Consider the following 285342-nt stretch of genomic DNA (forward strand, 5'->3'; position numbering starts at 1 on the left):
TAACCTCTTTTTAACGCAAATAAAACTCCTGGGGAAAAGGATCTGGGCCAAATTTGTCTTTTACACCAAGAGAGATCGCCGAAGGGGATCACCGGGATTGGAATGTTTGACTCCCATCCTCCCAAAGATCAAGGGGGGTCTTAAGCTACTCAACCAGAACTGTAAGGATTATTGGCTTTTTACAAGGAGGCCACTTGTGTTATCCGAAAGACTGAGCTTGTTAGCCTCCTTGTCTGCTTTCAAGTCCAAAAAGCCACGCTTTCCAAGCGTTCTGAAAGAATTGGGGTCACTGATGTGATGTTTTGCGATTTATTTAAAAAAGCATTTAAAAAGCATTCATACAAATGATGACTTGTATACACCTCTTCTATAATAAACATTCTTTTAAAGTTGCCATGAAATGAAAACCCACTCTTCATCTTATTATAAATGATTCATCTATATATGTGTCTTTTTAATTTTTGATCAAAATGTCAAAACTCAATCTTTTGGTGAAGTCATTTAGCTCCAGTCATTTAGTTTGTTTAAATCCCGCCCCTCCACGATCATCTCCAAGCTCACATTAATTTTTCAAGTGCAACACCCACACTTCAAATTTCAGTCTACAGCTGATGGATGAAACCAATTTTCCATTCTACACTCTTAAAAATAAACTTTGGTCACACTTTATATTAAGGTCCCGTTCTCGCTATTAACAAACCATTAACTATGACTTTTTCCACAAACAAACAATATCATGCTAATAAATACTAAACACATTGTCACATACGCAGTTGGTTTTGTGAAGACTTGAAGTTCTTGAGTCCTAAACTCTAATATACTAGTAAAAAAAAATACAATGTTAATAATAGGCATGCTAATAAGCAACTAGTTAATAGTCAGAATTAGTCCCTATTATAAAGTGTTACCCTCCATGAAGAACCTTTAACATCCATGGAATCTTTCCATTCCACAAAAGGTTATTTATAGTGTAAAATTATTCTTTAGATTATTAAAATGTTGTTTACACCAAGGAAAAAAAGGTTCTTTCAAGAACTGTTCACTGAGAGGACAACCCTCATGACTTTGTCAACGTCAATAAGTCTTAAAATATAAGATAGTTTGACCTTTTTTATATAACAAACCAATCTAGCTGTAAAACATCTAGTGGTACAACCTCTCCAAAAAACATAATGATATTTTTGAATGAATAATTCATGATATTAATTAATCTTTTATCTTGAAATAGATCAAATATATTACTTAAGAGGCAGACCCTTTGAAATGTAGCATTGCTAGCGGTAAATTAGCAATCTTCTTGCCTTTCAAATTCCAATTCCAGTTTGAGAACAAAAAGTGTCATGAAATCCAAGAGGTGAGAGGAAGCTGGGTTTAGCGTTGAAAGAACACAAGTCATCATTCAACTGTCTGTGTTTTCAAAGAACTGGCCTTTGGAAACACGTTAGAAGCTAGTGAAAGACATGCCATACCATTACAACACCAAACAGGGCTTAGACTCGCCACCTTGGCTGCTGGCGGTCAGGCTTTTATCAACTATACATACCTGCTGATGCAGAACATGTATTTTATAACTCAAAGATGACACAGCACCTTGAAAACAAAGAGCGCAAAAACAGCTGTATAGAATGTGAACGGGCATGAAAATACACATGTGTAATGAATGTGTTTTACCTCTGACGGCCAGTCATGCATTTCTGTTTTGAAAAGCCATGCCAGTGAGAGGCCAGTTTAAATGCATTGTTTTTTCTTTCCCTCCTTTTTTGTTTTGGTTTCCTCCTCCCAAGCTGCAAGTCTTTAGTCAAAGTCTTGCTTTGACAGGTGAAGATCAACCGGAGCCGTCACTATTGGCAACCATGTGGGACTGAAGGGAAAAGGTCGGAGCGGGGTCACCGGAGGCTCAGTCATTCTATACCTATTCAATAATATGCCCAACCCCCACCAGGTCAAAGGTCCCACACAACATACCTTACCCAAAGTTCTCCGATTAGCCCTGGATCACAGTCTGGAAATAAGATTCACAATGTGAGGAGGGATTAAAGAAATGCATGCTGGTATTATTCTTTATTTATCTATATAAGGAGGTTGTTATGTCACAGTTAAAGCTGTATTACTTTATTAAGCGGGTGTTTAAAATGCATTTAAAATGCATTTAAGGGCATTTAAGAAATAATATGTGATAAGCCGGAAGTTTTAATAATGTAGTAGAGCATTGTGTTAGCAGCGCAAAAGGTAGTGGGTCCAATTCCCAGGAAACACTCATACTGGTAAAAAAAATAAAAATAAAATAAAATGTATAGCCTGGATGCACTGTAAGTCCATTTGGATAAAAGCGTCTGCTAAATGCATTAAAAAAAAAAAAAATATATATATATATATATATATATATATAGAATAATAATGTCAACAAATGGAAAATTTGACAGGAAAAGCAACAGATTGGAGGCAATTTCCAGAGGAATTACAATGAAGCCCATTTCACCTGTCAAAGATGAAAAATTTCACTGGAAAAAGTAAAGTATACTTAACAAGGCTGTAGTAAACACTGGCAATTTAGCAGCAATTAACACTTAATGCCTAGCACATGGGTGAACACATCATTTTAGCAACAACTTTCTTCTTTCACTTTCACGATGCACACTAGCACACTATACTACAGTCTGAAGTGTCTATAAACTCTGGTGGACATTGTTTTTGAAAGTGTCTTGTGTAAAGAATCACGTCCAAACTAGGGAAATGATACAGTACTTCCTTACCTATGACCTCAAGAAGAAAGCTCAAATGGCAAAACAAGAGAAAAACAGCAGAAACTGTAAATCAGAATCAAATGTTTTACAGTCAAGTGAAAAGAAAAAGCTTAATATGAAAGTGATTACAAGTGTTCATCACATTAGCATAAGTGGATGGAGCTGTTCCTAACGTTTCTACAATGTATTCACAATGTTACTAGTTACTATTATTCTGCGCTGTGGTGCTCTAGTGAACATATGGCAAAGACTGACACGGAAGAAAAGAAATGTAGGTAAATAAAGGCCTTGTGTAGTGAATCAATGCATGCTGGTCGAAAAATAACCATATATTAAGTGTTATAAATACTTTTCTCACTTCTGCTGACTGTCGTAGGCGGAAGCCGTTCTGGTGAATGATGTAGGATGTATGCATCGCGCTCGTGCCAGTGATTAGAGCTGGTCACTAATCATAAAAACAAAACCGAAAGACTAAAAAGCTGGTCACGAATTAGAAGCATAAAACGAGAAGACTGGTTTTCCTTTGGTAAAGTAAGGAAACTTTGCTTTCTTTGCTCTTGTAAACAAACTTGTGAGACTATCATATCTCACAGGTGTGTGCGCGATGCCTACGTCTTACAACATCTGCCAGCAGTCAGCAGAAGTGAGAAAAAAGTATTGATAACATTAGCAGAAGTGAGAAAAAAGTATTGATAACATTTTAAATATGGTTATTTTTCTTACAAAAATGCATTGATTCACTACAGGAGACCTTCATTCAGTCCACGGCTTTGTTTGACTACTTTTGGACTGTTGAAAAAAAAACACCCACCTACTCCGATTCTAACGCTTGGAAGAGCAAGGAAAATTTTTAATATAACTCCGATTGGATTTGTCTGAAAGAAGAAAGTCATATACACCTAGGATGCTTTGAGGGTGAGTAAAACATGGGCTAATTTTCATGTTTGGGTGAACTAACCCTTTAAGGTTGAAGCACTGATGTCACATGGACTATTTTAACAATGTTACTACCTTAAACGTTTTAGTTGCATTGCTGTCTATACAGGGTCAGACAGTTCTCGGATTTCATCAAAAATATCTTAATTTGTGTTCCAAAGATGAACGAAGGTCTTACGGGTTTGGAACGACATGAGGGTGAGTAATTAATGACAGAATTTTTGGGTGAACTATCCCTTTAAGTTAGTGATATTAGTCAGGTAGTCCTTATTGAAAATATTTAGTCATATACGTCCCTATTAAAATTGGTAGGCTAAAGCATAATATAGAATTAAAGCAACATTATAGTGTCACATCAACTGAACTGAATTTAAATATATATATATTATATAGTCGCTGGTCCTATAGAGGGCGCAACAGGATAAGAAATCTTTGAAGGACTTCCACAATTACGCTCCGTTTCCAAACAGTTAAAATAACAAATAAATGTATACTCTGAAAGCTCCACAAGACATGTGTGATTATATTACTGGATGCTAGAAATTGAACGGGAGAATCTACATTCTAAACAACTTATTGTACAGTAAATTAATCGCCGTTCTAATCTAATCCGCTGCTGCACTGTCACGCACACACATATGCTACAGACAGTAGTTTGTACGTCATGTGCAGATTGCGTGCACAGAATCATTCAGCGGGGAAATGTATTGTCAACACTGTTCTGTGATTTATCAATAAAATAGCTTAGACACTGAAAAGTTCAAGCATATATTTCTTAATAACTAAATCCAACAGTGTCACTACTACTAGAGAGACGCTGCCATGTAGAATTAATTCACACACACAATCGCTCTCACTAATGCATTCATATAAATGTAATATTTACTGTGCTACTTTATCTATATCTGATTTAGAACGAGCAGAAATATGTGAGAAATAAAATGACCCAAAGGCAAAAGAACTGATAAAAATGAGCTGTTATAGGAGCAATAGCCATGTGGGCAGCGCTGTGTCATATGCCATAGCTGTGCGGAGGGTGAACCAACTCCAGGGTAAGGCTAAAAGCAGCCAAATGTATTAAACATCATAAACCCGTCTTTTTAGACAAGAACCAGACATGGGAGTCATGTCGGTTAATAAAATATGTTTAATGGGACTGAATTTGTATTTAACGTGATTACAATTTAATAAAAACATTAGAAATTGATAATTAGGCTATAACATTTTCTTTCCATGGTTATTCAAACAGCGAATAAATTTATATATAGAAAGTAACATTATCACTAACTTTGATCTATCGCGAGAAGCGATAGATTATCGTTATAATCACTGAAGCTGTATACACTGTGAAATGAATCTCTTTCTTACATTATACATGCATCTGCGCTTTGTTGTTTATGATGAGAGAATTCGCGGAATTCAGTCAGAGAACATGCGCGCACTTAAAACTGATGAGTTTCACTATGACTAATCTGAACGCCTCTGATTAGCCATTGCATTCCTAAGCTCAACAGAATTGTGTGTGATAAACGCCTAAAATTAAATACAGTGCAACGTGAGCAGATCTTAATTTGATGCCACAATCGACACTATTCATTTTCACTTTGTTGGCAACAGACGTAATCGATTTGATTTGTTTGTGCAGGGGCATTTTTGTCCAATTTGGTGGCATTTTTGCCCCAAGTCTCCATTGCCAGGGGAAGGCTTAGCCTTACACATGCTCCGCCTATGGGTTTGTCACAGTTCCAGACATATTTGTTCATTAATGACATCATCAGCCACTAGTCGACTTCGACTCGACTTTTATAACATAAAAGTCGACTTTAAAAAATCAGATGTTGTTCAACAACTAATATATATTTCAAGAATGACTTTTGAAAAATAATTTATGAGAATTTGCGACGGCAGCCACAGCACAACAAAATTATTAGAAAAAACATTACGACTTTTCGCAAAATCTTGCCACTAAACGTGGTTGTCGTAAATTAGAGATTATGTTTGTCAAAAACTAGATTCTAGACAACAGCAGACAACTTGCATTCCACAACATGTGAACTCGACCAATGCAACAAACTTTCCATCAAGGCGCAACATTGGAAAGGTGTTAAAGAAAAAGGGGGGGGTGGGGCTTCACAATCCAAGACGTTCCACCATCTGTGCTTTCCTTACGCCAAACTTTCCACCTCCCTCAATCAAAGTGACTTTCAAAAAGTCTCCAGGAATTCCACTTGAAGGAAAGACACAGATAATTGGTCGCAGATTTTTATTGGCAGGACACAAAGGGACCTCATATCCTCCTCAATGCAGCTGTCCCATTCACACCCCGCAACCGACCTCCTATGCATCTACTCCCCCGCAGGGTCCACACAAACTAGGCTTCGAACACGGCCCCTTTCATTGGCACAATGAAGGCCTTGGATGCATCCTGACCCTGACCCTCAGACCCTTCCTCTACCACCCCGTGGATCTATCAACTTCAGAGAACTGCCCTGAGCTACTATTTGTCCACTCTTTGATATCGTGAGACCCATCAATTAAGGATCCCAAGGTGCGCTTTGGAGATGCACCTGTTGGAAGAGTTGCAATTCAATCTATGACTGTTGGTGACAAGGGTCGTGTTGACTTGATTATATTTGCAGCGGAAGCATGACTTCTTTGATGAAAAGAGACCTCCTACATTTTCTGCAACCTTTGGAATGCTGCTGTCTGTTTTTCTCGAAGAACTCTGATCCAGATACTTGACATCAATTTTCAGGTCATCTAGATCACACCAAGAGTTGAGTGGCCATCTGTTGGATTAGTTGATTGATAGGACAAAGAAGTTATCAAAATCGAGAATCTGTTAAATTTGTACATCTTACAATTAGAAAATGCATTTTAGCAAGTAATTCATACTATTAGATACCACTCTAACATGAGCTGTAATAGGTGACATTGCAACGTTTTATCAGATTTTTTCTTTAAAGAAAATATAAAATTACACAGTAACATAGTTTAGAGTATAAATCGGAAGAAATGTAAAGTAGAAAAAACCTGTAAAGGTCCAGTCACATTTACTGGTGAAATGTGACCTGTGAAATTTGATATATTTCCAGTAGTTATCTGTGCGATCAATAGTTTTGGTTAAGGGCATGTTGATCGAAAGAACCCTGGTTGGTTTAAAAATGACTTCTGTATGAGTGGTGCTTCAAGCAATAGACATTTTTTGCCTGCAAAGTTGTGATAAAAATTTGCTAAGGTGAACATAATTGTTTCGAACAATTCTACAATGCATTCATGATGGTTCTGTTAAATTTTTATTTACTATTTTAGAACCATTTAGTTACACCTCAAAGGCATATTCATCATTTATATATGAAAAAATGTACTTGTACAAAAACAGTCTGTTATGCTGCTATATATTGCAAACTGGTATTTGTTATTTTAAATTCATTAATATATTCATAAACACACTGGTTGGTAGTGAAAATAGTTTGATCATTTACTGTACTTTGTTATTTACCTATAGCGGCCAACAAATTGGAAATGTCATCAATTTAGGAGGCATTTACATCATTTTTCCATTAAAAACATAAAACCTTTTATATGTTTTGGTCGTTCATTTACACGACAAGGGGAAGTCGTGGCCTAATGGTTAGACAGTTTGACTCCTAACCCTAAGGTTGTGGGTTCGAGTCTTGGGCCGGCAATACCACGACTGCTCCCCGGGCGCCGCAGCATAAATGGCTGCCCACTGTTCCGAGTTTGTGTTCACGGTGTGACAAAGAATTTGTGCTCTGCATTTAACCCATCCATAGTGCACACACTATGGATGGGTTAAATGCAGAACACAAATTCTGTGTATGGGTCACCATACTTGGCTGTATGTCACTTTCCTTTTTTTTTCACTTTCAATTGTATTTTGGGGGCAAATGCAAACTTTTGAAAAGGGGTTTTAAAGTGCTTTTTTATGATACTGTTATAGTCTATGTGTAAAGTACAAAAAACATGAATTGGAGATGTATCACATGTTCAGTCTATAGGTATGTGCACAGATGCATAGTGTTTCTTTTCAAAGTGATATCGCCAACTAGTGGCCTGGCATGCATAATACAGCGTTTTCATGTTTTGACAATGTTGTCATCTGTACATGAAACTCTTCAAAAACTGAAAGGAAAAACTTTTTTTTATTTTTAGTACAGTTGTTGTGTAAACATTGATTACTTTGGCAATGGAAAAAAAAAGGTGAATTTAGAACAGATTTCAATTCTCCATGTTCTTCACCCATTTGCCCACTATAGCTTGAAAGCAAAAGCACAGTGGTTGACCAATGCAGTGCCTGATTAAAAATAATTAAGCATGATTTGTATCACTAACAACTACAATCTAATTGACAGGCAATCTGATGGGGCTACAAAAGATTCTAGTGTAGCTCATTAGGTGCATGATAAAAATACAAGCAAAACGCATTCATCAGTTCCTGCCATTCCTTGACATCAAAACTGTGTTTGTTTATTTTTTAAATGCTTAAAAATCATATTGTGAGGAAGTAGTTGGGGGGCAGTGGGGACACTCTGCCTCTGGAAACAGTTGAAAGGAGGGTAACACGTTTGCAGAGAGACTGTTTCCTGTGCTTTCTCCTGGCTCTACCTTAATGGATCACATATGTTGAAATGATGTATTGTACAGAAAAACAAAGCATCGAAAAACTACGCAGTGACTACAAAAGGCAGAAAAAAGATCCCTCTTTGTGAAAGCCATGAAGACATTGAGTGGAATTTTCGGGGGAAAGGTGAGATGGAAAGTGATTGTTATACCAGTCACAGAGAGTCTTGCCGTGCGCAGTGATGGTAGATCTCTTATGCAGCCTGACTAGGCCGTCTCAAGAGACTTTCCAGAGGCCAGAGGTCAACCACCCCTTTCCTGACGTGCCATATGTTAAAGGAATTTGCCAGTGCATTGTGGGAGTTAGACCCCCACAACTTTAAAATTACTAACACATACAGCCCCATGCCTTCCCAGCCAATCTCTCTTTACTGCCAAAAAAATCAGTTCTTTATAGTCGTCCAGAGCTCAGCTGCTCCGAAGAGCTTAATTATTACTGACTGAATACTAATATCAGTACTAATATTAGTATGGTAGTACCAATAGTATAAAAGTGATTTATAAAATAAAACAAGGTTTTAAAAATCCACTTAAAATCCACACACACACACACACACACACACACACACACACACACATATAGTAATAAATAAATTATATTATAAAAATGTATAATGTAATGTATAATATAGTTACATATTTGATCTTAGTCCATTTCTATGTAAATATATACATAGTATATTCCCATAAATATGAATAAAATGTTTCTATTATGCTAAAGAAAATGAGAAAGTGAAGGAATCCACTGAAGTTAGATCTAGCAAAAGAGTAGAGAAGACTTCAGCCATAGTGGGTCTTTTGTTTCGGTTACTGTTCCCTCCTCCTTCCTGTTTTTCAGAGAAACTCTGACAAGCCTAATTAACTGTTATTAGTAATCATACCCTCTCGTTATAGGTGGTGGCTGTCTGTTACGCTAGTCAGCCTGAAAGGCGGAGGCCGGGAAGCTAATACAGACGCGGTGGTTGTGCTGCTAATAAGATAAATCATAGAGAAATGACATGCTAATATGTTGTTACTCAAAACAAGGCAAGTTTAGCAGTAAACTAGATTAACTGGAAAACAACATAGGCTGCTCCCCTCAAAACGTCAACATAAAACGACGAAAACCAGCCAAGCTGATATATGTCTGTCATCCAGCATGTGAGAAACAAACCTGAAGAAAAACAAACCCGTGGAGGTTGAAGAACAACCAATTCACATTAGCATTCAGGACGGCTATTTACAAAGACACGTCATTCAAGGCTGTCATTTAAAATCGTTTGCCATTTTTGAAAGTGACGACAGCCTCGAAAAACAGCCCGAGATAGGCGAAGTGGTGAATGGGATCAGTGGGTAAAAACCCCAAGCCCCCTGAGGGGCAATTAGATGGGCCTTGAAGCAACAGTGGGTGGCGAGAGTCTTACGCCACAGATGGTACAAGTCAGCTGCTCTTGGCCCTCATGGACACAGTGGTATGCAAGCATGCAAACTCAAACAAATGAAGGTTATGTTCTTCACATTTTGCCCAGCGTTTACCGCCACATACGCACGGACGCATGACCACACACATCTTATGAAGTCATGCTTGGCCAACGCATACGGACACAAGTTCTCTTGTCTCTGTAACACAAAGCCTGCCTATGCATGTCCGAGAACAACAGGACGGCCAAAACGGAGTCCTTGAGTCAGTAGTGAGCCGTGGACTCAAAGTACACCAAAAACCATACTTAATGGTATAAACATGAACAAATGTGTGGAAAATGGGCGTAAGACTTATTCCCACGCTTACTCAAGTCCCTGTACAACCTACAGCATTTACAGTGCAATGAATCCAGCGAAGGCACATATTATACAGAATATGAGGTGTAGCGCAGGGTATTTGCATTATCAGCTTTAAGGGGAGACACTGCAGGCAAAAACAGAGTTTTTTCATGCACCTGTCAATATTTAGATTTTGGGCTTTTTGGCTTTTCATAAAGTGTTTATTCAGACTTATGGAAAGAAAACATCCAAAAGACACTGTTAAGTGTTTCTTTTATAGCACTTTATCTATTTGTGTCAATAGATTTCAAGTGCAATACATATTTTTAAAGGCCGTTTTCTCAAAATGAGTTTTTTCTCCAACTCTGAGCCATAAATCTCCACTTCAGTGGCACTTACAAACACCAAACTTTACATATTTATTCCTGTCTATATTCTGAAGATTTTTACAGAGGGATTTGTTCATATATAATTTTCTTGATTATATAAAACATTTTATTCCCCCCAAAATGGTGAAAATATATTGTTTTCTAGCTGTTCAAAGTATTTTCTGAATTATGGAGTGACAAAAAGAGATACCCAGAATTCCTTCTGTAAATACATTTGACTCTAATATGTCAAAAAAATGTAACAAGAATTTTGAAACTGACTTCATCCTGTGTTCAGATTTTTGTACTAGAAATGTATGCAAATTAGCACATATTTCATTAAATAATGCCTCATTTGCGTATTTAAATATAACATTTTAGAAAACTTGTAATACAAAAAATGTTCGCAATTATCAATGTATTCAATCAACTTGGTAAGTAAGGTGATAACTATTAGTTAATTTTTTTTACCCTATTCACCTGCAGTGTCTCAACAGAAACAGAACAGAAACAGAAACTACATTTTGTATGCATATTCAAACTGCATTTATAGTACACTGTAACCACACCGCAAATTGCTACCAAAGTGAAGCACAGGTGAAACCTTGTGACTTTGAACTTGGAGGTGTTTTTACAAACGTTTTCGGTAACACTTTAGAATATGGAAAGCTTATTTACTATTAACTGTGACTTTTCCCTCAATAAATTCCTAATTTGCTGCTTATTAATAGTTAGTAAGGTAGTTGTTAAGTTTATGTATTGGGTAGGATTAGGGATGTAGAATAATGTCATGTAGTATAATAAGGCATTAAGTAAGGGATAATGTACATCCAGCCGGTTGTTCTCGCAGAATAAACCCTGACAGGGTGATCAGGACCCCGACGCGAAGCGGAAAAAAACCTGAAGGGGTTTATTCTGTGAGAACAACCAGCTAGATGTACATTATCCCACTTATTACACAGCTACTTGCCACGTAAGTAAATAATTAGATGCAAAATATTGATTTGAGTTGAAATATTTGAACGCAAAGCTTCCGTGAAGACAGCAGTTGCGAGCAAGCGGCAAATTCAAACTGACTTTTAGGGGAAACTGTGCAGTCAAACCACACAACATTTCACCACAAAATAATTAAGACAATAAAATAATTAAGATGAAAATGTTTTAAAACCTTACCAGTTTGTTAGTTCTCTTATAATCTATTACAGCGTACAAAACAATCGTAGCAAAATGGCAGCAGCTGCATTTGTATGAAACGAGAGCGAGTCTGCGATACCAGGATGACATAATTAAACAATTGTACACCATTTTGAATCGAGTTTTAATATTTTATTAGCTAAACAAACGCAAAGCTTCCACCAAGAAAAAAATAGTTGAAGCAAGAGTACAGCGCCGACTGCTTTTACCCGGATGAGCCTGTGTTATTAGCTTTAACCGGTTGTTATCCAGGGATAACATACCTCGGAATTTCGTGACTGACCAATCAGAATCAAGTATTCCACAGAGCCGTGTAATAATATGTGCTTAATCAGTACTAATAAATGGCTAATATTTTAGTAATATGCATGTTTATAAGCAACTAGTTAAGAGACCCTAAAATAAAGTGTTACCAAGTTTTCTTTTTTTTTTCTTAAGTTACACATTTTTTAACATTGGTAACTTATGTTATTAGTTACTTATTTTGGTTGTCTTTTTTACACACTAAAATGATTTGCCATGACGCTTCCTGTAAGACAAAACAAAAATAAATAGAAAATACAAAAATACATTTTAATAGAAATAAATACAAAATAGTAACTAATAATTTAATAAACTCAAATAAAATAAAATTGAGAAAATTATTTGAATTTCACTCTTTTCACCAAAAGCTAAAGAAATATAGTGCACAAATTGTATGGACTACTTTTGTTTTATATTTCTGTTTTTGTTGGTTTTTTTATTTATTTATTTTTTATTTTTTTTAAGCTGTGCAGCTTCTGGTCCCCATTCACATTCATTGAATGGAAAAGGGCAGCTCAGACATTGTGCTAAACATCTCTTTTTGTGTTCTACAGAAGAAAGAGAGTCAATTCTGGAGAACTATTCTTTTAACCAAGCTTGCAGTGTCCTCAAAAAGAAGCTCACACACACAGATAGGAAAAAATATTTTGCTTATTCACCTGACAGTGTGAGCATTATTAAAGACTACAGCTATATTTCTTAAAAATAACTTTGTGGAGTGATTATATAAGCAGTGGAATAGTGAGTGTGTGTGGCAAAAATCCTTTCAAGGCCAAAAATTTGAGGCTGGATTTACGACGTGCCACCAGAGGGATTAACTTGCTGTCGCTCATGTTTATTTATTCCAATGTTTGTTTGGTTCAAGGCTTTTTATTTATTTATTTTTTTCGCAAATGTGCCATGTGATGGATTTAAAGCGTGTGAAGACTGTACGGATTTCAACATCTCTACTCTGCTGGAGCGCAGACCGAGGGAAACACTGATGAACGTTTTTGACTTTGTTTCAGATTACGCAGACTGAATGATTCTCTTCAGGGCCTTGTCTTGTCACCGAATGAGCAACTGGGCTGCAGATTGGCTCTCCGGGGGGTGCCGGCGTGTTTCGAATTATTGCATGGGCGTGGGGAGGATTTTATTTGTCTATCAGGTGGTATTGGGGGTGAACCCTTAAATCTGACAAATTGCTGAAAATTGCAGACATGCACTCATTCCTGTTTGGACGCTCTTGGCACATCTGGTTGTGATCTCGGCACAAAGGCTCCTCTGGAGAAGCCCCCTAAACCCCACCTTCCTCCACAGCTCGTTGCCATACTCCACCCACCCCACCCCCCTACCCTCGAGAGAAGAAAGAAGATGTTCTCCGTTTTCTCACCATTTTGAGGTGGGGGGTTCTTGCCTCGTCGATGTGGTGTTTGCAGATGTTCCACATTGAGCATTCCTCTACGTTCTTCTCAGCTTGCGAGCAGTGGGTTTTAATTGAGAACTTGGGAGATGAATGAAGCACCGTGACACCGCTGCACATTTCAAAGGGTCTCTGAATCTGGCAGCTGTAAATAAAGCAGATAAAAAGATACATTTACTTGAGCTGAGCCCATACACAAATGATTAGTTGCCTACTTCAAAAGCGCCACGTTGAGAAGCTCAGAATGCTTTGCATGGCCCATTGGGTATTAGGCTTTACCGAATGTGCTAGTTTGCTTAATTTTCTGCATTCCTACAGCTCGTATACTGTAGCTTTTAAGAGTGAACTACCCTTATGCATAGATAATGACTTTTTAAGTGCAGTTGGAATTAAACAATGAGGCTTAATAGTGGTTTCATAGGGTTTTTCTGAAGTTTCCATGGAGACAGTTTAAGTTTAATAGACTGTTCTTTCAAGAAATTGAAAAACCACCAAACCACAGCACTTTATATGGTGGTACTTATACTACTTGTTGATAAATTATTACAATTAATTCATATGGATTTCATATAAAATAATAAATAGTTAATATAAAACCTACCACAGCTCTTGTCTAATAACATCAAGAGGCAGAAAGGCTCTTCTAGCTTCACATTGTTTAGCTAAATCTTTCGAACATAGCTGCTGAGTTCCTGAGCTCTCCAATTCCTTCTTTCTCAGTTTCCTGCCCTGGAACCAGCTGACCCCCTAACAGACCCCAACAACAACCCCCTCCCGACTGAGCCCGTTTGAAAAATCATGATGTCACCACTACTCTGTTTTTCTTCATTTTTGCACTTCCATTGTTTTTAAATATTAACAGGTGCGGCGGGGTCCGTTTTCCCAGCCGTCTCGGAACCTATCACATCTGCTTCAGTTTGGACTGTCCCTTTGTGTATTTGTTAACATGCATTTGCATTTCTTCTACACACAGTTTGAGACATCAACTAGACATTAATGCCTTTGGCCCTTGCTTTGTTGCCTAAGCATTTAGATCAGATTTTTTGGGGGGGGGTTGTATATGGTTTCCTTTAGAATAAAGCAGATCAGCCATTAAATATCACTTTTTTTCTCTCAACATTGCATTTCAATGAAGTTTCTGGATGGATGGATGGATGGATGGATGGATGGAAGACAGACAGACAGACAGAGAGAGATGATAGATAGATAGATAGATAGATAGATAGATAGATAGATAGATAGATAGATAGATAGATAGATAGATAGATAGATAGATAGACAAAGAGCACCTTTTTGATTACTTTCCATTTAATGAGAGGCCATATCTATGGAAGCCACTGAAATGATCGTATTGTTGCAAAATCCAACTGATAAACTTTGGAAATCATGTTGGGGGGTTTGAATCATTCTTCTTTAATAAACTTAAAAGTGCAGAATTCCACAAGCACCGAAAAGACATGAAGCACAAACCTGCTGGACGGGCCCCAGGGGGGTTTTACAAGCCAGAAGAGACATATAAGGCATTAAACAGAATTGTTATGAACGCTTTGCTCTGCAGCTGTGCCCTAGCCTTACACAAAGCAGAATGAACATGATACAAGTTTCCAGTCACATCGTGGGACGGAGTGCATGGCTATAACAATAGCAATTCTGTTCTCCGAAAAAGCCGTGCCCACTCCCACCCTGTCCCTCAAGGTCCACCCTACACCTGCTGCATGCAGTGAGGGCGAGGAACAGCTGGGGACACGTTGGGTGTGCATGTGTGCGAATGCATATGTTTGCGCTGATGTATGTGCATGTGTTACACTTTACGTGAACATTTTCTGTTATTGCGCATAGGCATGCCCGTGTGGAGACTGGCATGGAGCGCTTGCTGTCGCCACAGAGGCTTTGGTCGGATGGATTCTTCTCATACAGAGAGACATGGAAAAAATGTGTAGCGAGTGAGAGATTACGTGGCACCTACAAGCTTCTCCATCCAAAAGAATCTCAAATCCAGTGGTGCCACGATGCTACAGTATAGGCCCCTTTGGTCTGTAGAAATGTACTGCATTTTGCTATAACATGCTTCAAATTTGGTCATTGGATTCATCAATGGATAAGGGAGCTTGAGTCTGTTTTTGTGCACAGGAACATGTGCATGAGACCAAGGATTACTTGTTGAAATAGCAATGGATCAACTCAAAGACAACACTGGCATGATTTGCAATCACTGCTATTTTGCTATTTGAATGAATGGCCTGAGCAGCTGTCTGTTTGAACAGATGCTTGTGCAAATATACAGTATATATATATATATATATATATATATATATATATATATATATATATAAAAGAAACAAAAAAATAATCTGGACAAAGTTAAAACCTTTTAAAAGTTGGACAAAGTTAAAAACAGTGGTTCAATTTTACTACAAAATACACTTTTATAGTAGCACATTGCATATAGTGGATATTTTTTATATTTTTTTTTATAAGAACTTTGATTAATCTGATCTTTTTTTAGCAATATTTACTTTTGAGAAATAAGTAGAAAAAAGAAATAGTTCAATGAGTAATCTAAAACAAAACTTTAATAGACCCCAAAATGTATTTGGACACTTAAACCAGGGTTAAAAATGTGTTCATGTCCTTCCTGTATAACAAAACATCATGCCAATCATTATTATCATTTTTAAAAGAAAACTGGTTTTAATAGCTTTTCTTACTACTTTATATTGAAATGAACTGAACCGACACTGAACTGAATAACTTTATTGTCTTCTGTATGAGATGCTTTACAGATGAAACTGAATTTGTTTCATAATTGATGAATACAGCGACATTAACATGGTTATGTTCCTGTTTATTACCATGAAACCAGTTTGAAAGAATCTGTACTGTATAAACCACTATATAAAAAAAAATAAACAAATACAACCAAATATTACATTAAAAACCATTTGGAATCTTTCAGGTTGTCAAACATTAGCAGAACATGTTCATAATTAATGTGATGAACTACATCTGTGGTCACTCTCTGTGAACTTTGGAGAAACTTTATAAAATAATGACTGATACATTTAGTTCTGCGGAAAAAAATGTCATTATTTGTTTGCAGATCCCACTTGAGTTGACATATTTAGGTGTGACTTAAGTGTCCATATAGTTTTTGGAGACGCTATGCATTTGCTGTAAGACTCTGGTCTTATTACAGACCGTGGATGACTATTGTAGAATTTGGGACGCTGGCCAAAGACGACATATGCTGTCAAATCCCTTGAATGTGTATAATTGTGTATGTGTGTGTGCATGCTAGTGTGTTCGAGATTTTTTGTCTTTTTTTCCTACCCGCCCTTCTCCGATATGTAGGAATTAGTGAACATTGCTTAACTACAAACCGACCCTAATCAAAGTGCCGATTCTTTAAAAAGACAGCTGTTGTCATGTGCTGTAATTCACAGCTATCTCCCTTTGTCAAGCAAAGCTGGACACAGTTGTCTAGTAGAGACAGCAAGGGAACAGGGGTTAACAGACTTCTCTCAGTGAAATGGTCTTTTACACATCCATGCCACATGCCCATCAGTCACAAAAATCAGAGGTAAGTTCCATTTCATCTTTCTGCTGTTCGCTTTGGGACTAGCAATGCCATTACTCATGTCATCTGATACCTACTGACCCTTAAAGTGAACCTTCAGTTGTTAAAAGTACTACAGTAAAGCTGGTTTGCCTGGTGCTGTTTTGTGGTTTTAAGCCTATCATTTCTCTATTATGCAGTTTTGAGATTACAAAACAATACATATTTGGAATGTAGAAGAGTACAGTCAGTTTTGATTCATTCTAGAGGAATCAGAAAGATGCCATAATCAGACAATGGAGTTTCTTTGGCATCTGTTTTTTTTTTTGGAGTTTATTCTATTCAAAAATATGTTGGAAATATGGCCTGCTGTTAATTCCTGTGATCTAAGAGCCAAAAATGTTTTTTGACATTTGTAATACACTTATAATTATATAATATATACACATTAGCTTTTATATTCTCACAATTAACGTAAAATTCAATTTTTATTGGATTTTTCAATACTGTATAATGCTGTCAAGCTTCAAGACATCAAAAAACATCAATGTATCATAAAAGTAGTCCATATGATGTGTGTGATATATTACAGGTCTTCTAAAGTCATATGATAATTTGTGTGCAGAACAGATTTTTGCAATTATTATTTTTTTTTGCAACGGTTTACAGCCCAATGGTTGAGTCTATTAACAGTGAATACCTACTTAAATTTCAGTCTGATTCTAAGTTTACATGCACCCAAATAATCTATTAGTAATTGGATTGATGGCTGAAATGGATTGAAAATTCTTCATATAAAAAACACCCTAATCTGAATTACATTTCTATCGGATTGAAGAAATTAAGCATGTAAATGCTTTAAAATGACTATTTCCTCAATCAGATTCAAAAATACTCTGCACAAAACAGCTTTCCTTTTAATTTTGTTAAACATCTACTCTCAAACTCTTCGATTTTGTTAGAAAACATTTGAAAAGTTGATTCTTACGCAAACCTGTGATGTAACCACAGGAGATTCAGAATATAGAGTTGTACCACTTTTTGAAGTTTGAAAAAAGAAAGGCATACAGTTTTTGAAATAACATAGGTAAATTATTTTTTGGGTGAAATGCAAGTCTACAATTTTAGGTAACAGAAGAGCAATCTGTCCATTTTCAAAACTTTGTGAGAGGAGGAGGGACACAGCTGCCATCCAATAAGATGATGCTGGTCAGGGTGTAAAACTCTGGCACTTCAGACAACTGAAAAATCATTGGCAGAGAGCAAAATTCTCAAAAGATGACTAATAAGCTTGGGGTGATGTGGGCTTTGTTGCACTCTATTGAACGGATTTTGTTCCCATGGCTTGGAACAAACTCGGACTGGCTGGACTTGGAGGTCTGGGAGCGGGAGTCACGTTTGATTCCACGGATTTATTTGGTCACAGAATGCTCCCACAGCTGAGAGGTTTGAAATGAGAGCCTGAGCAGGTGTTGTTGTGGGAGGGAGAGAGAGCGGGAGAACTTTAGGAGTTTTCATTGCTTCTCTCTCACATTCTTTCCTTCTCACATCAGTTATTGTGTTGCGTACTTCAGCAAAAATGTTTGAAAAAGACTACATGCACCTTTTTTCGTAATTCCAGCTGCATCAAATATTTGGACATTGTTTTTACTTTTAGCATTTTTTTTTCAGTCCACGTCATTTGACAACGGTAACATATTGTACAATAAATTATGAGACTTCACTATTTACTTCACTATTTACGATTACATGCACCCAAATAATCTGTTAGGAATTGATGGCTGAACTGGATTGAAAATCCTTCATATAAATACCTTATTCCGGATTAAATTTCAATCGGATTGAAAAATTTAAGCATGTAAATTTAAGCATGTAAATTTCAGATTCAAAAATACTTTGCACAAAACAAGCAACTCTTTTGACATATTTGACAGCTTTCCTTTTAATTTTGTTAAACAGACTCTTCAATTTTGTTAGAAAACATTTGAAAAGTTGACTGAAGGAAATCTGAGCTGAAGAAAATCAATGCATTCAACGTTTAGATACAGTATAGTTCACCCAAAAATGTTGTTCCAAATCTGTATGACATCCTTTCTTCTTTTGAACACATAATAAATATATTTTTTTTGGGGGGGGGGGGGGGGGGGGGGGGGGGGGGGGGGGGGGGGGGGGGGTCAGTGTGGTCCATAGTTTGTGGACATAAACAGTTCTGCAAAATATTTTCTTTAAATGGAGAGACCTTAATCTATACCATCAACAATTCTACACAAATGGATAGATATCAGACCACACCTACAATTAAGTTTCTTGAATGTACACCAAAACTTGTTTGAGTTAGATAAAACATCTTGAGTGGAGTCACCTTGAAATGTTTTACGCCGTATATGTTCCTGTTAATCGGAAGCCTAAAGTTCAACAACAAAGTCTCTTGAATTCACCTATTGTCAGGTACGGATGGCAGCAGCTCAGCGTTGATCCCACAGCTTGCCTTTGCTTAAGCTTAGCCTTTCTTAGAGAGGAGATCTTAGGCTTCTCCTCATCCTGCCTTTGTTTACTTCCACTATCTTTCTTCACCAAACTGAGAAGACCCCATGACCCTGAATCTAAGGTTACTTGTGTGTTTATCTTTTTAAAAAGGACTGAGCTTGACACTATGTCAACAGCATCTCTTGAGTAGAAGGAAACAGCTCTAAGGGGCAGTGAAGAAAAAAAGAATTTTGTGTTTGCTGAGAAAAATTACTTGAAGGAAGCAGACAGTGCTAGCATCTAAAATGAGATGTAAATGCCTAATATTTTCAGTCTGTCAAATCTATTAAGCCAATAATGACAGTTCACAAAGGCTCTTTCCAAACGCAACAACTTTTTCCAATGCAATTAAATGTACTTTTAGTGCAATTATTACATATTAATACCTAACAGCTCTCAGGGAGAAAGCAATCCACTTAGGACCCACAAAGACCTTCTCTTTCTGTACCCCCTAGAGTTCAGTTGGGCATCAATCAAGGCAGTTAAGTGGGATCCTTGAGCAGAGATGGTATCAGTGGCAGCCTCTTACAGGCACACACTTCTGTCCCTGTTATCTATGGTGATTGCTTGAGTCTCTGTCACCAGTGAAGCAAAACCCTCATCTCTGACTCAAATGCACTACTAAGAAAAGTTCAGTTTTAGCTCTGTAGTGTGGGTAAACATTTTAGGCCCTTGCTTCTCATTTCACAGTTGCACTTAAGGACTCTTTGCTTAACTTCTGGGGATGGCAAGACCGGGGCTTCTCAATTGGTGGTTTACTGACCTGTTCTAGACAGCAAAAAATAATAAAAAGTAATACAATAAAAATAAAAATAAAAACAAAACCCTACATTCAACCTATAAAATGCAAAAGATTGTATTATTAATATATTAAGGAGGGGCTTTGAAGACTTCAAGTCCAACCAAACCATTTAATATATTTTAATATAATATATAACAACAAGATAAAACAATGTTCAATAAATTTTATTATATTTTATATACACTATTTTATTAGTGCTGTCAAATGATTAATAAAAGTCTTTGTTTACATAATATGTGTGTGCTTTTATTATGTATGCATATATATATATATATATATATATATATATATATATATAAATACACACGTACAGTATATATTTTGAAAATATTTACAAGTATTTACATATATTTATTCATATAATTTATATTATATATACATATTTAATATATAAACAACATATTTTTCTTAAATATATAAATGCATGTGTGTGTATTTTTAGAAACATAATAAATATACACAGTACACACACATATATTATGTAAACAAAAACTTTTATTTTGGATGCGATTAATCATGATTAATCATTTGACAGCACTAAATATGTATTATATATTATTACAGTACTTGATGCCCATTGTTCAGAAGCAAACGCAGTGATATTTTTATACTATTAATATTTTTATTTAAAAAATTAGATTTTTTTTAAGTTTTATTTTGTACTTTTGTCATTTTTATTACATTTTTTTTCTATTACGTTTTTTTTTCTTAGCTGCCAAGGCAACATTTCAAATTTTAAGTTTAAGATTTTTCATCTAATACTGTATGTATATTTTATTTTTATTTAAATTAGTGAAAACTTTCATTTCTGTTAACGATAACAGCACTGGTTGAGAACCACTGTGCAAGACCTGTCAGTGGCCCAATATTCCAGTGCCCTCCATACCGAAATGTGATGGGCCTAATAAGAAAAACAAGCAGCGCGGTGTGGAGCTGCTCCCACAGAGTGAGCACCTTAATGAGGACCATATGGAGCTGCCCAGACATACAGTCAGTGGAAACCCAATTCCTCTTCCTCTTTTTCTTCCCTCTCCTACTCTCCTTCAGTCACTTCTCTGCTTCTCTGTCTCTTGCTCTTGTGTCCACCTTTGAATTTATAGCATAAAGCTTCAGCCGATTGTTCTCTGAAAGCTGAAGCGTGATAAAAACTTTAACTTTTTAGTTTGTCAGTTCATTCCCCCGAAGAGTGTAAACATTCCGTGGTGTTATAAAAACATTGTTTGAACATTCCGACCAGCCTGACAACAGCACCTCAACAAATGGCATGGGCTCGAGGTGTCGCCAAGCTGTTTGTTCAACCAATGACAGATGAGGGGAGTCGTCAGGAAACCTGCTCGAAAACAATCATTATTTCCACTATTCAGGTCAAGTTTTTTTTTTTTGGTCTCTTACTTGGTGTAATGGTTCATATCATTCCATTTCACTTATTTTTCTTAACTCGCGCTGAGTAGGAGTTCTGGGCTTTTAGCAAATGACCTTCTTCTCTTCCCAAAACTTCATCTCACACTTTGTCAAAAAATGTAGTCTCTTTATTTCTCTGGTTTCTCAAATGGAGACTCTCCGTCCCCTCTCACTTGCCTGGCATTCAGTCCTGCCATGAAGCGGATGGCTAATTTTACCAGACTGACCTCATTCCACTATTGTATAAGAACAAGTGAGTCAGTGTCAGGAGAAATGTACTGGCTTATCCCTTCGTTTCCGTTCCTTTCTCTTCTCTTTCTCGCTTTTATTTCTGTCTTTTTCTTCATGTTTTTTTTTTTTTTTACCTGATTCCTCTCTGTAATTGACTCGCTCCCTTCTTGTTTCGACCAGAAGAATATGTATATTCGCTGGGTCATGCAATGTAATATGCTCACAAACGTGGGGGAAAGAAAGAATCCTTTCTCCGCCCATCAGCCTTGTCAAGTCGTCTACTGGCATGAGGTGCTTGTAAGGGGCTCACTGATCCATCCACCTGAGTGAATGAGGTATTTGCTTCAGTGGCCAGATTCTGAATGATGCCTCTGTAGTATCAATACCACTACAGACCTGAGACAAGAATGACTTTATGGGGGCAGCCAGCTCTCCAGTAGTAGTATTTAGGTAATTACTATTACCACTGACTACATTAATACACATATTGTTGTGAGGGAGAATGAAACGTAATTTTAAGTCAAACTTCAAGTGATCAACCAATGTGTGATGATACAAGGACACAATATGACCATAATATAATATCAATGTCATTTACACACACACACACACACACACGCATAATATATATATAAATAAAAGTAACAAACATGTTTTAAGACACTGATGTGTATACAAATATTATATATAAATTAATGTGTACATTTTGTGTTTACTCCAAGGCTACAGTCTCAATGGATCCACAAAATCCTTTCAAACGGTAAGTAATATATTGTTCTTTTCCCACAATCACAATGTAACCTCGTATCTCAAAGCACCAACTGCAAACATGAACAAACCATAAACCAGCTCAAAGTAGTTCAACAAACCATGATATTAGACTGGAGGATGTAGGATTAGCATGCTGAAGCCCATCATAAAACTGAACCCTCTGGGCTAGGCTGAACTATTTTCATTTCTTTAGCTTTCCTCTGCTTATTACATAGATTAGAATAAGCTTTGTCGAATTTCAGCTGCCCAAAGCGAGGCAATTAATGGATGACAGTTTGTTCCCACGTTTGTTTTGGAACATATGTAGGCTAATGCATCTTTCAAAAAATATATTTTCAACAATTAAAAAAGTAGTTTATGCAGAAAACAAGTTTTAAATGATTAAAACCGTTATAGCAAGCAAGCCAACAATTAACAATAGTTGACTGACTCTGTAATGAAAAATGAACAAAACGACATTCATGCAATCTAAAAAACGTTCTTTTATAGACAGAATGGTTCATTCTTTATGTGGATGCTTTTGCACTGCACAACTCATATAAAGACGTGACTGAGCACTTGTCAGCTTTCATAGCAAGGGCTGGCGAATAGAAGCTCCTCCCAATGCGATGCTTTTCAGCACTTCTCCTGTGATTGACAGTGGCTGGGGAAGGGAATGAAAAAGTTGTGTGATTTCTCGCAGCCTCAACGCCGATGAGCAGCAGTTGGAGAACTGCAATCGACCTGAATGGATTGGCATGGGGAGAAGCGGCACTCTCAACCTGGCTAAGCGGCAGCTGTGGGACTGGATTTGTCTTTTAGTGGTTTCTATGTGCCTGTTACTCCGACCAGGTAAATAGTTTTGCTCGTATTAATCGCTCTTACGTGCATGCGCACATCCCTGAGCGAGAGCTAATGGGAAAACTTTACACTATCGTTTGGAGAGAAGCTGTTCAATCGAAATCTCTGAAAAGTATTTTAAAACTTTAAAGGGGCTACTTAATGCAACTGCACGATCGCTTATATTAACATACTTACAATTTATCTGATACGCATTTAACTTATTCTGTAGGCCAGAGTTGTGCTGCTAACTCGTTAGCAAATCAGCACCGTGTTTGCGAACAGATTTAAACCCAAGATATGCCTTTAAACGTCTGATAAACTGTTTGATAACCAAATGTTATACTTACCTTCTGAAATGATGTTTGAAGTTAATCCTCGCTATGTACCGTTCTTTACGCGTATTGTTTAGTTTAGTCAGATATTTTATTAGTTTGGCAAAACTTTCGCTAACCTGGCTAGCTTCTCGCCGTGTCGCCGTTTGAAGTTGTTTACCTCGAAAGCCCGTTACTGTGTTGAAGAAGAAAGTGTGCCTTAAAGATGAATAAATAGTCATTTGTGGACAGCAGCGGTCAAATATAGGTTATTTGCACTTTGCGTTTAATTTGCGCGTTTTAACCGCCTACGCCTCTCTGAAAAGCACGCGCAGGATGTTTTTTGTCGCTAGACTAAGTTTTAAATGTTCGCGAATGCAGCTAAAAATTAGCAGTTACTTTTCTGCGTGCTCCGAGTACGATTGAAAATGTTGTTGCTGTCGTGTCGTGTTTTCTTTGATGTTAACTAAATCATTGGCTTTAACAATATGAATAGTAACCGTTTTAATGTAGTAATTAATATTTAACAGTAGCCATATAAAGTTAAATAATATTACACTAGGCAACTTTTAATATAAATCCATTTTAAACTCAGTTTAGGAATTGTTTATAATTCTGTGTGATAACCCACAAATTCACTAAATATGCATACAGTGTGAAAAAATGCGAAATCAGAACTATTAATGTTTTCATAACGTATCACTAAATGCATACTGACAGACCGCTATACCATGTTTTTACCATGACCAGTGCATCCAGTCCAGCAGAACAATTAGTACATGGTAACCTCACACCAGTGCTCTGTCTCACAAATTTGTCTATTTAGGCCTAGTCAAAAAAGTCTCATCACAGAGATATTGCATTCATTCCCACATAGTTGTAAAATATGCATAATGATTTATCTAGAACAGTTAATGTAAAATAGTATATGTTATTTTAAAAAGTAGGCTACATGTGAATCCCATGTGAACACCTCTGCTTCCTTGCTAATGTGCAATATTTTTAGTAATTACTCATACACTACTCTGTATCATGGAATTTCATTGGTCAACATTAGGGCTGTGTATTGGGCAAGAATCTGGCGATACGATACGTATCACGATACATGGGTCACGATTCGATATATTGCAATATATTTCGATACTGTGCATAAGGGCGATATATTGGGATTTTTTTAAAGTAGGACTATAATTTTAGAAAAGTAATATTTAAAAAAGACATGATGTGCATAAAACTCAAAGAAGTTTACTTTTGGTAAACAATTCAGTACACAGAAAATCAAACAGTTTGGGATTTGTGGTTCACAGGTTCTTAGTGAGCAAATTTTTTTATATGCTCAAGTAGGCCATAATAAAAGAAATAAATACATAGCCCCTGTCACACATACATAACACATACACATTATGTGCAATCTGAAAAAAAATAAAAGACATCTGTCTGTGTCAATAAAAATAATGCTTGCACTATTCCTAGAACACAGGATACATCCAACAGACCAACACGTTTTGTGTTGTAAAAACACGAACACGATTCCTAAAGGAAACATTAAGGAACAAATGTAAATTGTCAATTAAAGAAAATACATAGCCCCTGACTGTGACAATCTAGGCTAATGCATAACACATTAGGTGCAATCTGAGGTGCAATCTGTCATTAAAAAAATGCTTGCACTAATATGGGTACATCCAAACACATAACACTTAGTGTTACAAAAAACACAATTCCTAAAGGGAAACATTTAGGAATGTAACACTAATTAAATCAATGAAAAGGGAAGCTTATTTAATCTTAAGGTTTTTGTGGAGGAAAACCAGCTGATCAACATGCTCAGGCTTTAAGACACTTCTCTGTGCATTAACAATATCTCCCGCAGAGGAGAAAACTCTCTCCGAAGAGACACTTGTACCGGGAATGCAAAGAAAGCGCTTCGCAACTTTGGATAGGTGAGGTTACTCGTGCTCATGGAACTTCCACCAACTGAGAGGATTCTCTGGAAGTGGCAAAGGGGGTTCTTCCCTAAAACGTTTAACCTCAGCTGTTGCAGTGTAATGTGCAGATTTTGGTGTTGCATTGTTTTTGGTAGAGGCAAAAAGTAGGTCCAAGCAAGTCTGCCAAAGCACATGAGCTCCTTGGTCTCTTGCTGGGGGACTGGGTGGATACAGGGCCATCCTCGTAGTTTGGCTGATCAACCTCCTCTGACCAGCCAGTTTCCTCCATTGGACTTTCTACCTCTCCTTGCTGCTGAAAAACATTAAATCAAACTAGTATTAGTTTACAGTAAATTTATGTACACCAACTAAATCTTATCTTAGCCCAAATTCATCCTTTTTTTTTTTTGTGATTCTTTATTTAAACATTTTTAAATGTATAACTATGTACAACAAAGCCCAAGATCCTCCCACAATCATAAAATATAGAGATGAAACTTAATAAATTAAAATGAAAGAAAGTGACAAGAAAAATAAAATAAAAACTATAATCAAAACATACAATAGGAGGATACATATTAATCATACTATTTTTGTATATAGATTCAAGTCCAATTAAATGGAGATTATATTACTATTTATTTACACTGTAGGCCTAATGTGATAATATATTTCCTAATAATATTTAATAATATTTAAACATAATATTTCATTTGTGTGTGTATTTGATGTATTTATTTGTTACTTACATTCTGTTGCTTGGTGAGGTCATCCACCACAGCATCAGTTATTTTGAAGTAGATATCATTGGCCTCTGCTTCAGAGAGAAATGGTAGATCCTTAAACCGAGGATCAAGAGCTGATGCCATTCGCAGTATATCCTGTTCATCACCAGCATATCTCTTTCCCAGATCTTTTGCTATAGCAGCCTTGATACTCTTCACGGTTTGTGTGTCATCCAGGTGTTCTTCTGTGCCCGTGAACGACAAGCTTTGCATAAAGTGGTGCAATGATGGAAACAGTAGGCATGCTCTCCTCTGACATCACTAAGGTAGCATCCTTCATGGGCTTGAGTGCCTTGAGTACTGCTTCAGCACATGTGATGTCAGCATCAGTCAGTGTGAATATATCCTTCTCACTCTTGCGGACCTCTGTTGAAAGGAGAGCTGCACAGATGGCTGGCTGCTGCTCTAAAAACCTGTCCACCATATCATACGAGCTGTTCCACCTTGTAACAACGTCTGTAATTAGTCTGTGCTTTGGTAGCTTGAGCAGGAGCTGATTTTGTTTAAGCTGCTGGCTAGCTATGGTGCTGCGTCTGAAAAATGCGGTGACGCGTCTGACCCTGCCGAGCAGTCGATCCACTGATGGCACTTTCAGCGCTTTCTGTGAGGCGAGGTTAAGACTGTGTGCAAAGCACCGTATGTGGCTCATGCCGGCAAGTTCAGCCGCCACATGCATATTTGCTGCATTATCTGTAACTAAGACAGGATCTTTTATGTTCAGACGCCACTCAGCAACGGCCTCTTTCAGTAGGGCAGCGATGTTCTCTCCGGTGTGGCTATCGTACATCGCTCTCGTCTGCAGTACACAGGATTCCAGCTTCCATTCGTCAGTTATGTGATGGACCGTAAGCGTCACATATGACTCGGTAGCCCTAGACGTCCAAGCGTCACACGTCAAGGCAACCTTCTCAGCTAAAGCTAGACATTCCAACACGTTTGTTTTAACCTCCTTGTAAAGATTGGGCACAGCGATATCAGTGATGTGTTGCCGGGACGGTATAGTGTAACGAGGCTCCATTGTTTGCACCATATAACGGAAACCTTCGTTTTCAACCACACTGAGCGGGCGCATGTCTTTACAAATGAAATAAACTACCGACTGGGTTATTTTGGTTGCACGAGTTGAAGTCGTTGGTAATTTGTGCGTTTGAACTTGAGCAAGGGTGAGTTGTGACGAGTCGACTCGTTTAGCTTGCTGTTCGTTTAACTGAGTGTCTGAATGGTGTCTTGCTAAATGTGCCCTCAAATTCGTGGTATTACCAGAGTACTTGACTTTTCCCTGACACAGTTTACAAACTGCATGGCTCCTGTCGATATCGGTGGTGCCCTCTTTACACTGGAAGCCAAAATGTTTCCACACTTCAGCACGGAATGCTGCGGGAGCCGGTCTTACATGTGGTTCAGCCATAACTACTACGCTGTTATTAGCTTCTAGCAAAAAGTTAAACACTGTGAGGACACTAGTGGTGCGTCTCAGCATAGCCATCTAGCGATAGGGATTTAAACATAAACATAAACGTGAACCGTCTTACCATGAATATTTTTGCACCTAAAAAAAAAAAAAAAAATAAAGCGCACCTCTTATCCAATAAATGCGTTTTTGAAAATCGATACAGTATTGCAAAAAAAAATCGCGATACTCAAGTGTATCGATTATGCTAGCCAAATCACAAGTAATTACTCATACACTACTCTGTATCATGGAATTTCATTGGTCAAAATTTGTGGAAATCTTGTAGGATACAATTACTACGTCATAGCAGTGGGAGTTTTTCATATTTTTGCTAATGCTAGCCAAATCACATCCCATTTGTTATTGTTGGGCCTGTATTCAAAGCAGTTGAAAGTCATCATATCAAATGAAGCGGTAACTATTTTCACACTTTTGTTAGACCATAACCGTAAAACACGAAAAGGAATCCAGACAAGGAATGTTTTCTTGGTTTGGAATAGCAATCACCAGCTTTAGTTATCTTTTCAGATGCTATGCTGACTCAAATGCAACCAATGAGTGTGTCAGAATGACAAAATACAGCAGTTAAACAGGTTTAGTCTATAGATTGATAGCTAGAAACCATCCAAGGCTAAGACCTTTAATCATGAACGTCTCCATCACCAACCAACCATCAAACAGTGATTGTCTCACAGTTTTAAATGCATCTCATTAATGCCTAATTCTTCTCGATTCTCACCAGTGTGCTGCCAAAAATGTCGAATTCAGCGCTGTAATGCAGAGTACGTGGCCTCATTCTCACCCTCCGGTGGCTTGCAAGAGGAGGTGCTTCCAGATGTGGACTACTGCATTGCTCTGAGGGCCTACTCGTTGTGTACGCGTCGCACAGCTCATGGCTGTAGAGGGGACTTGGTGTACCACTCCGCTGTATTCCGTATTAAAGAGCTCTTTGCACAGCACAACTGCTCCAGCGACGGCCCAACGTCGTCGGCTAAAGCACCAAGCACTTCCAAGCCACCAGTGGTGGACGTCTGCAGCTATGAAAGCAGGGTGCTTGCCTCAGGCCCGGCGGCTCAACAGAAAAAGTATGGACATTGTGGATTATTTGGCGATCCTCACTTGCGGACTTTTCGGGATGAGTTCCAGACATGTAGGGTTGAGGGAGCTTGGCCGCTCATCCACAACAGATACCTTTCGGTTCAAGTCACAAATGTACCGGTGGTGGAAGGCTCTAGTGCTACAGCAACCAACAAGGTTAGTTGTGCAAATGGCTTTTTGTTAACTTCCTGTAAGTGTGACCTGCTCCAAATTCTACTAGTCCTTTTAGTAAAGCAGAGGAACCACGATACTGGTGGTTTGATGAAATTGGGCAAAAGTTGTTTTTGAAGCCTTGTCATCAGTGCAAGTGTTGAAAATGTGTAAAAGCAATCGTTTACTCAACCACATGTTGTTCCAAACATATATGACTGACTTTTTCAGCAGAGCACAAACGAAGATATTTTGAAGAATCTTTCAGCTTTTTGTCCATACAGTCAGTCAATGGGGTCCAAAATCAATGTTTGAATCCAATGACTTTGTAAACACAAAAATTTTCCAATAATCTCTTCTTGTGTGCTTTACAGAAGAAAGAAAGTTGGTTTTGGACCCCATTAACTGTCATTATATGGACAACATGTTGAAAAATTCTTAAAAATATATTAACTTGTGCTTTGCAGAAGAAAGAGAGCCACATATGTGTGGACGACATGAGGATATTTTTGATGAAATTTTTCTTTACTATACAAACCTGTTTGGCAAAGTATATTAATTAACCATAATATAATCTCAAAATAGATTACCAAATAAATGTAACTGAATCTTTTGAGGATTTTAGGGGAAAATGGGCAATGTCTTATGTTCTCGCATGGTCCAAAGAAACCATTCAAACCCAAAGCTTGAGAGAGACAGACAGTCAGCCCAAACAATGATGTCATTAGGGGGACTTTTTTTCTCTTCTATTAAGGGACGTGGGTTTAGACTGTTGAGCCGTGGCAACAATGCAGGACCAAAAGACTTTAACAGAATCCCCCAGCTGTTCCACAAAGAGTGGGGGAGACACAAAAAGAAGGAATGGAAAATAAATTATTCAGACTCTGGTTACGGTCGGTTAGTTTCTGGAAGGTGAGCAGACATGAAGTATGACTGTAACATGGGAATGATGATGTCTGTGCATTTTTTTCAAAAGAGGGAAAGTAATATAAAACCAGAGAACATAAAACTTGTCATTTTAATAATCTTTCAGGGGACCACTGACTTTAACATGAAAAGTGTTTATGAGAAAAATTGTTTAAAGATCTTTAAGGATTTCTCAATTTATCCTTTGGCTTAAGAAGAGCTCATGATATGTTTCTAAATTGACACAAAATGTTGCATCAGTGCTATGTCTTTGGCTTTACATGTAGCAGACATTCTTGGATTAATTATGTAGAACATGACCTAATTTTATTGACAGTTAATGGCTTACAGCTCCATGACTTGATCAGAGTTTTGGTTTTTCTATTGATTAGTCATGGAGTTTGGTTTAGATTAGATACTAGTAGATTCCAAGTTAACCATTTAATTATTTTTCTCTGGTCTTCTACTGCCATCATGTGGTTACATCTGTTATTCTCTCTCTTCTCTTCTCTTCTCTTCTCTTCTCTTCTCTTCTCTTCTCTTCTCTCTTCTCTCTCTTCTTCTCTTCTCTTCTCTCCTCTTTCTCTTCTCTTCTCTTCTCTTCTCTTCTCTTCTCTCTCTCTTCTCTCTCTCTCTTCTCTTCTCTTCTCTCTCTCTCTCTCTCTCTCTCTCTCTCTCTCTCTCTCTCTCAAGTTCAATGGCACTAGCAAGCTCTCTTCCAATGTTATTTTAGTATTATTTATATACTATTATGGTTTTTATTCATACTTTGAACTTGCTGTTTTTATATTTACAGTATTCATTGTAATGTTAATTTTTTTTAGCAACATTGCTATGTGCTTTTGTCATTTTTTATTAGTTTGTGTTTAAAAAAATATTAGGTAACACTTATTTTAAGGTGTCTTTTTTACACAGATTGCATGTATGTGCTATTATAGTAACAATAAATTATGCATAATTACATGCAAGTGACCCTAAGACAAATCCTAATCCTAATGCTAACCACATAGTAAGTACATGTAGTTAATTAATATTACTCAGTAATTACACTGTAACAAGGACACCTTAAAATAAAGTGTAACAAAATATTACTGTTGTATTTAGGTTTATTTTTATTTCTGTTTTAGAAATGCTGCTTTGGTAGGTAACTAAAATAAGTTTAAGTCGAAGTACTAAAACTCAAATAAAAATCAAGCTGAAAACAAATATAAAAAAATCACAAAAGCAATATATATATATAAACAATAAAAGCTAATTCAGAAAATAAAATATTATAATAGTACATAAAAAAATTCCACATTAGAGGCTTAGTAATTATTAGCTAGTTTTAGCTCACGTATGGTAAAGATATAAACAAGTTTCCATTGCTATTTTTATATGTAAATAACATTCAGAAACTTTAATTGAAATAAACAAGGATCAGTAAATACTGAAAGAATGGAAAAAAAAACCATAAGACATGCCATTTATTTATTATTTCATATGATCTGACATGTGCAACACGGACCGAAGTGCACAGAGGCACGCTGTAAATGGGGTGTTGAAGATGCACTAAAAAATAAACAAAATACGTTTATTCACATATTGTTCTCTGTCTTAATATGTACGTGAGTGTAAATGTCAGCAGCATCATATATGCCTAAAGGATTGCAGGTTGTCAGGTAAAAGAAGAGCATATTGATGGAGTTCACTCTATTCCAACCGTTACTCCTGACCGGACGCTTCCGTAACTATTTAGTTTATACGTAGAGTTACACTTCAGCTAAGTGTAATGGTGCGCCGAAAAAGTATTTTGTTGTGTGTAAGTTGTAACTTAGTGCCCATTTACGTCAAAACTAAGCTAAGTTGTAACTTACGTAAAGCTGGTGCAACCGGCCCCTGGTGGTTAGGACATGTTCCAACATATAGTTTTCAAAGCAAAAATCAGGCTGCACAAAAACACAATGCTGAAACAATCCTCTAGTCAATTGAAAGCAATTTCATGTATTGATTTTCAGAGTGAGCTATTACTCACCATTTCCCGTTTGATCTTCCCTGTAGATAACCGTCATCTTCAAGTCCTACCACGACTGCACCGAGCAGAAGGTGTACCAGGCCACCACCGAGGACCTGCCCTCGGCGTTCCAGGACGGCACGCGAAGCGGTGGGAAAGCAGAGAGCCTGTGGATCGTGGAGGGTAGTGGAGGTCTGGGTATACGGCAAGTGAAGATCCACGCTCGCTATCTAGGCACGTCCATCATTGTGCGGCAGGTCGGCCGCTACCTGACTTTCGCCATCCGCATGCCTGAGGACTTAGCGGAGGAGAACGGCGGCCTGCAGCTGTGTCTGCACGGCTGTCCGCGCAGTGAGGTCATCAAAGCCCACGTGCTCAACCGGCAGCAGAGCCTGCGTCCACCGCGGCTTATGGGCGGCTGGTACGGGGAGAACGATGGCGGCGAGCTGCAGCCAGGCCTCTCCGCACACGTGGACATGTTAGAACGTGCGACCACAAAGTGTCGAGAGATGCTGCAGGTGGAGGACGTTTATTTCCAGTCGTGCGTGTTCGATCTTCTCACGACAGGAGATCAGGAGTTCTCCATGGCTGCGTATGGTGCCCTGGAGGACCTTAAGGCACTTCCGCCAAGCACTCTGAAACAAAGTTCACCCAGGACTCCACACATTTATAGTAGAGGAACAATAGTTACACCTTCTGTTTTCGCAGCTCTGGTTCTCATGCTGCTGTTGAACTGAAGGAGCTGGTCTAGACGCCAGCTTGAGGATGGATACCCACCAGCCAGACTGTTCTTCAACCATGAAACCCTCCTGGAAAAACAATCAAACTGACTTCAAACGGTCTGCGAGTGAGAGACTCATTCCTTTTCAACATGCAAAGTTTTACTTCTCAACACTCCAGGCTTTCCGAATGTGAAATCGACAATCGCTCGAATCTGGAAAAGACGAAGGCAGCTTATCTGCACATCTTCTAGGTTACCACCGATTAAAGAATGGAAACTCTACTACAGATGTGACGTTATTGGCTGAAATTATTGTAAAAGACAATAACACAAGTTTAGGTGCACTTCAAACTTTCTACTATAAGAAAATATGTTATCTACACGGGATCCAACAACTACATGAAATGCTACCTATCCATAAGTTTTTGGGTCTGGGTCCATACAACCACACATTAAGCTACAGTCATGGTAGGAAAAGACTTCTTCAAGCTGCTCTGCTTATTAAGGAGAAAACAAAACAAAACAAATTCTTTATATAATAATATATTGAAAGAGTGTATATATGTGTTGTATATGTGTACATTCACTTGTGTATAGATGTTAATGTTTAAAATGTGATGTTTTGAAGCAGTTTCGTCTAGGTAGATGTTTTTTTTTTTTTTAGTTTGTATAAAACAACTAATATTTGCTGTATTGTGTAATCTGTTGTTTTCCATATTAAAAAAAAAAGAGTTGTGACTATCAAGTCTTTTTTTCCCTGACTTCTGACGTTTTCTACTCCATAGAGGGTGCTATAGAGTTTGCTATAAGTTTGAATAACGACTTTTTTTTTTTTTTTTTTTGGTCTTTAAAACACTCTATTTCCTTACATCAGCAATAAAGTGTTGCAGGAACTTCGTGGTAATACCAGAATGTCTTTTTAGCTGCAGTTATGTAAGTGATAATGTACAGTCAGCCATTTGTTATAGCAAAATATACCTGACAAGGTGATTAGTGCCTCACTTATTACATGGCTCCTTGCCAAGTAAATAAATAACTTGACATGGAAAAATTATTCAATTACCCTTGTTATATCGGAAGAAAAAGCAGCAAATTAATGTGAGAGTTAACACTAGCATAGAAAATCGTACAAAATATTGCTTATGATGGTTATCAGACTGCTGAATGGCTCAATTGGCCAATCAGAATCAAGAAATAAATTAATTGACGCAGTGCAACAAGTGGCAACCAATCAGAATCAAGATTTCAGCAGTTTAAGCATAAATAGTACACTTTAATATAACGTTTGTGGACATTTTTTTTATATATAATTTACGACACAAACTGAACACAAAATCAAGGACTGCTATGAAAGACTTTTACCCTTCTTTTTTTTTCCAGCAATGCCGTTTGTGCGCCCATTGCTTCTTCCTGTTAGCGTGATGTTAAGTACTCTTAAAGCCTCGGGTGGAAGCCGGTGTGAAATGACGGGGTCGCGTGACAGAGATTGAAATGTCGTCAGTTTAACCACATTCATCATGCTAAACTGAGCATTTTCCAACGCTGCCCTTCTCTTGTACTTTGCAGCTCTCGGCACTCCATCACTCTCAAGTTTTAACTGCGTCCGGTGTGAGAAGAAGAAAAAAGGCAAGTTCTTCATGCTAAGAGCTGTCAGAAATCATCTCGTACATATAGCGCAGGCCTGTAGTTAACCTGCTGACAGCTATATGCTTCTGTTACTCCAGTACAGCTCCTGGTTTTATTGTTTTTATATCGCATTTTAAGCGTTTTTTTCCTCACTACCGTCTTCCCGCGTTCCAGTCATTAATGCTCTTCATTCTAGATATGGTAATGAGGTAAACAAATGTATATATAAAAAGGACAATCTACTTTGTTCTTTGCTCACTTTGATCTAACAAACAAGGGCAATTATTGGGCTAATGAATTGAAATAAGCCTCTAGAGTGATTAATATTCACACTGGAAAAATTAATTTGATATTTGGCAAGATAAATAGACAGCACAGGACATGTCCGCACGTTGATTGATAAATGGATAGATGGATGGCTCTCTTTAAACAAATGCCTTTTTAATTAATTAATCAATTAGAAACCATAACCGCAAGCGTTTACAGTTTTACTGGATACATTACAGCTGTAAGTGATTTTTATTTGGCATGCCTCGCATAAAATGCTGCTACTTCATGATGGATATTTGCTGAAGAAGGTGTCTGAGAAATAAAATGCTTTGCAAACAGCCAATAAGAACTTGACCGACCCACCTGGGCCAGCCAATCAGAAAATTTGTAGCTGGATCTTGGCTTGGGTTTGGGGCAAGGCTTTATGCATTTTATGCATCTTGTTGGGGAAACCATTTAAATCATTTACGCTAACTTTCAAGTCGAAATAAAATAAAAATCGACCATATTAACTGTATAAAAAAAAAAAAAGGTTCCTATTGTTATTTTCCACATTTCATGACTTAATATTATTTTTAAAGAAAATGTTTTACTTTGCATGTCTTTTTTTTTCTTTTGCTCCCTATGAAACATTTCTTTGACGATTGACATCATTTAAGGTTAATTTTCTTTCTTGTTGAAATGGCAGCGAATTCATTTGGAAACATCCATTACTTAAGTTAAATTGGCTCCAAATGCAATTATATATTGATTTATTTCTGTGTATGTCTTTTACTGCTTTTAGGAACTTCTTTACTATTTTACTCTGTAGACAAAATATGACATTCATACAGGCCATTTGTTCACTCTCAGATCTACAAGCCTGCATCTTGGATACGTAATGCTCTTCATTTAGGTTTTGTGTTGTATATTTGTTAATAAGCCTACGCTACAGAACTTTTTAACAAATGGCCCCTCTACACCTTGAGAGCCTGGAAAAACCAAGCTGGAAAATTAGGCATCTGTATCATAAATCTTGGAAAGTTATGATAATTTGCAATTCACTCCCTCATCAAAGGCAATATTACCCTAATTTATTATCTTCCCGCATGTGAGACGCTCAGAGGCCGTGGAGATAAGAGTCTATCAGGAGGAGGATTGATTTTCATTAACAGATTGTAATAAAGATGAACTGCTCGGCCCGCACACTGACCAAGAGCCACACTTTATTGTAATTGGGCCAATTTATTTCATGAGCCACTGCCTCCACTTTTTTTAGGCTCTCCCCTTTCTTTTCTCTCTCTCCCTCAGTTCATTACTGTAATGTTTCAACCACATCCTCATTTATTGTCTTCCCATATTTCAGCTGCCAGACAAACTGTATATTCACTATTTCATGTCTATGGCTTTAACTATTTAGTTCTTGACCTACATTTTATTTTGTAAAATGTAAGCTGTAACCATTTCATTTATTTATATAGTGATTACCTAAATATTATGCAAACCACTTAAATTGAATGTGCAAGGCTTCCAGTCTCATATTTTACCTGTACAGGACAAATGTCGCTGGATATTGCAAACTGGTATTTTTTTATCATATTATTAGAATTCACATGATCGTAAACACCGGTTAGTGGTGCAAATAGTTTTACTATTTACCGCAGTTTGATGTTCTTCTTGTTATTTAACTTAAGCAACTAAACAATTGGAAGTCTTGCACGTTCAAAGAAAATAGATCATTTCCATGTTGCAAAATAAAGTTGAAAAAAAAAAGCCCCAAAATTCCATGGAAGGACTGTTTACAAAAAAGATCTGATTGAACTGATTCACTAGAAGAAAATTCACTTTCCAACACTATGAAAGAACCATTCTGGATGAACCAATTTACAAAAATGAACATCTGATTGAAATGATTCTCTAGAAGAAGATTCACTTTCCAACACTATACATCAGGGATGGCGAACGTCGGTCCTCTAGAGCCGCAGCCCTGCAGAGTTTTGCTTCAACCCTAATCAAACACACCTGAACAAGCCAATCAAGGTCTGAAGGGTTATTAGAAAGCTACAGGCAGGTGAGTTTTAATTAGGGTTGGAGCTGAACTCTGCAGGGCTGTGGCTCTCCAGGACCAGAGTTCACCACCCCTGCTATACATGAACAGGAAGAACTATTCTGGATGAACCAATTCATGAAAATGCACAGACTTTGCAGTCCTACACATAACTAAATAAGATAGAGGGCCGCTTAGGGTTAACTTGATTCACCTGAATGACTCTTACCAGCACTACATGAGCGAGAACCACTGATAATGAGCTATTTAGGACGAGCCAATTAATTAGATGAATCCAATGCTAGATATAAGAGAAAGAGAACTGTTCAGATAATTAAAAAGTAGATAACTCCATAAAACAGTTTTGAAAGTTGTAAGCTGTGAAAATTAAGTGATTTAAGACCTTTCCCTTACAGCCTCGTTTTCAACCAGGTTAAAATTAAGAATTAACAAATAAAGTTTCAGTATCATGTTAAAAAAAGAGGACTTTGTGCTTGCCTTTACACAGCACTGCATGTTTTAGGCTCAATAGAGTAAGATAAGAACCAAAGACAAACAGACTTCGTATTTAAATTTAAAATTTTATTGTAAAATTGAAAAAAAGAGAGAGAAAGAGAGAAGCCCATTAAGCATTTCTTTTCGATGCATACATTTTTCTAAACATAACCAATAAATAGGCGATTCATAAACAGATTGTTGTCAGGAATAAATAAATAAATAAATAATTAAATAAACATGTTCATAAATTAATCTGCAAATCATTGGATGAGTAGGCATAACCGTAAAACAATGTAAGCAGCAAGTATTTGAGAAATGTCAACAGGATGTTTGGTTTCTCAGGCATTCATCTTGGACATATCTTCTCTGTCTCAAAAAAAGAAAGAAAAGGAAAATAAATAAACAGAAAAATTGTCCATTTCAGTTGGTCATGCCGCACCAATCACATTGCAGAGATAGATGGCGCACCTCTTGTCCTCTTTTCTCGGAAAATATCAAAAGAAAACAACAAACATTAACAAGAAAACCAAAAACAACTGTAAACAGCATTGTCTCATCCAGGCTTTTGCAGGGAGTGCCTGGCTCTCCCACTGCACATTTCACACAGCAAAATCAATACTCTTGATATATATTTCCTTACGCTTTGTGCTGAGAAAACCAGAACTTTAACATGATCTTTATAAAGCAAAAAAACCCGCCCCACCCCGAAAACCACCCTCCCACCAACTACTTTCCCCATAGAATCTGAGAAATGTGCTGCTTTTCCCTAATATACAGATTTCATATCTATAATAAGCTACTTTCCTTAGCATACAAACCATAGTTAAAGAATCATATTGTTAATATGAGTAGTACCTTCATAACACTTTAACCCCCCAAAGCTTTCCCACCCTTTCCCCCCTTGAGCATGCTCATAGATCAAAGTTCGGCATGAAGATCTGAGGAACGAAACGTGAACGTGGTTTGAATGAGAAGAAAGCAAGTATGAAATGCTGGTGGTCTGGTTTCTTCAGAAATACCTGTAGTGCAAAACACCCCCCACCCCCTCGTTTCTGGTGCAAACGCAATTTGTATTAACACCGTCGGTTCACCTTTCAACACATCAAGTTTCATTTTATATGCCTTTCCAATCTCATTTTTTTTCTTTCAAGCTCTAATGATATCATCCTTCAAACTTATTAAACTTCAGGCACTAGTTGCCATTTTTAATTTGTATTACACTTGCTTTTACATGCAGGCCAAATTTAATTTGATTTTAATAATTCACATCTGGCATGGAGAGATTCTGTGAGGAAGGCCCCTGCAACATGAGGTTATTAGAGCGCCGATGCCCGAGGGCTGCGTGTCTGTATATCACCACGTTCTGATATGCCACCACAGGACAGAGGAGGGAAGATGAAATGGAGAGAGTTCAGCAGAAAAAGGCCATTATAACCTGTGAATCGAACGCGATCCATTTCGGCGTGACCTGAGGCTAAAAAAACGGCTGTGATATACGGGCGACGTTAATGTTTCCCGGCAAAACTTATTTCTGACGTCTGCGAGATTAAACATTTAACATACAGATATATTTTTAGGTAAGACAAACAGGTCAAATATCCACAGTGGAAATCAAATGAGGTCAAAACATGTGCTTTTTCTGTCCTACCTAGATTCTAGAGCTCTGTTTTTGCATCTATTTCTGTTTATTTGTGAAATCTGGGAGGACCTGAACTTCCTGTACTTCTGTGTCACTGTATTATCTGTTGTTTTGGCATATCTATGAAGGCAGTGTGGAATTGGTGAGAGTAGCGTAACGGCAGCGTGGATAGAACGTAAAAATGTACGGAAAAGGCAACAAAGCACTTTAAATGCATAGGAAAACAACTCGTTTCAAGAATAAGGTCCATTTAATAAAGACCCTGTGAAATAATTTGATGAGTATAGCGTTTCCCTGTAAAACAGATATTTGGGGCGTCAACTTATTTTAAATAGCCAATAGCCTTTAGTTTGTCATAATGTGCTGCTTATTACACTGCAAAAACTCTACTCTTAGAAAGTACTGCATCTAAATTTTCATTTAAAATATCTAAAAATAAATCTTTGATGAGACAAAATACTCATATTGAAGATACATTTTATGAAAACAGATCTTAATCTATATATAACTAAACATCTTGCTGTGTCGTTACTTGCAGGTACAATAGTATTAGTGTAGCATCTGATTGGACAAAAATTGGTAGTGCATGATAAATCAGTACTTTTGGTCCATTTTCCAAGTGAAAAATGAGAGACGTAAAATGAAATGCATATTGCTGGTAAAACGTAATATTGTCGACTTAGTCAACTAGTCACCTTAGCACTCTAGAATTGGCATCAAAGCTAACAAATTCCATACCAATTTAGACTGCATTCTAGAGCTTTTGATTGCACAAAAATTTGTAATTTTAATTTTAGGTCCAGTTTACCAGAAATCTGTGCGTTAGTTTTGTCAGCTAGCATTAGCCACAGTGCTAACTCACAAACAGCGATTTTGATTTCACAGGGTCTTTAAGATTCTTGTCAAGTGCTTTAGAGTTGTGTTTATTTGCGACTTGTCTGAGAGCAAAGCAACAGCTGCGGTTAAGTACACCATAATGTCAGACTCGGTGGCTTTTTTATTGATGGATCAGTTTGCTCCAACTGTAACCCCCCATGGCTGCTATTTGCAAGCTGTTCGTGAGCTCTTTACAGGCTGCTCATTAGACCTTTGCAGACAGTTAGCGTCAAGCTAATCCATACCAGCCTGAGAAGCGTATTCTTAGAAATATGGGTTATTCGCCGATCCAACGAGTCGTCCCGCGGCGTTCTCTATATCTTACACTCATTTATTAGCGAAATGAACTTTGCAAACGTCAATGTGGAATTGATTGTGCAGGTTTCCGAGGCTAAATTTGATTCTTATTTTGATGTTGCAAGATGGTTCCTGTAAAATTCTGATGTGCTTCAGAAGTTGTAAGCAATAACAAGTTTGTCCGTTCAGTATAGGTACGCATTTTGTGGGCTGTGTAAGGGTTTAAGGCTTGGTATCTTTGTAACTGCTTGGTTTACTTATTAATGTGCTTTATCAGTTGATATTCAGCATTTGGCACCAACTGTTTAATGAGTATGTTCTTGAAAGATGCACAAAATGGATGATATGAAAGGTCTACAGGTCCCTTGAAATAGTAAAGTTGAGTGTTACTTCATGAAGCACAGTCATAGACCTGATGATATCAAACTAGAACCACTTCACTTGAAAAGTCACTTAAGTGGTGAACAAAAAATAAAAACTTAAGATTTCCCATCCCTATCAAGCATTAACTGTATTTTTTTTTGTATTATTTACCTGTGCAATGGTACAGCTGTTATATTGCGGATAGTTTGCGTTGAAGCCACAGGTACTTATTCTGCTCAACAAGTAAAGCTTTCATCGGATAAATATGTTTGTTTGTGTGTACTGAATATCTACCCAAGGTTTTTCTAAACCAGCAACATGCATATATAGTTATACTCAGCATTTGTTCTCTGGAATATGGGCCTATTTCTGACATGAATGGATGATGGACAGTTTCCCCCTTTGTTTTTTTTTTGTTTTGGTTTTTTTTTTTTCTTCATGGCTGAACATGCTCCTAACAATCTCCAATCCACATATTCTACTCCACTAAAATAGTATAACTTTTAAAATACTTTTTTTTCTTCATTTTTCTATTTTGTTTAAATATTCTGAAACCCAGTAGCTAGAAATGTAAAAGGAAAAGAAATCAAAATCCCTTTCCTCTTCGACCTGAAGCGAATATTTATGCTTTTTTTTTCTTTCTTTAAACTTATGTCGTTAGTAGTAGTTTGCAGTATTAGTATTGTTATTAATACCATATATTTCTGTTGAGGAATAAAAATGTTTGGTCCTTTGGTCCCTTTGGGGTGAAAGATTTATAAGTTTCACTGAGGGCATGGAAACCTCTGTGACCACAGAATGTCCTGCGTTTGCTGAAAAATGGTGACAGAAGAAAAGGTAAGAGGAAAAGAGAAAGAAAGTCCACTAGCGGGACAAGAAGAGCTTCTTTTTTTCCACTGCATTTTATCTTGGTCTTCAAGTTTAACCCTCATTTGTCCAGTGTAATAAAAGCCATAAGCGCCTCTTCCTTTAAATAGCATATGTGTGTATAATATGTATATAGAAATCAAAGTTGTTCTTGCTCATTTTTTTTCTTTTTGTTTGTTGCTTGACTGACGGTGCGAAGCTCAGCGAGAGACAGGACATGTTGAGTTCTCTGTCTTTAGAGAGATCTTCCACTTGTCTTTCGTGCGCTGTGCTGAGTGTGGTTTGTCCACGGGTGCCGGTTCACCTGCAATACCGCCTCCTCTATCCCGAACATCTTCCTAAAATAAATGCTGATATGTCTTCAAAAAAATCCATTCATGTTGCTCTCGTTTGTTTTGAAAGAAAAAAAGTTAAATTCCTTTTGAGATTTCACTCTTCAAATCCTGTAAAGAAAATGAAATTCTAAATAATATCAAGAATGTATTCCTGTTAAAAACTGTGTCTGGTGTCCAAAAGTGCTACCTGTGCTGTTGCTGAGAGCCCTGTGTGGGTTGGGCCCTGTCAGTACGGGCGGCTCGCATCCTTTGGCCGTTTTAACTGCACTTTCAACCTCTTCATGCCAATCTGAAAGCCGTTCATGGCCTGGATAGCAGCCTGTGCACTTGCTGGGTTGTCGAAGCTAACGAAGCCTGCAAGAGATCACGAGAACAGACGTGAACCAAGTCGCTCGGGTGCTAAAATTGATTACACGGCGTCATATTAAAGCAGAAAGTTTCCAACAAGTCAAAAATGGCTCTTTTATGAACTTATTTCCACTTCCAACTTAGAAAAATCACCATATATGCATCTGTGTGGGCTACTTTTGAGCATATATAAGCCACTTGTGGTATAGAATAGGGACAAATCGCCCCACAGGACTCCGAAACGGGGCCACCCACAGCATGCAAACCACATTCGTCCGTGACGTCCCCAGCTTCCCGTTCAAACCCATAGGCTTTTACAAGCCAGTGACCAAAAAGGCAAAATTAAGTGAGGATGCACTTTTGCTGGCATTGCGAGTGTCATCAGGAACCGGCAGTGAACCGTGAAAAACAGCGGGTGTTTTTGTTGGCCATCAGCCACCTGGGAGCAGAGTGGCCTAAGCGCCTAACCGTGCCTGGAACTGCCCCCATTTCGAGGCTTGTATCTACAAGACGACAAGGTCCACATGGAGGTGATGTGGGGGATGAAGCCACAAGGCTGCTTAATAGGGAATCTATGTATGTCAGTGCTCTCAGCCAAGTCCCATCGGTCTATCTCAGGCCGTGGCCCCCACCGCAGATTAATTACTTTACCGAGCGCCTGTTACCCATACCTGACATTATGCAGTAAATGCATAGTGTAGAAGTCAATACCGCAAATAGGTCCTACTTCACAAATTTATATCTTATTAACCTCCCCCAGGAGACGGGTGCTGCTATTAATTGTGGCTTGGGAAATGTCTCCCCCTGGAGCGGGAACAGATGTTGATCCATAATGGGCCTTTTTGCTTCACTTAGGACTTTTTTTCTGGCTCAGGGGTTTTTAAAAGGCAGCGCTCCGGTTTGTGGCTTGACACAGAATACAGAATGGAGTTTACACTGTGAAACGGACAGAGACCGATTATTGGTTGTTTTGGGATGGGCTGAATGCGGAAACATTGCTTAACTCGCTTACGCAATACTTGTTCTGCAGTTATTCACATTTAGCATGCTGTAATCAAATATATATATATAAAAAAAAAAAAAAAAAAAAAAAAACAACTTAAATTTTATGGCTTTTTACTGATATTTTAAGTTTAACATTGATGCTGGAATCAGGCTTGGCAGATTAATTGGCTGATATTTAGACGTTTTGAGATCACTGGCATCTATTACTGAAACGTGTTGATTTGTCTCACCAAAACATTTGCTCTGGTTGGTGGCTCTGTCCATGAAGACCTTGGAGGAGATGACTGCACCAAATGGGAGGAACATCTGCATGAGTTCGTTGTCGCCAAATTCCTGCGGTAGATGGTAGATGAAGAGGTTGCAGCCCTCTGGTCCTGCAACACAAAGATGTTACTCACTCTGGAGTCTCCATTCAAAATAAGTCATAGAGAACAGAACAGAAAGGTTTTAATATAAGAACTTATATTTAGATTATACTGTTAATTTAATGCCTTTTGTTTCAGAATACCACGCAAGCAATTTTATTTTTTTTTAAACATTTTTAAGTTTTTATCCTTATGCTAAAACAGGCCAAAAAAATTATTATGGATTCTCTGCAGTGAATGGGTGCCGTCAGAATACCGTCAGCTGATAAAAACATCACAGTAATCCACACTATTGATGGACTCTAGTCCATCAATTAACATCTGGAGTTGTGTGGATTACTTGTGGATTATGTGTTACAGCTGTTTGGACTCTCATTCTGATGGCACCCATTCACTGCAGAGGATCCATTGGTGAGAAAGTGATGCTGAATTTCTCCAAATCTGTTCCTATTAAGAAACAAACTCATCTACATCTTGGATGACCTGAGCGCAAGTAAATTTAAGCAAAATTTCATTTTTTTTACATTAACTACTCCTTTAATGGAAGATGCAATTTGCAATTATTTCAGTATAATGAACTATTCACTCATCATGCATGTAGTATTGATCCTTATGCCAAAACAAATGAAAAATCTCTCACCCTCACCTTCTCTCTGCTGCTGCTGTTGAATGACTTGCGGTGGCTGTGGCAAGCTTTGGCCAATAGGGGTCAGTGTGGTCGCTGGGTAGATGGCTGGACATGCAAAGAGAAATTTGTATGAGAACACAGCCTTGATTTATGTGATATAGCATTGAACAAAGCTACTCGAAAGAAAGAACAAAAAAAAAGACAAACTGACGCATGGTTGGTCAAAAACAACCATCCATTTTAAGTAAGCAGCACAAAAATAGAATAGTTTCATGTGGTTATATATAGAGAGAGAGAGTGAGAGTAGACTCATTGAGGTAGTGAACCTGTATACTGCTGCACCCCGGTGAAGGCCTGTTGTAGGGTGTCTGCAGCCGTGGGGCTTTGGGTGGAGTAAGGGGGCAGTCCGTTGGTGTACATGGCCTCGACCGCAGGGTGTCCGTTGGGCTGGTGAGGGATGCTGGTAAAGCCGTTGACGATAGGAGTGACAATGCTGGGGACGGCTGATGTGGTGATGTTGGCAGGCGGTGAGCTGAGGCCTGCTGAGTCAGGAAAACAAACACAGACAGCACATTGTACATTGGTACAGTTTCCAAACAAAGTGTGCAAAAAGTCTGCAATTTCATATTATAGCAGAGAAAACGTATATGTATACATATAAAGAGAATGCTGTTGATAACTAGCTAAAAGAGAATGATGTCAATTACAACAGAAAATTGTCAAAAACTCATCCCACATTAATAGAATTTAAAATGAAATACATAGAGACATATCTATCTATCTATCTATCTATCTGCTTGTTAGCTTCGAGGCTAATGCTGCTATACCACTACATGCTGACAACATTTACTTTTAACATATACACACACACACACACACACACACACCTTTATTATTTCATCATTATTTACTTATACCTTATTAATCTTTATTTTTAGTTTCATTTTCAATTAACCTTACTACTATTGTAAATATAATAAATTTACTAAATTTTATTATTTATTCATAAAGTTTAGTTTCATTATTAATACATTACAATACATTAATTAATGCATTTTAATTATTTATATATTATAGTTAAGATACTGCATTATTTATATACTATTTATATAATATTTATAAAGTTTTATTATTAATATAAAAACTCTTAAAAGTTTTTTAAAAGTCATTATAAGAATCATTATATTATATAATGCTGTTTTAACCTATTAGAAATGGCATGGCATAGAGATAAATGTAGATGAACTATTGATCGGTCAGTCATTCTATATCGTCAAAATGACAAAAAAAAAAGTGATTACAACAAAACACACACAAAAAACTTATTTTGCAACCATCTGCAAATGAATTGTTTAATAGGCCTAAAAGGTTTAAAAGTTGGTGTTTGATCCCAAGCCTAGAGCGTTTTAGAGCTGTGGCTGTGCATCGGTACAAACTAGAAAACAGTTCCAATAGGATAGCATTTCAATCTGTACCCGCAAATAATGATGGACATAGAGGACGGTTGTCATGGAAACCCCCATCATGCCTCAATTACAATGTGGCCAAAGACCCTATATAAAAGTCTTTATAAAAATATGACCGAGCCGATTGATTCAAACAGTCTGCTGTATCATCCACCCAACAAGCTTCACTTACAGCAAGACAGAGTGTGAACCAGGATTCGATTGAACGTAAAGGTTCTCAAAACTGTACTCAAGCCTCCCACTGCTGTAACCTGGGGGAATTCCAGTGGGCCGAGGAGAGCTCTTTACTCTCGTTTGTGCTATTTCCTGTTCCTAAGCTTTTTGCGATTGTTTGCTTCCCACACGGCACATTGATGAATTAGTTGACGCCTCTGCCCCATTCTTCGCAGAGCCCAGGAGACTGGGCGCGTTCGGGGATGTCCGACAGGCAGCCTCAGCCGAACCGACCACACGTGCGGGGCCGAGCGGCAGCTGCGTGCTGTTATAATGTTGAGAATCTATCATTGTGATGTGACAGTTTGGAAAAGCTGAATACTGACGGGAGGATCCAGCCCGCAGGAAGGTTAGGAAACAGACTGAGCAAGTCACGGAAACTCAGATCATGTTCTGGTTGAGGAATAAGACTTCAGTAGGCATCAAGAAAAAAAAAAACTAGTAAGACAAGACAAATGATATGACTCAGGGTACACAGTGTAGCTGGGGAAAAGAGGGTAGTTCACATATTTTTTTGCATTCCACCACACTGCTTTTCCATTGGTCTCTATGTACAGTAAATGTGCGATACGTGTCGTGAGTTTTGCGCACAAGGCGGCATTCGAAAAACATGCATCTCAAGTTAGAAGTTTTTCATTAAAAAAAAAAGGAACACGCCTCTAGACATTTTTCATTTCACGGGCCTGTGTTTTGTATACTGTATAATTGTATAACAGATTTCATTAGCATGTTGCTAATGATAACAATTTGAATTAGATTAAGCTAGTTTTACTGCTACTTTTGGTACTGAATGAAATATTTAACTAAGTTCTAAAAATGATAAATTTAATGTTTCCTAAATTATCTTGTTTTTATGAACCAGGTGCATTTTATTTTTAGGCAAGACTGTTGTCACTTGATTTCTAAAGTTTGATGTTAGCATGTGGCTAAGCTAACAATTAAAATTTGAGTTTGATTAACCTGTTTTTACTGTCTTTTTTAAAAAAAAAAAATGTTTTTTTTCAAGATCTACAAAGTAAATTATAAATAGAATGTTTCTCCTAACCTCTATATTCCAATAAAGTTTAGGGGCGTTTACATGACACCACTTTCAGTTAAACACCGAACACTTTTTATGCATTTTGGCCATTCATTTACATGCCAGAAAACTGGTTTCAAAGTGCAAGTTTTTGATATTGATACCATTAGTTTACCTGTGCATAAACGACAAAAACGCTGACATCATGCGTGTACATATTATGTGTTTGCATAGTGTTCCTTTATAACATGACATTGCCAATTCCTGGCCAGACATGCATAGTAAAATGTTTTTTTTTTGTTTGTTTGTTTGTTTGTTTGTTTGTTTGGCGTTTTTGCAGATCCGTGTGTATGTATGTAACATTTTCCAACCCTCTGTATTCTAATATATTTTAGCTTACTATATGTAATGTCATTTTGATTGATAAATAATGTTTTTCATGCAAATCTTGTCACTTCATTTCAGTAGAGCTTGATGTTATCATATGTTGTTAATTATGATCAGTCTGTCAGGCATAAATTGAGAAACTTTTCTTAAATGACAATGGTCTATAAAAATATGCAAAAAAGTTAAAAAATAATTTATTATTAATAGCTTTTTGAACTGAAAAAAAAAAAGCGAATTTAACTGACACAACTCTCATAAAGTTTCTCATAAAGGTGTTGCTTTCTTTATGAAAATGTACATAATGACTAGGTTTAAGAGCTAATGTTCATAATCTTAAAACCTGTGTTGTGAAAATCAAGTAGCATGTCAGTTTACTATGTTAGAGTGTAAACATTTTGCAGTGGTCCTGACATGCAATTCACAGATCAGAAGACTCAATAGTTGGTTCTTAGTGTAGATCCAAGTATGCATTGTATCATCCTTCCCTTTGTGGTTCGGTGTGGTCCATATCACAGCAATTTGTTCCAGCTGGGGTCTATTTTGGCATCCAATTCCAAAATTCCAAAATGAATCCATCTGTTATTAAACAAATCTTTTATCTGTCAACCCCGTTAGTATGTTGAGCACTACGAGATGTTGGGTATTCTGCAAATACTGTTATTTCAAGGGGGGAGTGTAATTGGATTTACATTACTGCAATCTGCCCTCGGTGCATCATGCTGATTTGCACCCGATGGTGACTACAATGAGGAACAGCTTACCATATGCACCAAAAGGATTTATTATGCAAATTATACACTGAAATCAACAAGGAGCTCTGGAACTGTATCGGTAAGCACTGCAGCCAAACAAATCACAATAACTAACTCCCATTACATCCATATTTTAATACAGAGTCTGGCTTGTGTTTATTCACACTTGAATTCATAAAGAGATTTGCTATGTATATATAATGTAAATCAAATGAGATTCTTTATATTCTAGTCCACAAATGCAGTTATGAATACTTTTTCAAGATTTGGCTCTACTACATTGTCCGTCTGACAACTACTCACTAGATCACAATTAACTCTCAATGCAAATTTAGTCATTTTTCACTCACCTTCAGGTTTTTCAGACCTGTATGACTTACTTTCTTCCATCTAAAGGTCATTTTTGGAGCTTAACAGCTCCAGTCCCCATTCACTTCCATTGTATGTAAAAGAGCAGTGTGAACATTCTGCTAAACGTCTAATGTTTTCTTCTACAGCTTTTTTGTTTGTTTGTTTAATATATATTTATATACATTAATGTGGTCAAATTATTACAGAAATTCAATTTTGGGGCAAACTATTACTTTAATCACAGAGACCAACTGTAGCAGCATTGTATATTTGTTTAAAGCTATTAAATGCTTATTTTTCACTAAATATGGGTTAAAACTACATTTTACAGCAGAACACAATTTAAAATGTGACATAGCATCATGTCTGGCATGAAATAATTTACAAATTCAACCTCCCAGCATGCCAATGAACACAATCTATGCCTACTGACACCACTGGGGACTGTTTTGCATCTAAGTTTGGAGACAGAAAAATGGCAACAAACCAATATAAATATAAATCAGTTTGACTATTTAGTCTCAATGCTGCAGAAATGCAACAGCAGGTCTTAGTGTTCAACCATTTTGAAGTTATTATAACAGTAAATGACAGATAAATGACTCCAAATGTTGTTCAGCATTCAAACTTTTTACATTTTACCATCTTAAACAGTCATCAATGCAGCTCTAGGCCTCTAAACATGCATTTTGAGTACTTTACAAAATAAAATAAAATAAACTTTTACAACCAGTGCAGGACACTGGCATGCGACACAATCTGTGCAGCTGCTCTGTTTGAAACGCTTTCAGGCTTTCGTACGAGCACAATCTCTATTTCGCAGCCCCGCGAGACCGGGAACAAAGTCAATGGGTTTTATGACCCTGACAGCACACAAGGTGAACTCAACCGTCCCAATCATGTTCCGCGCCTCCTGGATGGCTCGCAAATACTGCACCTGACACCTCATTAACTTCGTCCGGGGCTTTAAACACAACAGAAACATCCGACATATGCTTAACCAAAGAGCAGCCTCTCATCTGTCTGTGACACATCTCCATTTAAACAGGGCTTTGCGAAACCCATCAAGCCCATGTCAGGGTACGAACTTCAGGGTAGAGACGAATAACGCGACCAGCCTGGCTGCACAGTTTCAAGCCATTTAATCCTGCCGCTGACAATTATACTGTCATGCCATCGACTTGGAGCTCTTTGTAGCTCAAGATTCACCACCTGAACAACACTACTATAAAAAAAAAAAAAACAAAATAGGGGAAAACATCACCATGCATCATGGTAGCGATACATCCTCTAATAGAGGGCGCCATCTGGCTGAGTGTGTACGCACCATCGCGCTTAAGTGCTTTACATCTGTTAATAGAGCGGCCACGCCATTGTTTTCAGCGAGCGCTCTTAACCCCTGTGTTGCACTCCTAAACGCTGTGTGCACCGCAGGATGTCACCATGTTACCTCTCGATGACAACGTCCAGGTTTCTAGGTTACTCACATGTAATGGCACACATATTGTTGCACTAATGTGGCATCATCATCTTCCTCATTGTAAATACCATTTACTTTTTGTTCTTTTTTTTTTTGTTTTGTTTTTTGGGACAAAGTGCCATGTTTTACCTTGGGGGCCATGTAAATACTAAGTATATGAATATATAATAATTCAATACCATGGTATATATACAGATACCATCACTTTTTATAAAGATTAAATTCATTTTAAAGATTCAATATTGAAATAATAATAAGAAAATATATTAAAAATAATTTTATTATTGTTGTATTGAATTTTTTGTAAATGTAAATTATTTTAAAAGATTCAATATTTAAATAATAATAATAATAATTATTATTATTATTATTATTAAGTAATAATATATATTACAATTAATTTATTACTGTATTGAATTTTATGTAAATGTAATTTTTTCATATTTATTATTGTTTTTATTAGTATTATTATTATACTTAAACAGGGTTTATGTACAAAATTATTAATCTATTAAATTAATTAATCTATTAAAATAACTACATACTATTGTTGTTATTATTATTAACATACAAAAACAACAACAAAAATTTCGCGTCAGAATGTATGAAATTCAAACGCATTTTTAATAATAAGAAGAAGAAAAATAATTTATTATTTATTACTATATTATTCATCATATATGCTTAATATTAAACAAACAATTATACTGTTACAGCACCTTTTTAATAAGGATTTGATAAGGCTTCATGCCACATTAATAATTTATCATAAAAAATCATAAGGCTTCATGCCACATTAATAATTTATCATAAAAAATCATAAATGCTTGATAATATACCTAAAAAGTGCAGTAATATTACTAATATTGTTATTTTTGATGATACTGTAATACTTCCTGGACCTGTTGACATTGTAACTGAATCACAATCAGATAGAATCAAACTTGAATGAATCGTCTTGAATCAGTTTTACATTTGTAAGATTACAAATATAGTCAGGTTGTGTCAGACATATTAAATAATATTTTTGACTGACAACATTTTCAAATTACACAGTGTTAACACTTTTTTTATTGCAGTCAATATCTTAATAATATTTTCCAGATGTTGTCTATTTTGTAATCCAGTTTTGCAAATCTGTAACTCCACTTGAGCCCAATGAGATGTTCTGCTAATACTTTGTTACTAACACCGAGGATATTTCGCACTAATAATACTCCACGCTTGTGCATTAACTAAAAGATGGAGATCTGAAAGCAGCCTCAGATGATGTGACAGCTGTTCTGCCGTTCAATTGTGGTCTTGCCAGATGTCTTCAGATTGCAGCACAATTCCCTAAAAACCACTTCATGACAAAGGGAAGTTAGAAGGCTTCTTTGCATCACAATAGAATAGTTGTTCAGTCATTTTTAAAGCCTGATCCAAAAACATTTATTGTTTATTCAAACAGAAATTCAATATTTCTCCAGCAACATTAGCGCTTAATATCCAACCAGATTCCAGTATGGTCTGTTCTTCCACAATGCTTTATACACAAGTCACAACTAATAAGAGTGTGTGTGTGTGTGTGTGTGTGTGTGTGTATGCACAGGCAGATATATTGAATAAACCAGAGGTGCTGTGCCTGCCAGGGAGATGCAAATGAATGAATGAATGAACTAGAAAAAAAAAACACATGAATATCTTATTTATTGTAGTCCTTGGAATATTTTTTAACGCCAGCCATTCTATCTCGCCCAGGATTAATAATGCAACAGATTCCAATAGGTTCAATAATGGAAGGCAATCAGTAGAGCAGAGCTCATGCGCGCACGCAGGAGCGTGTCCAATGCTTCGCATATTTCAGCACATCTCGCGTCCACAGGAGATCCGCGCAGCTCCGCCAGTCTCTTTCAATTAAGTCAGTGTAACAGAGGCCAATTCACCCCAGCAGCTGCATTGCATGTTAATATGACATTGATCCCAGTCAAAGAGGATAAAATCCAAACATATAAATGCGGTTGTTTTATACAGAGATGGATCATTTTTGCAAGAATAATAATAATAATAAAAATAAAAAATAAAAAAAAATTAAATGGACATTAAACATGGTATTTACAGTAAGGTAATTACAAGAATACCAAGGTATACACGTCCAAAAACAAAACAACCCAAAACATGGTATTACATTACCAGTGCTATTTTAGTACCATTGGGATACGATTATATTACTTTTTTTATTATATTTAAAAAAACCTTAAATTAAAACACATTAAAAACCTTGGTACATTGTCAAAATACAATGCTAGTACCATGGTACCATTTTGTCATGAAAATACCAGGTGACTATGGTTAATTCACATTTAGTATGATACTTGCTAGGTTTCATGAACATTTACCATGGTAATACCATGTTTTTGTGACATTTAGCATGGCATTACCATGATTTCATAGCTCTCTGGCATGGCCATACTATGTGTTGTGACATTTGCCATGGTGTATCTATAGTTTTATGGAAATTTACACGGTAATACTATGTTTTGTGACATTTATTATGGTGGTAGTATAGTTTCTACAAAGGAGTAACATGTAAATACCGTTATATGTATATCAAAGTACCACAGTATTACCATCTGATGCCATAACTGTACCGTGGTACCACCACAGTACTTTTTGGCATACATAATGAAAAAAAAAAATCAACTATGCAGTAGCATCACTGTATAATTGTATAATACAAACAGTTGCAGTCTTGTAGTCCTGTGAATTTCAGGACTGCTAATATAATAGGTGCTGCTAAAACAAACATGCAGTGAGTGATGGATGATCCGGGATGGAAAAAGTGCATGTTTTGCATTGCATGTGTCTTAACAAAACATTTGACAAACCGTCCTGTCTGTCTGACTTAATATTTGAAGTAGCAAGTAAGTACATTTGCATGTAATGCCACACATGGATAGCCTCAGCCTCGCAGAAGTGAAGTGTGGCTTGACAGCTCTGGAGCTTTAATTGGACGAGGCATTTATGGGACTGGAGGGCGGCTTGTAAAAGATGGAACCGTATTAAATCTATATGTGATGCCAGGGGGAGCGTCTTGCTGTTCCAGCCCCTCAGGTAATAAAGCTTGTGTTTTAACTTTGCATAAGAACGCAAACGTTTTGTCATTCCACGGTCAGTCAATTAGCCACAAAACTAATAATGTGCTTCGAAATCAGCCGGCCAGTTTGCTGCAAGCTACTCATATGTTGCCAAAACTATGCGCTTTACCGGGAATGACAAATGATATTGTCCGGTGTCGTGGTGTATAGTGTAAATTGGTACAGCAGTGCTGTTGACAAAAGAGGAATGAGCTTTGTTAACGCTGAGCATAATTCACGTGGTGGCATGTTTTCGGAAGGGATTGGAAAAGTGCAATACTGCTGCATAAGCAAATGCTGTAAGGTGGCCATTATCCAATAAGATCTCCTGTTTGTTTAGATTGTATGATAACGGGGTGTTGGGAATGACAATCAGAGCAGTCGTGTGTCCTGATTGTCAAAGCTTCCTGAGGACGAATAAAACAATCTGGCGTGTGTGCCATTTAGGAAATGTCAGCGTGGGTGTTTTTGTAACTTGAAATGTGACATAATATAGGCTGATTTGTTTAAAATCAAGGCAAGAAATGTGCTTGTTCTGTAATGTAATAGTATATTTAAATAATTTTTCCATGTGAAGCCACAATTCCACGGCTGCCCATCCGACGGTCATCTTGGTCACGTAGGTTGATTTTTGACTACAGGAATAAAGTCTGGTTCACTTTGCAGTTCAATTATGGAAGAAATCAAATTTGGTTTGGTTACCTTGTTTAGCAGCGAATTCCTGCCAATTATCGAAATATTTGACATCACAATAAAAAAAAAAAAAGGCACAAATTTTTTTATTGTGGTAACAGAATAAAACCTCAAAGACTATTGACGCTTCTGCTAATTTTTGCGGCATATAACAGAAGGTTGTATAAAAAACCAACGAAATTTGTGAAATTACGTAGTTTTTATGCTTTCGTTCTGTTAATCCAAAAAATTGCGTAGTTGTGTATTGTTTTGTAGACTTATTTTATCCACCCAAAAGTAATGTGTACTGACATTTCAACATACAGAAAATGACACTATTCACAGTTTATCGCAAATTGTTGCAAAAGAAAACTAGAAATTATATTGTTTTGTGCTTTTGTTCTGTCAATACAAAAGTAATGGGTACTGACTTTTTAACACAGAGTAAGCTACACAAATGTACTGCAAGAATGTATACATGTGCAATTGTAATTCATATATATATATATATATATATATATATTATATATAAAAATTGTACTATCAACTATTGTTCAGAAGAAAATCTCGAAGACTATTCACATTTATGCATTTAATTAACTTTTTCTGTTTTATCGCAAACGATTGTATAAGAAATGTATGTAACTGTCTAATTGCATTTGAACACAGTTACATTTACATGCGCACTTACAATCAAGCTAAAGTGGTTTTTTGCATAGTCAAACTACAGTCCATCTAACATGACAAGTGTGCAATCGAATACATTAAATACACATCACGCTTCACCTCTTTTCAGAGCTCTTGAGTACAGAATGCAGGGCCAATTGTTGTGCAATCAACAATACATGCTAGGTGAAGCCAAGCTACAGTTGTGCTATCTAGCTCTGTTAGTCTGACTGTGCAAAAATATCTGTTTTTGATTAAGGATTTATAGCTTTAGTCCGACAGAAATCTAACTTTTAAAGCATATGTAAGCTTGAGACTGACTATGGTGGTCCGACTAACGCGACGGTAACACTTCACCTCAGACCCCAACCCGTAAGAGAGGAAATTAAGCTCTGTTGCTCACCCAGTGTCTGATGAAACTCACCCGACACCGGGGTCATGGGGGTGGGTGGCAGGCTGTTGATATTGAGCGCCCCCATCTGGTGGATCTGGGTGGTGGGAAAGGCCACGCTGGGCGCCAGGTAGCCTCCGTGACTGGCAGCCATGAGGGCCGCCTGCTGCTGCATCAGCTGCCAGATAGAGATAGAGAACAACAGAAAGCAGAGAGGGAGAAAGAGAGAGAGAAAAGTTACTAGAAGCACACAGGCTACGTGGGGGCATGATGGATAGGCAGTGCTTTGCAGAGTAGAGGAGAAAGTAGAGCGGAAAAAGAGAAAAATGTGTCAACCTATGTTTAGTGAAAGCGTCCATCTTCCCAGTCAGAGGGCTGTCACAAGCCCCCTCGAAACATTTCAATAGCTGTCGGTCTGGCTCATTCTAATGGAGGGATCGACGCACATATTATTGTAGTCCTTAAGGGAGCTGGGAGTTCGGAGCAGAAAAATTTAATTTATTCATTTTTTCCCTTTCAAACTTTAAGGTGATGCTTTCTTCATGGCCTTGACAGCGCAACTTCTTTTCCCTCCCCCGTTTTCCTTTACGATGTGAAAGCTATCAAGGCTGAATATATCATGGTTACATTGAAGCAGATCCAGCTTAGATCCAGACTAAATGACCATTAGATCCAGATCGTACCTCATGCATAAATGCTTGTTTACATGTATCGCACACGTTTTTCTAATGACGTCACTGTGCACTTGTAGACTTTTGCCAGACTATTCAGTTTGTTAGGAATGAAAATAGCTATTTAGGGATATGTAAATAAAAAACAATAACAAAAGATCATATATAAATTACTTGCAATAATACAAATTAAGTAAAAAATGTAGTTGACCACCTTTTTTCAAATCATTTTTCTTGTTAAATATACATATACGTCAGAAATACATCGCATTTCAGAGGTAAAATGGGTCGCGAATGCAGTTTCATAGGTCATATCCATTATTTTATTTATTTTTATATATATATATATATATATTTGTTTTTGCTCATTGGAAATGTGTTTGTGTATCTTGTGTTTTCTAATAATTAAATACAATAAAATAAAAAATTATTGTAGCTGGCCCGTCTAACTTTTCTTCTAATAACTTCACCGTGCAGCTGTAGACTTTTGTGAGAGCAGATGCGATATTTAACAGAGCAGATGCGATGTTCCTCTGGCTCAGTGGTAGAGCATTGCGTTAGCAGCGCAAAAGGTCGTGGGTTCAATTCCCAGGGAACACACATACTGGTAAAAAAAAAAAGAAATTATAGCCTGAATGCACTGTAAGTCGCTTTGGATAAAAGCATCTGCTAAATGCATAAATGTAAATGTAATTTGTTGGGAATTAAAGAACAATGCTTTAAAAAGTCATGGACGACATCAGACTATTCCCATCCAGTTAAACAATAATGCAACTAATCAAACAGCATTCCTGTACATCACAGCATACAGTCCCTATAGAGGAAATAAGGCCAAAAGTAATATGCTACTTCATACAATAATCATCCAGCTGCCACTCTTCATTTGAATGCAGAGGATGATATTGTTCATGTAGGCTTTGCTCTCCGCTGCTGTTTCATCTCTGGATAGTAGAAAGGCAATCATATTCTCTCATTGGCCTTGTCACTGAGCCTGAAAGATGCCGTCCACCCACAAAACAAATCTATAAACCTCGCCTGCATTACTATCTATAAACTCCTCCTTTCATTTGCATAATTCCATCAATAAACCACTGAGGATCATCTATTATCCTTCAGGTAAAATCCACAGTTTTGGGGAAACAATGAACATAAATAAGCTAAATGAATATAAATAAAATCTCAGCACAAATATGCTGAATAAATACAATGGGAACATTTAATTCAAAATTAATTGAGAGGTTTTTGCAACACTGCTTAATGTATTAATACTTTTTGCTTAATACGTTTTCAGAGAATCTACCTTTAACAAAAGTGTATTTTGTCACATTTTTCACCTATAGCTAAATTGTTACTTGGGTGAGTTTGCAAGAATTTGGCAAACTTAAAAATGGGTCACGGACCACTGGTTTAATGCATTTGTCAACCTTCAGGCAAGGGTGGGACGAGACAGTCTAGTCTCTCTCCGACATGTAATAGCCATGCCACAGTAATCAGACGCTTTTGTGCCCATCTCTCTTCCTTCGTGCTGAATGGAGCGTCAGAGTTAAGCTGGCTGGCTCTCGCCGGGTGACAGTTTGCTAATGCCCTTTAAAAGCCAGAGGGACAGGCTTTGGGCAGAGCACAGTGCGGTGAGTTGAAGACTTCCATATTGTAATTTCCCTCCCATGAACGGCTCGGATAATGTCGCCTTTCATGGCTGCCACCAGATTGCCTCAGATAACGATGTGGCATTCAGTTCTGCTCTTTAGGAATTAAAACAGAAAATTGGAGGCCCAAGCATGTAATTATGTTGGGGAGAAGTGAGCAACATCAATTTGTTCTTGGAGGAGGTGGAGGGGAGAGAAGGAAGGAAAAAAAGAATAGAAAAACAAGGTCCTTTGGCTGTCGGCGGAAAACGAGACTATTAAAAAAAAAAAAAAAAAAAAACTCTTGTGTATCTCTGTTATTCTTATTCAAAGACATAGTTCAGCCAAAAATTTGGATTTGAAACCACAAATGTGTAAGTAAATAATGTTTAAAATACAGTAAATAATATTTACTCACAAGTGTGATTCCAAACCCAAATCGCTTGTATAGAATATAAAAGGAGAAATTTAGAGGAATGTCCAAGCCGCTCTTTTCAAAACAAATAAAAGTGAATGGTGACCAAGATTTTGTTTTAATTTACTTTTTTTTTTTTTACTCAGCATACAGGTTTGGAATGATGTGAGAGTGAAATAATAATTATAAATAATTACAAAATTACAAATAATTACAACAATTAAACTGGGTGAACTATCCCTGAACATTTCTAAACCAAAACTTTACCCAGCATCTTGAATAGACAGGAAGCATTCAAGCACAGGCAAAAGGGACCAAATTGCCTTCAGTGAAGTCTTCATCACCGAGGTCTTAACCTTTTCTTCCTTCAAAATGGGAAAAAAAAAACAGAAGCGGCCATGGGAAGAAGTTGCCTGGACGACGGCATTCATTTAGTGTCAGGCATGTGGGTTTTTTTATGGCTTGCCTATGGCATAAGTCTCCCTCGGTGCCACCAGGCAATCACCTCTTTATCACTTGGCAATTATCTACCCAGAGCTGCTCTGTGTCTCTGCCCACCTCTGCCTGCACCACACATGACCCCTTACAGTCGGTCTGGCCCTGCTGCAGCGCAGGGAGAATGGCAGGATGACTGGAGAGATATTTATAGAGAGACGAGAAATGGAGTGAGCTGAATGCGAGGACCCCGTTATTAAGGTCCCTGGCCCTGTAAGATTGCCTGAAATGGCCTCGCTCATTTTTCTGCTGTTTGCTAAAGCACATCTTCAAGACTAAATATGGTTATGGTGCAAACATAGTTTTGGTTCTACCAGAACTTGTTTTAGGTCCTAAACATATGCCATAAGTATGTAAGCCCAGATATTAATGCTTGGGACTAATTAACATTCTTCCTTAAGTAGTATTTTGTCTTGTTTTTTGTCTAAATTTAAGAAGCAAAAATCTTATTTGTAATGTTGGTACCTTTTTTAAGATGATATATTTCTACTGGGAAAAAAACACAAACATTGCAGTATGGAGGCAATAAATCTCAGTAAACAAGGAAGTGGCAGAGTTACCTCCTATAAAACCAGATTTACTTTTATCCAGGAGCTAACTATAATCATGTCAACTGTTTAACTAATTAAAAATGACCTCACTCAGGATTTACTTCAAACTAGGGATAGTAAGATTCACCGATTTTCATCAGTGCATTGCCATAAAAGTTAACGATGCGATGCATCGATTTAAAGTGTGCATCGGATACAAGTTGACATTTGTATCGTGATGCATCGTTTCTAACATATTTGCATCGGTAAAAACCTATTTATTTATATATAATTATTAGCAGATGTGCTATACTTTTATTATTTAGAAAGTGACCAATAGTTTCTCATGCATGTTCTCTCATCGCCATTGCTGCTACATAAATATGACATATCACAACAGTACGTCAGAAGGCACTTAAGTTAATTTATGTTTATATTTGCTGTCTGTCTGAACCATAGCATAATTTTTTTCCCATTGCATTATATTGCATTGAATTGCATTGTGTTAAATCGAATAGAAATCGTATTGCATCGTATTCGTTTCAGCTTCATATTTATATTTTATGTTTCGTGACGTTGGCTATACATTTCTATCGCATGGGCCTCAGTTATGTAAATGCACATTCCTACTACAATCTGTTGCTCTACTATGAAAATACTTGACCTAAATAAGAAAAAAAGTATGAAGACAGCAACGTGCACTCTAGCCCCCCCTGTGGCAATGCTGAGAATGTAACATGCATTTGCATTACCCTAAAAATTATGTTTCACAATGCAACCAAAATCAAACTTGCATAGCTATAAGCATTTGCACTCACATATTTCTTTGCCATATATTTGCTTAAAGAGGGTGGTTTATACGTACAGTATATATAGTAGTCATATTTCTGTAAAGTATCCATTTATGACTAGAAAGACATTTTGAGTAAAACATACAACATTCTACTGAAGAGCGAAGGGTGAGATTGTATACTTCTCTATAATACATCAATCATGTTGCCTATTTCTAGATCCTCCATAAGAAGCACTGCTTTCAAACAATTCATAAAAACTATAAAAAAAGATGCATAAAAACCCTTCGAATAGCCAACACTGGTATATTTCTCAACAACAGGGGGCAATGTAGGTCAATAGCAGAACATGTGCCCCCTCCTCAGCGCCCTCCTCCCAAAAATACCCAGACAAACATTCCCCTCATTAATGTTGGCTTCAGAACATTCTGAAGAGCTTTCAAGCAATTTGTGCGTCATATTAATCTAATGCACCGTCTCTGGTGATTGGCATCAAGTAAAAGAGATCTTTCTGGCTTTCCATCAACATCCGCGCTTTTATTCATCTTCCAAAAAAAAGAGAGAGAGAGAGAGAGAGAAAAAAAAAGTCGAAAAGATGGCTCATCTCAGAAAAAGGAAAAAGATCAAACATGAGGCAGCGGGAGAAAAACACAGATAAAAGATGTTCGGCTTGTATTGACAAGAGCGTCTGAAAGAAAATTAATGTTTCTCGCTTTCATCGCGTGTTTATGTCACACCCCTCCATTCCACTCCAGAGATGAGGACGGGGCCGCATCTGATATTTCCAACATCTTCATGTACTACTGAATGATAAGCTGTTTGTCAGATTTAGGAGTCAGATGTACCTTTTTAAAAAAATGCATATGTCTTTTGGCACGATGTTGTCAGCACTATTACCCCTCCAATTTGCGCTCAGATGCCCCCCTCCTCTGCTCTGACTAAAATCCAATTTACTGGCTGTCAGCTCAACCCAGTAATCCTCTGCACAGCTGTGTTTGTGGAAAGAGCCTCTTAATTTGCTCGTCCTCCACATTTCTAAACGTACCATTGCCATATCTGAAGCTAAATGTTAGCTTATGCAGTTTGTTGCCTGTTTATGAAGGTGCAATGAATGCCTGTTTGAGACCGTTTCAGGTTCTGCTCAGGTGAGGAAATAAGTGAACAGAAGAGCGTAGAAAATGCTAGTGGAGCTAACTTGCTATGCTAGTTCATTGCTAAGTGGTAGCTATGCTGTTCTGGGTGTTTGCTGGATGGTTAGCCCAAGTTGTCTATGATATTTTTGTCTTTTTTTGCAAACCAGCTGAGCACAAATCCCGCCCCACAGGTGAAAAGACTTGATTTAATTTAGAGTTTAAATATCATAGATGGATCCAGTCATGACAAACAGTAATGCTAACTACAGTATCTGCCAATGTTATACTAACATAACGGTTGTGTGTTAGGGTTGCGGTTTAGCATTTATTTCAGTACTGGCAATGTGCACTTTGATTGACATGACCAATAATACCTTTATAATCAGCTGGGAGGAGGGGTTTGCACTTAAATAGTTTCAGAAGAAAAAATTGCATGATACAGTTGCTTTCATAAATGCACCGTATATTTAGCTGCCAGATGAAAATGATAAAGCAATTGCTTTGAAAAGTCAAATCCAACTTCTACTGAACAAGCTGCGTAATTTGAGGTAGGTTATCATTTGTTAAATTACATGCTAGCATTTAGCACTCAGCATTAGTCATTTGTTGAGTAAATTTATATAACCTAGCAGAAAATTGTGTATTGGGGGAAAGGTACTCAGAGAATCTTTAAAAACCCCAATCAGTACTTTTATTTTTCTGGTTATGTAGACCGGGGGTTCCCAAAGTAGGGGTCGCGAAACCATGAGGAGGGGTTGCAAGATGATTTCCAGAAATCAAATAAAAAGAATTTTAAAAATCATATTTTACCCATAAATTATATATTATGGGTAAAATATGATTTTTTTGGCAGTGGAGTGGGGTATGAGTGGTTATGAACGAACAAACGAAACGCATTTGTCCGTGTTTGTCTTGAATCGCTCTCGCGTAAAGCACTTGAGAAAATAATATTGTTGTTGTTAGACTGTTGTGTTCCTTTGTGTTGTCATATGCTATTAAGTGCATGTGCGCCGTTGTGCAAAACATTTGTATAACCTACTTTAACCACCTCAGAGGAAAGTGGGGTCCCGAGGTACTGCCACTGTTATTTTGGGGGTCGTGGGCTCAAAAGTTTGGGAACCCCTGATGTAGATGATGTCATCCCTAACTTAAAGTGACACCTAGTGGTGTAGAAGCATTACATAAAAATCAAAAGTTGCAACTGTAAAAATTTATTTTTCAGTGTTTTAACTGAAAGTATTACAAATTTTACTATTAAATATTTTCTGTAATTGAATTTTATTAAAGGGGGAATAAAATCTAAATATTAAGATGAAAATGTAAAAAAAAAAAAAAAAAGTGACTAAAAATAAGTTTATGTTGAAGTACTACAATTGCTGAAAATTAAAGCTAGAAATAAAAATAAACTAATAAAAATGTCAAAATCACTAAAACAATTAATTAAAATTAAATCTGTCCTGATTAAATTATTAAAATCAAAGCTAATTCTAAATAGTAATAAATACTCTAATAGTACACAATAATATACTGCTACTCACAGGCATGATTAATTTATTCCACAATCAATAGTGTTCAATAATAATCAAATTTAGGGTTGGATTAATATGGCAGCACTCCTGAGGTGACACATTAGGCTACTAATATGACTGGAATCATCATCACATGTGATGCACCGATAACAATAAAAAAAAAAAGTTCAATTATTTATTTTTTCACATGTAAAACTCATAAATGAGATAAAAAATAAATAAATAATGAGTGCCCCTTTAAATATGCTTCTGTGTATCTGGTTTAAAATAGCAATACCCTTGATTAGTTTAATCAAAAACAGCAAGCAAAAAAGATACCTAATAAAAAGCCGCAAACTTTGCCACAAGCTGCATGCGATATCATAAAGCAGTTGGTTTCAGCACATGTGGGTTGTGGCTTTGGCTGGAACAGAGAATTATAGAGACAGTGTCATTGCCACCATGTGGCACACTGCACCATCTCTGACACGAGAGATAAAAGTCACTGCCAACCTGTGGGATCCACAGCAACCACCCTGCCTGCCTTCCCGCACGCCGCTCTCGGACCATTTGCATTTCCTGCGGACGCTCCGCATCTCATGAATGCCAATGAGGGCATATTTTTCCCGCGTACTGGCCCGGCAGTTACTGTGAGATTGTCCGTACGCACATCTTCCGCTGACCCACGCATGTCTGTGATATGAAAATGAGTGTGAATGATAAGCCCCCGGGGGCCGGATCGACTCCAACAATTAATCCTGCCATTTACGAGAAAAATTTGCCTATGCCGGAATACATGAATATATGTATATCTATCTACTCCATACTAATCAACAAACTAAAAAACTAAACAGAAACTAAATTATCTCTTACCAAAAATCCAAAAAAATGAACCAAGATGTCCCTCATGAATGAATATTAGGTACTGACTCAACCTCTCGACTGCCTTTCAACCTCCACCGTTCCGAAGCAACCGATGCGAGCTATAAATAACCAGATGAAGATTTTCCTATGGAATATTCTGAGTCACTCTGGGAACGTGAGCGAGGATGTGTGGGCATGCAGGGATGGGGAGGGTATGTGGGCGGCAATGAGATCATCAAAACGTGTCGGGCCAAGAGTCGCCCAAGTGCCCCAGAGAGGAGGAAGGGTACTCACGGCGTGCGCGTAGGTGCTGTAGGTGCTGAAGGGCAGGGCGATAGCAGGGTTGAAGATGCCAAACTGGCCCACCATCTGCTGCATGCGGCGGACGGTGCGCTCCTTGTCCGTGTCGGCAAACTTGACCACCAGGCTGGACGACGCGCCCTGAGGGAGGAGAGAATCGGAGCCAGTCTGAGGAGAGAGGGCAGGCTGCGTTTAACCTCCCGCTTTGCAAGCGAGACCGTCAACCACCACAGGAAACACAACTCAACATGTACATGATTTAAGATATGGTCACCTTAGTGATATTTCAGGGGAAAAATAAAAAAAAGAAAGAAAAATTGTGGTAAATGTGACCACACCATTACAGTGATTCTATATAATTCAATTACATTTTAGAGCATGTTAACATGTTAAGAAATATTATTGAATAAATTTAAAGAAATAGTTCACTGAAAAAAAAGTCAATTCTGTCATCATTTAAAGCCTGGAATGTTAACGATAACTATATAAATGTATAAAGCCGGTTGCACACCGGACGAGAAGCACAGCGTCACGTCGCATCACGCCACATCTTTACATTGTTTTGAATTGTTGCTAGGTGCTGCGAACAGATGGCGAATGGAGCCGCAAGAAAGAAAGTATGTCACTCAGTATTGGAATACATTGGGAGTGAATAAAATGATGACTGAATATTTATTTTGGGGTGCACTGTCCCTTTAAGAATGATCAAAACCTTAAGTTCTTATGTGAATTGCATATGTGAATCTACTATGACTTTTTCACATCAGCTTTGCACCAAACAGAAGGTGGCTGGATGCATTTAACAATTAAAATAGAAATTAAGATTTTTCCCCTAAAAAAACTTAGTACAACAACAACATCATGATTCTGAATTACTGTCTAACAAACTCTCAACATCAAACCTGCAGGCAAACAAACAAATACATCTACAAAACTATTAGAGGCATCAGTAGATTGACATGAGCCTTGGCATTTTGACTGTTACATAACAAAATCTATTTCAGATTTCACTTCTTGATAGGTTATGATATTGCACCCGAAATATCAAATGGATTAGATGAAGAACGTGGGTTTGAGATTGACAAGGCCACCAATGATCATGGTCTGACCTTGGATGTGTGGGTTTCTAAGTCTGGCTCACTCTTTCTCTCCCGTACCGTTGTAATGAAATGCGAGAGCCGTGCTCACATTCATTATGAATCTCTCAATGATTCGATGCTACACTTGACCTTTTTCAGCATACAACATCCCTGGTCCAGCACTATACCGTCCAAAAATAAAAAACAACAACAACAACAACAACAACAACAACAACAACAAAAAACTACGAAATCGATTTTGGCAAAAAGGACAAAATATGACTGTGATCTGATGGTTGAGAAAGGTTGTACATCAGCCAAGATAAGAGGCTAGTTGAAATTGACGTGAAAATGTCAATAAGCACCCACAATATGGGAGAATATCAGGTGTGGCCACAAATGTATTTGTGGTAAGGTCCTCAAATGGTGGGTTGTGTCCCAAAAATGGGTTGCAGGTCTATATCTAGGGAGGGGAAAAAACAATGTTCAATGGTAACCTAAAAAAGCAATTAAACATATAATTGTCCATAATTTGGTCAGAACATAATGTGCTTTGTGCAGTGACTTATGTACTTTTTTTCTTTTTTTTTTTTTACTTTTTTTATATCTTTAGTTTTAATTTGAATTTTATTTAAAGTTCTAGTAAGTTTATTGTGCTTTTGTCATTTAGATTAATTGTCAAATATATATATATATATATATATATATATATATATAGTACATAATAATTGTTAAATGCATACATACACGTTTATATACTGTGTGTGTATGTATGTATGTATATATATATATATATATATATATATACTCACACATAGCTGCATAACGTTCTACTGTATACTGTACTGATACATAATTTTCAAATACTTTTTGCTTTAAATCAAATGTTCTAGTTTAAATAAGTGGCTGATTAAAAATCTTTTTTTTTATCAAAGAACTTTTCAAAAAGCCTGTAGTGAATAAGAAAAAAAAAAAAACACTGGAAATCTGGAAACAAAGCTGCTGAAAAAATGGGTGGTAACTGTTGTTCTCTGTATTGTTGTCGGAATGCTTAGCAAGGGCCAAGTACAAAGCAATCAGTTTGCACATCCAAGCTCGACAACTCTGGCTCTAGGCATACGGCACTCACGTAGGCGTTTGAAGGGGTTGCCAGAAAAGCAACGAAAGACAGTCACTGGGGAAGAGAAATTTACATTTACATTTAGTCATTTTGCAGATGCTTTTATCCAAAGCGACTTACAATTGGGGATGAAGATTTGATTTTCGATTTCACTTTGTTTGAACCTGCATGCCCTTAGCCTTTTCAGAACTGTTTTATTGTATTGTTTCCTCAACTGCTTAGTTAGGATATCATTACCAGGGACACTATCAATGCATTCAGTCACTGCTCATTAGTTGTCTTGCACAACTAAACAAAATGGGACTTTTGCAGGTCAAGAATTGTACCACAAAATGCCCGAGTGTAAGACAGCACAAGGTTGCAATCTCTAAAAAAAGGCCTTATCTTGTATCCCTTCAGGTTTTTATCACCAAAGTAGTTAAATGATTTCTGGGTAAAACCTCAAAGGAGTTAGAGACATCTGTGGACTGGAATAAAAACATTTTGTGTTTAGAAAAGACTGCTGAGATATGTTAAAAGTTTGATGGTGGACCTGAAGCATCTTTTTTTCCACTGATTGAAGTGATAGTTCGGTCAAAAATTAGAATTTTGTTATCATTTCTCACCCACATGTCATTCCAAACCTGTATGACTTACTTTCTTCAGTGGAAGACAAATGATGATGTTTTGCACAGTGTCCAAGCTGCTCTTTTCCATACAGTGAAAGGGAATGGTTACAACAATTTTCTGTTAAAAACCATGTAAATTTCAGTCTATTCCTCACACAAACTTACTGTATGTCTAAAGAAGACTTCACTTAAAAAGGTGTAGAATTTACACTGAAACAAGAAATTGCTAGTAAATTTCACAAAAACAATTTTTTACAAAATGATTTTGGTCTATATAGCTAATTTTTCCCTTCATGACAACTGTGAGGGGGGTGAATTTTGTATTTTTTTATAACTCATCCGTTTAAATTATATTAAGCCTTAAAGTCCTGCATAACTAAGGGCGTGGCCACTTGAGTGACAGGTGGATTGCCGCTGCTGACACTGCCGTCGAGCTAGGTGGGCGTGGCTTCAGCAACCAACTCCCGCCTTTTTGCCCATTTTCGATTATCTGGGAGTGAGCACAATTTATAAATCGAGGGAGCGAAATAGTAAATCATGCACACGATTTAGCCTACTATTTTTTTCCTGCATGCCATGAGCAGGTCTCCGTAGAAACCTGTTTCTACCACAGAGAATAAAACTCAGAACTGCAAGATATAAACTCAGAATTGCGAATCTGGATTCTGAAAAAGTCAGAATTGTTGTCAAAAAAAAAAAAAAAAATTCTGAATCCTGAAGTTACATTATGCAATTCTGACATTTTTTTCCCCTCAGAACTGCGTGAAACAAAGTCTGAATTATTAGATAAAAAGTAGCAATTACTTTTTAAAATGTTTTTATTGGTGGCAAAAATGGACTTCCATACCATTCACTTTTATTGTATTAAGAGTTTTTGTGTTCCCTAGAACAAAGTAGGAGTAAATGATTAAAGAACATTCATTTTTGGGTTGAACTATACCTTTAACTTCTTGAACTCGTAGTTATTAAGTTGTATGCAGACTGTCGGCACAGGCTGGCATTTTAATCTTAACCTCAAATGCGATTATCTGCAGCGCTCAGAGTATTTATTGAAAACCCAGACGTTCTGCACACCACCTTGAGCTATTACGAAGGAGAACAAAATATTTACTGTGTGTTATGAAAGTTCTTGGGCAAAGCCAATAAAAGAAGAAATTCAATGTTCCTTTAGTCCTAAGTTTGGAGCTTTCAGAATTCTCCAAATGTGTTGATGGTATTTGTCCAATTCTTTCTTGACTGTTTGTTTGCTTCAGCTCAGAGACATCCGGCGAATATCAGGGCCGAGGGCTTGTTGGTCCAGCAAGATATAGGCTATGCGTTTGTAAGAGAAAGTGATAGAGAGAGGGAGGAAAAGGGAGAGAGAGAGAATGGTGGTTGATCTGTGAAGTAAAACTCTCATTAAATTTTAAGCCGCCAAGCACCTGGAGGAATTCCCATAGGTCCAGGACCCAGCGAAATGGATTCAGGAGAAAGAGTAAAACTGTGGGAATAAAAAGTGCAGCTGTTCTACAGAGGAAAACGAGGAGGAAAACGAGGCCCTGGAATCAAAGTGCGGGCTGCATCTTTACGAGAAGCTGCAACGCAGGGGGCATCCTTGGTGGTTTCCCGATTCTTGAGGTTTCTGTGTGAACGTGGACCATAAAGGCACTAACTAAGCCATATATCGGATGTACTGTAACTCTAACTATACACATCTGTCTCTGTGCATTAACTGTGAATAAGATAATAGAAACAGATAATCTTGCACAAAGAGCAGCCGAGTATGCTGCTGCTTCTTGTAGCTTAAAAAAAATGTTTACCAATTTCAGTGGTCTTTTTAATGTTCAATGACATTTAATCACTGCATTCATATATAATTCATTCAATATTACAGTATAATTGAGAGCTATCAATTTTAACATTTATTAGACTTTAAGAAAATAACTTCTAATTTAAGTGAACTTAAACCCATCTTCACATAAACCCATTCTAATAAATGTCATATTTACTTGTGCCCTTCAGCAGAAATGTTCAGTAATTGAAGCTATCAGTGTTTGAAGTTATCAAACACTTAATTCTAAATTAAATATAGTTGAATCCTTAAAGCTTAAAAAGTTATTGATTTCCTCGTTTTTCTTTTTTCTCTTTGACGAACAGACATTACAGCAGCTGGTTATTAGGTTGTTTTGGCTGCTATTTCTTGTGACGCAGATCTGACACGCATCATATTTTCTCTCAACTCTCTTTACCTTTTCAGGCCTTAAAATCTCTACTAATGAACTTGAATCGAGTGTGTTAGATGGGGGAGGCTCAGAACAGTTTTGAAAACCATTTCAGAGACATGTTCTTAAATGTGACTCATATGAAATATATTACATGCATGCACCGCTTTATGGCAGCTTTAATCGCCTTTTTGGTATCCTCATGACTTAACTGACCACGACATTGCATGCACATAGTTTATTTCACGCATTTATATGAAATGAAACATGTGCGCTGGTGCATTTGTGTGTAAATGGAAGAGCACAAACAGCAAGCCCATTACCGTTTCCGCAATTGTTTGACTCGCGCCTGCCGTTGAAGTGAAGTTGGAGCACGCGTCTGAAACCTCTCCCATTTGATGCAGTCATAAAGATGTTCTGCAACTAAATAAATTCACTTCTTGTCAAGAGAAAAAGTGACAGAAACAGCAGTTGTGAGAGGGGTGACCAACCCTAGCTCCGCCCCTGCGTTAATTGTGTTTTTTTTTAACGCATTAAATTGAAAAAAATAATTGCCTGCATTAACGGGCTATATTTTTTTTTTTATATATATATACACACACACACGCGCGCGCGCACACACACACACACACACATATACACACAGTTAATAACTGTAATGTGAAATCTCTATTATATTCCTATATTCTATACTATATATATATATATATATATATATATATATATATATATATGCATTTATATGCATTTATAATTTTTAAAGTATATAAAAATCTATACTGTATTTACTAGAGCTGTCAGTTTAACACGTTAACTTAATTATTTAGTTATGAAAAATAACCCGATTAAAATATATTAATGCAATTAATGCATTGGCTCCACCCCCATAACTCTCTGTACGTTATCTTACATTTCATACAGTTGACAAATATGATGCTGGGCAACAACTCCATAAATGCAGTTATGCCCTAAAGTTCAAGATATTGGGGCAAAAATGCTCTTGTATGAGTTTTTGTCTCATATTTATATCATATTATAAGCAATATCCCACTAGCAGTGAAAGCAATATCACATGAGTGCTGTTTATATGTCCGAATAATGACTGCAAATGTGATTTCATACACCAGTTCAGTAAATAAGAAGTTAATATTGTTTTATATTTTAAACACAATATTGTCTGTTTTTGTCAACAAAAATGTTACCTAAAGTCACAGCAGAACTGTTGCGTATCTCCGAGCAACACAGCAATGTTTAGTTTTTGAATGAATCCACGTTTTGAACGAATCGAGTGAACCAATTATTCAAAGGCCCATTCATAAAGTGGGGTGTACTTTAAAAGGTAATTCACCCAAATATGTCATCATTTACTTGTTGTTGTTGTTGTTTTTTTTTTTGGTGGAACATAAAAAAAAAGGTATTTTGGTAACAAAGCTGTTATGGTTACCAGGGACTTCCTTTGCATGAACAAAATTTTTGTTTCTTAAATTATGTGTAATAAATTTTATGCTGAATCAAATAAAATATTTCTTTCTAAAGCTACTGTTTGTACTTAATACTTTCTCATTTAACACAAAAATAGCTTTAAATAATATTTAGGGGAATTTTCATAGCAAAATATAACTTGCAATTAATTCGATTAATTAATCGACACATCGTGTATTTAATTAGATTCAAAATTTTAATTGATTGACAGCCCTAATATTTACACATTCATATTTATAACTACATATGCAAATGTACATGCATATATTCTGATTTAACAACTAAAGAGAAATACAGAGTGAAAATAATTAACTCATTAAAATCAGGTATTCCAAGAAATAACTATAAATGTAAGTTTTATATTGCTAATATTTCAGTTATGACATTTTTATTTTTATAAATATGAAGAATTGTATTTATTTATTATTTACTTAAAATGTGTATCATTATAGCTATAAATCTGAATATTTAAATGTAAATAAGAATATGCAGTTATTAACTTGAATATTTAAAATATAAATATGTATAAACAGTAACAGATCTAAATATATAATCTAAAAATATACTAGTAAACTATAGAATATATAGTTCTAAATCCAAATATATAATAATAATTCTTGTAATATATTCAGATATATTCTTAGGGCTACTAACAGCTTGTGCCAGTGTAAACAGCCTTTTAGCGTTAATAATAGTAGTCCATTAGGATTTACTAAATAGTGTATATATTCCAAAAATAACTATACTCAAGCAGCTAATATTTCAAATAAGACAGCTTTATTTGAAAATAAATAGATATTATATAAAAGAGTTACAAAAATGCATGTAACCCGCTAGAATCATGTTTGAGCTCAGGTTGTGCGAACCCAAACATTACGGTCTGACCACGTCTGCAATTTTGGGCCAGTATTTCTCCCGTAGTTGTTGCTCAGATATCCACACAGTCATGAGGAAATGAAAATCCAGCTGAACGCATTGCCATTCAACCATAGACAGTTACAATCGGTCGGCAGCGCAAACTCTCCTAAACAAGGAGATTGTAATATCAGATAGCAGCGGCAGTTTCATTTTCCACTATCAATCCAAATATTATAAATCCCTGTCGAAAAAAACCGAAACGGAGTAAATCCAAAGCGGAGGGGCTAGAGTTCCTTGACCCCTCCCAACCTTCGCCGGGTGTGATTTCGTCCCTGGTCTTCCGTAGTACAAGGCCTTCCTGAAATCTGTCAATTTGCTTTACCGCACAACAGTGTAAATTTTTAATTGCCCCACGTCCGAATCAAGGGGTGGTGGGAGGCACAGGGGGCGGCTGTGCAAGGAATAAAGCACGTCAAAACCCTTCCTCAAACCTACACACTCTGACCTGATGTGTGTATGTATATTCTCTTCGTATTTATGCATCGTTCAGTAAGGAAACATGCAAACACATTCAGCACGAGCCATGAGCCGGGGGGATTTGAGCCAAATATAAGATTGGACAGACTATAAGTGTCAAGTAGTTCTGCAATAAGGACAGTTTCTTGCTGCCCACGAGCACATCATTAGCAGACTGCTTTATGCATGCATATTCAAAAAGAACTAGCACTCGTTTCTTCACTGAACTCCTTAGTGTAATAACTATAAGCTGCATTTGGTTCTTTGAGGGCAAACTGAGGTTGTGAGAGGCTTCTTGGTGTATTTATGCAACCCAGTAAAGAAGCAAATGATAATCTTTCACACGTTTGTGAGTTTGGTCATTATCTGCCACAATTGCGAAAGGCAACTAAACATTTTGTCAGGTTTTTTTTTTTTTTTTTTTGGTTTCTATTTCTATACACTGAAATCTCACTTGTCCAAATAATTTCAAATGGCTGTATATAAAATATCAAGTTCATTTAGCTGTGATTTTTGTTATTTAACACAGCATTTTGCGTTCAAAAAAAAAAAAAATTAGAGATCACTTTTTTTTCTTAACATTAAAACATCAAGTGATGCTATTTTTTGCCATGTTATTCAAGTTTTTAATTTCTATTTGTTGCATTACGCACCAATTTCCCACCCACACTATAATTGCATTTGTCGAAAATACACTTTGATTTATATTTGACTAAAACAAGTTTGAGTGTATATAAAGCATCAAATAAATTCTGATTGGATGGGTTTTTATTTTGCACAGTATTTCACTTTCATTGGGTACAAAAAAGTTACATTTGCTTTTGTTAACTTTTCCTAACCAGGCAGAACATAAAGTGACAAGAGATAAAAGGTATTTCTGCCAGGACCACTATCGTCAAAGATGACTGACAATTAGCATACAGTTTGGATTTGCGGTATGGTTCTGGGTAAGAACTCCCTGCATAAACAGAACTAAACCAACAAAAATGTATTGCAGACATTGTTAAAGTTCAATAATTGTATTTACACATTTTAGAATTAGTCTGATTCAAAGGAGAATTAGAAGGCTGAATCCTGACTGACAGAGGAGGAGCTGGGGATGGAGGAGGGTAATTAGCTATTGAGCAATGCGAAAAATGTTGATGATACTGAGGGACCTTATTTATAAATGCTTAGATAAGTGTCGTATTCCTATCCACTTGTTAAGTCTGACATCACGTGTCACCGCTTCGTGTCCAAACGCTCTGATACCACTAGAAAACAACAAAAGGTGCTAATATACACTCACAATGTGATATAATACTACCGAAAAAAGTATAATCCTAACCTTTAACTCCATACCAAAATCCCAGATAGACAGACAATGAAAATATAAATATAAATAAATAAATATAAAAATTATTTGTGTTTGGAACGCTGTAAGCATGGAGACTGTGGTGTACACCGTAAGTTTGAAAACGTTTAGCTTAATGTTTAATATGAATAAACAGTGCTCATAAAAGGCTGCTGAGGTAGTATCCTCAAGTGAAGCGAGTTGAGGCTTGGACCCGCAAACAGTGGTTCTTACGTCACCACTTAACAACCGAATAGGTAGATGAGGGTCAGCTAAGAGTCAGCTGATGCGTGCTTGACTAATGTGACCTGCCAGAACTAACGCTACACTTGATTTTTTCCATTTTAATTAAAGTTTTGTTGTTTTATGCTGCATTGTTATGAAAATTCTTTTCAAATATACTTGTCAAGTCACACCTATTTCTGCTGCAATTTCTATTTCAGTCACTTTAAGCAACATAGCCCCGCCCACAGTGAAATCTCATTTAGTCTAAAGTCTTGTTTTTCATAAATACAAATAAACGATTGATTGTCTTTTTGGACACACAAATTACTCGATGCTGTAAATTTGTTATATCATACCTATTTCTGACGCAATTTCTTTTCCAATCACCTTGTGCAGTGTAGCCCCAGTGTTCTGATTGGTTGTCATTTTGTTCGGTATTGTACTCTAGTCCAGACAAACAAATTACTTGTCGCATCACATCTATTCATGTTGCGTTTTCTGTTCCAATCACTTCACGCAATGTTTGTCTTGAATGAAAAATCAAATATGTTCTGACTGGTTGCCATTTTGTCACTTCGCAGAACATTTTACTTCGGCAGAAAAATAAGTGTATTACTTATAAAAAATATACTTGTCAAATCGTCTGGTGCTAGTGTTACTTTAATAACTGCAAGCTGCTGGTGGACCGAGGGCGTGAGAGGCTGGTGGGTGTTCGGTAAGTTCACCATCGCTTCTTTTGAAGAGTTTGCAGATGGATGAGTGCTTCATCAAGCCCTGCCTTGAGAAGAACTCCATTATCTCAGCTAAACATCTCACTTTGGCACCTGGGAGCCACGCGAGTCGTGACCCCTCCCTCTACAACTTCAGACTCAAGAGAATGGAGGCCGGTAAGGTTTTCCATAATCAATTTACCTTCCGAGATGACTATAAACCTTTTCTATCCCTCCCCCATGAGCTCCCTCCACTCTTCCCCGGTCTCTCCACCTCTCTCTTTCTACTTTTCTATCTCGCGTTCCTTCTCGCTCTCTCTCTCTTTTTCTCTCCTCCACTCCCACCTCAGTACATGCCAATGAATAATTCACCAGTCAATGTGGTGAAAGGTGAGGTAAACAAGTCTATTGCCTAATGTCCCGGGAGAATGTCGGAAAGGAGAGAGGGGAGAGAGAGGAAAGGATGTCTGAGCGCGTGTGTGAGGTGAAGATTTTAGGACTGTGGTTTACATTTCAATATCCCTTAATCATTCTCACCTACGCATACCCTAAACTTAAAAAAAAAATCAACCAAAAAAACATATATTTCTCTTGTGCAGCTTCTCTGTGCATTTCTATCTCTTAAAGTGACAGTCCACCTAAACACTGCATTTTATGTGCATTTTTTTAAAAAATAAAAGACTAGAACATCTTCAAAACATCTCATTTTGTGTTCCAAAGTCATAACAGGTTTGGGATCACACTGTGGTGAATTAAAAAAAAAAAAAAAAAAAAAGACTTTTGAGATCGATGCATAAAAAAAAAAAAGGCATAAGCTAAAATGCATTTTTACAGTTCATACTGTAGCTTGTCTGTATCCAGCCGGATTCTTTTAGCAAATACAACAGCAGCGTGTGAGCTACTTCTGATGCGTGTGTGACTGAATAGCTGTGTGATTCAGACAAACTGTGCTGAATAGCCAGTTTTTTTATGGCTCAGCGTCCAGTCCTCAAGATTGAAACGGCCGGACAAAGGCCACGTGCTGATATGCTGGCAATGCAGCTATTCAACAAAACAATATGGCCAAATATGCAGTTCATAAGTTGAAGTGACTGATTTGTTCTTATTTGTTTGGAATTGATTTGATTGCCTTTTTAAATACTAAAAACACACACACAAAAAAAATTAAAGAAAAAAAACCAACTAAACAAAAAAACATAAAAATATTAAAAACCTTTGCCCATCACCAAAACAAGTTCATCAACCAACAAACAAACAAACTAACAATCATTATTCAACCTCATAACACAAACTCATACACACTCACACAAAATCTAACCTCATAACTGCTAATACTAGGGATGTAATGATTAATCGCGAGCCGGTTGAAAATCGATTCAAATATGTGACGATTCAAATCCGTTGTGATGCTAAACAAATCACGATTCATTTAGGGGTAGGAGTTTATATGAATCCATGTCTGAGGGGAACTTACTGTCTTTAGAAAAGTTTAGATGGTATTTATTATTTTCATCTTGCCTCTGTATAATGCATATTAAAGTTCATAAGTGCAGCGCTGCTTTGTTTACAGAGGAAACCAAGGAAACGCTTTAAGTGCAACCTGCTGGCAGAGAGTGAATCGGCATCTCCTTCAGCTCATCTGCTGTTTCTGTTTCATGCAGATATTTTTTATGCATAATTTCACAAAACTGAAGTCAAACCATTCTGTTTTTGCTTCAAATTTCTAAATTATACAATCTAATTTAGATTAAAAACTTATCATGTTGCATGTATGCAGCATCTTTGTTTGGATCATGATTAAAATGCAGTGTTTGCCTCTAATTTTAAATGGAAAGAGCACAGACAAAGACTTATTTTGTTTTTATGAAGAGTTTTTTTTTATTTGTGTTATTTATTTATTGGATTTGGGGCTTGTTTTAAAATGTCAATTAGTTTTGTTATTACATTTACATCATATTAAATTTTGTCATTTAACAGACACTTTTATCCAAAGTGACTTACAAATGAGGACAAGAGAAGCAATCAAAACAAAGCAAAATATCAATAACACAAACATGTGCTATATTAGTTTATTATTATAGTGTTATATTTCAATTTCACAAAGAAACGTGCAGCATTTTGTCCAGGCAATATTAAAAGCACACATTTAATTTAATAAATAAATCGTGAATCGAATCAAATCGTGAAATCAAAATCGTGAATTGAATCGTGAGTTGAGTGAATCGTTACATCCCTAGCTAATTCTACAAAAACATTGTTGGTCACACCACATGACTTGACTTGGTGGACAAATGTGTGTGTGTGTGTGTGTGTATATATATATATATATATAAAATTGCATCCCTGCAATTTCACTGATAATGGTTTGTTACGCTTTTTTAAGGAATAGTTCACCCAAAAATTATAATTTTGTCATCATTTACTCACCCTCATGTCGTTCCAAACCTGTATTAGTGTCTTTATTATGCAGAACATAAAACAAGATATTCTGAAGAATTTTGAAGAAACAAACAGTTGATGGTCCCCATTGACTTCCATACTAGAGTAAGAAATACTATGGAAGTCAATGGGGACCATCAACTGTTTGATTTACCAGCATTCCTTCTTATGTTCAACATAAGAAAGAAACTTTACCGGTTTGGAATGACATGAGGGTAAGTAAATGATGACAACATTTTGGGTGAATTATTTCTTAAAAATCTCATGTGGTGTAAATGTCAAGTCAATAAATAGAAGCTTTAAAATTAAACTTTTTAATTTGAAGTTTTTTTTTTTCAAAACCACGTGAAACCTAAAGAATACAACAAATACATTTCTAAAAAGTAAAAAAAAGACCCCAAAATGAACATAATAAAAATACGAATAATATACAATTTAAAGTTATAAGAAAGTCATTGCAACCTTTGATTGCAGGGGGAACATCAAAGTAGAAAGAAAGTACAAAGAAAAGGTGCAACACTGAAAATAAGAGGTTGTGTGTGTGTGTGTGTGTGTGTGTCTGTGTCTGTGTGTGTGTGTGTGTGTGTGTGTTTGTGTTATAGAGGAGTGTGTACTCACTGGCATGGTTTGACTGCCATGCAGGGCACTGATTGCAGACTGTGCTTCAGCGTGTGTGGAGAACTTTACAAAGGCGCAGCCTGAAAGAAAAAAGACACACATACAAAGGCACACAAACGATTTAACCACAGTGTAGAGAAGCACATTAAAACACTGGAGAGGCAGAAAGCTCTCCAACAGTAAGCAAGCAGCTCCTCTAGAGACTGTACTGATGTGAAAAGCGTGCTATTTACTGCCACATGCCCATCTACGCAAACAAAACACAAAATACAGGATAATTGATATCTATTTAAACACTGCCACAGATATTCATCACAAGAATTCAAACCCATTTGAGATTCAAGAGCAGTCGTGTTGCAAGCCGTTGAAGAAGCTGTCAAAATATTAAGGATAGGTCTTAATGTGCCTTATACAAGCGTAACATGTTTTATTCAGTTTTATTAAAGAATTAAGCTCTATTTTTGTCAGAAACAGGGTTTGAAATAAACACATTAGGAGCTAAATGAAATGTAGTTTTTTCTTTTTTTTTCATTGTACAGGGAATGTTTTGACATCTATCTTTTTCTTCTCTTCTATAAGACAGGATATATTCAGAGATCCACCCCCTAAGTAGCAGAAATAATCCTACAGCAATTTTCGTAACACTGGCAAGGGGAAAACTTGCACTCCCACAGTGCTTTTCCGAATGCCAGGCTGTATTAGCGTCTTACAGTGTCCCTAAAGCCTCGGTGGGCAAGCAATGAAGTCTATAAAAAGTTTAATGCCCAAATATGTGCTTTTTCTCCGTCTCTTATGAGTCTTTAATGTTGAATGGCAACTACTCAGAACAAACTGTTGGTTCTTGGACAGTATAAAATGTTAATATAACATTTTAACATTGTATTTAAGAATACACAAAAAATGTGTATTTATCTGCCAGAAATGACTGTGAAAAGTAAATAATATATCATATTGTTTAATGTTTTAAAAGAAGTCTCATGCTCACCAAGGCTGCATTTAGTTGATAAAAAAAATAATAGTACAATTTTAAAGGGGTCATATGATGCGAATGAAGAACAGCATTTTCATTTAAAAAATAAATCTTGTATGTGTAAAATTATCAATAAAAATATAATTATAGATTGACCAATTTAATGTATCCTTGCTAAAAATATTATTATTATTATATTATTATTATTATTATTATTATTTAATCAAAACTAAACCAAAATCATTCCTAAAAAATCTTGTGACAACAAATATTCCACCAAAGAATAATAAAAAAGCAAAAAAGTGTAGCATTGGTGAGCAGATTTTTGTGATAAGATATTTTGGATGCGATTAATCGATTTGACAGCACTAGACACAATATGACCAGAAGTGTTTATAAGAAAGCAAAAAGCCTAATTTTATGTTGACTGCTAATACAGCACCATACCATAAAAAGTGACATAACCTCACCTTTACTATTTCCATCCGGACCTCTTAGCACAGTGCACTCCTCGATGACTCCATAGGGCTCGAAAAGACGGTACACGTCCTCCTCCGTCTGCTGTTTGTTTAGCATCCCGACGAACAGCTTCCTGTCTTCTGAAGCAAAGAAAAACAGAGCGAATGGAATGACTGGCGTAACCTCTCACCTACCAATTACCCACATACATTACTATTGTAAGCACAGCCCAAATACTACTCAGACTTTTGGTCCTTGGCCAGCATGGGCAAAAAGGGACTGCTTTTGCTTGGCCCATTTAGCATGTGGAATGGAGTCGCAGCAGTAATTGTTCCCCGTGCCAAGTCTGTTCATTTTAATTTGGGGGATAATTGGGTTCAACCCCATGTTGGAAATGGTGGGTAGGCCTGAGGTGATAGCACTAAGCTGTCGTGCTTAGAGGCCTGGTTTAATAGGAAGAAGCAGACTGCAAAGAGACGACACTTTCTACAAAACTCTGGAAGGTGTAGATAGACCGAGAGCGCAGCTCCAGTGACCTGGAGTTTTTTTTTTATATATAACTAAATCATGCAAATTAAAAACTTCAGAATACATACAGGAATAAAACTGTAAAAACTCATGTAGCCTCATCAGATTGAGCTCCAGCAGTGTGATTCAACTAAACCTCCAACTTTATCATTGCATTGATCTTTTTGAATATATGTCAATGGGATGGATGTGTCTACTGAGTCTCCCTCAGTCCTCGGATGCCGCGATGACTCCGACCCGCTCGTATTGATATTCCTTGATTCGCTCTGGAACATGGCCGGCTCTGTGTCTCGCCACAATCGTGACGCGCTCTAAAATAATCACGAGTGTCAGCACGTTGTCTGGGCCCCGTGCGCTCTTTATCATTTGTGGCAGGATCAGAGGGTATGTATCAAAACAGAGGCGATGCATTGTGACATCTGTCACGTTACATCGGAGAGCATTTATCTGCAAAAAAAAAGAAAGCCCTGAACTGGAAAATAAAAGGGCAGGATGGGCCTTTCGACAAAGCCTAAAGGGAAATCTTGCGATCTGGAGGTGGGCTGGTAATGTTCCTGGATGAATTCACATAGATGTGGCCTTGAGGTCTCGCCGTGCTTCTTGTGATGTCTCAGCTCAGGGAAATGGGTGATTGGACTCTGTCCGGGCTGGATTAATGTACGAAGGTGACCTGTATGAATTTAATACCGCGTGTGCTTCACCTCAATATTTATGCCACAAGCGCTGCTGTGTAGCATGCTTTAAAATACACCCTTGCGGCTATCCCGACGGCTGACAGCTGAATGGAATATTACCTATGGGTGGAAAGAGTGTAACAGTAACACACACTGTAAATCAGAATATAGCATGGGGACGATGGAGGGGATACAACTTTAAAGTCCATTTAAAAATTTTAATTCTCATGTTTGTTTGTTTTTTTTGTTTTTTTTTTTGTAGAAAACAAAGACGATCTTTGTGAGACTGTACAGAGTAACTGGAAACAGACACGTTACTGACATTACACATTTAGAGAAAGGAAAACCGTCCACACATTTCTTTCTAAAACGCACACAATCCGTTTAGAAAATATTGGAATACAATACAGACTGCATTACATTATACTTCATATAAAGGAACATATGAAATACAACATTCAACTTTTTCTGTTTACTCAGACGACAAAAGCTCATGAGAATCGACTGCAGTCAATAATGCAGTTGCAGTCCATAAATAAGCAAGCAAAGTGAGTTTATCGACAGCATGACCTCAACAGATTCATTAAAAGGCATCGGACTAGAACACATGCTGCACAGTATCTTATTTATTTGAAATATAATGTGCTCTTTGATAGACTGTTCAATCACTACAGTGCCATTAAGGTGCTTCTCATCGCACGTTTAATTGATTAGCGCTCTTGATATTTGCATACTTTACTCCCCCATGTCCTTCACACCGGGTCCGGCCCCACCAGCTGTGATGCTGCCTCAAAAAATGACTCCTGTCAAGCTTCATCAACTTCAGCGGCTGGAAAGAGTTTTGTTTAATACATCACAAATTAAGCCGCACAACGACAAGCGGAAAACAAGATTGCTAGCTCCACGTCTAAGGAAATTTATGCCCTTGTGATATGACTGAGAGCAAATTCTTATTTGTTTAATATCATGACTGATATTTGTTATCTTTATTATAGGAGAGACGCCGCTAGACTGCAGAGTCGAAGCTATTAGGCCTTGACTATAGCCGGGTGTTTATTTGTAATTATTACACGGCTCTGTGGAATACTTGATTCTGATTGTTCAATATAGACACTAATAATCCTGAAAACCCTAGTATATTCCATCTACAAAGGCCCAAAATTTAACAGGACACTCGAGGTACACCTAAACTACAAAAATAATTAGCATATTTCACAACAATGAATTATATAGATATTGATCTTTCTGAATAAAAGATATGAATGCTACACTAAGTAGGCTACAGGTTATTATCCTAAGGGCACTGATCTTCCACGAAACCCTAAAAGCGATAAGCCTAACGTTAAACTGCAATCGCGTTTTTACAATGTAGCATCCGCGGAGGCTCTCTAAACATGCAAACGGTGTGCTGGCTCGCAGGAGGAGATCCTGCAGCCTCCGATAAGCCGTGATGAGTGCGGGAGGTGAGCGGTCGAGTTTGTAAATCACTGTCCTGAGAGAGCCGGACAATAGTGAATCATCACTTTTGGCGCTCTTTTGCTTCCGTGCAGGAAAGAGAGCCTGTGGAAGTTGCCATGACAACCGGCTGTCAATCAAGCCTAAATGGGCCTGGCAAAAAGCGGAGGGTCATTCCTAAATCTGCTGTCGGTCACGCAGTGTAAATTCCATTGTCTGAGGCAGCGATAAGGAGAAATGATGAACAATATTAGCATCTTGATAAAAAGCAACATACGAATAAACAAACACATTAACTGAGAATTACCGGGTGGGCGATTATTCAACCGTAGACTGAGCAAACCGAGAGAAAAGTGTTCGGGTTTGCCGTGCAGATAAGTGATGCAGACAGATAGGATGGGCTGAGATAGATTTTGCTGCCATTTCCACTTGGCACACCAGAATCGAGTCTTTGAAAGCGGCGCACGGCCCAGAACACTAATTAAAAACAACACAACAATTACCGCGTGTAACAAAACACAACCTCAACAAACAGACAGAGAGGGTTAAAGTAATTAACCTACAGAACAAACCCGGTAGATTTCGATCCAATTCATTATATATAACACATCTTGATTTGAACGAACGCTGATGGAGTATCCGCATCCATCGGGACCTCGATCTGGCAGCGATTATCGGGGCCTTCTAGGTCTTTTGGCTGCTGTCAAACTTGAGACAGTTCTAGGAGTTTTACCTCCCGTGAGTTAATCTGAAACAATCAGCCTCGGATTAGTTCACTGCGGGTTTGGCCTAAAAGATTAATCTACATACAGCCACAGACGTTTGGCAGTTTCTATTAAACAGACGGGCATGAAAATTTGGTCAAGGGAAGTAAAAAAGAAGTCAACAACTTCATTTCCATAACATTGTGTGCCAGAGTTACATAAACTTAAACCGTTTATGTAACTTTGGCACACAAAACATTGCAAAGAGTTTGTTTATGCTGCAAAGCAGGCCTGCTTGTACAGTTTATGACAAAGTTGAGCAAATATTGAGTTTTTTTCTTTTTTTTCTTAGTTTTATATATAGAGGCTAGTTATCACATGGGATTTTGTTATAAGGTTTTAATGTTCATACTTCAACTTGGTTTAAGTCAAAAAGTCTAAATACAAAAAAATGTAAATGTTAAATGTTGTATAGAAATATAATTAAATATCTATCAACTATATAAATAACTATAATTTGAATTTATAAACGTTAAGGTGGGTTTTTATATACATTTTCATGAATTGCTTTATTGTGAATGATTACAGATGTACAAATTATTGTATAAATATATATATAGAACTTTACAAATATTTAATTTAACTATTTAATTAACAATTTAAATAATACTAAAAAGGTGTTCAAGACCTTAAGGTCTCTACACGTAAACTGACTTTCAAAAATAAATCAAACCTGAAGAATAATCACATAAAATTATAACAATGTTGTAATTAAATCAATATTTACATATTCATAATATATACTATTTAAAATAAATATTTAATTAAAATAATGATTAAAATAGTAGGCTAATACTAAAAAGGTGTAGGCTGTTCACATTTAGGTCCACAAATAATTTTACATTAACTAGATTAACAGCAGGTCACTTATAAAATGAACACTAAAGTAAAAAGACCAATGTTTAAACCAACTGTTCACCAAGTATTTGACTGAAAGCTGCAGTAAATCCTCCGAGTTGTAACTATAAGTGAACCGAAACACCACATAGCGTAATCTAAATAGATCTGCGGTATTCCGGTTGCGACTGCAGTTAACTGCTAGGTCAACACATAAAATAAAAACAGCCGGCTGCAGAGATGGCCTTCAGACAGCGTGTATAAATCACAGGGAGACTTGAAGCAAATGGCCAACACATTTTCCATGTCACCATTCGATCACAAACAGCGTTAAAATGTGGAAAAGTTATCTGTGCGCTCTAATAGCGCTCTCCGATGGCTTATGGCTGTCCTGTAAGATCCTATTTTAACACCGGTGCTTTCATTCAGAAAAGTGAGGGAGGTATAAGACGTGGTTGTTTAAAATACAGTGTTTAGAAAATTCTGAAGGTGTAACTAAAATGAGTTTGCCCCTGGTTGACGCGTTGCTCGCGTTCAGATGTGGCAGGAAACCTTGAACATATTATAAATGACCATGTGCATATAAAACCTCTCACGTGTAGGAGTCTCGATGCTAATATTCAGTCTCGTACGAGGACGCAGGGGAGGATACAGTAGAAGAAACTGCTTAAAATATTTTATCTCCACCATATACTTCACGGCAAATTTACACTCGATATGATAACACACGTGAAATATGACCTGCTACCTTGCGTCGGCTTCAACGTATTACAGCAGCGCCCATAAATCTCCAGACCGGCGCCACACGATGTCCACGAGAGCTATAGTATATAAACATTTACAATATTGCAGGGCCATTTATACTGTCTGCCTCCATAATGCCATTTGCTGGGCTCTTTGGAGTCAGTTATGATATGGAATTCGTTTTGTTTCATTACATTTATGGCTGTTTCTATTACATATACACATACAACTGCATTCTTTCATACAGTAGCAGTCAGTTGACGGTACATAACACAGTTCCCAACCGGCTTCTTAATTATTTTCAAACCATCCCACGAACCTAAAAACAAACCACACACACATGAAACCCCTTCATTCTTTCCAACCACACACACACTTTTCCTCACAAGCCCCTCAACCACTGTATTTTCAGTTGGCTAATGAGGTAGCCACATGTTGTAGTGCACTCAAATCATTAACCTGTCCTTTCTTCCTTTTTGGAGGACGCAATAGACTACAGGCATGGGACAACAAACTTCATTAAGAGGTTAAAAGCAAGCAGGCATGATTCTCAACATCACTCATAAAAGCGACAGAGTGAAGAGGTCGCTCAGGCCTTCTGGGATTCTTCAAGGAGCAAAGTGAAGCTGATATAGAGGACAAGAGGTGAGTGAACGAGAGTGCTAACTGATAAATAATGGGGAAAGACAGCATGGAAAGCAGATGCTGGACAACCTGAAAGCAATTTGCTAATTATCTTTCTTTTTTAGTCTGACTAAAAACCTGTTTGAAAACAGTCATTATTTTTGAAACAGCAAAAGAATTACACACTACCCCTTTAAGAAATTTTACCTCACATAATTGGTATTAATGACTGTACAAATTATGACATGCATAGTGCATATTTTTAGGCCTAATTATTCAACTTTTATGACAAATTGTGGTATTATCATCTATTTTCAATCATGTCTCCATTACATTTTACAGTCTTATTTATGTGAACTAAAATTATATGCAAATCAGTCAGCGTAACATAGACTGAAATGAATGTAAATGACATGACGACACACTGACTAAAATTAAAAGACATTTTTGTTAAAAAATATGACTGAGAAAACTGTACAAGTTTGCACTGATAACAAAAATGCTTTTCATTTCTGTTAAATGTCATTTTTATGCTTTCGAATGCATCTGGGATATCTGTATCAATTTCCAACAACAAATTTCAAACTTCTCAGAATATGCCTATTTCTTACAGCTTGTGAAAATTGGTCAAATGAGATACTATACTATACCTGTGTCCAAATATGTCTACTTCCCTTCTATATAGTAGGGGGAAAATGTGAAAGTAGTAGTATGTCTGAATTCGGAAAGTGTTTGAATTACCTACTAATTTTGTTGAGATTCTGAAATCTCAAGAGCGATTCACGAGAGCGATTTTGGTCACAAAGTTCTTTTTTTCTTATTAAATGTAGTAGCTACTCAGTATGCAAATTTGTTGCAAATTTCATTCTTTATCAAATGTAGTAGCTACTCAGTATGCAATTTTGTTGCAAAGTTTCTTCTTCATCAAATGTAGTAGCTACTCAGTATGCAAATTTGTTGCAAAGTTCATTCATCATCAGATGAACCTATACACACAGTATGCAATTTTGTTGCGAATTTCATTTTTCATCAAAAGTAGTAGCTACTCGGTATGCAAATTTGTTGCAAAGTTCGTTCATCATCAGATGAACCTATACAGACAGTTTGCAATTTTGGCTAAGTTCTTTCCTCATTAGTAGCTACTCGGAAAGTATATGATTTTGGTCACAAAGTTTGTTCCTCTTTAAATGTAGTAGCTACTCAGAAAGATTACAATTTCAGTCACGAAAATCGTTCCACATTAAATGTAGTAGCTATTCAGAAAGTATGTGATTTTGTTCATGAAGTTTGTTCCTAATCAAACATAGCATGTGATTTCGATTGCGAAGTTCATTCATCATCAAATGTAGTAGCTACTCAGTATGCGATTTTGTTGCAAAGTTCGTTTATCATCAGATGAAACTATACCTATACAGACAGTTTGCAATTTCGGCTGCAAAGTTCTTTCCTCATTAGTACCTACTCAGAAAGTATATGATTTCTATCACAAAGCTTGTTCCTCATTAAATGTAGTAGCTACTCAGAAAGTTTACAATCTCTGTGTGTGTTCGCGAGCTGCTCTGTGCAGTGCTTTGACTTCCAAATCTGCAGAGTTAACAGTTACAGATGGGAAAAATGCTGGATAAGGTAAAGTGGCAAATACATAAATAAAAACATAAGCCCCCTAAAGCTAGTCCCATATCTCGGTGATTTCATAATAATGCAAGTTGATTTCCTCCGTACAGTATACAGGCAAAAATTACAGTGTGCTGCAAACTGATAAACCTTGAACTCCTCACCTCGTCTCTCATTGTCATGCTGTTTAATGCAGTCCAGAGAAGACTGTAGGAAATTGGCTTGGGATAGTGCAGTAGCTGAGAGACCTGTAGGCCTGCCATTGACTTTGAGCAGATACATCTTCACTCTCCGTGTGGGGTGTGTAATATAGAAGTAAATAGGATAGCTCAGCTTGACAGAAACATGCTGACTCGGTTATGCCATTTAAAGCTTATTAGGATCAAGTCAAAAATAGAAGATGAACATATCTGGATGGTCAGACAGACATCTAACATAACCTGAGTGAATTTCAACCATATTAGATGAATCAAGCACTGAATGTTCAGTGGACAAGACAATTACAGGTGGCTTCATCTCAGTCTGCATAAGATTAAATTTATGTTTGTAACTTAAACATGAAAAAAACTTGACAACATGAGTAATGCAGCATCCAATGCTGATAACTGATAAACCAATAAAATTATGATATATATGTAATATTTAAGCAATGCCACACAAGCAAGAGTCTTTGACAAATGTGATGTTGCTTTTAATACAACAATTTAATATACAAAGAGTTATTTATGTTACATATTAGAAAAATACTGTCAATTATGTTTTCTCCACTAATGAAAATTGTTCAAAAAAACGAAAGCAGAACAGCAACACACGATGGCATTCCTAAATGAATTTGTGTTTTTGAACAAATCAGTAGAGTAAATGATTCATTGACTTACTCAAAGACACTTGTTTATTATTATTATTATTATTATTATTAAAACAGTGTTTTTTAATAGATCTGTTGACTGAATATTATCTAAGACAGACAACTGTTTAGTTCCTGAATGAATCTGTTTTTAATGAATAAGTTGAGTGAATGATTCAATGACTCACTCAAGAGATTTGTTGTGTTTATGAATGAACCAGTTGATTGAATGATTCATCCACTCACTCAAAAAAAAAGCCAACTATTAAGTTCTTGAATGAATCAGTGTTTTTTTAACAAATTGGTTGAGTGAATGATTCAATGGCTCACTCAAAAATACTCATTTTGTTACTGAATGGTTCAGTTAAATTAATGGCTCAGTGACTCATTCATAATGCCACCTACCAACAATATACCACCCCTATGTTTCTATATTCATTTGGTTTCATATTTTATGGAATGCAAAGTCTTTCCTATACTTTTAACTTTGCCTTAAGTGTCCAAATATGTTTTGGTCCATGAAAATGCAGAAGTGGCCATCATCATTACGTCAAGTCACATAATCTGTGCATTTCCCACAAAAATTATGCCACCCGTCACAACTTCGGATTTCAAACAACTTGACCCCTGGTTTCACACACACACACACACACACACACACACACACACACACACGCACACACACACACACACACACACACACACACACACACACACACACACACACACACACACACACACACACACACACACATACTTTCAACCACTGGTCTTTACAGCAGCTAGGTTAGGGTGGAGAGGTTCTTTGCTGCCTCAGTCTTGTGGGGTTTTAACTAGGAAGACTGGAGCTTCAATCCCAATGCTCCAGGCTTGCCCTTCCCCTAACACTTATTAAAAATAGATTTGAGAGACAGACTCTCTCTCCCCCTTTTCTTCCTAGGCTTTATCTGCAAGCTTTTACAGGCCCATTTGTTTTGATTTTAGGATGATCTGCTTGATACTTAATGAAATACTGTAACTATCTATACATTGACCGAGATGTTGGGCAAGGTGGCTATAATTGGTCACTGGCTGTCATTTCCCACCACTGCTTTGCCTGTGTTAGCTTAATTACATCTTTGGTCACAGTATGAGAAAGTACTTTCTTATAACCAACTGTCATTATGATTTTCATTGTAGACCTACCTGAAAGTTTTAAATCTATAATAATTAAATATAAGAGTATGTATTTTTCTCTATGGTTAAAAGAGCAATTGTATTTCAAATGACCTTTAAATTATCATCTATATTACCATAACTTTTGTTCATGAGGATAAATGCAGTATTAAATCAACTTCTGTGATCCATCACAATCCAAAAAACACAATCCAGTATTTCCTGTTGCTGAATCTATAGCACCACCGCAAAAGAAAGTTTCTGGCTTTGAGACAAAGGCAGAAGAATTCACATTGGCTTAGAGAATCTGTGCTAGTGTCCTCCAAAACATTGACAAAATTACTTTTTAAGCATATACACTTCTATTCAAAAGTTTGGGATTGGTAGGATTTTTTCAAAGACTCCACAGCCAATAAACTAATCTTCAGTCTTACATGATCCTTCAAATATCATTCTAATATGCTGATTTGCTGCTCAAGAAACATTTATCATTATCATTATTATTATTAATGTGGAAAATGTGGTAAGATTTGCTGTTGCTCGTGGCAAGCTCAGCTGATTCCCATGATAGCACTCTGCAGGTCATTACGAGTAGCCCTCAAAGAGCTTATGATGAAATAGCAGGGAAATTCTCAGAATGTAGCATATTTCAGGATGAGAAACTGTGATTATGTATCTGCCTAGTGGATACTTTTCATCTAATTTTACATATTTGCCTGAGATTTTCAACCACTGAGCCTCTAGGGCCTCTTTTTTTTATTGATATTGTCCTTCAGTGTTCCCAGAAATTCTGATTAAAGTCCTAATATCCAATAAAAGTAAGACATTCAACATCTCTGCACCGTGAAGCCGGCTAAATTGGACTAGAAGAATCTCTCTCTGTCCAATAGCTCATTGCCCATTAGCCTCTGGGGAGAAAAATTCACCTTATTAGTGCTGTAGGATTTAAAAATGCTAAACTACTGTATAAATACAAATAATTATGTGGATAGGCTCAAGTAAAAAAAACAAACACTTAAACTTGCCCTTTAACAATGATCTATTACTTTCTAAGTGTGTGCGAATGTGTGGAGGTTTGTTGCATGGTAATGGCTTGCGGAAAGTTTTAATCTTTGCAGCGCACAGTCAGCGGCTCATTACGAACTGCACCTCTTTAGCTGCAGAAGCGATACTGAGATGACTGACAGGGAGCAGAACGAGGGGCGTCTTGTATTGCAAATATCAATTGGCGGCGTTGCTGGGTAACGTGAGGGATTATCTGAAATTAGTTCAGCCAATTCATCATTACAAAGGGCAGTCCCTCCACTGCTGATTAGTTATTGTACACACTTGTCAATTAAAGCTCCCTGGAGAGCACCACATAGAACAGGCTGTCATAAAACACAGAGAAAGGATGGAGACAGAGAGAGAGAGGGCACATGAATAGTAAAGAATTTTTTCTTATTTACATTCTGTTTTTTAAAGGTGAAGAGAAACTCTTTTGGCAACGTTTACACAAATTCAAATTAGAATGTGTACACATACTGTACTATATTATATTCTGTGTATACACATGCTTTAGCATTTTACAGTTACAAGTGCATGTTTAACATCCACATGTACTGGTGAGAAACTATATCAATGTTACTATTAATTTAACTAATTTTTTTTTTCTTTTAGTAGCATGACAACAGCTAACACAACAACAAACAAAACAAACAACAAGTCGTCTAGCACAAAAAAAAAAAAAAAAAGCGAGTAGATTAAATAATCAAACATTTTAAATCCTTAAAAGATATTTCCCCCCTGCGTAGTTTAAATGTACTTAGCTACTCTGCAAGGCTAGTAGCGAAAATTAGCTAACTACATTGAAACTACGCAAGGGGGAGATATCTTTTTAAGTATTTAACTAGACAATTATATAATTTACAATTCAAGCAAATCCCAAAAATATTCTCTAAAAAGATATTGACCATGTATGTAGCTTTAATATACTGTTTATAGCTAAACAGCAAGTTACACAAACAAGTGGGAAATATCTTTTTAATGAAAACTAAATCTTAAAAATAAAAATATATTTCAAAAGAGAACTTTAAAGGAAGGAGATTAAAGGGTAGGTAATTTCATTTTTTTTTTTTTTTTTTTATGCTGGCTGAAAGTCTCTTCACATCCCGAAAACAATACATTAAGTGGTCTAAATGTATATATTTATATCATCTAGCGTAGGACCATAAAATGTTCAACCAATAAGATTATTCGGTCTGAACATTACAATACGCTGCCCTACCTGCCTGTCAATTTGCATACCCCCATGCACCCTGTTTGCAAAAACATGATACGTCATCAGTGCATTCCATTATGCTATTGCAGACCGAGCAAGAATGGAAGGCATTATTATTGTAATATTATGCGCTTTGTACTGTAATGTTTTCTCTCCGGTAAATGATCTTGCGTTCTGCAAGTGAATGTCGCTTGATTGTGCCATCCCAAAGAAGCACAAAGTCACTTTTACGGACTTTTAGATTGAATGTTCCCTCCTGGTGGAATGACCTGCCCAACTCAATCCGAGCAGCGGAGTCCTTAGCCATCTTCAAGAATCGGCTTAAAACACATCTCTTCCATCTTTATTTGACCCTCTAACTTTTTCACTCACTATTCTAATTCTATTTAAAAAAAAAAAAAATATTTTGTATTCTATCTATTTTCTTTTATATATATATATATATATAAATAACTACCTTTCTAATCTTTTTGTATTCTATCTATTTTCTTTTCATTTATTATACAATTATAAAAAAGACCTCTAACACTAGCTTGCTCTATTCTTTTTCTATTCTATCTGTTTTCTTTTTATTTATTATATTATTTAAAAGCCCTTGCTACGTATACTGTGTTTAGGCTAACTGAGACTTGTTATAGCACTTATATATCATTGCTCTTTTGTTGTTTTTGATTGCTTCCATTGTCCTCATTTGTAAGTCACTTTGGATAAAAGCGTCTGCTAAATGACTAAATGTAAATGTAAATGTAAATTAGACATGAGGTAATCAGACAGCATTGCATTCAGCCCTCAACCTCTGGTCGGCCTGTGCACATTCATGTGTTTTGGAGGAAGCGTGGTTTTGCAGAATGATTATGCAGGGAAGGTGGTATCGGGCTTTCAAAGCTAGCTTGCTATTGATAGCTTTTCCGAAATCGTCTACCCTACCTTTAAGGTATAGTTACTTGTTCCTTAAACTACTCTTTTGAAAGTTACTTCTTTTTAACTTTTGCTGTAGCAAGCTGCGATTTTAAAATAGCACCCCCGACTCTGGTATCCACCATACTGGAAGAGTTTCACGATAATGAATGTGAGATAAAAAAAGACGTCACCCTTCAGAATTAGTGAAGGCAGCATGGTCATTCATTCTTGCATTCAATGCTCCCACCTCCTTGGTAAGCAATGGATGCCCCTTTCTCTATATTTGCTCTAAAGCTCAGCAAGCCGCTCAACTCAATATCACCAATATTTTTTTCACCCTTCACTCAGAAGTGGTGATGCTCCCATGAGGGGGAGAGGGGAGAGAAGCTAGACTTCTATAAAGGCATAATGATGTGCTCTAAAACCACAGGGGTGAGCGTAACCTTTCGCTTCGGAGGACGGCATTATTAGACGAGGCAAAGTCAGCGCAGTCATTTAAGTGTGTCCTGATGGTAACTGCTATTCCCATTAGTTCCTCTGCTGTCTGTTGAAATGCTGGTGCTGGGAGTCTTTGGGGGGGGGTGCATGGGTTGTAGTTGGGGCAGGGGGGATTTGTAAAAGTATTGGATGAAAAAAAAATAAATGCCAACAGAACAAGAAATAATAGAGCTCTGTTTCCTACTATTTCCAATTCAATTTCCAGCCAGTGACCTGAAGTAAGGAGAGGAAATCAATGCGAGTTGGAAGGGGGTGAAGGATTGAGCGTAAGAGGGAAGAAGCAGGCCCTTCTCTTTAAGCCACAGCACATCCATCAGCCCGCAATGTCAAAGTGACAATCCTGCTTGTCTGATCCCAATGCACCACATCCTCTTTGAGCGTAAATTAAACCTTTGAACCGTGGAGTTACCTGTGATTAATATATGCTCCATGAGAGCAAGAGGTGTGAAAGCCTTGATTGATCCCATACTGCTGCAGTTCAGATGGGAACAAAAGGGTGGGGTGATTCCCGACTGACCCTTCTTGACAGGGGCTAGAAGAGCAGATCTTCCTGCCCTTCAGAAGAAAACGAAGACTGACTAGCAGGACTCCAATCCACACTTTAATCAGTTCAATAAATGCCCCCGTCTGACGAGTAGCCTGGTTTATGGGCCGCAAGAGTGCAGACTGGCTAGAGATGTAGCAATAAGCTGAAAGTATGAGGCAAGAAAGCAAGACGTTGCTCTTAAATCTACACACCCTGGGTTGATGAGATGAAACTTGAAGCCCAGGGCGTCTGCGAATCAGTGCAGGAGATGGTTGAGGTACATCAACTAATGATGAGAGCATCTACGGAGCAAGCTAGCCTAATGGGGCCTTGTTCATGAAAACGTAGACCACTGTTGCGAAAGCAGTCTGCGGGATGCATGCGGCAAGACTCCATAAGTTTCAGAGTAGTGTGCTTACCTTGAAAAGTTTCACACTATCCAAAGGGGATATATGAAGGTCGTCACTGCATCTACATGCTCAAACTCTCGGTGTATATACATTTATCACTGGGCCAGGTGACAGAGACATTAAAACCCTTGGGGGCATTTGAGGGGCCTCAGCAGTGGAAAAGAAAAAAGAGATGGCTTGGAGGCTGCGTAGTGTGGAAGCAGTGGCTCAGTCTAAATATGGATTCTTCTGTCTGTCACTTTTATCTTCAAACAAGGCTTTCAAACGTCTGTTGTTTGAGGCGGTCAGAGTCGAGAGACCCCTGGCTCTAAAGTGGCAGTAAAGAAAAATGGAGGGAAATTCACAAGAAGGCATGAGATTGGGAAAGAATAGCAGAAGGGCCAAACTTCTAAAGCATAAAAGGCTTGGGATTTGCTTCCTTTTATAAAAAAGACTTTAAAAAAGAAAGCAAATGAAAGGCTCTGGATTGTGCATTGTTATTTATTGTGTGTTTTTAATACTCGTTCTTTCTAAAGTCGCCGGCAACCTTACTAGAGTAACCAGACCTTCTCTAGTCTGAGGTTTGTAGAGTTGTCTGCTCTGACTCAAGACCTAGAAAGAGTGTAACTTGCCATTGGCTGCAGAATGTCTTTGTTGTCCTCTCCCTCTGTACAACTATTCTAGGTCTTGGAAACTAACTTTGAGGAGTTTGTATTCCCCTAGATGCCCTTTCTGCATAACGGAGAGCAAGAACGTGTCTAAGTAGACTTGAGATTTAGCACATGTGTGTGCATGCTTGCATTAGCTGGATCCCTGCTGTTACTAATCGGCAGTGTCTTGGCCTTGAGAGGCACACCGCTGTTTCAGATACCAGAGAAACTGTAAAGAATAACTGTTGAAGGGATATGGCAGCAGACTGAAGTTGAGAACACACTCTAAGACCAAAACCAAATGGCCCATAGAGACAGCTGTAAGAGCCATCTCCTGATTGGTTTTTGAAACACTTCCTTTCACAGCACCAACCCTGTTAAGCAAGTTGAGCATGCTCAAGATGTTTTGCTTCCCTGTAACTCTAATAATCCCCATTCCTGAAATGAATCCTGCTGTGCTTGCTCATCAATGAACAGTCACAGACCTTTTGCCAATCAAGATAATATCCATTGCTCATGTGCTTATTTAAGATCTCAGACCAGATGTGAGATGCTTCTGATACTTGCCGAAAGATGATATATTTGATATTTAAATCAAAGGCTCTGACCTGGTATTCCTCCTTACCATGAGATAATTAAGGCTTGTCCTTGGCTCATGGGCAGCAATACTTTAAATGCATTTAGATTTGGCGCAAACATCAAAGAGACCCACTGCTTACTTTCAAGTAGTTTGCACCCGGAGGCGAAAACATGGGTTCTGAGGCTGCTGCTCCCTGTAAATAGTTTGGCTTTCAGGGCTCAGGCACCGTGCGAATTTCATTCCAGCCTCCTCCTCTCCTGCCTGCTCGATGCGATCACCCAGAGGTGCCACGGGAAAATCGCCTCACATAATAGACCTGACGATTACTTTGCAACGGCGTCGATCAGTAGCCTAGAATCCAAAGTGTTGCTACTTCAAAGCACAGCAGAGATTGGGCTGAAACAGATCAAGACTCTGAACAACAAGTGAATAGTATGTATACATATTTGATTTTACAAAGTCAAACATATGCCATGTGATTAGCAATGATAAGGCTAGAAAGCTGTGTAGCTAAAACTACACTTGAATTGTCATTGTATTACTAGTCCACTGTCAAATAAATACTCATTATATTTGTGCCGAAAGCACCAATCATAACTTAAAATAACGCAAATAGCACAATATTACTGAGCCATAAATATAATTACTTCTACTGCATCTGAACAATAACAAACTGTCCTAATATATTAATATTGACTTGGGGCAGCTAAATTAAGTCATTCTGTTCATCCATTTAGAAAAGGGTCCATTTAGCTTTCATGTCATTAAAGATAATACAAAATTAAATAAATACCAACATGAAGGAGTAGCTAATTCCTCCCACAGGCATGCACACACAGACTCGGTCCATCGATAAGCGTGCCCTTTCAAGGAAATGTTTTTTTCTCTTCATATTCCCACATATCACACTGCATTAGTGCTGAACAAATTTTCTTAATTACAAAGCAAAATATTCGAAATGCTCCCTAAACCTTTTCAATCCCATTTAGCATGCTCAGCAGGGACCTGAATATTTACTAGAGTAGCACAACTACATCATCAAGGTTTCATGCATTTTTGTCCCACAAACCCTAAGCAACACTTGTTTCTCCTATCTTGACTTTGACCAATACTAAGGCGGCATACTATTCCAGCCATGGAACTTTAATGAAAGCTTTTGCAATGATGCATCCTCTGCTTGGTTGGTCTAATGAGATCCCTAACTGTTCCTGCCATCTGCCAAGCTGAAGTCATGACATTAGCGATGCAGCCAGACTGGATTCATCCATTTTTATACATTCTTTTCTCTTAAGTCAACAAAAGCCAAGGAACAGACTTAGCAGTCTGTGTGCCAAACAAAAGAGCAGAATTTTTGCTTATATATCATTGCAACATAAGGTCATCGGTTCTGTAGACAAACGAACATTCTTTCCTTCCCAGCGTTGACTTTTCACATTTCAAAAAGGTTTGTACCCCCCAGAAAACATCCTAGTGTACAAGAAGATGCATTTCTGTGTTTAGCAAGTGTGTGGATATACAGAGAGCTCTAAATTTCAGCTTTATGGGGTCTCATTACATCAGCATTGTCAACCATAAGACAGGATTCCCTTTAGGAGTGCAACTTAGGGCCCTATGAAATGTGTTTTAATTTTCCCAAATTCAGTTTTTTTTTTTTTTTCCTGTTTTAATTTTTCTAGACACAGTTTTAATGGTTAAGTTAAATTGTATTCCTCAAAGAACATGTCTAATTAATTGAAATCATAAAAACTTACAATATTAAACAGCAATTTATCACAAGTTTAACAAAACGTTTAACATTTTTAGGGTGCTATGAAATGTGATTTTTTTAAATTCAGTTTTATTTTTGCCAAATTCTGTTTTTTACATAAATTTTTATAGATTCAATTTTAATACTTTCATTAAATATTAATAATCAAAAGAGCATCTCCAATTGATTTTATGTCAAAAAGAAATATTTATTTATTTATTTAGAAATGCTGTGTCATGTATTTACATTTTTCTGTTAAATAAATTCTGGTACATATTTTTTCTGGTAAATATTCCTTTAAAAATAATGTTTTAATAATAATTTTAGTAGTAGTACTATCATTAAATTAAGTAATATTTATGTCACAGTTTCTTCAAGTTAAACTGAACTTTTATTTTGACAGGTTGCTGTGAAGACCTTTAGGTTTCTGTTTAAATATGATATGACAACAGTTCTAGAGATTATGTTTATGTGTTCCTGTACTCATATATTGAGGCGTCAGAGGCTGAAATCATCAAAGAGGCCAAAAAGAAGCGATTCTCCAGGAGCAGGTAAGAAGTCTGTTCCTCCTAGCTCTAAATAAACATCATGTCCTTCGTAAGAATAGAGCTGACCAAGGCCATGAAAGATCAGATATTGTCTATCCATTAGCATTATAACTTTCCATAATGCTTACCTCATACACTTTAATGGCGTCCCTTAGCTCGGGATTACCTGTTTCTTTTGTCTCTGTTTATTCATATGTTTGGTTGGTTGCATTTTTTGGATTGGCACTCTCAAAATCCTTTTATCAAACAGTTCTCAAATGAATGCTTAAGGTAGTACATGCTAAAGTTTCCACCCCTCCCCCATAAGACTCAGATCCCTGTTCCCACTGGAGAGAATATTGAAAAAAAAGCAGTACACCCATCGGAGACATGATTAGGCCCTTTTCTCACAACATGCTTAAATTGCTGTAATCTCCTATGCAGATCACATCTGCGGCTAATTGATGGATTTGCTAGAGGATCTGAGAGCGGCTCGTTCCACTGTGTACTTTGTGTTTATTTAGCCCATAGAGAGGCGGTTTGATAGCGGGGAGTGTTCTTCATCTGTAGACCGCTCTTTTGAGGAAAGGGGCTGATCAGCAGTGACCTGCTTGTCAAAGTATCTCCAGACACTTCCCCAGGCCTGTACATAATTACAATGTTTGTGTGTGCTCTTCAGTGTGCATGTTGGTTTTGCATGAATAATGCAACGGATGCTGGAGTACAGTGGGCATATTGTTGTCAACCGTATAGAGCGGATTGCCGGCCACCTTAGAGTGCACCCGTAGGTGAAATGCAGAACGAGGCATGGCAGCCGGTGAAATGGGTCCAATATACCTCCGCTCTTATGAAATAGTTACTAGCTGACAACTGCATTTTTACATGCGCTGTGTTTGCTATTATACAGTGATATGGGATCATGGTTCAAAATGAACGGATCGGGTATAACAGACAGCAAAATTTCCCTCAAAGCAGAACACTCTCAACATAACAAAGCTTTTAGGCACCAGAGCTGGTGGTTATTGAGCCAGTTGGTGGGAGAAATTTCGAGCAAGTAACATATAAAAATAAGTTGTTCTCATGGGATTGTGAGTTTTAGACTGGCTTGAGTATGTTCCAATCAACCCTGTCAGTTCTATACTGTCATATGTATTGCAAAAAGAGTTTTTATTCAGTATTCATGACTAGTTTTGCAGCAGAAAAGAATTATCTAAAAATCTTTAAAACAATATAAATTTGCTTGGAAAGATGTATAACACCATCACAGAAAATTAAAGGAACAGTTCTTTAAAAAAAAAGAAAATTCTGTCATTAATTACTCACCCTCATGTTGTTCCAAACCCATTAGACCTTTATTCAAATTCGGAACACAAATTAAGATAATTTTAATGAACTTCGAGAGCTTTGTGACCCTGCATAGACAGCATTGCGTTGTGATACTCTCTGTCTGGTGGCAGACAGTGGTGCAGAGGAGAAGAATTGTTGAATAAAATCATTATTTTTGTTTTCTTTGCACACAAAAAGTATTCTCGTAGCTTCGTAAAATTAAAGTCGAACCACTGATGTCACATGGACTATTTTAACGATGTCCTTACTATCGTCGGGCCTTGAAAGTATAATTTGTGTTGCTGCCTATAGGAATGTCAGAGAGCTCTCGGATTTCATCGGGTTTGGATCCCGGGTTTAAACCATAGACTGTACAAAAATATCATTTTTGTGTGAACTATCTCTTTAAGGCAGATACAAGTGTTAATTCTAAAATCTATTAAAATGAGGTAAAGAGGGTTGATTCCTCAAATGACACTTAATAAAGACTGTACTTGTCGTTTAATGGCAAAAATGTACACCAAGAGGGTTGGTGTTTGTGTACAAGGAGTATTTGTTGAAAAAGTACAAATGTGAGATGGGGAGGGGCTTGTGTTTGCGGGCAATGATCTATTTTTTCCCCATTATCCGGGCTGCATACGTGGGGCTCATTTACATTCATGGTTATCCAGATAATGAAGCTTTCAATCCAGGGGATCCTGTGGTGAGAACAATGAACCCAATTACCTCCTGCCGCCTGCGAGATGGGATGGCAGACTCTCAAACAAACCAAACACACTTATCTCACCCTCCAGCCACCCAATCACATTTATCTCACTCCCCTGATTCTCTCCCTCCATACCCTCCCCAACCTTCCTCCATTCGTGCTCACATCGCAACTTATCAACAGGCCAAGGCCAAAGCCCCAGGATCAGTATGTAGAACCAGCCACCTCCCTATTGCCGAAAACCTACACCCTCGCGGAAATGCCAGGTCAAGCCTCTATACTGTTCACTATTACCCCCGGGACAATTATTTGACTTCAAATATTTGTTGATATACAGAAAGTTAACATCATATAAAAACTGAGTCTACTTACATTCTTAAAAACCATTCCTGGATGTATTCTGAATAATTCATTGGTGCAGTTTACTTTACTTAAAAAAAATGTTCCTCTGATATAATTTGACATCACAGAGCCCTCCCTTTTTTAACCCCTCCCCTCCAACCAGCTGTCAAAGAAAGACCATTCTTCACAATACAGTCGAATCCCAACAGGTAAAATGTTTTTTTTGTTTTTTTTTTGGCCATTTAAGATGTAACCTATAACGTAACCATTTTACGTTTCACTCTAAAAATTGCATATTACAGAATATGGACTGTTAATTTGTTTTCTTTAATACTTTTGCATATTTCCCATTCATGCAATGACAACATTAAAGAATGTGAGTGGTTAGATCAGTTATACACTTCAGAAAATCCTATTCTTTTTTAAATAGTATTTTTGACTATTTTCCAGTAAAAATATCGAAAAAAAATCCTTAAAACAAAGGTTTATTTGAAAAGCAACACTGCATAAGAAATTAAAGGGATAGTTTACCCGAAAATTTAAATTTTGTCATTAATAATTAATCACCCTTATCTCGTTCCAAATCTGTAAGACCATCGTTCTTCTTTGGAACACAAATTAAGATATTTTTGATGAATTCTGAGAGCTCTCTGACCCTCCCATAGACAGCAAGGATCCTAACACGATCAAGGCTCAGAAACGTAGCAAGCACATTGTTAAATTAATCCAAGTGACATCAGTGGTTCAACCGTTATTTTACGAAGCTATGAGAATACTTTTTGTGCGCAAAGAAAACAAAAATAAGGAATTTATCAAACAATTTCTCTCCTCCGCGTCACCCTATAGAGCCATTTCGGAGAGTATCAGATACGGAAACAAAGTATAAAAGTGTAAGGATCCTTGCTGTCTATGGGAGGGTCAGAGAGCTCTCGGAATTCATAAAAAATATCTTAATTTGTGTTCTGAAGATGAACAAAGTTCTTACAGGTTTGGAACAACATGAGAATGAGTTATTACTGACATAATTTTCATTTTTGGGTGAACTATCCCTTTAAGGCTTGTTTTCATAGATTGTAATTTGTTTTACTTTTGTTTTAAGAATAAGTGGAAAATATATGAAAATATAAACTATAAATATAAAAACTTTAGACAAATAGGTAACACTTTATTTTACAATGTCCTTGTTACACGTTAATTGTACTTACTATTATAATAACAATAGATTATGCATAATTACACGCAAGTAACCCTAAAACAATCCTTAATCCTAAGTATATAGTAAGTACATGTAGTTAATTAACATTACTCAGTACTTAATTACATTGTAACAAGGATTTAAAATAAAGTGTAACCGAAAAATTCTATGATGCATTTTTCTATACTAGTAAAATACATGAAAGCTTGACCTTGTATTACAAGCCTCCCAAATTCTCTATCGGTAACTTTTCACCATTTTTGACAAACCATTTATAGCACTGACAAATATTGGCACAAAAAAGCAACAAATCATGTTACAACACAAATATTTCATAACAAACACCACCTATTTACGTTAAACACTCCATCAAACCTTCCAAGCGGATCGTTAAAACCTCTTAAGTCTCCTCCGTATTATTACAGCGTCCCACGTGAGCTCCTAATGTCTGACTAGAACTGTTACCGGCTTCAGCTGTTATTTAATCACAAAAGCATTGTTTATTACATTACACTTATTCTCCTCGGCTGATGACAGCTGACTGGAACAAAGAATAAATATAGCTGAAAGAGTGGATGGAAAAGGGCCCAAACAGCAGTTTCCTGGCAGCACCAGTAGGCAACCGAGGCTCGGAGGAGATGACAGAAGCCAAAGGATTAATGGTCCCATGGGAAGCCAAGGTAAAGCACGCCGCTCCATCCTGACATCTTTGTACTTGTAAGAGCACACAAATTAACCAGGCGACACGATGAATAATGGTCAGGCTGCTTCCATCAGTCCTATTTAACAATGCATGCAAAAGCTCTGAATGTGTTTTGGGAGGGCGGCGGTGGGGCAATGCAGGAATGAAAATATAGAACAGCGAGAGGTTGAAAAGATCACATTGATGTACGTGAGTCCCATGTCGAGTTGTAAAATCACTGGGCCTATAAACACTGAGCACTCTCTATATAGCCCATTAGTGGCCACAAACAATTTGCTCTATTTGGTAGTTTATTTAAAAAAAAAAAAAAGTTTTTTTAAATGACTAAATCTTGCTTTTTCATGTGCCTGTAAACACAGCAAATTATTATGGCCGTAATAATATTTTTAATGCGAGTACTCCGAATGCAAGCCATTAGTGAGCGAGGCAGTTTACCACAAAGAAAACACATCAGATGTGTGATGTGCTCCGCTGTCTGATGCATTTAAGCAATATATGAACTGTGCTAAAGTGAAAAAGACAGCTAGGATAGGTTAATTTAGCTTCTAGCCCATGTAAAAGCCTTGGGTCTTCTGTCGGGTTGCCAAGTACTGGTCTCCTGGAAAACGCTAGGCTGATTTGCATATTCGGTGTCCTTAAATTTAAGGTTAGGTCTCTCGTTGTCCTTTATGTTCTGATCATAATAATTGTCTGATAATATTTACTCTAAATAGCAAATCTTGAGCAACCAAATCATACAAGTTTACACAAGCTAATCAACAATCTCATCCAAGAAAAGCAAATAAATAAAAAACTAAATAAATAAACAGTACTTCTTATGCTTTTAAAAAATGGTGTATTTGCAGAAAGTGCCAATTCTCCAAATCTTTCTTTAGTTTCTGTGGTTTTCTTTTCTCACCAAGTGTACAAAAACAACATGGCTAACTACCAGTGCTCAAAGTAGAGTCTGGCTAGGCGCAAACGATTGGAAGAGAAACTTCACCAAGGGTTCGCAGCTGTTTGCAGATGTGTCATTCTTATGCAGCTTGTTGCTTCACTCACTGTGTCTCCCACTAATGACCAGGAGGTCTGAATCCACCAGCTCCCTATGGGGAGACAGCTGCCGCCCCACACCATTCCTCTCCGGGCGTCTGTCGAGCTGCACCGCTGAATGTGATCCTGCCTGAACGAACTGCCGATCTGCTATATTGTGCCAGCATGGTGGCTAAACCCACCGAAAGCCTGTCCAACCAATTTATTCCTCCCAGAATGCCAAGCAGGCTGTAATGGGGACACTGGGGACCAGAAACACTGGGGTCTTCTCACAGACAGGGGCCAACGCATTACGAAATGAGCACAGCCCACCCCCCAGGGACAGCACTTCAGCTTTGTTAGGTTACAGTATGGACTGTACGAAACTGAACAAACACATTGACGCCAATTTTGTTGCTGGAAGTTGTCAGGCCACTGAAATTTTGGTCGCGTTCTTGCCACTAGATTCACCCACCTTAATGTTGTTGCAAACCTGTTTCTTTCTTCGATGGAACATAAAAGAACACATTCTGAAGAATGTTTCAACTGTTTTTTGGTCCATAAAACTAGGGATGTAGTTCTAGGGATTATAATGAATTCTATAGCATTTTGTTGCGCTGCTCGCGTCCGGTGTAGACACGGTGTTAGGCAAGATGAAAAGAAGATACCATCTAAGGTTTTCTCAAGACAGTCAAGACATTCATATAAACCCCCAGCTCCAACTGTATTGCGATTCTTTAAACATCTCAACCGACTAGAATCGTCTCTTTTTTTTTTTTTTATCGATTTTCAGCTGACTCTGGGTGCTTCGTTACATCCCTACAGTACATATAATGGAAGTCAATAGGGTCCAAAACAAAAACCTTTGGATCCCACTGACTTTCACTGTGTTGAAAAAAACACATTAACATTTTTCATTTTCTTTATTTTTCTTCTTAAAGTGAGTCATACAAGCTGGAATGACATGGGGATGAGTAAATAATGGCAAAATTAAAAAAATTACATTTTTGAGTGGACGCTTCCTCACGTTAATATATATAACGCAACATAACTCACTCAAAATGGCACAATTTTATGCTTCACTGACTTCACTCTCATTGGTAGTTGACTTGGTCCTCATTTGCATAAAATATTTTATTAACTTTGTTGAAAATATCAGGTTGTCATCGACTTCTGGTTGCTGTAATACTGCAAAACACTGCTTCGACAGAATATATATACATATATATATATATATATATATATATATATATATATATAGAATATATATATATATATATATAAAACGAATAAATAATATTATGAGGAATACTACAAAGAAGAAATCCAGTACAATTAAATAGTGTAGAATTAAATATTTACTGCCAAATAAATAAAAAAGAGCTAAATTAATTTCACGTACCACCTAAAAAACCACATACTGTATAAGAAAAACAAAGCACCTCCTGATGCTACTTTTCTTTCTTAAAAATCCAAAAGTATCCTTGCCTATCTTCATGGAAAATAAACAAATAAAACAAACAAGCCAGCTTTGTTTGCTGTTCTTAGCTGGTCTCCCAGCCTGATTTTTTCTAAACGGTAATGCTAATATACACTCTTAAAAACAAAGGTTTCAAAAGGGTTTTTTTTTCACAGCGATACCATAGACTAACCAGTTTTGGTTCACCAATGAAACTTTCAGTGAACAGTTCTTAAAAGAACCATTTTTTCTTAATGTGAAGAACAAATTAATCATCTAAAGAACCTTCCTCCACTGTAAAGAACCTTTTCTAGAATGAAAAGTTTCCATGGATGATTCTTTGTGAAACCACTGATGCCAATAAAGAACCTTTATTTTTAAGAGTGTACAATGAATTCAAAGAAATGATACTGCACAAAAGGATTAATTTCACATGAGAAAGTGTGATCTAGACTAAAACTGATGTTGGTATTTTTTACATAAAGCTCTTATTTTACCTTCGCAGTGCAGCTGCATAAGTACAGTCGCCCTATGCCCAAACTTCTTTTGTTGAACTAACGAATCATGCAAGTCACGTACAGGCTTCTGATAAGCAAAGTGCCTTCAGAAATGTTTGGGCCAATGGCGAACGCGCTTTAAATGTGCTAATTTGCAGCAGACTGGCAGTGCTTTCACACCAGTTAGAGACGCACTTTAGATTTCACCAGCAAGGTGAGACTGTTTTTATGGGCTGCAATAGTTTCATGCTTTGCCTGATGACTTTTTTATTTGCTTAGAGAAATCGCCAGGGAACAGAAAATACAAGAAAATCATAATTAATGCCAGCCTGATAAATTGAAACAAATAAGCACGCCTTAAAAAATAAGAGTTTGTTTTCAGATGCATTTATCATCGCAAGTGTTTTCGTATTCATTTCCTGCGCACCTTCGAATCATAAAACAGGCTAAAATACATTATCTGAGCTTTGCTTATGACCCCGTTTGACGTTTAAACCTTGCAGATGGTCTTAAAGGCTCTACATCTGTGTATTCGGCATGTTAACACGCGACTTGTAAGTGTATCTGTGCCCGTGCCAATCTCAGGTTGGCACAGGTTTGTGCCAGAAAGCTGTTTTGTGGCATGTCTGGCACACCTAATCAAGCTGGTTTTTCCAGAGCAGGCCAACATCTCCCGTTTCCAAACACGCTTCTGATAGGTGGACAAAACCCCAGGCGGACACCTGGCTAGCTAGCGTACATGCTAGTGCAATGTGCAAATGAAGTTGTTGTTGTAATTAAATTTGTTGCCATATCAGCTTTACAAACTATTTACGTGGCATATACATATATAAGGTAAGAAAAAACGATTCAACTGTTTTATTAATACAGTACAACTCTATAAAAGGTTCTTTAAATGTACTTGTGGGAATTTTTTTTTTAAATGCTATTTACACATATAATGTGCTTTAAAAGTTGTATGTATATATATATAAGTAGTTGAATAAATATAAAGGCTTTATTAAATAAATACTCATATATTCTAATCAAATAATCATAAAAATAGAATTCTAATTCAAATTTCTAATACATTCAATATTTGTTTATTTATTAAAATGTATTTGCAATATAAAATGTATAACATTTATATATTTGATTATTTTGTAATCATATATGTCTAATAATATAATTTATATTACATATACACATATAAAAAAAATTAAAATTATTTTTTTAAATGTATTTGTGGTCAAAATTTAAATATTAAAATGTCATTAAATATATATATATATATATATATATATATATATATATATATATATATATATATATATATATATATATATATATATATATATATATATATATATATATATATATATATTTTAAGTCAATATTTAATATTTAATCTTTTATCAAAATGTAATTTGGATAAAATATTAACTTCCATTTCATATGACATCACAAATCTCTCTTATTTTTCCATCCTGATATGTAATAACCAGATTTACAAACCATAAAGGAAATTTACAAAATATCTTCATGGAACATGATCTTTACTTAACGTCCTAATGATTTTTGGCATAAAAGAAAAATCAATAATTCTGACCCATACAGTGTATTTTTGGCTATTGCTACAAATATAACCCAGCGACTTAAGACTGGTTTTGTGATCCAGGGTCACATTTTTTCTCATTCATTATTGGATTTAAATATCGAAATATTGAAAGTACATCAGTTTATGAACGTTAAATGGGTTCGGAGTCGCTGCATGTGGCTTAAACAAGGTCACATAAGGTTTATTAAAGAAAGGTGCATCTTTTATTTTCACCCTGTAGCTGCATGTCTTCGTTAGCTTTAGCTGGTGTGAAAGTGAGATGAATGTAGACTGAACACTGGCGGCGACTGAGGAACATCCTGTGTGGAGGATGTATCTACAGCAAGTGCAAAATATTGTGATCTGTGATTACCCCCCTTTCACGTTTCATTAATGTCATCCAGATAGGGGCCGAACAGCGAGCCACATCCCCCCTACAGAGGGAACGTGCCAAAGCTCTGTCGTGAAACATCTCAAATGATCCTTTGTGATATCAGAGAGCGAGGAAAATCAAAGACTCTGTTAGAACTTTTATAATTTAATGAGGAGACAGGGTTTGATTTTAGTTTATGCAAAACAGGTTATTGTCGGCATACTGAGACAAAAACACACTTGTAAATGTGTCACTTCACACTATGGAGAAGCTGTTTTGCACCTGACTTGTCTGTCAATCAGCAGAGCTGTTTTTGCTAGAGTTGCTCTGTAAATAGAAGCACTTACGAAGTAAGATAAAGATGAATAAATGCTCTGTTTACTCTCCTATATGGAAATTTGAAAAACATTTAAGACAGTGGTTATCATTTACTATCAAAACCTGAAGGTCACATTTATTTATTTAATTTTATTTTTTAATTTAAATAATTTATTACATATCTATCTATCTATCTATCTATCTATCTATCTATCTATCTATCTATCTATCTATCTATCTATCTATTGTGCAAGTATAATATGCCTATAATGTAGAAAGAATAATATAAATCTAAAAAAAAATATTATTGTAATTACAAAATAATCTACATATAATTGTATAATATAAAGCATAATATATAAATAAACTAATTAGTAAATAATAAATATACAGAATTTATAAAACACTAAAACTATAAATAGAATACATGATTAATAAAAATATAAATCATAACATTTTATGATATTTATAATATATTTTAATACAATTTTGTAATCATTGTATAATTACTATAATTCATATTATTATTTATTTTATTATTATTATTATTAATAAACTTTAATATACTTGCACTATGTAGAATATAAAAATAAAGAATGAAATTATAATTATTTATAAGAAAGAATTATAATTATTTATAATTAAATAAATAGAATTTAAATATTAAAAATAAATTAAACATTTTTAAAACATACTTATGACTTTGGTAAGCATATTATGCAGATACAAAGCATATAAAATTATAAATATATAGAAAAATGCATACATAATAAAATATTAAAATATAATTCTTAAAATGTATGATATTTTATAATGTATCTTTTTTATAACAATAATTTATTAAAAATTCTAAAATTAACATATGAACAAAATAAATGACAAAATCCATGTTTTTAAGGCCAGTAGAATTTTGTAAATGTCTGGTGTGTGCTAAAATGTGTCTTACATTTAAAAAAAAAAAAAATGAAAAATTATTAATAATTATTTATTTATTTTCTGCATGAAAACATTCATACAGATGTGTTTATGCACAAATAAGTGTGTGTGCACAGTTAAACCCAATGGAGGAGATCCCACAGTGCAAAATCAAAACTGGAGATTGTATAAAGAAAAGCAGTGGACACATGACCTGACAGCAGCCAAAGGGAACTGCCATTAAATTTTAGGGTGGCAACTGGAAAGACACAAAGCTTTTAGCATTGCCTAAGAGTTTTAAAGCAGCCAGGACTTTCATGCCTCCCTTACAAACTTTCAGCATTGCCTTGGAGTTTTAAAGCGACCAGGACTTTTCAGTCCTCCGGAGCTTGATTTGATATATCGCGGTTTGATGCTTGTTGTCAGTAGCTGTGAGTTACAGCAGGCATGCGGCGTGGATTAAAAAGCCTCTCCAGATTGCATTGGCCTTGCCCATTCCCACTCCAGCAGAGACTTCAAGGTTCTGTATTAACATTCTGAATCAGTCCCTGCATTCCCCTAAATTAATTCTCCTTTAAGCATATTTTGCTTCTCCCTTATTCCCTCGCAATATTAATAGGAGACAGATGTCCATAATGGAGTCCAAGTTTTTTTTTTTTTTTTTTGTCCATGCGTTGCATTAAAGAGATTTTTTGGCTTTTTTTTTTTCCTTCAAAATCCCAGGTGAAAATAAAACAAAGTACTACTGAACTGCTTTATCCATGTGAATGATAGACGTGATGGACTGGCAAATGCAATTCTGTTTCTCTTAAATGCACAGGAGAAAAACATGATTGATTGTTTCAAACAACTTTCAAACCAATTTATTACAGAATAATGTTATGCCATCTGTTGGAAAAAACAGACATGGATATTTATTTAATCCGTAACCCTCTTAATTATGCAACAATATGGTGTTTCTTTAAACTACTTGAAACTAGGGCTGGGAATTCAGAATCGGTTCTGTTTTAAATATTTAAACAGTAAATAAATGTTCAGCATGAAATCAAAATTGCCCATGTTTATCTTGTAAATGCACATTTGCGGTCTTATTGACAGTGATTTTAATGTACAAAAAGAAAAAAGGAAAAACCTCTTTGTTTTCTTTTTTTTTGTTTTAATGATTAATTTTTTTTTTTTTTATAAAAATAAAAAAAAATCTGAATTGCAGGATAAAAAGTTGCAATTACATTTTTAGCAAAAAAACAATAGCGAAACGTAAACTCATAATTCAGAGAAAAAAAGTCAGAATTCTGAATTTGCCTCATGCAATTCTGAATATTTGTCAGAATTGCAAGGAATAAATCCAAATTGTGAGATATAAACTCAGAATTGTGATACAAAAAAAATCTGAATTGTGAGATAAAAGTCCAATTACATTTTTATCAAAAAACTAAATTGTGAGATGTAAGAAAGTCTGGCTTTTTTTCTTTTTTGTCAGAATTGTCAAAAAAAAAGTCCAAATTGTGAGACGTAAAAAAACATAAGTTGTGACAACTTGCGAGAATAAAAGTTTGAATTGTGAGATAAAAATTCGCAATTACCATTTTTAATTTTTTATTCTGTGGCAGAAACAGCCCTCTATAGATTCCTCAATGAATGATTTCATCTGTCAACGAATCATTTAAAAAGATTCACAAGTCAGTCTCAAATGTGGTGTTTGTATAGCATATTAGTTTCACTGTTTTTGCCATTACTACACTGTAAAAAAGATTTTTGGTGTATGTTTTACAGGAAAATACACTATTTCAGTCATTCTGCGTTAATTCAATGTTTTACTTGCCGTTTCTTTGTCTTTTTTCTTTTTTTGTGAAATTCGCTTGCAATTTCTGAGTGAAAATTGTACTGTACTGTACATCACACACCAAATTTTGCTTTGTGTGTATAAACAGCAGAAATAGTAAGAATAATATGCTAGTATGCTATTTAGACTGAGATCGAATCAGTCTACAACTCACTGAATCAGACAGAGAGGATACTGAATCTGATTCACTCATTAAAACCACAAGTGATTCTCCAGACATAAATCAAAATATTTAACTTCCATAAATATACTAAAAGAATCATTAACACACTGGAGATGTTAAATCGAATCAGAAACAGATTCATTCAATTCCCATCCCATTTGTAATGCATGCATGCAATCGCTGCATCTCCTAAACTTTACATTACATGAGAAGATATAATAGAATGGCGCGCTTCTTATTTCAGACACTGATTCTTCAACCGATCACGTATACCACGTCCTTTCCAAGACTGAGATCCTTGGTTCCTTTTTATGATAGTGCATCTCTGTTATTAGTCATGAGCTCATGTCAGGGAAGCTAATCTGAAGTGAAAAGCCATTACCAATAAGCCTTCCCTGCCATCAAAGTGCTCTTTGTAGTTCATGCTCTCCAGACAGATTGATTCAGGTTTCAGGTCAGAGTTCCTGTAGCCAAAGGTAACGGCAGGCATTTGAAGCCTTATTCCAATACCTTTATGTTCTTATTGTCCCATCATGTTTATTACAAGGGGCAATAAGAACAAGATGTTTCTTCATTTGCACAAGATTTAAGAGACTTTGTTGTCGGATCAAGTAGAAAAACATTAGTTTGGATTAGGTGGTGTTTCAAATCACAAATTCAACTTAATGCTATTTTTGTCCTATGAAATGTCAAAAGGTTTCTGAACTTTAGCTTGTTTTATATTAGCATTTTAGGTTATGTACACATCTTTTTATTCCTAGCAGATGTGAAAACAAAAGGTTTCTGTTACATATTGAACATTAAAATGTCACCAAAGTCACTAAAATTGGAAGCATCAAATGGGTTGGACAAAATAATAATAATGGCAATATGGAATATTAAAACTGTATAATTTCAGCTATTGTTGAGGGGAAAAAACATAGATATAAACATATACATATATAAGCAAATATATACAAATATTAATGTAATTATTTATAAATACATAGAATTTGATAAATAGAATAAAAACTAATAAAAAAAATAAAATGTGATTATAAAATAATAATTGTTTTGTTATAAATGTAGTTTATAAATAAGCTGATAAAGACAATTTTGAATTTGAAGAATTATATTTATAAATATATAGAATTTATTAATAATGCAAAACATACCAAAATACATCATAAGATGTTTTTATTATTATTATTATTATTATTGTATAAATAAATCAATGAATAAATAAATAAAAGTGTGTAGAAACGGTTAGTGAATCAATTATTTAAAAACCCAATAAATTATTGTAACTATTAATGAAATATCTATTTTAAAAAAATTAAAAAATATTAATGTAATTATAAATAAATACATAGAATTTATAAATAAATATTATTTTTATTTTAAAGAATTTATAGAATTTTGTTGATAAATATATAGAATTTATTAATAATACAAAAACAATATATGTGTGTGTGTGTGTGTGTTTGTGTCTTTTGATTAAAATATAAAAAATATGTTGCTGAAAATAAAACGTATGCCTTTTAATGCCCATACTACAATAAAATATAACCACATAACTATAGACAAAAAAAGTGAGTACAAGTGTAATAAAAAGTATAATATAATATACATATAATAAAAATAGAGTAATTTAAATATATATATGTTGATAAAAATAAAATACTTTTTTATTTATTTGATTCCACTGAAAACACTTTTAATACAAGTAATAAATCTGAATTACCGGCCCAAATGTATCAAGCATAAAAATCCTCACTGTTGAGGCCCGGTAATTGTGACAAACTCTCTTCACAGCACGCCAGTATTAAAAAATCCACTGGTACATAACGCGAGAGCACAGTTATCGATGCTAATGTGCTGGACGTTTTGTTCACGCTTCACAGCAAAGGTTACAGATCTTCTAACTGCGAGGCTTTTACAACCAACTAGTGAGCACTTCTTTCTCCATTACCTGCACTCTCATTTGCCTTGCCTGGCGGGGTAATCAGCAGCCCATGCTGGACAACATGACACACACACAAACACAGCTCTCGGTCCTAGCAAGCAGCCGTCGTTTAAAGGCTTTTTGCTGTGCCCTCTGAAGCAGCATGGGCTCTCTTTAATGGTGCATTGCTCCTGGAGTCCCCACCGTACCCATGTGTATCTGCCAAGGTCTGCTGTCTGTCTGCTGCTGGGGTATTTTTGGAGGTGTGGTGAGCATCATAAATAATGTAGCTGTAAATGATACGCGTCTGGTCTCACTGACAAATGGAGCAAAAAGGAGGGGAAGCAATTTGAGAGGGCAAGCCCCATCAAGACATTTTCGCCCTTTAGTGGGAAGAAGAATTGCACCGACTTGCACCCAGGATTTCGTAATTGAGCTTGATTGACAGGCGATCTGACAAATCATAATGACGAATCCACCATCTTCTCCGACAAACAAATTAGACAGGAGAATAGGTTAACTTCAGTGGACTTTAAAAAATTGTGTGTATTGATGTCTTTCCGCGGTTTAAATAATTCATGTTTATTTCATGACAATCGGTTCATGTGTTGCTGCTTGAACTGAGGCAATACAGCCATCTGTCACGACACATTAAAGAGCCACAAAACAATATTTATTCTTTGAATTTCTTTAAAAAAGACCAAATTTGAAAGCTGAGACCCTGCTCTGTATTGTCTGTCTGCGTGTTGTCAGTTTTCTCTTTGCTCAGCGATGTATTTTTTACTGCGTGGGAACATGATGTGTAAAGTGAGAGCGGCTTGGCTTGTCGGACATAGCAACAGTAACTAAGGAGGGCGGGATTTTGCAAACCCCCCACCCCCTTAGTTACTGTTGTTGTCTCTGATAAACAATGCCGCTCTCACATTACACATCATGTTCTCACGCAGTGACAGATGGCTGTATTGCCTCAGTTCAAGCGGCACACATGAACCGATCGTCTTTTCATATGTACTTAAAGCATGAAATATACATAAATATACATCAGATCATTTTATTTCATCCGCAGAACACACCATTTTTCAAGTTTAAGTTCACTGAATTTAATCTATTCTCCTGTCTGATTTGTGGTTTAGGCTAGATAGGATACAGCTGCGGCTACTGGGCATGTGGACATTAATATAGCGCAATTTTTGTAACACTGTACAGCAATAATTACATTATTATGTTTTTTTCATTATTGTTTAGGGTTGGGGTAGGTGTAGACTAGGGGTTGCACCGACTAATCGACTAGTCGACCTTAATGCTCTGCCATGACGCTTTAAGCTTTACGTCAACTAGTCGCTGGTCCTATAGAGGGCGCAACAGGATAAGAAATCTTTGAAGGACTTCCACATTTATGCTCTATTTCTGAACAGTTAAAATGACAAATAAATGCATGCTCTGAAAGCGCTCCACAAGACGTGTGATTATATTACTGGATACTCGAAATTGAATGGGAGAATACACGTTTTAAACAGCCATTGTACAATAAATTAATCGCCGTTCTAATCTAATGCGCTGCTGTACTGTAACGCAAAAATAGCTTAGAAACTGAAAAGTTCAAGCATATTTCTTAATAATTAAATCCCACAGCTTCACTAATACTAGAGAGACGCTGGCAGGTAGAATTAATTCGTACACGCAATCGCTTTCACTAATGCATTCATATGAATGTAATCTTTACTGTGCTACTTTATTTGTATCTGATTTAGAATGACCAGAAATCTGTGAGAAATATAACGACCCAAAGACAAAAGAACTGCTAAAAATTAGTTATAGTTATAGGAGCAATAGCCACCAGGGCAGCGCTGTGTCATATGCCATAGCTGTGCACAAAATGTTTGAGTCTCAGCTCCAGAATTATTTGTTCATTAATGAGGACATCATCAGCGACTAGTCGACTTCGACTCGACTTTCAAAACATAAAAGTCGACTTTAAAAAATCAGAAGTCGTTTAAACTCTAGTGTAGACATTAAAAAAACACAATCTAAACACCCTTATTCTGAACATGGAAGTCTCGCCTGACTGGAACGGTGCTTAACATTTCTGGTCTCTGGCATTTCTAGTCACAAAGGGAATCCTATGAAGATGGTTTAAAAAGCACATGGCGCCATAGTTTCATCACTTTAGAGTGTCACAGTGACTGTCTTTTTGCAGTTTAATGAGTGGGAAGAGGACATGAAGTGACGCGAGGTAAGCTGCATTGAAAACAGATGAGCGCGCATGTGCATATACAGCTCCCGATCGGGCGAAGTTCACAGGATTTTGTCCACAGAATGATAAAAGCATGTTTTAACATATAATTTTATTATTTCACACTCAGTATTTTAACTTAAGTGCTGCAAGCCATTCATACAGCGCCGGACATGACAGATTTTCTGGAGCACCAAACAAGTACTTTAAAGGAATTCCTTAGCTTATTGCTGTTACTGTGGCAGCCAACAACAGCACAGCTTAACCCTCCGAACATATTTAGATTTAGTAAATATAAGACAATAGAATACCCAAAACATGTCACTCGTATTGTTTTGAATGGGGAAAAATGCAATCACAGGAAGCTCCGCCTTCTGAATGAAAGAGCCGATCGCTAAATGGTAAAGTTAGCACGTCACTGCAGCTGCCGTTAGAAGTCCCGGTTGCTACAGAAACAGTCAACGCTCTGAGACGTGCTCTTAGGACTGCGCATGCACATTGTAAGATTTAATAAGATTTAATAACACTATTTGAGCAAAAGTAACAACATTTATAACACAGTTGTTGTCAGATTTCTTTGGTGATTTCAAATATGATATTTAATCATAAGCTTAGTGAACAGTTTTGGAGAATTTGATGTTTCCCCATTCAAAGAGATAGGAGTTGCTCTTGGATGCCCGAGAGGCGTTTCAAAGATGGCCGCTGAGTGACATGACTTGTCTTAAAAGGACTTTGGTTATATTGAAAAAGTTTCAATTCAGTCAAGGTTTTAACATGGATTTCTATGGAGCTGTCGGACAAGATGGTGGATAGCAATGGCGGCACATGATTGGTCTGATCACCTGTCAATCAAGCTCCCTGCGAACAGTCAATTACAGCATAAAACTGCACAGAAGATCGGCGAGCGTCTATTCCCTAGCGCTCAGTTTGAAGATGCTGCTGATGAATCACATTATAACAGTGGGACCGGTGCCAATTCCAGAGATGACGGTGGATGAATTTTTACTAGCGAATGACATGTATATATACATTATATACACACACACTGTACGGATGCACATGAAGAGGAACAAATGCTCATCTTTTCATACCAGCAGTGTTCTCCAGATATCCATTAGTCTCATTTTCACACAGTTTTTAAGTATCTCTCTTTAGAAGCAGACAGCATATGTTGTCATTTGACTTTGTCTGAACTGTCACACATTTCGTTTCCATCAGCCTAACTTCCTTAAGAGTGTTTCAGAGGCTTTTTTCTAGCTAAAGAAAAGAGCGGTAGAGTGTTAAATTATAGAATAAAAGAAATATGGGAAAAAAAATTAAAATCTTTCTTACTGATAGATAGGGCGGCCCCTCAGACTATGCTTGAAAACTCAGAAACAAGGTCGTTTGCTAGTTCAAAACGATTGGGCGCTTGCAAAAAACATTGAGAATGTAAATATTATACATACTTGATGTTTCTAGTATGTGGCGCTTGTGTGGTTAGTTTGTAGTTAGTGTTTATACCATGATGAACTTGTGCATTTAGATCATGGTGTGCAAGGTTGAAAATAATCTCTGCGTTTAATGTTGTTTTTCATGGTATTTGATATGTATTGCAATATTTATTCCAAAGAACTATAATTTTAGCCAGATATCCAACTGTAGCAAATTAGATGAAAAATCTTGTAATAAATAAGTAATAATATATTAATAATCATATTAATAAAAACAACAATAATCAATAATATATTATATATAAATCAAAACAGAGTTATGTTATCTATCTATGATGCCATTTATACTACTGAACTTTAATTCAGAGATTATTAAATGAATCTTTCATATAAGTCATGAAATAGAGAGATCACAAAAATGTATCTAATAAAAAGTTTAGGAAACCTAATGGGCAGCATAATAATTGTGAAAATATTGTGTATAATTATTCAATACAGTGTGACATCATCTCAAGGTTTGAAAAAAAGTCAGAAATGGTACAGCGATGGCAAATACAGAAAAAACTTTGGTTTATAAAAGCAACACTAAATCTAAATTCTGACTCGTATTATGTCTAAGGATGCTTATGCTGTAATCCATCCTTGGATTTTACATGTAATATTCATCAGGCTGAGTTTGCTCACTTGCCACGAGAAAAACCTTGAGGTATTTTCTGGCCTGCCAAAAAGTGTGTCTGCGCGCGTGATGTAAGACTCGCAGGCAGTGTGTTAGGATGAGCTGGGTCTCAAAGCAGTTCTGGATGTAGTCTGTCGTAATCTCCTCCCATCTGCTAAAGGAGCTGCTCTCCCCGCACAGCGCCCGGCTCTGGCCCACCCCATCTGGGCTTTTCGGACACTCCAACGCACTACCCTGACCTGTGCAAACTTGTGTTGGCATTACTGTGTCTGTTATATTATTATACAAAGAACGTTTCTCAATTTTGTAAGTTTGTGTCTAGGTCAGGTTTTACCTACATTGTGGGGATCAAATGCAACTACAAGGATCATAAAATTTACACAGAGCAAAGCCAATTCTACCCATGAGAGATTGGTTTAATAAACATTATAAATGTACCCTAATGAAAATAAAAATGCAGAAAGGTTTCTGAGAGGGTTATGTATATGGATAGGGCACAGAAAATATTAGATGTTACCTAAAAGTGACATTACCTCCCTCTGGGGACATCCTAGCTTGGAAAACTGCTGATAAATAATTGTAATTAAAATTAATAAAATGATAACTAATAATAACTCATTAATCAACTATGAAATTACAATTAACAAAATGTATTGTTTTTCATTTTTACAATGTACTATTTTAAAATAAATGTACCATTTTAATTTTATGATAAGGACTGTCCAATAGATTAATCGTGATTAATCGCATCCAAAATAAAAGTATATATATATATATATATATATATACACACACACACACACACAAACAAAATTTTTTGTAGTAGTAGTAGTAATAATAATAATCAAATTATATCAATAATAATATATCTATTATCACTTTGGATTAATAATGCAACCAAATCTTTCCATCATGGTTCACAGTTGTGAATCAATTTACTGAATCAGACATTTTGAATTGATCCACAGGAATTAATAGAATCTACCTGAAATTAACTACATGATAAATGTATAACTAATATAAAAAAAAGAAAAATCATAATAAAATTATAATTAACAAATAAAATGTATTGATTTTAATGTTTGCAATTTATCACTTGTAAATCTATTAATTAGATAAATAATAATATAAATACTTAATAAATCATATATATGCAATTATCAACCAATATTTGCCGTAAAAAGAACCCCAAATTAATAATTTCATTCTGGCAGATAAAACATTGACTAAACGTTACAAAAAGTGGTTTTAGATGTTAATATGTTGTTTATTTCAACAGAGCAACACTAAATAAACACAATTTAAAAATAAATAAACATAACTAAATTAACACAATTTGAAAATGCATAGCACTATTATTATATTTTTTATTAAAAAAGCAAAATTTTCTGTCAGTATCTATCGTTACAGTAGCTATATATAGAAGCAGAATAGTACGTCCACAAATAGAAGCCAAGTAAACATATGTGTGTCTGTGTATCCACAAATCTATCTTGTCCTTCATGTGTAAGAAGGGGAGACTGACAGTTTTTTGTGGCATGCACGCACATGTAAGATGAAATATGTCCTCATGTGTCCTGAATATGACAGAGGTATTGTGTGAGTGCATGAGTGTGTGTGGCACTGGAGAACATGATAGCTTTAATGAGATGGCCACATATGAAGGACTATCATTAGTACTGAGAGAGGCAGCAGCCTGGTGATTGCAGTGATTTGGCTCCGCTCTTTTTGGCCTGTCCGACCAATCAGAACACCTCAAGAGCTCGCTTCAAAGCCCATGCAATCAGCCACCACATTGGCCCACTTAGCAACAGCCACCCAGTAAAACCGAGTATACATGTAAGAACAACGTTGTCCAGTAATCACATGCAACAGATGCAGTAAATATACAGTAAGTCAGCATTTAGTCACCCTCATCTCTTTCCTAACCTGTAGACTTGTATTTATTATGAAGATCACAAAAGGAGATGTTTAGTTGTATGTTTATGCTGCACTTTTCCACACAACGACAGTCAATGGAGTGAAACATGAAACATTGCCAATCAGAATCAACTTGATTTTAAAACACGCGACTTTAAATTTGGCATAACACAATCATTAATGACACATTCGTCAACCAATCATTTACGCCAAACTTGGCATGACTATTTATGGAGAAGCGCAGCTTAAAAATTCTTCTAAATATTTCCTTTTGCGTTCCACAGGGGAAATGGGTTTGAGCACATGAAGGTGAGTAATCATGACAGAATCATCAATTCTGAAAAAAAAAAAGTCAATTGAAAAACTCACAATTACCTTTTTTTTCTTCTTTTTTTTTATTCAGTTGTGGAAACGGGCTTCCATAGTAAACTCTTGTTTTAAACAACCTGGAAGCAACACCAGTGATTCTATGTATGGTTAATGGTAGGTGTGATACGAGTCTTGAAAGAGAAAACACAAATAGCAACATCTAAGCTATTCAATCTGACTTGTATTTTCCAAACTCTTTAGTCTGAGATAGAGGAAAACAAGTTTCATCAACCTATCTTCAGTCTTCCCGCTTGATAGAAGCAGATAAACCATTATGAGAATGGCAGGCTGAAACCCTGTCACCTTTGTCCATGCATTTCTCTAAGGAAAAAGCAAGAAGAGCTTGTTTCTCAAGGTGATTGTAGCAGTGATAAGGGAGCAGTTCTTATTAGGGGTGACAGCAAAGGGGCTGTGGCGGCAGTACTGACTGGATAACCTTGTGCCTGCTCACCCTTCTGCGCCAGGCTCCTCTGCCTTGCCTCGGTGGGGATACAATCTGCTGGCTGGAATTACCTCGCAGCTGGAGGAAAACTAAACATGATTTCTGACCTTTACTTCTTGTGTTCAACAGTAACCTTTGGTGGTCTGCTTGCACAGGCGGGCTGAAATGAATTTCCGGCCGCTGCACGTGCGATTACGTGCATGTTGAGGCTGAGAATGATGAGAAAATCAGCGGTTGAAAGATGTTCCTTCAGTCGTCGTCCTCTGTCTGGGAACCTGCTAGCTTGAAATGTTAATTGAAGTCAAATTGCTTCTACAGAGTTTGGAAACCTTAAGATACAAGATACCTAGTCTCAGCCCCCTCATGAAAGAAGAAAGTTGTAGTGTTTACAACTGTGACAACTAAACACTGGATTTTCAAAAGTATGTGAAAAATTTAAAGTTTGTGGCATAGAATCTTTAAAATACATCCGAGAGTTTTACATTTCCATGCCCGAAACATGATGCTGAATGAAATGAATTGTCGGTCAAACGGCCTCATGGGCGGGCCTTGGCCAAAGAAAGCTGCCATGGATTCCAAACCTTCAGCCGTCAGTATGAAGATCTGGTTATGCAAGACTACTAGGTACCTTATTTCTGCTCCCCCAAATGTAGCTGCTAAAGCTAACACAAATTTTGCAATGATATATTCATAGGGCAGATGGCATGATATGAGCTACTTTATTTCTGCTACGCCAAATGTAGCTGGTGATGCTACTGCAAACATTGATACTCTGATAGAAATGATATGTGAATATATCTTCAAGCAAACCTTTATTCTTAGTCCAGGTGTATAGATGACTCACAGAATACTCAAAGCTAGGTGGATGGGTTTTTAAATATTCAAACTAGCCTATGGTTATGTGTGACAAGGATTAGCATATATTTTTCAGATATTTGGACCAGCCAAGTGTAATTGAAAGGAGTAATCTGGACCCCTTTTTACCCTATCTGAGGAAAAACTACAATTACTTCTGCCGTACTCATTCTCTTTTGCTTATTGCATGCTTATTCCGCCAACAACTTCTTTTAGCATGCAAGCTAGCACACATGTGCATGTTGAAAGAGGGTTCCTTCCGATGAACTCATTATTCCGCAGCGCTCACCCCACTCAATGACACACTCCACATCTACCCCTGACTGTCACATCAGAGCAAATTCGTGCAATCGTGCCCACAATCCTTTAGACTGGAGATTATGCAGGCATGGTGAAGTGCGGCTAAATCTTAACCACAAGTGGAACCTACAGTAGCAGTTAGTCAAGGCACTGAGGGGAAAATTGACCTGTTCCATTTTAGTTGAGAGGTTGAGTATGTGCATGTTTTTCAATACGTGTTGAAGCACAAGATTGTGGCAGAATTTTCATTTGACTCAAATTTGAATTTAATTCCAAATGCAAGGATGGGTTCCATTTTTTGGAAGATCGTAAACATGTCCATGAAACATGCACAGAAAATTCAGCAAGTAAATGTCACATTACATACAAATTCAAACAAGCAACAATAACTCAAAAAACAATATAATATCAACACCAAAAGGGGAACAGGTGTATCACCAACACATTTCAAACAACTTCTTACATGGACTGAGTTTTGGAAAATCCATATACTGTACTGACTGGCGTATGATTATAAATTATATCTAATCTCTAGGCTAGGGGATTAAGACATGAAACCAAACACTTAAATGATACCACTAAACTAAAGAAGACTAGAAGATCAAAGTTACTAAATCCTACTCAACCTGTGTTAGGGCTCAAATGCCTCTGAGATGCATATTTGGGGGGTAGAAGATCAAAGTGACTAAAGCTGATTTATCCTGTGTTAGACCTCAAATGCCTCTGAGAGGCATTGAACAGCCCTTCAAAAAGCAATAGCAGCCACCTTTATATCCAGCCTGTGCCAGTCATCAGGCCTGCCTGTGAAGCAAAATCAATCTGTTTCATATCAGAGATACCAGGGGAGAGGGAGTGTGTATGTGAGTGTACAATCTGTCCCCAAAGCTCTTTTTAATGACACATGCTGCATAACAGAGCAAGGATAGAAAAGTGTTCAATAAGGCAAACATGCTGTTATCTGGAGATGAGGACTAATATAAAAAGGCTCAGATGGTACAGAGGGAGTTGTCAGTCAAACATATTTTAATTTCTATTTTCAAATTCCCTTCCTTTTCTGCTCAGCGTGGACACCCTTGCTTGGGCAGAAGTCCTCGCTAACAAAACAGCCGTGGTTCAAGAACCACCCAAACAGCAATCCAAAGAATAGTAGCACACAGCCAAAATCGTGTGGTTGGCAATGGTTACAAGCACTTACCAACCACTCAAAAAATCACAAATTCACCATTCATCACACAGCACACTTAACAATAAACCACAACACTAATTAAAAAATTAACTAGCCATCATGTCAATCAGCTGCCCTGTCCAGGAGATTCCTTCTAATCCATGACTGCATGCAGATTGAAATGATAAAAAAGAGCATCTAGAAGAACAATTTAATCACATTAGCTCTATAGACTTAATAACCACTGACTGAAAGCCCTTGTGGAGAAGGTTCCATGAGGTTTAGAAGGTCTCTTCCTTTGTTTTTCTTTGAACAGGTGTGGTGACCTTTCAACCACTTAATGAGATTATGAGCATAATTAGAACTGGAGCCACTGAGGGTCCCAACAGTCAACCCACTTGAACTCGAGAGAATAACCAGTGTCCATCTGGGTGGCACCTCGGAATTAGAGAAAGTAACGTAATTAAGTCCTGACGCATGGATCTTCCGCTACCTTAGGGACTAGAGGACGTTCCCATGAAGAAAAAGCAGCATTAGCGCATATAGCTAGCAAGCACTGCCTAAATCAGGAGCAAGTCTGTCAAAGCAGGACACTCTACGTTAGGATTGGCCTAGGGTTGACAAAGAAATCCCCGGCAACCATTAAAGTCACAATGGTGTTGGATTGCTCCTGGGGTGCTACTTTGAACAGTTCATTTAGGATGATGTGCAACTATTGGGCCTGACCTAAGTACACTTTCCATCTCCAACATGGCCACCGAGAGGAAGGCAATAAGGGACCCAAGGAAACCCAATGGGTGCCTAGGGAGCGCTAAGGCTGGCCACTCACAGGGAAGTCCAAAGACAGCAAAGTGTCAGAGTCAATGCGAACACACACCTCTACAATTGCAAAATCAATGGGATTTTATGATGCATCAATCTCCTCTACAAAGGCCTGCTTGTCTACTTCTGGGATGGACCACTGGATGTGAGACTTTGACATTCACCATTTTCCAAAAATTGCCAAGGAAGGCTTTTAGAGATTTTGTTGACCCGTGCCTGATGGTTTCTCTCATTCCCTTAAAGATTCTTATGTCTGCAAGTTGGTCATATTGGGGGCATTTTTTTTTTAAAGCGAGTAAAGGTTCATTGATTTTTATAGTTCCTTTGGAATGACAAAAGAAGTTGTCCATTTAGATCAAGGAGAGGCATCTCCACTCTTGGAGGGCCACTGCAAATTTTAGTTCCAAATCTAATCAAACACACTGAATTTTCAAATACTGAAGACTAAATTCAGGTGTGTTTGATTAGGGATGAAACTAAAATCTGCGGGGCAGTAGTTTCCCTGCTGCCAATGCCCGGTTAGGACCATCAAATGAAATAAAAAAGAGGTAGAAAAATACCCATTTTGCTCCCTATTACACATTTTCAAGATCAATAAATCCTCCACCACAGGATGTTTGCGTGGGTGATAGACAGATCTATTTACAGTAAACAGCAGATCACATGCTAGAGACCCAGAGTTAAGGGTTTTGGCAAGTGTCCTGCAATATAATTGATTGTTAGGCAAGTTGTGTATCCTTGGCCAACCTCACTCTACTTTCCCCCCAACATCTATCCCTATGGCATTTACACCTTTTGTTTACAATATGCCCCTTGATTTGACCAGACATCAAGTTGGGGGTCTGGGGCTCAGGGCTCCCGTTTCAATATCTAAGCTAATTACTTTTTAATTTACAGTGTGTTGTTAATGGGTTTGGCAGGGGGAGCAAGGTTAGACAGGCAGCAGAAGCCACTTCCCTTCCGTTCCGTTCACTAGCACCATGGCCTCTTTAATTAAAATGAATAATCTGGGCATCCATCAGATAGACGGAGAGAGAGTCAGAGAAAGAGAATTGTAAAGATAGGAAGGTAGGTGAGTAAAAGGCCTGCTGAAAACACCCCATGCAAAGTTATGATAATTTAGCAGATGTATCTGTTTTCAACCAACACGGTCCTTCTGGAACTAACTGATTGAAAAAGTTTAAATGCCTTTTGGGTTCATCAGTACACCAAGATCTCATATTGGGTACCAGCAACCAAAACACAACACAACACTGGTGGGCAGTTTTGCTGATATATTCAGAAGGGAGAAAGGCGAGTAAAGTTCATGTACGTTCATACAAAATATACATCAAGAAAAAATAAAAGAACAAGACAACCTACCTCCACGACTCTCGCTGTCAGCTGGCTTCACCTGGATGGGGCGAGTCATCTGGAAGAAGAAAAACAGTACAGACAAGACAAGGGGTTAGTTCAGGCACAGTCAACCGCTGTCACCACAATAAGCCATCAGCCTCAAACTTTTGAGCCTATGTCCGACACAAAAAAATCCTAAGTTTTGATCAGTTGCAAAGATCCACATGTCGGTTTGCAGGGCACATGGCCTCCCTTAAACATACAAAATACAAGAGTGGTGACTTGTACCATCATGTCTTCAGTTTACCTACACACTGTTTCTATTTTTGACATGCTACTGTAGGCACAACTCTTGTTTCCCTCATCTGAAATAGAAGCATTTACAAATAACCTGTGTTTGCATTGACTACAATTGTATTTAAGCATTCAATCTGTGTCAGGGCCTATGGGGACATGGGCAGGTTTCTAATCGTACCTCCAGACAAAACCCTAAAGGCACCCCTAATTTCTTTTACCTGGTCTCTTGTCAGGTAAGTCAGTTCACTCAGAAACCACATTGCTAATGATCTGAGCTACTGCAGGTGCAACTCTCATTTACTTCTGTAGGTAAAGACTGACATTTCTAAAACCTATAGCCAAAATTACACTTCCATGATGAGGAATCTAATATGAGAGTCATAAAATTAGCTTCTTTAGCTTAAAGTCCCTCTCCATCTCTGAAAAATCTCTGGTCTCATCAGCAAGCTTTTTTTTGTGTGTGTGTGTTTGCTTCGCAGTGCTCACTTAGTTACAGTCTCTAGCGATGGTGGCAAGGAGGAAATGAAATGCAACTACAATTAAAGTGGAGGCAGTCACAAAAAAAGAGAGATCAATGAAGCCCTATTGATCCCTGCCCCTAAGGCTGTGGAGAGTGTCTGGCAAGGAGGGATTCTGTGGGTAGAAGGCTCACGGTAATCTACTAAAGCCTGATAAGAATGGCATTTGTTGGATTAGATGCCTCTGTCATCACAGTTTTTGTGCTCCGTATTTCGCTCAACAATTTTTCCCCCGTTATCCCTGTAAAGGTTGAAGTTTGACTGATTCTTATTCTACAAACTTGAGCAAAACAGAAAGAAAATATATATTGTTTGTTTGTTTTTCCTTCCTTTGCCCATCATTCAAGGATTCAAACGGATTTTGCTGGACAAACAAATTATATATATATTGTTTGTTTGTTTTTCCTTCCTTTGCCCATCATTCAAGGATTCAAACGGATTTTGCTGGAGGATCAAAGGATGTTCAAAGGGTTTTTCTATTCTCCCATTTATTCCTACCTGGGGATGTAAAGTAGAAAGGAATACTATAAGTGTGGACTATTGGAGCAGTAAAGCAACTTTATAAAGTGTAATATATATTATTTAGAATATTTTAGGGATTAATTGTTATTATTTTTAATAATCAAATTAATATAGAGTTTTAGAAATATGGTTGCATTAAAGAGTACTTTCTTTAATTGTTGAAAAACAGGACAGATTCTGTCCTAAAGGCCTATTTTATACTATAACATCCATTCCCAAGCATTGCAATCCGATGGGAGCTTTATATCGATCCAAAACAAACTGCTAATAGCAACACAGCAGGACCAGTTTGTATGAAAAGGGGCCAAGAGCTGTGCAGAGATTTGTGACAAGATTACCCAAATTTGCGAAGTGCCCTTTGCAGGCTCCCCAGCCATCTGTAACCTGAAATTAAGCCTTTTCGAATGCTGCAGCAACTTTCATCTCATGTCGACACCAACTCAAGAGCCAGGAAAACGTTTCAGAGATGACAGGATCAACATTTTCTCTTTCTCCTTAACATATTTTCTTTTACTGTCCAATTGTGTGTGTGTGTGTTTTGGGGGGGGCAAACTGAAAAAGGTCAGTTTTAAAGACAGGCCAGTCCCATAAAAGCATGACTTGCTCAAGGAGAAACACCATAATGGGATTTTAAAATGCCTTAATAACATGCTGATATATGAGGAAGAGGGCCAGGCCAGATTCATTAAGTGTTAAACGTATCCATTTTCACCTTGAGGAACCGAATAACCTTCCTCTGAGAAATTATTCCATAAATTTATCCATCGTAAATAATAACTAGCAGGGTCTTCGCGCGAAGGGGAAAAGGCAAAAGATGTAATTTTTCTGAAGGTCGGAGTTCAGTAGCTTTGTCTTACACTTCGGTTAAAGGAAAAGTTAAAAAAATAAATAAATTTGTCTATTTGAAATACATTATGACAACTCAGACGTTTTCAAGCGTAAAGACAAAAACAATCCAGCAGGCATAATTGTGAGACATAACCATTCCAAACAAATCATCTGACAAACAAAGTGGCCCACATTAGACAAAACACAGACACTTTTATAAACATCGCAGTATATGCATGCAACGCTGTGGATGCAATGCCTGGTAATAAAGGAGATTCTGTTATTTGAGGGAATGCATTCAGAACAACCTCATACCTGTAAAAGCCATCAGTGAGATGTATTCCTATAACACATTGGACTTTCGTGTAAGGTTTATGGATTCACCTCTCTAACTAGTCACTGTCCTGGTCATAAAATGCTGGTGTAATGGTACATTTGTTTTCCAAAGAGCAATGTGTTTCTCCCTTGTACATTTAGTATCGACGGAACTAAGTTTATTGCAGTTTTCTCACCTCTAATGGGATGGTGTACACTTCAGGTACACACATTTACACACACACACACACACACACACTCACTCACACACACACACACACACACACACACACACACACATTTGATCATCACTGACTTCAATAGTATAGACTTCTATGGTGTGTGTGAATATATACTAAAACAACTAAAACTAAACCTGAATTAAAAATAAGTTAAAGCTAAATGGAAATATTTACAAAAACTGAAAGCTAATATAAATAACAAAAGAGCATAAAACTTAAACATTAACATGAAAACTGAAAATACTGTATAAAAATAAATAATACTATGCAGGTAAATAAATAATATTAAAAAAAAATACTGATATTAACATAACTACTTGAGACAACATTTATTTCTGTCCGAGTATAAATAATAAGTAAATAAAAAACTCATTAAATCAAAAACATTTTTAAACTACATTTTGAATGTGGTTGCATCACTGCTGCAAACAAATTAAAAAGTGGTGAGGACATAATTGACAAAGGCCATCCTAACCATAAATGACTTCTATGTTGTAAACACAGTCATTTCACACACATTTACATGCGCCAGAAACAAAACGACGGGCAGCTGACAAACTTGTGCTGTCATCAGGGAAAGCATTCATTTAGCTTCAGTCCTGAGAGAGTTCACTGCGCCTCTCTGCTGCTTTTGTGCCTTTATTGCCCAAGCGTTCTTTACTCATAAGATAAAAAGAATGAGTTTGCCTTATACTGCGTTCCTTGCAAAAAACAACAACAACATGTTCTAATTGTGATAGATTCAAGAAGGTTTTTACACTCTGAATAGTGAATGCACTGAGGTCCAGGACAAAAATTGAGGGATGGAGGGGGCTGTAGAGGATGGAAGGCCAAGAAGAACTGCCTGCAACTGCCAGATAAGATTGCTTCTCAGTTGAGTGGCATTTCCAGAGCCATGACTCCACCCTATCGCTCCCCCACATATGCTGATAGACTCATGCTGGAGGAAACGCACACTTATACGTTTCCCGCCTGCAGCAAAAGCACCGGCGTCCCTGTGTTTGCCAATCTGTTGTTTAAACTCAGCGGAACAATTCAAATCCCCACGTCCCAACAGGACTGTGTCAGTTGCACCTCGTTTGGGATGATGCACACCATCCTCCGGTCCCCAGCAATCCCGACCGGCGCTTATGGGAAGGCATTCTTCGGGATTTCTGATGTAGCTATGGGAGCAACTGTCTCTTTGTCCTTGTCATCTGTTTCTTCAAGCACACAATACTCGATAATCATGTTGTTTGCTGTGCTGCAGTCTTTCAAAAGGGGGAGCTATCAAACAGGGTAAACAAAATACAGTGGGGGATATGAAACAGCCATTCTCCTGAGAGACAGTCTGTTCTCCTGTAGTGATGTTTGATTAGGCACCGCTGTGCTGGGGTAGATAGAAATTCAGAACAAGCTGCTCCGAGAAAATCGGGACTGTGCCTTGTTGCCTCCGTCTATGATGAATGTGAAATAATTCCCATATTTGTTTTACGCCTTTCTGTCATAAATTGCATGCAGGACAAACAGTCAACATGGATCAAATTCATGGTTTGCTTTGGTTTTTACAAACTGTGAATGAGAAAAATACACTGTTTTCCATAGCAGCCAAACTGGAATGTTTATTGTACACTATTTTTTTTCCAGGTCAGTGGCGTCGTAGAGTCACGGCTTGCAGAATCCTGTTAAAAACAGGCTTTGAGCTTTGCTTACCTGCTGGGTTGTATGTTCAAAAGATGTTTCGCACCACATCCTTTTTTCCGTTCACATGCATTATTAAAATGGTTCACAACTTGTAACAGTTCAGTGCTGTGCTTTAAAGGGGTCATATGATGGGATTTAAAATTTTTCTCTCTCTTTGGTGTGTTACAAGCTCTTCGTGAATAAAGAAGATCTGTGAAGTTGCAAAGACTAAAGTCTCAAATGCAAAGAGTTATTCTTTATAAAAGTTAACACTCGTCCACGCCCTCCTGAAACGGCTCGTTCTAACACGCCCCCAACATCTAAACGTCAGTATGGGGTAAGATTTGCACAACGTCACCCAGATGTTCACGCAAAGAAAGAAGGCGTACCTTTTATTCTTGTTGTAGTATTGTTGTTGCCACCGCCATGTCGTATAGACGCTGTGTTTCACTGTGAAAGCGAAACTACTTTGTTTGGCCTTCCAAAAGAGGACGATATCCGCTTTGTCATGCCTTGGGCTGATCCTTGCTGGTCGCTGAGGAAATACATCAGCTTTGCACTGTGGATTGCCGAATCGGCTTTCACCGTGGACGAAGCAGAGTCCAGCCAGGGGTCGTCACATGTGGTTGCTACAAGCCCAAGGTACGCTCCTTTGTAGAATCCGCCTGCTGCACCGTTCTCAAGCCGCCCGCCTCTGCTCACTCAAGCTGGCCGCGGTTCACTCTAGGCCTCTGGCCTCTGCTCATTCAAGGCCGCGGTGTGTGACGTTGTTCCATTGAGAATGTGAAACTACTTTGTTTTTGCCTTCCAAAAGAAAACACCACTAGAAATCATGTTTATATCACGTTTATAATGGGTTTTATGTTTTTGTCTCGTCGCTTCGGCCGGACAAGGCATCACAATATGTTAAGAGGTGTAATATTTCCGTCTCCTGCTTGAGGCATTTGGCCAATCACAACGCGCTGGATAGTTGGCCAATCACAGCACACCTCGTTTTTCAGAGAGATGAGCCTTGTGAAAATCGACACGTTTCAGAAGGCTGGGCATAGAGGAGAAATAATAATGTACAGTATGTGGAAAATAATGTTTTTTTTTTTTACCTTAAACCACATAAACACATTTCATTACACCAAATACAAAAAATAATGTTCTTTTTTAGCAGCATCATATAACCCCTTTAAAAAAAATTATAAATCGGAGAGTATATTAAGCACATAAATAGTATATTTTAAGTTTTAATGTTATAAAGCATGGTATAAAGCATATAACTGAAATATATTAACATTCAAAAGTTTTTGGTCAGTAAGATTTCTTCTTCTTTCAAAAACATAGAAAACTTTACCAAAATTTACAAATAGTTAACTAAAAAATGCTGTAAAAATACATATTTTTGTTGAATAAAAAATTTAACTTTGCAAAAACTGAAACTAAAAGCTGTAAATGCTCCCTAAAAAACTCAAAAATAGACAATGCAAATGTTTGTTTGTTTGTTTGTTTTTAAACAACTATTATAAACAACAAACAAATAAATAAAACCTAGTGATCATTTTAAACCTTTAGCAACCCTGCTGTCAAACAAGCTTGACTGATTAAGATTCAGGGATCCTTTGTCTGTGTGTGTGTGTGTGTGTGTGTGAGGGAGAGTGTGCCGGCGGTTTGGCTGGAGTTTAACAGTGAGATAACAGCCTATTCCCTGATCATTATTTAGCATTAGCAGGCCATCAAAACCCCTTCTCCTCTGTTATTCCTAATAGGGAAATAAACACCTTTTGACTGGAGCATCCCAGCTGCGATAATTAATATTTCCAATTATTGATTTGAAAGTACGCTGTCTGGTGACAGCCTTGGGCCTCAGTTCAACTAATAAATCTACCGTACAGGATGGTGAGAGCGGAAGAGAGAGGGATGGCAAGAGGGAGAATTATTCTTCCATCTTCAGCAGTTAGTCTGCTTCCAACACAAAGCTACAAAGTAAAAGTTTTAATATAGCATACAAATAATATGGGCTACATTTATGAAGCATTTAGAAGCTTGACAGGCCGAGTACTCATTCAATTTAACCTTCTATGGAAAAGAGCGGTTAAGATATCCCTAAAAAAAAATTCGTTTAGTCCTCCGCAAAAGTAAAAAGGAGTTTCAAACAACACAAGGGTAAATAAATGACAAAATATGCATTTTTGTGTAAACCACTCCTTTAAAATGTAAGTCATTTGTTTGCCAGAGTCTCTCAGAGGAAGAAAATGAGACAGAAAATGGATGAGGGAGAACGAGGTGAAGAAGTATCTGCCAGCATGTGTACGTGAAAGGTATTTTGCTCCCAGCACCTCTGTGAAAGCCCTGATAAGAGTATCGACTGCACCGACCTGTCAATCGCAAGCGTCTGAAGTCGAAAACTCCAATAGCTTCTCTCCAGTTTGAACAATACTGGAGGTCAGATGTAGCTCCAGTACTTTGACTACTGACACCACACTTTCTGAGCAATCTGGAACATCTGCGGTGCTCTGAAAATGTCTAACGGTGCGGTCCAGCTAACGTTGAGTTATCTTACACCACATCAAGCGTGAGCTTTCAGCCTGACGTCCCTCAAAAGGTCAGCGGTCTAGATTAAATCTTTTCCACCTTAACGTTCCTCTGCCTTCTAAGTTTGCACCACAAGACGTAGCTGCTGACCTTTCACAGTGCTACAACCAGGATCCCACCGAAGACCATCAGAAAAACAGTGTCTGTATGAGTGTGAACAATGGTTCCTGGAGTGAACCCAGTTTTAACACAGGTTTACCTGGAAGTGGATAAAAATAAGAAACATAAAAACACAAAAAAAAAACAAAAAAACGCTCAAACAAAGACACAGAAAGAGAGAAAGTTACAAACACAGTGTCAAAGCGAGATAAAGAGAGAAAGGTAGTGCACAAGAGAGATTCCCTGACTTCACAGCTGCCGTGGTCTTTTATCAGGGGAAGGGCATCTTTCCCAGACATCTCTGGTAAAGGCGTTTGCAGCACAAAGAAAGCCATCACTTTCTGGAAAGAGACATGAGGTTTGTTGGAGGAAAAAAAACTCTGTCAACAAATTCCTAAGAAGTACAATGGTGTTTGTTTTGATATCTTTTTATTCTCAATTTCGTTTCCAACCCTGTCTCGTTGAACCTATTTGAAGAGCAATTGGTGCCGTTTCATGTCAAAATGTCGGCAATCATGTTTAGCGACTCTTATGTATTCAAAGTTACAAAAAGACCTCAAAAAAAGCAAAACAAATCAAAAAAAACAATTCCAATCCAAGAAAAAACTCATCCACTGATGATTAGGCCACACCTTCTCATGAACAACGAATGTATCTAAATACTATTGTACTCATCTACACACATCTAAGGAATCCATGAGAGTGCATGATTGTTGTTTTTGTTTTGTCATGAATTTCCTTGTGATCTCAATCTAACAAAGGTAGTGTTGTCCAAATCTCATTCTAATTTTTCAACATCTCACCAAACCAAGTTGTTCAAGTGATCTCAACACAAACCGTAAGCAGATTTTCTTGATTGAGCTTTCAATTTCAGAGTAACAAGATTGCTTTATCAAGATTTGCATTTGTTTCATGACATCTCAGCAAAACAAAAGTTTTTTCAATTTCATAATAACTTGATTGCAATTTTCATTTAATTTTTCTAAAACAATTAGTAAAACAAAAGTAATATTACAAAAACAATTACTTAATTTTCTTGTAATCTTTCAATAACAATTAGTTGTTTTCTCCAGTTTTTGTCTTAATTTTATCATGAGATACCATGCTTAACATGTTATAAAATAAAAAATGTAAAAATATAATAAAACACCAAATACAGTAACTCAAAACACATCAAAATAATAAATTAAAAACACCACCAAAAAACACCACCCAATATAGATATCTAGAGGAAAATGTTTTCTTGAGATCTCTTGACCTAAATTACACACAAAACTATTTAAACACTAACGACCTAAATTACTCATGAAACTTTTTACGCTTTAATACTTTTGCTTTATTTATCAGAACTACATTTCTGCTTAGAAACACGCCAAGTCCAAATATATACACAACTATGTGAACACACTGGTAACCTTAGCATTTCGACTGCCGGATCTCTTTAGGATGTGCTAATACAGCATTCACGGTGCTTCACGGTATTGAGCTCTGTGCTTGCTTTGCCCTGCCATGGCAGAACAAGGGGGAAGCTCCCCTTGCTGTCACTGCCGCTACAGGATTGTGACAGATTACAGGGCTCTCCTCTGACCAATGGGTGGTCAACACCGCTTCCCGGTCAGTGACCCATAATTCCCGGCATACCTATGCCTAGTTGACGTTTCTTTAATGGGTTACAGACCTCCGGCGAGCCAACGCCTTCTCAGCGCTATGATAGCCTATTAGCAATTCACCACAGCTTGCAGTTTTTTGTCTTTTTTTAAGCCACCATACACCCTTCCATGCCACATCTAACCCATTTCAACCTTGTGGTCCTAAGGGGATCACAACGGCAGAACTGAAAGGAAAGAGGCAAAGGAGAGAGAGAGGCAGTGATGCAAGTCGACCAAGTGTCAGGTGTGGACAGAAAAAAAGCCGGGGGGAACAACTAGGAGATGGGACTATAGACAGATGGAAAGGGAAAGAGAGAAAGACCTGAAGCCAGAAGTGGCATTTGCTCAAAGCCATTCACCTATCTGCCATGAGAGATAATGCAATAATGGTAATGTGCCTGACTGCAGCGGTTCCCAAACAGTGGGTTGCAACTCTTCTAACAGGAAAACTTCTAACAGGGTTTGGACAGCATGAAAAAAAATAAAAATAAAAAACGGTGCTAAATGCAAATTGCAGCTAACCAGATAATCTTGCAAAATAAATGGAGGACTTTTCTTGTTGACCTAAAAAGCTGTGTCCAATTAAACCAGTCTTATTTTTCAACCCATTGTCCATTTCTTACAATGATTCAGCTCACTTATCTCACACATGATCTAAATCGCAGTTGCCTTGACGATTGATAGTGAAACAACAGATCTTTGTGTGTTCAGTGTTTTACAGACGAGGCAGTGTGGCATTGTGAGTGTGTTTGTACAGACTAGAACTCAATGAGGATCCAGCATGCTTAGTCCATCTGTCTGCAGTGGCAGTCCAAGTCAACTCCAATAACAACTCCACTCAGGCATAGATAAAGAGTATATGATTTAAATAAGGCCCTCATTATCTGCTGCTATTATCAAACACATACAAACACACACACTTTTTCAAGTTTTATTGAAAAACTTCAGAGGACGTTAACTGCATTTGCTTTCAGCCTTGTCAGTTTTTCTGTTACAAAAACTGTTTTATTACATTTTTCTGTAAAAAAAACCGTTTTTTTACATTTCACTGCTTTATTAAATAATGAACATACATCTAAACTTAACTAACATAAATGCATAACATTTTGTTAGCCTACATTTGTTAGATAAAACATAAAAGTACAATTAAAATGGAAAAATTACAAAAATGGACCAAATCTTAGTAAAATTACATATGAAAAAACCTCATAAACAGTATTTCACTCAAAACGAAAAATTCTGTTATCATGTTTTGTTGATAATGACAACTTTCTGTAATCCCATATGATTTTCTATATCAGTGACACACAAAAAAAAAAAAAATTATATTGATCTGTAATACCAAAAAATAATCCATATAACATACACAAAAAAGGAAAAATGTCTTATGGGATTACAGAACAACATGAGAGTGAGCTGTTTTAGTCAAAAATGAGTTAGATGAAGAATAAAATCAAAATGTGACTTTGCTACAAACTACATACATTTTCTCCTTGGTTCATCACTTACAACAAAACAAGACACAAGCTAAATTCCTCCTTATGCCATAAATAGATTTAAATCTTTCATGAAACATCTTCATGAAAGCTGCTTTGTTATAGTTTCTCATTCCAGTGAACCATTCCCTGCATCCTCCTATACATCGTGTATACTGTACAAACAAGCCAAATAAAACACACGCGGCAGTTTAGACCTTGAACTAGCATGACCTCGGTGCTGACAGGCAGATGAACTCCAGCATTTTCATATCCTGCCCCGAAGGACTCCAACTACGTGAAAACACGGTGCAGTTATGCAGAAAACATGATGTAAGTGTCTGTCCATCTCAGAGTACATCTATTTTGAATTTAATAGAGGGAACGTGAGTTTACAAGCATTTGACAAGGTGCTCATAGCGTTTTAATTTCTAGATTGCGATGAAAAGGCAATCATTAAACCTTTTTAAAGAATATTTTCACTTATTTTATGGGAAAGTATGCATAATTTAAAGGAGCTTTAGGAGCTAAGTGTACTACATTACTCTTATTTGTACCTGAAATCATAATCATTAGACAAAATATTTAATAAACGCACCTAATAAACACCTGGGATAGAGAACGTGTTGAACTCCACTGTTGAAATTCAGATTCCTATAGTCATATGTTACATACACACATGGGGATACAGTATTCAAGGAAGCCCTTAATGTATATTGGGACATCTTCTCTTACACTTGGGATCTCACTAAGACACATCCCAAGGGTTGTGGGTTGATTTACCTCTCTCGACTTCCTTCCTTTCTTTAAGCCATATCCCACAGAGAGACAAGTCCCTTCCATAAACATTTCCATAATCATTTCCGCCACCTGTGTCCATCCCACCACGTTGACAGATGCTCGCTTCCCATCATCCTATGCGCACAACCATCCAGGGACATTTATTTTACCCCAGCATTAATTCAACGAGGAGCATTGCATTTAAAGGTGTCAACGTTGATGTCCGTGACTCTGGAAGAAAGACGGCAAGACAGAAAGAAAGAGTGATGCAGCGACTCTCTCGAATGCCCTGCACTCTGCATGAACTCTAGCCTCCTGCCACGAGGTTTGCTTTCTTTAATAATTTATTCATTTTTTTTAAGTTTACACGCTCTTCATATTCCAGCTACTGAAAAATCATAAATCATTCACAATTTACAAATTAAAAACTCAACCCTCTTTGCTAGCCTTCTAGCCAATGCTTGAGCAATCTTGCGCGCACACATTGCGCTTGATATTTTAACCCACCGCCTGCAAAGGAGTGCTTACACATGCTGGTAGTTCACATAAACCAACTCGAACGTGACAGATGATGTATCCATCCTGGTGCTAAGAAGTTAAATGCAAAAAAAGTGTCTTTTTCTGAAACTCCGCCTTGGCTGCACTCCACTGGAAACATGACAGCAGAGAATTATGGGAAAGGGTGGGGGGATTTCAAGCGAAAGGGAGAGCGAGTGAAAAAAGAGGCCAAAGAAAAGTGATTTAGCCTCCTAGTTCATCTTCATCTGTGTCCTGTCCCAAAGACCTGGTTCATGAAATAAGTCCTGCTGAAAATCAATGCAGGGCCTGAGACTTATAAAGGTGACCCATTCAGAACAGGTGGCTTTTGTGGAATGCTAAACTCTAGGCTTGTACCGTTAAAACCAAGCTAAGAAGAATTAATGGGGGGCATTGATAATAAACAGCAAAACATATTAAACACTAAACAGTGACTTATCACAGATGCCTATTAAGAAACCACCAAAAATGACAAAAAAAAAACCAATTAAATAAAAAAAAAATAAAAACTGATCCTCAAATAAAGTTAATTTCTGTTCCTCCCTCTCTCTCTACAACCCGTTTTTTCAAGTGTGGTTAGGGTTATGTACAAGCATTCACAGATACTACCACACTTGTATCTTTTTTATACAAACTTCTATTAACAAAATTCCATTATACACAAAAATCATGCACAAAAAAAAGAACATAAAAACAACACTTACTTTTAACTCTCAACTTTTAACTTTCTGCCTAAGTAGGTAGAAAAAGATGCAATGATGCCAGATTTATGAGATAGTCCTGTGATGTGATTGCTATGTGATTGGCCAAAATTCTAAATTCAGAATGGAATCTGAAAAGATGGTTGTAACATCAAAAAATGCAAAAAAAACATAAAATTCCAAACTATAAAAAAAAAATTAAATAAAATTTTAAACAAAAAAAACTTATTAAAAATATCAAAAAATACAACATAATGATATTTGTATAACTTTTAATAGTAAACTTGTCACCTCAGGCCAATAAAAAAACCATGATATACGAATCAACCACACATGAAACCTTTTCTTGTCACCTCAGGCTTCTCATTTCTCAAGTATTTTTAAAACAAATCAAAAAAAAAACCAATAAAAACTAAACAACGACACATACGAACCAACGACACAAGTGGCAGCCCGACATGAGGTCCAACATATTCCTACCATGATCACTTGCTCCACCACTGAACACTTTATATCGCAACTGTGTGTGTGTGAATTGAGGGAAAGATGGTGACACATAAAAATTTCTGCTCTTTGACACGCGTGCCGAATCGGATGCCTCATTTATAATGTATATCGTGGATTTGTGAGTGATTTTCCATGCATACTAAAGTGGCACCAGGAAGAGTCTCTCCTGCAGAGAGAGAGAGGAAAAACAAAACAAAAACGTGAGGCATGGAAAAGTAAGACCAAAATATAGAACAAGAATGAGTAATTACCTACAGGGGCCAATTTCAGTATTCAGTGCCATTTGTACTTTCACACTAGTACGTCATGTGTTCAAGTGAGCGCCCCTTATAGTGTGAATCACAGGGATTAGGCATCTCACCACCTATAAACAGTTAAGATTATTCAAATTGGGATCAGACATAGCGGCTTTAACATCGGCATGTTTTCAAGTTAGGCCAGGATGAGTTTTCGGCGGATTTGCAGCATTTTACTGACACCGGCAGGTAATCTAATGACGACTTAGCAGGATTACGCTGCTGTGCGTATGGCAACACCTTCACCTGTTCTCTATCCTTTAGCTGTTTAAAATTGTGGTTCTCAACTTGTGGGTCGTGACCATAAAAATATCTGCAGGTCTGTTCTGATAGGGTTGTGGACAGCAGTGAAAAACAATGCTAAATACAACAACAATGCTAAACTAGTCATTTAGCAAAATAAACACGTTTTTTCAACTTTCAAAAGGCAGGATAAAATACTTCTTGTATCTATAGTATTGGTGTCGACAACTAAAGTTGTGTATCAAATCAAACGGGTTTTGGCGCTAATTCATTTCTCATGTAGGAAAAGGAAGCCAAATTAGCAAGATGCTAACAGAGATAGATCAAACACCCTGAGGGAAACTGAACAAGGTACAAGAAAATAAATACTGATAGTAAAATTCCGGGCAATACAAATATTGAAATTTAATACTATTTAGTTTTTTTTATTTATAGTAAAATTCTAGCTAATACCAGTAATCATTGAATAAACATCCAATATCAAAAGTCTATTCCATTTAAAATAAATTCAATTAAATATTATTTTAAAATGTTGCAAGTAAACATAAGCAACACAGCATTGCAATGTGAAAAATGTATATTGAAATTCTTTTTTAAAGATTACATTTAACAGTGTTACTAAATTATTCATATTTTTAAAGATTTTACGTGAGTGATAGATGAAGGCAAAGGCAAATAGTGATACATTTCAAGGAAAAAAAAATATCTATCTGCCGATAACCGATATGGTTGAGACATATTGTATTACATTAAATACGGGTTCCAACAATGCAAAACTCTTTCTGCACCAGAAATCCAATCCCAAATTAAAAAAATAAAAAAAAATGAAAAACAACAAAACAAAAAAAAAAAAAGAGAAAGAATGAAATAAATAAACATGACAAGCGGGCACTTAACCGCAGACTCCCAGGCTGAAACCTGATGAGGCCCGCACCCCGGCGAAACTTCAACAAATGCTAAGTGACACGCTTAAGTGGGTTCAGGTTGTGCAACCAGAATAATTCACTAAAAATACAAATGAGGTCACACAACGGCTGCAGGGAAGAGGGAACCAATAACTATTCGCCCATTCAAATGAGCCTCGGGGTGGAGGGTCCCCTCGGGTTCCCAGGTGCCGCACAGCGGTATTGACCGGCCTGCAGTCATCGAGCAGACACGTAAAAGGCCTGTATAGACATCATGGATTCCCCTCATTGAGAATCAATATCAAATAACCCCACTGTTCACTGGCAATTATGGTCAGTATCCAACATCTCAGGCCTCTTTATTTTCCACCTCCATCATTAAATTTGACCTTCGGGCCAATTTATGGCATCATTTTCCAGGTAGAGATGGAGACACAGGGAGCAGGCTTTTGGGGGATTCAGCTGGGGCCACAAGGGAGGTTGCAGGGGCATCTTCTATGACAGATCAATTATGGTTGTACCGCTGGGCATTGGGCCAGCTCCTCTTCCAAGGCCACTAATAGAATCCCAAAGTCACCAATGACATTAATGACTATATAGGTTAGCCTCAAGTTCTAGAGGTCTCAAGTCACAATCCTGGTCCTGTCATGCGGTGACCGCTTGACCTATTCCTACTGGAGACGGGTAACCATCATTTGACAGGCTGCATCGCGATAGCACGGACATATACGTCCAGTTAACCTCCACGCTCACTCATAATTGTCCTCGCCATTGATTTCATGGTGCTACTGATTGCTTCTTGCTCTGAAGAGACCCGAGATTATAGATACGCTAGGTGCGCGGAATATCAAATAAATGGTATTTGGGAGGTCTTGCTGCAGAGATTTCTCTTCATCATGGTTTGACAAGGTAAGGGAACAACTTCAATATTTCTGTATCCCAGCTTCTCAGCTCACAAACTAATACAGAAAATATTACTCCAAAAAATAACAACCGGGATAACAAAAAATATAATCCAACACCAACAACAAAGACCGATCGCCTTAAAGGGAGAGTTGCATTAATGATCTACTATTTGGCGTACCTAGTCTGCTATTAGTAATGTAAAGTGTGCACCAACACCAAATTAAAGAAAGATGACTGTTAATGCTTCAAATATGAAAGAGAGCTACAAATTCTCATTTAGAAAGAAGCCGTCTAACGAGATATTAGCTGGATGAAGAATCGTGAGAGCTAAATTACAAAAGTCTTTCGCTATTCCAATTCTAAATCCCCGATGGACTATAATCTCTGAGGTATTTCCTACACTGTCTCAGTTTCACACCCAACACAAAACACCTCTCTCTCTAATTCAATATGGTGGGTTGCTGTCTGGGTGCCTAGCACAGGTAATGACAGCCCTTTTAAATTCTCCATTACCAATTAGACTTATTCTTTCTGGTGGAGAAAGGGTTGGAGGGGAGAAAGAGGAAAAAAGGAAGAGAAAATGTGGTGACGATGAGCACTTGTTTGACAGGGCTGATGTGGAGAGGGAAATGTGGTAATTTGGAGTAATTCGGCAGTGTGTCGATGCTAGCCAGGCCTGCCTGTCCGTCCGCCAGAATAAATGGGGTCAGCCGTGTGTGATCGGCAACTTTCATTTATATGTAAATGACCCCGTCACCATAAACCCAGCATGCAGCCGCACAAACACACACATACACATACACTCAAATAGCACATTAGCTTCCACCCAGCCTGCCTTAGCTCTCTGCGCTATGCTTGTAAAGCATAAATGTGCACATACCTCATATATATAGTCAGTATGTCACGCGATACTTACGCATGTCTGTCATATTCGTCAATGCTAAGCTACAGGTTAAAAAAAAAAAGCTTGCAGTTTCAATGCCAGCATATGCTAACTAGCCTTTAGCTTAGCATTCTTACATTGCATATTTGACATAAAACTGAAATGTTACTCAAAGTTTACTTGAGTTTTTCTGAAAGTTTAGTTAAGTTTACAATACATTTTGCTGAAAGTACTACATAATCAGGTGCTCCACATTTGTTGTCCCCGGACATTCTGAAGTTAAATTATTAAAAAAGCTAGATGAACTACTTTTATCAGATATGCTACACATGACACACAGTCGAAGCCAAGCAATAGTTTTTAATGTCAACGTTTCAGATAGACAATTAATGATACATGATTCTGTAAGAGCTACAACTTCCCATACATTTTGCATGCTGACATATTATTTTTATTTACTATGACTTATTTATGAGCCTGGGCCCTTTAAGATGTATCGATTCCAATTTCAAATCTTTAGACGATTTTAGTATCAATTAATTCATGTCCAACCTATCACTGGAATATGTAAAAATTGCATAATTCAGCTCTCTGGGTCATGAATTTTTGGGATTTAAAAGTAGTAAATTATTTATAGTGCTGAGATAAATCTGTCTGCTATATATCTGGGCAAACATGGCAGCAAAACAGATTTTCCTCACCAATAAAAGGTCCCTGTTGTGAATATGAATGACATCTTTTAATAAGGGCAGTTTTTCTTACATTCATGGCTGTGTTGTTTCTCCTTTAAATTTAAAATTAAGCATTTCATGTTTATCTGGAGCATTAAATAATGTGGAAGGATATAGAAACACATTCCTTTCAAAGTTCTCCAAGGCATTCTTGTCTTAATTTTTCAGACTCTTGCTGCGTAGCTCGGCATCTAAATTCCTGCTGCAGCTGATAAGGTGGAAAGCTGCATCCACACTGCATGCTGGGAATGCATGGCCAAAGAGATGCTTTCCTGCTGAGCTCAGGCCCTAAATAACAGAAGCTGACTCAATGTCTGTCACATCGTATCGCAGCCCACTTCCCAGCATAACATTAACTTAACGCTATAGTTCTTCTCTAACTTTGCTACTTTTGCTTCTCTACCCAGAATCCTCACAATACACAATTCTTGTCAACAAGGTGATATGTGTGCCATTCATTTTAGGACATTAAAGGTTAATATTGTATTTTTCCTAATCACTGGAAGCAGAGGATTCATGAGAGCACCTCATTCATGAAGCTAACTCACCCTCTGCCTCATAAATTCTTCAATAAATTATTTGAACTTGGAATAAGGTGGTCGAAAAAAACAAGATATTTCAAGTTTTGACATCTGCATATGACTCAAAGGCTAATCAGAGTAAATCAAATTAGAGGAATAGCTTCAGAAGACAGTGTATAAGTCATACTGAACACATTTACAAAATTTTAAGTGCACTCAACAGCAGGTGAATCAGTCTCACACAAAATACTAAACAAAATCAGATTCTACCTAACAATTGTCATCAAGTTGATTCAATCTCAGACATTTTACTGAACTGATTGAGATTCTTTCTAGTACTTGTCATCTCTTCTTTTTGTCATCCTGTCTTTAAAGTCATTTTCAATTCACACAGGATGATGTGGGTGTACCCAAATCATTTGCACGATTAACAAACCTGCTGTGTCAAATAACTACGCATAAGAAACATGCAAAGAGATTTTTTTTATCATTTGAAAGTCATGCTGATGTTTGAATGTCTGTTATTATGTGAGTCATCCTCTGTCAAAACTAAACGCTTAATCCCAGACAGTAGGTACTTGAAAGAATTTTCAATCCGTTGGAGACAAGATTTACCTCAGAGGACACCTTGGCTTTCAGTATTATGAGGCTGCCGCCTCTCAGAAATTCACAAGATGTTGTATTTTGTATAACCTTGTGGTATTTACTAATGTCTAAAATCAGTGTATAACTATAAATGGTCTACTGCCATTGCTGTAATATGCTCTCACGTTTATACAGTATTACCATGTATTTTGGATGCATTTTTTTTCAACATTTACTATGGTAATATCACGGTATTTATTGAAGTTCTTTACTGTGTACTGTGTAAATACTGTATCTTGGTATATGATTAGGGTAAGAATTTAGTGCCATATGCCAAAAAAGTACATTTCACCACAGCACATTTGTAGGGAAGAATATATTAAAGAAGGAGAATTTGACAAAGACAAGCAAAAATTAAATGCACTAAAATTAATTTGCAAAACACCCTAAACTGACTTTTTGTTAAAGTCTAATGTCACCAAGCTATCTCATTTTAAAAAGGGTTAGTTCACCCAAACATGAAGATTCACCATCATGTTATTCCAAACCCATCAGACTTTCATTCACCTTCAAAACACAAATTAAGATATTTTTGATTAAATTTGAGAGCTTTCTGACCCTCCACTGACAGCAACGCAACTACCATGTTCAACGACCTGAAAGCTAGTGAGGACATCATTATGTGACTACAGTGGTTCAACCCTAATTTTATGAAGCTACGAGAATACTTTTTGTGTGCAAAGAAAACAAAAATAACTTCATTCATCAATTTCTTTTCTTCCGTGTCAGTCTCCCACTTCCATGTCAGCAGAACCACACACATGCATTGTGGTAATTTCTTCTCTTAAAAGAGAAGAAAACATAAAATAAACTCATAGCTTCATAACATCATGGTTTAACCACTCATCATCGTATAACCACAAAAATAGGGTTGGACCACTGTAGTCACATGGAGTATTTTAACAATGTCCTTTCTGGGTCTTGAACGTGTCAGTTGTGTTGCTGTCTATGCAGGGTCAAAAAGCTCTTGGATTTCATCAAAAATATTGTAATTTGTGTTCTGAAGATAAACAAAGGTCTTACAGGTTTGGAACTACATGAGTTTGAGTAAATGGGGTGAACTATCCCTTAACTGCTGCCCTCTAACCATCAGTTATATCTAAGGCCCCAATATTTTTGATATGTAAATGGGGTTCCACAACAAAAAAAACACAAAAAACAAGAACAGTGTACTAGACAGCCCCACCAACACTGAAATCTCATTGTTCTAAATTCCTGATGTATTAATTTTCAGTGTGGAAAGACGGGTAAATTACTATGTACCACATTTTGCCTGATTAGGACGCAGTGTAACTCTCAAAGTGGCTTAAATCCCTTGAAGTTGGGTTGTGCTGACTGTGTCTTCATTTGGATCTCCATTTCCCTGTCTCCCAAGCCCCTCCTCTCCTGCACTTTTCCCACCTCCAGCCTCTCTCTCTCTCTCTTGTTCCGTCAGGGTTGGTGAATGAAGACTTCAGGGCCAAGCAAACAAATTCTAATAAATTGCTGTACCGTGACTGGAAAGCTCAAGTTCTAATCCTCCTGGTTTCTCCCACCTCTCTGCATATCGGCCGCTGCATTAATTCTCATCAATGGGCCTTTGGTGGTGGTACGGGGGAGTCTGGTCGCGTCCGTCCTGCCTGTTGCACCTTCACTTAAGCCCCCACGTTCACAACTAATACTTTTAATAAAAACGTCAGCCACCGTATCGGAGGCCAAACATTGAAGAAAAACATCCTGTAATCTGTCAGGACAAGGGAAGGCGAGAAGGTTCAGAGAGAAAGAAAGAGAGAGAGTGAGAGATAGCGAGATACAGAGGTGAAAACAAGTGGGAAACCAAAAGGAAGCTGACACAGATTGGTTGGTTTGAAGGGGGGTTGGGGGGGGGTGCAGTTGTCACCATGGCAACACCTGACCTTTAAAGGTGAAGCAAAGTTGGGCAAAGTTGTCTCTCTTTCTCACTTAAAGGGGAGTGACATTTAATAGTCCCCACAGGTCAAAGGAGGATAACAAACACCAAATAAAGGCTGCCAGTTGATTAAATAAGGGACCAGTATATCATCAAAATCTCCTAGGCTTTGGGCAGCGAGCCTATCTTTAGGAAGCAGGGTCATATCTTCAAGGACTAGGCTATAGGGAAGGTCCCACAATGCATGTTAGCAGCATCCAATGATCCTTTCAGACTTACGAGTCATCTGACATTCCACTCGGGATTCAAGCTGATGCACTTTCCGTTTTATGGTTTGACTTCTCATGCATAAAACTTACTACAGATGTAAAAGGTTGGAGACAGGTGGGGCAATCACCCCAACCCCAATTAACTACTCCTTCAGTACCAGCAAACCTGGCACGATAAAGATCAGTTCTTCCAATACCATCCATCTTTACCACTCCTTTCTATATATGCCTCTGTCTCCGTCTATCTCTGTGTCTCTGGACTCACCGTCTTGTGTCCGTTAATTAAGCAGCACTGCGGGTCATTGCCATGCATTCAACTCTAGCATGCAATTGGGCACTGGAATAGATCCGATTCCCTTGAGTTTTAAATGATTCAAACATTTGCCCTTCAATGTTCCCGTGGCGAAGCGTGTGAGCGTGTATGTGTGTGAGGGGATTAGACCCTCACCTCCATCTGCCTCAGCCCACTCACTCCTCTACAGAAATTCTAGCTCCTCTCTCATGGAAATTTCCACCGCTGTTTCAATCACTTCTTTTCCTGACTCATTTGCTCCAAATGTGTTTCACTTAGCCGATCAGACAAATGACTCAGCACTTTTAACATTCTCCATCACGATTTCGAAACGGCACCATGAAGACGAAAGGAGTGAGAGAGAAAGTCTACCAGACGATCTACACTTTACATCACAAACCAAAATAAGTTTACGCTATTTGGCTGTCAAAATGACCAACATTAATGGTGTAGCTGTTGTGACACACATCACATAAGAAAGAGGTAAAAAGCAGTGGAGAGAGCGAGGGCCAGGAAAACTGGAGCAGCTGTAACCTTGTGCCCCTATTAGCTCCCAGTCGTAAATGCCCTCTAACTGAAGAGGAGCCGAGCAGGCCAGCGGTACATACAGTAAATACATTAATTACACACTCAATGTGGCTCCGAGCGCCACTGTGGCAGCCGTCGAGTTGAGTGGGGGTGGTACACAGAACACTCTCTGGGGAGCATTGTCCACAATCCCCTTAGCTAATTACAGATGCTGCAAGGGTCCATTTCCCATCACCTTTGTGCTTTCATGCCTTTTATTTCGAGCATAATCTCTTAGTAGATATTTCTTACATCCCATAATGAGCCGGTTATTACCTTAGACAACGAAGAGGGCAGCGGTAAGGAGGGAGGGGAAAAGGGGTCTAGGTTGTTAACAACTCAAACTGTTATTACGACCCTGCCAAAATCAAATAACTTGTCAAGTTGGCTGTCGGTCTGTAGCGCAACCTTCCCCGGAGGTAGACTGGGCGGTATAAAAACACATAAATAAAATCAAACAAAAACATAAAAAAACACACAAACAAAAAATCCAACAGAATAACCAGAGCAAAAATAACAAAATACAGAAAGAGCACAAAACACATACATACAGTAAACTGCCTGCTCCATTGGCCGAGGAGATGCCTGCCTCCAATGATCGATCTGGAGAAGCAAGATCAAACAGCAGCATTCATCCAGACGATGAGCGGAAGAGGGGATTCAGTCTGTCAGTCAAGCCAGAGTTGACCCTCTGTGCCGGGGCCAGACTTGAGGCCCATGCCTGGGTAACTTCCATGCATTGGAGTGCATCTGGTTCGCTTGGATCCTGGGGAATAGGGCAGCTTATCTAAGCTCCATTAAGCACCTATCTTAATGTGGTAGGGTTACAAATTACTGAAGAGAAATGTGCGAAATGAACTAATATCAGATCTGGATTCACCCTCAATACAAACCCATTCCCAAAGATGCTTAAGAAAATGCGAGTAAGAGGGAGTCAGAGGCAAGGGGGTTGAAGTGGCACACAAGCATCACAAAATAATCCCTAAAAACAACCTGCTATCAAGGGGTTACAAGCAAGGGCACACACAACACATAAAAACCTGGAACTGCAGAGTTGGGAGTTAATGAGTAGGGTTTTCAATTGCTCCTTAACACATGTGCGCACACGCACACACTCTCAAAAAAAAGTAGGGTTTTTAATCAATTGCCCCTTAACATGGGTGCCTCTCACCCTCACACCAATACCTGTGTCATACCCATGTCATTAGCAACTGCTTTTATGTTATTTTGGCGTGTTGCTGTCGATCGATGCAATGTTATTTTGGCGTGTTGCTGTCGATCGATGCTTCTGACATTTGTTAGCACAGAAGATTCACAATGCAGTTGGACCTTAACAGTCCTATTGGACACTTCATGTACATCTGCACAAGAACAAAAAGGTCAGAACAAATATGGGACCTGGTTATTTATCTACAAATGCATAAAAGAACAAAGAGCTTGGAGGGGCGATGAAACCCTCGATGAGCACAGGCAGTAATGGAGAGTAATGCTGGCACATCTTTTCGACACTCTGGGGTCGGGTCGTTTGCTCTCTGCTGGCAAACTGGTAGCGGCAATGCAGGGGGCCAAGCACGAGATGGAATACATGAGCCGTGGAAGCTGTCAAGCTCAGCAGAAAATACTAACAACAAAATAATCATGATAACGAATAAAATTACAACACTAAAAAGGTTACCATTTGTTCCTGAAAATATGATGATGATGACACCTTAGGTTCAGACTTTTCTACTTGATTGTGTTACTACTGTGGAACGATTAAGTGTAAGACTTAATGAAAGGATTCTGAAACATAACGTGTTTAATGCTACATATTTCTAGCACAGTTAATGCGACAAGCAGACTTCTGTACTCTTCTTCTGAGTGGTGACCAGAGTAGTGTAACTACTGCATGAATTAATCACATTTAGCATAGCCATGAAACTTAGACTAGGCCAGCTGAGTCCTCAGCAATAAAACCAATGAGAGAAAAAGGAAGGTTTTACTTCCTGCACTGATTTCTTGAATTCCTTTATTTAGCTGCACAACAGCTTCCCTGCACATTTTCACAACCTTCTGCTTAAAAAAAAAAAAAAAAAACATAATTTAAAGCAATATTCCGAGTTCAGTACAAGTTATGGTGAATCAGTAGCATGTGCGACATATTGTTCCTTACCACATGCACACACACAAAACTGACTCGTGTAAAAGAGAGAGAGAGAGAGAGAGAGGGAAAAAAGTGGTAGTTACAGTGAGCCACTTACAATTGACAAGAATGGGGCCAATAATTTGGAGTGTCTAAAAGCAGAAATCTGAAGCATATTATTTTAGAAAAGCACTTTAATTCTTCTGTTAAAAGCAGTGTATTATTATTTATTTAGCTGAACAACTGTTTAAAATCATGCAGTCATTTTAGAGTTAATGGCAGTGTGTCGTCATGGCAACAAAGCTGTAAAATTGGACATAACTTTACATAAAAAGGTTAACATGCATATGGTTTTTGTATTGTGGCTATACTATTAAAACATCAAGAAACGTGGTAGAAATAGATTTTTTTATTTTATTTATTTATGGCAACAAATGCTGGCAAATTGTTAAAATAGTTAGCTGGTCTAAGTAAGTTTAAACTGGTCAGGCTGGTCTATAGTTGGTTTAGCCAGTCTCCAAGAGTTCAAAACTCTAAAATACTAACAAAACATACTAGTCAGACTAGGTCAGGAAACAAAACTAGGTTTATTTTCCATCCAGGCCACATCAGAAACTACTGGATTCCAAGGTAGAACAGTTTGTCAGAATATTTCTGCAGCAAGCTAGCTATAACTACAAATCAATTAACCATATATCATTTTGGATAAGACAGAATGTGCTGCAGCATGCTTGCTAGAATTAGCACTTCATTATCCAAAGACCAAGGGCAGGGAAAGTTAATCTCAGCACAGTGGAAATGCTCCATCACACAAAAAAAAAAAGAAAATCCAAGCCCTTAAGTCAGGCGCAACACTGCTAAGTCTGCCTGTGCCACTCGTGGGGGGGGGTTTCTCCACAGCTAATTTCCTAATTCCCCCTAGGCTTTCCTCAGAGTGTAAATCAAATGAGATTCAAGACCCTGCTCTCACCCCTTTTTCCTCTCCTCTTTCTCTTCCTCATCCCTTCATACAGTCTTTTGTTTTAGTGCCGTTTTCAAGGAGGGGTCCTGGTTATTCCGAGAAAGAGACGGCACTATGAAAAAAATACAAATAAAGCCTCATCCCATGACAGGGAGTGTAAATCAGCACCCGCTGAGCAATCTAATAGCACTGTATGGACCTTATATACCGCAGGGCTCTGCCAGTCATGCATGGCTATTGTGCACATGTGCAGATGTGATCATCTGAAAAGATATTCTAAAAGTAACACCCACTTTGTTTACCTCATGTAAAGTCGATGAAGAACAATGAGCAAAGAACCCATAAGATCAAACTCATTGTCCCGAGAAGTCGTAAAAAAAAAAGTCCAGTCGGGTTTCTAAATGGTCTTGGTCATTATCTCTGACAAAAAAAAGCCAGTTTATCCATTCCAACAGGCTTTTCAGGAAGTTTCCTGCTTTGGTTGGTGTTGACGATGTGGCACAATATCAGCGGGCTGGCAGGGGAGGGGCAAGGATTGGGCTCTCAGTATGTGGCCCTCAATCCATCAGAATGCCATCCAACCGGCTCGTCACATCAGGGTGTGTTGGAGATATGCCATCAGCACGCTGCGAGGCTCCGAGCCTAGGAAAGAGATCGAGAGATTTCTCTGCACAGCCCGGGAGCCTCAGATAGCAGAATGGCGGACAGGCATGAAAGCCTCTGAATAGGAGTTATTTGCTTCGTCAAATTCGTTCCGACTGTGTGTGTCAATGTTTCTTCTGCTGCTGCTCTGGGTGTGTGTCCCTTTTGACGTGCCCTTTTATTGTTACGTGACTTCGGCTATACAAGCAGATACGCCATATTTGATTGCACTATGAATCTCAGTTATTACTAGTTAAGCATATTAAGAATTTGTAGGCACATTGGATTCGTAACAACGGAAGGTGGGGTGGTTGCTTTCAGATGACATGGCAAGCATGGCTTTCTCTAAAATTTGATAGGATATGAAATTACATTTATAAATTATATATCTACATGTACAAATTGTAAATGTATGATGTTATGAGCCGGTTGGATGACAGCCCAAATGTTCTCTCCCAAGTTGCCAGGTTGCAGATACTGTGCCACATTATCACCACCAAGCGATGCAGGGAACGTCATGAAAAGCCAGTTTATTTTTTAAGCAATTAAGATGATATATAGATTTTAATATTCATTTTGAGACTTGCTAAAGATGACATTTAAGTGTTTTAAATGATTGTTTTGAAAAATTAATTTTAAGTGAGCATAAGGCAATCCAAATGTAAAAATTGGGGAAATGAGCATGTACACTTAAATACTGTCTAATGCGATAAAATATATTAAACAAATTTCATCATAACAATATTGTTTGAGATATATTAACGCAATCTACTTTACATAAATATGTGCATATGATTTAATGAATGCATGGGCCGTAACACAGTATGCAGGCATATTTCATGAAACATTTAGTTCAGCGTTCATAATCTTATCTCTAAGCTGCCACTTAAGTCACTGCAGGAGAGAATGTGCAGATAGTAGCGCGTAAGGGTGAAAGTGCTTCTTATGAAGCAGAGCTTTACTGAGATACCCATGATTCATAGACCCGTATACATGACTCATAGTCCTACTACTGACTCACCCTGGAGCGAAGTGTGTGTGTGCATGTGTGCGTATCTGCAGGAGATCCTCGGCCTTCAGTTCATCAGCTGAAATGACAGCGAGGGTCAGTGCTGATGCTGAAACATACGAGCAGGCCTCTGGCTCTGAGCACTTCCCCTCTGGCAGGAGGTCATCACTGTCACTCCCTCTCTGACTCAATAAGCCCCCCCCCAACACACACACACACACAAAACACAACATATATCCCAAGTAGTGTTGGATGGTATATTATATATTCAAGATATATTCATGGTGAAAGGCTGATGTAAGCAATGCTGTGAATATTGCAATGATTTTATCATGCATTTAGTCACCAAACATCTAATCAGATTAGTTTTACAATGTGCATGTGACAAGTGAACATAAAGTCAGAGATGACACTGTTGGAACAGTTATATTGTGCAAGTAGAAATTTACTAGAAATTTTGCCTTGGCAACTAACTAGAAATAAATAACTAAAGTGAAGTTTATATATATATATATATATAGTGATTCTCCGATGAAAGGTTAGATTTTTGTGATTTTTTTTAAATAAAAGATCAAAAGGATTAACAATGCAGGTTTATTTTCACAGCCTTCTTTGATCATATTTACGAAGGGTACCAACAATTCTGACCGTGTGTGTGTTTTTTCCATGTGTGTATATTCTGTATATATGTGCATGTATGTATGTATGTATGTATGTATATGTATAAAAAAAATGCCATTTAAGTGCAAATACATAAATATATTTAGTTTTAGTGCTTCAAATTAGTTAAACTCATATTCATATTTCAAGAAAATCTATTTGACAACATATCAGTGGTTGTTTGGTCAAACTGATTAAAAACTAAAATACAAAATCACAATTTAAAGGCATTTTAGTACAAATATATAACATATCAATATATATTTTGAGTATATAAAGTCTTTCAGTTATATCCCACATACAGGCTTGTACCCTAACATGCATACATTAACGCACAAACCTTAACACACTTCCATAAACGCCTGCGGGCAGCTTGCCCTAAAATTAGTCACCCACAGACACATCTCCAACGAATCCATATGATCTATAAATCACTCAAGAACCTTGTGACCTTGCTCTGGTTCACCAATGTCTCATACCCACAGATTTTCTTGTCCTAAACACCACAGACTCCTCATCCCTGTGCCTCATCTATATGGGTGCACGCACTGGACGATTAATGCACAATTATCAGGGTGATATTTTATCCGAACGGCACCGGCTGCCACAGACCCAGAGTCATTTGGCACCATTGGCACCCTGGCCACCACCCAGTGGGAGATTTATATCAATTTACCAAGTTTGCAATGAATGATTTTGGGGGGAGAGAGTTGGGGGGAGGTGTAAGAAGAAAAGAAAGAAAGAAAGAAAGCAAGAAAAAGAAAGAAAGAAAAAACTTCGCTCGCGTAAACTCACACAAGCAAGCAACCACCATCCGCGGCTTTGTGTGTAATTAAATTCAATAAATAAGCAAAGTCGAAGAAATAAATCAAGTGGAAACTGATGAACAACAGGAGATTAAATGCCATTGAGGCGTGCAAACAAATATTTCAATAGCGTTTTTAATAGAGGACACGCACACACATGCGCGCACACACTCCACCCTCTCGCCACAGCTGTTGAGCACTGCTGCAATGCACATTCACCCAAAATAATAATCACCATCATCATCATCCACAGCACCAGAGGCACAACACACACACAGTCAGCCTTCCATAGTAAGTGCGTCATCTCCTCCAAAGGAAGAACACAAGTCTTTATTAATGACTATCGAAGTTGCAATTAACACTGAATAATACATGAACTACAGCTGTGCAAAGCTGAATAAAGCCGGTAATTAGGAGCTAAAGAGGAGGGGGGAAATGGTTCCAGTGAATATTAATGAGCTCATTAAAAGCAACAGGAATTAGTAAACTAAAGTAAGGACCGCCCACTTGCACTGTCCACCAGTCGCAGATCTTTCTACATATAACCTGGGGCTGGATTGACGGGGGAATTAAAAAAAAAATCCCATATTTTTTTTTTTTTTTTTCAAATAAAATTTGTTTATATATGTTATCTGATTGTATGGTGAAGATACGCTGATTATCTCAATGAAAAACTAGGGCTGCCCTCGGCTAAGGATTTTTCTGGTCGACTAGTAGTCGTTCATTTGAAGCATTAGTCGACTAATCGCACGTTTATTAATAAACCATTTAAATCACTATAATGAGCCTTTAATTGCACACTGTATATAGCCTAACCCCTTAGCCGTCAAAGATCGCAGACGGCCCCAGATTATTATTGTTTCACTTTCACAGCACGTTAAACATCACTCTCTTACTTGATCTGGAGAAACTGTGCATCAGATGAAAGTTTAAAGACTCTAGCTTCGATATTTGACCACTGTTTTGATAAAACATTGTTGCAGTGACAGTTATTTATTAATTTATGTCATGAGTGCAAAATAATAAATCCGTATTATGCCAAATTTTGAATAGAAATTCACCACTCATTCATATTCAGTCACGTCAGCAGTGGTTTCATTTGTGTTCACATAGACTCACTGAACAGCGTCAAAAAGGGTTTATAGACCAAAGATGCATATCTACGGAGATATATTGATATATTTACTGATGTTTACTTCATATTTCTTCAGACAGAATAATCATTTCCTATTCATTTTCCACTGATTTACGCGATCTGATGATAAATAGCCTCTCCCAGCGCTGTATGTGTGTGTGTGCCGAGCTTCGTGCACGCGCTGTGTCTCACACAGACTCTGATTCGTCCTTCGCCTTGTCAATCTTAGAGTCCCATAACAAGACAACGTCACATCGTGTCACATGCCTCATGTACACTTCCGCATTGATATCTGACCACAACAACACAGATACACCTCTGTACCCACGACATATCCAAACAATAAACACGCGATTACGATAGTAAAGCTTGGTATGCGATTTTCTTGAGATTTGGGGCATTTTTATAGAAAATATTGAAAATGTACATCTGAAATGCTAACTTGTGCAGCGATGTAAAAGGATATAAATAGCATATTTTTACAACAGTAAACGACCACAATTCCACTTGTGCTCGCAAAAGGAAGTTATTACAAACACTCGATCGGGGTTTAAAGTGAGTTTTGAGTAAAAGTGTACTAATAATTTCATAAATAGTCTGATATAGCTTGGATGCTAACGTTAGCTCTAATGCTGCTAGATAACAGGTGCGGTTTCTTCTTCATAATGCATTTTTTCATAAATAATTCACGTAAGGTCGTAATAGAAAATGTTTTGATTGTATTTTTATAGTAAGGATTTTAATAAAAGTGGGGCAAATGAATACTGGAACTGAAGATTTGTGTCTTTGTAGACCTTAAAATACCACAACAAAGGCTAATAATGGCGGAATAAAAACAAAAGAATAATGATAAAAAGAATAATGCGGATAATGTGTCATACCTGGCGGAGGTGTGAAAGGATCGTTTCGTGAGAACAATAGAATCATGAATGGAGGATCGTTCAGAGCCAAATAAACATGAGAAAGCATAAATGAGAGCTTTACATGTCAGTTTACAGAAGATGACAGGGGTCATAAATCAATCCGATTAGCCTTCTATAAAAACACACGACATGGCCTTAGAAAATATTTCATAAAATTCACAGTTTTACAGATTATATTATGAAATTTCAAATGAAGCATTGGTAGACTTGTGGCTTTAGCTACACTATGTTTTCTAAACACATATCCTACATCAACAATTTTTTAAATACATTTAAAAAATATGTTTTTTCATATTTCTATTTTTGTTTTTATGTTTGAGGTTTATATATCTTTATTATCATAACAGTCTGAGTAATTCTGATTCCTGAACAGTAAACTTTGAAGTGTCAGCTTTGTGAACATATGTTGATTATGTATCTAATCAGAAAGAATCATGAGCAGAAACCTTTTTATTTTGGGTATGTCATTTCTGTCTCTATGCTGAAAATGGGGGGTAACTGGTAAGGGGCTAATAAGCGCTCAAGCACATGCATAAAGCTTGCCTCAGCGCACCAGCAGAAGTAATGATTATGAATGTTTCAGGGGAAAACCGTAAGGAGACTGCATTAACAATTTAATAATTCGATAAACTAGTGCTTTATGTTTTCGGATTAAAGAGATGAAGTCGGCAACACTGACTCCGCAGTAGTGATGCGCCTGTATTCATGTTTCATATGGATTATATAATCTGAGAATTTGTTTTCCATTTGAAATGGTTCACTTGAAAGTAGACATTTCACTATCTATAGATATATTTTTAATGTCTGTAAGGCAAAGATATATACAGAGTTTCGCGTTCAAGTTCACAGACAGAGACGGCAGAAAGCGCATCATGTTTGCATTCATTATTTTACAAAAGTGTGGAGTCTTTACAGATTTGAAAGATGTATTACTCTTATCTGTATGAGCAAAAATGAGGGATTTTTTAAGAGCAAGTGAGCGCACCGTTGCCTCTATCTGTCCTGCAGTGAGCGAGCTGCTGTTCTGCTTCTACACTCCGCACAGACACTTGAATAGCAGACATTTCTCTAGGTTAACATTAGATTGAGCGGCCATGTAAAGTTGCTAATACTTACATATTTCAGATGATAAGTCATATTTGAGAGGTCGATGAATGATAGGCGAGCGTTTGGATGTCCTGCCTGTCGATGTATTACTATAGAACAGACGTTAACGATCTGTCCATCACGGACTGCATGACTTCGCCCGTGGATTTTTCTTTTTTTTTCTGAGACTATGCGACTAATAAAATTTAGGCGATTAAACGATTAGACGACTATTAGGGGGCAGCCCTATAGAAAAACATCTACTTGTTTTGCACTGTCTGCAGATTACTGTAATAATCGTAAATATATGCGCACACTAATTATGTTACACTTACGTCCTACACCATCCACTGGAGCACCACTCTCTCATCAATGCGCATATATGACAGTATAGAGAGAAGCTAGAGATTTTGGTTGATAAAGTTTTTAAATATGGATATTTTTCTTACACAAATGCATCGCTTCACTTCAGAAGGCCTTTATTTCCCCCGAATTATTGCCTCAGAAACATTTGTCCGTCATTAAAAAAGTTAGATCAGGTTTGATTTTCTGCGTTTTCATATCCGTAGCAAGCATTCTGATAGGAAAGGATGATGAATGTGAAAAAAACGCTTTACGAAAATTTTGTAACTTTGTTCTTAAGTTAGAAAGTTACAAATGTTTTATTAATCCAGACCATTAATTCGAAAAGTGCCCCTTGAAACTTGAAAGTTTTTCTCCTATTCACCTTAATTTTTACACAAGTCATACCAGGTTTAACTGAAATGACATGAGGGTGAGGAAATAACAGAATTTTATTTTTGAGTGAACTATCCCTTTATGAAATTTGATAGGGTACATTTTAAATTCATGTTGTCTGCAAGTAAACCTTAAAAGTTAAAAACTACCAAATTTGGTTGAACTTTAGTTTTGGATAGCACACTGAATGTAGGATGCTTTATTCATGTCAACCTGTGGTAGGTTCTTACTGAATGATCTTTTGACACTGACAAAAATTTCTTCTAAGGGTCAGAAAATCTTTTGCTATGCTGTTTCTTTCATAAAACAGATCTGTCCTCCTACATGCACGTGTAGAACCATTTAAAGGTTCCTAGTGAAAGGTTTCCAAAGAGAAATAAAAGTGAATACAAGGTAATAGTGGGCTGCTTCTAAAGGAATTTCATACAAGGCTTGATGATTTGTGGTGCTCTTATAAACTGAAAAGGTTTTTGGTTACTTGTGGTTGGAATTTCATAAGGTCGCCATAACAGTCCTTTTAAAAGTATAAATAGCCTGTAAATGACTTCAAATGGCAAGCTGAAGCTTAGGAGTGTATAATTTTACCAAATGGTTTCTTAAATCTGCCACTGATTGGTCCAAAAATTATAGTCCCGCCCTGAAACTCACACTCTTGGTTGAGCCACTGTTGCTCTTTCAGGCAAACCAATAATTGGTCATATATTATAACACTTTTAAAAGTATAAGCAACCCATAAATTACCAAAACTGGTTATCTATATATCTGTCTATCTATCTGTCTGTCTGTCTGTCTGTCTGTCTGTCTGTCTGTCTGTGTGTGTGTGTGTGTGTGTGTGTGTCTGTCTGTCTGTCTGTCTGTCTGTCTGTCTGTCCGTCTGTCTCTGTCTATCTATCTGTCTATCTGCCTGTCTGTCTGTCTGTCTGTCTGTCTGTCTCTGTCTGTCTATCTATCTATTCTATCTATCTACCTATATATCTATCTGTCTGTCCATCTGTGTCTGTCTGTATATCTGTCTGTCTATCTATCAATCAATCTATCTATCTATCTATCTATCTATATATCTGTCTGTCTGTCTGTCTGTCTGTCTGTCTGTCTGTGTGTGTGTGTGTGTGTGTGTGTGTGTGTGTGTGTGTGTGTGTGTGTGTGTGTGTGTGTGTGTGTGTGTGTGTGTGTGTGTCTGTGTGTGTGTGTGTGTGTGTGTGTGTGTGTGTGTGTGTGTGTGTGTGTGTGTGTAAGATGAAGTGTGTAATTTCACTGAATGGAACAGAAACAGTTCTTCTATTGGTTTGTCAAACACTAAATTCTGCCCCAAAATGCACATGATTGGCAGAGCCGCTATTGCTATGTCAGGCTGGTTGGAATCCAGAACCAAACAGCAATGTTTTGATAACAGTCACTCTGAGTCACAGCATTTACACTTTTCGAAAAAACTACAAATTACTTACATACAGCTGTTACCACAAACTGAGAAAGGAGAAAGTGTTAAAAGCCAACATACTTACTTATATAAAACATATTCACAGTTTTATTGTGAAAGCATGGAATGAAAATTCACCTTATCTATTATATAAATTCTTTTCATATTATGAATATCTACTTTAGTAATTTTACTGTGAATGATTCATCCATACACAACATACCTTTAAACGGACTACTTTTTGTCTATTTAAACTTCATTTTTTAGTCAACTTCGAGCACACAGAATTCAGATCTGACTCCATCCAATCAAAAACCAATGGATTGAATCAAGAACCCACCCTAAGTTGTTTTTTGATAGTCAATTTCCCTCAGTTTGTCTTCGTAATCTTAAATTAAAATGCAATGAGTTTCTTTTCTTCTAAAAACAATGTTTGTTTTTTTTTTTTCTCCTGACGTTATTTAGTTGGCACAGACTATTTGATAATGTCAACCAATAGCTATTTCTTTGCGCACTTCATACCTAATACACTACAAAAAAAATAAAAAGTAACACACACTTTACTCGAAAAAAATCATTAAACAAAAATTAACAAAAACTTACTCGTATACAAGAAAAAGACTGCAGGCTGCTTATTGCAGTCCTCTACAATAAAAATTCACCTCACGTTCAAAAGTGCCAATGCGCAACTGCACTGAGGTCTTCCTCAGCAACAAACTTGGACTCTGCCACTCTTGAGTGCGGCCGTTGCAAAACTTCCCCATTCATTTATTACTTTCTATTACTCCCCAAAGACCCCGCAATGAAACTGCAATGAAAAAACAACTACCAAATCACCCTCCCCTCCCACCCGACAACAAACAGACAACCACCCCTCCCCTTCTCCCCCCCCCCCACTCCCCACTTTTTTCTCTCCAGTCTCACAACAGCTGCTCTCTCCACACTATCTATCCCCCCTTCGTTTGCCTGCCCTTTTCTTCTAATCCTCGTTCCCGCATGTTATAAGTTTCCCTTCGAAGCTCCGCCCACTTTGGCAGCTTCCAAGTTGTCGTTTTTCTGCTGGCTGGCATTTATCTATTGTTCCACTAAGTTTTCAACTCCCTCAATACATAAAGATGGATTTTGACTTTGCGTGCCAGTTTGTTCGAAAGGAGGCTGAAGGCCGCATCAACAGTTTGGATTGGTTATTGGCTTGTCCTCTAAATTGTGCCATTTGGAGCCACTTTCCAGCATCAAAAGCATTAAAGACACAGTTCACCCAAAAATGAAAATTCAGCCCAGATTAGGGGTGGGGGCGATACGACCAAAATCTTACATCACGATATATGCATTTTATTTTTATTTTTTCACACTAATGATATATATCATGATATAGTTATTCTTACTTTACATAAAGTCTTTGATATAATTTTTTTTGATACCATAGAAATTTCATAATTTTTTTCACTGTCAAAAAAAACTAATACCAGCCTAAATAAAAATAAAAAAAAAAATCAAGCTCACTGAAGACAAGTAAACAGTCAGCGAATAAATAAGAATAATAAACTAATTGCATGCAATAGGATAAAAAGTAGAACAAATAAATAATAAATTCTACATACACTGTATAAAGTAATCAAAGGTATAAAAAAACACTGCATATTATTCACTGTGTAAATTAAATATATATTTCTTCTTATTAAAGTTGATAAGTGATTTATTCAAGAGCAGTGAGTTTTTCTTTTTTCTCTTTTGTTGTTTGATTAACATGAATGACAGACAGCAGGAATATTAGACTGCTGTCACTTTAAGAGCTGCCTGGATCCAATGTACTGTTACACATGTGTTTTCTTTCTCAGCTGTTTGTTTTCACTTAAGACATAAATTACTGTGTTTATGAGGCTACTTTTGACACATATGAGAGTATGTATTGACTGTTCACAGCCTATAAAGTGGCAAAAAATAACAGAAACAGCCTCTCAGACAGTGCACACATATAGCAAAATGAGTTTTCTTTCACTGCTGATTGCATTTCAATGCCTTAAAATCACTTGTTTTTAAACAGCAATGCTTAAAAACACATGCAAACTGTAAGTTTTTGTGACCACGTAGCAGAACGTCACGTGAGCATGTAACCGCAATATTCTCTACCAGTTGACAAATTTCTACCGGTATATCGCCAACCCATATAAATTATAAAAAAGGTAATTTTTAAGCTATAGTGAAGACAATGTTTCTCATTTTCATTTAGTTTAACTTGAAGTATTAAATGAACTCAAATTAAATTAACTAAAATAATAAATTAAAAATACATAGACATAAAACTTATATTTAAAAAAATACTAAAACTTGAAAAGTAAAAATCTAAACGAATAAAATTATATATATATATTTTTATTATTATAATAATAATAATAATACATCAACAATACTAAAATAATAATGATTCGGTCAGCATTTACTAACTCTCATGCTACCTCAAACCATAAAACTAACTTTTTTACTCTTTTTTTTTTTTCAAGAACACCCCGAGATGAATTTTCCAAAATAGAATCAAGTCAAAGCAATGGAGAACGTGACACGAAAGTTACAGCTTGCATGTTCCTCCCACTTATTGCATTAATGAAGTGCACTCTGACCTCTAACACAATGGCACAGAGCCTGGTAGTCTATCAGCTTTTATTGGACTGTGGTAAATCATGTCTTGCACTGGGCCCTTGGCTGATCTAAATCATTGTAATGAAATGCATGATGTCAGCTGAGGGCTAAAGTTCGCATGGACAGTCAATGCCCTGGCCAGATCTAGGTACGAAGTAACTAAACTAATGCCAAATCCATTTGAAAGATCAGAAAACATCTATATCTTCAAAGTAAGAATTTGAAAGTGCAGCAGAAATTTCCAGAAGAAATCAGTGTTAGACAGAAATCAGAAATAATTGACCATTTTGTTCCATTACTTGAGAGCAATTAAAACCAGTTGGAGTTAGCTAGCTAAGCCAACAACGTTCTTGCTTGCAAATTCTGCGTTTACAGATTTAGCATTAGCTGGCTTTCAAAACCCAGCAAAAAGGTCTGAGGAAAATGAAAAAATACTGATCAAAATACTTGAAAATATGGCAAATGTTTTTGCTAATTTCTTGCGTGTAATTGAACACAGTGCCATGTTTCACTCTGAAACATGAAGTGCATATATTTATTTAAATCACAGCTTTTGCGATTTGATAGCCACACTAAGCCATATCACAATTTCACTTGTATTTTCATTTATTATGTGAAACCTGGCTTTGAAGACACGTATCTTATTTTTTTTTGTTGTTGAAATACCATCAAGCAGGGCCTCATTTGTCTTCTTTCACTCTCACAGTCTCTCTAAAGCTCTCTATGGACTCTGATCACTAATCAATACAAGTGTGGCGGCCCTTCGCCTCTAGCAGCAGTTGATGATTCAGAGCTTCATTATGTAAAATCCATTAAACACCTCAGTTTCAGCAACATGGCCTCCAAAGAACATGGTTCTCAAGGCCTTATTTATATGATTATAGAAAAAAAAAAAACATAACGTGAGGCTTGTCCAATCTACTCAAGCTGCCATGGTCAGCAACATCTGGAAAAGCCGTGAACCAACACAACATATCTTGTTTGGTTTTGCCTTCGTTTAATAACCCTGATCAGTTGGGGCATCAGCATGGTGGGCTCCAGGCTCATCCAAGGCTTTTCCCACAGGGAGTTGTTCACCTGCTTACAGACTTTCATGCAGGGTTTTCCTGCTGCTGCATCATGGCTCTAATTTGCCTGATTAGCTAAAACAAACTCCACGCTTCCTCGTGTGTGCCACCGATTTATCACGGTCAATGTCCATGTCATGTACTTTACGGGAGTAATCCAGTATGAAGAATGTAAGGGAATCGTTCCATACACTGCACATCAGTAAGAAACAAGATACATCTGCGATAGAGGAGTCATTCACGTGAAAAGACCAGGCAAGAAATCATTTGAGTATCTATGTACAAAACATCTCTGATCACATTTTTATCTTTAAGAGAAATATTCCATATTAAAAAGTGAAAATAAAATGAAATGACAAACTGCTTTGAACAACATAAAATAATGTTTACTCGAGAAAAAAAAAAAAAAAAAAAAAAAGTTACATTTTGAAAGAAGTTAGGAGTTAAAAAGTTAAAAACAACTAACACACAAATAATTATGACAAACAATCTGGACCCCAAAACCAGTCAAAAGGTAAAATGTTGAGAATTTTTTTAAATTGAGATTCATACATCATCTGAAAGTTTAATGAATAAGCATCCCAGTGATGTATGGTTTGTTAGGATAGGACAATATTTGGCTGAGATACAACTATTTGAATATCTGGAATCTGATGGGTGCAAAAAAATAAAAATAAAAAAATTGCGAAAATCGCCTTTAAAGTTGTCCAAATGAAGTCCTTAGCATTATATATTACTAATCAAAAATTTAATTTTAATATATTTATGGTAGGAAATTTACAAAACATCTTCTGATCTTTACTTAATACCCTAATTTTTATTTTTTTTTTTGGCATAAAAAATGTACAATTTTGACCCATACAATGTATTTTTGGCTATTACTACAAATATACTCAGGCTACTTAAGACTGGTTTTGTGGTCCAGGGTCAAAATTTTTAAATATAATAATAATAATAATAATAATAATAAATTATTATTATTATTCTAGTAGTACTAGTAGTAGTAGTAGTACTATTAATATTATTATTACTATTATTACCATTTTAAAAAAATTTAAGATGATAATATTATTATTATTATTATTATTATTATTATTATTATTATTATTATTATTATTATTATAACAACTCCATTTATTAAAAAACTTGTCAAACATATTTTTAAACAATTCTTAAATATAATAATAACAATAATAACAGTTATGATTATTATAATGATATTTAATAATAATAATAATAATAATAATAATCATCATCATCATTTTTCTTTTCTTTTTTGACCAGTTACAATTCTTTTTCAACTGCAGCACTAAAGTTGCATGTAAACCTGTAGTATTCCTTTAAAAAAAAAAAGCATGAATAAAAATGTCAGTGAGTAAGATGTATAAATGTGACTAAATACTGATAAAAAAAGAACAGACTAGGTGTATTATTATCAACATAAAGATTTCAAACACAAAGCCCGATTACTAGACATGTAAACTGTCTTTGACAAACAAAGGCCATAATCGTTCTTTGGCTTGCTGATTTGCATTATAGTTGTCATAAGTCATTATGAGTTTATAAAAGACACGTGACAGAACAAGAACTGTGTTTCTACTTTGTTCAATAAGATGGGGAATAAACAAAAGATAGAGGCTAGACACCTTAAATAACATGTCACATTCTTCACAAGAAGAAACATCGCTAGTATACAAGGGAGAGTCTCGCTGCAAAATATCATCAAAACAAAGAGATTCAGAGAATCCCTCGCTAGCCCTCTTTGAGGAGGGAGAGAAATCTCACATCTCTGACAGCCTCTGTGAGGGCAGCCTGTCTGTTTGTCGAACGCAGGGGGTTGGGGGAGGTGGGCTGATTTACGTCAGCCGGCACGTGCGCACTGCTGCTGCTAGCATCTCTGAACTCGGCTTCAAAGGCATGTTTTGGCAGCAGCTTTCATACCGTTACACGCTGGCCCACTGCTGCTCTCCCGAGAGGAAAAACAGAGAAGGAATAGGAGGAATAGAGAGAGATGGGCCGTAACGCCTCATCTACGAGCAAGTTTGAAAGTGTCGGCGTCTTGAGTTGAAATAAATATTAGTTTATTTCCATTTGTTTGCAAAGAACCTACATTCATCTTCAAACATCATGGGAATCAAAACAGTTCCGGTTCTTATTTCCAGCATAATTCCATTAGCGACTCAATTAACGATTCTTTTAGTACTGGAAGAATGCTACTGAATCTTCAATTAAAAAGATTAAAAAGACATATATTGTGTAGAGTAAAATGATGAAAGAGATAAAAATAGTCTGTAGTGTAAAACAATGTCCTCGCTGGCTGCATGCAAAAAAAAATATAAAACGCGACCGGCATTATCCAATTTACAGTACTTTTAGTCAATAAAATCCAAATTTACAAAATAAATGACTCTTATGAGCCAGGTCTGTTAACGAATAGTTTAAAAAGAAATATGTTATCTTAGCTCTCAACCTGATGCAATAAAAAGACTGTATATCATAAACAATGCCCAGAAATGTCTTCTGTACTGAGTCCTTGTGAGCTGCATGCAAAATCAAACATAAAACGTGACTAATGTAATCATCGTCACTTTTTGTGAATCAATTTTTAGTGAATCAAAAACATAAAGCACTGGCAGTGAAGTGCGATTCCTGCAACAAATGACGAGTCGGGTTCATGAATAGTTCAAAAAGTTACTAGTTTGAATCAGTCTGCTTAGTATAATTCACTGTAGTAGCTGAGAGATCATCTTTTTTTGCATGCAGACAAAATGCATATTATAACTGAAATACAACTGAATGAATCAGAATCAAATGAAAAGGTTATGAATCACAAATCGGGAAACCAGTATGGATATCAAGAGTTGCTTTGATCTGCACGTCAGTGTGATACTCTCAATAATGCCGCTAAGGTGATGCAGAGGAGAAGAATATTTGAATAAAGTCATTCTTTGCACACAAAAAGTATTCTTATTGCGTCATAAAATTGTGAGTAAACCACTGAGGTCACATGGATTGTTTTAAAGATGTCCTTGTTGCATTTCTGTGCCTGACCGAATTTTCATTTTTGGGTGAACTATATCTTTAATTATTCATTAATCATTTCGTTTGTTGAACATTATGAAAAATCACATGCTTCCTGTATGTTTTTACAAAACGGAATCGGTTCTAAATAAGAAAAATCTCACTGATCTGGAACCTATCAAGTATACTTCTCAAATTTTCAATATTAATCTACAAACCCACAGCTGATACAAAATGATTCTTTGCGAAACTCTTTCTTTTAGATCACGGCACTCAATACATTTTCCTGCACAGTTCCATGCGAAAAGCTGCAGGTTTGCGTTGTTGGGTGGATGTTTAAGGGGGTCACGTAGGAGTGATGGATTAAAATTTCTGTACCAAATGAACCCTGTGTGGACACAGCTGTCTCGGCCAGAATGAAAGTCATTGCTCAGAGGGCCAGCGATTGGGCAGCACAGTGCCGAAAAGTCTAAATGAAACCAGCAATCCCTTTGGACCCAGCAAGCTGCCCTTTGGCCTCCTTTTCTTCTCTGACTACTCAACTGTTAATCATCATGCAAGTTCCTACAAGATAGAATAATGATGAAAGGATGATTTTTTAAATTTTAAAACTGAGAGGTTTTGAGAATAGCAAAGGTGCTAGATGTAACGCCTCAGTCATCTTGTGTGTATTTCGGAGATTTCAATAGAGTAATTCACAAAGAATGAACTGTGCCTGCTGATAGAGCCTTTTTTGCACACACTGTTCTTACACAGCTCAGATACTATTTATGTAGTTAAAAAAAAAAAGAAAGAAAGAAAGAAAAGAACCCCCCCCCCACAAAAAAACAACAAACAAAAGTTAAAACAAAATCAATAAACAAAACACAAAACAAAACAAGTTCGACAAGCCCCCCAAACCCCTCCCCGCCCCCCCAAAAAAAATCAAAGAAGCAAAACAAAAATACAACACAAAATATAATCAACAAAGCAAAATAAAAACAAAAAATATAATCACAAAACAATTAAACTAAACTAAATCAAGCAAAACAAAAATCAACACACAAAAAACTAAATCAACCCCAAAACAACAAACAAATAAATAAGTAAATAAATAAATACAGAAAATACATTAATAAAATGAAAATAAATAAATAAATAACAACAAATAAATCAAAACACAAAACAAGATAAACAAAACAAAACCTAAATCACACAAAACGAAATCAACAAAGTGAAATAAAAACAAAAAAATGCATAATCACTAAACAAAACTTAAACAAAATCAAATACAATAAAACAACAAAACACACACACATAAACACTCAAAGAAGAAAAAATTAAAATAAAATAAAAAACAAAACTATATACTCTCCAAAAGGCCAGCGACCATGGGGTGACCCATCCACCATTAGTGGTTAGCGAATAAGATGCAGGTTTTTGCACTGAAATGTCACGCAAAAGTGGCACAACTGTTTATTGAATTCATCCATAAAGATATGATTATAAAATACAACTAGCAAATCAGATACAAAACACTGGAAGACCCCCCGTGCATCTTCCATTGCTTTCAACACCAGTTGGAAGCCACAACAAAAGAACGACAGACCCAGCTGAGTCTTCATCTCGCATATTTCATTTTCTTTCTCTCCTTCGAGACGCACATGATGCCGTCCTCCCCCTCCTAATTTGTTCCTGTTTCCTTTCTTCTTCCACATCTCTTCTCTTTCAAGCTTTCTCTTCCCCTCCCTCCACCTCTCTCTTTCTTTTTATTTTTCTCCTTGCTCTCAGCTTTTCTTTTCCCTCTTTATCTCCGCTTCATACGGAATAACTGTGCGCTGGGGTGAGGATAATGAGGTTGTTCATCCAGAACTTCAAACCCAAGTCTCTCCGCCTGATTCTAAAACAAACCTAATCCCGGAACAAATATTTTGACATACAGACGCAGAGCCGAGAGAAGGTGTGTGCTATTCCTTGTGTTACATTTTCCAATTCACGCATCAACAAAACCAATGTAAAAAGCAGAGAATAAATGGCCAAGATGTATTTTGTGACTAGTGTTGCGTATTTGATTGTCAGTTTACTCAAAAATGAAAATACTGTCAGCATTTGACTCACTTACTTAAAACAGTATTGTCTTGAATTTTATATACAGCTCATAGTGAGCATGTTCGAATATGCAGAAATGGCGAAGTTTTCTGCATGTGTAAATGATTACAGAACTTGTATTTTTGATTGAACTCTTCATTTAAAGTTTGCTGTGAGTGGAGCAGATGTAAATATCTATACATAAAAAGGAAAAATAATTAAAAAGACAGACAGATAGAAATAGAGGGATTTCCCATCATGCTAAATTGGCCCGGGCCAACATATTGTACACACATGCCCAGTAATAGTGGCAGGTTGGTAATTGAAAATCTGGCTAAATTTGGAAAATAACCTCTAAACATTATTTAAAGCTATTATTGTGTTAAATGTTTAGGCTAAAATGGCCTTACATAAAGTATAGAATATAAAAGAAGAAGATTTTTGAAACATCTCTTGGTGAACTATCCCTTTAATGTTTTTATTTATTTATTATTTAATTAAATGATACTCTAAAGAAGAAACTATAACTACCAGCAGGTGGCGGTAAATGTCTTTATGAGTCGACTGGTTCAAACGACTGATTCATTCAGTAATGAAGTCAATGGCTCACTTTACCAATGGACCTTTGAATCATTAGTTCACACGATTCGTTCAAAACGCGGATTCATTCAGAAACTGAACACCTCTGTGTTGCTCACAGACACACAACAGTTCTGCTGTGGATTTATAGGTAATATTTTCATTGGCAAAACTGAACAAAAACACACAATATTATGTTTAAAATATAACAAAATATTAACTTCTTATTTACTATAAAATCACATTTGCACCTTATTCAGTCTATGATTTGCACTCGTGCTCTTCCTGACAAAAACAGCACTCATGTGATAGGCTATTGCTCTCGCTGCTGGCGTGACATCGCTTACCATATGATATAAATGAGACAAAAACTCATACAGGGGCATTTTTGCCCCAATATCTTGAATTTTAGGGTATAGCTTCATTTATGGGGTTGCTGCCCTGCATCATATTTGTCAACAGTCAGCTTCTGTATGAAATATAAGATGATGTACAGGTTTGGAGGCGGGGCCAGTGCGTTAACTGCATTAAAATGAGTACTGTCAAACGATTAATCGGAATTAATCGCATCCAAAATAAAACATTTTGATTACATAATATATGTGTATGTACTGTGTATATTTATTATGTTTATATAAATACACACACATGCATGTATATTTAAGAAAAATATGTTATATGTTTATATATTAAATATATTTATATGTGATTTAATTTATATGAATATAAATATATACATGAAAAAACATGTAAATATTTTCAAAATATATACTGTATGTGTGTGTATTTATATAAACATAACAATCACGATTAATCATTTGACAGCACTAATATATATCTATGTATGTATATACTCACACACACACACATGTATAACCTGTCAGAGTTGCCACCATGGCAAGTGAAAAAAACTAATTATTATTATTATTTATATACTGTATCCATATATTACTTGTGTCTATATCGCACACAATTCATATTACATAATGTAATAAGAAAAATGAATCACTAAATGAATATATTGTGTGCAAAACAATACATTTTTTGCTGACAAATCTTGACCCTCTTGTAACACCTTGACTCTTCTTTGTTTTAAGAGAAAAGCCGATTTCAGTTGGCGACAGTTTAAGACAGTCGGGATCAGGAAGGGTGAAATGAAACAGACAGCTCTCTCTCCTTGTCATCACGTCCATAATCACAACTCTTGTTTGGCTATCGACCGCGGGGGCCGCTGTAATTCTGCCGCGTGTTTGCCGCGCGCGTCCAGGGCAGGTGGAGGCAAGCGTAAGTCTGCCGTAGACACGGCCTTCTGCTGTAATGGGAAAGCTGTAGAAATGAGCCTGTGTGCTGTTGTACTTTAGTGCAGTTCATCTTTGCAATGAATAGTCCCCTATGGGCCGGATGCTTAATGGCATTTATTAATAGAAGCATGAAGCCAGTAGTTTGGGCCAGAGCCCTCTGAGAGCCCTTTATTAAAGTGTCTGGACATAAAGGGAGGTAGAGAAAGACAGAAAGCGAGAGAGAGAGAGAGAGAGAGAAAGAGAGAAACTGCAAATGTGCAAGTATATTGATTGTTCAGCAGAGGAGAGAGTGTGTAGATCGCTGTGTGTGTATCGGTGTGTGAGACGGCAAGAAAAAGAGACAGGAAGGACAGCCCCAAGCATTGGTAGTGACATAGATTAAGGTAAACTAAAGCCTGACTGTCATTCTCACTGCTTTTACTAAATGCCTTTGGGCTAACGGTCCAAAAGTTCAAATGTTAAAGGGTTATGTAACCCTTTCAGACAAAATTGAAAATTCTGTTTTTTTTGAAAAAAAAAAATATATATATAATAATAATTCTGTAAACACAGCGTCGTCTCAAGAAATATCTGCGTACACACGAAACCACTGAAACTAACTCAAAACGATGTAGTATGCATGCCAGACCAGTAAGTGGCGCTGTAATTCTACCACAGAGATACATTAAAATGAAGAAGAAGACTTGGAGCATGCATAAACCTTGCGCACTGTATACAAACCCAACACAACAACAAAGACAAACATGAAACAATACACTTATTACACTATTTATTAATCTGTGTTAATGTTTGTTAATAAAAAATACAGACGTTCGGTGTATGTTCATGTTGTTGTTGCTGTTACTTGACGTAGTGATGTTTGTCTAGGGTTGAGACATGGGGTGATAACATCATCGTATCACAAAATATATGGATTGGCTGTACACACAAAAACGCCGGATCCGACTGAACAAAACACCGATACGATACAAAATTTTTACGTACACATAAAAACGCCTCTCTGTATATATACACATATAGAATAAGATCATAAAAAAAACTACCATCATGTATTGTTTCTTTTTTTTTGTTGTTGTTTGTTAATTTTGCCATCTCCAGTCCCCATCCACTTTCATTTCTGAAGGATAGGCTCCTTTTGTACTTCTTGGAAGTCATAAAGTATTGGAACAACATGAAAGTGAGTAAATTATGAAAGAAATTTCATTTTTGTGAGAACTTTTTAGTAGTTTAATTTATACATGATGACTGAGGTAAATCACTACAAAACTTAAAAAAATATACAAAAGATTGAAAAGTAAAAACTCTAAAACCATCGGAAAAAATAAATAAAAAAAAAAAAAAAAAAAGAAAGAAAAAAAAATAAAGAAAGAAAGAAAGAAAGAAAGTCAAACATAAAACAGAAAAACTTGACCAGACCAAAACAAACATACAAAACCAAAACAAATTTAAAAAATTTTTTTTGTAAATAAATAAATCGCATTTGTATATTTGAAAAGTCATAATTTTTGCAATTCTGTTGGTGCCACTAGCAGCAGAACTTAAGCTTCATCCAAGTATACCTCCCTACTGTGCAGCAAGTAAAAAACAGTATGAGCAAATTTACAGTATTCATAAAACAGTAGGGGAAAATACCCATATGCCCAAAATACCAAAAATACCCATAATACCCAAACACACATACCCTACTACTGACACCTTAAGTCATGTGACAGTGATAACAAGGTGTATGAAGTATGTCCGTTTTTATGCAAATTACCTACTTATCCAAAAGAAGTACCAACTCAGAGAGTGTGCGATTTCTGATGCAGCATGTAGTGATGCAAACCCAAATGTTTGGACTACACATCCAACACCAAACATACTTAATGATAATTCTGTTACTGTAGTGGTAACAAACCTTCATACTTATAGGGGGCGACAGAGATACAGTCTATTGTCTGTGCCATTAAAATGCAAGATGTCGATGGTGTAAAACTTTCTGAGAAAGAATATCTTTAAACTGCTCCACTATAACAGTAATCGACCTGAAAGAAAAAACTTTCCACCTAAACGCTACTAAACATTTTACTGATGTAAAAAACATCGACTTTTGTAAACTGAAAACACATCTTACCTGATTTGAAGAACATGGGAGTAATTTTGTTGAAAACATGGAAAAGAGAGAAAGAGAAAAAAAAGGAGTTAGTGATAAGCTCAAAACAGTTAAAAGCATTTGCAGACCGCTTCATACCTCTGGCAAGAAATCACAGAGCAAATAACGGTATTTACACAGAGGATGAATCCTCATTGGTAATGCTGGCAGTGACATCACTTTGCATTTCTTTCATAGATGCCAAATTCGATGCCTTTGTTGGTTGCGAAGATCTAAGCGTGAAACACAGTAAGCCCTGGAACAGATAACTGTTTGATGTACGGACTCCAAATAGACAATCTAAACTGGAATGACATGAAATTAGACAGCTTGTGCATGTGTGCGCATGCGTTTTTGTGATGTACGTGCTAATATTGCTTTCAAATGAAGGCTTACGCTCCTGACCTCTAATCAGGGGCACTCGCATTCAATTGGTGCACTTGAAACAATAAATATTCATGGACACTTCGCTTGACCCTCCCACCCACATAAGCCCCGCCCACCTACCAGCGTTTATACCATCCGAAGCCATCTGCATTAGACCGAGTCAAGCTGTGCGCTCTCTCTCACCTCCTTCAAACCCTTCCATACTTCCAGCACAGAGCCAGTTCCCCGTACTCTCATCCAAGGCAACCTACACTTGGCACGCCAGGCGGAGAAAACACACAGCTTGCGTCTCGGTGCTCAATCTCGCTCTCTCCCACCACCAGTGCAGAAAATAATGCATGCCAGAGATGATTTTCATACCCCTCGCCCATGCTTAATGTTATGGAAACTGAGAGGAGATTGTATAAGACTGGGTAATACACTGGGAAGTTTTTATAAAATATAGACACAGTGGTACAGTTTTTGATATATGCTATTGTATTTAAAAAATGGTGGAACTGTTGAAATATACTTGGTATTATAAATGTTCATTTTCCCCCCCATTATTTTTCAGTAAACAAACTTACAACAATGTTCAAATAAATAAATACATCTGTTATTGTTATTATTATTATTAAAATTGCCATCATGAAATATGACATTTTGTTTTCATTATATTTTCCAAAACAAAAATAAATAATTCAATAATTCACTAATCATCAAATAAATAAGTGTATTAGTAGTAGTAGTAGTAGTAGTAGTATGTACCTGTTAAAATATGTTGGCATCATAAAATAACATCAGATTTTTTTTTTCAACAAAAACCTATCAACTCATCAAATAAATAAGTAAACAAACAAATAAATACTAATATTTTTATAATGTAAAAACATTTTATGTACCATTATATCAACATTACTGTTGAACAAATGTAAGCCTACACCAATCATCAAATAAATAAAATATATTATTACTATTAGTATTGTACAACTATATATTATATGATGTCAAACTATTAATCACGATTAATCACATCCAAGATAAAAGTTTTTTGTTTACATAGTATATGAGTGTGTACTGTGAATATTTAATATACATAAATATATACACATAAATACATGTATATAAACATGTATATAATAATAAATAAACAGTACACACTCACATATTATATAAACACAAACTTTTATTTTGGATGCGATAAATTGCAATTAATCATTTGATAGCACTTCTGAAGGATATATATATTATTTCAAAATAAATAGGTCTAACATCTGCAAATGATTTCAAATAAACCAAGATAGATGCTTTTTAGCACTGGACAGCGGCCTGTATTCCATTCATGTGAAGTGCACAATAATCAGCATTTTCCCCAAACTCTCTTGCGACATCTGCCATTGGTTGGCTGAACACCACCCCCAACACACCCTACTAGTTAAGCCGGTGTTGCTCTGATAGGCTGGTAGAGATGTTCAAACAAAATAAGTACCAAAAAAACAAAACATCCACACCCACACTCTTAAACAAAATAAAAATACAAAATTTATAGTTGTCTCTGCATATTAAACTCTGCATATTAAGCCAGGACACAAAAAAGTATTTTAACACAGTACAAAATTACACAAACCACCTTGAACGAACAAAGCAGTTTGCGTTTCAGCACCGGACAGCTCCCAAAGAGCCTCAACTGGGAAATGCAAGGGAGTGGCAACTGGGACAAGCTTACCGAAAAAATAAAGGGTTTAGCCAACAGCGCTTCACTCAACTCGACCATGCTGCAACGTGCCAGGCCTGGAGCGAGAGTGTGCTAGAATGATAAACAAACAAGCATTTTCTATTTTTTGACAAAGTAAAGCATGAGAGGAGCTTGTAAGGAGGGGGAGGGGGGGTGTGAAAAAAAAAGACTAACTGACATCAGAACATCACAAAAATCCAGAAGCGCCAAAACTTTGAACAAAGGATGAGCGCGGAGTGTCAGATATTTGAATAGGGCTGACGCAAGAGGGAGAGGATGAAGCCGCTACTGGCGACGTGACGCCTCTGGAAACTTCCACATGAGACGAGCGGAACGCATGCGGGCAAGAGCAGGAAAGGCTTAAGTTAAAGGATTAGTTTGTCCAAAAAATTAGAACTCAGTTGTCATTTACACACCCTCATGTCATTCCAAACACTCATAGGTTTAGTTTTCTGTGGGGTACAAAATGAAACATTTCAAATAATGTGCTGGTCAGATAGTTTCCATACAATGAACAGGGACTGAGCTTTCAAGCTTATAAAGAAGACAAAAAAGACCATAAAGTTTCATAAAAATGTCCATATGACTTGTGCACCTTGTTTCAAGTCTTGAAATTTTGAAAACACCTTCCCCTCAAATAAGATGTTCACTGTCCGGAACAAACCATCGAGAATCAGATCACTTAAGGTCCGTTCACACCAAGGACAAATACTATGAAGATAAAGATATAGTTCTATAAATCATTCACAACATTAAAGAATAGCAGAGTCCACACCACTACTACAACGACAAAGGCACAGAGAAACAATATTGTTGGAGACAATTTCAGAACAAATTTTTCAAGCTGATGAATGATAAAACATTGACAGCCAATCAGAATCAACCCTGCTATTATGAACTTGACAATTTAAAGATATGGTCCACTGGTGTGGATGCTAATATAGTTATCTTTATAGTTATCGTTCTTGGTGTGAACAGGCCTTTAAGGTGTGTCACATTAGCAAAATTCGGGGGAAATTTCACAAATCCAGGAAGTTACTGGATTTTGTCCAATTCACCAAACACCGGTAAACGTTGACCACAACTTTAGATTCATTAACAAATCCTTCAGATTAGGTTTGTAAACTGAATCAAATTATTCACTGCAAAGATTTCAAAAGAAAATTTCATTCACAAATTAGTCTCTACCAAGAATTTTTTTTTTTTTTTTTTTTTTTTTTGTGAATGCCTTTAGTCTTCACTCGCTACAATTGTAGAGCACATTTGTCCAAATATCTGTAATCGTGGTTTGCAGAAGTCGTACTGATTTGAAGAGTGAGATTGAAAAAATGACAACTTTCATTTTGGTCCTGTGGATCTGAAAACACTTTTAGATTTATTAATGGATAATTCAGACAGTGTTAGTGAAATGAATCAAATGATTCACTGAATAGATCCAGTTCAAAAGAAAATTATGTTTGCAAATGCAACATTTCTACCCAAGATTTTTGGTGAATAACGTCATACCAACTCTATTTGTGGTATGCACATGAAATAAAACTCATGTGGATTTGAAAAAAATGTTAATTTTTGGCAAACTAAATTAGTTAGGGATAGTTTCAAAGGACTTAAAAGGAAGTAAAAAACAAAAGAGGAAAATGACAGAGCACTTAAGTGTTTTCCATCAATCCTGACCTCTCAACGGCTATGCGAACATTTGGGGCCATTTCTGTCCTTTGTCTTGTCTCTTCAAGCAATTTAATATTCATCCTCTGCTCAGAAAACAGGGATACACAGTCCTCACACAAATAGGGATTCACACACACACCTCTGACATTTTAATCATAGACAGGAGCACTCAGAGTTCAAGACAAAGCCCAATCACTCGCAAGATAATTTGGGTCTCCACTTCAATCAGTGGCCTTGGTAATCGCATCAGCCCCTCTTACAGTCTCTTTTCTCTTTCTCTCTCCGTCTCTATCCCTCACTTTTGTCTCAGGCTTGCAGGAAAGACAATGGGCTTTTTCATTCTGAAGACATGTTTAAAAAACGGCCCATTGTCCACAAGAGCAAGCACCAAATCAGGGCCATCAGGATCACCTGTAATTAGTGTAACTGCAATCAGTCTTAATCAAGCCTGCTCAGCTTGTATAAACTTTAGCCATGAAAATTAACACCTTTTAAAATGTCAGCGTAATTGCAATAGGAGGCAACAAGTGCATGCAGTAATAATAATAATAATAATGAATAACCATGTTATTGTAATAAGAGTTTGGCAAACTTTGGTTGGAATGTCATTATCAGAGGTATCAGTAAAGAAAAACTTTTACAGTTATTTATTTATTTATGCTAAAATAATAGCGTATTAAATGTAAGCAGTGTATATGGTGGATCTGTAAACTTTTTTGTTTTTGGAGTCTTTTTTTTTTATGAATTGTTCTGCATTAAATGATTCATTTGCATTTAATCCCAAACATTTATTATTTTTTTTCTTTAATTTTTAAATTTATTTCTTCTTTTCGCAAATACGTTTTGAAATGCACAGCTTTAATTTTTCATTAAAAATAATAATAACAATAAAATTATGTTTAATTCACATTTAAATTACACAAGCCATCAAACAAACACACACATTTAATTATATTATAACACATTAAATTAAATTATATTTTAATTTACATGTGCAATTTTATTTATTGCACAGGTATTATTTTAAGAATATTATTTATTTTTATTACTTGTTAACTATTTAACTGTTCTAGGCGTGTTAATTATTTAATTTATTTTCAATGTGTAATATATAATTAAAATATTTCTGATTCTTAAGTAAATGTAATATCTGTTATTTTTAAAACTTAAAAAAAAATCCTGGAATGGAAGAAAAATGGAGGGATATAAAAGGAAAGATTGGAAGGGAGGGATGAGATGGAGTGATAAGTAACTTTTTTGACAGGCAGGAGCGGAGGAATAGAAGTCTTCTGTGATGCCTCGTGAAGTGACACCTTGCTGACACGCAAGCTGCACGTGTGTGTACACACTCACACACACACACACACACCTAAACACTCTTCCACATCTCTCTCCTTTTCTATCTGACAGATCCGAGTGGAGCGACTGGGAATAACACCAGACAGAAGGATCAATTTAAATGATCTATGAAAGATATTAGTAATGGCATTTATGAATACTTTATGGAACCTAGAGAATGTCATCATGAATTTTTATATAGGGAAATGAGTCAAGAATATAAAACAAACAGCATTAAATTTTGAGCGAGACATCCATGTCAGACTGAGCGTGCCCAGAGAACGTGAGAAATGTGGCATGGGGAAGGAAAAAAAACGAGAAAGACAGAAGGAAGGAGACGGCACTTTGTCATCCACAAGCTATTCTGGGCCTCTGAGACTCTGAGACTCGGACGATACTGAGGCTCTGTCGGGCTCACGGCAGCCTGTGGGGAAGGAAACTCCAAGAAAACATTCAGCCATCAATACGCTTATCAGCCTATTGATCGCTCTCTGCAGGAATAAGCTAAGTTGATTTTCCTGTATTAGACAAAAAAAAAAAAAACAATGAATCTTGTAATTACAGAATCAGCAATCTCTCCGGATTCCAAAAAAACCTATGGATTGTTCAACCAAACAAAAGCACCCAAGAGATAAAAGAAGAAAAATGTTAATAAAAATAATATATATATATATGAATTAGCATTTTCATCTTATTCATCTATTAATATATATATATATATATATATATATATATATATATATATATATATATATATATAAATGTAACAGGAAAAAAAACAATAAATTACAAAAAAGTTCACATTAAAATTGTAATTGTTAATATTTAAAAAAAAAAATGTTTCAAGCACAAACCTTGAAAGTATGCAAGTACCAAAGATGAAAAATTAAAAAAAAAAAAATTAAAGTAAAATATTTATTTTATTTTATTCAGTATTTTAATTATATTCCCCAGTAAAAATAACTACAGAAAAGTTAAAACGTTAATATATATAAAACATTTTAAATTTATAAAATAACAAGGAAACAAATAATTAAATAAATAAACTCCTTTGTTCATTTAAATTTACTTAAGAGGCAAAAGTTCATTAAAAATAGTTCGTTTCAATCATAAACATTACAAAATTTTCTTAAATTGAATGTTCTTAAAGTTTACTGGAATACAACAAAATGCTGATTAGTAAATGTTTGTTTTGGCAATATCACACGTACATTTAACACACAGCATTCCAATTTGACCATATTTGTGAGGAATACTCATACGCCGTGAGTTTTGGCAGTTTGTGTGTTCCATATGCCGCAAAACATCCCGTGCACCTTTAATTTTACATACAGTATGGCACAAAGTCTCTCCCGACATGCTCTTCTTAAACTGAAAAGAACGCTCTCTAGGGAACCGAATAAACAAAAAATTCCTCAGCCTCTCAAATCTACAAACCATTGAAAATCTACACACTGACGGCAATAAAAACCCCTGTTTTTCTACACACTGATGGCATGACAGGTGAGAGACTATAAAAAGCCCAACTCAACCCTGCGCAGATGGTTCAGCAGAAACTAAAATCACAGAGAGACAGGGAGCAAAGTTGTATCATCCCTCATCCTAATTAAAGTTATCGATTGGCTTTTTTAGGTGTGGGGTGCGAGATGTCAAATGCGCTACATCTCGAGATTTTCAGTCAAAAGTCCAATTATACAAATGTTCCTTTTCTGTAGCAATGGCTTTGAATGTTGATTTCAAACACTTTAAAAGTCTTTTATAAGAATAAACTAATGTTAAGGTTTTACTAATGTTTATATACTAAATAAACAAATGTTTTGGAACTTAAAATGTTTTACAATCTCTGTTACAGTAAAATATGTATATTCTAGTTTTTTGACTATTTACTGTAATTTTTTATGTAAAAAAAACATTACAAATGACTAAATCAATAATGCATACATAAAACAAAACATAAAATACAACAACAACACTACAACTACTACTACTAATAATAATAATTTCAAACATCTAGTTCAAAACTTTCTTAAAAAAGAATAGTCAAAACTAAAAAAAGATTTACTGATTCAATTAAAGTTTTTTTTTTATTACAAATAATAAACAAACCAAAATAACTATTAGTAGTAGTAGTAGTATTCTGTACTGTGATATTAGTGCGGCTATTTTCAAAATAGTTGAGTAATAATTAATAGTATTAGTAAATAATAAATGCATAATAATAATAATTATTATTATTATTATATCAAAAATAATATATGATTAATATCTTATTATGAATTAATAATATTATTAATAATATTAATTATTCAATATTATATTAAAATGTTTTTATGTCTGAAATCCAGTAATACAAATGTTTTTTTTTTTTTTTTAAGCAATTGTGAATTTTGATTTCAAACATCCAGTTCAAAAAATTCTTAAACAAGCATAATTTAAAAAAAAAAATTAACACCAATTATACTATTATAACTATATATACTACTATATTGAGAAATAAAAAAGTTGAATACTTCACAAACTGTATCTTCTTTTCAGAAATAGCGGCAAAAATGTTCACTGTGTGTTCTGTAGCCAAGACTTTAACGCTTGTGTCTATACCAAAACTGACTTTCAAAAATAAACCAACCATGACTAAATATTCACTAGAGTAAAAAGTGTGACAACTTGCCCCACACACCCATTTTCCATTTAAATGCAGTCTGGCTAGATTCCTGGAGGTTTAAAACTAAACACAAAAATCAGCAACTCTGCCCAATAACTTGAATATTCTGTATCCTCCGGGTCACGAGGAGCTTTGTATTCAAATAGCACCTGTTGGAAATAAGCACATCCAAACGGAGAATAACTACAGTGATTTGCATAAACGGGAGGAGAGTGCGGTAATTGCAGTGTATTGCGCAAGCGGGGAGAACCCGCGCTTGCAATCTCGCCCCACGGAGTTCAGAACGCAGGAGCCGCGGCCAAACTGAGCTCCATCAAAAGAGGCCACGGATAGCAGCGGTAATTAACACGGCAGCACATAAGCCAACCGAGAGCGCGCGTTTGACACGGGCCTGGTTCCGCTACTTATAGCTCTGGCTGAGACCAATGCAAATATTTTGATAATAAGCAGGTGTTAACGACTCTGATGTAATGGTGCCGCGGATATAACCTTCAAGCTGTAACACTGCAGACCAAATAAGGCTGTAGACCTCCAACACTAGAGGTTACGCTACATCATTTAACATTAACATTTATGCATTTAGCAGACGCTTTTATCCAAAGCGACTTAGAGTGAATTCAGGCTAACATTTTTTTTGGCTAACATGTGTTCCCCTGGGAATCGAACCCACAACCTTTTGCGCTGCTTAACGCAATGCTCTACCACTGAGCCACAGGAAAACCACTGAGAAAACAGTGACAGTGTTAGCAAAGGAGTAACTAGCTGAAAGTAGCAATGTAACTAACTTCATTTTTTCAGTACTGTGATATTAGTGCTGCTGTATCTAAAATAGTTCATAATTAATACAAATAGCTAAAAATAGCTTTTTACAGTTACTATTATGAAACGCAACCAAATGCTACTGTTGTGTTTGTCTCGTTCTTAATACCTGCAACTTTACTATTGACTGACATGAGGAAATAATTTCTGGTATGAAGTGTTGGAAGTCTGATTCATTCAAGTGAATTGGCTCGTTGTGGTGGTGTATGTAAAAGAACAGGTTCAAATTAATGATTTTTCTGATTCAGCTTTTTTATAGTAGAATATTTAGTTGAATACAGTTTTTAAAACTACTATTACAATGATTTCAAAAAAAAAAAAACTGCTGATAAAAAAATGTTTGTTAACTGTACTTACTGTCAATTTATATTTCCTGTAAAGTTCAAATATGGTAAAGCTAAAATGCTAAATCAGATACATTTAAACCAAATGTTCTTATTTTTAATAATAATAATAACAATAATAATACATTTAATAATTAATACATGGAATGGTATTAATAAAATAATCAATTGGATGTTTTTTAAATAATACAGACAACAACAACAAATAATAATAATAATAATAATAATTACAATTATTATTATTAATATTCAACATTTCAAATCAACATTTATACAGCCCTTTACAAGACTCAAGGTGAACCAAAGTGTTTTCCAATAAAAATAAAACAATAAAAACAAAAAAATAAAAGCCAACAATAAAAAAATACATAAAATACACAAAAATGTCACAACAATTGCTAGATATTAAAAGCCAGTCTAAATAAATAAGTTTTAAGTTTAGCTTTAAAAAGGCCCAGGTCAGTAATGGTGCGCATATCAGTGGGAAGCTTATTCCAGAGTCTGGGCCCAGCTACAGAAAAAGCCCGGTCACCCCAGTGTTTGTACCGGGACCTTGGGACTTCCAGCAAAAGTTGATTTGTTGACCTAAGAGCCCTGTTTGGCTGACGTAAAGCCAGCATCTCAGTTACATAAGGTGGGGCAAGGCCATTGAGAGCTTTAAAAACAAACAATAAAATTTTAAAATCAACTCTAAAAGAAACTGGAAGCCAGTGGAGTGAATAAAGAATTGGGGTTATGTGCTCATGTTTGCGTGTGTTAGTTAAAAGACGGGCTGCAGCATTCTGCACCAGCTGAAGGCGCTTGAGGGACGACTGTGAGACACCAGCATAAAGCGCATTACAATAATCTAATCTTGAACTGGTAAAAGCATGAATATCTTTCTCAAGGTCAGAGCGATTCAAAAATTATTTGACCTTGGCCAAAAGACGTAGCTGAAAAAAAAAAATAGCTTTAACCACGCTGTCAATTTGTTTATCAAATTTCAGGCTACTATCAAAAGTCACACCGAGATTTCTGACAGTTGGTCTAAGCTTTGAAGTCAACGCATCAAAGTCAGAAGTTACAGACTTTCCAGATATAATATATTCAGTCTTTTCTTCATTTAGATGAAGGAAATTTTGCTCTGGCCATAGTTTAATGTCATAAATGCAATCAATTAGTGACCCAACTGCGTCAGCATTTTTTGGACTCATAGGCAAATAATTTTGCAAATCATCAGCATAGCAGTGAAAAGCTATATTATGCCTGGCTATAATGGACCCGAGAGGCAGCATGTAAAGTGAAAAAAAAAAAAAAAAAAAAACGGGCCCGAGAACAGAGCCTTGTAGCACCCCGCAAGAGAGATTATTATTATTATTATTATTATTATTATTATTCTGTACTGTGATATTAGTTTAGATTTTTTTCCAAATAGCTGATCAAAATGGTAAATTATATATTTAATATCAGTAAATAATAGATTATTAATAATAATAATAATAATAATAATAATACATTTAATAAATAATACATCAAATGGTATTATTAAATAATCAACTGGATGTTTTTAAATAATACAGACAACAACAAATAATAATAATAATAATAACAATAATAACAATAACAATAATAACAATTATTTCTATTATTATTCTGTACTGTGATATTAGTATTATAATAATATTATTCTGTATTCTGTACTGTGATATTAGTTCAGATATTTTTCAAAATAGCTGATCAAAATATTAAATAATATATTTAATATCAGTAAATAATAGATTAATGATTATAATAATAATAATAATAATAATAATTATTATTATTATTATTATTATTATTATTATTATTATTATTATTATTATTATTATTATTATTATTAATTTCCAGTACTGTGATATTATTGCAGCTTTGTTAGAAATAATAATAATAATAATAATAATAATAATAATAATAATGATGATGATGATGATGATTTTAGTACCATGATATTAGTGCAGCTATTTTGATAATAGTTTATCAATAATATATATGTTTATAAATAATAATAACAATATAAAACAAACAAATAGGTACAGTAGGTAGTTACCCCTTTAAGTAGCTTTGCTAGTTTTTGTTAGGCTGTAGTGTAGCTAACTACTTTTTCAAATGCATTAACTTATACGTAGATTGACGGTTATGGTCCAGAATGCTTATGGAAATCCAATTCACAGTGTTCCCATTTGATTTCAAACTGACCTAGCTCTTTCTACACTCTCAAATGCACACATTTAACGGCATTATCCGTAAAACTCTCTGAGCTTAAAAACCCGTACAGCACCCTCTTCTCACGCACTCTCTCGCTTTGCCTATTACAAATGATGTTATTTAGCAAACGTCTAAACCCACACCCGCGGGATGCGGCGGTTGATGGGAGAGAATGTATAATATTGCATAAAGCATTAGCACGCTGTAAAGGCCCCAATGATTGGTGTTAAGGTTTTCATTACATGAAGTGAGTAATTGCTTGTCACTTGGAGCTGGCACGTCCCACAATCATCCTCACTTCTGTGTCATCAATCAGCCATTAAACTGCTGACGAGCCGGGCGCCCCGTTTAAGAGCAGTGGCGGAGACCCTTTGTTCGCTCCGTAACCTTTGCAGGAGAACGCGAAGGAAATGTGCTGTTGTTGAGGACATTGACAGGCAGGACATCAACTTTGGATCTGTTTGTCCAACCAACAGAAAATCAAATCAGTGGGAACTCAGCTGCTATTGTCTGTCCATCTAAATATCTGTCTGCATTTTTCTATCTATCTGTACATCTATCTATCTACATCTCTGTTCTTTTTTGTTGTTGTTGTTATTGTTTTAAGATTTTTATTTTTGGCATTTTGCCTTTATAACAATAGGACAGTGTAGTGTAGACAGGAAGCAATGTAGGAGAGAGAGAAGTCCCTGTATCCATCTGCCTTTCTTTCGCTCTATATATCCATCTGTCTCTCTATCTATATAATCATCCATCTGTCTGTCTATCCACTGTTGTCGAGGAAAATGACGTTGAGGACAAGATATAGCTTTGATCTGTTTGTTCAAGCAGTGGAAGAAAAAAAATCATTGGAAAATCTGCGGCAGCGCAAAAACAAAACGTTTCAAACTTTAAGATGTCAAATGTGCTTGTCTAAGGAACAAAGAAGTGCTAAACTGAAGTCTCTTGGCAAGTCTGAATTGTAATAAAGTAAAAAACACAGGCCTGTCTAAGCTAAGATCATAATCATCAATAAAAGTCATTATCTGCCTATCTTTTCAATTTCTCCAGCAGTGTTTACTTAGAAAACCAAGTATGAATCCAAATTCCTCCCTGTTACACGTGGCCAGTCGCCTAGATCTCTTGCACATCAAACCGAATGTTGAGGCAGAGAGTGCAAGACAAGCTTTTTCATTCTTTTTTCCTCATTATTAATTTCTTTTTTATGTAATGAAGTCTCCCCTGTGAGAACGGAGGGTCATGTACACACTATTACTGATGTAAGTGCAATCAGGATAAAATGCCAGAGTGCCGCAAATGATGATGGCTGGGATAAAGCGTGTGTACTCTTGCATGTGATGTATGAGTGCAGGCATGCGTGACATTAGTATTAACCTACATGTTTGATCTGGAGATTAACTACTAACACAACCTGCAATCATTTTATCTATCCGTCAATCTGTCTGTCTGTCAGTCTATCCATTTATCTAACCATCTATTTCTACTGTATCTGTTTGTCTTTCTGTCTGTCTGTCTGTCTGTCTGTCTGTCTACCCATTCCAACTATCTGTCTGACTATCTAACCATCTGGCTACCTATCTATCCATCATTCACCTTTGTCTAACCATCCAACAATTTATCTGACCATCTCTCCAAATATCTTTCAGACTATCTATCTACATGTCTGTCCATCCATCTGTTTGTCTATCTATCTATCTATCTATCTATCTATCTATCTATCTATCTATCTATCTATCTATCTATCTATCTATCTATCTATCTTCCTGTACACTCATCCATCCATCTATCTCTGTCTGTCTGTCTGTCTGTCTGCCTTTGTCTATCCATCCGACTATTTATCTGACTATCTATCCAACTATCTATATATCCCTCATTCTATCCATCCATTCATCCATAAATCCACCTGTCTATCCATCCAACTATTCATCCAACTGTCTATCCAACTATCTTTCAGACTATCTATCTACATGTCTGTCCATCCATCTGTTTGTCAATCCATCTGTCTATCTATCTATCTATCTAGATATCTATCTAGCTATCTATTTAGCTAGCTATCTTTCAGACTATCTATCTTCCTGTCCGCTCATCCATCCATCATCTTTCCAACTATCTATATATCCATCATTCTATCCATCATTCTATCACCCATCCATCCATACATACATCCACCTGTCTATCCATCCAACTATTCATCCAATTGTCTATCCACCTATCTTTCAGACTATCTATCTTCCTGTCTGTTCATCCATCCACCCATCTGTCTGTCTGTCTATCCAACTATATTTCAGATTCAGATTTCAGATTCTATCTATCTATCTATCTATCTATCTATCTATCTATCTATCTGTCTGTCTGTCTGTCTGTCTGTCCGTTTATTTGTCTATCTATTTGTCCATCTACAAATTTATCTATATATTTTATTAAGTCGGCTAAATCTTACAGCTGGTTTGTTTACTGGCTCCACACCGGCATCACACTCTGAGATTTCTGAAAACGTAATATCCATCATGAAAGAACCAACAGGGTCCAGAGGCGGGGCTCAGTCTGCTGCTCTTGCCGGAGTAAACACTGGTCGGTCGGGCAGGCAGGCAGAGAGAAGGGCGGCAGCGAGGAGCGATGGGAGATCAATAGCTTAATGGAATTAGCCCGGCTTTGAAAACACCTCTGCCAATCATATTTACCAAGGATTGCTTTTCAGCGGCAAGCCTGCTCAATATTTAAAGCCAGAGCCTATGAATCGCTATCAGTACCTTAACACGGCAGCTGCTGTCCTGGGTAGTTTACCTCTAAGGCTGAAAAATGCAAATCAAGGTCTTGTTAAAGTTGGGATGCATCTACAGGAGGCTGATTTCTTTTCACTTTTTAATATGGACCAGGGTGCAATGTTGCCCATGCACAGACGTACTTGGAAGAAAATGCGATTTGCGGTACCCATGTACACATATACTTGCACAAACACACTTATGGATTCCCATTGCACCCACATAACTTAATTCAAACTGTAGCTGCTCGGCTTGACATTTTAAGCCATTCTACTAAATTGTCTCTGCATGGCACATGCTCAAATCTATTTCCTGTCTGGTTAGTGGGCAAGAGTTGTTTACCTTCCATCTTTCACCCAAACCTGACATCCTCTCTAACTAAGTTAGTGGATCCACCTAACTTACTCAATTTTGGTGTAGGGTCAAAGCCATCAAAGCCCCTGGAGATCAAGTGAGTCCAAATGCCCGGGCACGCCAAACGCACAGCCTCAGAGTCATGTGGCTGGGCCCGATTACGGACGCAGAACAGATGCCCACCTGCTCCCGCTGAACCTGGCCTACAGACGGGCACCCGGGGTCGCCCTGGGGCGCCTTAATACGCCCGCTCCATCTGTCACCTCCAGAAATGAAGGGCAGAGGCGGCCAAGAGCACCAGCATTCCTCCAGATTCCATGCCATTCCATCCCATCCCGAGTCTGACCAGGTTGGATGACGGAGGCATGATTAAACTGCCGTTCTTCTGAAATTTCTCCGTTATCACCCACACGCAGTGGTTCCTTGTGTCTCGGCTGACAAACTTGACATTGAACACACTAATGTAACAAGGGAACGAGAGCGGAGAGGAAAAGTTGACAAAGCCTTCTTGTCTACTCCGATGCAGCTCAATCTTTCTATTAAACAAAGACAGCTCGTCGGGAAATGCTGTTTTCTGCAACCGCAAATACTCTACATGGTACAACAGAGAAGGTAGGATGAGAGAAGTCAGCAGGGTGTATGAGGTTTGCATAGTAAATAAATGAAAGCCATGTCTAGTTTGACAGAGTTGCATGGGCCACGGAAAGCATTTGGAAAATCTGTCACATCAAAAAAAGATAGAAGAATAAATTAAAAAAATATATAAATAAGAGTAAAAAAAAAACTATATATAAAATACATAAAAATATATACACATATTTATATAAAAATAAATAAATTCGAAATAAATACAAAACATATATAAAAAGTAAATATTTATACAATATTTCCTAAGTACATTTAATATTTACATTTAAAGTTCCCCTATTATGAGTAATGAAATTTATGGTTTTGGGAGTCCCCAACAACAGGTTGACATGCACGCAAGGTCAAAAAACACTTTCGTTGTCTTATAATATGCATTTGTTTTTACCTTACAATCCGCTCAACGATTAATTTTTCCATTAGTCCGATTGGTCTCATTTTAATTTCATCATGGCTGTAATGCCTGATAAAGCAATGTTTGTGAGCGCAGTGCTGCTTTGTGGACAGCGTAACCGGGGAAACCGCTATTTTTACCACTCCAAAAGCCGCACCTAGTGGCAAAAAATTAATTTGCATTTTCATTCAGACCAACGCAAAAAGACCAACAAGTAGGCAGGCAATATGCTAATATTCCATGTTGACGTCAACATGAAACGGCTTGGGATTCGTTTTAAAAACGATTTGTTTCAATGATTCAGAGTCAACTCTTTCTTTTGAGAGACAATAACCTTATACATGGTGCACTTTCAGATTTAAAACCTTGCAGGATGTTTTCATTCACTTAGAACTGTTACACACTGCATGAAATGTCTTTTTCAAAAATCCATAATAGGATCACTTTAAAAAAAAAAAAAAAATATATATATATATATATATATATATATATATATATATATATATATATATATATATATATATATATATATATATATATATATATATAATACATAAAAATACATGCACACATTTATATTAAAACAATTAAAATAATAAAGATGTTACAAAATGTTACATTTGGTGTCCTCAATAAATAAATAAGCTTCAGTTATATATAAATAGTACATACAAATATAAACATTTATATTAAAACATTTAAAACTATTAAAGATATCACTACAATCTCTCAACCCTGTAAATAAATCATACATGGCCCTGTAAGGCCACAGTTCTCTCACTCTTTCTCTCGCTCATCTCTCACTCCTGGTCATAAATGATTATTATCAGTTCAAAGGCTCCCTTTATTCTAATTGCCTTGTAAATAAACTTGCTTGTCATTATTTCTCAAGCCAATTACATGCTGTCTAATAGCAATGCTTAATTAGCACACACTCTGCCGGAAAAGATTGCAGGCGAGAAAGACAAAGAGAAGAAATGAATGGAAGCACAAGACGAATGTTCGTGGGGAGGGAGGGTGGCATTCTGCGCCTAATTATATAGTCGTCAGTTCTTCTCAGCAAGCACAAAGCCCGCTAGTCATTCCCTCCCCTCCCCTGCGTCTCTCGGGTACTGTTCAATGGCCCCATACAATGGCCCTCTCCATGGGGTCTGGACCCACAGGCCTTAACAGCAGGTTGGAAAGCCTGGCATTACAGAAAAGAGTGGAAAAAAGACAGTTTGTATAGGAATTACTCTCCATTTTCTTTCTGTAAAGGACAGGGATTGACAGCGGTAATCTCTCTATGTCTCTCAGCACTGACGTTGGTGTATCTGCTCTGCACTTCAAGTCATTTTCCACTGAAGCAAGAATCCCAGCTGAATGTTTTATTTGTGATGACAAATGGACCCCTTAATTTTTCTACAGCTATATGGTGATCAGAGTATGATGACTGAACTCTTTTGTCATAATGTCATATAATGAAGACATACGAAGTCCAAACAAAAAGTTTAGAATAACTGGCTATTATCTTAATAATAATATTCTATGTACTGTATACATATTCCCAATTCAATAATAGATTTAGAATATAATTATTTTAGTGTTTATGTATTAGTACTGTACATAGTTAGTTAGCTTTTTTCATATTTTCATTATACAAGTTATTATTAAATTTATATAAAGTTATATAAATTTCATTTTAGTAGCATTTCTATTGAGCTTTTAAATGTTTCTATTTACTTCAGTTTAAGTTTTTAGTATATAGTATGTTTTTTATTTGAAACTTCTTTCACATTTCTAATTTCAAGTTTCTTAAGTTTTTCATCTAATAATTCTATTTGGTTTCAGCTTTATTTCAAATATTGAAAGCTAGTTTTAATCATTTTAGTTTTAGTTAACAATAACAACACTGAAATTCAATGAAAATGTTTGCTATCTAAATGTGTATTTGTCCATCTTTATGCATGTATAATATAACAATATGTGCGTGTCCAGTTTCACTTTCAAAGAAGAATTAAAAACTTATTTTTCAACATTTATTTAAGATTTATGGTTTACTAAGAATAAACGTGAACACAACAAATCCAGGCAAATAGACTTTCAGGCCATAAACTCAACACTGAGTGGAACTGCAGTTTTTTTCTTATTTTTGTTTACTCATTCTAGACCTTTTAAACAGTCCACATCATGTAGTATTTATATCTGTACATTAGTATTTACGTTTCCATGAATAATGAATTAATTCCAAATAAAAATGTGTGTTTATAATGCTCTTGAGGATGTTGTCAGGATCACATTTAACACTGTATATAAACCTGTCAATATCCGCACTCATTCTGGCTTAAAGTCTCGATGAATTACTGTCATTTTACAGAGTCTCTTGTAAACAGTCGCTGTAACCTTGTTTCCGATCGGCGAGCTGTGCAGCAGCCAATATTATCTGCACCTGATCCGCCCCCTACCCGTCTAATGCCAAACTGATAACTGAACAGAGCCAGAAATTTCCGATTAGAGCAAAAAAAAAAGAGCATCAGGCGTGAAATACCAAATAAAAATAAATAAATTAGCCTGTGCGAGTCTGGCTCTTATCAGCCCGCCGTGTCCCTCCCCTCCGCACCGCCAGCTTCGCCGTGACAAATTTGATTGGCCGGGATAGAAGCAGAGTGGCAGCTGATAACGGGGTGAAAGTGTAGCAATGGTCTGATGCAGAATGAGGAGAAACACTAACACAGCATTAAAATTCCTATATTAAAACATTCGCATGCACACAAACACAAACAAACCCTCAAATAGCCAGAAAATCTAAAGAGTCTAATCTTGGCTTGTACAGATCTGTGTCGGCTCTTAACACAGTTGTAATCACCACACCTCCACCACAGGCTGCTTCAAATGCCTCGATAACAGACACTAGAGAAAGGCACAGTACTGCATTTTTTCGACTTGTTTGTTGGTTCCTGTTTGCTTTGCTCTGAGTGAGAATGTATATACAATAATAATAATAATAATTATTTTTATTATTATTATCAAGACAACAATCAGCTATTGTGATTTCTGTATCAATAAATTATTATTATTATATTTATTATTACTTATATAAATTTGTTTATTATATACTTATATATATATATATAAGTAGAAAATTTGAAAGTCTAACATTCCAAGTTGGAATTCTACACAAGAATCACATTTTTTTCCATATTCCTGCCATCCTGCACAGCAGTCATTTTAACACCGTCTTCATTTTAGCATCTCTTACATTTGCAACTTTCCTTCTTACAATCACTGTTCTTTGTTTCTCATCATTTGAAAAGCAGACTGAGGAGCAATAGAACAACGCCCCTTTACTTGTGTCCTTCTGACCAGTGTAAACTACAAATACATTGCTTTTCATTTTGTTATATACAGCTATATTCGCAGTGAGGCGCTTACGTTGTGCGAAGAGGAATGGGGATATTTACAGTGCAGAGAGTGCTTGCTGAAACAGATGTAAAATAACAATGTGCCTTGTTTGTTTTCCTTCCAGCTCCAAATAAAATAGAACACAGATAACAGGGCGCAATGATCGCTGGCACTACAAGACCGGCACCAGGCGAACATGATGGACTCGGTTTGAAAATAAGAGTTGACTACTAGAGGTATTTTTGAAGCTCATATTCCACAAACGCATTCGGGCAGAAGAAACACTTGCTGCATCCCTAATGATTAAATAAAAAAAATAACCATCCAAATTAAAAAAAAAAAAAAAAATAAAAAAAAAAAAAAAATGCACAAAAAGTTAAATCTTAGCTGTAATCGAGCAACATTCTGTTAAGTGTCTAAAAAAACTAAAAATGAAAATAATTAATTTGCTAATATGAATGTAGTTTTATATATTTTTTGCAAACAGTCTAAAATGTACAATATGGAAATAATAATTTTAAAATTTGCTATAGAAAAAAAGTACCTGTTTGAATAGAAAAATAAGTAATTTTAGTGATGTCTATTGAAAAAGGAAACAAATTAAATCTTAGCCCTTGTAACAGGGGTTTTTGGGTTTTGTTTCATGTTCATGTCTTCATGTCTTTTATTTTGGAGTTTAGTCATGGTCCCTGTCTAGTCATGTGATTCTGCTGCCCTCATGTTATCCTGCTATTGGTTCTTTGGTTCATGTGTCATGTTCTCACTGAATGTCTCAGTCATGTGTCTTGTCTCTCATTGGTTGGTTCTTGTCATGTGACCTGTATTGTTTGATATAAATAGCCCTCGTGTTGCCTTTGTCCTTGGTCGAGTATTGATGTTGTAACCTGCTATCGGTGAGTCAAGTCTGTTCATGACAAGTCAAGTAACGTCAAGTCAAGTAAAGTCTTTGTTTTGTATTTGTTTGTATTTTGGGGTTATTTTTGAATAAACTGCACATGGGTCCTTAACTCGCCTTTAGTGGACTGTTTGTTACGGCCATAATCTAGCACCAAATACATATTAAAGTATCCACAGTTAAATATCTGTTGATACCAGTTTTTTTTTTTTTTTTTTTATTAATAAAAATATTCTAATATTAGCTAATAAATTATACTCAACATATATTATGCATCCCTAGTTTTGGGGGGTTTAGGAGGAGGATTGAAATTGCTTGTTTATTTCCACAGGGGCAAAGACACCAGATACCTTCACACATGGCAACATAAGAAGCCTTTGTGCCAGCCAATCAAGCTATGCCTCAAAATATTTACCGACAACGCCTCTGGGGGACGCACAGCAATTTGTTAGGAAAATAAATGACAAGATGGGTTACAGTAAATGAGGAGGAAAGGAGGACATGGAACATCAAGCCTGGCAGATATAAAAGGAAATTGTTATTTCAGTTTGCAGGTTGAGAATACATAACTCAAGGTAGTAGCTGTTAAAACAGAAGATGAGTAGAGCCTGCATGCGAAGAACGTGGGATGAGGTTAAATTTAGACATGATTAGCATTTTGTCAGGGTTCTTGTGATGAGTGATTAGCATTTGCAAAAACTGTCTCTTAACATACAAGCAAAATCTGAACACTAGATGCAACCTAGTTATGGCACTAATGCTGGGTACACATCACAAGATAATCGGACTGATTTTGGGCTGAATTCTCCCTTTCTGACAATCCTAGATAATGTCCCGATTATCTTGGTGGTTCTAAAAATTATCTTATCAGATTTTCCTGTGGTGTGAGGTTTGTTAAGAGTGACTGAATCTGCTTGGAAGAACGACGGAGGCGCCCCAATCGCGAATCGTAAATTATACACTATAGGAGAAAAACAGTTAAAGGGGTCATATGATGCGATTTCAATTTTTCCTTTCTCTTTGGAGTGTTATAGCTCTTGGTGCATAAAGAAGATCTGTAATGTTGCAAAGACTAAAGTCTCAAATCCAAAGAGATATTCTTTATGAAAGTTAAGAGTCAACCACACCCCTCTAAAATGGCTCGTTCTAACACGCCCCCACATCTCTATGTCACGATGTGGAAAGATTTACATAACACCGCCCAAATGTTCATACAAAGAAAGAAGGCGTAACTTTTATTCTCACTGTAGTATTGTTGTGCCGCGCCACCATGTTGGCTTCCAAAAGAGGACGATATTCGCTTCATCATGCTTAGAGCTGATCCGTGCTGGTCGCTGAGGAAATACATCAACTTTGCACTGTGGATCACCGAATCGGCCTTCCCCATGGGAGAAGCGGAGTCCAGCCTGGGGTCGTCACATGTGGTTGCCCGCTGGCCGCACCGTTTTCAAGCTGGCCTCTGCTCACTCTGGGCCGTGGCTCACTCTAGGCCTCCAGCATCCGCGCACTCTATCCGGCCGCCACTCACTCTAGCTGGCCATGTGTGCAATGCATTTTATGGAGGACTGTTTTCTGATCTGCCAGCCGTTTTAACTCACAGACTGTAAGTACGCTTTTTATATTTAAAGAATATGCCACTGATGATTCAAACGCGAGTTTTGAGCAGTGTAGAGTAGGCTTGTTGTTAGTCAGTTCTCTAATCACAAATGCAGTTTTATGTTTACGCGGTGTGATGCAACGCGTCAAAAGACAGTATAAGTCATTATAATCAGTAATTATGTCCCCACTGGATGCAACAAATGCTTCGTTTGTAATGGGTTTTATTGGTTTTGTCTCATCGTGCCAGGCGATGGCATCACAGTATGGTGAGGGTCGTAACATTTCCGTCACACGCTTGAGGTATTCAGCCAATCACAATGCACTGGATAGCTGGCCAATCACAGCACACCTCACTTTTCAAAACGATGAGCTTTGTAAAAAAATTTTCAGAAAGGCGGGGAATAGAGGAGAGACAATAATGTACAGTATGTGAAAAATAATGTGTTTTTTGAACCTTAACCCTCTGGGGCCGACTAACGCAAATATGTGTTTTGAGGCATCTTCTCCTGATAACACCAAAAAGAACTTAAATTACACTTTCAGTTTTGATCGTACAGACAAGAGCATTACATCAATCAAATCTGTAAAGGGTCTACTTTTATTTGTATACACACATAATAACAACAAAACTTTGTGCATTTATAAAATAAAGAAAAAAAACAGGGTGCGCTGTCTGCAGCCTTGGTCTGAGGTGATCTTCATTTAGAAACACGTAATTAAAACGAACTGTAACTCAGTGAATACTCAACGAAGAGACATGAGAGATAGATCTATAGAAAGCTTGACATGTCTACTTTTAAACTGAGCAAGTGCTACCAAAAACAAATATTTTTGGATAAAGTAATCAATATGAAACCAACGCAATGTCCAGTCTTTCACGTCTCCCTTCATTATATCTAATGCGACCACACCCACGCGCCGAGCACGCTACTGGCATTATAATGATCCACGTGAAGCTCGCGCCGGGTAAACGCCCCATAACAACAAACAAAGCAGCGAGTTTTTTACATTTTATTTTTCGCTTCGCTCTGAGAGGAATGAGACTGAATTCACAGCAGAAAATACTTGCTGTGACAAATAAGAAAGAATTCCCCTCAAGAAGCTTTGGATTACCTTTGGATTATTGATGCAGCAGCTTGACCAAGCAGAGATCCTAAACATGAGCAAGTCTTTTTTTTTATTAACCTACTTTTATTAGTTTTCACATAACCTGTACACATTTTACTAGTTAGACTTTTTTCAAACTATAATTCCTGCCTAAATGTATAATCAAGTGAAACATTATAAAGTTTCATTCACAGCATCTAAATGTCTCACCATGCCAGGATGGGTTTTTTTTTTGTTTGTTTGCTTGTTTTTTATGTTATATAACATAAACAGTAATACGATATTAAAAAATATTGTTGCTAGCCTAATGTCAGTAAGAATGGTTAGACAAAACTTTACTGAGATGGGCTATTCTTTGTTCACGAATATAGCCAACTATGTTTATAACTATATATATATTGTATAGGCCTACATACAAAGCATGCTTGTGTTTATATATGTAACTAAGCTTCTGTTCATAAATATCTACTCTGGTGTAAGTATTTTGAATGTGTTTTACCCGGGATCCTCTGAGGTGTAAATGTATCAAGTACGCTGTAAATATCACTCATAATATGTGTGCTATGTGGTAATTGTGTTCTTTTTGTACTAGTATCAGTGACCATCACAATAATGTTAATAATGTAGTTTAAAAAAAAATGTATTTTGTCCTCAGAGTCTTTCTTGTAACTCTTTTCTCTCATTCACACACCTGGCTGAAAGGCTCATTATGCAGCTCATTATGCGGGCCTTTGTCTTCTCAGGTGTGAATCACAGCATTATGCAGGATAGTTGACGCCTTCTCGCATATACCTTTCCTACACAAAAAGTGTCTTAAAAAATGTAAATCAATATATTGTTTTCTGTGAGCGAGTAATCGATGATTTTCAGATAATTTTGAAGCAAAAACTCTAGGCTTCAAAATCTGCTCTCAAAAGTCTTGTGAACAAATGTTCTTTAGGTGTTATATTGTCTTATTTCAGTGACTTCAAAATTGTAGTTTTTCACTAACCACGCATAAACGTCGCTTTCTCAAAAACACAATCATGTACATACATGCTGCTCACATATTATTGTAGCCCAGTTTGTGCTGATTACAGTGAGATTAGACTTTAGCCATTTATGTGTTTATAAGCAACTGAAAAAAAAACACAAATATCAGGGCATGTCAAAACTTCTCTAGGCCCCCAAAACACCCTCAGGCCCCAGAGGGTTAAACCGCATGAACACATTTCATTACATCAAATACACAAAATAATGTCATTTTTAGCAACATCATATGACCCCTTTAATTTTAGGATTTTTTTGTCCTCATGTTTATGGTCTCTCACATTTTGAAAATCTTATAAGATTTAAAACATCTTTTAGTGTGTACCCAGCTTATGCACTACAACACTACATTTAAAAACAACAACAAATCAATTAGGTATTATATAATTAAAAATGCAAATAATACAATAAATTATATATTATTTATTTTAGTCCAGCTTTCAACAGCCACAGAATAATAATATTAATAATAAATATAAATATTGTTTTACATATATCATATAAACATTATATAAACATTGTTTGACATACAATTAAATTAATTTTTTTGTAGTTAAGTTAATTTAATTAAAATATATATATTACAAAATTATAATGGTCCAAGAATAAAGCCCTGTGGGACCCCATAGCTAAAAAGTTTTTATGTGGATGTATACGGTGACATTATAAAACAAAGAAAGAATAGCATAATAAACATTTAAAGCCGGGCTCACACTGTGTGATTTTTTTTTTTTTTTTTTTTTTTTTTTTTTTTTAAAGTCCTTTAGGATTGTATTTGTCAAACTGTATGAACATGATGATCATGTCACACTGTGGGATCTCAGTTGTCATTAATGTCAGACTGTATGACAGTCAAGACGCGTTAAAAACAGGTGCGCACAAGAAAACTTGTCCAGAGTTTTAACCTTATCAATCCATAAACGCGGAGCTGTAATGTTGGCTATCATTAAAAGTATATGAATGTCGACAATACCGACATTTTTAAGAAGAATAGTGTAAGCAAAGGTAAAATTTGATCGCAGTGGCCATTAATCGGCTGTCGTGAACATGTCAAACTAACGATCAAAGACTACAGATTTTAGCCTAGGATTATAGGAATCTTTTAGGATTTTCAAAATTTGTCTCAGATGACCAAATCATGGCCAAAATCGCACAGTGTGAGCTGGGCTTAAGATATAAAATATTTCTAAGCTAATCAAAAAACAAATATTTCTATATAATAAGCACACATTCACAGTTACGTAAAAATGGAGTAGCATTTTAGCATTTGTATGCCATCAAAGTCACAATCACAAAACATCAACAAACAATTTGTTCACAAAAAACCACCATTATAACAACAAGTCTACAACACATTCCTAAATTAAAAGACACAAAGCACATAAAAACACCCGAAAACACAAGAATCTCTTTCAGCACTGCTGCAGCTCTTCTGTAATCTACTTCAATGGACATCAGACTAGCAGTATTCAGGCCAGAGCCTGCATCAATGCACAGATTCCTTTTTGGCCTTAGACTCTGGCAAGCACCTTCCATCACACATTTTCCAGCACGGAGGAGAAACGGGCAAGATTTCCTATGCCGAGCCTCCTTCTTTCCTATGCCTTTCATCAGCCGCCAATGTTCCCCACGCTTGAAACAAACAAAAAGGACGAGCGAGAGAGAGGGAGAGAGAGTGAGGGGGGTGAACAGGAGATACAGCTGATGCTGTAATCACCCTGGATATATGCAATACATTTTTCTGCTGGAGCGAAGCTGCCATCTTTCCTGAGACCAGATGGCGACATTACTACACTAAGGTTGAGTGATTACACCTTACAGACCGAGAGGTTCAGGAATGGGGGTGAAAGCAAGATACTGCTACAGTGAATTATTTTCTACACTCACTTTTAGGTATTCTATTCTGAAGTACCTTATACTAAAATGTAATTTGATATATGATATTCCTTATATTCAAATCTTTGAGAGAAAAAAAAGCGTAAATTAAAAAAACAAAATAAATAACCTCTTAAATAAAAAAAATCATTACACTTTACCTTTTACATTGAAAAAGGCCAAACTCTATAAAAAAAAAAAAAAAAAAACTTTAAATACTTAAATAATAAATTAATTAATTATATGATATAAACAAAACAATGCATAATCTTTTAGATTTCTCCAAAATTTTTCTACAAAATTATTTAAAAAAAATTAAATTTTTTTCACTTAATTAATAAAAAAAAAATAATAACAAAAAAATAAAAAAAAAATTTTAAAATTCTACTTCACAAAAATAATAATCTAAAATTTTAATTGAAAATAAAAATCATACTAGGAGGCTAAAAAAACCGAAGACGGATCATTTTTTGTGGTTAATTGTACTGAAATTCCTACAAGCAGGGTCCAAAAGTCTGCGGTCTGAGAAAATGCTTTAATTTTCTAATTTCATTCCAAATTATAAACCCAGAAATTTGAAGTTAAAATTAGATTTTGAGTCTCATTTTTTCAGTGTGATCTCAGATCCCCATTGTTTATGGATATGGCAATTGAAAATACTAATCAAACAGTGCCATTGTATTACCATCTGATACCTTCACTAAACCATGGTACTCTTTTGTAAGGCACAGTAAGAAGCCATCTGTCCCGTCCCACTCTAAAAAGAACTAATTTGGAATTGTGATAATGTTTGTGCTCTCAAACCCATCCGTATAAGAGATACACATGGGATGTGTGTCGACAGACAAGTGTAAGCTAACCTGGGTGGCGTGGTCACACCAGAGAAACATATCCTATCAGAGCCAGGCAATCTTGTTGCTCTGTGGTGGGAACCAGGTATCCGTGAGCCAGACTAATCTTGGAGACAGAGGTCAACAAGTTTGGAGAGTGATGTGGAGAAGCATGACACACCTGTCACATCGCAGCTCCGCCGTGAAATCCAGGCATTACCCATTCAGTGGAATGAAATGGAAAAATAAAAAAAAAAAAAGCTACAAAAACAACACCTCTAGATATAGAGAGTGGAGATGAAAAAATCATATGAAAAAAAGGAGAAAAGAAAAGAAGAATAAGAGCGAGGACATGTCACAGTTACAAGAAAGAGGAAAGAGTGTGTACAAGGACAACATCCAATTCTCAACAGTAAATTACCAAGAAAAATATACAAAGAGCGGATGATATATTTGCTTTCCTTCTTATTATTCTCAGTGTGGTTTGGATACAATTAAGAACACCTAAAATTAAATGACATAATAGTTTCTTCAACATTTAATGAAACTCTTTAAAGACAATGAGATTATTAAACTACTGACATGTATTTATATGAAATAAAATTTAAAAAAAAACAATAAAAAAATAAAAAAAAAAAAATAAAAATTAAAAAAGAATAAAGCCCTGTGGGACCCCATAGTTTAAATTAAAAAACTTCATAAAAACAAAAATACTTCATAAAAAACAAAGAAAATTCTAATATTCATAAAAATAAAATACTGCACAAAATAAATAAATGTGACAACATTTAGCTCTTTAATAATAAACTACAAATATACAATATTCTTTGTAATTCAAAAATATATAATAAAAAACAAAATTTTGTATTTGAATATTTTGTAGTAATGAACTATATTTATTTTTTATTCTTTGTAATTCACAAATATATAATTCAATTTACAATTAAAAAAAAAAAGTTAAACATTATAATTTTCACAATAGTTTATAATAATCAGCAAAACAAGCTGGCATTCACTCACATTTAAAATAAACCAAAATCACGCCAAAAAGAGAAAATGGAGAGGAAAAATAAATCCTGAAAGGCAGCAAAACAAGCTGGCATTCACTCACTGTTGCACTATATTAAAATTAGAGTAACACTAATTGAAGATAAGCCAACCTCACGGCAACATCACTTCAGTAAGACAAACAAGCAACAGACCAAAAAAAATTAAAAAATTTTTGTTAAAAAAAGACAAGCTTTCAAAGAATCAGGTCATCCTGACAAGTAATAAGAGCTGCAACTTTAAATTCACAACCAGGAACTCTCATTGGGCGAGCTTCAGATGATTAAGAACCACAGGGAAGGGGCGAGTACATATTTGCCCAACAGCGCGCCACAGCAAATACAACGACACACATGCAAGACACACCTCTGGAGTCTCTCACCGGCATCATTATTTTCGCTTTCTTTATCCTTACATCCCTCTCTCCCTCTCTCAATTTCTTAAAGTAATTCACTCACTTCCTCCCCTCTTCTAACATTCACCATCTCTCTCTCCGCTCTCAGCCACCCCTGGCAGGCTGACAGCCGCAACCCCTCCCTGTCTCCCCAAACCCCTCAGGCGCTCTCTCTCGCACACACACTCTCCCTTTCTTTCTATCTTTCCCTCCCCCCCTTCAACCTAGTGACAGGGAGTCTTACTCATCTCCAGCCAGAGCCCACAGCGCTCCGCCAACATCTGCTTATATAACTTGGTTTAATTTGAAGTATCTATGCCTGAACTGTCAGGCATCTCTCTCTACTCTCCTTTTGTCCATCAACATCTCTTCTGTCCTTTAGTTCTGTTCAGATGGGATCCAACAATAATATGTTTCGGATACGTCCCTAACATTGTGCTAAAAAATGGCAAGGTTATGGGTTCGGATACTACCAGAAAGTATAACAAGTAATATGGCTTTAAAATTGGCTTTAGATGTCAACAGAGCAATATCACGTGAAAAAGTGTTACGTCAAGTTCATCTTAGTAATTAACTTTTTAATATTAACAGATACTTTGTCTGTTTTTGTTGATGAAAACAAATCCAAAGATAAAATAGAACCATGGCGTGTCTCTAAGCAACACATGTGGTGTTGCATTCCTGAATGAATTGGCTTAACTAATTGATTAATTGAATTATTCAGTGACTCATTTAAATAAGTTTTGTTTCTGAATAACACAGTGTTGTTGACTAAATTAATTGACAGAATGTTAGAAAAAACACTTATAAATAATAAAGAGTCATGTGGTTCCTGAATGGATCACTGTCTCTTAACAAATCGATTAACTGAATGATTCAATGACTCAGAAGTTTAGCTTTTGAGCAGATCAGTTAATTTCTAAACAAACCAATGGAGTGAATGACTCAATGAATCAATCATAGAGTCACTTGTTTGGTTCCTGGATTAATCAGTGTTTTTGAATGAGTTGATTAAGCAAATAATTCAGTAACTCACTCATTCAAAATAGACAATCACTTGTCACCACCTACAGGGTTACCAATGTAATCTGCAGAAAGAGTCACTGTAAAATCGTGCTCATATACAAATTTGGGGCTTGACTGATTTTGCCTTTTTTTTATTACTTTTGTAACCAAGGCACTCAATTATTGAGAAAATTACGCAAAAAAAAAAAAAAAACACTGAATTGAAACTATGATTGACACAGATTCTATGATAATTACAACAATTACGACAATTTGAAACACTCTATGAAAACTACAACAATCACAACAAAAGGAGAAAAACAGATGCTAACACAATCTAAACCAACAACGGCAATTGAATAGAACTTGGTACAGAAAAGCAAGTCCAATGAATCCACACACTGGTTTTTGAGGGGAAAAATGGGTGCTAACTCACTCTAATCCAACCTCCACAGAGTGCTCTACTTGAGTTAATGTGGAATCTTGGTCCTCCAGTGTCGTGGCAGCATACCAAGGGTCCTCTGGCTGGATTTGGGCAGGCAGTCGACTTCCCCGGAGAGTACGTGAACACATGCAGTGGGAAGATAAGGCCTGCCTGGCTCCCTACTCCTGCTGCTCCAGTGAGTCTCCTCACACAGGGTGCCAAGAAGCCTCCCTGACAATCTTTCGCCAAGTGATGCCTCTATTACAATGGCTGCCCCACAGCTACAAGAGGCCCTGCACCAGCTGCAGCAGATTATAATTAGAGGAACCATGAAGTGCCCCGGACACTGGCAATTGATCTGCCTCTGACAGTCCAATATTTCCACCAGGGAAATAAAACCTTGCGTCGCATCACAGGCTGAAGCCGGGAGAAAATGTGCGTGTGTATGTGTGTGCGAGCGAGGAGGTAAAAAGTGTTAAGATTCAGAATGATTTTCGCGACTTGTCTGTTCAAAACACACCGTTTTGCTTATTGTGCAGTTCAGCCGTCACTCTTTATCACATTGATGTTCAGATGGGTGGCTCTCGAGCAATAAGCACAAGCCCTTTTGTGTCCGACACGGAAGCGGAATGGAATCGCAGCTTAACAGCCTCAATTCAAGTCATGTTTTTATTTCTCAAATGAGCTGTATGGGATCTTTTGTTCGCCGTTTGAGTGTGCCGCTGTTTAAGAGTAAAAGTAATTTCATGTCAATTCAACAAATAAATTAGATTTTTTTTTCTTCATCCCGGCATGTTAAAGCCATTGAAATGTTTCCCAGTCTTTTGTCTCCATCCTGTTTTTCCATCAAGCTAAGCAGCAGATAAGTCTCAAACTCAAAGCCTATCAATGCTGAGCCACTAAAGAGGTTAAGAAACTATAAGCAAACCAGTAGGCAAAGACCAAAAAGTCTCTGTATGTTGAAACAACATGCACTGAAAAAAACTGTTTCATTCATCCAATTAAAAAAAATGTAGGTTAATGATTAGGGCAAGTTATTTATTTTTCATTCACTCAAGTTAAATAATATACATGTGAATCATTACCTTAAATGTTTTTAATTGGATGAATGAAAAAAAAAATAAAAAATCAGCTGTGCTTGAACGAGAGTGCTAGCATAAAAATAAGCAACATTTTTATACAGCCAAATCAATCCTATCAAATCAAGAGAATGTTGATGTTGGAGCCATGGCCTTGTGTTGAGCCATAGTGCTTGCATGGGTGATTTGGGTTTGAATCTCGCTTGCAACATTTCCTTATCCAATTTTATATGGACGAAAAGGTCAGAAATAAAACTAAAAATTATGTTATTAAAAAATAATTATATATTTAAAATCCTTATAAATATTAAAATAATAACTAAATTATCTAATGATAATTTGATTATTGTTATTGAACATCCTTAGAAAGATCCTTTTTGACAAATTGACAAATGCTTTCTCTCTCCATTAAAGCAATAAGATGTGAGTAATGTTGTATTCATCTCATTTCATTGTTCTCCAGCATTGTTCCATAAATTATTTGCCAATTACACACTAAATACCCCCCAATTAAATATGAACTCATCTAACCTACACACTGACAGTCCATTATTAAATAATATGAATTTTGCATTATGACATCACAAATGAATAAACCATGAGCGGGTGTGAGGGGTAACAGATTGAACTGCTCAACTGTCCTCTTAATACTGATTAAGCCGTCAGTCAGACCAGCTCGGCTGAGCCAAACGATCAGAAAGAAGCTTCACCATAAATACTTGAAGACTCAGTAAAACAGACAGATACGAATGAGCGAGAAAAGAGAAACGAGAGGACTTTTAATGGTGGCTATGAGGATTTATCGGGTCCCTTTTTTGTCGAAATTCCTCATGAGACCTTTGAGGACAATGAACTCTGATGCTGTCATCTTTCATTATAAAACAAAGTCAACAGAAAGCATTTCATCTGTAGAATGACGATCGGCAGTAGTGGACAATTAGGTTAGATGTGTTTTGCACTTTAGGGGGCTGACACATCTTACCCACAAATGTTGTCACATGACTTCATACAAAAGAGCCCATCACATACAGCTTCCTGTGATTGAGGTATTTAAAGTGTGAAAATGTTTTGTTTTTGCATATCAAAGTAATTTTAATGTAAGGAGAAAACATTTCATAATACTTCCCAATTTATTTGTGTAGCCTGCCTTATTTAGGCCGAGCGTTACAATCTTAATGGTTCCATAGACAGCAGAAAAACTGAAAAATAATGTATTAGTTTTCGCTCAGTGTTATTTCTCCTTGACTGGAAGACAAGTAAAAAGTGGCACATCTTACCCCACTTTCATTTTTTTGATAGAAGTCAGGCTATCAAAGATGTATCAGCCTGTGAAACAGTGTATCTTACAGCCAAACATGGAGTACATCAGCTCTATGCTTACCCTCATGTCTCATCTCTCTGACAGAAAATAATGTGCTCTTTTTTCATCTGGGGGCCATGCCTGTATTATCAGTCTATTAGATGTATGGCAAGGCAAGACGATATTAATGGTCTTTCTCTTCTGCAAAATGAAAGAGGACTCTTGGAAAAACAAACCACTCTTGGCTTCACTCTCAAGGCCGATGATTGTGCGACAGATGAAAGGAGATTCGAAATGACCACTCTCTTGCTTGAGTAGCTGCTTTGACATATTGTAGTGAGTCCCTGCTTAGTAAAGGTCTGGGTAATTATGGGGGAAAAAAATAGCATTTCTGCTGTGCACCGTCGCAAATTGTATTGGCTGCAACTTAGCAGTTGTTTCGCGGAGAAGCTTTGGCTGTCAAGACAGTGGTTTATGATTGCAGTGGGTCGCTCATTTTGATACACTGGAGTCAGAGAATTCGTATTGCAATGCTAAGGACAGAAAAATGTAATTAATACTGATGCTCTCTCAGTGAGTTCTTTACCTTCTTTTAACCTTGTATTGGACTTTCTACTGCCACTTTTTACAGATTATTTAGCTTCGTCTTGTCTTGTTTGTTTGTTTGATGTTTGTTTATTTAAAATAATAATAATAATAATAATAAAAAAAAAAAAAATATAATATATATATAAATCATACTATGATAACTAATCATCTCTTTTTAATAAATTCTGAAATTATTATTATTATTATTGTTGTTGTTGTTGTTGTTGTTAGTAGTAGTACTACTAAAATAATAATAAATCCTCAATCAACCTTTGAAAAAAAATTATATATTATATATATAACGCTATATATATATTATATATATATAGATATATCTATATATATATATAGTATCTATATAAGATAGATAATATATATAAAATAGATTATTAGCTGTTATTTTTTTTATTGGAAGTCAGTGTTTATGGAGTAGTCAGTAGCAGTATGTTTGATATTTATCGCTAGTTAACGTATAGCAGGTAGTAAGTAGAGTATGTACTATTTGTCTTGTGTTTTGCTCCTTTTTAATATTTGTTTGTAAATAAAAAACAATATAGTATTGTATATACCTAAATATTAAAAATAGGAATCTTAGTTAATCTTTGGTAGTGATTTTTTTTTAAATTATTAATATTGTTATTATTATAATAAGTAGTACATGCTATCAGCTTGGTCTTGTGTTTTGTTCCAATAAAAAAAAACTATTGAAAAAAAAATAAAATAAAATAAATATCCTCATTAAATCTTTGGTATTAAATATGATGATTATTATGATTAGAATGACGATTGAAATTAATGTTACTAATACTACTACTACCACTAATTATAAGTGTAACTGAAACTTATATGCATGGCAGTATCCATTAATTGGTGAACCAAAATAATAATAATAATAATAATAATAATAATAATAATTGCATTACACAATAAATTAATAAGTGAACCAAAATTTAAAAGCAAAAACTATAACCAAGCAAAAAAAAAAAAAAAAACAAAGATACACACTTCAAACTTAACCAAAAAAAAAGTAACAAGTAAATAAAAAAAAAAAAAAAACAACAACTATTCTAACTCCTAATAATAGTGTGTGTAAAACTTTAATTAGCCCAATAAATAAATAAACAAAATACAGAGTGCACCTTTAACTTTTTCTAAGTAAATAAATAAAGATACATAAATAAAAACTAATAAAACTCCAAATAATAGAAATTGCAAAGAAGACTGCACCTAAAACAAATGCCGCACATAAACTAACTTCAAAAATCAACTGCAGGATGATTGAACTTCGAACATCTACTGCATGTAAAGTCAATGTCGGACTGACACTGGCTTCACTGTCTGACTGTATTAAAGCAGAAATTGTGAGCTTTCTGCATGAATGCATGGGCTACTGATCTAATTTCTCTTGCTGTGCAGCACATTGGGAAAAACTGGGGTGGACATAGTGTGTGTGTGTGTGTGTGTGTGTGTGTGTGTGTGTGTTGGGGAGGGGGATTATAAAGCGGAGGTTGATGCAAAAGGGGTCGAAGGAGCCTTTCGGCTAATTATAAGCGAAAGCTTAATTGGAAACCAAAGCAGTTATTTCCTATCATAAACCTGCTCAACTCTATGCAAACATTTTATAACTACACCACCAATTAAAATATTCAAAAACCAAACCCCATTTAAATTATGCACAAACCGAGAACAAAGGGCTAAAGCTCGCTGGTGTACACTGAAAGAACAGGACTTCTAAATATCTTGTTTAGGTTGGAGCTACACAATCATGCCAACTCAGAGACCTTAACCTGAGATACTTCATGAGATGACTTAAAGGGACAGTTCACTCAAAAGTGAAAATTCTGACATCATTTACTCACAAACTTGTAAGACTTCTATGGAACACCTCTCTCTCTCTCTCTCTCTTGGAACACCCTCCTCTCGGTCTCTCTCATCTCTCTCACAAAGTCTCCTCTCTCAAATCTTTCTCTCTCTCTGAAAGTCATTGTTGTCCAAATGTTTGTTTTCACTTGTTATCCAATTAAAAAAAAAGCACACACTAAACAAAAAAATGTAAATAAACAAATAAAAATAAAAAAAAATATCAAAATCAAAACAAAAATTATAAATCAAATAATATCTAAAGTAACATTTTAATACGTCAATATTACTTTACGTTTTTTTTAAATATGTAAATAAAAAAATGTAGTGTTATAATATAAATGCTATAATAAATAAACATCAAAATTACTATATAATAGCCAAATAAAACAATAATAATTATTTTATTATTAACAGCAATGCATTTATAATAATATAATAAATCAAATAAAAAAAAAAAAAAAATAATTAATTAATAACAAAAATCAATTCATAAAATAACATTGTATCTAATATAATATAATATAAGCTAAGTAATAATACTAATTATAATATAATATAATTAATATCTGCTAATATAATATATATAATATAATTTAAAGTAAAAGTAGTTTTTTCATATTTTTTAGTTTAAAACTTATTTTTTAACACCGAAAAAACAGTATTAAATAAATGTTTTTATTATAATTTTGTACTTTTTATTCTACTTCAATTCTGTTCATTTTTCCTATCCACCTACTTCAATTCTGTTCATTTATAATAACCATAGCAGTTGTATAAATAAAACTATTATTATTATTATTATTATTATTTAATAATATTTATTATTATTATTAAAATAATAAAATATATTTTTATATAAATGTATATAATTATTTATATTAATAATAATAACAATAATAATGTCATTATTTTTATTATTAAGCACAAGTAGAAAAAAAAAAAAAAAAAAATAATTAATCTTTACTAAAATCATTATTCTTGCCTTCCATTAAAAAAACAAAATAAATAAAATCAAACTCAAATTTACTTGAAATGTGCGCTATTAATCTTAATTGTCTTGAAACAAACAGTTTCTTCTTAACCATAAGCCTCACCATAAGCCTCTTAAAATGAGAAAAAAAAAAACAGTGCGCATCAAACAATAGCAATCAGGCGAATATAAAAGGATCCCGACAGGCCTGCTAGTCAAGCTGAGTTGGAGGTTCTCAAATACAGGAAACAGGAGTTCACATCACACATTGGCAGCAAAGACTCCGGTGTGAATGCTCTATATTTAAAAGGCATAAGTGCTGGCAAGGGCTGTCGGGTCACGCAGAGAAGCTGCAAACTGGCTGTAGCAAAGCTTTAGGTCTCCAATCCCCAGAGAAAAGCAACAACACTGAGTGAAAAAGAGAAAAAAAAATGGCTTTGATGGGGACAGGATTGCGAGACGTGGGTAAATATGTAGAGTGAGGGGGTGAGGGAGGGTTCAAAAGAAACAACAATAAACAAAAAGATACGGGGCAAGCAAACCAGAAACAGCAAAATAGAGAGTATTTTTGTCATATGGATGAACAGATTAGTACGGGCAAAGCAGTCATTAAATAGCCTAAAGGATGTGTGTTCAGGTAAGCAGACGCTTCGGTGTTGAACAGAATAATTTGCTCCTGATTTGCATCCGTTGTTAATTGTATTGCGATGCACTGATGTGGGAACAATCGAGGAAGGGAATGCTTTCAACAAGATGAGTTTGTTTTCACATGCAGCACACGCAGGCTTTGGCAAGTCATCAAACGTTGGAATAACATTCAGACTGAACCTTTTTTCCCGCTTAGCCAGCTGACAATGCACGATTACATCAAAAAAACAAATTTTTCAAAAAAAAAACATAAACACTCATAAAAAAAACCAAATAACACTCCGAACTGCCAAAGCAGTTGACTGGGCGCCATAATGGCAGGTAGGCTGTCTGTCTGAAGCCCACGGACAGATTTCTTGACTGGAACAAACTCAATTGAATCCAACGCATGGAATTCAAAAGCTAGGCCAATGTAAAACAAGACCATTTAACACGAGAACTATTCTCATCTGCTCCTGACAGTTCCTTTGGCGAGCACAATTATGTTAGTGTAAAAGACGAGGTCCAAATGGCTGAACCCATTTCAGCACCTTGGAAATCAAGAACATACATCCAAAAGAAATAGCAAGCAAAAAAATTTAAAATAAAACAAAATACTAAAACTCAAAAGACTGAAACAAAACTTAATATTAAATCTATTAATTTTAAAAAAAAACATATACACAATTTTTTTCATATATATAATTTATATGTATATACTTATAATAACAAATGGATGTTATAAATTATATAATATAAAATAAAACCAAGGTATAAACAACAACTGTATTTATTATTGTTGTTGTTGTCGTCATTAACGTTATAAAATAAAATAACTTATTTATAGTAGTAATATCAATTGTTGTTATTATAGTGTAAAATAAAAAATAACAGAAATTAAAAAATACTGATTGTTGTTATTATTATTATTATTATTATTATTATTATCATCATCATTATTATATTACATAATTTATAAGCAACAAGTATTATTACTATTATTATTACCATCTTAACTACATATTAAATTAAAAAAAAAAAAATATAAAAAAAAAAAATCAACATAATTACAACAATAACAAGCAAAAACCAGTAACAGAATAATAAAATAATAAATAATAATAAATAAATAAAATATTAATTGAAAGCAGATACAATTAATGTGACCAAATATAAATAAAATAAAATATAAATATAAGTTGAGTTTTTATTATTATTATTATTATTATTATTATTATTATTATTATTATTATTATTATTATTATTATTTATTATATGAGTATTATTTAAAATTTTACGCTGTTGTTTTTAACCTATATAAACAAAAAAACAATAAATAATATAATAAAACTATAACTACTACAGTTATTATTACTTGTCTAATAAATAAATAAATACATAAAAGCAAAAAATTTTACCACAGAAACCTACAAGCTATGTAAACCAAAAAACTTAAAATAATAAAAAGTAGTACAACACAAATGACAACTTGTTAAAGCCTATTACTATAACCCATATTCCTTTCTGTCAAAACTTCCAATTGAGGTGTTTTACAAAACCCAAAACACCTACACTTTAACAAAAAGAGAAAAAAAAGAAGATGAAAAAAACTAAACTCCATGAGGAGAACAAAGGCAAACATCTCTAAGCCCTCCTGCACCTCTCTCATGGAGAGATGAAAAAGAGGAAAGCTTCCCTTGTTAAATATGTGGCCTTGACGTATGGGAGTGCGTGGGTAGGTACGGCTAAAAGTAGCGCTTTAAAATGGGATTTGTAATCTTCAGGCTGCTGCTCCCAGAGCTACTGACTGCTGACTACTCACTACTGACTTACCAATCCTGTGGGCGACGGTCTTACTAAAACCCTGTAATTCCTCATTTCAAAATAATGCATAGCTCGTATCTTAGTAAAAATACTCATTATACTCTAGCACATCGATAAGGTCACAACATCCTTACTAAATCAAATATACAAGGAGAAAAAAAAATATATATATATATATATATAATTTTTTTTTTCTCCGCATGTTCAGTTTAGCTAATTAAAATGAGCTAAAGCAACACAGTTCTTCAAACTTAATTTCATTACATGCAATGAATTTAAATTTTTAAAATGGAAGTTTACTTAAAACATTTGCAATGCATTTTTTTTTTTTTTTTTCACACAACAATCCCCAACACAGACATATTATTAATACTTATTTATTTTAATTTATTTATTCCTTAATACTGATATTTATTTTAATATTAACTTTTTGTATAGTAAAAGGCTGTCTCATTTACAGCTCTCTCACCAGAAAATGTTTCCAACTCCGCCCTTACTTAAAGTACCGCATAGAGATTCATGGAGCACTTGTCTATTTTTAGCCCAGGCTAAGCCATTTAAATCTGTGCCATGATCTTAATTCGATACCTGAACTTAATTAAACTCATCCCCAGGACCAAAGGGGCTTGAATGTAGCCAATTAGTCTCATAGTGCAAATGACGACAGACTGCTTCATTTATTCTTGTGTAACTTCTCGGTAATGAATAATGCATTGTCTGTTTTCAGATGCTGCCCTCACAGATAAGAATGAGGGGATCTGGCAGAGTTGGCTTTTTGTTTGCTTTGGATTATTTAAATATTTAAATGTATGATCATGACATACAACATCTTTTTTTTTCAGAAGCGGTATCATTAGTAACAAATAATTTAGTCTCCTTCATGTCTTTTCAAACCAGCTTTTTGTCATTGTTGACCATAAAAGGAAAAAGGAGGAGGAGCTTTTGGAGCTTGACTTAATTGCTTACTATTCACTTTTAAAGGAACAGTTCACCCAAAAATGAAAATTTGCTGAAAATATACTCACCCTCAAGCTATCAAAGATAGATAGAAAAGTTTATTTCTTAATCAAAACAGATTTGGAGAAATTTAACATTACATCACTTGCACACCAGTGGATTCACTGCAGTGAATGGGTGCCGTCAGAATCAGAATCCAAACAGCTGATAAAAACATTGCAAAAATCCACAAGTAATCCACAGTAAATCAATTAATGTCCTGAGAAAATCTGCAAGTTTGTAAGAAAACAAATTCATAATTAAGGCATTTTAATTTTAAGCCGTCTGTTTTGGACTGGTTTCCTTTATAAATGGTGCTTGATCTGTGCATATTTCTTTCTTGATTCAGATGAGAATTTTATTTTTATTTATTTTTATTTTTTTTTGTTTACTGGAAGCAATGGTTTGAAGTCTGAAATGTCCTGATGCATTTGTTTAATATAAACACACAATTTCTCACTTCACAAGATGTTAATTGAGGTCATGTGGATCCCTTGTGGATTATTGTGATGCTTTTATCAGCTGTTTGGACTCTCATTCTGACGGCACCCATTCACTGCAGAGGATCCATTGATGAACAAATGATGTACTGCTAAATTTCTCCAAATCTGTTCTGAGGACAGCCTGAGGGTGAATACATTTTCAGCAAATTTTCACTTTTGGTTGATCTATGTCTTTAACGTGTAAGAGTTCAGGGCAACATGAGGATTAACAAATTGATTGATAATTATTACAAGCATTTGTTTATTTCAAGAGACCAGTAAAATCATTAACAATACATTTGATTACTATTATTTGTGTGTATTGACTATTTGCTTCTTCATTAGTTGATTAATAATGGATCATAAATCAAAAATGTAATTCTAAGCACGATTAGCCTCATCAATAAATGAGCTCTATTCAGCTTCCTAAGTGATTGTTAAAATTCCACAGAAATACATACAGTCCCCTTTTATACCTACACTTGAATTGCCAAAGTGATACAGCATTTCATATGCTGCACACCTTGTGTTGTTTTCCCTAATGGGATACAATCTGGTCACCATCACATTATAATGAGGGACATCTTCAGCGTGATGCACTAACAAACCCTGTCCTCCCTGACAGCATATAGTCTTTCAGAAAAGAAAACAAGGAGCATGGCAAATTTCTGTATAGCTAATTTCCTTCAAAAACACACTGTGGGATAAACAGCAATATTGTCATAATAAAACTGCCATATAAAGGCAAAAATTAATCAAAAGAGAGAGAAAATATGGCAAATATGATTTCAGAACACACATAAACCATAGGTAAACTACTTACAAGAGTTCCGTCTAGAAAAGGACAAGACAAGATGGCAAGAGATGTCGCAGTATGATGTGAGAGAAAAGAAAATACTGCCGGTTTCAAATAAGTTGCGATTCAATTTTTCATGGACGAAATTCAGTCATTTCATTAGGACATTTCGAGTGTGGACGAAAGCCTTCAAACAGATTTCAGAATGGGTTTCAGATTTCGCGTTGACTAAAAATAAACTGTTTGGTTTGAAAGTGACATACATTGCTACAATGCTGACAATAGACCTTTTTCGCTATTCGAAAATTACGCTAATGTCACAGCACATTAATTTCAGATACCACACAGATAGTATGTCTGCAAGATGTCTGTTAAAGATCGCTTGATCTGGAAAGCATCTGCTGTGTACAAACATCTGACAGACATCTTTAAGATGTCAGTTTTACATATCTTCTAAATCATAAACATCTTAAAGACATCTAATAAACATCTATTTGGCATCTGACAGGAAACATCCAATAGACGTATTGCAGATGAGCAGACACTCTAAAAAAATACGTCTTGCTGATGTAAATGCAGACATCAAATGGACTTCTCTGTGATTGCCAGACACGGTGAAAATGAGGAAATATCAGTCAGAACTTGTCACAATTGACCAATCAGAACCGAGTATTCTAGATACCCTGATAGCACACGTACATCACGGAGAAGTCTATCTGACGTCGGCATTTACATCTGGAAGATGTATTCTTTTAGAGTGTCTGCTCATCTGCAATATGTCTATAGGACGCTTCCTATCAGATGTCAAATAGACTTATATTAGATGTTTTTAAGATGTTTATGATTTAGAATGTATGAAAAACTGACATCTTACAGATGTCTGATGCTTTCTAGATCAAGTGATCTTTAACAGACATCTTGCAGACGTACTTGTGCTGTCTAGGAATATATTTAATTGGGGAAAAATAATGACTATTACAATTATTTTGAGTGAAAAGTTAAAATGGAAAAAAATAAATAAATTCAAAATATCGATAGATAGATAGATAGATAGATAGATAGATAGATAGATAGATAGATAGATAGATAGTGTCAGAATCTCAAATATTTTTTACTTAATTTACATTTACTTGTTATTAATGTATCAACATTAGCCCGATTACAAAACTGTCATTGCAATACCATTCACCTACATGAAAAACCGGCGCTCTGGCATGCATATGAGTTTCCGCTCCCTCTCTGCCATTTTTCCATAGCAGAATCCTGGGAAAGTGCCAAGCGGCTTGGACAAACCTTGAACTAGGCTGTTGCTCTTCCTAATGCCATGATGGAGCTGCACTGAAGCATGGATGGTCCCAGGATGGATGACCACAGGAGCTGGCAAGCAGGTGAAATTAGAGTCTATGATGCCTCTCTATGGAGAACCCAAAAATAAAGCCTCAGAGGAAGCTGACCCTTAGGAACCACTACTGTGCATCCACCCACGTACAATGAATGTGTTGTTATTAGACACCAGGCAGCCCTTAAACACAGACGAGAGCTGCAGGATGTGTGAACTGTGGGGTCTGGGCAGTCTGTGGCCTTTTTAAAGTGAAATAAAATAAGCTGGCAGCATATATCCAGTGTGCATTGCGTGTGGGCTTATATCTATTTATCTTTTCCTGTTTATGTCTGAAACGATATGTGTTTAACAACCTATTGGATGTGTAACAGGAAGTCATTCCCCTCAAAATAAGCACTGTGGCAGTACCACGGTACAGTGATGGTATGGTGATGGTATGAAATGATGGTATGAAATGATGGTATGGTGATGGTATGAAATGATGGTATGAAATGATGGTATGGTGATGGTATGAAATTCCTGTACCACAGTATTAACATAGATTTTCCATGGTAGTATCATAGTATCTTTTTTCATTTATATCCCTTCAAGTACACCTTATATATATGGTATATGTTCAAAATACGATGGTACATTTTGGTACTTCTTTTGTATTATATAGTTTGCCATATTTATATCATAGCATTTAAATTATATATATAAATATATATCACTGTTTGACTACCATACTCATATACCATGGTACTTTTATGATAACCCAAGATACTTATCAACATGGTACACCTAATATTTTTTATATATTTAATGGAATATATATCACATACCATGGTGTTTAAATGGTACTTTTAAATGGTTTAAAAGGGTTTTTTTTTCCAAAGAATACCATATACAAAAAACATGGTACTTTTTTGCATTACATATAATGCTTCAATCTGATTACCATATTCATAAACACTGTAATTATATGATATAACAAGGCACCATTTTATTATCATCACTTGTTATTGCTAACTAAAATTAGTCTTAAGCTAAAAGTCTTTTTCAAAACTGAAATAAAGCTGAAATATAATATAAATATTAGCTTTATAAAATATAAAAAATTTGATAAATGAGATGTAATAAAAAAATCATTTCTAATTTATATATATTATAAAAAAAAAAAAAATAATATATAGATCTATATATTATATATATATATTATATATATATATATATATTATATATATATAAGATATATATATATATGTTTTCTTTTTATTTCTAAAACTAAAAAAGAAATATAAATGGAAATATAAAAAACAAAAACGAATAAAAAAAACTTAACTAAAATTACTAAAATTAAAATGGAAACTGAAGATATAAAAGCTAAATGATAATAATAATAAATAACAAAAATAATACCAAAGAACACTGATTGCCACTGATGCTAGTATCCCATAAACATGGTACATCCATGGTACCAAGTGCCCAATAAATCTGCCTGCAATGCCATAAAAAAACAGGGTAAAAAGAGGACACAGGACCTCAAAGACGCTCCTCTGTTCAGTGGCGGCTCGCTGCCGTAAGCCCAAACTACTGACTGAATCTCCTTTTCTAATCGAAGGGAGCAAATAAGTCTAGTATATCCTCGTGGAAGCCTGCCTTCTGCCCGACACTGACACAGATCGATACATCATAAATTATAAATAAGGAAAAAATAGGATAAATAAACCCAGTAAATAAATGTGTGTTGTCTTGTCTCCCTCCTCCCATTCTCTCACCTAATGGATCGTGGATTGTGCATCGGTCTGGTATGTAGTTTTCCACTGTTGCCATGACGACTGGCCAGCCAGCCCTGGAGGCATGAGGTGACGGAAAGCTACAACTCAATTCAGCTCACAAACACACACACACACAAAACTCAAAAATGGGCCTAGAGCGAACACACACACACTAAATAAATATATATACACACTCATGCATACAACAAACAGCTTGTTCAACCCCAAAGGGGCTAAATATAATAGAAGTATTACTTCAAAAGGGTGTGTTTCAGCTCCTGGCGATTTTATTGGCCCCTTTACAATTCAAAATGAATGTATTGACCCTCTTCGCCGGACAATGTGCTTCTATTATATGAGAAACATGTATCACCGTAACTTTGTGTGCTATCTGGAGGCACCGGGGCAGCGTGATTGCTTTCCTTTTTCTTTTCCCCTCAAAGAACACTGCAATATGCAGTGTGTGCGCCATATAGTGCCATGCTGACATCTTAATGATTATCCCCGGGAGGCTTTTGGTGTTCATCACGGTGCTCCATAATGGATCGGTTGCCGTTGCGTGCCGCAGTTCACGACCAGAAGCCGTGAAGTTTTTTTTCTTCCTTCAGATAAAGACAATGCGACCAATGCGCTATTAGCGGTGTTTCATTTTTATCTGACTTTGGACAGAGACTTTCCTTAATGAGAGTGGACAACATGGCGAGCGGCTTTCAAAGATGCTGATCGGCTCGTTGCACGGAGCGCTTCTGCTCTAAATTGCCTCCGCGACGCACCGCAGGCGGATTCACCCCAGCTGTGAGGCATCGGCACATGCGCTCCAAGGAGGAGATCTCTAGATGGCGAGACCCGCTTCCCTGCCGGCAGCGAGGCGAACAAATGACATTTGTGTCACTTGAAGTCTCCTCGTGATGTATCTTATGCAGTTAGAGTTTGATCAGAATTTAAATCTGTTTGAAAACAGTTTGGGCGATGATGCTCTAAACTTCAGTCGAAGTTTACTTCGTGAATGACTTAGACAGTTGAGATTTAGTGCTGCATTTCAGCACTGGACAGCGACCGTGGCAGTGTTTATAGATGTGCAGCACATTTTGCTGGGTGTTTAAAGGGAGAGACACAACAATTTAAAAATTGTATTACTCTCATGTTATTACAAACCTGTATGACTTTCTTTCTTCTGTGGACCACAAAAGAAGATATTTTGAGAAATGTCTCAACTGTTCTGGCATACAATGAAAGCCAAAACAACACTGGACCCCACTGACTTTCATTATATGGAGGGGGGGGGGGGGGGGGGTCAAGCTTTTTCGAAATATCTTCAGTAACACTTTACAGTAAGGTTCATTATTTAACATTAGTTAACTACTTTAGTTAACATGAACTAAGAATGAACAATACTTCTACAGCATTTATGAATCTTAGTTGTTAATTTCAACATTTACTAATTCATTGTTAAAATTAAAAGTTGAATTTGTTAACATTAGTTATTGCACTGTGAATTAACATGAACAAAAAATGAATGACTGTATTTTCATGAACTAATATGAACAAAGATTAATAAATACTGTAATAAATGTATTATTCATTGTTTGTTCATTTTAGTTAATAGATTAACATTAACTAATGGAACCTTGTTGTAAAGTGTTAACATCTCTTCTTTTATGTTTTAAGTTACATTCTCAATATAAGCAACTTTAGTTTATCTTCATTTGAGAATTTAGATGGTTTTGATTCAGTTCCAGCACTGAACAGCAGGTTAATTAAAAAAGTTACTAAATGTAAAATTTTAATTTAGAAGTGACAAAACCTTGTTTGAAAAGTTTTTTTCTTGCTGTTGTTTTTGTTGTTGTTGTTGTTTGTTTATTTGTTTTTATTTATTTATTTTTTTGTTCTGTTTTTTTCTAAGGTTTGCAGTTTGAAGTTTGAAGGTTTATGCTTGCAAGCTCTTATAGACAAAGAAAATGATGGAACATCAGATAGAGTGATAGAATGTTAGATCAAAAGAATGCTAGAATGAATAGAATGTTAGAATGCTAGAAATAATGATACAAAGAATGATAGAAAGAACAGCAGAGAGATAGAAAAAATGACAGAAAGAATGTATATAATTGTATGAATGAATATAATTGTATCAGAGCACATGAACGTAGCCAAGTTACACACTGCTCTGGGTCAATAATGTGTTTCAGCACTGGACAGCGACCTCCAGCATAGGCTTTAACTACATACAGCTATTGGAATCGAATTTCCTTTCCAGACGAACAGAGATGTGTAGTCACACTTTCCGCACCTCCATATGGCATACGCTCCAAACCAGCTCAACATGATCGACAAGAACCCATTCTCCAGGGAACTGGGACTTGATAATATCCATCCAAACAGCCATCACACACACTGTGATTCTCACTTTATATTAATCAACAGGCGTCCACTAATGATGAAGATGTTTCATTATGCATCATTTACTTTTCCAAAATGGCCTTCTTCCCCACAGCGCCTTCAAAGCAATATTCCGGGCTCAGTACAACTTGAGCTCAATCTGGGTTTGAGAGACACTTACAATGGAAGTGAACGGGGCCAACTTGTAAACACTAAAATACTCAAGGTTTCAATAGTAAAGCCACAATGCTTTTAGTGTGGAAAAATTGCTAACTTGTATACAATTTTACAACCTTTTTTGTTTGTGTGTTTGTTTGTTTGTTGTTGTCTTAAAACGACTATAGAAAGAATGATTTAAACAGCTGTACAGCTCAAATATTACACAATTTAACAGAACATTTTAAGTGCTTGTAAATAGAATTTGCGATATTGCTTGGTGCAGAGTGAAACAAAGGTCCGTTCTTTTACATCTGAGATGATAATAATGACAATAAAATGATAAAAGGTATTATATTATATTTATATTACATTTTGAAAAAAAAAATTCTACTGTGAAATATTACAATAGTAATTTACTTTAATAACAACTTTTTATTATTACAAATAATTACAAATTGTTATTATTAGTTATAATAATGATAGTAAAAAAAACTTTTTTTCTTGAACACTATTTATTATTATATTTTGTTAAATAAAGTTATAATACTGCAATAGTAATTTCATATTTAATTTAATACTAATGGACAACAAATCGATTTTTTTCTGAAATAACATTTTTATTGTACTGTGAAATTAGTTTTATGTCTGATTTTAATATTTTTCCTCTGTAAGAATAATAATAAAATATGAAATACTAATTATTATTATTATTATTATTGTTATTATTATTATTATTATTATTAAATAATATGAAACATTTCAATAGTAAAATTTTATATTTTGATATACAATATATAAATAATCACAATATTTCTGGCCAGTCCTACAAACAAGCACATCAAACCTAGGGCTTAAAAATAACAACATTTTAAATAAAAAAAATGCATTTAGAATCATGCAATCCTACCAGGAATATTCCTTAAAACACCAGACCAGCATTCAATGCAAATGACCTCTACCACCTGCAACGCACTTTCCCCGTCCACCCATGTTCAGGGTCACTGCCTCACATGCTCCACGCGTGAGTGTTGAAGGCCTCGCAAGCCTAATCTAACCTCTGGGGAGGACAGTCCCTCATCACGGCTCCTGTCAATCAAACATAATGACACAACCCACAGCGAATCGGACGGGGGCCTTGTATCCTCCGACAAACACGCTGCCCTACCTTCTATGTCCAGGGCAGATCTGCCTTTTAAATGAGGGATGGAGAGAGATAGAGATATAATGAGATGTGGGGGGGGTTCGCTCTGGTTTTAACGTGAACTTCTGCTCTCACACCCCGCTGAAAGTATGGCTTCAAGCTGTCGGCATGACCCTGTGTCCTCGCCTCCTCCTGATTTCTCTCTCCTTCCTCTTAGTCGTTCCCTCTAGCTAGCGCTAATCTCCCACTCCTTATTGCTCGATCTGTCTTCGCTGGATTCATTGCCTCAGAGACCTCGCTTCTTTTTGTTTTGTCATTCTTTATCTCTCTAATTCTAAACAATCTTTCTAGATCCGCAGCGCCGGGTGTCATTCATTCCCTCTTTGTCGAGGTCGGAAGCAATTATGACCTGCAAGATGTCATTTAAAATGTTTGATTTTCCCGAACCAGAGGTTACCAAAACCTTGATATCTCGGGTCATATCATGTCATGGGTAATTCTATATTATAGTTTAATCATAGAAAATTATATGATATCATTGTCTATATCACAGAAAGTTGGTATAATGGTGATAATCTAATAATTATGTAACTTATTTCACCTATTTTTACATTTAGATTTTTAATTCATACATTTTTACATTGTTTATCTTTAAAAAATATTTATATACAGTATATATATATATATATATATTGCATTTATTAACCCAAATTAGTATAGTTTTTTTTTTTTTACTTAAATTATGTATTGATTTGGTTTTCATTTATTTGTATTTATTTCCCTAAAGTAACAAATACATTTAATTTATATTTAAAAGTTTTATTTATTGTTATTAGATTTCTTATTTACTTAAATTCTTAAATTTTGATTTTCTTTTTATTATTTACTCAGTAGTAGAGAAATGCAATTTATATTTAATTTTGTTATTATTTTTTAATTTAATTGTTTACCTTGTTTGTTGACTTTGTTTTAAGTCCTTTGTATTAATTTACACAAAGTAGTATATGAATTTATTTTATATTTAAAAGTTGTATTTGATTTTTTTTATATTTTACTTAAATAACTCAATTTTTTTCAGAGTTCACTTTTTACACAAGATAGTACAGATATTTAATTTATATTTAAAAAACCTAAAAATAATTTAATTTAATTTAATTTAATTTAATTTTTAATTAAATCAGCATTTATCACTTATTGGTCGTAACATAATAATTATTGTTTTATCAATATCGATCGAAATGCTAAGGAACGATCAAAAGACATGAATACAACACAGTACAAAGTACTTCATCTCATGTTTCTTTTTTACCATATTTGTAAAAAACAAAGGTTTTTGCTTTTCTTTTTGTTGTTGTTGTTGTTGTTTTTTTCTTATTTTCCACAATATAAACTGACGCATTTCAACAGTTACACAGTAACTTAATTCTCAAACGTAACCCAAAAAAATGACCCTGCTTCGGTGTGACTCTTCGTCATTCCAGCATCCTGTCTCCAGCCTCTAAAAACCTTTAGAAACGACTAGCCACTATTTGTCTTTCCGGCATACTCCCCTCCCTTTGTCTCTAGCTAAGAGCTCACTGGGCTGCACCTGCACTCAAACAGCAGCTAAGGATACAGGAAGATAGATTGGCAGGCGGGAGATGTGGGTCTTCACCGGGGCCCTCGTTCAGCCCTCATTCCTTCTGTCCTGAAGCCAGACTCCTTCAGACAAGACCCAAGAGAGAGAGAGAGAGTAATGTGCCGAAAGTACAACCACTACAACTCCGGCTCGTGTACACACACACACACATACACACTGGTTTCACACCGCTAACCCAGCTCACATCGTCACATGACTCAATCCCACAGACGGCTGCTCCCCGGTCAAGCTACAACCTGAAATAGACTAAAAATACAGAAATAAACACAATTTTTACCAACTCACAGCCAACAAAAAAAGTACTTGTGCCAGAAGAGCGCCTAACTAATAACCCATTTTGGAGAATTATTTTGTTTTCAAGGCATTTTTCAATTACTATGAGGGTCATATTTGAAATGGAAGACAGAAACTGGCAACATTCCTGGTTATCTAGAGAACATTTAGAGCTTGAATGGGAAGCTGAACTCCACTTCAGTCTGAACCGTAAATTGTGCTTAAAAGAGAAACAGATGAACAAGAATTCCAGGCAAAAAGTTGTGGGAATTGGACTCTTCTCAAATCTGAACCAATTAAGAAAAGCCTTGTCGGCAGTGCAGATAAGGAAGCCATTAGCTTGTTTATGTGTTGCTTTTGTTGTTCTTTCTCACAGGAACGTGCCAAAGTGCACCGCCAGCTTTTCACTAAATACCTTAAAATAAGCAAATGGCTCATGGGACGGTGAGGTTTGGCGAAACATCTGGCAAATCTAGTGCAGGAAAAGAAAAAAAAGAAAAGAAAAGAAAAGAAAAGAAAAGAAAAGAAAAGAAAAGAAAAGAAAAGAAAAACTGACTTTGAGACAAAAAACTAAATTATAACAAAGTTTAAATCACGAGATACGAAGTGATAATTGTGAGATAAAAAGTTGAAATTACGAGATATAAACAATTATGGCAAAGTCAAAACTGTGATAACGTCAAAAATGACATCAAAACAATTATTTGAAAAAGTCATTTATGAGATAAAAGTTGAAATTATGAGATAATAATTGAAATACTGACAAATAAATAAACTTATGACATAAAAAGTTAAAATCATGAGATACCATTAATTAAATTAAATGATTAAATAATTATTAGATAAATAATTACATTAAGAGATAAAATTTGTGACAAAAAGTCCAAACTGACATACAAATTCAAAAATTGCTATTAAAATCTAATTGACAAAGTAATGAATTTGAGATAAAAATGACATTATGTGGTCGAAAATTGACATTAAAACATAATTATGACAAATATTATGAGATAAAAAGACATTTATGAGACATAATTATGAGATATATGCGTCATATTTAACAATTATGAGTCGTAATTTTAAAATTTCAACTTTTATATCCTGATATGGACTTGGTATTTCAATTATGATTTACCAAACCATGAATTTATTTCCCTTATGTGATGGAAATGAGCTTCCCAAAAAAAAATACTATGGTAAATATATATAAAAACTCTTACTCTTACTACTAGAGAAGTACCATTGTACATTCAATATCATGCTATTCTGAAATAATGTTAATTTAAAATATACCACAGCACTATAATTTTACTGTATATATGTGGTATTTACAGACCTTTCATGGTACTTTATAGAATGTCATGGTATTTCAATGGTAATATCCCCAAAAAATATGGCCCTGATATAGACTTGCTGAAAGAAAGAAAGAAAGAAAGAAAGAAAGAAAGAAAGAAAGAAAGAAAGAAAGAAAGAAAGAAAGAAAGAAAGAAAGAAAGAAAGAAAGAAAATTTCAAAAAAAAAAGAGAGAGTGACTGTGATAATTCTCTTGTTTCAGGGTCGTGGGGAGTGAAATCCTTGAGGATCACTCTAGTGCAATAGCTTTTTATATGTACATTACACCCCTGTGCCATTATACACATGCAGACACACACCCCGTGTAACGCTGTAGTCATACGTCTGCATCTCTCCATTGTGGTAGAAGCCATAACAGGGGAAGCATAAAACTTCATGAAGTGAGAAGCAGAGTCTCGTGTGCAGCTCCACTGTGATTTCTCATATGACAGCACTGGAGACTTTCTATTCATCACACACTGCTGGCTATGTAACTGCATTACCACAAACCCCGGACGCAAATATCCACCCATAAGAGAGCACCACAATCCACAAGCTCACTTCATTGTCAAGTCAATGAATCAGCGTATTTGAGAGAGAAACAGACAAATAGAAAGAGACAGGCAGACCGCAGGAAATACACTCAAATTTACACATTTTCCAAAATCCAATGGTAAACAAATGCTGAAAATCATATTAGAGATTATCAGAGAGATGGAGAATCACTGTTTGCCTTGTAGATACAAATCAACGGCTGAACAATAAAGGCGATTTGCTCTGCTATTGTTTGTGCATGGTACTTTAAAGCCATTTTTAGTCTGGTCACACAATATTCATCAAAAACTGCTGTATTTATATTCTGAACACATGTTTCTTGTGACCTTGTGTTCTCTCAAAATGATTGTTGATTTGCTAGTATATATTTATCTTATTTTGAGTCAGAAATACATTTAAAAATAACACAATTCTGAAATAAAAAGAAACAATTTTATTACAATACAAAGTGAACTATTGTTAATTTACAGTAAATATAAAACAGGGTCCAGAAGCATTGCAACTATTAACAAACCATTTTTAAATTTGATTATAAATATAATACAAAAACATAAAAAAGATAAATATAAAAATTATAAACTCTATTAAAAGATTATTAAAATAATGATATGTTTATTTACTTTTTAGTCAGTAGTATCTATTACTGTTACAACTACTCATAAAACTATAGCAATAAAATTATGAATTTAAAACAAATATTATTAAAATAAATATAATAAAAAATACAGTGGGGTTAAAAAGCATTACAAATATTACTAAAACTTATTAAAATAAAATTATAAATATGATATATGATAACAATATATATTATAAACCATAAGAAAAATTTAAAATATGCTTTTTTTTCTATATATATATATATATATATATATATATATATATTTACATATATATATTTCTGCCCATGCTGTGACAGTTATATATATATATATATATATATATATATATATATATCTGCAAACTTCCTAAAACTTTCAGATTTTCTGCTTTAATGACAGCAGCACTGATTAGTGACCTAGAAATAGTGCAGAACATGAAAAATTTCTTATTCCTTGTACGTAATAACTTTCCCTTGCTGCAAACTTCCTAAAACTTTCAGATTTAAATTAGATTTCGGGCCCCACTGTATTTATAATAGTCATGCCAATCACGCTTCATTAATTTGATTTGATCGGAGCGGCCGTCAGCATCCTATCACAGAATTTATTCGGAGAAAAATATACAGCTTTGTCAGCACACACAGTGTTCACACTCTGGGTAACACCTCCTGCATTCCTTACATATTTCATGTCCATCAAAAGCTAAAAATGGAGACTTGTAAGCTTACAAGAGTTAGCAATTACCTTTTTTCTGTTTTTTTTTCATTATAACAAGAGTTCACCGGGTACACACTTCCAAAAATCCTCTCACATCAAAATCCACCAACATATTTGTTTAGAACTGTTTTGTCTTGTAAACAGTGCTTGATATGTGCATATTTCTCTCCTGATTTAGATAAGATGCAACTTTTACACTGGGAAAAAAAACAATGGAGTGGTTTCACAGACAGGGCTAGACAAAGCCAGTTAAAAATATATATATAGAGAATTTCAAGAATGTTTTCTATAAGGTTTTTTTTTCTGGCAAAAACGAAAATTGGCCAGTTCACACATATTCCACAGACGGATGTGAGAACAAGCAACGGATCTGGGCGTAAAACACACACCTTAAATTACACCGGATTTGCAGCGGGGCAGAGCCAACTCCTGAGGAGCAGGTGAATTTACAATTCCAGCAGGGGTGTGGAGCCCCGCAGACAGCATGAGCTCATACACGCCGAAACGTGGCAAAACCGCTTTCATTTTCTCCAAGCGTGGCCGGCCTTCCTGCACAGACACATCTGTGAGCGTGCCTGATTTCTCACAGATGCAGTTGGAAAAATATATCTTTTATGTAGTTATATACGTATGCCATGCCAAACTACATTTCAAATGCACAGCAGGATTGAAAGAGGTGTTTTGTGCATGTCAAAACAAAAAGGTTTCTTTGCCTTCACATTGTTTTGACTCAGTGTGATACTGTATGTCCTGTTCTAGTCTAGATGGATGTATATACTGGCGTAAGGCATCTATTTAAAAAGAAAAAAACATATAACTTCATACTTTGGCAGGCATATCTTACATATCATATATATCTTCACATATTCATCCATGTAGATTTTTTAATACATTTTGCATCTTCACTGTAACCTTACTTTCAATTTAAATCGGTGGATTAAAAGCAATTTAGAAAGATTCTAAAAATGGTTAGCCGCTATAATGCAACAAATTCAATTTGCAGTTATGAATCGTCTTTTTCACCAGCTGCTTGGAAACAGAGGTGCATGCTTTATATAAATACACTTAAAATACTGCTGAGATGAATTTATGATGTAGTTCCAGTGTTCTCATTACAATTCCACCTTAAAATGCACAATTACACAATAAAAATTTCATTGAAATCAATAAAAAAGTTCCATGAAATCGAATTTTGATTTGTTTGGTTTTTGTTAGAGTCATACATCCTTTACATAGTCAATATGTTATAAGTTAGAATATGTTTAATAATGTGCTTGAATTATTATTATTGTTGCTGTTTTGTTGCTACATTTAATATTTTTTAATTCTAATAATAATAACATAAGTATTTTATGTATTCATCATAAATATTATTGTTGTTGTTGTTGATATTAATAATAAACAACTTTTAAATAAATGTATTTTATTTAATAATAATATCATAAACTAAGTGTTTATATATTCATCACCAACATTATTTATATATATATATATATATATATATATATATATATATATATATATATATATATAACAAAAAAAAAAAATATATATATACACACACACACACACACACACACACACATATATATATATATATATATATATAAATATATATATATATATATATATATATTAATATTAAATATATGTAATGATTTTAATACTATTAACAACAACAATATTATTATTATTATTATTATTATTATTATTATTATTATTATTATTATTATTATTATTATTATCATTATTATTATTATGAAATTCACTTAAAAGTTAACCATTAACAATATTCTAAAGCTGTAGAAGAATATCTTTCAAATATCAGGCTATCAGCAACTTAATATTTTAAAAAGTTTTGTTTTGCTTTGTTGCGGTCATGGATTAAATTAACCTATAAACGTTAATCTTACTACTTCTAGTGCTCACTTGCCAAATCAGTTGGCTGAAGGTTACACCACCTAACTAATATTCATTCATTCAAGCTTTATAATATTTCTCCACACATTTTAGATAATTTCTATTCCCATTTTAAAGTATGGCCATCTGGACACTGACCACACATACACACAAACAAAATCAACCAACCATCCCACTACTCACAAACATACACACATCGCAGCCGTTAGCCCTAGACGATCCTGACAAGCTGCCATGTATACATGGTGATGTTATCACCACATCTCGCACATTGTGGAGCTGATGTTCCTCAGAGGTCACTGATGGGGAAGCGCGGTATCGAGGCGGACAGCTGTCAGAACGCCTTCCTCGCCTTCACCCAGCTTCCTCCTCCTGCTCCTCCTGTGCCTTAGGGTGTCCTCCGACTTCTATAATGGGGCTCATACGTGCCCCCTGTCATAGCGATTCTTAGCAGTAGATTGAACTTGAAGGCTATGTGAAATCCCAGCTGGAATTAAACTGGGAGGATCTACATTGTTTGATCGATCTTGGCAGTTGCTACATATGAGATGCACTCAGGGGATGATCCATCCAGGAAAATGTGGAAAACAGAAAATAAATTAAATATAATTAGTAATAACTATGTGACAAAAGAGCATAAAATTACAAAAAACATAAAAATAAAAGCTAATTTTGAATTAATAGAATATTAATAGAAACTATTATAGTATATAAATAACACTAGAGCAAAAGCCTAACTGATCACCTCCCATCAAGGTTTTTGCTAAGAGGGAAAAACAAGGTCAGTCAAGAGTTAAGGACAAAACACAAGCATAAATAACTTACAGGTCCTCTCCGAGAGAACTTTAGTTTACATGAATTACTCTGTAGCCTCTGGCAATCTGCATATCAAGCAGGATTTAGCAAACAAACAACTGGCATATCTGCTTACCATCAACGTATCGAGGCGGGGATGTTGGGGGAAGATTTAGGGATAGGCTGTTTGGCCAAGACTCACTTAATGCCACTTTAGCAGTTATACACAGAGAAACGAGCGTGGTCGCAAAACACATAGTTTTAAAATGGACTAGTCATGGGTTACCTGAGTGACTAATATTACAGGTTTAGTCCACCAAAAATTCTATCATCATTTATTCACCATCATGTCCTACCTACCTGTATGAAGTTATTTCTTATGCAGAACATGAAAAAAGTTATTCTAAAGAATATTTGCGCCCAAACAGTTTCGGTTGCCATTGACTTCCATTGTATTGTTTTTTATTTTGTCCATACAATAGAAGCCAATGGGAACCAAAACTGTTTGGTTGTGAACATTTCCAAATCATCTTAATGTATGTTGTGCAAAAGAAAGAAATGAATTCAGATTTGGAACAACATGAGGGTGACAAACAATTTTAATGAAAATTGTGTCATTATATGTCCAAAACAACATTGAGTTCTACTGACTTTTTGTTGTATGGACAAGAAAAAAGAAAAAAAAAAAGAATGTCATACAGGTCTGAAGAAAGACCTTCATACAGGTTTGGAACAACATGAGGGAGAGAAAACAATGGCAATTACATTTTTTGGGTGAACTGTCCCTTTAAGAAAATGCCCTGAATAATTAGACTGGTTTCAGGGGTATTTAAGACATGTTCTTGTGTTCAAAAATATCTAAAGCGCAACCGAATAAAGGATTTTGTGATGCTTTCTTAAAAATGTGACACATTGATTTAAAAACTTAACTCATGTTGTGGCACCAAAAAAATTGTGCGAGACATGATGCAACAGCCACTGATGTTTGTTTAAATGTGTATGGCTACAGACGCAGTGTTTTGAGTGTGTTAAATTTAGAAGACGCACCTTTTCCTGAGAGGATTTTACAGTGCAACCTGTAAAATCTAACGTGCATCACACTGTCAGCATGCTAATTAGAGCACCACAGCTAAAATATTAAAACTAAAATATGCATATACAGAACGAGATTCAACCATCATGTCCTATTCCTAGCAGGCAAGCACATGCACATAAAAACATGCCTCTAGTTCTCAGACTCTTCAACAAACACCTACTACCTTATTCTGGTAAGTGAAGCTGATGCAATGATGTCACACATGCAGCAAGTCTATACATGTGAGTGTTTCTCTCACCCCACAGTGCGATGGGAAAGTTGTGATATTCTAAATAGGCTTGGATGACATGTGTCACATTCTGATTGCCCCCTCCTTCATCTTTTTTTTTTCTCCTTTCAGGCTTAAATGTTCTCCTGGGGGTAAAAGGGTGTGTGGGTGTGTGTTTGACATAGTGGCACTAAATCGAATGTTGGGTACCACTTGTCATTGGCTTCTTCTTTAAAACCTTCTTCTTATGTAAAGGTTTCAACGGTTCACAACCTTAAGACATCTCTGATATATATATGTATATGTATATGTATATTAGTATGTGTATGTGTGTATGTGTATGTGTATATGTATGTATGTATGTATGTATGTATATATATATATATATATATATATATATATTAAATTAAATTAAATTTATGCATTTAGCAGGACGCTTTTATCCAAAGCGACTTACAATGCATTCAGGTTATCAATTTTTACCTACCATGTGTTCCCGGGGATAGAACCCCCAACCTTACGCTTGTTAACGCAAATGCTCTACCACTTGAGCTACAGGAACCACTATATATCTATATATATAGTGTTCCTGTAGCTCAAGTGGTAGAGCATATATATATATATTCTACTTTAAATCTCTAGAACCTCTGTTATAGCAATGGATGACAAACATGAACCAGAAACATAAAAGAGGAATCATATAAAACAGACAAATTCTGAAGATGACTTCAATTGCTCATAATATAATTTATAATGGAAAAAATAGTATTTAAAAAATAATAAAGAATCAAGTTCACTATTTAGGATATTGGTACAATTAACCACAAATAATAATCTAAAGTTGCAGAAGAATGTAAAGTAAAAACAAACAAACAATAATAATAATAATAATAATAATAATAATAATAATAATAATAATAATAATAATGTAATTTCAAAATAAAAAATAAAGTAACGCTTTATAATATTTATTCATGAAGCAAAAGCAATGAACAAGACAAAGCAAAAATTCAAGCAAAGCCATATTTGCATCTGTGATGCTAAATTACTGAACAAACAAACAAATAGTAATAATATTAACTGTAATGTCAAAATTAAAAAAAATAAAACAATAATATTTAATCATTTAATAATAAAGCAAACCAAAGTAATGCAAAACAAAACAAAAAACGACATGGTCAACCAACAAATTTCCTGGCACCCACTCATAGATATTGTCATTATTTAGAGGTAAAAAAAAAAACATAAAAGCAATATTGCTGGTGCCATATTACCATCTGTGATACCAAATGAATAAACAAACAAATAAATAACAATAATATAAAATGTAATGTCAAAATAAAAAAAAATGCTACAGTCAAATATATTAATTTATAAAATAAAGCAAAGCATAGAATAAAACAAAACAAAAATCAAAGCAAAGTGAAAAACTAAACAAAACAAAATTAGACAATGCAAAGCAAAAACAAAACAAACAAAAAATGCTACAAACAAATAATGTAAATATTTAGAGGTCCAAAATGGGGGGGGGGGGCAAATACGCAATACTGCTCATCCCAAATACTCACTTACAATCCAATCTTCCCACACAATACTCCAGGAGATGTCTGTATCAGACCTGCACACAACCCTCGCAACAATATGTCATTGTTATACCATTCACTATGGCTGTGTATGGCCGGAAAGACTACTGTCGGACCTCCTTGTGTGTTTTGTGCTTTGAATGTCGTCGCAATTGCCAGCCATCCTCAGGAGCACACATCCCTCAATGGAAACGCTCTCGCTGCACCCCGCTATGTTTATTTTTGTGCGTCTGGAATACTTTTGTGCAACGGGGTAACAATGACTCACTGGCTTTTTGCGTAAATGGAGCAGTTTGGAAAAATTGAGAGAACAAATGAATTGACATTTGCTATCACTGCATCCCCAAGCCCTGCGCTGAAAGCATCGGATCAATGCTTGCAAATGTCCCCGGGGAGAAGTACCATGAAACGGCTCAAAGCCTGATCTTAAAAGGCTGGGTTATCGACTGATTTCTGCTCCAAAGGTTTTAGCTCTCTGTCTAAAACATACGGCTTTAGCTTTGACTGGCATAGTGTCCCTCTTAAAGAGGTGAGGCGAAAGGCTGGCAGCGAACTTACCCCCGGCAGTGTCTTCTGTTCATGGAGGGCGTTCTGGGCTTTGATGGCCGACTCGCGGGCGCAGTAGGTAAGGAACGCGCAGCCTGTGTGACAAAAAGGAAAAGAGACTTTCAATTACTTTGATAGACAGTAGTCTTGAACTCAATACTGCCTGATATCGACAGGTGGCCAAAGTCATTTCAAGTAACCAAACAGCTTCCTGTAGCAAATAACAGTGGCCAGACAATAAAGACAAAAGCATTTACATTAATTCATTTAGAGCAGGCGCTAACATGCAAAGTGACTTTCAAATGAGTACTATAAGGGTAATAAGGAGGAACACAATACAACTAGTGCTACTTTAGCTTAAAAGACCAGCCTAAACTGGTTTTGACTGGTTTAAGTTGGAATCCCAGGCTGACCAACTACAAAGTGCCCAAAACCCATCTGGATTAGGCTGGCAGACCAACCAAAACCAGCTTAGTCTGGGTTAAGGCGGCTTTTTCCAGCAGGGACCTTAACAAATTTTAGGTAGAGCAAAACATTAGCTGAGTTTCCATCCAAAGAATTTAACTTTTGTGCAAAATTGGAATATCGTATAGAGCATTTGCAAATAAAGCATTGTTTCCATCCAAAGAGTCAAAGAGAACAAAATCGTAATTTCCTAAAAAACTGACACTAAATATCAATAAGAAAAGTAGAAGCAACTGTACATAGTAATTTTCATATATAATAAATGACTTGCACCTCAGAGTGAGCAGACGAAACAATAAATGTAATCATTGCTTTTGGATGTGGATGCCTGTTGTTTGGGAACACAGTCGTGTAAGACAGTTACACAGAAATACTTTGACGTTTAAGAACGACCATAACAACTTTTTAGAAGCTGTGCAATGAGATCAGTCCACTGGTTAGTCAGGTTATGAAAGTGAAAGTGAAAGTCGTGACATTTGTCAAGTATGGTAACCCATACTCGAAATTGGTGCTCTGCATTTAACCCATCCAAGTGCACACACACAGCAGTGAGAAGTGAACACACCGTGAACACACACCCGGAGCAGTGGGCAGCTATATATCCAGCGCCCGGGGAGCAACTGGCGCATCCCATAGCGCAAAGTCACATGACTTTTTGATGCGCATGGAGGAACTTGTACACAAAATGTGTTTCAATCCCCCATTATTTGCATTAACCCTTTTTCGCACAAGTCAAAAACCACCTCAACCGAGCATAAAAACTTTTTTGCAAATTTTCTGAAATTTGGCATTTCCAGCATTCGTTTTTGATGCGATACTTCAAAATGCGCATAAAACAGGGGGGTGAAAAATAGCTATTTATTGCTGAAAGCTACAGTAAAGTAGCATCCACCACAAGACTGAAGTTAGTCACACATTCCACAGGTTCTTGGTTTCTCTCAAGCTGTTGTGCAACAAATCTTATGCAACTAATCGCAAACTAGCCTCAATTATGAGATCTACAATCCAAAAATTGCTAATTAATTAAGACCCAAAAAATTAAATTTTTTGTATGACTTGAGTTTTCAGAATATTGTAATGGATTTGGCTATTTGTGGTTCCACCACTGATGAACAGTGAAAGTGATGGTTTCTGAAAAAAACAAAAGTGTCCAAAAAAGTAAAAATAAACAAATAAACAAACATATTTGTATCTATGAAGCCAAATGTTGCTCTCGGTTACTCAGAGTTTTATGAAAGTTACTTCTTAGCTTTATTTATTAATTTGCTTCTAGAAGTTCAGTATGTTTTCTGTTTTCAGAAGATTGTGATGGTTTCTGCTATTTGGAAGAAGGTTGGTCAGTTCCACTACTGAGGAACAGTGAAAGTGAAGGTTTCTGGAAAAAAAAATTAAAAAAAAATAAATAAATACATAAATATATAAACAGAAGCAATGTCATCTGTGATGTCAGATATGTTTAGTTTCATGAAAGTTACATCTTGGCTTTAGTTACTCAGTTGCTTCTTGAAATGGTGTACGTCTTCAGTTTTCAGAAGATTGTGGTGGTTTCTGCTATTTGGATTGATGGTAATTGATGGTTGGTTGGTTCCACCACTGAGGAACAGTGAAAGTGAAAGTTTCAGAAAGTTATCTTCATTAACTCACTTACCACACAGAGCGGGAAGGGAAATGAATCTGGGAAAGCGAGTTTAGGTAAGAGGCTGCAGGCCCAAGATGGTCCTGTATGCAAGCATTTGAATCAGAGACCAAAAGGAAGACCATATGCACTGCTCTTCATTTAATTCTAGATTCAAGTCCACCCACAACATTGTGTTCCTATCGAGTATCACCGCTCGCCAGGACAAAGCCTCCACGTCCCTTACAATGACAAGACCAGAGGTGCCGTGAAGAGTCCCTGCAGACAAGCTAAATACAGACAGTCTATTTTCTAACATGGACTATACAGTCCACTCCACACTACACTTGACATTCCATTTTTCTTTTCAATTTTTAATTTTTCTTTTTTTTGTGTGTGTTTGAGCAAGTCCATAGATCAGCCAGCCATCCCTGTCCGAGGCTCTCAGCCAGCTGGAATAAACCCTGACTACCCTTGACACCCTGACAGAGAAGCGAACAGTGGCGGAGAACTAGGAAGAGAAACTTTGAACCTCTTGGGTCTCCAGACAAAAATGTGAATTCATAAAAACATGCACATTTGCACACCGGATTATATAACCCTTGTGCCACAGGTATCACAGAACAGGAGACTTTGCAAGAAGAAGATCCCTGAGCCCATTAGTGTTTTGTGACATTAACAGTGCAGACTGGTAGATGTATTTACAGTAAAGTAAGTATCGGATTTGCCCGATATAACAGACTCACAGGCAACAATCAAACAGCAATGTGAGGATCACAGTTTTGTAGATGTGAAAGTAACTACAAAGCAGTCAGTCGTCTCGCTTTCTCTGCCTTGTCACTTTCTCTTTCTTCATCCATGTTCAATTGCACCGGAAAACAAACACTGTGTATTTACTCTAAAGGCAAAGTATATCTAATGTCACCAAACGGAATTGCTAAAAGTTTATTGTTTCTAACAAGTTCTCAAACACTGGGGTGTGCGATATTGACAAAATCTCTCACAAATTTTTTTTTTTTTTTTGGATAACGATAATTTTACAATGTTTTGCTGAGTGTGTTTTTGTCCTGGTACCTTGGCTAGTTTAGGCATGTCATGGATAAATAAAAATGACACTAAAACCACCAGTGGGCTATGGCAAGGCCCTCTTTTAAAGGGACAGTTCACCCAAAAATGAACATTTTGTCATTATTTACTCACCTTCATGTCGTTCCAAACATGTAAGACCTTTGTTCATCTTCGGATCACAAATTAAGATATTTTTGATGAAATCAGGGGTGGCTAAACCTTAATTTTACGACGCTACGAGAATAGCCTACTTATTTTGTGCAAAGAAAACAAAAATAATGACTTTATTCAAATTCAATTCAATTGTTTTCTTGCCGAAGATGAATGAAGGTCTTACGGGTTTGGAATGAAATGAGGGTGAGTAATTAATGAATTTTCATTTTGAGTGAACTATCCCATTAATGAATGATTAATTGAATAATTCATTCAAATGATTAATTCAAAACAGATGATTCACTAAAAAAAATGCAAGCGACTGTCTTTATGAATGGATCATTGAATCATTGGCTCAAATGATTTGTTCAAATGAAATGAAACACCACAGTGTTGCTCTAGGATGTAGAAATATTCTGCTCTGGCTTTATTTGGAACTAATTTCTTTCCAAAACAAAAAAAAATGGCAATAGTGTCTAAAATGTACCTCACTTAATATGAATTTCTTGATTGTTGAACAGTTGTATAATATCAACAAAACGTCACTCTTACTTTATGAATGCCTAACTATATCATGTTTCGTAAATAGAAAACACAAAGAAAAAAAGATACAGGAGTATTTTTTGATTTCATTACTTGAATTATAGGGGCATTCTAACTATAGTCCAATAGGCTTCATCACAGTGAAAGCTTTTGGACTCTCAAGACATGTTTTTAATTGTTTATTGCATATACTCATACATATTAACATCGTTAAAACAATTATGATAGTATCGTAGACAACAAATATCGCACACCCCCACTCCATTTATGTGCTATTAGTCAAAGAACCAGAAAGTCCCATCCAAAATCACACCACTGGTTCCGCTAAAAAGAAATAAATAAATAAATAAATAAATAAATACATGAATAAAATTTTAAAATTACGCTAACCCTTATAAGTTTTATAGTAGCTTATAACTCGGTGAACTTTTGTTACACGACTAAAGATTTTAGTCATAGTAACTTGTTGCAAATGCAAACATAAATGGTGGTGGAGAAAGCGGGCAGTTCAATATGTAATACTTTCTTGGTAGGTCACATGTATTTTTCATAAACCATATTGAGTTTTTTCAATGTTTTGTCAGCTGTAAGATTAGAAACCAAGAACACAACACTACAGACTTGGAGTTCAGTCCCTTGCAGCCTTGTTTTCATTTGCGTCCAACTAAATGAGCCATTTACTCTGGCTAAGGTCAATAGATGCCAATTTAAAGAACAGCAAATATTAATGGCTAAATGCTAATAACTAATCAAAACCCACTATATGAGGACTCTGAGAAAGTGACTTGGGGTCATGAACAGTTAATGTCCAAATGAGACTTGGCCAAAACATTGTCCTCTCAAAACGACTTGCTGGGACAGACAAACAACAAGTCACTTGTGTTCTTTCATATTTATTATTGTATCAGTCCCACTAACTCTGCAGTGCTTTCAAAGACATCAAAGCTTTGTTATGTCTCAAATCCTCCCGCCAAGACAGGCTCTTTTCAATCTGTGCCGAACATCTGATCTTGCAATTTCTCATGAACCAAATGGGATACATTCACAATGCATTCACAAAGAATATCCAGAGTAAATTAGTTGCCCCACTAATATTAGCAAAAGAATAGAGTGAGAGAGAAAAAGTGACAATAAAACAGATAGTGAGAGAAACATTTTAATTCTAAACCTCTCACTTTAATGCATAGTGCGACTGCAGCCCATAGGCACCAACAAATTCATAATTGGAATCCAAACATGTACAAATTACTGCCCTGCTGTTGCATACTAGGCATGCAATTTTGGGCTGCATGATGAAATTATATGAAACTCTACATAAAAAGATCACGAATGGAAAAGGCTGACGCAGCACCCTAAGGACAGAGTGTAGAAATGATCTACCGCATTGTTTGATAATAATCTCTATTGTTTGATCAAATGTGATTTAAAAATTAACAAAGGAAGCTGCACAGTTAGTAGGGAATGGATTTAACTTCAAAATTATAGCTAATATAATCCTTTTTCTATAAGTAGGTGAATAGTTTCTGATGAAACACTTCACTGAATGAGAATATAAATAGAGTGAGGTGAAAAAACCTGAAAATTGGAAACCTTTTTTTTCATAATTAAACCTTGAAATAAATTCAATTTTAAAATTTTGGACATAAAACACGTACAATGAAGATGAAATACTCTGCACTATTTAGAGAGCATTAATCAACTGTTTTTAATCAAATCTCAATGTGTTATCTAAAAATTGCAAAAACAGCACTTATCTAAAATATTTTTCTAAAATATAATAATTAAGCAGAATTATACAAAAGAATAATGCACACTGGGGAGCATTTCAGCTAGTTTGGAGATTACAAACTGGGGAGGATTTCAACTAGTTTTATATTTAACATTTGGATGTTTTTTGAAGTAATTTCTCCTTAACCCACACACACACACTGAGACAAAAAGTCCAAATTTTACTTTAAAAAACAAACCAAATGTTATTTACAATGAAGACGAAATATTGTGCACTATTTATATTGCATTGATGAACTGTATTAATAAAATTTCACAATGTATTACACTATATCTAAAAAATGCAAAACAATACTTAAAACTAAAAATGTAACCTAAAATATCATAATTAATTATAATTATAATGTAATGTTTAATAATAAAAAAGGAGAATTTCGACTAGCGGTATCAGACTTTGGATGTGTTTTTAAGCAATTTTTTCTCCAAAAAAAAAAACAAAAACAACAAAACTGTGACTCACTCTTCTGAAAATCTGGGATTTTCCCCTCCATTTAATCCCAGAAATAAATAGAATTTTCACATTTTGGAAATACAATGAAAATATTCTGCACTATTTATACTGCATTAATCAACTGATTTTAATTACATTTCTTATTGTTATGTTGATATTAAAAAAAAAAAAAAAAAAAAAAAAAAAAGCAAAAACAAGACTTTAAATTAAATTTAAAAAAAATAATAATACAAACTGAGGAGCATTTTCACTAGTGGTCTCACACTTTCAGATGTCTTGGGAAACAGTTTCTCCTGAATCACAAAAGTCAAATGTAGCTACCGCCAGCAAAAACGTGCCTCTCTCTTCCAGGAGAGAAATGACATCTAACCCCTGTGCTAATAAGCAATCACACAGACAGAGGCCCATTTGGCCTGCGGGTCTGAGGAATGGCGTAGAGCTTCATAGGGAGGTAGAGAGGCATAGCAGTAATTAAGCAAGCTGAATTGAAGGTGCCGCTCCTGACAGCCCCCATTTGCTGTGTTTTTTTAATAGTAAAAGCAGAGCCGTCGCAGCACTGTTCCTGCCCCCCTTTATAATTGTGTGCAAGCCCTGAACTGTGAGGTGCCTGTTAAGTGCGAAGGTCTTGGTGCTAAATCTGCTTCCGTGCCCCCATTCTCCACGTTCTCGCCTGAGCACTTTGCAACTTCACGAGCAGTCCCGTCATTCACACCTCCCACTTTTTCCCGACACGTTTAAGTTTAACTCTGAGAACAAAGGACTTTGTTCTCAAAACTCAAAACTGTTGCGCAGTTACTCGAAAAAAATAAATAAGGCTGTGCTGATTTTTTGTATTAGCATTTTCGACTTTCTCAGTATGTTGCAACACTACTTTAAATCAATGTATCTCTATATTTTTTTTAATGTATTTTTGCATTCATATCATGTCCTGAAAGTCAATACTGAAGAAACAGGTCGTCTAAATAAGCACAACAGGACAGATTCACACAGATTCACTTTTGTGTTTGGTAAAGTTTTAGTCAAGATTCAATTATCATATTGCATAAGAAGCCTTATCAGTTTTTGGTTTGCTGTCATAATGACATAATTTTGCCTTCACTACTTTTGGTCTTTGTCTTTTACTTACCAAAATCCATTTCTAAGCACATGTTAGTTTTACACAATATTTGACTGCACTTGAAACTGAATCGAACATGAGAATGAATTGTGTTATGATGTTTGAGAGATCAGGCAGATTAAATGGTTAATGGCTGACCAGAGAAATAGTGAAAAACTTTTTTTTCTTAGGTGATAAGTCTAAATGTTAAGAAAACTAACTACGTTTACTATAAGAAAATTAAGTTTAGATGTCAAAAAACAAAAACAAATTTAAGTTAAGTTGCGCTCAAGAGAAAACAAAATAATAATGCATGGCCTCATAATGCTTCTGTATTAGCTGTAATGCATTGCAATTTGTACAAAGTGTTTTGATTAATGCAATTACATTATTTTGTTCTGTAGGTAAGAAGTGTTAATATCACTGATCAAGTAACTAATACAGGATATTTAATTATCTAAATGTGTGCGCGCAATGTGCCGCTATTATAATTGTGATTTTACTCCAAACTTAATTTCATCTGCATTAAGATATTTAAGAGATAATGAATATTCAATAGTTAATGGGTGACCTTACAAATATTTAGAAATAGTTTTGTTTGTTTTTTGGGGGGGTGGGGGGTACTAGTTTTCAGAAAAATAACCTCTGTTATGTGAATATTTTTAAGTTTAGATGTAAAGAAAACAACCTTTGATGTTGGCCTCTTAACGCTTCCAATTTATTGTGAAGCAATTTACTAAATTGTACAAAGAGTAGCGTCTTTTGTGTTGTGGCTAAGAGAAGCTAATAAAACTGACTATACTAACAAAACTGTATGTATGTAAATATGTGCTGCTAGCATTCATGCATGACAACAGTGAATGTTTCTCATGAACGAGCTCAGTTTCAGTGTCACTCGCAGTTACCATGTATCATGTAAAATGCAGTTAATGCGTTGACCACCTTCCATGAAAAAAAAAATGCATGAGGGCTTGATTTCCTTCGAAATTCTCTCTCAGTCACTGTCCAGACAACAATATTGTCCCTGCCCTCACCTAATTACTCTGTAATGAGTCTTGTAATATAAGCTGTGCGCTAGCGTAACCTGTAAACCTTAATTAAGGCAGCCACCTTTAAATGTGCTCAACCTCAATGTACCAGAGCAAAACTATACGCACACCACCTAACATGGAGCTAGAGCAGCAAAAAATGAAAATGAAATATTATATTTGTATTATTCAGAACTAATGAATGAAAGTCAAATCAATGCTTGAAGGAAATTATGCCTTACACATTAAACATTTATCACAGTTCTGTTTGATACCATATTAAAAAAATGACAAACTAAATTTTGTAACATAACAACTGCTTACAAAAAAAAACACAAAACCATTCTGAAGAGTAGCTTCTTAATACATATGCAAGACTTGTTTGTCATGGCAAGACTCAAATAGGTCTAGATCCACTATTGTGTTGTGAATTTGAAATATGGTGGGATGACACTGTGTCTTGCGGCATGCTGGGAAGTCCAGAAACGCTCTGATGGTGCACCAAATGCAAGAAAGGTGCGACGGAACAAAGACACTTCCTCAGTAGGCTACATCTGTTTCTCCTCCTCTCTCTCTCTTTCTGTCTTCAGAGGATGGCTGGCATGCGAGCAATGATGCCAGCAGTGGCAGCTTAACCTATTTTCGGAAATACCACAGATTTCTATTAATAGCCCTGCTGAGCAGCAGGCCTCTCCGCACATCCCCGATGGGTCCCACAAACTCACTGATAACATCCTCTCCCAGATCACCTTTCAGCCATGCTCATGTCATAGCATCACTTTTCAATACTAAAATAAAAACAACCAGATTCAATAATGTCTGGACTGTAAAAGGAATACTGCGATAAAGCACTCTGGGAAAGATTCTGGAGAAATTCTTCTTCAGTTTATTTCCACTTCCAAGTGCATGTGATTTCCCAGAAAGAAGATAGTTAAGAAAAAGTTACTGATATCTTCAACATCTAAATATACTATATGGACATCATAAAACTATCCTTATGATTGCATAGAAAACTTGCTTGTTGATGTCAAAGCATTAAATCATCATGTATCTATAATCAAACTTTATGATATTTTACGAAAAATAGTCAAACTGACATGGACAGGTTGTGAACACAAAAGTACAACCCAAATTGGCTAATTAGCAACTTTTAAAAGTGTGGGGGAAATTCTTTCTGTATTTTTTGTTGTTAACATCAAGATATCAAATCATCAAGCATCTAATCAAATTTTGAAGGTATTTTGCGAAAAAATTATCCACCATTGGTAAAATCTATAGTCAAACTGGCATTGGACTGGTTGCGCAACTCCCTAGAAAAAAATTAACAAAATTACTCAAAATAAAAGAAAACACAACCCAACTGGATTCGTTATCAACCTTTAAAAGTGTGAAGAATATGTCTTCAATATTTTTTTGTAGCTGCTGACAAAGCTTCAAATATTCATGTATCTAATCTAACTTTATTGTAACCTTTGCAAAATTGTGCCATTTATAAAAGCTAGTCAAACTGACATCGGACAGGTTGTGCAACACCCTAGTAGAACAGGAAAAAAAAATATGCAAAATAAAAGAAAATACCATGCAGCTGGACTCATTATCAACTTGTATAAAAAAAAGCTTTGCATATTTATTGTTGACAACATCAAGAATGCATCCAATCAGACTCTATGGTATTCTGCAAAAATAATTATCTATGTTTTGTGAGCTAAAAACCATTTAAAGCCAATGAAGAAAGCAAACTCAACTATCTACAACTAAAAAAAAATCATTTTCAGCCTACAGTAAGTCATATTGATAATTGTGTTGGGGTTATTCATCAATATGAAAATGACTATTACGATACTAATTTCAGAACCACTTAACTATCATTTTCAGCAAAACCAGTTCAGAACCAAACATCTAAAAACCAATGCAAACCCTAACCGAAAAATACTAATGCAAACCTGATGCTTATGCACAGTCTTATCTTGTCATACTCTCAACATCGTGGCGGGGTCCCACGTCTGCCCCGCCACACCTCCCCTTTCATATTAAATCCTTTTGTTTCCACCCTCTCCTGTCTGCTGGGGTGGATCTGGCTCTCCCATCCTGTCAGAAGGGCCCGTCACTCCGCCGGTGCCTCCGGATTAAAGGCACCATTTGTTTTCAGTGGTTCTGACAATCACTCCATCTTTCTCAGTCTGTTCATCTATTGTGCTTAGCCTTCTGCCTTACTGTCATTTTTCCCTGTCCACTCCAGCTCTGTGTGTGTGTGTGTGTGTGTGTGTGTGTGTGTGTGTGTGTGTGTGCATGGCATTTGTCACAGCTCTCTGACTGACATAATGGCCATGCCCTCCTTCCTGAGATCAAAGGAAGTGGAAAAAGGCTTTTCTGCTCAAATTCCAATGAGGCATTTACATATCTCCAAGCCGTTCTCATCAACGGCAGCAGAATCCCTCTATCGCTGTTCATTAGTCAACCGTGCTGAGTGTTGATTTTTTTCTAAGAACAGTCACGTCGTTGTATCATACATTTCATTCTCTGTACCCATCATCCCAAAAAATAAATAAAAAAAAAAACGGCACCTCTGGACTGACCTTATAAAAGTTTACTGCGTAAAACAGTAAACAGAAAAGAGTAACTAATAAGCTTTATCCCTTAGAATTTACCTCTATTTTGAAAAGGTCCAAGAAAATCTAGCATCTTACAAGATGAAGTGGGTAATTTTTTCACTAATAGCATCACTAAAAAATAACACCATCAAAAAAACATCCAAAACCACCCCATCAATAATACTTTCTCTGCATTGCCAATGTACAACTGGTTTCTCAATCTAACCAGCTGATAAATTCATAAATCATAAAATTAGCGCTAAGACTGGTCTAAGAGACAAACTAAGCAGATAAGACTGGATTTTTTCAGCAGGTAATGACTGTTTTCAAACAGGTTTTGTAACCACTCCTTTTGTGGTTACCCATTTGCCATTGGTCAGCCAAAGATACTTCAACTTACACCACTGGTTTTGCTAATGTTATTATAGCTATGTTTCCTTCACACTGTTTTTATGTGCAGTATGGTGTATTGAATCAGAAGCGAGTGATGGAAAAACCAAATGTAAATAAAATAAATAAATAAAAATCTCTCAATTCGCAAAAAAAAGTTTTTACTATCACTTGAGGTGGTTTTTGACTTGTGCGAAAAATAGTTAATGTGAATAATGAGAGATGGAAGCACATTTACCTAAAACATTTCTCTATGCGCATCAAAAAAGTAATTTCACAAAAGACAAAATTCATGTGACTTTGCATGATGGGACAGGATAACTTGACTATCCAGCAGACCGATCTCACTGCACAGCATCTCAAATGTTGTTATGGTTATTCTTAAATGCCTGAGAAAAATCTGTTGTCAAAGTATTTCTGTATAACTGCCTCCCAAAACTGTCTTACGCTGTCTTGCGCTCCCAAACAAAAAGCATCCACTTCCGAAAGCATTGACCGTATTTATTGTGTTTTGTCTGCTCGCTCTGAGATGCAAGTAATTTACTATGTATGAAAATTATTATATTTAGTGGCTTCCAGTTTTCCCATGTTTATCAGGAAGTGACAATTTGTTCTCTTTGCCTAGTTGAATGGAAACGGTGCTTTAATCGCAAATGTTTTAAAGCGATATTCCAATTTTGGGCATAAGTTAAATTCGCAACTTTGGATGGTAACATAGCTTATGTCAGACTGAGGTGTGTTTCCCAAAAGCACTGTCGGTATGGTTGCAGTTTCTGTCGTTAGCAATATTTCAGTTCAACGATTGAGTGTTTCCTGAACCCAAAGTTCCAACGAACATTTCGCAAACAGCATCGCAAAGTTATGTGGTTAGAACTACAGCTCTTTGAAGCATATATTGATAAATAGAGCAAAACACCAGAGAACACAAATATTGAAGAAGTCCTCTGATGCACTGTTCATTATTTACAATAATCTGACATTAATCTGATCTCGAACCAAATAATTAGCAGAAGTTATTACTCCACCACCTGCATGATGCCATATTATTATGATGCCATATTCATAATGATGAATCCATATTATTGAAACAATGTGGTTCAAATGGCGCATATGTGACAAAGTTTCTGTGGTTTTGGGAAACTAGCTAGTTAATTTCTAGTTAATCGATGCATCATATTACATATGTTAGTTAAGCAACAAATTGCATAATTGTATGGAAAACGCACCCCTATGCGAGTGTCACAAAATGTTGTTGTTTTTTTGTTGTTTTTTTAATTAGGCAACAAATGGTTTACTTGTTTACTCTGCATATTAAGCTATATTTGATGATGAAACTTGAAAATCGTGTAAATGAAATTTACATAATGATAATATTACATTTATATTTTCACAACCAAAAAAAAAAAAGTTTTAACTTAACAGTAACATTAATTATATTATGTTTATCAATTAAGCTTAATTAAAAAAAAAAAAAAAAATACTATGTTTAATGAATTAATTTCATCGAAACCCATGGCAGTGAGTAATGTTTTTGAATTACAGAACAATCTGGTTAAGCAGCAGAAAGCAGAAAGAATCAGTTGGGCTTTTCTATTAGCAAACACAGTGGACATTATGGCACGTTTGAAGACCAGCTTATTATTTACCATAAAAATGGTCACAAGGGAGAGATTCACAACATCTTAGAATAGTGCATCAATAATTTTGCTTCGTCTTCTATGCTCGGTCCACAAAACGGACATGTTACGAAAGGTCACTGAACCTCTTTCCACAGACGGTTGTCTAGAATACTCTACTGTAAGTGCCATCTCCTGATAAATGGTAATGGCCTAAAAAAAAAACATTTTCCACCTAAAAAGAAAAATAACCTTCTCCACATGGAGAAAAGTCCATCTAAAAGCAGGTAAAGGGGAGATAAGTGGCCAGTTCACATGAAAAGACAAGTAGCTCAAAGCAAAGCTTGCTGATAGAGGAGGGAACATCTCATCCTGACATTCAGAGCTACGGTTCCTGCCAGGAGAGCTGCCGAAGCACTGCATTTTTTATGAATCGGCCTTGTTGTGTATTATAGTATTTACAGATGTTTGCGTCTTTGGACTGTCAGACTTTTAAAGAAGCCATTTGACATTTCAACCAAAGGCCTCCTCTAATTTAAAATCTAATGAAAATCACCCAATTGCAGTTTTTATTCATTGGTTGACATGTTTCCTATTTAAACTTGGGAAGCTGGGACGAAACATTATCACCAAAAGGCTTGTAGCTTTTAGTTAGAAACTATAATTTACTACTTTGGACCATTTTGGACAATTTTTTTTTTTTTTTTTTAAATACTAAACACGTGGATAATATTGTTCTTCAACTTAAAGGAAAAACTGTGATTTGTAAATGTGTTTATATCATTTAAACTTTTACAAAGTCTCAAAACTAATAGACATTTAGGCTACTAAAAAACAACTCTCCACTTTCAGTTTAATGGGGTTTTAATAGAAAACCAGACATTAAAATAGACTAAAAATCTCTCTTAGGAAGTGTACTTATCCAAATGAATTTTCAGATATGAAAATGCTACTATGAACCCAACATTGGTTCCTAGTAAACCATACAAAATATGTTTCATCTTTCTATTAATAAGGGATTTGTGATGTATTTTTTTCTGCAAGGCCTTGGAACAATCTCACTCCTAACTTAACTCTTTATAATACTGGAAATAGCAACTACTTTCAAATCACTGTCCAACAAGGTTAGCTTTACATTTATAAGCACTGAACCTTTCTACAGCTTGGCTTTCAGCTTTTGCAAGCAGCCCTGCTGTTAAATCCATTCGCTTGGGAAAAGACAAATTAAAATCGTTTAATGCTTCATAAGATCATTTCTAAGATGTCTATCGCATCTCTCAATCCCTCATAAATGCATTAGCACAATAGGTCCCTTGAAAGCAGTTAAGTATTGACACTCTATAGTGGCAGATGTGAATGGAGCAGCAATAAGCACAGACAATCAGACAGCATCAGGTTTAGGTCTAAATAACCTTGTATATGTTTGTGTATAGTGTTCAGATGTTCTCCATGCCTTTTGTATTGTAAGCTTGTGCAAACTTATCCTTGGACATCTTCACCTGCAGAGTGCAAAATGTGCTTATATGCTTTCAAAGCAAAGCAACAATAGTCTATTTATGCTAAACGCAGCAAGAGATCTATATACCACACTCACGTACGATTACAAATACAGCATAGCAAGTGTCTCAAGTTTTGCAGGCAAATATGCGAGTAAAAAACCCATTTCCAACTCCATACTAAATAAAAAACTTTCATAAAATGCTGAGCGTAACTGATCACAGGTGAAAAACCTAAAGGGAAAAAGTTCACCTGTTAATACAAATCAAGAGAAAGCATTTGTTAGGCCAGTTGAACAGATCTCATAATAGTTGTTCATACTGAACACTGCAGGCTACGATGACTACAGCATGCTTTAATTGCAAAGAAGCAGCCACTATAGAGGGACAAACCAAGAGATCCGAACGACCGCAACCTCAGACAATAACTACAGTTGCTAATCCTCCTCCGTCATTATGGTCATGGTTTATTACCGCGCTTAGCAAACTAATGCTGTGTTTCCCTGTGTGGATTAGCAAGCTGACTTAACGCCGAAACATGTTCCCCACTCTGAAACCTATATGATCCCTTTAGTCTGGTGAACCCTTTAAAACAGAACTTAATGATGAAACAAATGCACAGATATCTTGTTTTGCACTTGTTTTGTGTGGATTGTGTATGTACAAACAGTAGGCTTTTCCCAATGAGTACTGGCATTAACACAAACCATTCATCTGTTGTGCTCCTTGGTCACGTTTCGTATAAAAAAAAAAAAAAAAAAATTACATTAGCATCCTCACCGACATTTTAGCCAAACATTTAAACAACCTTGGGATCTACATCACCAATGCAGTCCATATTGAGACTACTCGCAAGACTGCACAATCTCTATGAGCTGACAAAAAGTTTATGTAAATATTTGCTGACTTGTTCTTATCTTCATATCCCCTCATAGAATAATACATAAAAAAAAAACAAACTCAATACCCAATACCCAATATCACCCTGCAGTCCTTTAAAACTCATATTCAGTTCCTGTCCCCTGGTAGGTTAGAATGGGGAAAAAATCAGCTACTATATGTTTTAAAAAAAAACTGATACTACAATCAACTAATATGGCAACAAAAACAAGTTCAACTAATATGTATGGAACCAGCCATAATAAACACAAAAAACATACACAAATCAATTATTTAGTAATGTCAGTTTGTAAATCTTTAGGAATAACTTATAGGTTTTTAAAAATAGTGTTATTTTTTATCATTATTATTAAAAAACAAAAACTCACATCCTTGTTTTTTAGCCTACCAAATTACATTTTAAGAAAAAAAAAAAAAAACAGTGGTATCAAAATCCAAGGTACAATTGTGCATAATTTATGCATAACAAAATGTCTGAAGTAGCCTACAGACCTTATTTACTTATAAATGGAAAATCACAATTTTAAAACCCCACTGGAAACTCCTAAGGGAACCCAATGGCTCGAAAATGCTAATTCTCTTCTGGGTTTAGCACTACAAACTGAAAAGCTCTATATTTTAGACGTCTAATTGATGGGACTGTTCAGCTCACAGTAATGCACTAGATAAGGTGTAGGCCAATCCACATAGGCTTGACATCCATCAATGCCCAAGAGGACCATCATTATTGAGGAACAGTCAACTCAGATTGGATCCTCGCTGGTGTTTCTGTCTTGTATTAGGCTATTTGCTACACAAGTGAATATCTCAAATAATATAACAATTTACATGCCACCACTGATGCCATTAGATCAAAGAAGCACATACCCTCAAAATCCACTCCCGTCATTTCATTATAACGGTCGACTTGTGGTAAGTAACTTTAATAAGTTTCCTCTGAAACGGCGAATTTTGTCACGCATATCCACAATAAACCTAAAACAAATTACATAAAAACAAAAAAATAAATTCAAAATTAACATCACACCTAACACACTCAAACTGTTTGGTCTGGTTTCATTTAGCCAAATGAAAACGCACAAGTCTCGCCCACGAAATCGTTGTATATAGCTATTCTCATTACTCTGACATGTTCGACACAGTTAAACCCCACATGAAGCAAGGCTTCTCACTGGCTAAATATCGTGGATGAACGCTTAAGCAAACAGAGCCTTATTAGCATAATTATAAACACACCAATGATATGAAGCCTAATAGTAACTGACACTAACGAAGACAAATGCGAATATTATATTTCCGACACACATCGCTTGAGGGGAATAAATGACAAGAACGAGATTATACCAAAATAGAGGTTTAATTTCAGTATTCTCTTCTTGTTTGAGTAGGATGACGTATTCAGTGTCAACTGTCAGATTACAAATACAACCCAAAACCAAAAACTAGAACTAGCCCTATATCACTAACAACCAAAACCGTAATTATTACAAATATAATCAGAATAAGAAAAATACAGCTGCACACCTTTTTCTATCCAAAAAATATCTTATTCTTAACAACATCAAAAATTTCTCTTGGTAGCCTATATATTAAACAGCTCTTTTTTTTTTTTTTTCGAACATTTATCTTGGTTAGCCTATAATATAAATCATATAGCCTAATCATAATGAAAACGCCTGTTCGTTTGTAAGAACTGCATATATGTCAGATTGAACGAGCTAGGATGCTCTGGGGTGGTGGGAGTATTTCCACATTGTAAAAGATGGAAGAGGCAAAAGAAAGTCTCTTTAAATATGAATTTTCTTCTAAGCCTCTTTGCCCCAGTTCAAAAATTATACTGCCATAGAGAACGGCAAGATTCACAACCATATTATATGATGGAAATGCATAATATTCATACAAGCAACAATGCAAATAAACGAACCAAGAACAAAATATCTCCCAAAACGACCCAATATCAAAATATCATCAAAATGTTCCTAACATAAAAGTATCAAAAGACTTTACATAGACAAAAAATACACTTAAAATTTATAATTAAACATTAAAATAACACATATTATACATAAAAAATACAATAACGCATGCGTCACCAACGGATAATGTGCACAATTATTATTATTGTTATTTTTATTTTAACATTATTGTAGCCTAGTGTTTACCGCTGCAAAATCAGACAGTTATTAAGGGAATCACGCGTTTACCTTTGTGCATGCCGGTGTATCGGTCCTTTAATACTGTCAATTCGTGGATTTTCCCAAACTGTTCGAACAATGGTTTCAGGTCTTTTTCCTCAAGGTTCCGCGGTATTTGCCCGATAAAGAGTTTTATGGCATCTTGGTCTTTCATGGTGCCGTTCTCCGGATGAATGGAGATGGATTCTGACCCGTTCATGGGTTTAGGAAATGGGATCTGAGCGAACTGGTGCTGGTGCGGGATTAGGAGGAGTGGATGTTGGGTCGGTGCTGCCCCGGGTCCAGTGAAAAGCAGACTGGAGTAAGCGGTATGGGGCGGCTGTGGGTGCTGCTCCCTTCTTGTCTCAGTCTGAGTGAATCTGGCCATTCTGAGCTGGGAGCAGACTGGATAATAATAATGACAACACACACACATACACATACACACACACTGAGAGAGAGCGAGCAGTCAGCTGGAAACACAGACTTACTTTCTCGGCGCTACACATACGCACACATGCACACATTCGGAGGAGATGTTTAGGGGTGGGGGAGAGTCCGCGGCATTTCTTGCTCCAGAGCGACACCCAGTGGCCAAGGAGGGCAATCAGGCCTACCGTCGGCGTGGAATGCTGAAAACACTTTAGTTTTCCTCAGAGTTCTTTAGTTCTGAACAAAAACAGAACAACAAACGAATTAGACGTTTATGGTCCGTTTGAGTTGCTGAACTCGGAGTTGAATACGAGCTTTTTTTGGACAAAAAGGACGTTCAAGTTCATGTAGCCGCGCGATACAACACTAAGTTCTGTTTGGAACGCCACATCCGGGTAAATTAATATAACAATTATGTTTTGAAACACATCCCAACTAACGAAAATGTATTAGCAATTTACTTTAACAACAGCATTAACTGTTTTTGCGGACATAAAGTGGATTGACAATCTGCAGTTAAGTTAGGGCATATATTATTTAATTTTATCACCAATGGCAGTTTTAAATGTAGAAATGTGTCAGTATAGTATCTAAATGTGCAAGACCGTTTAAGTCATAAACGATGACTAATAAATAGTGTACAGACAAAAAATAATGCAATAAACATAAAATTTAACATAAAACGTACATAGCTTTAAAAATAAGAACCAACATGAGTGAATATAATAAAATCGCGTGCCCTGGGTCTTTCTTACTGGTTTTTACAGTATTTTAAGAAGCAATTTATCTTTTTTTTTTTTTTTTTTTTTTTTTTTTTTTTTTTAGAAAATTAATGTTTTCTGTAAATTATAATTAATACTTATTAGTTCAATTAAACTGTTTTTTTTTTAGTTAAATGTAATAAAATTTTTCACTGTAGCCTATCTGATATGGTTAACTTACAGTTAACTAATTGACAGGTTTAGCTGTAGAATATTTACCTTTTTCCCATTAAAATTCCTAACCTTTTTTTTTTAAAAAAAAAAGTGTAGGCCTAGTTGCATGCTGTTGTTTGTAACTTCAAATATGTTAATATCATATATGTATGTATATATATATATATATATATATATATATATATATATATAGCATACCACAGTATTTCCATGTTAATTATTTGGCCCATCCCCCCTTTACATTAGGCCTTTGACTGTAAAGTATAGAGCCAGATTGGCAATGATATACACATCCATAGAGAAAAAAGTACTAGTAAATTTTTGTAAGGGAAGCCATTGGAGAATCAATCTCATATGCAAACATTATCTTTCTCTATGGTTAAAGTGTTATTCAAGACTGTTCTGAGAATACATGTGGGAATTGACCTTAGCTACCTGTCCATGAAGACAGCTTTTGTCTGCAATTAGATATACAACACAACTTGAAAGACTCGTTAGTCATACAGTTGTCAGTCCCAAAAACTGTGTGAATGTACTATAAGCAAACAGACATAAGACTTTTGATTTAGTTTTTGTACTTTTTTTTTATTAATAAAACATAGAAGAATGGCCTTTGATCAGCTTGCTTTCATCTTTAAATGAATCCTTCGATCACACAACGTCGAGCTCACCTGCTTAGATCTCACATCACTGACAAAACACAACAAGAACATCACTTAAAATTTCACTAACGATATCCTTGCAGGACATACTAGGAATTTGTTTAGTTAGGCCTGAATAACAAAAAAATAATCAACAACTACTAATAATACACCAAACAACCAATCAAAAAAATTGCTTAACAAAAACAAAATAAAAATAAATATTTATGCTGTTCCCTAAAATAGCTGTCACATCGCTACCCTGGTGTGAATGTTGAATTTGTGAAAAGATTGGGAAACACAGTGGGCTTTAGTAAACTGACAGTATCAATGTGTTTAGGAGCTCTGTTTTGAGACAAAGCAATTTCATAACTACAAGTGATGGAGCAATATCTACACTTCATCCTCGTGGCAAGAAGTGGCATTGAGCTTTTATATAACAGATCAATACTTCACTCAAAGGGGCCTTTCAGGAAGATTTGTGACAGTAAAAAAAAAAAACTGCAATATCTCAAGATGCATCAGTTTTGTAATTGTGTTTGTTTTTGTGTGGGGGGGACATCTTTAGCAACTTTTTTGTCACAAATCTATTTTGTTTTTGTTTTGTTGTTTTTTTTTTACCTGGCTCCCATTTGGTATGTAATGCTCTCTTTTTATGATCCAATCAATTACTGATATATAAAATCAAGTAAAGCCCAATTTATTTTTCTCATGAAAGTAAAATGGTCTTTGAACGTTTCATGCTGACTTTAAATTTAAACTTGCATTTATGTTTACAATCAATTATTTAAAAAAAATGTAACAGAAGTGGTGACAGTTCATTTCTTTGATGATAACATCACAGTAATTCACAAGTTTCAGTGATTGTCTTGTGAAGCGACAAAAGCTGTGTCTGTAAGAATCAAATTAATCATGAAGACGTTTTTAACATAAAATTGTTGCTGACAGAGTCCTCTAGCTGTAATATTGCTTTCTCCAGTAAAATATTGTATCGTCTGAATCAAATATGCACAGTTCAAGCACGATTTACAAGTGATAGCAGTCTATCACAATTCTAAATAAATATGTTGGTGGGGATATTTCAAGGGATGTTCACCCAAAAATGAAAATTCTGTCATTAATAACTCACCTTCATGTTGTTCCAAACCTGTAAGACCTTCATTCATCTTCAGAACACAAATTAAGATATTTTTGATGAAATCTATGAGCTTTCTGACCAGCAACACAACTGACACATTCAAGGCCCAGAAAGGTAGTAAGGACATGGTTAAAATAGTCCATGTGACATCAGTGGTTCAACCTTAATGTTATGAAGCTACGAGAATACTTTTTGTGTGCAAAGAAAACAAAAATAATCTTTACTTTTTAAATATTCAACCATTTCTTCTCTTCTATGTCAGTCTTTGATGTGTGTGCTGCTGCTGACGCAGGAGGATGGTTCTTTTTCACTGGAGGAAGCGTTAGTATGGATTATGGACTCATATTTTGTACAGGAGCCCCTGTTTAAAATTAAGATACCTTTATGCTGGATTTGTTTCTTACAAACACACAGCTTTTCTCTTCACAAGATGTTAACTGATGAACTGGAGATGTTTGGATTACTTGTGGATTATTGTGATGTTTTTATCAGCTGTTTGGTCTCTCATTCTGACAACACCCATTCACTGCAGAGGATCTACTAGTGAGCAAGTAATGTACTGCTAAACTTCTCCAAATCAGTTCTGATCAAGAAACAAACTCATCTACATCTTGGACGACCTGCGGGTGAGTACATTTTCATTTTTGGGTGAACTTCTCTTTTAAGTAAGCTGGTGGCGATGCAGAATGTGGCAGCTATTTTTAGGCCCGAGTTTGATAGAAGTGTGAAGAGTGAGAACTTCCGGTTCATGTGCTTTATTGACCACCACCATTAGTATTTCGCCTGGCTGAGAGGGCGACAAAAAAAAAAAAACACACCCGCTATAATTACTAACAAAAGAAGAAGCATCACAACAAAAAAAATTATCGTTTTTTTATTAGCCGTGGTTGTTAAGCACTCAGTGGGTGTGGAGAGGCAGTCAAGCTTGGCCTCCCCATTCTCCGGTAAGTGGCTGGGACTCAGGGGAGAGTCGTAGACAGCTGAAGGGGGCTCTTAACACACTGTGCCGCCGCTAACATGTACCAAGATCACACACATCTGCAAAAGCGAGTTCATCTATGATCTCAAGCCCACACAGACACAACCACACACAGCGAAACACTGTGCGTCCTCTCCCTGAGAGCATATTTCATATTTTTGAAAGTAGGTTTATCCCATATGGCAAAAATAAAATGCTTTCAGATATATTTTTGCTAAGTTATATAATTCTATATATTTTAAAAATGGCGATTATGTATTTTAACATTGAAAATACATTTTCTTGCCTCAATTTGATGTATATTTTGAATTAATGTTTCGAAATCCCTTATTCTCACCATTTATTTGAGGGAAAATACAAGCAAAATAGTAATACTGTGTAATGTTATTAAAAAAAAAACTGTTCTCTATTTCAGTATATTTAACAGTTTTCTTTTCAACTGCTTACACACAAAATCTTTACTTGTCACACAGTTTCTGAAACCTGATACTCAAACACCAGAACCACACACCAAATCTGCAAAATAATACACTAATTCTCGACCTTTGACTCAGTTTTCAATTTCATAAAACAGAACACACAATTATCTATGTAACACAAAAATCTAACAGGAATTAATATTATGACAAAGGTGTTTGCTTTTGAGATGTGTTTGTGATATTCTGAATGCAGTGCTTCATTTTGCAAGAGATGTGAGGACTTTTGCATTCTGTGTGTGCAATTCTTGGATTTGTGTGTAAAGTTTTGATAAAAAGAGGCAAAGTTTTGAAAATGTGTGTAAGCAGTTGAAAAAAACTGTAACGTATTTATTTCATGATAGCAAAGCTATCCGTTAGCAAACCTTCAGAAATCATTCTGATTACGCTGATTTGCTGTTCAAGAAACATTTCTTAATTATCATCAATGTTGGAAACAGTTATTAGTATACTAATATTATTGTGGAAACCGTGATTCATTACTTATGATTCTATATATTTTCAGTCTTAAGGATTTATTATGTATTTTAAGATTGGAAGTGTATTTTCTTGACTTCTCTTGTTAAATATGAGGGTTTAAATTGTTTAAATATATTTAAATAAATATTATTTGCCTATAGTTTGTACATTTTGAATATATTTTTGGCCAGAAAAAGCAAACCATGAAGTCTCCATTAACAGTAACTTGAGGTAAACGAGTACATGAGGTTGGATTCAAAAGATGCATATGATTGGCACTGAAGGGCAAGTCTAAACTAATGTAAACACCTTAATATGTCAGCCTGCAAAGCATTTCTTGAACACTAGGGGTAGCCGTATATTCATTGTTGAGTCTTGGTTCGTCTCAGCTTGGTCTTAAATACATTGACCAAACGCGATTTTCAAAATGCAGGTTAATGCTACGTTAAATGACATTCTTTTAGCATCTGTAGTTCAATTAATGTTTCTCAGTGTTTGAACAAAGACAGGCTTAATGGCTTCAGCCTTTCCAAATGTTTCATAAGTCTTGGAGTAATTTGAGGTGCTGTTAATTCATTTATTTCATGTGGCTATCCTGAAGCTTACCTTAAAGGGTAATCTCCTAAAAGCTATGTGGGCTTTAATCACTTTAGCAGAAATTTCCAGCTAAGCAAACAATTGCTGGAATTATGCCCACATAAGCTGTTGCCTTATTTGTCTCTTGGATGAGGATCAGACATGTAGGTGCTAATGGATCTGCTGACATCAGTCTATCATTTCTGACTGTGATGAAAAGCAGTTTAAGACATGGAAGTGTGAAAATATCAAATGCCAGACTGTCAAAACCACTATTTATAATGGATGGAAAGGCATCTCGCAAGATGAAGAAAACAAACTTTGTGCTTTGTGCTAGGACAGATTTGAAGGTGTTGCTACTTCAAGTTGCTCCATTTTAAGTATAAACAAAACAAGATCTGCCAGTGCAGTGACACAAAATAAACTTATATTCAATGCACAATCTGTGAAAACAAGTCTTAATATTCTATGCGGTGTTGCTTGCTGGGAAAATTTGATCCTGTTTCAAGGATTTTTATATATTTAACTGGAAAACATGCCAAAAGAGACTCAATACAACTGAGAAGTGGCTATGAAGTGCAGGATGAGAAGAGACACATCTGTTTGTCTGTGATCAGCTAAGATTTCACATGAAGTGACAGAGAACTTTTCCTCTAACAGTGGAACAAACTGTTGATCTCACGCTATTGGGGCTCCCAATGCTGACTATTGATCCATTTACCTTTACATTTTCCTACTGAAACTGAGGTTTGTCAAATTTCTGACTGGAAACAACTTTAGAAATGTAATCACTGGCTCTTGCATTAAAGGGATTGTTCACCCAAAAATGATGCACAGCGTGTATCTTCTATCTGCTAGTAAACAAGGCGCAGTGCATCCGGGTTCTACGCCAGAATGTCTGCTCCTGCGTCAGCAGCACCACACGCATATTCCTGTTTTCTTTGTGCACAAAAAGTATTCTTATTGCTTCATAAAATTACAGTTGAACCACTGATGTCACATGGACTATATTAACAATGTCCTTACTATCTTTCTGGGTCTTGAACGTGTCAGTTGCGTTGCTGTCTATGCAGTGTCAGAAAGCTCTCGGATTTCATCAAAAATATCTTAATTTGTGTTCCGAAGATGAACGAAGGTCTGTCAGGTTTAGAACGACATGAGGGTGAGTAATTAATTACAGAATTTCCATTTTTTTGGGGTGAACTATTCCTTTAAGCAACAAGTTATGTCATTGTATGGGAAATGATTTGTGTTTTGGCCCAAATCAAGGTGACCAAAAGTCCTTTCCTTTTTTTTTTTTTTTTTTTTTTTTTACCAGGTGAAAATTGTCTTATTGATTATACAAAACTCTCACCCACAAAAACAACATCTTGTGCTTCTGTCCACCACAGTGCCAGTGGTCTCATGTTGGAGCGTCGCTGCACTCACGCACGGCAGAAATGTACAGGATTCCCGTCACGACCCTGGTGCCCGTCCTCCTCCTCAACCTGCTGTATGCGGCCGGTCTTGTACTGCTCACCCTGCGCTGCAAACGAGAGCCGGACTACTTCCTTTCCATCTCCTCTGTGGGCCAAACTAACAATGAGAAGAAATTAAATTAAATCAATTGAAAACAACAAAAACATTGACCTTGAAGGGATAGTTCACACAAGTATTGAAGTTCCGTCATCATTAACTCATGCTGGGTGAAATACTCCTTTAGAAAGAGTGCATTTAAAATTGTGTTAAATTGGCACAACTGTGTTCCAGTGGGTTCCTGTTAATTTGGTAATCACGTAAGTTACAGGACCTTGCTTTTGAAACGTCTTGATGGTGTCAGTTGCCAGAGCTACGGCTGTTACTGAATTCATCATGAGAAAAACAACTCTAAATTGCAAGATGCTGAAATCATTAAACCATGGCTTGTTCTACCTGTCTTGACACAACAAGACCTTTGACACTGCAGTTTATTAGCCTTCTGTCATTCACTGTAAAAATCTCATGTGCTGCAACTAGAGCTCTCTTATTCCGGTGTATTTTCCTAGTTCTATCCATCTGCTCCACACAAATGTCACAGTTACATCTTAAATGTAACAAATGCCAAAACATTTTTCTCTTGATTAACTGACTGGTCTCATCTTCATCTGGATACGCTGCATGTACACGATCAAGTCGGCACGGTTGAGTTCTACAACTTCTAACCTTAAAAGCAAACCTTGCTCAGCAGTTTTTTCATGCTGATGAGGAGCAGCGCTCAAAATTTCTGCATGCACACACATACAGCGCTCTGTGTGGCATCAAATCAGTTCCAGTGGAATTAGAACAGAAATCTGTCAAGGTAAGTTGACATAGTGGAGGTCATAATGTATTATATGAGATAGTGCTTTTCTCCTCCAATGAATATTTCTCAGGTTTGGTTTATTTTTTTAAAAGTCAGTTATAAATAAACTATCGAACACATTGAAAATTATTGCTACAGTTCAATGAACACATACTGACAACAATAGTTGTCACAATTAAATGAATGGGGCATTAAACAGCCTTTGCTTTTTAATACAACTGAAATAAACTGTAAAAATTTAACATACAAAAATGATTAAATCATTGTTTGGCCAACAATGTAATGTATTTTATTCAAAATATCTGTCAAAGGATCCAAATACTGTATGTAAAAAATACTAAATGAGTATTAATAAAGGAGAAGTCAAGCTTTGAATGTAAAAACAAAATATTACACATATTACTGTAATTAACAGCAATAATGTGTAAAATCACTAATATATATATATATATATTTTTTTTTTTTTTTTTAAATCAGTAAAACTATATGAAGAGTTTATTTGCAAAAACAGATTAACTTTTAAAAATGTTCAAAAATCATGTTTTCTATTTATTTATTTATTTTTATCCTGCATTCCAATTAGTATCAATCAAATTGCAGTTGGGTTGTTTTTATTATATTATAATAACTAAAGAAAGAACTAACACGATAAAAAAACATAAAAACATGATTTTTGAAAATTAATAAAAACGCAGGTATCTGTTTTGCAAAGACTGGCCAATAATATAGTTTCTGCTCCTAACCATGTCCTGCATAATGAGTTTGAATTATTACCATCAAACCGGAGGTACAGAGTCCCGAGATTTAACAAAGTTAGGCTGAAACATTCTTCTGTGCATCAGGCAATCCTAGAGTTGAATAAGAAACTTAATTTAAAAAAATCAAGAGTATTGTGAACATGGTGTAGTTTTATAAGTGTAGGGTAAAGGTTTAATGAAATGTTTAAGGGAGTGTAAAGTATAATGTGTTTTGTTCTTGTCTGGATGAAGTGCATGTTGTTGTTTAAATGATGTCGATTGTTGTAAACATAAGATACTGTGATGCAAGAAAAATTTCAGACTTGTCATACAATAAAGTGCTATATCGTATCAAATAAACTCTTCATACTGTATATATGCTAACGTTAGTGCATTAGTTGGACACTTAGCCAAGCATACTAAATGGCTTGTTGCATAAATTAATTCGCAAAATCAAGTCATGTTAGTCTAAGTATCTTATAAATACTTACCAGCAGTCACTACGTGCTAACTTATAAAGTAATTATAACTTTTAGAGCAGGGAGAGAAAAAAAAAAGCTTTGGAGAATGCGGGCATCGATCCCGCTACCTCTCGCATGCTAAGCGAGCGCTCTACCATCTGAGCTAATTCCCCTTCCTGCACACTACACCTAGTGCAAGTACGTGACATAAGTACGAAACTCTACTTCGCGTTCTTTTAAAGAAAACAGTACATATTAATTATAGAAAAGATACGATATAATATTATCATAGTTTCACGATGCAATACACTCTAACCCTATTTATCAAATATCCAGTCTCAAAACCTATTTGTCAGTTCACATAATGAATGGGAAAGGGTCTGAAGTGGTTACAAGTAAGTTAAGGTATTCACGACAAAGTTACTAAAATAAACTACCGAGTAAAGCTACAAACATTGCGTTTGCGAATAAATTCGCACAATCTGCAACATACGCAACCGTAAACAAAGCTAGCTATACAAAATAAGTTACAACTTAAAAGTAACGTTAAACCGTCCGATAAAAAGACGAGCAACCCTCTTTGTTACCACAGTATATCAGCCTAAGAGCTTTTCTTCAGTCGTAGTGTAAATGAGAGTCTTCCATGTGTGATGAGACGCCACAGACCACATCTGCAGTGAAACCGAGTCAGAACCGGTCCGGGACAGCTGCGACGGGACGCGCGTCACTGCACTGGAGCAATAATAACTTCATACCATCTCAACAGAAAACGCGTTCAGACTGCATGTGTGGGTTTTACTATGGTAACCTTGATAGTGCGCAGTGCATTGCGGTAGGGGATGCTCAAAGATGCTGTTAGGGGAGTTGAGGATGACGATGGTGATGGTGATGATGGTTGATCCCGTTGTGTCGTATATAATGTGTTTGGTCTGGTTTCAGTGCTGCATAGTGTGTGTGTGTGTGTGTGTGTGTGTGTGTGTGTGTGTGTGTGTGTGTGTGTGTGTGTGTGGTCTGGATCATGTTGCATAAAAGAGGACGGGAAAAAAGGCCTACATTTGTAAAGCAATACGACTTCGTTCAGCTGAAATCTGATTATTTTGCCAAAAACTCTAGACCGGGGTCGGCAAGTAAGTTTGGCATTGGGCCAAAAAAAAATTCGCCACTAGATGGCGGGACAGAATAGAGTCAGAGGATAATTTAAGAAATTAATTGATGAAAAATGCAACTAGAATCACCTGTGGCAGACTTTAACAGTGTCTTTTGTAATCCTATAGGAGGACAGTCATTAACAAAAAGCCACATTTGTGTGGCGGTGTCCGGCAGAAGAGTTTCAAAGTGGCTTATTGGAACAATAGTGTGCAAACTTTTTTCCTACCACATGACAAGCTAATAGCATGGTTGTCAGCATTAAAAGGCATAATTGCTGCTTTTTGTGGTGCAAATTTTGTTTGTCATGAAAATAACAGTATGTTTTGGTCAGTTATTTTACCTACGGATCGATGCATTTCTTACAGATTTCTGCTTATTCGAAATCGGATACAGATGAAGTAGCACTGTAAGATTACATTTGTTTGAATGCATTATTGAGAAAGCGATTGCATGTGAATAAGTGTTGTAGTACTTGTATATTGCCGTCATCATATTGCTTCACAATATTTCTGATTTGAGTGATCCTTCTCTATCAAGCTAGTTAAATATGTTTAACACGTGAATTCTTGCTAAATATGCAGTTAAATAATGTGCTGTTGGCATGAATTGTACTCGTGATGGAGCGGTGGTGGAGCACTCTTGGAGCGAGTGAAAACCACGACGCTCCGACTTTTAAAAATCCGCTTGCTCCAGTCAAAATCACACCGCTCCGCTCACATACTCTGATAGTGAGTAACTGTTGCTGTCATGACAGATCTATTTCAGAACCAGCCGCTATCAAAATAATCTGGCTGCGAGCACAAGCCAGATTTTATTGCTGGTGGGCAAGTTTTGCCCCACGGGCCGCCTGTTGCCGACCACTGCTATAGACCAGTTGGTCTAAAGTCGGAGCATGGTTTTCACATTTGTGTGCAATGTGCAATTGTTCTGTCTGTGTGTGTGTGTGTGTGTGTGTGTGTGTGTGTTTAAAGATCTTGTGCTTAGAAACCATTACCTGCACGTTGTTGTTCCTTTCACCCTTTGTGACCACCTACCCAGCCGACTTGGAGAAAGGACGGAGGAGAGTGGTTCATGTAATGGGTAAGAACTTCTCCTGTGCCGCTTCATACCAGGTGTCCCAGATCACATTGTACATAAGGCAAATCTGCAAATGCAGCGTGAGCAGAAGAAGGTTATGATACCTACCGACAACTGCCTACTTGTAGAAAAATGTTTTGCAACTGTGTTAAACATGCAACCAACAAATGCCATTATTGTGTAAGTGCATTGATATTCAGAGCACTTAATGTAAAGTTTGACAGTCAGAGACCACTCCACCCATGAGAGTGATCTTCAGTGTATAACCTCACTTTGCAAGTTCAGTGTCAGTCCACCAGAGGTATTAAAAGAAAATCTCTTATGATCCCCAATTGAAGTGGCTACTCGAAGCTCAAGTAGGATTTAAAAGCAATATGCAACATCTGATACTGGTTCTTTAGCTGTCTCTGGCTGAATCAATGCTGGGACATGTTTGGCAACCCTGCTTTCAAAAGAAAAGGTGTTGTGGTAACAAACATTTCAGAGTACCAGGTATCCAGCTGACAGTTTAATTGAGCAGATGTGAAAGCTGATTACGGCCATTGAGGTCTGTCCGGAAAATCTTAGATCGCTATCAGAGAAGGTGTTGTTTGATAGTTGTGTTTTACACTTTAAAGACTTGGTGGCTTGGAGATCCAGCTATGCTATGCAAGTGTCTATGAACACCCACCATCACCCTTCCCTGCTGTTACCACAATGAACCAGAGGACGTCGACCCTAACCGCATCCGCATCAAATGGACAAAGGTTTCCAGTTTGAAGACGTGTTTGTAGCGCTGGGGCCTGTTTCCCTGTTTTAAAAACAAAGCAATCAATCTACAGGTGCAAAAGCATTCTTAATTTAATGGTTCGCATGCATTTGTAAAAAAATAAAATAAAAAAAAATTATTTAATATAAATTTATACTTTCATTGGAGTACCTAACCCTACCCCTACCCTAAACCTACCCACTTCTGAACAATATAAAACACGTAACAGGCAAATATAAGGACAGTCACAGGTATTTATTGCAAAAACTGACAATAAAAAAGCAGTATAAAAGCATGTTGCATTCCAAGTCTTCTGAAGCCATACAATATCTTTATGCGAAGAAGAGTGTAAAACATGTTTTTAATCACTGAAAATGATCCCACTCCTGTAAAAGATAACCTCCTGTAACATAATGCAATCGGTCACGAGACACACAAGAGCCATTAGCATTTCACAACCAAGGCTGACGTATTGTTTATTCTGGAGGCATTTTTTGAATTTGTGCACAAACTGAGCTTTACAGTGGACGGAGACGGCAATCACGTCAGTTCCTCTCACAAATCAATCGTTTTGCCTCGGAAAACTTGGAATATTAATACTTTTTGAATAAATTATGACAGTAGTTGTACCTGCCTGTTATATTCTGTTTTATTGACAAATGGTAGGGGCAGGGGTTGGGTTACGTGCTCGTAAATGTGTAAACAGTGTAACATAAATAAAACTGTTGTGAATGTTAACATTGAAAAATCACACCCCAACATATATGCAATAATGGTAACATTATTACCCAATATATAATTTAATCATGACGATAAAATTTCCAGTGCCTTTCGCGTCGGCATATTGATGCCAAGGGTTTTCTATTTAAAGCAATGGAGGACCCCGAACATCGAAAAATGACACCAAAGGGGTACCCTGTGTGTCAAAAAGGGCCCCCAAGGTTCGTCAATATGTGTCGAGTTGGGAGTGAGAATGTGTTGGCATACGTGCTTCCATTTTTTCACAATTTCAGTTGTCTGTAAAATTGTATTTTGTTTTTTAAAAACCATAACCTTTATGTCTGCTGTAGGTCTTTCAGACAACTATATTGATTCATCCCTTATAAACCCCATTCAAGTCAACATCACTCCACATTACAATGCAGTGTAAACACATGGGTGAGTGTGGATGTCGAGTGACATGTGGTCCACATTTCTCCCCTTGACAACATCTGTCAGATTAGCACAAGCACACGCTCCCAGAATGTGATCTAGGTTGTTGAAGAATCTTCATTAAAAAACAAAAAAGACAAACTTCTCAGCTTTGTTGCATTTTATCTGATGTTCTTCTACTAGTGTAACTTCTTAACTTTAAGCATGGCATTGCATCTTTCATGTTTTAAAAACTCAAAAGATAAACTTTTGTACAGTATATGCTGAGGACAGTTATTGTTTAATTTAGTATTCTTTCCAGACAACAAAGAACCCCAGAGTCTCCTCCAGAGACCATCCATCCCCACAGTAAGGGGTTTCTTAGGGTTTTTTCCCTTGACAGAAGATTTCAGCTACGGATGGCGAGTCTGAGGTACTTCTATCATGCAGCAGACTGGAAGGACTTTGCTTTTACATTGCAGAAATCAATAGAATGACAAAGGGACTGGTTTAAATCAAGTATTGTTCATTTGGGGGTAAAACTGGTCTGAAAGCACTGAAAGGAAAAGCCTTGATGTTGAGTGAACTCTAGGAGTAAAGCTTCCAAATGTAATCACCAATAGATAAAATATGAATGACATTTTAAAAATAAAAAATAGTTCACCCAAAATTGAAATATAGCCTACTTACTCCAGGTCCAGTGTTGCCAGTAACAGATTACAATTATCACGAGTTACGCAATCAGATTAAATTTTCAAGTAACTAGTAAAGTAACACATTACTTTTTAATTTATAAGAAAGTATTTCAGTTACTTTTCAAAATATGTAATACCAATTACTTTTTTTCCCATTTATTGACTGAGAGCTCTTCTGTCCCCATGTTGAGAGAATTCGGGAGTAAATGCAGAGGCGTTGTGTGCGCTGTGTAAACATGATAGTTCCTGTAATTCTAGACTAAATGTGTACATGTATTTACTCATCTCACTTGCACAAAAAAAGATTCCTCAAAATGAATAAAAACAGTGAAATGCAAACTCAGAATATGACACATCCCATTGTATTAACCAGTGTCTTTGCTGCTGACATTCGGTGATTCAGATTTCTTTTTTTTATTGTTGTAGAGTGTTGAACTTTCTTCTCCTGCAACATATGCTTCATGCAATCCATAATAGCAGCACAATTAAAAGGTTTGTTTGAGCTGCGCCCTCTACTATACATACGTGAATTTACATTTCCTTCAGCCTGAGGTTTATTCATTTCACTTTTGCCAAAAATATAACATTTTATATTAAAAAAAAAAAAAACAAGCAAGCAAGCTCAGCCCAGATGAGAAGTAATGCAAAAGTAATTTAATTACCATAAACTGTATAAAAACATGGACATAGTGTCTGTGACATCACCCGTAGGCTTCCGAAGAGCGTTTTTGAAGCTCAAAAGTCGGCAGAGGCGGCCATCGCCATCTTGCCAGCACGTCACCACGTGTCACTCCCACATAATCGAAAATGGACAAAGAGGCGGTAGCTGGTTGCTGAAACCATGCACACCTAGCTCGACGGTAGTGTCAGCTGCGGCAATTTACCTGTCACTATAGTGGCCACACCCTTAATTATGCAGAACTTTAAGGCTTAATATCATTTAAAAGGATGAGTTATAAAAATATTCACCCACCTCACAGTTGTCATGAAGGGCAAAATTAGCTATATAGACCAAAATAATTTTTTGTCCCAGGCTGTAAACATGTTCTTCTCTGCTGTAAAGTTGGGCATTTTAACATGGGGAGTCTATGGAATTGACTCGCTTTTGCAACCAGCCGCCAGTCAATGAATTACAGTTTAAGTCACTTCTTTGTTGGCTTGACAAGAGAGAGCGGGAGGTTGCTGCTTTGTAATTACTTTCCATAAAAAGTAACTAAGTAACAATTAGTTACTTTTTTGGGATGTAATGCATTATTGTAATGAATTACTTTTGAAAGCAATTTTTCCCAACACTGCTCAAATCATCCAAGATGTAGATTGGAACATATTTGGAGAAATGTAGCAGTACATTACCTCTGCAGTGAATGGGTGCCGTCAGAATGAGAGTCCAAACAGCTGATAAAAACATCACAATAATCCACAAGCAATCCACACGACATCAAAGATAAAAGCTGCATGTTTGTCTGTTGGTGAGCAAGTGATGTAATGCTAAATTTCTCCAAATATGTTCTGATGAAGAAACAAACTCATTTATATCTTGGATGGTAAATTTTTTAGCCGATTTTAATTTGGGGGTAAACTATTCCTTTAAAACGTTTAGATCTAGACTACTTTCAATACTTGATGTAACACTATAATTTCTGCTGTCATTATAAACTGTAAGATGCTTTCAGGCTGTGAAAGATCCTTCTGCATCTCCAGGATTCAGTTATAAACACCGTGGGTGGCACAGATGCGACTTTGATAAGTGAACTGGTCATGGAAATGATGCAATTTTGTGTAAGTAGATCTTAAGAGCAAGAGCTGTGAATTTGAACATCTGCAGAAAAGTATGTGAACCTATTAGACTGGTCATTACATATCTAGTTAGGTTTTCATGTCTATATTGAAAGCAGCCTGCAGTGCAAAGTGGAAAAGGATTTTATAACTGGTTGGCCTGCTTCAATAGCAGCGATAAGAAGACTGTGCAAGAAGATCTTAAAAGAAAGAGCAGCGAATTTGAACTTCTTCAGAAAAAGTATGTGAACCCTTTGGATTGGCCATTAAATTCGATCTACGCTTCAGTAAAAAAAAAACATTGATACTTTTTTCTTGTCTATATTGAACACACCATGTACACATCTGCAGTGCACGGTGGAAAAAGTATGTGAACCCTTGGATTTTGTTATTTGTTTGACCTCCATCGGTAGCAGCACTTACTTCCACCACCAAATGTTTCCTGTAACTGCACATCAAACCTGAACAACAGGCAACATCTTACAAAACTGTTGCAGTTCTGTAATATTCTTGTGATGCCTGGCGTGAATCGCCCTTTTGAGGTCATGCCGAAATTTCTCAATCGTGTTGAGGTCAGGACTCTGACTGGGACACTCCAGAAAATGTATTTTCTTCTGTTTGTGGGTTTTGATGTTGCTGTAGTGTGCTTTTTTTCCAAACATATTTGGTTTCTTCTGACCACACAATATTTTGCAAGTAGCTCTGTAGAACCGCCAAGGGCTCTCTTATTAAATTACTGCAGGTTAGAAGGGCATATTCCCCATCTCAGTTGGTTTCATTATAAATGATTCTCTTTTTGTATCACAAACTCATTCTGATTTATCTGTTGCCTCGAGAAGCCAGCTGAGTCTTTGATAAACTAAAATGGAGATTTGTAGAAACCTGCACACCACATTGCGACTGAAAGAAAAATGCCTAATCAATCTCCACCAAAGGACCCTCGGTGTAAGAACATCAATAGGAACATATTCAGGTTGTTCAGAATTGACCATCAGGGGTCTTATTTAAATAGTCAAACTTTTTTAAATTACATACATTTGCATGTTTGTTCTTTTATCCCTATCCTTAATCTGAACGTGAGCAAATAACAGTTTCAGACAGGAGTGTGGCATGACATCTGAGGAACAGCAATAACATCAAGGGAAATTAAATTTTCATGAAGTGGATTACTTAGTATACCAATGTATTCAAATGATCTGTACACGCAGCTCTTGCTGTCATCTTAAGTTATATCAGAACTAGTTCTAACACTTTGAGTGCACTGCACATGCCTTGTGTTTTTTCAGCTTCAGCTTTTCATGTTTTTTTTTCCCCCCATATGGTACATTTACATTCACCAATTTATGTTTTAGTTACTTTTATTTGCTTATATGCATTTTAAAAACAGGAAATTTGCGTTTGATTTTTTCCAGGGGGAAAAAAATAGGTTGAATATGACTTTTGTTGTTGTCATTGTATTCTTTCACACTTAATTGGCCAAGTTCTTCTTTTAGCCTTGAAAACAAATTTACAGTCTCAAGTCGATGGCTTCACTGATATCATTTAAGAGGAGATATATAAACAAATAAGTACATCTGTACATAAATAAAAGCAACAACCTGTCTAAAATGTTCAGCCTTGTAGAGACTTAACAAACAAGTCCAGAGAGAGTGAATATTTTGCTCTGCAAAACAATAGCAAATGCTCAGAAGCATCAAACAGATGCTATTAGTATCACTGAAACTCTTTTTTTATTATATTATTTTTTTTTTGTAGTATGCACACAAAACATACTTATCTTCTCTCCTGCCTCTTCCAGACTGAGGCAATACCTCATTACTGCCTCTAACTGTGTTTTAAAACTCTTTGGGGCACAATCTTGAGGGCAATGCATTAGGTATTCCCTCTTGCATCGCCCACAAGCCATTTATCATCCCTTAAACTTACTGTCATGTTAATGCGCCCATTGCCTTATAGCCTGATTGTCTCACCGTATTGTACTTTTGTCTGTCTATTTACTAAGCAGGAGTTATACGGTACCTAAGGAATCCATTTGAGGTGGGATGCTTGGTCAGCGTCCTGTGGTGTGATTGAGTCCTGGCCCCTTTCCAAGCTGACTCCGATTAATATTTTATATGCATTTTAAACTTGTCAAGGCTTGAGTGACCCTGATTTGTAGTCCAAGAGGACACAATATACATACATATGCACACTTCTACACAATACGGACTTTAGACATATAGTTTGTACAGTTCTTCAGTGACTTTTCACAGTCAAATGTATTCCTTAACTATTAAAACCAAAAAAAAAAATCTAAACACAAATGGTAATATATTTCTTCCATATTAAGTACTGACAAATTACATAAAGTCTACCTTTAACTACAAGTTGTTAAAGAAGTCAAAAAGTAATCACACTGATTACGATGTCTCATAGTTATTTGTAAAAATGTGCTTGATTTACTTAAACATACTAGTTAATGAGTCAGTCACTGAGCACTGTATGATTTTGAATCACTAAAATTAACTGATGTATTAATCATTTGTTTTAGAATATGAGTGATGGTTGCATCATATATTTTTGACTAACTATTTTATTATATATATTTTTGAGTCATTCTTTTAGGAGTTGGACTATACAGTGTGTGTGGTATGTTTCTGATTCAAAAAAAGAACAGTTGGGCTATTTGTTTGGGATTCGAACCATCTGTTTCACGCTGCAGATTCAATAGCAAAGAATCCAAACCGAAAATTCAACTGATAACATTTCTCACTGTGTTCAAAATCATTCAGACCATTGCTGGAAAAACAATTAATGTTAACTTTTGGCAACCTAGACACATAAACCTGACTTTGGCAACATTTCTGACATTACATTACTGTTCTTGCTTGTTTTGCAACACTTATAAAGTGAAATGTCCAGTCTGTGGCTCTAAAACTACATTCAGTTTTTTCTGAAACATATGAATTTGAATCAGGCAATGTTTTTTACTTTGACTGTTATAAGTATTTTGGCAGTTTGAATCAAATGTTTAGTGAGTGACACAAAATAATGTTAAAAAATAATAATGAAATAATGTACCACCTACACTAAAGCTTACCACAGGGGTGTCCAGTTCTACTCCTGGAGGGCCACTGTCCATGCCATTTTACCTTGTTTTTACATGGCTTTTAGCTTTTTTATCATGACTTTTTCATGACTCGAACCCGCATGCATCACATCACATGCTGTAACAGGTGAGCTACCAAGCACATTTACAATATCAGAAAACCCATATATATATATTCAGCTGGTTATGTGACCTAAACATCAAAATATATGATTTTACGAATCATGCACCGTGGTAAGTGTTTTGAGGTCATGAAAACAATTTTACGGTAAAAAAAAATGGCAGCTGTGGTTGCCAGAATGTTACCGTAAAAATATATGGTAGCAACATTTTAGGTTTCAAAGGTTTTAACTTACATTTACGGCTAAATACCGTAATTTCATTAACTGATATAATGTTAATATATCAACCTAAGAACTGAAATCTGTTTTGTACCTTTGTAATACACTGATAACCACCAAATGCAGGTGGTGATGAGAAAGTCACATGATTAACCAAAGCCCATCACAACTAGCTTTTAAATAATAACATATATAGAAGGTGCGCAGTGTCATTCACACAAACACTAAACACCATTATGGTAACATACATGAAACTGAAATAATGCAATAAATATTCATTTAACTGGATATACATTGGGTATAACATGCAACCCTAATGTACAAAACTGTTAAGAAAAAAACTAAGAAACATGATTATTTCAATAAAAAAAAAATGTGAAATGTAATGCAGGAATTTCTGGGAATGTCAATTTACAGTTATTATACATTCTATTTCACTTCCAAAAACGGTATACTACCGTAAAATTACATGTAATGTCCAATACATTTTTCACCGTATATAGTAGGGGAATTAACTGTTAACCATTTAACAGATTTGTACTGTAGGATTTTTACAGTCTTTTACCGTTAAATTCACAGTCATTTTTTTACAGTGACTGGGAACTATGCACAAATAAGTCTTAATTAATCAATATTCTGCCCCGTAATCATAATTTGTGTGAATAGGAATAAAGGTTGTTGGGTTTTTACTGCCAGTAGTGTTTATTTCAGATGGAAACAACAGTGAATTGTACAGTGTTCAGGTACGTTTTTGGATTTTTGTAAAAAAAAATTGGTAGAGAAGCATGTTTTTCCAGTGAATCTGGGTTTATTTTACAGATCAGACTGTGAGATTGCTTCAGATCACTCATTTTCGAAAGATCTCAGCTGTGCTGTACGACACCCGCTCTTATTTAATGGGCTGCCGACGCATTTGTGCAACTGAAGCCTTGTTTTTCACAACCTAAAGTGATATCAGACTCAGCAGGTTACGAAAAATATTTCTCCTTCCGACTGCGTGACTGCCCATTAAAGATGGGTTTGATGGATTTGAGCACATCCTGCCTTTCATGACAGGATCTTCCTTTCAAAGCTAATGGAATTCCAACTAAACCCACTGCAGGCCTAACTACAGAATGACTGGTTGTCATGTCATGACTTTTTTTCAATACTTTTAATAAGATCTTTGGTAAACGCAATGAGCTGCAAAAGTATATCGAGCTATTCTGGAGTTTCAAACACAAGATGCATAATTGGACTCATAAATAGGACGCAGCTGTTCCCAGCGCCACTGTATCAGGTTGTAGAGCTTCAGGAAAAGCAAAAAAGCATCTCTCAACGGTTCACGCATCTCTCAAAAGTTCAGCGCAAAATCTCTGCACTCGAATCTCATTGTCTTTTGCCTCGACAGCTATTCTGAGATACCACCGCATCTCTTCTGTTTGCCTCGGAGGGCAGATATATGCAACTGAGAAAAGCAAACACAAAGTCTGTTTCATCCCCAGCAGAATTTTTCGTCTGCAAATTCGGTTGGAGAGTTTGTATTGCGAACTGGAATTCCCCAGAGGTGCAACTTTAGCTGGTTTCCTCTTAATATAAAAGCAAAGTCAGGCTTCAGTTGGCTTTAAACATAATCCTATTTATTGTCAACCAGCAATGGCCTTATATGCCTTCTGATTTTGTGTACTAGTTTTTACCATCATGACACAATGTTAATGGGTTAATTTACAAGCTATAAATGTCAGCTGCCCCATTTCCTGAATTTACTCGAAAGTTCAAACCTTATTAACATATTATCTAAATATAGTAATATTATGCTGTGACTTTCCAGGTCGCATAAAGAGATTTGTAGCTCAAAACAGACTCTCTGCCAGTGCCTGTTTAAGGTTACATGGATGCTTACCAACATCCTTCCACACGTTAGATCCCAAAAACTACTCATTATTTAACTTTAAAAGTATATCAAAACATAAATTATGAAAATCAATAAGTAAAACAAAAATCATAAATTTATAAAAAAAAAATTTAAAAAAATCTGGCAAACACCTCTCATTATGGTCTCTGTCAGCCCATCCAGACAATCCTCAAGCTTGATTGACAGTCTTCAAAGGATTTTGACAGCTGTTTGGTGACTATTGACAGGATCGACGTGACTTTCAGCTGACACTGAACATTGTTCAAACTTTCAGAACTCGTATTTATTGCTCTACCTATCTTGGAATTAAAAGCTGGAGGGTGAAAGCAAACCGGCTGCATTGATATTTGCATGCTGTGGATTTATGTTTATTAATTTGCATTATTTCATTGAATTTATTAATAGCCGAAGAGCACTCACTCTTAAAAAGCTCAGTGAGCGCAACTTAATCAAAGCACCATCTGTTGAGTTCAAATTCTTAACTTCAATTAAGCCAAGGAAACCACATACATTCCAAATATAAAATCCTACTGTGGTTTTCATCATTTTGTGGCCTTTGACCCATACTTGCATTGTGAATTTGAATGGCACCTAGATATATATACGCCAACTGACTTCAAGCAGATTAAAATGTGCCTTTTTATTTTATTTTATTGTTTAAATTCTTTTAAAATGTTAACCAGCCCTTAAAAAGGCCTTTTTTAGCACAACACTTTTCTGATTTTGTGCTGCATAAACATCTCATTGTGCTGTAATATTTTTTCCACTTCAACTTTGTTCAAAGTTGTAGTTTGTCAGGGAGGCAAATTGTTGACAAAACTTTAAATTTGAACGCTGCATGTGTGAGGCAATTATTGAACCCCACGATCCGTTCCAGCCACTGTTCTTGTTCCCTGGCTCGCTGACAAATAACATGCAGACTATTTTCAACACATTAGATAAAAAGAGAGTTATGCATTTCTTCTCTCTGCTTCTCTCTCTGTCACTTGCTGTGTTTCTGCATCTCAGTCAAAGCCTAAACTTCAGTATCCCACATTATCAAACCCCTTTCATATATATATATATATATATATATATATATATATATATATATATATAATATTGCAGTATAACCAACATTTTGAAGTAGAAAGACTGACAATTATTGATCTGTTTCATTTAATATTAAAAATGATATCATTTCTGTCAAAAAACATTTTATTCAATGCAAAAAAATTTTTTAATGCCAGCTGTTTTAAATGCTAAAAGTGAATTTAGGCACCACAACATCATAATGTGCAGTTTGAAAAAATGGATTTTCATTTTGAGGTTTGGCACCCTCTGCTTTGTATGAGTCTATCAGGAAGCCGTCAGCGGATCAATATGTTGGGCCTCGGGCAGCCACTGTCACGCTGATAACTCGCCTAATATGACTGTTTGAAACAGGGGCGAAACAGAGAGAGGCTTTCCAGAAATCCCTTTACAGTAGATGTCAGCCGTATCTGTGCACATGGCCTGCGGGCCGCTCTACCTGAACGCAACTTATTAACTACACAGGCCACTTGCAGGATACCGAAAAACACGCTGCTCTGATGGTGACTGTAGGGCACAACAAAATCTGGGGTAAAGCTAAGATGTTGTTTTGCTGATAAAAATATGTTGCTTTCAAAGCAAGCTAATGCATTTCCTTTGGTTTCAGTGAAAGCTATAATAAGTAGTTTTATGGTGGACTGACATATCTTGGGTTTTATGTGTAGCTGATCGTTTTGGAAAAACATCTTGTATGTTATTAGCTGGGCCACACGGCCTTTATTTCTAATAGTTTCAAGTTCAATTGTGTAAAAAAAAATGGCATTTTGATTGGCATGCACCAAAATAACTAATATCGCAGGCGCACTTTACTTTAGTAAGGGTGTAAATGAAGTGTTTGACTGACAGGTTGATTGTAACGAGAACGGCCTGAACACTGTAATCTACATCGACATGTACCTCAGCTCAAATCTGTCTGCAGTGTCATTACAGGGACTTTAAAGAAGACATCCCAGGTCTGTCTAGTGACACTACTAACTTAACTAGCTTTTCAAGTATGCTGCTTTTATGTAAATGCCACATCCCTGTTTTAATTTTTTAAATATAACATTACATTGCACAGCCATTTTTTCCGAAAATGTTTTATGTTCTTAACTGTGAAGATGAACTAATGAAGCCTGTTTGCACTTCTGATTATAAAAATAAAAGGATAATTGTGAATTTATATCTAAAATGTCACAATTTATGTCACAAAAAAATTAAAAAATATCCACAGTGTGTCAAAACGGCTGTTAAATTTACTTCTCGCTCATAAAAAGACATAAGCCGAGGGACTTTCACACAGATCCAAACTTTCTGTCAAGTTTGTGTGCTCGCATGCTGGTCGAATACTGATCCATTCCATGCTGACATGACCTCCAGAAACCAGGTGAAGAGGGAAGGCAGCCAAGGCCTCCTGCAAATATCCTGATTGCATCCGTCCTGCTTCTGTCCTCTAATTGACTTGCAAAATGAGCCTTGTCTTTGTTTCCCGCCTTGTTGTCATTAGCTGCCTGAGCATGCTTACTTTCACCATGCGATTAGAGCTTGAACACACCCCCGTCAAAATGACATTATGATGGGATATGAATCTGAAGAACCTCATGGTAATGAGGCATTACTGAAAAAAACTATAAAAGCTCATTGTGAAAAGTGATTGATGCACATGCTGTCGTCCACCGAGTGCAAAAAAATGTAAATATTAAAAAAATGTAAATACAACAATATTATGTTACATATGTGCAGCTAGTGTGTTATCAATTTACAATAAGCTATTGTGAAAACATATGATGATTCTATTTCATGAATATATAAAAATGTAGCATTATGTAATAATTTAATATTTTTCTATTATAATATTTAGAACGAAACTAAACGTTTTTATTTTAACGTGAAATTGGCATTTTATTTGGCATTTTATGAATTTGTGGTTAGGATTCACCCTTACATTTTTTTAACGTTATGTTGTTATGCTAATCGGTGGTGATAAGTGTCAATAAATCATTCATTCGACCAATTCATTCAAAAACGTGGATTCATTCACAAATAAAAAATGCAACTGTCAGAATTATTATAAAACATAAAAAGTTACTTGAAATAAAAGAAAAACTATACATAAACATTAGAAAACTCATAAAAGTAACAAAAAAGTATAAAAAAGAATGTCAAATATACAAATAAAAATGATAATAGTATTTCAATGATACTAAAATAACACTTAACCAGACTTATGTGCACCCCTAATAATACACAGCTTAAAATCATATTTAGAATTTCAGCGACTTATAATAAATTTCTTGATTTTTTTTTTTCTTCGTTGAACACATGATTAAAATATTATTATATACTGCTTTTAGACTTTTTGGCCACCGATCTTATTACCTTATTATCTTATTACAATATAATCGTATTACCTTAATTTTGCAATGCCATGAAAACCATGAAGACATATTTGGTTCGGGGGCATTTTAAATGACTGCAGTAGATCAGAGCTGAAGTGCTGTCAGAAGAGACTAGATTCTTATGCCAGTCAGAGCAGACTCATTAATTCATCGGAGCGCAGCAAGGGAGTGTTGCATGCCCCTCGGAGCATTCGGTTTCAGTTTACAACTGCCAACTGGCTTACAAATGTTTATCATGGATTTCCTGGCTGTTAATCCAAGTTTTGTGCAATACATCAGTCTTGAAGCCGTGTGCGGTAATTGGAAGACCTCAACTGACAGGTGGCACAAGTAGACACAGAGAACTAAAATGTCTCTAAATCCTACACCCTCACTTCCTCCAAAATTTTGAAAATTAATTGTTGCCCAAAGGCATAAGCAGTCACATAAAAATTCTTTCAAAATACTCCTACAGACAGTTCAAGTCTGCTGTTAAATAATATTCAGCAGCCTCTTGGTTTTGACAAAATGCTATGTAAAATGCCTTGGGTTGTATAGACAGAGAGAGACAGAGAGCCAAACAGCCAGCGGCATCTATTCTCTCAGCTTTCTGAGGAATTAACTTTTAAAGACAGTAAACAGTTCAATACTTTTCTTAATGATTGGAAAACCTGCACTCTGGAGGCACTGAAAATGTTATCAAGCTTTCCAAAGAGTTCCATTTTACCATCAAGTTGTCAAAACTGTCATTCTTTTTCAGGGTGTTCTTGCTGAATAAAAGTTACATACATTTCTTTCCAAAAAAAATATACTTTAAATATACAGATTTAAACCAGAGCATAACAGTCTACACCATTTCTGACTTTCCAACTTCATTTTAGAAAGAAATCGCTCTTATTGGTCACCATTTAGGGAGTGACTAGAGTGAGACACTATTTGTATGAATCTCACGTAGGTGGTTTTCAAAATGTGGAAGATTTTAAAGTATTTAATATGTTGACAGTTGACACTGATTTCCACAGTACCATCAAGTGTTTGGTTACCCATATTCTTCAAAATGGCAAATGTTTTTGCTCAACAGAAAAAAAAAGTTTGGAATAAGTGGAGGTTGAGTAAATGATGGCAACATTTTGGGGTGAGCTAGCCCTTTAAGTAAATTTCAGCATTCTCTTTGAAGTCATTATTCAACCTTTTTAAAAATCGACTGCAACCTCTCATTCACATCAGCCTCCATCCAGTCAACAACTGACGGAAAAAACGTGTGTCCATTCCTGCACATTTCTTTAATTTTCAATAATCTGTACATCATAATGTACATCCCAACACAGACGAAAAAGATCTGTCGCTACTTCCATTTAATCACAAATTTTTAAGCAACATATGCAGAGGACACAAATTCTAGCACTGAAGGTGATGTAGGCCAAAAATCGTTCTGTAAAGTCTAAATCCAAGGATTTCGACTTGCATACAAACGAGAGCCAATGTCTCACTCTCAAACTTAACATGTGACAATATTTATCAAAGCCTTGGATCTGGAGCCAGTTGTTCAAAAGTAATCTGATCGGATTTTGGCCATCGGATTGGATCAAATCTTGAAAACGAGCTGTTCAAAAGAAAAAAAGGATTCTGAATTCAGATTAGATCACAAAATCCAATCTTGGTTTTGATCTGGATTAAATCCTCAGTTTGTGTTGTTCAAAACGTTTTAGTAAGATTGGGATACTTTTGATCACAAAAAAACTGGATTATTCTGATCCTAGCAGAGGGGTGGATTTCAGGAACAAAAATTTTATAAAACTTTAAAACTGTTTCAAAAAAGTACATTTGTAACATGTAATATATACTGAAATATTATATTAAATTTAAAGTTTTGTTTTGTTTTTGTTTTGTTTGTTGTGTTTTGTTTGTTTTGTTTTTTTGTTTAATTTCATTTCATTTGTTTGTTTCGCTTTGTTTTGTTTTGTTGCATTTGTTTTGTTTTGTCTAAATCAATGATTGTAAACTACATTGGCACAATCTGGACCAGTCAGAAGTAGTTATTTGTGTAAATGCAATGCAAAACTAGAATGCAAAATATTAGCTTTTTTTTTAAACCCCATCTCACTTTTAAACATATCCCTTTAGGGGCTCCATAGAGCACTAGTAATCCAGATTAGGAAATCTGAAAAAGTGTGTGATCCAATCCAGTTTTGAAAAACTGGCACAAAAGTAAGATGGGTTACCTGTTTCTGGATAGCAAATTCAGATCATTCTGATTAAGATAAAATTTTTTGAACAACTGGCCCCTGGTTTTAAACCATAATGTAAAACAATTCCAGAATATAATTAGCGAGAAATTCTAGGATTCTTTATTGGTATCAGTGTTCCATGAAGAACCTTTAACATCCAATGGCAAAAAGAACTGTTCACTTAAAGATTCTAAAACAGTTCTTCTAGGGCATCACTTTTGGAACTTTTTTTAAAAGAGTGTAAACCTCAATAGAGTCACGAATGCCAGATTTCTTTATAAACCAAATGTTTCAAAATCCTCAACTTTGTTCAAATGCTTTAGAAAGCCTAATAAGTAGGCCTGTTTGTCCTTGAAAAAGTGAATCAATATTAAATGATGTTTGTTTCCATTGAATATTTTTCTCTGTTGAAGCTCCTGCTCAGCAGTATATTTTTCAGAAGTCCATTCGAGCCATTTTATCCTCCGGTCACAAACTAGTGTGTCAGGTACAACTTCAAAGGCACATTTCATCAGGAAAAGGGACACAGCCAAAGTGCATCATGCCTGCTCCATCGCTAATCGTTGCCAGCGGATTCAATTTGCACCCGTTCAGCTGGAGAGACATCCTCATCTTCAGTGCAGCCCTCTGGGAGCTCGACTGCAATCTCTTAAGAGGGCTGTCAAGGACAAGGCACTAGTTTACAATGAATAGCAATCGTCACTCTCACACAGGTACATGCACACATAAATCTGGCAAATTACGGCGCACTTTCGCACATCCTTTTCTCCGGCTAACGCAATCAGTATGCCATCCCTAGGCCTCCATTGTGTTGTCAGCACAGATGAGATGTCGTTTACTCAGCAAACATGAATGGCAGCTTGTTGGCACACTTAGTTTCATTGTGCCGCTGGAATCTATTATCCGTAATAACCCCTGTATTTTTATTTTATTTTTTTTTTTTGGGAGGGGACTGTGTGTGTGAAACCGAGTTGGGGTCCGATGGTCCCCCACAGGTCTGACCTGTGGGGAGGCCATGTGCTGCTGTTGATAAATTGCTGTGTCTTTGATCCACACGCTCCCTGACAGTTAATAACGAAACGATAAGAATGCTATCGTGGCGGTAAGACTCCCATTTAATCAGGGCATAATTAAAGTCTTCTGTCTGCATCCATCCTGAACTTCAAAGCAAACCTCTGCTGCCTTTAGGCCTGAAGAAAAGGTTAACTGCCACCGCTGATGTCCTGCTAAAGTGACGAGAAAGGGATGGGGTCCATCAGAATAGTTTTTTTTTGAGGCGTTGTTTTCCCCTGAAACCCCAACGGCTTCGCCCTGGGTCAGAGGCTCAGGCACCATTAAGAAAATGAATGCGGCTCTGTTGTTGCTGCTTTTTTTATCCTTTTTGCTCTAATCTTTTTTCTTTGCCAGGCATCCATCCAGACGCTACACATCTCTGCCCCCTTTTTCTCTCCCCAGAGACCCGGCATTCTCTCCAGCCCACCTTTAACTTTCTCTTTTTACTTCCTCACCCTATCTTTTCATGTTCCTTCTAAATCCACATTGAAAACTAACACATGGGACCAGAGATGGGAAAGTGAGAGTTTTTCATTTTTTTTCATGAATTGTGAAATTATTAATCATTACTGTTAATTATTAACTGTAAAACACACACAAAAAAACAGAGAATATGTATATATGAAAAAAAATAAACGTTATCTTGTGGCTCTACATGTGTTTTTTTTTTTTAATTACATAAAATTTAATTATTCAAATAATTAAAACTATTACATAATTATTACATCTAAATTATAAAAACAATTTATATTTTTCTAAACGTAAATTTTAGAATACAAATATATCATTTATATCATATATTTATTTAAATAAAATATATACAAATAAATTAAAATATATAAAGATTTTATACATAAATTTATGTGAATATTTTAATGTAAAATATCTAATATTGCTGCATTTGGAACCACAAAACAAATCATTTTTCTTTTATTCACATATAAGATCATATAAATATGCATGTATTGAATGCTCCCCTCATCACCTCAATGGTAACCAACATTCAACACTAACAAGTTTTCAAGTCACTTTTTTCATCTTGTTCACATCAAATAACATTTCATTTCAACATTTAGTCTTCCCATCCATTTGCATGCAAACGCATGCTGGGAGCTGGCAATGCCCTGCTGAGTTGCAGTTTGTGCCAACAGAAATTACTAATGCAGTTCCATTATAACTGGATTAAGTAAGCTTTTATTTTATAAATTTAAGTGGATTGCATGAGATTATGTTGTTTCTAAATGTTCCAAAAGAAAAAAAAAATAGGTTAATTTTATTAAGTAACAAGTATACATTTTTTGGTTTTTGAGTTTTAAAACATCATCTCAACCATCACTATTCCATTAATCGGGCAACATTCCCTCAACAAGTAAATTTTAGCAATACATCATAATATACGTAACTATTTAGCCTCCATTTCAGTTTGTTTTCCATAGACCATTAAGACTACAGTGAAATTTTGCATAAACCATCAATACCACAATAAAAATTACAATCACCTACAATTCCCTCACAAGCAATGACAGTCCTCTACAATTCTCTTTCTTGATGATTTATTTTAATCTCAATCTAACCTAAAAATGGCTGGATTGAATGACACTGTAATGTCACAACAATTTCAGTCTTCTGAAATTTTCATTCCATTGTCACCAGCAGAACCTCAACCATGTTATTTATTTGGTTTTATCTTGTTTTTATGTTTTTCCTCTGTAAATGTTTCTTTTAAAAACAGACAAACATACATCATCATAAATATATAAAATTTACGGACAGCATCATTAATCTGTTCAATTTATGCACTAATTTAAGACCACAGGAAACTGAAATTAAGTTCTTTATCAAGCATGGAGATGGTTTATCACTCTATATATTTGTTTGTATATATTTGTTAGTTTCGGTATACTAGATTGCGTCCTACATTTACGCACACCATGAATCATCTGACAGATACAATTTAGGACATTCTGAGCATTCTGGGCCGTGCATAATTCATAAATGATTCACTGTGATAAAATATTAATAACTCATTGACTGAAAACATCTTTTCATATCTTGAGCAATGGCTGCAGAGTGGATGTACACCAGAAAAGCAAATCTTCTGAGGATGCTAGATGTCAAAGTAAAAATATAATTTCTAAAACAGCGCTAACTTTTACATCAGTGTGAAGTATAGAAGAGCTAAGAGCGTAAACATGAAAGATAAAGATCGCTAAGGACAGATTCACACAGGATGAGTTTTTCCATTTAAAAAAATGAGATGCAGGGCACTGGAATGAAAAAAAAAACAAGGTCCATAGGCACATTTTTTAAAACTGTGAGATGCAGGGCAGTGGAACACACACACACACACACATACAAAAACACAAGTTATAGCAATGTGTTTTTTAAAGGTTTAACCACTTTTAACTTGAGTGCCGCGTTTTTATAAAACCATGTCATGCGTGAGACGCTGGAAACAAGCACAACAGTCAAACACGTCTGCCTAGCACGTTTATATAAAAAAAAAATATGGAAATGTAGTGTAGTGGAATGCAAAAATGCAAAAAGCAGGGCAGAGGAATAAAAAAAAAATGTGAGGTCTAGAGACCTTTTTTAAGTTTACCTTTTTAAACTTCAGTGTGCATTTGCATGCGCAAGACACTGCTAAAGCCATGAGTGCAACAGTCATGTCAGTGTAGCATATTTAAACAGAAATAATGGAAAATCTATGGAAGCCCGTTTCTGCCACTGAATAAAGAATAAAAAAGCTAATTGCGACTTTTTAGCTCACAATTCTGACTTTTTTAACATCTTGCAATTCTGACTTTTTTTTCAAATTTGCATTATATAAAAGTTACGAGTCAGAATGTCCAATTCTGAGGGAAAAAAAAAAAGAGATTATGTCTCACAATTCTGACTTAATAACTCGCAATTGCAAGAAAAAAGTTTGCATTTGTGAGTTTGTATCATGCAATTCTGAGATAAAAAAAAAAAAGCTGCGATTATCTTTTTTATTTTTTTATTCAGTGGCAGAAACGGGCTTCCATAAAAATCAGCCAAGTCAAATACAAAAATGAGTTTCGTGTGAACGACCCCTGGGGGATGATTTACCCAGAACTTGATTGTGCATATAAAACTGTGAGTCGCAGGGCAGTGGAATGCAAAAAAGACAAGTTGAACTAATTAATGCTGTGTTGTATAGTTGCGTGTTATGTGTGAGAAGCTGAAAAATACAAGATGTGAGCACAATGGTCAAACATGTCTGTTTAGTGCAAAAAAAAAATGCAGAGTAGTGCCATTTTAAAAAGTACTGTTTTATCAAGTTTTAACAAGTTGATCTAAATTTATTTTGAGTGCCATGTTTTTATAACGGCGTGTCATGTGCAAAAGGCAATGGTCAAACACGTTCATCAAGCTACCTCTTGTTTACATAGAGAAACAATGGAAAAGCATCACAATGGAACTAGAAAAGTATCATTAAAAAGTAGTCCATACTCTATATTCCAAGCCTTCTGAAGTCAGACGATAACTTTGTGTGATAAACAGACCAAGTTAAACACTGTGATTGAATTGAACTCAAGAAACAGATCAGTACAATTTGTGAATGAATCATTTATAAACTCAACTGAATTATGTCCTCTGTCCAAATTATATGTACCATGCAAGTGATACAGAACAATTTTAATACTTTATAGTGTTTTTGAATCTGTTCTGAGCATTCTTCATTTGTGTGTGTGTGTGTGTGTGTGTGTGTGTGTGTGTGTGTGTGTGTGTGTGTGTGTGTGTTTTCCACAGAAGAAAGTAAGTTGTGTTGGTATAAAACGACCCGAGGTAAGTAAATAACAACACAATTTTCATTTTTAGGTGAACTATCCCTTTAAAAGACTTTCAAAAGCATAGTTCATCCCACAGAGAAAGTCTTTTGCTAGCAGTGAATCCTCTGACTCTGGACTTTAGAAATACAATACAGCACTGCACTATCAGGAAATAAAAACATCAAATGAAGGGGTCTCTGGTATGTGCTACGTTTTCACAATTTAGATAAGCATTAGATTACAGGGCTGACAAAGCTTATTGAAATAAGTAATTTGTTGTAGAGGGCAAAGAGTAGATACAAATTTCAGACACTGTGATTTCAGGCAATGACCGAACAGACTCATTATTCGAAACGGACAGTTTCCTTAACCTTCATTATGTGACTTTTATTTATTTCATTTTTTTTTTAAGTAAAAGAACAAAAAGATAAGATAAAGTGTTGGGAATGAGAGGATTGGATTTGCAGACGTCTGTAGGTCAAAGAGGATCTGGCACTCAATTGGACGTTCGTGCGAGCATAGTAGATTAAACTCGGGGGTCATGCTGTCTTGGCCATGCCTGATCAAATATATGGAAATGCATTCCCCTGACATCTCCAGCTTCTGCTTTTGCTTGCGTCTCCTAGCCGTTCAAGGCCGAGATGTCATTTCCTAACTTTTCCACTAATATTCAGCACAGAATTTCATATGATATAAGACTGCAGGGATTTAGAAAAAAATGAAATATGGGACTAATTTAACAGCAGGGAGAGTCAGTTTTCAATTTTATACTTACAGGTGTCCAAACTTAATAAAAAATTTGGTGTGCACTCTCCACATCCTTTTCATATTCCGATGGCAACACTCTATCAACACCAATTACTTTCCAATTAATTGCATGGGGACAGCTGAGGATAATGAGAACCAGTTAAACCGACATTTTCTGATAAATACACATGTTAATGTGGATATACCAGCCATGGTTTGTCATGTTTGTTTCATTGAAAAAAATATGAAGTTGCTTCAGCCTCAACAAACATGAGCGATTATTGCTTTATATTAGGAATGTAAATCCATTCAAAGTTTTAATTATACATGATATTGTGAATTATGCGTTTAATACTTCTTATGAAAACCCCCAATTATAAACATCTTTAAAAGAGGTAATTATTGTAGCAGGCATACACACTGAACAGACATTTAAAAGACGCGTTAGAAGTCAATATTTATTGTTTTTGCTATCACAGATGTAGTGCCGATTTTTACGTTTCAGTCTGTTGTCACGCAAACATTTAGTAGCGTAGGGTTAAAAAATTGTTACATTATTTTAAAAATTGTTTACGTTTTTTTTTGTCAATCAAAAGCGCTCAGTACTTCCTCGTACTTAGAAACTCAGCCGTTTCTTTCTAGCGAATAACAAACATTTTTGAATCTGAGAAGTTTGTCAATTACTCAGTTATTTTTTAATCACTCGCTTACTTAACCATGAGTTATTTTCATCGAGTGGATTCCATAAATCAAGAACTGCTGCTGTGTGCGATTCAGATCAGTTTAGTTAGCTACTAACTGTTTGTTCATTATGGCAATATGTAGGTCTAAAAATACTTTTGAAAAATAGATTAAGAATAAAGTAGATTCGTAAAAAACTATAGGTCAACTTTTTTTTTAATGATCATCTCTGCGGAAAAAACAACAACAATCAAAGAATCAAAGAAACCATCAAAGAATTTGTAATGGTTTTACTGGTAATAATGGGAATTGAATTGGTTTTAATCATTCCTTGTGTTTCTCTGCTGGTAATTTATCACTTTCAGTTGGTGGCATGTTAAAACCTATGATTAATTATGTGCCAAAAACACACTACAGGAAACCGCTTTTTAAAGGTTTTAATGGTAAATAGTTGATTGTGTGCAATGTTTGTAATGGTATTTGTAGTAGAAACCATTAGAAATTCTGTGATTGTTTCTATTGTTTTTAAAAAAAAAAGAATCACCAAAATACTCAAACATACCCATAAATAAACTAAAAAAAAAAAACAGAATCATTAAACTCCTTATGTTTCCCATCCATAGGCTTTGCACAGGTCACATGCTATTTTCCTTTGAAGAGTGAAAGCTTTAATCTTCAGTGTTCCTCAGAAGAAAGACAGTGATATGGGTTTGGAACAACATGGGGGCTGAATATGTACAATGCCAAAATTTTCTACAGGTATTTTTTCCCCCTATTTCAATGTGTAGGTCAGAACATGCACTAATATTTAAAAGTGTTTACTCAGCTACATCCTCAGGGTAGTCGCTAGAGCGTTATATAGGTTATTCAAGCTCTACTCCTCCATTCTATAAATTCATTGAGTCACCACATTGTACTATGTGATTAAACTAGCTGAACACCTAAACACCCCAAAAAACTCAAAGCAATTAAAAATCAATAAGCCTAATAACTACCAACCCACCACCCATGCTCCTTCTCGATTGTTCATGCTAGCATAATAAGATTCGCTCCCTGCTGGCATGAGCCCAGAGGTCAAGCAATCACACAAAGCACCAGACTAGCCATTTACAGCTTGAATACTGCAGAGAGATACAAGGTCGCCACAGGTGTGCCAGCTTCGCTTGGTCTTGTCTTCTTTCTGCTGACTTTAACCAGGTCTGATATTCGTCGCGATATCCGTTTGCTGTCTTTGCTGATGGTGACTTTTGCGTTTGACTCATAGCACGGTGAGAGACGAAGATAAGGCAGGGACGCTGGGTGATATATCACCACCATTATCTTCCTTCCTGACGAAATAAATAACTATCCAAGCCACAGACAAAAAAAAAAAGTCACCCTCCCCCTTCCTTCCCAAATAGGCCAGTGTTAAGATACATTATTTATGAATCTAATGAGGCTAAAGTAATTTCACAGAAGCCTTGTACATCCACAGCTGTAATGTCCCATTGTTGGACCTTGTGGACTGTTTAATGACAATTCGAGAACTGGAAGGAAGGTATTGAATTAAAGTATTTTGGCAACTGTCCATTACATGGAAATCCATGCCACCCATGAAAATATAAAAATAAATAAAATGGCAATAGTCTCTCAATATAATAAAATAACACTGGTGTGTTTGTAAATACATATACAGTGCAGGAAATAAGCATTCGATTCCCATGACATTTTGACAAGATGTTGGTATTAACACAAGAAATCTACACAGATGAAGAAATCATTGTATTTATGTGTAATAAAGGTGGAAAATGTTGTTTATTTGTTACTAAAAGAATACTTAAAATCTAAAATGACTTCTAGAATCTGGAATGCTTCAAGGCGCTTCCTAACAAAGTTTGAATCTTGAATATTCCAGGTGACCCTCTTGTTAAGTCTGTTGATTGCCTGGGCCATTCCAACAACTTTATTTTCTCCCCCTGGAACCAATTCAGAGTCTCCTTTGCATTACATATAGTTTTTTATGCTCGTACTTCTAGAAGGTCTATCCGCATCTCTTTCTTATCATCCTGGTGGAAGGATGGACTGATTCATCTGAAGAATTTCCAAGTATATGGCTCCAGTCATCTTCCCTTCAATAATATGGATTTTACCAATATCATGAGAAGAGAAACAGCCCCATACCATGATGCTTCCACCTCCAAAAGTCACTGTGCTGGCATGGTATTTTTAGGTGCATATATGCAGAGCCATTTCTCCTCCGACATGGCTTGTGGTATTATTGCCAAAAAGTTCCATTTTTGTCTTGTCTGACCAGACTACATTCTCCCAGTAATTCAATGCTGTGAATCAAACTTCAAATAAGCTTCAACATGCCTTTTCTTCAATACTGGAGCCTTCCAGTGTGAGTGTGCATGGAGGGTTTGACGATGGAATGATGCATTGCCTGTTGTTTTCTTTGTGACAGCTGTACCTGCTGCTGCCTCCTAATCTTTCAGAAGTGTTCTCCGAGTGGTCCTCTGCTCTGGGTTACTCTTCTGACTAACTTTCTGACTCCCTGATCAGAAATCTTGTGAGGAGTTGCATAGCCAGATGATGAAGTGATGTTCTTTCCAATTCCACATAACGGCCCCAATCGTGCTTTCACAAAAATTTCATTGAGAAATCTATCTATGGTAACCCATACCATTATGTAGCACAGCAAAATAAAGAAAGAAAGAAATACAAATATTGAATAGAACTTATTTATGGATTGTAATATCATTGTTTCTTCATCTGTGCAGATTTCTTGTGCTAATACCATCATCTGGTCAAAATGTCATGCATGAGAATTGCTGCATTGGAACAGTGTACGCCTTTGGAAGGCTTTTGTCTTTCAAACACAATTAAATGCTCAAATTCATGTTATATCTTATTTATGTAATGTAATGTTTAATGCACTTTAATACATGTCTACCCAGCTCTGTGTGTGTGTGTATTGGCCTACAAACATTTTTAAAATCCACCTGGCTGAAATATCAATTTATATGGACTTGAGTGTTATGAAAGGCTTTCAAAGGTTTTGTTTCCACCTGCTCTGGGATTTTTTGGACCATTTGTTGGAGAGGTGATTGATTGAATGAGTCTTCCTCTCCATGCCTGACTGACACATGATAATTGTGAGCCCATATCTCAGAAAGCGAAGACTCGGCGCAATTGACGTGAAAATAGGGCAGAGTCGAGAAATATCACTCCATTCTCTTCCTCCGTTCGTTATTTCACCTTTTCATATCATCAGACTATAAAAGACGCAATCCAACAAAAGCTTGTTTTTAGATACGGATGCATTCAGGAGAATAAAGCTACCCGAAATCACTGGCGCTAGAAAGGCTTTCTGAGTCACAGTGCCCTCATGTCTTGATTGATCATGGCTTCTCTCCCACTCAGCCGGAGTAGGAGAAAGGAGCTTGCTGCTACACTTCTTTGAAAACTGTTGAGGTTTTCATTTCAAGCCCCATCAAAGTTCCTCTCAGGGCCCTTGAGAAATCTCGAGAGGAGTGGTGGCAGCCGAGCGCCTGTGTCACATTGGAAATGAAAAGAGTTTGTGGGAGCACATTAGAGAATAATAAACGTAATTGAACACCGAGGAATTCACTTGGTCAGTATCCTAATAAATATGGAGATGAGCTCATTCTTCGAGCCGAGAGTAAGTAATTGAATTTCCTCCTGGACTTCTGGGGGTTTTGGACTTCGCCGGTGCAGGTGCGACAGCCGAGGGAGGGATGCGGCATTCAGGACGTGTTGTGGAAATACTCAGCCGCTATTCCGGCTAGCCAAATAATCAAGACTGTGAAAAGACTGCCATGGAGTGCATTAGGCTGGGTCACGGCAGATAGAATTTATCATTGACACCTCTTGGTTGGAAAGCTAAGTAGCGCAGAGTTGCGTCTTGATTTTTGAGTGACTTTGACTTGCCTATCTGTGAAGTGAGCAATCCTATTGAGCCTCGCCTGACGGATCTCCTTCACATGATCCACTTATGTCAAGGCGTATCGCCTGGGTCTCCAAAGAGCGTGGCTCTATATTCCCTTCAGTATAAATCCCACAGGCTCTCGGTCAGATTAAGTTTAGGAACTTGTCTGGGGGTCGAGGTAGAAGTGTTTGATGGGGGTTTGCATGAATTCAGATAGCAGTGTGGAGTTAAAGAAAGACTGAGGCTAGTTATCACAGAGTGAAGATTTATGTATGAATACTAAATACAATAATGTTGAACCTAAAATAAACTTAACTAATAAATAAAAAATAAAAATAAAATATTTATACACTTATTTCATTTCAGCCGGTTGCCAAGGACTGAACTTAAATGATTAAAACTAAAAGTGAAAAAATGAATAAACATTACAAAAGTTTTTTTTAACTAATAGAAATGACAATATCAAACTATCATATATTTTTATAATTTTATTATTATTTTTATAAATTCATAAATAGATTTATATATTCATAAGCAGTCTATATATTTATTATATATAAAAGATGTATGGATATATTTGTCACAAATAAAAATAAACTAAACGAAAACAATTATGCATTGTTAAATTATATATTTATTTGTATATCATATATTTTTTTGCAATTTATATTTAATTTAATTATATTTTAAATAATATATTAATAAGTAAAAATATATGAGTTTATATATTTTATGTATTTGTGTGTGTGTGTGTGTGTGTGTGTGTGTGTGTGTGTGTGTGTGTGTGTGTGTGTGTGTGTGTGTGTGTGTGTGTGTGTTAATATATCACATTTATTATATAGTTCAATTACAATTAAATACTAGTTAAAATTATAAAAAGTTATAAAAAAAATTCTAAACTGATAAACATTAATTTTATATTTATTATCATTTATCTTTTTTGCAATAAAACAATTTTATTTAAATTACATGGCAAAATATATTAATAATCATAAATATATAGAATATACTGTATATGCAGGTTTGTATATGTGTATATTTTTAATTGAATTGCAATAAAAAAGTAATAAAGCATAAAATTGATTAATGTTATTCAATTGTAGATTTAAAGTAAAGTATATTTATTTTTTATTTAATATATTTTCAACAATAGATATTTTATATGTAATATATATTTTTTTTAATTTTGTCTTTTTATTCATTTGGAGCACTTTTTGTTTGAAAATCAGTATACTTTTATTATTTATGCATTGTTATTTACTGAAAATATTTGTTGCTTTTGTTCTTTTAGCAGGTTGTTTAATGGCAAGTATCATTGTGACAACATGCCCCGCTATTGATCAGCTTTTTTGTAGCCAAAACATGTTGTCTTTATGAAAACTGACTTCTAACAATAAACCTACCCTGATAAATCACTGCAGCGAACTGTGACAACTAGCCCCAGTCTCAAGTTCTGTATATGTGAGTGTGCATGTGTCCAGCATGTCAGTTTTCACCTGGTTTCCCTCGAAGGTCCTAATCAGCCATTAATTAGAAACAATTAACTGTCATAATCCTCCCAGCGAGCTCAAACAGGCCTAATGAAAGGTCACAAGCAGAAGTTTCAGCGCGAGATGCCTTTATCCAGATTTACTGGGAACAAGATATATAGTCGGAATCAGTAGATAACAAATGCTGCAAGCATTTTCAGTAATCAACTCCAACTTAAAACCAGGATGCCTTTGTGAATGCAGTCGCTTCATCTCTGACTCATGGACCCAAAAATCAAAACTTGACATCACACAGTGCTGAATCAGCTTTGATTTTCTTTTTATCTCTGATTTTCTCATGCTCGGTATGCTCTCTCCTCTCCCTCTATCATTTCCTGGTGCTTAAACCCCACAAAGTTTGCCTCATTAACACAAAAGTTCCTTCGCTTCCTTACATTTTACCTCAACTAGGCACAGACACATTTCATAATTCATAATTTCATTGAATTTCAATGATTGCAGTGCTGCACAGAGGCCTATATATAAATAAATCATAGTATAGAATTTCATAAAGAATAAGAACTCCAGCAGCTAGTTTTCAGATTTTGAAACATAAGGATGTGAATCCTGCAGTGGTCCTCCATATCAGCGCCTCAGAAGGAGTCTCAGGGTGCCCATTATTGCCCCCCTAACCACCAAGATCATAATAATCTTTTTTGTTGAACTTAAAATGTTCATTTGAATGTCTAGAGTGGTGATTCAGAAAAGTGACAGGCATCTAAAATAGGGCAACCACGTCTCTCGTTTGCATTTGGGTTTTTTACTCCAATGTAAATTCATCTTCCAATTCCATTTTAGACTTATAATCTTTAAATGAACAACACAATAATATTTAGAATTTTTTTCATTCATCCATTTTCATTGAGGTTTTTATCATCACCTAAATCGATTAAAAATCGAAACAAAAAATTAAAATGAAATATAAATATTAGATGAAAAAAATTAATTGAAGCTGAACTGAAGTAATTAAATTACAAAATTGCTAAAGATACAAATATATATATATATATATATATATATATATATATATATATATATTATAAAAATAGAAGCTAATTTAACATTTTAATAATGCTGCTGTTTATATCATAGTCATATATTATACTAAAATAACACACACATCACATTTTTACTTTTATTAATTATTTACAATTATTTATGTATTTTTATTTATTATTTTAGTACAATATATTATATTGTATTATGTATTATTATATATTATAACATCCTTATTTATTTTATAATTAAACATTATACAGTCGTGGCCAAAAGTTTTGAGAATTACATAAATATTAGTTTTCAAAAAGTTTGCTGCTAAACTGCTTTTAGATCTTTATTTCAGTTGTTTCTGTGATGTACTGAAATATAATTACAAGCACTTCATACGTTTCAAAGGCTTTTATCGACAATTACGTGACATTTATGCAAAGAGTCAGTATTTGCATGTTGGCCCTTCTTTTTCAGGACCTCTGCAATTCGACTGGGCATGCTCTCAATCAACTTCTGGGCCAAATCCTGACTGATAGCAACCCATTCTTGGAGTTCGTCAGAATTAGTGGGTTTTTGTTTGTCCACCCGCCTCTTGAGGATTGACCACAAGTTCTCAATGGGATTAAGATCTGGGGAGTTTCCAGGCCATGGACCCAAAATTTCAACATTCTGGTCCCCGAGCCACTTAATTATCACTTTTGCCTTATGACATGGTGCTCCATCGTGCTGGAAAATGCATTGTTCTTCACCAAACTGTTGTTGGGTTGTTGGAAGAAGTTCCTGTTGGAGGGTGTTTTGGTACCATTCTTTATTCATGGCTGTGTTTTTGGGCAGAATTGTGAGTGAGCCCACTCCCTTGGATGAGAAGCAACCCCACACATGAATGGTGTCAGGATGCTTTACTGTTGGCATGACACAGGACTGATGGTAGCGCTCACCTTTTCTTCTCCGGACAAGCCTTTTTCAAGATGCCCCAAACAATCGGAAAGGTGCTTCATCAGAGAATATGACTTTGCCCCAGTCCTCAGCAGTCCATTCACTATACTTTCTGCAGAAGATCAATCTGTCCCTGATTTTTTTTTCGAGAGAAGTGGCTTCTTTGCTGCCCTTCTTGACACCAGGCCATCTTCCAAAAGTCTTCACCTCACTGTGCGTGCAGATGCGCTCACACCTGCCTGCTGCCATTCCTGAGCAAGCTCTGCACTGGTGGCACTCCGATCCCGCAGCTGAATCCTCTTTAGGAGACGATCCTGGCGCTTGCTGGACTTTCTTGGACGCCCTGAAGCCTTCTTTACAAGAATTGAACCTCTTTCCTTGAAGTTCTTGATGAACCTATAAATTGTTGATTTAGGTGCAATCTTAGTAGCCACAATATCCTTGCCTGTGAAGCCATTTTTATGCACCGCAATGATGGCTGCACGCGTTTCTTTGCAGGTCACCATGGTTAACAATGGAAGAACAATGATTTCAAGCATCACCCTCCTTTTAACATGTCAAGTCTGCCATTCTAACCCAATCAGCCTGACATAATGATCTCCAGCCTTGTGCTCGTCAACATTCTCACCTGAGTTAACAAGATGATTACTGAAATGATCTCAGCAGGTCCTTTAATGACAGCAATGAAATGCAGTGGAAAGGTTTTTTTTTGGGATTAAGTTAATTTTCATGGCAAAGAAGGACTATGCAATTCATCTGATCACTCTTCATAACATTCTGGAGTATATGCAAATTGCTATTATAAAAACTTAAGCAGCAACTTTTCCAATTTCCAATATTTATGTAATTCTCAAAACTTTTGGCCACGACTGTATAGTATTGTTTCAAAAAAGTGAATAGTGTACTCAGGTAAATTCACTTTTGTTGTTCAGTATATTCTGGTATTCATTTGAGCTGAATAAATTGGAAACAAATTGTATAAAAAAAGGCAAAAAAGGCAATTCAGATAGATTTACATTTTGTTTACAGAGTATTATTAAACTGAACATGTGCCACCTAGTGTTCTGACAAATCAAACAGGAAAATGGAGCATACAAATAAAAAAAAAATTAAAAAAATCCAAAACCCCAAAGGCATAAAAACAAAACAGATTTTTTAACAAAAAAATCCAAAATCGGAAAGGCATACATACCATGTTTAGGAGCTTGTGTGACAAAAACTACAATGATTTCGAAATATATTGACAATAACACAAAAGAGAAAAATGTATAAATCATTTATTTTACGTCCAGCAGGCAAAATTCAATTACAGAAAGGAGGGGGTTTCACCCTCAAAACTAGGTGCTGGGGCTGATTTTTTGTCCAGCTGAAAAATTAAAATGCCCGTTGCTAGGGAACTGTACCACCAGTCCATCCCATAATAACACATTATGCAATTAGCCATGCCTGGAGAGTATATGTAGCCCCTGTCAAAAGAATAGAAAGCCATTATTTTCAACCTCATATCTAGGTTTTGCTTTGGGGAGCGAGTGTTCATTATTTTTGAGTCCTCTTCAAAGTTAAGTGCATACTTTTCTTAAGTGTGTACTTTGTTGGAGCTTGTTGGCTTGCTTTTGCTCTACTTTAATGATTTGCAATGTGTCTGTAACTCCGTCTTTCACAAATCTTAACGTTTTAAAGGTACACTCGGTATTTGTTTCGTTTATTTTACTTACAATGAGCTAAGCTGGTTAGCATAGCCATGATATCTTCTGTTGGTAGATGCTTTAACAACACCATCTGGTTCTAAAAAGTATCTTTTTTCATTAATTGTCATTCAAAATAAGCCATGTATTAATTGCGAGTAAAATTTATTGCTAATATTTATAGCAGAAGGTTATGGGTGAAGAGTGAGGGACTGTTAACGTTATTGTGGTGCCTAATGCTAAATGCTAATGCTAATAGGTGTCTCCAGTAGGGGCGTAATGATATATGTATTCATACCGAACCGTCACGGTATGGACATCATGGTTCGGTGCATGAGGCCTTACAAGGAATACAGGCAATGCACCCTATATTCAGAATGGGTGCCCGCAGCAGTGCAATGCTGTTTGATAACTGCCAGCAGAAGAACAGCGAATGCCGTGAGTTGCGCACTAGACAGTGACCATGTGCTGACTCTGAATGCATCCCTCACAGACTGACAGAGGAGTAAACTTTAAAGGCTTGCGCACTCAACTGTTTGCAAAATGGAGATTTGTGCTCGTGTATCCTACCACTCTCATTAGGCACAAATCCAAATATTCCATAATATTTCCATATTTGCGATGTATCTGAATGCTGAACTATAATTTATTATGTAAATTAAAGGCAACTCTTTCCTTATACCAGCAGAATCAACTTGAAACACTCCATCATTTATTGTCTTATTAATAATGCATCACTGTAAAAGGTCTTCTTTTATTTGTGTACACTCATGAAAACAAAACATTGTGCTTTTGTAAAATAAAGAAAACAAATAGGATGTTGCTTGCTGCCATTTGAGTTTCCTTTCTGTGAACAAATTAAGCGTGTCACAAAAATGAACTGAAACTCAGCATATGTAGGCTATGTTACGTGTCGCACTGTTGTACCTGTTGTCAAAAATTTCCAAATACAATGGAAAGCCAAAAGCTGACGTATCTGGGTTCACAACACCATCCAGAGGAGGATGAATAACATTAGGATCCTGTATTAATGTCTGTGTTACATTTTACTACTGTATATATACACTGATATTACTATTATTTTTATTATTGATAGCACCATCTCTGTAGCCATGATAATAAAATACAACCACCACTACAATTGATTGTAATTGTTTTCTATGCTCCAGACCTATATAATAACAGATGGTTACAATGCTCTCTTCTATTGTCTGATTCAACTGGATGTGTCAAGAAGCTCTTCGCTGATTGGCTTGTGCAAGAACGCATCATACAAATTTTCTGCTCGAGTTAAAATTTTTGAACTTTCACAGAAGACGCAATTGAGGCGAATGTCATCCGTTCACGGCAGACGCGTCGCGCAATTTTCGTCATTCGTGTTGCCCAGCGCAAATTTGTCTCTATTCGCGTCTTTGCGTCGACTTTGTATGTAATCTACTCGCGCAAATAATTACATTGGCGTCTGGTGTGAACACACTATTAGAGTAGATAGACCTACTATATTTAAAAAGAAACTAAATTTCTGACCAAAATCACATACTAAGTATTTACTTCATTTGATGAAGAATGGAATTCATGACTGTTAAGTATGTTTTATGAATCTGTAGCATGAATTTATTCTGGATGTATTACATTTGCCTTGTTGTCATCATCATGTGACCTACAGAATCAGTTGCGTAAAATCATTGCCATGGCCTCATGGGACAGTTAAGTGTCCATCATATGCACACTGCAGAATCTTGCCGAAAATAGTTGTTCATTCAGGTACATTTCGTCTGCTAATTTATTAAAGCATACATTCAGACATACTACTCTGTTCACATACTGTTTTTCACCTAATATATAGTAGGGAAGCAGGCATATTTGGATGCAGAAACTTTCTTAGATGCACTGGCCAATATTGAACTTGAACTGGTACTGACACCTAGTAGTGTGGATGTAGTATCTCACAGAAGTTTTCAATTACCAGTGTTGTTTTAGAAATGATGTAGCCATAATCAACTTTTCGTAATACATTTATTTAGGCTGATTTGTAATCTACATCTAATTCTAAAGTTGTCTTGAAAATACAGAATTACACCTAAACTTATACATACACATTTCATTTACAAGCATAATTCAATAGACAATCATAATCTAAAAAATAGCCATAATCAACAAGAGACTTTTAATTAGGCTGATATGACTGCGGTTTTGTGTTCATAAAAATATTTTTCAAAAAGTTTATTAGATTTTCTTTTTGTAAGACTGAGGTTAATTACACCTTAAGACATCATTTGAACCTTGTTTTATCAAAATGTATGCAAGATTTATTTTTTGTCTCAAACAGCTTTTTGCAAAATTTTGTAAGTCTAATATATATTTTACAAACAACATAATATTATAACACTTCATACAGACATCAAAGTAAGTTCAGCAAGCAAAAACACACCCAAAGAGCTTCAACACACTGACAACAAAGCACACCACTGACTCCAACATTGGGACAAAATGTCACCATAAGTAATTATACAGCACAGTTGAGTTCAGATTCAGATCTTTAAATCAGTCTGGATCATTAATGGTCTCTCGCACCCACTGGTCTGCATGCCCTCAACACCTAGATGGAGAAACTCACAGCTGGGGTGATTCTCTCTTACAGATATAAGCTCTTTATATATTAATTTATGGTAACAAGTCATAGA

The 285342-nt window shown here is 36.1% G+C and overlaps 2 protein-coding genes and 1 non-coding gene across 15 annotated transcripts; 1 reads left to right on the plus strand and 2 right to left on the minus strand.

Annotated features, from left to right (window-relative positions):
* Positions 1–16815: 16815 nt before the first annotated feature.
* Positions 16816–33522, plus strand: rgmd (RGM domain family, member D). The gene is made up of 5 exons (XM_019110550.2): positions 16816–16911; positions 22570–22607; positions 23301–23449; positions 28660–29171; positions 32112–33522. Exons 1-5 carry the CDS (start codon positions 16861–16863, stop codon positions 32799–32801), a joined length of 1440 nt encoding a protein of 479 aa, XP_018966095.2. The 5' UTR covers positions 16816–16860; the 3' UTR covers positions 32802–33522.
* A 7383-nt stretch (positions 33523–40905) lies between these two features.
* Positions 40906–241449, minus strand: celf5a (cugbp, Elav-like family member 5a). 13 transcript variants are annotated; one of them, XM_042749234.1, is made up of 12 exons: positions 240637–241449; positions 223245–223327; positions 120638–120686; positions 77402–77527; positions 75962–76041; positions 62767–62940; positions 54453–54618; positions 44255–44470; positions 43941–44033; positions 43166–43309; positions 41770–41936; positions 40906–41690 (listed from the first exon to the last, which is right to left on the minus strand). In XM_042749234.1, exons 1-11 carry the CDS (start codon positions 241046–241048, stop codon positions 41809–41811), a joined length of 1671 nt encoding a protein of 556 aa, XP_042605168.1. In that variant the 5' UTR covers positions 241049–241449; the 3' UTR covers positions 40906–41690; positions 41770–41808. The 13 variants fall into 13 exon arrangements, with proteins under 13 accessions (XP_042605168.1, XP_042605171.1, XP_042605170.1 ...); XM_042749237.1 differs by having other exon boundaries at positions 44255–44467; positions 54474–54618; positions 77402–77530; positions 240637–241446; XM_042749236.1 differs by having other exon boundaries at positions 54474–54618; positions 77402–77530; positions 240637–241446.
* Positions 241450–249860: 8411 nt separating this feature from the next.
* Positions 249861–249933, minus strand: trnaa-agc. The gene has a single exon. It is a non-coding gene; the product is annotated as a tRNA-Ala (tRNA).
* Positions 249934–285342: the final 35409 nt, after the last annotated feature.

The sequence above is a fragment of the Cyprinus carpio genome, chromosome B22 (assembly GCF_018340385.1).
Source record: "Cyprinus carpio isolate SPL01 chromosome B22, ASM1834038v1, whole genome shotgun sequence".
Classification (NCBI taxonomy): Eukaryota; Metazoa; Chordata; class Actinopteri; order Cypriniformes; family Cyprinidae; genus Cyprinus; species Cyprinus carpio.

What these genes read in the sequence shown, in the direction of transcription:
- celf5a (XM_042749232.1), bottom strand. Translation starts at nt 241,048, where the DNA reads ATGTGTATGTGTGTGTGTTGTCATTATTATTATCCAGTCTGCTCCCAG. An exon ending in ATACACCGGCATGCACAAAG is followed by an intron (nt 223,328 to 240,636) that starts GTAAACGCGTGA and finishes TTTGTCACACAG; the next exon opens with GCTGCGCGTTCCTTACCTAC. An exon ending in TGAGTTTCATCAGACACTGG is followed by an intron (nt 44,471 to 54,452) that starts GTGAGCAACAGA and finishes TTCCTGACTCAG; the next exon opens with CAGGCCTCAGCTCACCGCCT.
- rgmd (XM_019110550.2), top strand. Translation starts at nt 16,861, where the DNA reads ATGGTCTTTTACACATCCATGCCACATGCCCATCAGTCACAAAAATCA. An exon ending in ATCAGTCACAAAAATCAGAG is followed by an intron (nt 16,912 to 22,569) that starts GTAAGTTCCATT and finishes GTTTACTCCAAG; the next exon opens with GCTACAGTCTCAATGGATCC. An exon ending in CCACAAAATCCTTTCAAACG is followed by an intron (nt 22,608 to 23,300) that starts GTAAGTAATATA and finishes GATTTCTCGCAG; the next exon opens with CCTCAACGCCGATGAGCAGC.